Source organism: Artibeus jamaicensis, unplaced genomic scaffold, assembly GCF_021234435.1.
Source record: "Artibeus jamaicensis isolate MK-2021 breed Jamaican fruit bat unplaced genomic scaffold, CSHL_Jam_final contig_781, whole genome shotgun sequence".
NCBI lineage: Eukaryota > Metazoa > Chordata > Mammalia > Chiroptera > Phyllostomidae > Artibeus > Artibeus jamaicensis.
The window spans coordinates 7,091,474-7,367,512 of NW_026521968.1; the positions used below are offsets into that span (position 1 = coordinate 7,091,474).

Genomic DNA, 276,039 nt, shown 5'->3' on the forward strand with positions numbered 1-276,039 from the left:
TGTCCTTGTCTGTGGGTTGTGCATATATGTTCTTTGACTAATCCTTTCACCTTCTTTCAAACAGTCCCCTCTCTCCCTCCCCTCTTACAGCTGACAGTCTGTTCCATGTATGTATTCTATCTGATTCCATTTTGCTCATTATTTTGTTCACTAGATTCCACATATAAGTGAGATCATACTGAGGCAGGAGACAGCATAGGAAGAACTCTGAGACTGCAATACTGTTATTGGCCAGCACTTAGCACCTGGTTGCCAGGAAACACCTTTTACCAATCAGGTAGAATAAATCGCAAACTGAGGCAGGGAGGAGGAAGGAGACATGTCTCATATGCTAACTCAGCAGTCCTGAGCCTGGACCGATAATATTGCCAGGTGTTCCAACATCACAAGAAACACTATGTTAGCAAGAAAGAAGGGAAGTCCTTGAAATTCTATGTAGCATTTCCACTGTCTGGGAAAAAAAGCCTTGAAACTGTGCTTTCATCCCAAGGCCTGAATGTGGGAGAGGGTCCCCAGTGCCTAAAGAAAGAGCCCATAAAACAACTCTGGTTAACTGCCTATGTCTGGTCACTATCTGTTTTACGAGGGAGTCCCTGATGCTTACAGAAAGAGCCCATAAATAACTTTGGAAAGGGCCCCAATTAACTGCCTCCTGTCACATATTTGTTTTACAACAAGATGAACAAATAGGGTCTAGAGCAAGATAAGGATTTGGGCTAACAGACCCCCACACATACCTAAGTTTGGGTAGTCACATTCCCCCAGGAAAGCTGGCACCACATTTACCCGTTAATCAATATGTAACTTTTCCCCCCTATCCCACCAACTATATAAGTCCTCAGAATAAAGGACTCTCTCTCTCTCTCTCTCAGGGTGCTCTTGGGGTTCTCGGCTTCCGGGCCATTGGGCCTCTGGCCACCCAGCCTCAGACTGCCCAGGGGCTTGCCACCCTGGTCTTCAGCCACTCTTGCTAATGTCACTCTGCTTTGCCCTGAAATTTTCTTTTACCCCCTATTCTACCCAGTCCTGTTCTTTTCCATGCAAACAGGCCACTAATAAACTGATTACGTACTACTAGACTCACTGATCTGTAATTCTTTACATGTGTCAGCAAGAAGAACCAGGTTTCTCCCATCAACAATATGGTATTTGTCTTTCACCGACTGGCTTATTTCACTTAGCATAACAGTCTCCAGGTCCATCCATGCTGTCGCAAAAGGTAAGAATTTCTTCTTTTTTACTGCTGTATAGGATTCTACTGTGTAAATGTACTTTTTTATCCACTCATCTACTGATGTGCACTCGGGCTGTTTCCAGACCTTGGCTACTGTAAATAATGCTGCTATGAACATAGAGGTGCCTATATTCCTTTGAATTGGTGTTTCGGGATTCTTTATTTTTCCCACATTTTTAAATTATTGTTCAAGTATAATTGTCTCCATTTTTCCTGGGATTCTTAGGATATATCCCCAGAAGTGGAATCACTGGTTCAAAAGGTGGTTCCATTTTTAATTTTTTGAGGAAATTCCATATTGTTTTCCACAGTGGCTATACCAGCCTGCATTCCCACCAACAGTGCACTAGGGTCCCTTTTCTCCACATTCTTGCCAGCACCTGTTGTTTGTTGATTTATTAGTGATAGCCATTCTGGCAGGTGTGAGGTGATGTCTCACTGTGGTTTTAATTTGTATTTCTCTGATGATTAGTGATGTTGAGCATCTTTTCATGTCTGTGGGTCATCTGTGTGTTCTCCTTGAAGAAGTGTCCATTCAGGTCTTTGTCCATTTTTTAATTGAGTTGTTTGTCTTCCTGCTGTTGAAGTGTATAAGTTATTTATATGTTTTGGAAAATTAAACTCTTATCTGATGTATCACTGGCAAATATGTTCTCCCTTAGGGTTGGTTCCCTTTTTATTTTTTAAAAGTATTTTCTTATTTATTTATTTATTTTTAGAGAGGGGGAAGGGAGGGAGAAAGAGAGGGAGAGAAACATTAGTGTGTGGTTGCCTCTCATGTGGCCCACACTGGGGACCTGGCCCGCAGCCCAGGCATGTGCCCTGACTGGGAATCAAACCAGTGACCCTTTGTTTTGTAGCCTGCACTCAGTCCACTGAGCTACACCAGCCAGGGTGGTTCCTTTTTATTTTGATGATGGTTTCTTTAGCTGTGCAGAAGCTTTTTAATTTGATATAGTCCCATAAGAGTTTCCAGTGGGCCCGCTGCTCAAAACAAGCACAAAAATGGAAACCATGACTTTTCGGACTTCCGCCAAGATGGAGGCATAGGTGGAAACACTGTGCCTTCTCTCACAACCAAGTTTTAAGACAACAAAGTTTTAGTAACAAAAAACGCAGCCAAAACACAGAAAATTGAACTATATGAAAGTCTGACAACAACGAACTGTTCGGCTATACCCGTAAAAGAGGCAGAGCCAGCAGTGGAGCAGGGTCGGGCAGGAAAGATCCCCCAACCCAGGCGTAGCAGGCAGCCATGGGTGGATCGCAGGTGTGGGGTAGCAACGGGTGGACCCACTGAGGGCGCGAGGGCACAAGGCCGCAGGCTGACCACAGTCACACATTCACACGCAGATAAATCAGTGAAGAAGCGAGCAGTGAGACAGACTGCACATGCCCCAGCAGCGGCAAGCAGCAGAGGGGACTGCTATTGCCCCTCCTTTTTTTTAAATTTTTTTATTGATTATGCTGTTACAGTTGTTCTATTCCCCCCTTCATTCCCCTCCACCCTACCCCCCCATCCCCACCATTACCCTCCCTTTAGTTTATGACCATGTGTCTCAAGTCCTTTAGATTCTATATTTCCCATGCTATTCTTGCCCCCCATCTATTTTCTATCTACTGTCTATGCTACTTATTTTCTGTACCTTCTCCCCCCATCTCCTCCTCCCACTACCCTGTTGCTAACCCTCCATGTGATCTTCATTTCTATGTTTCCACTCCTGATCTAGCTGTCTTTTTAGTTTGCTTTCGTTTTAGGTGTGGTTGTTAATAACTGTGAGTTTGCTGTCCTTTCACTATTCATGTTTCTTTCACTTCTTTTTCTTAGATAAGTCCCTTTCACATTTCATATAATAAGGGATTGGTGATGATGAACTCCTTGAATTTGATCCTATCTGAGAAGCACTTTATCTGTCCTTCCATTCTAAATGAAAGTTTTGCTGGATAGAGCAATCTTGGTTGTAGGTCTTTGGATTTCATGACTTGGAATACTTCTTTCCAGCCCCTTCTTGCCTGTAAGGTCTCTTTTGAGAAATCTGCTGACAGTCTGATGGGGACTCCTTTGTAGGTGACTGTCCCCTTAGCTCTTGCTGCTTCTAGGATTCTCTCCTTCATTTTAATTTTGGCTAATGTAATTATGATGTGCCTTGGTGTGTTCCTTCTTGGGTCCAACTTCTTTGGGACTCTCTGAGCTTCCTGGATTTCCTGGAAGTGTATTTCCTTTGCCAGATTGGGGAAATTCTCCTTTATTATTTGTTCAAATAAGTTTTCCACTGGTGGCTGTGCCTTTCCCCCCTTCTGGTACCCCTATAATTCGGATGTTGGAGCATTTAAAGATGTCCTGGAGGTTCCTAAGACTCTCCTCATTTCTTTGAATTCTTGCTTCCTGACTCTTTTCTGTTTGGCCATTATTTGCTTTCTTCTGGTCCACTCCCTTGATTTCAGTCCCAGTTTCCTTTTCATTGCTATTGGTGTCCTGTGCAATTCCATTCATTTCAATTAGTTTCGCCTTCATATATTTGTCTAATTTGTGGCTATAATCAACCAGTTCTGTGAGGATCCTGATGACCAGTGTTTTAAACTGTGCATCTGAGAGTTTTGCTATTTCTTCATCGCTTAGATCTATGGGCTCTGGGGCTTTGAGGTCTTGCGACATTTTTGGTCTGTTCTGGCCCTTTAAGTGTGAGAAGCGGTGCCTTGGACTCCCAGGTCGCTGGGTTGTGACGCTGTATGTGGAGGCGTGGTCAGAGCAGGGAAATGGCGGCACCCTCTAATGCAGCTTGCGGGGGGGGGGGCGGACCTGCTGGGCCGGTCCAACCGCCCACTCCCTCGCCTGTCCGCTCGCGCACAAATGGGCGACCACAGTCAACACGCAGCCCCGCTCCCCCGCTGTCTCCCCCGCGGTTGCTCGCCTGGTGGCTCGCTCGGTCGCTCACTAGGTCCAACCCTGCGCCTGGATTCCGAGCGTCTAGATTCCGCGCCTGAGTCCGGCTGACCGAGTCTTCCTGTGCAACCCCTCACCAGCCGCTGGTTTCGCCCCTTACCAGTCAGGCTGAAGAATTTGTTGTTAACGGACTTCCGAAAAGTTCAATTTTCCGTGTTCTGGCTATGTTTTCTGTTGCTAATATTTAGTTGTCTATAAACTTGGTTGTGTGAGAAGGCACGGCACATCCACCTATGCCTCCATCTTGGCGGAAGTCTCTATTGCCCCTCTTTGACCCCGCCCCCCCATATAATGTCACAACCCAGGCCCTGCCCTTGTGAACACTCCTCATACCTAACAGGCAAGAACAGACCAAAACATGGCTCAAGAAGAACTCAAAGCCCCAAAGCCAATACTTCTAAGTGACCAAGAGATAGCCAACCTATCAGATGCACAGTTCAAAACACTGGTGATCAGGATGCTCACAGAACTGGTTCATTTTAGTCACAAATTAGACGAACAAATGAAGGCTAAACTAATAGAAATGAAGGGAAATGCACAGGAATCCAATAGTGATGGAAAGGAAACTGGGACTCAAATCAAGGGAGTGGACCAGAAGGAAGGAAAAAAAAAAAATGACCAAACAGAAAACAATGAACAAGAATTCAAAAAAATGAGGAGAGGTTTAGGAACCTCCAGGACATCTTCAAATGTTCCAACATCCAAATTATAGGGGTACCAGAAGGGGAAGAGGAACAGCCACAAGTGGAAAACTTATTTGAACTAATAATAAAGGAGAACTTCCCCAATCTGGCAAAGGAAATACACTTCCAGGAAATTCAGGAAGCTCAGAGAGTCCCAAAGAACTTGGACCGAAGAAGGAACACACCAAGGCACATCAGAATTACACTAGCCAAGAGGAAAATGAAGGAGAGAATCCTAGAAGCAGCAAGAGATAAGGGGAGAGTCACCTACAAAGGAGTTCCCATCAGACTGTCAGCTGATTTCTCAAAAGATACCTTACAGGCAAGAAGGGGCTGGAAAGAAGTATTCCAAGTCATGAAATCCAAAGACCTACAACCAAGATTGCTGTATCCAGCAAAGCTTTCATTTAGAATGGAAGGGCAGATAAAGTACTTCTCAGATAAGACCAAATTCAAGAAGGTCATCATCACCAAGCCCTTATTATATAAATGTTAAAGGGTCTTATTTAAGAAAAAGAAGATAAAAAATATGAACAGTGAAAGGACAGCAAACTCACAGTTATTAACAACCACAGCTAAAACAAAAGCAAACTAAGAGGACAGCTAGATCAGGAGCAGAACCATAGAAATGAAGATCACATGGAGGGTTAGCAGCAGGGGAGTGGGAGGAGGAGAAGGGGGGAGAAAGTACAGAAAATAAGTAGCATAGACAGTAGGTAGAAAATAGATAGGGGGAGAGCAAGAATAGTAGGGGAAATATAGAATCTAAAGAACTTGAGACATGTGGTCATAAACTAAAGGGGGGAATGGTGGGGGAGGGGGTGTGCAGTGTAGAGGGGAATGAAGAGGGGAAAATAGAACAACTGTAATGGCATAATCAATAAAATATATTTTTAAAAAGAAACCATGACTTTTCATACCTGTACAAATCACCACCTGTTTATGTACACCCCACCCAATTTCAAAAGAAACTGAGCTCCACAGAGAGACCAGGTTGCCATTGCCGCTGCCACTGCTGCCATCATGCCAGCCCCTCAAACACCAAATGGTCAGGGGAGGCTAATGCTCAGTGGGCGAGAGGTCATCAAGGTCATTTCTGCTCTCACGGAGCCTGGCCTCAGTATGCCTGGGGACTGCTGGGCTGAAGCCCGAGATGGTGTATCCCATGGCCTTCTCATTAGAATTATAGAGGCTGTCACAAAGGTCTCAGCAAGGCCAGGTGATGCTCCAGAATGGCAGACATGCCAATTTGGGAGCAGAATGAATCCAGCTTTATTGAATGTGACTACCAATTATTTGATAATGACAGAAACCAACTAGGCACAATTTACATTGTCACAACATTCCTTACGCGGGAAGGACAACAACTGCAGGGGAAAGCTGCCATTGTGCAGTTGTCTAGCCTTCCTTTCCAGAAACTCCAGCACAGCATCACCATGCAGGACTGCCAGGCTACACCAGATCATCTGCTGCATCATCAGCATGGTTATGGGCCAGCTTAAGGACAATGAAGACCCCATCATGGGGTTTTACCAGACGATCCTATTAAAAAGCACCAACCAATGACATGGTCAGGCTCACTCTGCACAACTTTTGTTGACCTCCTCCCAGCCAGGCACTCATGCTGTTTCCTCCTCCTTCCGCTTCCCCATACTATTCATACTCTTCCAGATGCTCCAAATATCATACACAAATAATCAGGGCCACAGTGGAGGCGGGCACAGTTGCTGCTGCTACCTAGGTGTTGTGCATGATGTTTGGATGCTGGACTAACTGCATCTGACAGAAGTTTGTGTTGTACCAGTGCATGCCTTGGTGCAAGGAAAGACTTAAGTAATGCAAAAAGTTGTATTCTTTAAAATTTATTCAATCTTCACCTGAGGATATGTTTATGGATTTTAGAGAGAACAGAAGGAGGAGAGAAAGAGAATGAAACATCAATCAGTTGCCTCCTGTATATGCTGTGACCGGGGATCAAACATGCAACCCAGGTATATGCCCTGACTGGGACTTGAACCTGCGAGCTTTTGGTGTTTGGGAGAATTCTCCGACCAATTGAGCCACCCAGCAACCAGGGCTGACTTTTTTTTTTAATATACTGACAAGTTGCTCTAGTAACCCAAAGAAGTGAAGGAGAAAGCAGCTGCATCACCTCCCAGATATTGATTTGCTCAGATGTTTTAATGCCTGATGATACAGTAAAACCACACAAAAAATTTCTTAACAGTTTAAATTGTTTTCATTAGTTTAATAGTTGGCTGGGCATCAATAACTACCCTCCCCTGTTGGCTCTGTCATGTCTCATCCACTTACCTCTACCCCAGCTCAGCAATCAGCGCTCCCACTGGGCCTTGGGAAGTGAGCCACAGACAGGGAGAGCTCAAGTCTAGCCTGAAGCTTCCCTTGCACCGAAACTTCTGCAGTTCTGACACCTCTTGTGACCTCTACACTGCGTACAATCAGGACTCTACTAACACGACAGATGACCCAGAGTCCCACTGAACATGGAGAGGCCTTGGCAGGAACTGGCCCATCAGGTTCAGATCCTCTGTATAAAGAGCCTAGTAAGACCAAGTATGAGCAGAGATTTGAGGGAGAGGGAACTGTTCTACCCCCAGAAGAGTTAGGATCACCTCCAAGCCAAGAAGAGGGCAGCTCAGATCTCGTACCATCTGCTTCAGACATTGCTGAATGGCAAGTGCCCGGAACAACCAGACTCTAATGCCACAGATGCAGGCCTGGTTTCGTTGGAGTATAGATTTAGAGCTATGAAAGGCAATCTGAGTTTGAGGGATTTGGCTTTAGAATTTCTCACTCCTTAGACCTCTCTCTCTGCAAGCCATCTTTAGGCCTCCCTCACTACACACCTCACTGTCTTCAAATCCCAGGAAGTCTTAGCTACTGGAGCAGTTTATGCTCCTCAGTTTTTGGGATAGAGGACTTGCCCAGAGCAACTTGAGCCCATTAGCCCTGAGACTTGGTGGTGTAAACCTGGCGGCAAGGTAGCAACCACAGGCTAGAATCCAGGACTTGGGCTGGTACCCTGTTAGGGGTTTTAGAATTAGTGAGGGCGTATGATCCCAGGTCCTGGGATTTGTAGGTCTGAGTGCCTACAAATGCAACCAATCGGTGCTCCTCTCTCTCTCTCTCTCTCAGCCCTGGCTGGTGTGGTTCAGTATACTGAGTGCTGGCCTGTGAACGGAAAGCTCAACAGTTTGATTACCAGTCAGGGCACCTGCCTGGGTTGTGGGCTATGTCCCCAGTAGGGGACGTTGGAGAGGCAACCATTTGCACATCCATGTTTCCCTCCCTCTCTTTCTTCCTCCTTTCCCCTCTCTCTAAAAGTAAATAAATACAAATCTTTAGAAAATATAAATAAAAACCAAAAGTAAATGAAAATATCCTCAAGTGAGGACTAAAAAACGAAGAAAATCTGTATAAAGTATGGACTTTAGTGAATAATAGTGTATCAATATTGGTTAAAAATTCTAACAAAATATCATATTAATATAAGATGTTAATAATATTGGAACTGGACTGAGGTATATGAGAACTCTCATAGTATTTGTACTATTTTTCTGTAAATCTAAAACTTCCAAAAATTAAGCTTACTTTTAAAAAATAACACTTTATAAAGAGTCTATTTCTAGTTTTCCTGATAGTAAAGATAAAAGCCTTAAGCCAGTGGTTCTAAAACTTTAGCATACATCAGAATAACCGAGAGGGCTTGTTAAAGAATATTGTCAGTCTCCACCTCCAGACTTTCTGGCACAGGAGGTCTAGGGTGGGATTAGAAAATGCTCATTTCTAATAGATAACCCGGTGGTGGTGGTAATGGTGGTGGTGGTGGTGGTGGTGGTGGTGGTGGTGGTGGTGCTGCTGCTGCTGCTGCTACTTCTGCTCCAGAGACCACACTCAAAGAACTACTGGTATAAACCTAAGAATTAAAACAATGATGAACTCTCATGCCATCCAGCAGGTGAAGGCATTTGGGAAGTACTCCTTGGAAATTTTTTGGAGACCCTTCCAGAGCCCAGGAGAAGCCCTGTTATACTCTACCTTACCCTCCACCCTTCCTGCTTCTTCCTAAGGCTCGATAACTTAGCAGTACACTGGTGATATAGAAATGAATCAGACCAAATTGGCAGGGTATACAAGAACTCCCACTGTAGTGAAGGAGTCAGAGAGTAAAAAATTGTCAAACAAAATGAGAAACGTGGGTAAATGTTTGAGGAGCAAAGTAGAACTGGAAATGGCTTGAACATGGAGACTTTGAAAAGCTTCAAGGGTTAGGAGAGATGAACTTCAAGGTAGGGAATGATTTGAATGATTTAGAGATCACCAAAAGAAAGGGGCAAGGATATTCTGATCTAGCTGATAGCACAGGACACACTTGGGTGCAGGAGTATGACAGTTCTTGACTTTTCAAGAAATTTGTAAATCGAACACCTAGTGGAAGTCCAACAGTTTCCACTCAGGTATGTGCAATAGATAATTATCAATCCATTTTACAAAGGGAGCTCTGAAATGTTAAGTAACTTGCCCAAGCCAATCTAGCTGGTAAGCAGGAAGAACCAAACTGGAACTCAGAAGGGTCTCTCAGTCTGTCTGGTGACCGCCTCTCACACAGGTGTGCCCTCTACCTCCATCTGCAGCCTCAGATGACAGGTCCTATCCATCTGCCTTTTCCCAGCTAACTTCCTAGTTTCTTTTCTCAGAACTTCCGTCATTAACCACGATCGGATTCATGGGCAAGGGCAGGAGGCCAGAATCTCGAGATCTCTCGCACCACCACTTGCTGGCCCTGTGTAACCTAAGCCCGGAGATTTAAATCTTAGCTTTGGCATGTCCAGTCTTTTCCTCCAGGTTGCTGAGGATCAAAAGAGCATAGGAATGAGACTGCTAACCTGGCCCTAGAGCCTGAGCTGGGAGAGTTAATTCCTACCGCCTCCCAGCGGTTCCGAGGTCTCATCTCCCGGAGCGCCTCCCATTGGCCAAGGAGCCGGCTCGGTGCTGATTGGCTGAGGCTCTCTAGGCCCCCTTATTGGGCGCTGTGCACAACTACCAGAGTGTGGCGCCTTCTCCACAGACTACCCAGTGAAGCTGCTGCGAACTCCAGCAGCTCCCTGGGAACGCACAGTCTCCACTGGAATCCAGACTTCCGCGATCACAATCTTCTTGCTGTCCCGGAGACGCCACCAGATCTCCCGGATCCTTTTCCTGCATAACCTCCTGTTGTTTTTTTTTTTTTTTTTTTTCTTTTATCTTCCTTCCCAGCTTCCAGCTCAGCTCAGCATTTCCCTTCCATACGCACGGACCTCCAGCGGCCAGCTGTTCTTAGCATCCCACCTACAGTCCCCCTGATTTCTGTCCCTCTTTGACATCAACTTCTTCGACCAACAGAAGCCTGTCATAACCTTCTCACCAGACTCCCCTAATCTCTTCTTTCTTCTCTTTGCCAGCTCCTGACTCCCAAATCCAGCTAACCTTTGACTTCCTGACATTTGGTCCTGACACTCGACTCCGGAACCCCTAAATTCCTACCTCCTGAAGCCTGGACTGCTGAAACTGAGGTCTTTCCTGATTTCTGACCCCGTTTCTGAAGCTCATTTTGACTTTCTTTCTCTTGGGCCAGTTCTTGCTACCGCTACTCCACCATGGACTTCGTGATGAGTGGCCTGGCAGCCTGTGGGGCCTGTTTGTTCACCAACCCCCTGGAGGTGGTGAAGACTAGGATGCAGTTGCAGGGAGAACTGCGGGCCCCTGGCAGCTACAAGCGGCACTACCGAAACGTCTTCCATGCCTTCATTACCATCGGCAAGGTGGACGGCCTAGCTGCCCTGCAGAAGGGCCTGGCCCCTGCCCTGCTATACCAATTCCTGATGAATGGCATTCGGCTGGGCACCTACGGGCTGGCTGAGGCTGGAGGCTACCTGCACACAGCTGAGGGCACCCTCAGCCCTGTCCGCAGCGCAGCAGCTGGTGCCATGGCTGGAGCTATGGGAGCCTACTTGGGGAGCCCTATCTACATGGTGAGAAGAAGGGTTTTGCCTGGGGCCTCCAAGGCAGACATTTGGTGCGGGGTGGGGACCTGGGCCTTCATAACTGATACTGAGGTTGGAAGTGGATTTGTGTAGGGGTGGGCAAGGAACTTGAGTAATACACCTCAGTGAGTGTAAGGATCAGGAGCAGTCCTGGACATCACAGAGTTACAATCTCACAGTCAGCCCTTTTGAGTTATCCAGGTTATAGACCCTTTGCCTGAGGCTCAGAGAAGGGAAGTAACCAACTCAAGGTCACACAGCTGCTTATTGCTAGGACTAGGCCCTGCTTTGAGCTCCTCCTCACTGAGAGGAGGAGTTCTGAAAAGACGCTGAGAGGCAGTGAGTTCTGAAGGAGAGGAAGTTTGGTCTCCCTCTTAGGGTATGAGATTCAAGGATAGTAACCTCTACAAAGTCAGCTGAACCAGTGGCCCCACGAAGTTTTGGGGTCAGGTGCAGATGACCCCTCACCACCCACCAAAGTCTGATGGGGAACCTGACTGTGCTGGTGGCTGGGGATCCTGTCTGGGAATAAGTGCTGGCATGAGAGGCTGGACACCCAGGTGTTGCCTAATGTGAAGAGTCTTAGGAAATGTTGCCATGCTCTAATCTCTCCATCCCCACCTATTACCTACTCACAAGGGAAGGAGGCTGTAGAGGGGGTGGGGTATCTTGCTGTGATATGAGATCCATTCCCCAGGACTGGAGCCAAGGGACAGAATCTCGTGACCAATTCATTAAGTGGGAACAGTAATTATCAGATTAAAGGATATTCATTGTTGAACACCCTAGAGGAAATATGAGGGGTTCGGGTGTTTGGGTCTCTGAGGTAGAAGGATGGTCACTAGGCCATAGGTTGTAATACTCTCTCATCCTCAGGTGAAGACACACCTACAAGCGCAGGCAGCCTCAGAAATTGCTGTAGGGCACCAGTATAAGCATCAGGTAAGGAGTTTCCAACCCCACTGGAGTCCCTGCCATTCTCTCCCATACGGACCCAACTTTCTGCCTGCACCCAGCAGCTCCAACCCAGACAAGGCTCTGCCCAGCCAGTCAATTCAGCCTCCCTCTGCCCCTGAAGTCCACCGAGATCCTCTTTCTCACACGTTCCCCAGTTCCTCTAGTCTTCTGCCCATTTCTCCTGCTCCATTCTCCTAGTCTGCTAATGTCCTCACTTCCATACTCCCTAGTCTGGGATGGCAAGGGAGGAGACAAAGGGGTGGTAGACAACCAAAGGGCAACATTCTGGCGCTGAGCTCACACACAAAGGTTGTCCAGACATCAAATGCCTGTTAAGCACCCATCTTTAGCAGTGTTGGAAGATGGCAGCCCCTGATGCTAACATGACTAAACCCTTCCCCATGGTCTTCCCTCTACCAGGGCATGTTTCAGGCGCTAAGAGAGATCGGCCAGAAGCATGGTCTGGTGGGGTTGTGGCGTGGGGCCATTGGTTGCCTGCCCCGAGTTATCTTTGGTTCCTCCACCCAGCTGTGCACCTTCTCATCCACCAAGGACCTCATGACCCAGTGGGAGGTACTGCCTGGGAAATGGGTGGTGCCACCATGGGAATGTGGGCAGGGGAGTGCAGGCTGAACTGAGTCTTAGAGGGGTCAGTACCAACACTTAATGTTTTGGAGTCAGTACCAGCACTTCATGTGAGGGAGTGGCAGGAGGGTTGGGGATCACCCTCTACAGCCTTCCCACAGCTCTCATCATTCCTCCCAGAAGGTTTATGTGAGTCCTTCACAGTGCATGTCATCACACTGTATTATAACTGATAGAATGGAAGCTCCCTGAGTTACCAACTCTCTATCCCCTGTGCAGGATCTGCCCTTTCCTAGGAGTTGAATGATTGGCTGGTTGACAAAGCTCTTCCTTCCTTCCCTTAGATATTTCCTCCCCAGAGCTGGAAGGTGGCTCTGGCAGCTGCCATGGTGAGTGGCATTGCAGTGGTCCTAGCCATGACACCCTTTGATGTGGCCAGCACAAGACTCTACAACCAGCCCACAGACTCTCAGGGCAAGGTAAGGGAGTGCTCTGGGGTTCAGACAGGCAGGTAAAGCCAGAGAGGGAAGGGGGAGAGCAGATTTCGCCTGTAAGTGAGATAGCCCAAAAGGCAGCCTGCAGAAGTGAGGCCCCGGGTGGGCTCTGACAAACTCCTTCCCTATTTTCTCCCTCCTCCAACTCTCAGGGCCTCAAGTACCGGGGGATACTGGATGCTCTGCTGCAGACAGCTCGGACAGAGGGCATTTTTGGCATGTACAAGGGTATAGGAGCCTCCTACTTCCGCCTCGGCCCTCACACCATCCTCTCCCTCTTCTTCTGGGACCAGTTGCGCATCCTCTACTACACATACACCAAATAACAGTGATTCTTCCACACTCCACCAAATCAGCACTCCTTGGTCACTTCTGCCTCCATTACTGTATGTCCTGGTGACTTCTGACCAGTTGACCTTTCATCCATCTGAGGGGGACAGTTCATACCACTGCTCATCTGTTTTCTCAGGGTTGAATTACTACAAGAGAGTTTCCCTCCCTTCCTTGGGTGTCACTTTAAATGTACTCTACCTGCCCCCCTGTACATTTCACACCCTTCCCTCAGGGCTGAACCAGTCACTCCAAAGTGTATTTCCTCCCTTTCTCCACTGCCAGCCTTGGGTCCCTTCTGATCCCATGTACAACTTTAAACTCCCCCTTCAAGACCAAAGGGTACTGGGGAGACTTGGGGTCCTTTTAGATTCAAAGGCACAGAGATTATGTTGGTTATAAAGCAAGTTTATTTCTGCAGAGAAATGTCTTATGTTTATGCACAGGGAAGGAATTGGGGGGATATATCCAACCCTTTATTCCCCTTGAAGAATGGGTTCCCCAAGTCTTCAGCAGCATCATGTAGCATTTCAGCATCTTTACTGGGGACCAAAGATGTTGGGATCATGAAGAGTCAGACTGGTCACCAGCAGTTCAAAGTCACCCAGGCTCCAGGGAGGAAGTGACTGACTTTCAGAGCCAAGAGATGACCTATTGTCAGGGCTTGGGGGTGGGGGAACAGAGGGGAGATAACATCACCCAGGCCTCCTGTGTGGAAGCTGCCACTTCCTGATCCCTGGAGGCCCTGGGTATCTGTGACCCCAAACCTCTGGCCCACTCCTACTTCCTTGGAGGACCCCACCAGCCAGCCTCTCTGCTCTGCCCCTCTCAGCCAATTTTCCTGGGGACCCCACTCATGAGCCACATGCCCTTTCTGTCCTCCTTACGGGGGCTGATTGAAGGTGAGCAGGAGATCAGTCTGGTACCGAGGCAGTCGCAGCAAGGCCTGGTGCAGTGTTACGTCCTTTGCTACCTAAAAGGATCATCATCAGGATCCTTACCTGATGCCCTAGGGCCAGCCCCTTCACCCCTCCAGGACATCTCACACACCACTGGCCCTTACCTGCTGATTCTCTTTAGCTACCTGCTGCTTGCCAGAGAGGACCCAGGCTTCTTCACAGTAGCCCCTCAAGGCCAGGTTCTCTAAAAGAAGGGGTTGCACAGCCTCCACTTGAACAGTCCTAGCGTCCTGCACTCCACCAACGTCCTCAAAGTGGTACCTGGAGTGGAGGAGCAGGGTCATGGAGGGGCAACTCTCACCGCCACCCCACAAGCATCTTTAAGTTTGAACTTAACTCGCCCACTTCCGGTGATAGGTTTGCCCTCCGAGTTCTTGTACCCTATGTTAACGGTACAGCCACAGGCCCCACCCACTTTTTCGGATCCGGCCTTCCCATTGGCTAGCCACGGATCCTCCTCACCGCGCTGCCGCTTCTCCGTGCACGTGGGCCTGCAGCTCTAGAAGCTCCACGATCAGGCTCTGGTCGGTCAGGCGGTGGCAGAAAACTTCTTGATTATCTGGGACCGGTCGGAGGTCGCTGGAACGAAGCAAAGCAGGCCCTTCTTGACACTAGCTCATTTCCACCACCCACCCGATTGGCCTCCATCCGCGCTGGGGCTTTCTAACCTTACGTCAATGGCCCCGGTAGGGAGCGTGGCAGAGAAGGCGCCCCCGAACAGTGGATAGTCTCTTGTGGGCTCCATGGGTCTGGAACTAGAGAGATTTAAAGGAAACCTACATGAAGCCACGTGGCATCACCTCCATGGGTTTCACCGCATCCACTGCCACTGCCGTTTTTTCTTTGCTCCGGCCCTTTAAGATGTTGCCCCGCCCTGCGATCTCGCTAGCCCAACGGCGCCCGGCGCCCGTGCTTTCCGCTGTACTATTCCCGGAAGCCACGGTCTTAAGAGGGCGCAGGGCGGGACCGCGGGGTCGGCTAGGAGTTGAAACCGAGAATCGGGATTTGTGACGTGCTGTGGTTACTCACTTGCGCCTGCTAGTCTCCTCCTTTTAAAGGGGGCATACATTCTAAGAATGTCGCCTGAGACCCTTTTTAGGGGTCATTGCTCGTCCAAGTGACTGACGTCTAGGCGAGGTCTCTGAGTCAGAGGTGAATATCTTAAGTTACCCAGCTTCCTTCTCCAGCCCTCTTGACAGCGAATGGCCTGCCAACCAGATCGCTAATTCCGGATGGGTTGCGGGAACAATGGGACCAGGTGTAGGGGCAGGTTAGGATTCAGCCCTCACTCCTTCCGGAAAGCGACACCCAACCCAAGGATTATATGTCTAATCCTTCTCAAATCTTCACCCAGGGAATGCGGTCGGGGAGTGGGGAGGAGGTGCCCATACTGCCACACACACACCTGGAGGAAAGCACGGATTACACCCCCTATTGTGTTGTATAGGTTTTTAGAGTGTACTTAAAAGTTTTCGCTCAGTTATATCCTCCCAGCTAATTTCTCCATTCATCTTTGATCCCCAACACCTGGCAAAGGGTTTAGAGTAAAACAGACCCATTATGAACTGAGTGATTGAATAAACCCAATTCTGGAATTGACTCAGAAATACGGGCATCCTAGGGGTATTTTAGCCAGGAAAACAGCAGGAGCAAAGACTTAAAGATGAAAGAATATATTTGGGGAAATCCAAGTACAGACACCCCCCACCCCGACTTCCCCTGGTTCAACTTGATTTTTTCTTTTGACTTAATAATGGTGCGAAAGCCATGCACATTCAATAGGAACTGTACTGCAAATTTTCAATTTTTATTATTTGCTGGGCTGATATGCTGTATGATACTCTACAGAGTATTCATGATTAGATAATTTCCCCTCAACTGTAGGCTAATATAGGTGTTCTGAGCATGTTTAAGTTAGGCTAGTCTAAACTATGATGTTCAGTAGGTTAGGTATATTAAATGCAATTTTGACATGATATTTTACAATGGTTTTATGGGAGGTAACTTCCATCATACGCGGACCAACACCTGTTCTCGCTTTGACAGGGGAATGGATGGCAGGGAGCTGTGAATGAAGAGGCTTGAGAGGTGGCAATGTGCAGACTATTTATAGAGCACACTTAGGAGCTTGGAATCCTTCCTCATTTCTGATAGCTAGCATCAGACCTCTCAGCCTCATTTTCTCCCTCCAAAACATTGTTAGGATTAAAGGAGGCTGGATGAAGCTGCATCTGAATCTGTTTCTGGGCAAAGAGAGCGGAGAAATTCTAGAGAGGAGGAGAATATCGTAGACCCTGAAGGGAGAGAGGAGCCTGGACATGGAGAACCAAAGGAGCCCTGTCAGAGAGGTCTACCCCATGCTACTTCTCTCAGATGAGGAGTGGCAGACCTCTCTGTCTCTCCTTCCCCATTTCTGCTGGCCTGCCACCTGCCCCCTACTCACCAGCGGTAAATACCAGCTCTGGCTGCTTTGTGAGCAATCAAGCAAATAGCCCTTGGAGAGAGGCCTGCAAGGACGTAGATATTAACAAGGCCCTAGCACTGGACATAAGAGGTAGGGCCCTATTCATGGGCCAGGAGGAGGTCACACTAGATTATAGAGACTAAGGAGAAAGCTCTCCAACTTCCCCATTTTGGGGTCTCTGGCATGCCAGGAGATGTGCTCTGCTATGAGTCCTGTGCAGCTGGGGACTCCTGAATTCTTGAGCTCTTGGGACATGGGTTAGGTATGCCCTTCTAGGTGGTAAGAAGCAGACCTCCATGGAGTGAGGTGCAGGACCAGACCTCCTCTGGAAGAGTGGGGTTGAAGGCCACCATAACTTGTCAAATTTCCACTTTTCACTAAACTTCCTTCTCTCTTACCCTTCACCTCTCTTTTTGTGTCTGTCCCTTCTGAACCTCCCAACTGCTGACTCCCCCCATGTGTTCAAATTCAACTCCCCAAGGGACAGGATCTAACTGGGCTGATTAGTTGACATTCAATCTGAAAGTACCTATTTGGTCAGCTCTCATATTTAGCCACTTCCCAAACCATTAGCCAGACATCAGTGAGATCCCTGCTCTGGCTGGCTGCAGCTAGGATGATGAGTATCATGGGACAAATCTAATTGGCTGAGATTGCCCACGGCCACATTTCTCGAGGATGTGAGGGTATGTCAAGCTCTCAGCTCACTGGTTGAAGTAGGTCCACGACTGATCAATTCTGTGCCCCTGGGACATACCCTTATCCAATGCCCTACATGCAGTTAATACAGTGGTTTGCTTTGGGAACAGGTGTCCCAGGGCCTTTGAGGGCACCAAGAGGTAGACCTCCTGGACTCAGATCAGAGAGATGACTCAACACCCAAAGTCAAGCATCCCTTTGAGAAGAGTTAGAGCAACACATATTTTTATTAAGCAGAAGTGTTTAACCTTATTTTCCTCCATGCACCCCCTTGGCTTTTTGGTGAAGCCCCTGGACCACTACTCAGAAACATGTTTTTAAATTCATAAAGTAAAATAGATAGAAATACATAGAAAATGAAAATACTTCAATACAATCATCAAAATCAAAATCCCAGATTTTTGATACAGCAAAAATGTGCTTCTTTGTTATTACATTAACAAAATCCAGCTGCGGGTCTAACAAGTGTAATGTCAAACCAGCGATGCACATAAATCCTAGTTCAAGCAATCTGCAACGACTCCTACGTGGGGAGAAGATCAGCGCAGTTGTGACGATCTCAGGTCTGTAGGACATAGATATTAACAAGGCCCTAGCACAGGGCACGAGGGGTAGGGGGGCCCTATTCATGGGCCGGGAGGAGGTCATACTAGATTATGGAGAACCACTGCTGTGCATTGTTATCTACAGTCACAAGGTAAGGAAATACTAAATTTCGGTTAAGAAGTCACTGAAAATAAATGTAGTTGTTTTTTTTCCATCCAAGTTGTTGGAGCTTAAGAAACCCTGCTATAAACTGTGTGCCCTAGCTATACACTAGGCTCCTCAGGAGGATATAAAAACATGTAAAACATGGTGCTTCTTTCTGAGCCTCCAGCCTGAGTGAGGAGAGCAAGGGCATATGGTTCACTTTATAAATTTGATAGACATTAGTACCCCCAACTTTACATCTGAGGAAACTACCTCAGAATGATGCCCAGGGTCCTGTGACAATTAGTGATATCCACAGGAGGTTTCTAGACAAAGACCTGATATCATGAAGACAGCATTTGATGAAGACTGGTGCGTCCTTGTGTTTGGGATGATGCTATAGATAGCAGCCACTCAGAACCCTCCACATCTCACCATTCTTCCCTTCATACTCTGTATGCAAGGCCCTTTGAACTTCCAGTCAGCCCCTTGATTGAGTCAGCCTCTTTTATGCCTCTGGTCTTTTGCACATGTGCTCTCTGCCTAGAACTTTCTTTTCTCTCTTTCCTGGATAGTTGCTCCTGAAGTTTCCTAAAACTCTTGGCCTTTCAATCCCCAGTGCAGGCACCTCACTGTCTGATAACGATAATCCCTAGTAAATTCTAAGCACTCGGAGGGCAGGGACCATATCCGTCTTTCATCTCTAGCTTCTCAGCAAGTTTTAAAGGACCTGGTCCATAAATAGTTATTGAATGAGTGTTTCTTAAGAGACTGATAGTTACTTATTAATTTAGACTAGTTAAGAAATATACAATAAAGAACTTGTCTGTCTGGTTCCTAGGAAGGAAACTCTTAAATCCTTGGAATTTCCCTAGTGATAGAAGTTCTTTGTTATTCACAATGAGCCCAATAGTTTATCCTAATGAAATGACTAGACAGTTTATGCAAAGAAAGAATCAAGATGGGAGTAGGCCACACCAGAAAAACCAACCATGTAATTAGAGGGTTAGCACTTTGAGTTACTTGCTACTAATCCAATAAAACCCCAATAAAGATTCTGAACACTGAGGCTCAGAGAAACTTCTTGGTTGGTAAACACATTAATGTGGCAGGAGGGTAGTGCACCCTTATTCCTGAGGAAAAGGGCATGGAAGGTGTGCTTCCGGGACCCTCCAGACCTTGCGGATGTGCATCCTTACGATGAAACAGGAATCATAAGTACAGCAATTCCCTGAATCCTGAGAATTATTCTTGTCATTTTTGAACCTGTAAGCAATATGGGAACCTCTTAATATATGGCCAGAAATGTGGACAGTGTGGGGACCCATGAGATTTATGGCTGGCACCTGAAATTAGGGCAATCTTATAAATAACTGAACCCCCTTACCTTGGTGGAATCTGATGCCGGATAAGAGGTATGCAATGGAAACAATGGGTGATTCGCAAAGTGCAGAGAAAGAATGAAGAGCGTTTTAAAGATAGAGGCCTGGACAAGAATGGAGACACCAATGACAAGACAATGAATGGCTTGGTTGTGAGTAGGGTGAAGAGGAGACCTTCTGTCTTGCCCCAAAGTCATAAGATTGGGCACTTGACCCTCTGTCCCACACTTCCCAACAGTGGAGTCCAGGGTGCAGGGAAGACTGCACCATGTCAGTGCTCTGCAACATTTCTTTTTAAGGATCCCGTGTTTGGAGCTTGTGAACAGCACACGTCCCCATCACCCACAGAGTGAGTTACATATTCTCATGAGGTTCTGACCACCCTCAGTTTTGACTTCTCAACAGACACATGCCCTCCCGCACCTCACACATTTCTTAGCCCATATTCCGCAAGTGTGAGAAGCTTTTTCACCTGCTCTATTTAGCCAAGGCCATTTCCTTGTAATAGGTGAGTTATTTGGGAGTGGGGACAGTTCTCTGTAGTATGTTTAAGAAAGAATGTAGAAAAGAGTAATTTGCCTCAGGGTGAAGACAAGGGCAGCAGAGCTGAGATTCGGTGGTGAAGTAGGAAAACAAGCTGGTTCCCTAGTCTCTTCTGTTGCCCTGGATACCTTCTCAGGGGCATCCCAAAATACTCCAACAGCTCAGGCAGTGGAAGGCCATTCAGCTGGTTAGACTGTAAAGTTAGTGGTGCCATTTCTTTTCAGCCTCCCCCATTTCTGCCAACCCCTTAAATGTTGGGTTACCAGGCCCAACGCACTCTTCCTAGATAACCATACCCATGTATATACTGATGCCTCCCAAATCTCCATGTCCCTCCAAGAACCTTTTCTGACCGCCTCCTGGATACCTCTGAGTTATGTCCCACCAATGCCTCAAACTCAGCAGGTCCTGAGCAAAGCATATTATCTTTCTCCCAAACCTGCACCATCTACTGCGTTCCTACTACAGCTAATGAAATTATCACCCACTCTAAGATCCAAGCAAGTATCTGGACATTAGCTCTTCTCTTTCCGTCCACCCTCACATCCAGTTCCTAGTGGTTCAATCTCCTCATGTCTCTCAAATCCTTCCACCTCTTTCCATACCCACTGCCACCAATCCGGTTCTGGCTAGCATTATTTCTGCAAGACTGCAAAGCCTTCCTATTGGACTCCCCACATCCTCTCCTGTCTTTCTTCTCAGTAGCTAGAGTGATCTTTCAAAAATGCACATCTACTCATTTATCCTCTATCTAAGTCCCTTCAAATTGTTTTCCATTGCTCTTAGGATAAAATTCAGATTCCTTAATGTGCTCTGTTAGTGCCTGTTCCAAATTTCCCATTTCTACTTAATGTTCCAGACAGACCCACCTTTGTTCAATTCCTTAACTCATTGTGTCCTCGCCTGTGAAGCTTTGCAAATGTTGTTCTACTTTCCTGGAGTGCCCTCCCTTCCTTTTCTCGTAATAAGCTACTACTTATCCTTCTGGTCTCTGCTAATCCCAGGAATCCTTCCTTGATCCTAAAAGTCTGGGCTGCATCTCCTGCTGTAGGCTCTCATGGTATCCTGAGCTTCCCCATAAGATACTTCATTGAAATTGCTTGTTCCAAGTCCTTCTGCCTCCATGTGTGCACCCTGGGAGGCCCTGGACCATTTTCTAACTTGGATGACAGACTGGGTGGGGCTCTGTGTCACATCATTTGCCCCATTTCATAGCCACAGGCTGCTCCTCAGCCTGACCAGGCAGATGAAGCTGCACGAACCCATCCTTCATCAGGGGAAAATGGCTCAAGTTAAAGGGCATTGAAATGGCTATTGCTGGAAGTTGGATAAGGCAGAAAGAGATGGACTGGAGGAAAATAAATATGGCTGTCTTGATGACTTTGAGATCTCAGAGTACTGAAAGTGAAGAAGCAAGATGGGAGGTTATGGTCAAAAGTAGGGTGCTTGAAAAAGTAAGTTTGGAGGTAGAGCCAATCTAGGTGATGTCAAAATCCAAGATGATGAGGTTGTCTAGGTGGAAGGGAGGGAGTCAATGGAGAAAAGTTTAGGATGTTGAAAGTCATTGACATGTATTCAGAATAATGGAAGGGATTGAGGCGGAGAACAAGACTAAGAACCAGGGACCAATGCCCTTGAATGAGGGGGAATTAGGAAGGGCTGAACAGAATATGGTTTGGCTATGAGTGACAGAAAACATCCAAATTAACAGGACTTGCCCTGCCTGGTCCGGCTCAGTTGGTTGGGCATCATCCTGTGAAGCGAAAGTTTACCGGTTTGATTCCTAATCAGGGCATATGCCTGGGCTGTGGGTTTGGTCTCCAGCTGAGGCACATAGGAAGGGCAGCCAATTGATGTACCTCTCACATCATTTTTTCCCCTTTCTTTCTTCCTTCCTGGCCCTCTCTATAAAAATAAATAAATAAATGAATAAACAAACAAACAAATAAATAAATAAAATCTTTTAAAAATTAATACTGCTTAAATAAGAGTTTATTTCCAACATTTAAGACATCTAGTGATAACCTGTCCAGCATTCATATGTACTCCTCAGTGTCAAAAGACCCAGTATCTTATCTTGCTACTCTGCTCTGCATGATGCCAACTCCCAATGCCACCTCATGCCGATATGGTGCTGGAGTTCCAGCCACATTTTCATTCCAGACAGCAGGAAGCAAGAATGAAGAGAAGCGGAGACTTCCGACCAAGATGGAGGCATAGGTGGAGACACTGTGACTCCTTGCACAACCAAGTTTAAAGACAACAAAATTTTAGTAACAAAAACGCAACCAAAACACAAAAAATTGAACTGTACAGAAGTACAACAACAAACCATTCAGCCAGACCAATAAGAGGGGCAGAGCCAGTGGCTGGTGGAACAGGTCTTGCAGGAAAAGGTGGCCAGACAGACCCAGGCGCGCAGGCGCCTGTTGGCAGATCCCAGGTGTGGGGTGGAAACGGGGACCCAGTGAGGCACAAGGTGGTTGGCTGACCACAGTCACACGGTGAGCAGATAAACCAAGCAGAGGAGTGAGCAGTGAAACAGTGCAAACCAGGGCCCCAGCAACAGGAAATTAAACCTAAAAGCACTGATTGAAAAAATTTTCGGGGTCAAGGTGCTGAGAGAAGGTCCTAGGCTCACAGAGAGTTTGTTGGAGAGACCCACAGGGACCTAGAGGATGCACGAGCCCACGCACTGGGAACCAGCACCAGAAGGGCCCAATTTGCTTGTGGGAAGTGGCAGAGGGGACCGGTATCCGAGATAGAGCAGAGCAAGTGCCATTGCCCCTCTCTGACGCGGCCCCCACATACAGCATTACAACCCAGCGACCTGGGTCACCCTGCCCTGGTGAACACCTAAGGCTCTGCCCCTCATACCTAACAGGCAAGAACAGACCAAAACATGGCTCAAGAAGAACAGTTCAAAGCCCCAGAGCCAATACTTCTAAGTGACCAAGAGATAGCCAACCTTTCAGATGCACAGTTCAAAACGCTGTTGATCAGGATGCTCACAGAACTGGTTGATTTTAGTCACAAATTAGAGGAACAAATGAAGGCTAAACTAATTGAAATGAAGGGAAATGCACAGGAATTCAATAGTGATGGAAAGGAAAGTGGGACTCAAATCAAGGGAGTGGACCAGAAGGAAGAAAAAAAAAAATGACCAAACAGAAAACAATGAACAAGAATTCAAAAAAATGAGGAGAGGTTTAGGAACTTCCAGGACATCTTTAAATGTTCCAACATCCAAATTATAGGGGTACCAGAAGGGGAAGAGGAAGAGTTACAAGTGGAAAACTTATTTGAACTAATAATAAAGGAGAACTTCCCCAATCTGGCAAAGGAAATAGACTTCCAGGAAATCCAGGAAGCTCAGAGAGTCCCAAAGAAGTTGGACCGAAGAAGGAACACACCAAGGCACATCAGAATTACATTAGCCAAGATTAAAGAGAAGGAGAGAATTCTAGAAGCAGCAAGAGCTAAGGGGACAGTCACCTACAAAGGAGTTCCCATCAGACTGTCAGCGGATTTCTCAAAAGAGACCTTACAGGCCAGAAGGGGCTGGAAAGAAGTATTCCAAGTCATGAAATCCAAAGACCTACAACCAAGATTGCTCTATCCAGCAAAGCTTTCATTTAGAATGAAAGGGCAGATAAAGTGCTTCTCAGATAAGATCAAGTTCAAGGAGTTCATCATCACCAAGCCCTTATTATATGAAATGTTAAAGGGACTTATCTAAGAAAAAGAAGATAAAAAAGATGAACAGTGAAAGGATAGCAAACTCACAGTTATTAACAACCACACCTAAAACAAAAGCAAACTAAGAAGACAGCTAGATCAGGAGTGGAAGCATAGAAATGGAGATCACATGGAGGGTTAGCAACAGGGGAGTGGGAGGAGAAGTAGGGAGAAGGTACAGAAAATAAGTAGCATAGACGGTAGGTAGAAAATAGACAGGGGTAAGGGCAAGAATAATATGGGAAATATATAATCTAAAGAACTTGTGACACATGGACATAAACTAAAAGGGGAGAATGGTGGAGAAAAGGGTGTGCAGGGTGGAGGGGAATGAAGGGGGGAGAAATGGGACAAGTGTAATGGCACCAACAATAAAATATATTTTAAAAACTGGAAAAAAAAAAAAGAATGAAAAGAAGCATGCACCCTTCCTTTAACACTTGGAAGTTGTGTACATCGTTTTCCCTCCCCCTGGCCAGAATTTAGTCATAGCTGGAAAGGAAGCTGGGAGATGTCTTTATTTTGAGAAGCTACAATCCCCCCTAAGATATTGGAGGATCCTACTTCTAGAGGGGGGAATCAGATATAGGGGAGTATTTGGCAGTCTCTTCCATAAGGAGTGATGAGAAGTCAGCAGAACACAATGACATAAACCTAAAATGGGAAAGATTTTCTTCATAGGGTAGAGAATAGTCTGGAAGTAATAAGGAGGACCCAAACTCCAGCTCCCCAGCCTGAGAGAGGTGAGGTGAGGTGAGGTGAGGTTTGAGAATAAAAGCCACCACTTGGAGAGGTTTTCAGAGGATAGCTGGTTTTCCAGGAAAGTAGGAGGGACAGAGAAGAGAGAGCCTGGAGGAGTTTGCTAGAGGGCCTGTGTGAGGGCTAGGGAGAGACAGGGCTGGGTCAGGGCCCAAGAAGGACAGAGATGTATGGCTACTGGACAAAAACAGAGATGAGGAGCTGAGTCAACCTGGTGGTCATGGCAGTGTCTGAGGGTGGGTCTTGCTTGGCCAGAGTTATCCAAACAAGAAACTGCTCCACCACAAAATGTATAAATTTACCTATCACAACCAATCATCAGGTAATCACATCCTACTCATACATCAACCATTTAGTAAACTTGACATCAGCCCCCAAAATGTACATTTGAGATTATCTATAAATTTTATATACACATACACATTTCTTCCCTGTGGCGGGGGCTCCACCCACAGCACCCCCACCCCCCCCCCCCCAGTTTGCCATGGATGAGAATAAGTCTACCATGACATGATCTGCTTGGGGAGGAAAGGTAGCCGATCTCTCAAAGAAGGGCCAGGAGCCTTTTCCTCCATGGGCTTTTACTGGGTTCAGTTTGCACAGGAATACAGGTAAAGCTCATCAATCATTGGCAGTAGGATCAAACAACAGATAATATACGAAGAACTATGAGGGCTCATTCTGAGTCAGGAGCAGTTGGCTAAAAGGCTATAAAACTTTTGCAGACAAACTCATTTCATGTTCGACTCTTACCAAAAAATTGAGGGCATACTTAGCAAAGCAGGTTTCATAGGATTTTATGTATTCTTTCTTAGGCCTGATGGCCCTGGGGAACCTGCCCTTTCCAGCACAGGGCCACACCCACCTCCAGCATTGTTTCAGCCTTAAGTCAGGCAGCCAAGAGATTAGGAGACTTGTCACAGACAGAAAGAGGACTCAGGCTATGTCAAAGCTCAGGGGTGTGAGTCCATCACCCCCTTTTTCTATAGCCCCCCCCGGAAATCCTTCCCTGAGGGCTCCTTCATGACTGTGCCTGTATTAGGTCGTCCCTCCCTTGAGGAATCTTACCTGTCATTGGCTTACCCTTCACTGGTCATCTCCTGGCTCAGCCTCCTACAAGCTGTGTGATCTCTAGGCAATTTAACCTCAATTCTTCCTTTTATTTAAATAAAAAAGAAGACTTCCAGCCAAGATGGTGGTATAGGTAGATATCTTTGCCTCCTCGAACAACCAAAGGACAACAAATTTAAAAACAAAAATAACCAGAACTGTCATAAAATCTAATTGTATGAAAGCCCAACAACCAAGGAGTTAAAGAAGAAATACTCATTCAGACCAGTAGGAGGGGCAGAGACAGGCAGCAGGGGCGGAGAGGATGGCTTGGCAAGGTGACAGCTGGAGGACTAGGTGGGCAAGGCAGGGGCTGGTGGCCTGGGGGTTACCACATTTATGTGCAGATAACTGGAAAGAACTGGGAAGTGAGACAAACCACACAAACCCAGGGTTCCATAGCAGGGAAATAAAGCCTCAAAACCTCTGGGGATTGTAGCAGCGGGAGAAACTCTCAGCCTCATGAAAGAGTTCATTGGAGAGACTCACAGGGTCATAGAAAATATACAAACCCACCCACCCAGAATTAGCACCAGAAGGGGCCAATTTCTTTGCGGGTAGCGGGGGAAGTGACTGAAAGCCACCTGAGAGCCGAGCAAGTAGCACTGTTCCCTCTCGCACCCCTCCCCAACATACACCATAACACAGTGAGGTGGGTTGCCCTGCCCTGGATAATATCTAAGGCTCCACCCCTTACTACAGCTGCACTGAGACAAAAAAATATGGCCCTAATGAAAGAACAAAGCTCCAAAAATAGAACTAAGCGATGAAGAGATAGCCAACCTATCAGATGCACAGTTCAAAACACTGATAATCAAGATGCTCACAAAAATGGTTGAGTATGTTACAAAATGGAGGAAAAAGTGAAGGCTATGAAAAGTGAAATTAAATGTACAGGAAACCAACAGTGAGAGGAAGAAAACCCAGGACTCAAATCAATGGTTTGGAGCAGAAGGAAGAAATAAACATGCAACCAGAACAGAATGAAAAAACAAGAATTCAAAAAAATGAGGAGAGGCTTAGGAATTTCCAGGGCAACTTGAAATGTTCCAACATCTGAATCATAGGGGTGCCAGAAGGAGAAAAGAGGAAGAACAAGAAATTGAAAACTTATTTGAAAAAATAATGAACAACTTCTCTAATCTGGCAAAGGAAATAGACTTCCAGGAAGTCCAGGAAGCTCAGAGAGTCCCAAAGAAGTGAGACCCAAGGAATCACACAACAAGGCACATCATAATGACATTACCCAAGATTAAAGGAGAGCGCCCTAGCTGGTGTAACTCAGTGGATTGAGCATGGGCCTGTGAAGCAAAGGGTCACCGGTTTGATTCCCAGTTGGGGCACATGCCTGGGTTGCAGGCCAGGTCCCCAGTAGGGGACACATGAGAGGCAACCACACATTAATGTTTCTCTCCCACTCTTTCTCCTTCCTTTCCCCTCCCTAAAAATAAAATAAAATATTTTTTAGAAAAAGAAAAGGAGAGAATCTTAAAAGCAGTAAGAAAAAAGGACACAATTACCTACAAAGGAATGCCCATAAAACTGTCAGCTGATTTCTCAAAAGAAACCATTCAGAGAAGAAAGGCTGGAAAGAAGTATTCAAAGTCATGAAAGGCTAAGCCCTACATCCAAGATTACTCTATCCAGCAAAGCTATCATTTAGAATGGAAGGGCAGATAAAGTGCTTCCCAGATAAGGTCAAGTTAAAGGAGTCCATCATCACTAAGCTTTGATTATATGAAATGTTAAAGTGACAATCTAAGAAAGAGATGATAAAAAATATGAACAGTAAAACAACAAACTCACAACTATCAACGACTGAATCTAAAAAAACAAAAACAAAAACAAACTAAGCAAACAACTAGAACAGGAACAGAATTACAGAAATGGAGATCACATGGAGGGTTTTCAGTGGGGAGGAGTAGGGAGAATGAAGGATAAGTTACAGGGAATAAGCAGCATAAATGGTAGGTACAAAATAGATAGAGGGAGGTTAAGAATAGTATAGGAAATGGAGAAGCCAAAGAACTTATATGTGTGACCCACAGGCATGAACTAAGGGGTAGGGGGAATGTGGGTGGGAGGTCAGTGCATGGCAGAGGGGAATAAAGGGAGTAAAAAATGGGACAACTGTAATAGCATAATGAATAATATTTATTTTTAAAAATATATAAAAAAAGAAAACTATGGGGTTATCAGGTACCTTGCTGAATGCTGTGAAATAATTTAGATACATATAAACTGCCTGGCACATGCTTGGCTCATGGTAGATGCCATTTTCAGCTACTGTTTTCAATTCCATTAGACATAAATTCCCTGCAGCAGTGACATGCTTGCATTGTAGCCAATCACCCAATATTAATAGAATGAATGAATGAAGACTTAAGGCTCAGGTCTAGGAATGAAAGTGCTAACCACTTCTGTCGGGAAGGAAGCAGTTAAATTAGAAGCAAAATTAGGAACATAGAGTTCACGGGCCAGAGACCCTATCAGGGAAACTTCTGCAAACTGCTTACACTTAGCACAACGCTGCGTTGTTAGTGAGGAATTCAGAAAGCTTCTGCTGTTTTTCAGATAAAAATGCTGACATCCTGATTTGCATGCTTTTGTATGGCTCAGTTCTCTAAACCCCAGTGATGAGGAAGGGGGACAGAAAACCCTCCAAGCCCAGAGGAGCAATGTGAAGCATCACATGGTGATTGCTGCATGAAAGGAAGTAGGTGAATGGAACCTCCTCCTCCCCGTGCATCCTAACTTTCCACTGCAGATTCTTTTCTCTGAACCACATGCTGCTTCCTGAGCTCATAAAGGTCAAAACATATTACAGCAGGAGAACATAAAACAGACCCAACAGCATAAGGCAAAAGTGGGCAGCTTAATAATTAGCTGAGGTATTTTTGGCATTTTAGAACCTGTTTGTCCAAGACACATTTGAAAATATGGGGTGCTTCTGAAATAAGGAGAGGGCAGCAACACCAGGGATGAACCATGAGGCCCAGATGAGCTTCCTTGGCCTGCTCAGCAACCTCCTCCCTGGGTCCAGTTTCGGGCATTGATGAAGAGCTGGAGCCAGGGGGAGGTCGTCAAAGTGTCGAAGGGAGGGGGTCGCCATGCCCACTGCCAAGGCCTCACAGCCCGCTCGGGGTGAGGCATGAGGGCCAGGTGGCGGCCATCAAGAGAGCAGACGCCAGCCACTCCTCCTGGGGACCCATTGGGATTCAGGGGGTACTGTTCTGTGGGGTTCCCATCATCATCTACCCAGTGCAGTGGAGCCAAGCCCTTGGCTTCAATCTGGGCTTGGAGTTCTGGAGAAGAAAATGCCATGTAACCTGGGAAGGAAGGACAAGGTGGGAGAGAACAAAGCTCCTTTATGCAGTCTACTCACCCCTGCCCTCAGACACTCCTCCCTCCCTTCCTGTAGCCTAACCTTCACCGTGGGCACTCCACACGGGCAGCACGGCACCCTCCATCCCTCGCAGCATCAGGGCCGGCCCGGGTCCCACACGCACGCTGGCCCAGCGAGACTCAAAACGCCCAGACAGATTGTGGCGAAGCAGGAGGCCAGGCTGGGCTGTCCAGGAGTCCTGGCCCTTCTCCCCTTCCTCCTCACTGGGGCTGCCTCCCACCCAGCCGAGCAGAGCCAGCAGCTGACAGCCATTACACACGCCCAGGCTGAAGGTGTCTGGTCGCTTCCGGAAGCGCCTCAGCTCAGCCCCAGCCTGTGGATGAAAGGTCACGGCAGCTGCCCACCCTGGAGAAAACAGGGACGTTGAGGTGAGACTTTCCCTCCCAACATACACTGTACACACCCGCAGGATACGCCCCTCCCCAAGACCATAGAGCTCAGGGAAAGTGTAGGGGAAGAAATGGGTTTATCTGCTTAATTCAGACATGGCCTATGCTGAGTTTTTGCCTGGCCAACAGAGCATTTTCAAAATTTTATTTAGTTAACTAATATTTAAAAAGAAAGTTTTATATAAAAATCTGGATTTCTGGCTTCTCTTAAGAAAACAGAAAGATTTAGCCATGCTGAGCCAGCCTTCCAACAATACAATCTGCTGGAGGTGCCCTGTTAGACGGCATCTGTGTCCTCCAGCCTAGGCGGCACAGTCCCACCCAGACACCTGCCTCATGTAAGTTACCTGCAGGCCTTCTGCTGGCACCTGGCCCGGAATGAATACACTCTCCCCTGGCCTTGTGGAGGTGAGGGGCCAAGGCCCAGTCAAGGAAGAGAGAGCTAAGGCACCTCTTCAGGCGCGTGTGGGTAGGAAGTGGGCAGAAGCCTGCACACTGACCTTTGGCAGAGCCCAGAACGTCTGCATAGCTGAAACCACCCACGAAGGCCACGCCGCGGAATGTGTCCAGCGTGATCGCCCCAGAGCAGAGGTCTTGCATGGTCACATCCCACACCTGGCAAGATGGGGAGGGGACGTGTCAGAGGACACACAGTCTGAGGCCGGCCCCAGCTCTGCCAGGCACACTGCCCACCTCAAATCCAGCCAAGTGAAAGGCATCGGCCATCTCCCGGTCTCCGTTACTGCCCTCCTCTCGCAAGATGGCGACTCGGGGGCTGGTACCACCTTGGGGGAGAAGTGTCTCTGTTACAGAGAACTATTTCCCCACCTCAACACCCCCCAGACACCTTCCCCAGAACAGGCCTGGGCATCCAGGCCCAAAGGGCCTAGGAGGCCAAGCTTCTGCACACATTTCCTCACCAGGCTCACGGGGCACAGAGGCTTTGGGAAAGGTAGGGGGCAGGTAGTAGCGGGGCCCTGTCCGTTCCCTCAGCCCTCGTTCCTCCTCTGCCACACAGCTTGGCTCTGCCTGCAGCCGGTCCAGCTGGAAACTCGTCTCTTCCCAGAGGGCTCGCAGCTGCCCAACAGGCTCCTCCAGAACCACAGCCCCGTTCACTGACACTTGGACCTAGACAGGGGCAAAACCATCAGAGGCTAAGAGCAAAGACGCCCAACAGGGGCCCCTTGAAGGCTCAAGGAGGTGAACTGCACACCCCGCTCTTCCTCACCACAGCTTGTGGCCCGAAGTGACCTGTGCAACCCAGCTCCAGGCAGTGGAGGCCAGCATCCTGGTAGAGCTTCAGCACTTGGGCCAGGTCTGGCTCCTGCACCTCCAGTACCAAGCCTGGCTCCTCAGCAAACAGCACAGGCAGCACTGGGAGAGCAATGGGGGTGTCAGGGTGACTGGAGTATTGATACAGACTCAGAGGTGGAGTCAAGGGACTACGGCCGAGGACTGAGGGAGTGGAGGCAGGCACTGGGGTAGGGTGAGGCCTGTGAGATTGAGACCATATTTGTGGCATCAGGACATACAGGTCTCAGAGGGACACAGCCAGGAACAGTGGGTGCTACTTGGTTCAGTGGTCAGAGAAGACAACAAGGGACTCAAGGGGAAAGAAGTTGGGACATTATACTCTTTAACAGTACATGGGGTCTGCAGGGTGAGGCAGGCAGCCCAGGCCTGAGCCCAGACCCTGGGCTCCTCACCATCAACCCCGGAGGCAGGCACGTCCACCTTTATCCCACAATTCCCAGCAAAGGCCATCTCTAGCAGGCAGGTGATGAGACCCCCATCGCTGACATCATGTCCTGAGCAGAGGAGGTGGTCTAGAGGAAGAAGAAAGCTCAGCAATGTCAGGGGCCAAACCACACCCACTGCTTGTGGGTAATGTGTGTGTGTGTGTGTGTGTGTGTGTGTGTGTGTGTGTGTGTGTGAGAATGTGGGCACACCCACCCTCACATGCTCAGCTGGGGAGTGCCTGCCACTCGGGCCACACACACCACCTACCCAAGGGCCTTGCTCACCTTTCAGCAGCCCCTGGGTGATGCTGAAGGCACGCACCAAGTTGTCGGGAAGGTCCAGGTTGGGAGGTTGCTCACCAAGCTGGGAGAAGCACTGGGCCAGAGCTGTGCCCCCCAGCCGGTGCTGCCCGGGGCTCAGGGGCACATAGAGCAGATGGCCTGGAGAGACAGGGAAGGGGGAGGGGGAAGTGGAGACGGATGGCTCAGCCGACCCCATCCTGTGGTGCTCATGAGCATGTAAGTTCCCAACAGGTGGCGGCACACTCAGACTACCAGTCCCAGAATGCACCACACCCCAGTGCGAGATGGGGGTGGGGGTTAGCACTCACAATGGACACCCCAAACAAAGAACCAACCTCTGAATACACAATGCAGTGAGGAGGGGAAGAACCTATACCTCTCCCTCCAGGGCACTTGAGGTCTGGGGTCACCGTGGCTGTAATGTCTGGACAGACGGCATAGGCTGAGATAACCAGTGACCCTTTGGAGCAAGGAGTTAAGAGAGTAAGGGCCCAGACCAGTCCTGCAGGTCCCGCCTGTCTCCCACTGGCCCCCAGACCTCACCTGGAGCCAACACAGTTTCAGAGCCGACCCGGGCAGCCATGCTGAGGGAGTCCTTGCCACCATCCACTGCCACACCCAGGGCTGCCATTACTGCCACCATAGCCTCACAGGCATCAGCCAGAGCTGCACCCTCCCCTTTGAGCTTGGCTGCCCACATCCAGTTCCCACTGCACTTCACGTCCTAGGAAATAGCAGAGACCTGGCATTAGAAAGAAAGAGAGATGGGGAGTCTGGGGTGCAGGCAGAAGCACTGGGAGACCACAAGCATGAAGGGCAAGAGGGATAACTGAGTGGTGGATGAGGATGTGTCCCAAAGACCAGGGACTCTATAGCAGAGGCTGTAGGGGACTCACCCGGAGGTCAGTGACTAGAGCAAACACCAGGTTGGTGAGAGCCTCAGCTACAGCCAGCCGGGCAGCAACCTTGGGATCCAGCAGGCTCTTGATTGGCTGCTCCCCCAGGGCTGTGGCAGCCCCTACAAGCTCCTGGTGACTCAGTGCCACAACTGCCACATCTGCTAGAGGAGTCTGAAGGGGCCCAACACACTGCTGCTGGGCCACCAGGCCACCCACGGAGCGGTCCACCTGTGGAACCAGGTGGGATTGGCAAGAGCACAAGGGACAGGGACACAGGGGTGGTGGGAGGCCTGGCCTGCCCTGACCATGCAGATAAGAGGTCAGCTCTGAGGATGGGTAGCAAGGGACCATGCCATTTGGGTGGCTGCCCTGCCCCTTCTCCCTTGGGCCTGGTTGACCCCCATACCAGTCCCCAAGGGTGAGGCCAGGGGTGGGTGAACTGAGGGAGGAGTGCAGAGAGCTGAGGGGCAGGGCAGGAGTGCAGGGAGGACCTTGTTGGTGAGGTATCGCTTGCTGGCCACAGCAGGCAGCCTCAGAACCCGCTCTAGGGCCTGGCGCACACTCAGCCCCGGGGGCAGGAGCAGAGGCTGCAGCAAGGGACAACTCCTCTGGAGGAAGAACTCCTGTAACACAGACAGCAATAGGGGTGTAAGCACCTCAGGGAGGGCTGGACACACAGGTGACAAAGCACAAGTAGGGTAAAGGGGCCAGGAAAGGGAAAAACACAGCCTCCTTTCCCAACCTTCCCCCACAGCCGCCCCGCTGTGTACCTTCTGAGGCATCTTGCCCAGCACCCAATCCAGTTCCAGGTCCACAGGGGTTGGGTTAGGCATCAAGAGGGCATCACCCTGGCCATTTCTTCCCACAGGACACCCCCGGTCATCCACCAGCACTATCTGTAGACCACAGGGACAGTGCCCAGAGGGAATGAGACTATGACCACTCACAGGAAGTACTTCAGAAAGCAGGGCAAAAATGCTCCTGCCACCCTGTTTGGCGCCCCCTAGTGAGTTCCTACCTCTTTCCGCCTCCCTTCTGCTCCCCAGAACATGTTTGCCACGAGCTGTATCCAGGCAGTCCAAACCCACCCACAGTGTCTACTATGGGGGCCACTCACTCTCCTGTCTCCAGTGATGGTGCCCACAAAGCACGCTGGACAGCGTTCCCGGGCGCTGACACGACTCAAGAAGTCCCGGTCTGAGGGCCTCAGCAGGAGTGCATTAGACTCCTGGTACTCAGCCCCCCAGATTTCCAGGGCGTTCAGGGTTGGGTCCCCGAGCTGCACATCCATGGAGGAGGAGGAAAGAGAAGGGTCAGAGAGTACTCCCAAGTCTCATGTTCTTGCTGGGAGGGGGAGGATGGTGGGTGGGCCAGCTGGGGCTGGCAGGGGCAGAGAGGCTTGGATGGCCAGATTCCACGGGACGAGGCTCACCTGGAAGCAGCTGGTGTAAATAATGGCTCCAGCTGGGTCACTCAGCTCCTTCAGGACATTGCCTGGTGAAGAGGGTTGCAGGAAGAGGTGGTGATCTGGGTCTGATCAGCACCAGGCAAACAAAGGGCAGTCTCTAGCCTCCAAATTCTGTGTGTCCTTGTGTGAGTCACTGCCACAGCCTCACCACCCATGGCAGTGGGCCATCCCCCAACCTTGAGCCTGTCCATAATGTGTAAGGGAGTGGAGAACGGGACCCAGAACTGCATGGTTGGTTGCAGATTCTTGTTGCCTCTCCCTAAACCAAACCTGGCAGGAGAGCTGGTAGGCCAGTCCCTTCTCTCACCATTGCCACCAGCGCCCTGGTCATGGAGGCTGCAGATGGGGTTTCCTTTGGGGGCCTCCACACAAGCCCGGATCACACGATTCATCTTCTGTTCCATCTCTGGATCTCCCCGCTGCACGGCCCCAAAGTCCAGGTCACTGGCATTGTCTCCCTGCACCTGTGGGAACATATGGCACAGCTCAGCTCCGGGGGGCTGAGAGCTCTCACACCCCACCCATGCACAGGGCCTGGCGATATTGTGGAGTCTGCATCCGTAGCTATTCCTACTTACCTGTACGGATGAAGCAGCTCCCCCTCCAACTCCGATCCTATAGACGGGACCCCCAACCTTTACAACATCCATGCCTGCAAGAAAGGAGGGAAAAATCAGAACACTGGGGAGGCAAGCAGAAGAAGCGTGAGTAGGAAGATGTGTGAGGACAGGAGGAAGCTAATATTAAGATAGAGCAATCAAAATTACAAATACACATATTCTTTGATTAGGAAAATACACTAGGGAGAAATTTATACTCCAGATTTATTTGCACGGGTACAGAATCACCTGTGTCCAAAATTAAACACTGAAGCATTATTTGTATTACCAAATTTAGGAAATAATTTAAATGGTAACAGAGAACTGATTAAATAAAAATTATGATATATCCACACAATCAAACACTAAGCCACACACACACACACACACAAAAGAATTACATATGAATACAATGAAGTAATATGACTTCATCAGTATGCAATGATCTCCAGGATACATTGCTAAGTGAAAAAAAGCAAGGAACAGAAGTATGCATACCCATTTTCTATAGCATCTCAAAGAATAAAATACTTAGAAATTAACTTAGCAATAGAAATGGAAAACTTATATTGAAAATTATAAAACAGTAGATCTAAATAAACTGAAATAGATCTCATGTTTATAGATTGGAAAGACTTATTATTGTTTTGATAGTAATACTCCCCAAAAAGATATGCAGAATCAACAATCAGCCACCTTTTTCATAGGAATTGATAAGCTGATCCTAAAATATCTATAGAAATATGAGGGACCTCAGTCAAAACAACATTTCTGCTTTTAAAACTCACTACAAAGCTACAATAATCAAGACAGTGTGGCATTACCATACAGATCAGAAGATATGGTTCTACAGCACATATAGATCAATGCACTAGAACTGTTGAGTCCATAAACAAACCCATACATTTATGGCCAAGTGATTTTTGACAAGAGTCCAAAAACAGCCCTGGCTGGTGTGACTCAGTGGATTGAGTGCCAGCCTGTGAATTGAAGGGTCACCAGTTTGATTCTCAGTTACAGCACATGCTTGGGTTGTGGGTCAGGTCTCCCGCTGGGGGGTTTGCAGGAGGCAACTGATGGATGTTTCTCTCACACATCGATGTTTCTTTCCCTCTTTTTCTCCCCCCCTTTCCCTCTCTCTAAAAAATTTTTTTAAAGATTTTATTTATTTATCTTTAGAGGGGAAGGGAAGGAGAGAGGGAGAGAAACATCAATGTATGGTTGCCTTTCATGCATCCCCTGCTGGGAACTGGCCTGCAGGAAACCGGTCTGCAACCCAGGCATGTGCCCTAACTGGGAATCGAACTGCAATTGTCTGGTTCGCAGGCCCATGCTCAATCCACTGAGCTACACCAGCCAGGGCTAAAAATTTTTTTTTAATTTAAAAATCATTTAAAAAAAAAGTCCCAAGACAATTCAATGGGGTAAGAAATGTCTTTTCAAAAAGTGGCATTAGGGCAACTGGATATCCATCCACATATGAAAGAATGAAGATGGACCCCTACTATAAAAGTTAATTAAAAAAGTCAGAGACCTAAGTATAACAGCTAAAAGCTATAAAAATATTACCAAAAAACATACAAGTAAATCTTCATGACCTTGGCATTAGGTTTATTGGTCGTAACACTGAAGTAACAAATAACACTCAAATACTTTAACAAAATTAAAAACATTTGAGCTTCAGAGGACACCATGAGGAAAGTAAAAAACCCACAAAATGAGAGAAAGGATTTGCAAACCATGTATCTATATGATGAGGGTCTAGTATCCTGAATATAGAAAGAACTCTTACCACTCTATTGAAAAAGACAAATAACTCTATTTAAAAATGGACAAAGGATCTAAACAGACATTTCTACAAAGAAGATACACAAAAGGTTAACAAGCACATGAAATGATGCTCAACATCATTCGTCACTAGGAAAATGTAAATCAAAACCTCAATAAGATACCACTTCATGCGTACTATGATGACTGTAATCAAATAGAAAGCAAATAAGTGTTGGCGAGGATTTGGAGAAGCTGGAACCCTCATAGGCTACTCAGGAGAATGTAAAATCACACACTGCTTTGGAAAACAGGCTGGCAGTTTTTTAAAAAGTTGAATATAGTTACCATGTGACCCAGCAATTCCACACCTAGTTATATACTCAAAAGAGGAACATAAACACATAGAAAAATCTACACAGAAATGTGTACAGCAACCTTGTTCATAGTAGCCAAAAAGTAGAAATAACCCAACTGTCTAGCAACCGATGAATGGGTAAACAAAACATGACATATCTGTGCAATAGAATACGACTCAGCCGCATAGGATGACCTTGAAGACACCTGCTGAGTGAAAGCCAACACAAAGGGCCGAGTCTTGGGTGATTTTGTGTGTATGAAACGTCCAGAACAGACAAGTCCACAGACACAGAAAGTGGGTAAGTGGTTGCCCAGCTGAGACAGTGGGGGTGAGGTATGGCTGCTAATGCGTACAGGGTTCCTTTCTGGGATGATGAAGATGCTCTGGAATTAGTGGTGATTAATGTGCAACTTGGTGAATATACTAAAAACCACCAACTAGTACACTTTAATAGAGTTAATTTTATGGCACATGAATTACATCTCAATAAGTAGTAAAAGAAAAAGAAGTGTATACACATATGCAATTTGTTTCCTAAAGGGGGCAAATTTGCACATGGGTCTGTTTACACATTCAGAAACACCTCTGGCAGGGTAGAAAAGTAACTAATTAACACTGGCAATCTCTAGCGAGGGAAACTGGGTGGCTGGAGGTCAGGGGAAGGAGAGTTTTCACTGCATAATCTTCTCTTGCCTTTGAAACTCTGACCCATGTGACTGGGTCACCCATTCAGTAAATGGGACCTGACCCTTATCTTGATTCCACCACAGCACCTAGCACAGAGCCTCGCACGTGATGGGTGTTCCATCGATGTTTGCCAGATCAAACTGAGCTGGCAGACGAAAGCCCGTGGCATACAGCAGGCGCTGAGCAGACACTGGCTGCCTTGACTTAGCAGGGTGGGCCCTGCCATGCAGAAACCAACTGGGCAGGAGACAGAGGCATACAGAATGAGGCGGCCCCACGGGCATAAAACCCTGTCCTGACTTGAAAACCTGTGTTGGGGAGAAGAGACATGAGCTGGGAGATTAAAAACTAACCACTGAGGTGGCCTCTAAATTCCCCTTCTGTACCTGCCATGTGCTAGAGAGAAAACTGGCTGCATCTGGAAAAAGTTGGTGAGCTCTTACCTGGTGCAGGGGGCTCCTTGCTCACATGTTCTGCTTCCATGGACCCAATGCCCCCACTAAACATGATGGGCTTGATCCACTCACGCCGCTGGCTGCCTGGGAGCTGGAGGCCAAAGGAGCGGGCAAAGCCTGGAACACGAACATCATAGGGAGAGGGGACAGGATTGTTGCCCAGTCTCCTCAGTGCTCACTCAGTCATACACCCCACCCCACCTCTGAGACTAGGTGTCTGCTATCCCCCGTGCCCTCCCCCAGCCTCACCTGCCAGCACTGGTTCCCCAAACTTGTTGCCATAGTCAGAAGCCCCATTACTGGCCTCAATGGCAACCTCCAGGGGTAGGGCAAAGTTCCCAGGATACTGGAAACTCGGATCCTCCCAGGGCAGACTGTAACCTGGAAGGGAAGGAGGAAATTGCATAGTCTGTAAAAACGCCAACAGAGAGGCCAGTCCTCTGGGAAGGGTCTAAGCCACCAAGGACTACCTGCAGAGGTAGAATGTTCCATTTTAGGAGGTCCCAGCCTCGGAAGGTGCAGAGTTTGCCATAAAGCATTGGTCTTGCTCCTCACCTTCCACACTAGCCTGCCCTCTGACTCTTGGAACCAGAGTTCTTAAGCCTTTCTGACACTGGATTTGGGGGTAGGCAGTGGTCATTAAGTCCAACCCAGTATCACACTTTCTTGCTGAGCAGATACTAGTTTATAAGAAAATTATGGTTCTGCAAAGCCAGAATGATGACCTAAGTCTTCCCTTGCCGATAATCCTCGAAACCATGGTTGGTGGAAGGCCAACTACTCCAGAGCCCTCCATCCCAAGTAAAGATAACCCAGGATGACATTGGACTTAAGAGACAGAAGTGTTTAGTGCCTTCCAGGACAAGGAATCTGAAAGGGGAGATGGCTACAAAGAGATGGGACCTGGGATGTGCAGATTTCCAAAGCAATAGCCAGCAGTGCCAGCCACCACATGGGCCCCACGGCCCGTGCACTGGACATCTCGGATCCGGCCCCCTGTGCCCGTGGCTGCGCCGCTGAAGGGGGCTACTCCTGTGAAGAGAGGGGGCAGAGGTATGGGAACTGAAGAGACAAACCCCAGCTCTGACTACCCCATTGAAAATAAAAACTGGCCTGCCCTACTCATTTTCCCAGGACCAACCTAGGGACCCAGGAGCTTCACTGTAACCTACATTCTCAATCTATCCCTCCTGGGACCCAGCTCACCTGTGGGGAAGTTGTGGGTCTCTGCTGTGAAGACAACATGTTTTAGCCCCTGCTGTTGCTGGAAGCAGCTTGGCTGTGTGGAGTCCTTGGGCCGCAGGAACCGGACTTCCTTCCCCCAGATTGCACTGTGGACACAGCCGCGCTGGATCTGGCTTCTTTCTTGGGATTTGCACTTACCCCACCAGGGCCTGGGGCCTCCCCTCCCCTGGATCAGAGGCTACCCAGCCTGGGGCACAATCCACCTGCTGTTATCACAGAACTTGAGGACATTGTTGGGGTTGGAGAATGCCTGGGTGCTCATGATGGACTCAAACAGCGACTGTGCCAGCTCCTGCCCATCCACGTGGAGCCGGCCCTTGAAGAACCAGTGTCGGCTGTGTTCACTGCAGGGATGACACCGGGAGGGAAAGGCGGAGTGAAAACCTGGGGTTATGCCTCAGGCCTTGCCATGTCTTCCTTCTCACCAGCATTAACAGCAAAGTTACAGCCAACTCAGACTTAGATAAGAGGTCAAAATATATTCCCATAATCTTTGAACATTATCACTGTGGACTGTCCAGCTCCAAAGTGAAGAGAAAAACCAAGATTTGAGTACAGACTACGGGCTGGATGGGGAGCCCAGGCCACAAACAGACTCAGGGAGGCCCCCAAGGCAAGGAAGAGCCATGAAAGCAAGCCCCTGTGGTCTTCTCTTCTAACTTCCACCAGCTCACACATCAGAACATCCCCCTTGTTCCCCACCTATTGGACTGAGCCAAGTCGAAGGCCTCCACAGTGCTAGGGTTCCTCTGAAGCTCCTGGAAGCGCTTGGTGTAGAAATCTAGGTCCCAGGAATCCAGGGCCAGACCTAGGAGACAAACCCAAGAAGAGGTGACTATTGGTCTCAGCACCCCTGCAAGCCCAGCCTGGGCCTTCCTCCCAGGGAACCCCATTTACCTAGCTCCCGGTTGGCTTTCTCCAAGGCAGGCCGGCCCTCCTCCAGTATGTTGATTGGGCCATCAAGAGGTGTAGCCACACTCCCAAGGGAGAAGCTCTGGATGGGACGGGGGAAGTGCTGCTCCGTCATCCGATCATACAGGGTTGGTAAGGCGATAGCCTCCATCTCAGGTGAAGGGGGGTGGGCAAACTAGGGGTGGGGATGCACACAGAGGACAAAAGGTGGAGAGCTGAAAAATGGACAGAACAGTCCCCTCTCCATCCACCAAGCCACACAGGGCCAGCCCACTGCTAGCCCATATTGCACCACTTTTCTGAGTAGAAAATGACACCCCTTCCAGGCATAACGGAAAAATCGCAGATTAGTGAGGGAAGCACACACTGGATTTCCTTCTTTTTAATATATTTTATTGATTATGCTATTACAGTTGTCCCATTTCCTCCCCCCCTCTACCCTGCACACTCCCTCCCACCCCCATTCCTCCACTTTAGTTCATGTCCATGGGTCATACATACAAGTTCTTTGGCTTCTACTTTTCCTACACTATTCTTAACCTCTTCCTGTCTATTTTCTACCTACCATTTATGCTTCTTATTCCCTGTACCGTTTCCCCCTCTCTCTCCCTCCTACTACCCTGTTGATAACCCTCCATGTGATCTCCATTTCTGTGGTTCTGTTCCTGTTGTAGTTGTTTGCTTACTTTGCTTTTGTTTTTGTTTTAGGTATGGTCTTAATAACTGTGAGCTTGCTGTCATTTTACTGTTCATATTTTTTATCTTCTTTTTCTTGATAAATCCCTTTAACAGTTCATATAATTCCTTTCACTCCACGACCAGGTGCCCTCAAGCAGTGAATAACCTGCCAACAGGGCAGGCTTAAAGCTAGGAGCTCCTCCCCCTGCTTCTGCCATTATTTCCCTAGAGTTTAGAACACTGTCCTATCTCTGGCCCATGTCCTCCTCCTGGTCCCCTGTCCTGATTGCCCAGTGCCTCACCGAGAGCAGGTAGCGCCGGGTAGTCTCCACACGGTCCACAGCCCCCAGCCCAGCAGCCCTGCACACGGACACAATGTTGGTGGACATCGGGGTGGAGAAGTTCAGCCTGAGGAATGAAAGAAGTTCAGACCATTAGGACCCGAGAGCCAAGAAGGTAGATTCTACCCACTGCTGTCCAGCCATCCTCCCATCTCTACTATTCCTGCCAATGGCCTCCAGTCCCAGATATGGGCACTAAGAAAACTGCTTTCAAAGATTACTCAAATCAAACCATAACTGTCCTTTCAGTATCAAAATGCTTTGATTTCAATTTCTCTGAATGTAACTTTTATTTCCAGAACATGCCTGGGAGCTAGCTCAGTCTTCAAAGACATCTTCCCATATGAGGAAGGCATAAGCATGGCTTTCTAGGTGGGAAGCAGGAAGGAGCAAAGGAAGAACACATTTCCTGAGGATCACAAGAAGAGAAAAAGGAATAGAAGTGGAAGTGGTAGGCAGTATGTTTTAAAAGAGATCATGGGCCTGAAACATGGAAGGACATGCCCCAGGGAAGAAACCTGCCTGGGCCCAACCTCCAGCAGCAGGTCACTGGAGCCAGGAAGGAGCCAGGACTCCTGAGCCACATCATCCAGTAACAAGGGGCAGCCAAAGAGCCACATCAGCTTCTTCATCTCCTCAGCACTTGGGAGAGACTCATCTGCAGAGAGACAGGGCAAAGATGCCTTGTGACACTGCCCTGGGCACCAGGGCACCTCCCTCAAGAATCCAATACATGGTCCAACCTGTCCAGTTCACGTTGTAGCACAGCTCAGTCTTGACACTCTGCAGCTCTGGCAGTTTCCCTTGCAGCTTCCTGCGAATGTGGCCAGATGCTGCACCTTCATGGCCAGAAGGACGGACGTAGAAGTGAAGGACTGAGGACATCTCTTCAGGTATCCTTGCTGGAAAGATGAGTTATGTTACTAAGAAATAACATTAACTGTAGCCTATCTGCTGAATCAATTTCAAGTTTTAAGAGATTGATGGGGAAAGTTGAAGGGGCACTCAGAGAAACAAGGTAACCTGAAAACGTAACCTTGGGGATTTTTTTAACTAATCCTGCAAAATGTGGGCTTTAGTGATATGGAACCCAGGTGCAGATACATCCTTGACGCATGGTCCTTGCACACCTGCTCTTTGCTGGGTCCTGGGAAAATTCTTGGGACCACAACTGTGAGCAAGACAAACACCACTCCTGCCTTCATAGAGCTTATATTTTATTGAGGGTGACAGGCAAGAACCCAGACATTTCCAGTCCAGTGTGGTTAAGGCCAAGGTACTGTGGGTACCAACCTAGCACTTTAGGAGTCAGGAAAGACTTCCTGAGAAAAATGGCATCTAAGCATAAACCTGGAGGATGAGCTAAACTGGACCTGACTGGTGAAGTTGAATACTAGTTCCTTTACTTCAAAATATTACAATACATCCCTGCTCAAAATCAATCCAAAAACTTTAGACTGAAATTCAAAGGCCTTCCTCAGCTATCCCCAACTACTCTTCCAACTTCTGATCCCACTGCTTCTCAGCAGGACCCTGGCTTTACTCACCAAACCCCGCCTGGCCTCCTTTCCACTCTTTTGCCCCTCCTAAAGTGTCTATGCCTAGTTTCATCCCATCCAAAACTTCCCCATTCTTCAAGACGAGTACAGGTCTCACTAACCCTGGGAAGTGCTCTTCACTGCCCCAGTGTTCAGAGCTTCTCATCCGTGCCATTCATTCAACCCTGATCACTGACAGAGGCTCACAGGTATACACGGTCTCTTCCCAAGGAAGTGGGAGAAGGAAAAGCTCATTGCCCTACTTTTCCACTTGGCCTTAGGTATCTCAAACCTAACTTACTCAAAGCCAAATTTGACTAATCCATCAAAGTCACCAAGAATTGGAATGCTGTAAGTCCAGAGGTCACTTAACATCTTACTCAACCTCTCAGCAGCACGTGACTTATTCACTCCCTACTTCTTGAAACACCCTCCTCTCCTGGCTTCAATGACACCACTCTTCTGATACGTCTTTACCTTCTGGTTGCCACTTTCCAGTCACCTGTGCTGGCTCCTCTAAATGTTGGATGCCTAAGGGTGTCCTTTGTTCTCTTTGCTCTATATACTTTTCCTAAGAGACCTCATCCAGACATGTGACTTTAAATACTAACTAATAGCCTGGGCTTTGCAGCTCAGGTGACTAGAGCATCATCCAGATACACCCAGGTTGTGTGTTTGATCCTCAGTCAGGGCACATACAAGAATCAACCAATGGCCCTGGCTGGTGTAGCTCAGTGGATTGAGTATGGGCCTGCAAACCAAAGGATTGTGGTTTGATTCCCGGTCAGGGCACATGCCTGGGTTGCAGGCCAGTTCCCAGCAGGGGAGGCATGAGGGGCAACCATACATTGATGTTTCTCTCCCTCTCTCTTTCCCTTCCCTTCTAGAGATAAATAAATAAATAATTTTTTAAAAAGAATCAACCAATGAATGAATAAATAAGTGGAAAGACAAATCAATGTTTGTCTCTCTCCCCCTACCCGCACTCTCTTTCTCTCTAAAAACAAAAGTAAATACATAAATAAATACTATATAATAGACTTCTGGCCAAGATGGAGGCATAGGTAGACACACTGTGCCTCCTCACACAACCAAAAGAAGGACAACAACAAATTTAAAAACAGAAAACAATCAGGTTCTGACAGAACATAGAACTATATGGAAGTCCAACAACCAAGGAGTTACAAATTACATGAAAAAAATGAAGGCTATAAGTGAAGTAAAGGAAAATGTACAGGGAACCAATGCACAGTGACCAGAAGGAAACCTGGACTCAAATAAACAATGTGGACCAGAAAGAAGAAAAAAAAAAAAACATTCAACCAGACAGAATGAAGAAACAAGAATTCAAAAAAATGAGGAGAGGCTTAGGAACATCCAGGACATTTTTAAACGTTCCAACATCCAAACCATAGGGGTGCCAGAAGGAGAAAAGGAAGAAGAAATTGAAAACTTATCTGAAAAAATAATGAAAGAAAAGTTCCCAATCTGGTGAAGGAAATAGACCTCCAGAGAGTTTAGGAAGCTCAGAGAGTCCCAAAGAAGTTGGACCCAAGGAGGAACACACCAAGGCACATCATAATTACATTAGCCAAGATTAAAGAGGAGAGAATCTTAAAAGCAGCAAGAGAAAAGGAGACAGTTCCCTACAAAGGAGTTCCCATAAGACTATCAGCTGATTTCTCAAAAGAAACCTTGCAGGCAAGAAGGAGCTGCAAAGAAGTATTCAAAGCCAGGAAAGGCAAGGACCTACATCCAAGATTGCTCTATCCAGCAAAGCTTTCATTTAGAATGAAAGGGCAGATAAAGGGCTTCTCAGATAAGGTCAAGTTAAAGGAGTTCATCATCACTAAGCCCTTATTACACGAAACGTTAAAGGAACTTATCTAAGAAAAAGATAAAAAATATAAACAGTAAAATGACAGCAAACTCACAGTTACTAACAACCAAAACAAAAACAAACTAAGCAAACACCTAGAACAGGAACAGAATCACAGTGGGAAGGGGGTGGAAATGGGGGAAAAGGTACAGAGAATAAGAAGCATAAACGGTAGGTAGAAGATAGACAGGGGGAGGCTAAGAATAGTATAGAAAATGTAGAAGCCAAAGAACATATATATGACTCATGAACATGAACTAACGGGGGGGGGGGGAGAATGCAGGTGGGAAGGGGTGTGCAGGACAGAGGGGAATAAAGGGGGGAAAATGGGACAACTGTAATGGCATAATCAATTAAATAAATAAATAAATGCCATATAATAGACTGAACCAATGAAACGGTCGTCATTTAACTATTTTTGACCAAAAATGGCAATTTCACATGATTTGAGTTACCAGCAATATCTGCCAAGAGATTCCATATATTTATTCAATCCTGACTCTCCCTGAAACTCCAAACTAGTACATGCAAATGTTTTTGTGACAGCGCCACATAAATGTCTAGAAACATAGATGATAGCCTGTTTGGGCCAAAACAGAAATTTTGATTCATTACTTCTCCAGACCCGCTGTGCTCCCAGTCCTCTTCATCTCAGTAAAAGCCACTATTCATTCAGTTGCTCAAGCCAAAACCCCAGGAGTAAACCTTAATTCTTCTTTTCCTGAGCACCCTCTATATCTAGTCCATCAGCAAATTTATTTCTAGACATATCCCAAATCTGTTTGCATCCTTATATGTTAGCAAAGTCTACCATCACTCTAGCGCAAGTCACTACTAACATTCACCTGGACCGATGCTTTGGCCTCCTGACCAGTGTACTCCTGATTCCATTCCTGCCCCACCCACAATCCACTTGCCACATGTCTGCATAAATTAGATCATGTCTTCCCATCACACACACACACCAAAGGGTTGCCAGTTTGATTTCCAGTCAGGGCATAAAGAAAATAAAATCTTTTTTTTAAAAACGATGTTATGCCCTGGCTGGTGTAGCTCAGTGGATTGAGCATGGGCCTGCGAACCAGACAATCGCGATTCAAATCCCAGTCAGGGCACATGCCTGGGGTACAGGCCAGTTCCCAGCAGGGAACACACGGAAGGCAACCATGCATTGATGTTTCTCTCCCTCTCTCCTTCCCTTCCCCTCTACAAATATATAAATAAAATATTTAAAAAAAATAAAAATAAAAACGATGTTATTTGTTTTTAGAGAAAGGGGAAGGGAGGGAGAAAGAGGGAGAAAAAATATCAATGCGTGGTTGCCTCTCGCATGCCCCCTACTGGGGACCTGGCCTGCAACCCAGGCATGTGCCTTCACTGGGATTCAAACATAGAACCCTTCGTTTGGCTCACAGGCCAGCCCTCAATCCACTGAGCCACACCAACCATGGCAATAAATAAAATCTTTTTTTTTTTTTAAGAAAAAATGTTTCTTTCTTTAAAAAATAAAATAAAATAAACAAAGTAAAAAAATTCCAACTCAGTACTTTGGCTGACCTAGTCTGGTCACTGCCTATCCAATACTGTCTCCCGCCACTCTCCTTCTTACCCACAATGCACCACCCCACTGGCTTCTCTTTTACTCTTCTGCCAAGTTCACTTCTGTAAGCATTTTTCTCACCCTGATATGGCTAGGTCCTTCGTGTCATTTACATTTCAGGAGAAACTTCCCGTCTTGGAAAGGATTTCCTTGACCAACCATGCTTAAGTAGCCACTATATTAAATATTTATTTAATATAAATATTTTTATTTGCTCTGTAATACTTAAGGCTGTTATTTTTTAGCTCTACCTTCCCCGCTAGAACAAAATGTGGTTATGGGCTGCAGCTGTTTTATCTCCGTTGGATTACCGAGGCTTAGAACAATTCTTGGGGTTACAAAAGAAAAAAATCTAAAGCTTGTTGACTCTCTGAACTATTGATTTCCATCACTCATCAGCACACACACCCCCAACCCCCTCTTTCCGGCCAGGCCTCATTTCGGTAAACGGTGCTTCTGCCAAATCAGTACGGATTCCTCCCTTCCACCCCATGCTGATCACCCTTTGTAAAGATAGGCCCCTCACGATTGTCCTCCATACCACTCCTTCACAGGAATATCACATCCTGAAATCATTTGGTTTATTAGACCACTTGATTTTCGTCCTATGAAACGAAGCTCCAAGAGCACAAGGACAGACCTGTCTACATCAGGACTGTATCACCAAAAACTAGCATTGTGCCTACACAAAGTAGGGGGTCGACAGCTTTTTGTGTTGGGAGAGAGGGGATGAGTTTAAGTGGCATTTTTTTCTGCCCGGCGTCCAATGGACGCCTATATTAAAGCACTGGCCGGCCCCACACAGACGCATGTCGGCCGTTGGGGATACTGAAGCCGCCTGGACCAGGCTTGGGGTGGGCGGCTATGGGGTGCAGCAAGCAGGAGTCCCCCGACCGGCGCGCTGGCCATACGCACGTGGAAGAGGTCCTTACGGTCCCAGAGGTCCCAGAATAGCGGCGCAGGAGTTATGTATCAAGCCCGCTGGGCGGGCGGAGGCGGGGCCTGAGAACACCCGCCCTCTCGGTCTTCCTCCGCACCGCTCCTCTCCCAGAGGTTGGGGCTGCAGCTGCCTTCTGTTTTTACAGACGCGTTGGTTTATCCAGCAACTCTATTTTGAGTTTCTGAAAATAGTTAGTTCCATATCCATCCCTTCCTCGCTTGGCCCCGTGCAAACTGTGACCGGAGACAGGTACTTCGAATGCAGGAAACAGAATGAGAAGCGTGGCCCTTATCCAAGACCGTTTCCCTACCTTGCTCCTTTTGCTTGCTTTCTCTTTCCTGAATAAATGAAATCATTTAATTCCTAAAAGAGTGTAGGGGGGGCATCTGTTTTTAATTTCAATATTCTTGCTTGTTATAGTAACAATAATAATGATAGAAAGTATTTATTGAGCACCCATAAAGGCGCTGAGACTCATTGTGACTTGCTCCATAGTTTTGTAACTCAAGCACTTCTTAGCGCTTTCTACCTATGTACTGGTAGACAAAAACTTCATTTGTTTTTTTTTCACCCTGAGATGGCTGTAGTTGTCTTTAACTTCATTAGAAACAATCTTGTTAAGATTGTATTGTGACAGCTGTCATATCAGCATGCATTTAAAAGAAAACTTATCAAAATTGGCGAATTTTTGTGTAGCCATTTTAATATTGAAGATGGAAGAAACATCTTCAGCATATTATGCATTATTTCAAGAAAGGTAAAAATACAACAAATGCAAAAAAAGACTTGTGCGGTGCATGGAGAAGGTGCTGTGACTGATCAAACGTATCAAAAGTGGTTTACAAAGTTTTGTGCTGGAGATTTCTTGCTGGACGATGCTCCATGGTCCTGTAAACCGGTTGAAGTTGACCGCAATCAAATCGAGACATTGAGAACAATCAACATTATACCACATGTGAGATACCCAACATACTTAAAATAGCTGAATCAATAAAGTTACTGGTGAAAATTTTAAATATGTCTTTTACTTTATGGAAAAAGCTAAATGGACTTTTTGGCAGACCCAATACATTTTTAAACCTGCACGATAGGCAAATATATGGTTGTACTAATCAGGATATCACAAAAAAAGATGGCACACTGGAAAGGGATTAATCAATAAGAATTTTAACAGTCTGCTTTACAGGTCAAGGGAACCAACAAAGTAGAGTGGGGCACCCAGAGCCTGGCACCAGCAAAAAGTGGTTACCACCTGTAAGTTTGAAGGGACAATGGGAGGAATGGCATTAGCAGCTGATAGAGATAGGGACCTATGAAAGAAGGGCACCCAACAGGGCAAATGAAGCCACTGCCACAAGCACGATGTTGAGGGAGAAAAGGAATAAACACTGGGTTCCTCCCCTTCTGTCCCTGTGGCTCCCTACAAACTTCTTTCTTGTTTCCTATCACCCAAATCTAGATTGAGACCTGAAGGCAAGGAAGCTGCAGTGGTTGCGCCAGGTCAAACACAATACCCGGCCCAGTCGTCTTTTTAATGACTTGAGCAACACAGAAATGTTCCGAGTAAAAAGTGAAAGTCTTTATCCTCATCCCTGCCCTCTATTTCAGTCCCTCTCCAGTACAGGGCCAAGACTAGGGTAAGGCAAGTGAGGCACCTGGGGGGCAAAATTTAATAAATTTTAGGTGCCTCACTTGCCTGACCCTAATTCCAGCCCTGCTGCAGATACGGCAGTTCTTACCTGTTTGGTGTGTAAGCTTCCAGGCTGTTGAAATAAGTACTCTCTGGCTCACTTCTGACAGAAGCCAAATGTCGCTCCTGGCTTTCTTTCCCTTCAGGCACTCCCTGGCTCGGTCTCATACCTACCTTCCAACTCCTTCCAGGAGCCTTAATTTCCTCAGCTGTCTGTCTGTCTGTCTGTGTGGTCCTGACTCCTCCACATTTTAGCACTCCCAGTGTACAACATTTCAGCTTCCGCTTCCGTGCAGTGACTTCTAGATTCATCCATTTGGCCCTGATCCTTCTCCTGACTTTGGTCCCATATCTCCAGCTGTCCTCTGGACAAGCATAGACTGCTCAAAATCACAAGGTCTGAGACAGCTCCCAATCTCCCACACCTCCCTCCCTCTGTGACAGACCAACTACTCTTCTCCACGTTTCCCTAACATCTTCCTACCAACACTTTCCTTTAAGACACTTATTAAATCAAGCCTGATTTAATTCAGTGGCCCCTCACTTGTTTTTGCATCCTGTCACCAGATTAAGCGCCTAACCTGACATTTAAATCACACCAATGGAAGTGGCCTGTACAACGCTCCCTGATCACCACAGCCTAAAAATAACTCTGCTTTCTATAAACTATCAGAAGTAACTTTGGGGATATAGGGCACTTCTTCATAGATTTAATAAATACAGCGGGGTATTCCAGAGTTGAGAAAATGGTAAAAGCAAAAGGAATAATTAGGTTTGGGACTTTAACTGGGCTTTGACTTTTGTTCTAAAAGGGGACCAGTGTGGCTGGAGTGTGGTGGGAGAGAGGTTTCCGTTTCTTCTGGTGGATTTGTTACTGTTTTGGGGGAAAGGTAAGAAACACATCTCTGACATAATGATGGAACATAACTACAAACAAAGATTCACTTTATAAAGAACTTGACACCATAGCGCATAACTAGTTCATGCAATAAGGAATAGAGATAAGAGTGAAGATGGGAAATAGATAACATGGAGTCACTTGAACCAAGCTGCTAAAGTTATTAACATTATGAAGGTTGAGGCATGAGGAAAGACTCTATTCTTGTTCTAACTAGCCTGGGAATTTAAACTTTTTGAACTTCCCAGTCCGTGACAATGCCTGTACACACATACAGACACACACCAGACCTCCAGCCACCCCTCTGATCAGCCCACAAAGGATTCACATACCCAGACCAGCTAACATCCATTCTCTAGACCACTGGATGTGACCAGACCTCCTGGTGCCCATCTTCCAGACCACTTGGCCTCCATCACCCAGACCACCTGACATCTGACTGATAATGCAGAACTGATAATGCTCAAGAATATTTTTACTGTAAGAACTCTTAGCTTTTCTTTCTTCTTTAGAACACTTATAGGTTTTTGTCTAGCTGTGTTTACAGTTTTCAAACACTAAGACCCTTGAATAAATCTTTGTCAGTAATTTCTAGACAAGTTTCCTGACTCTTCTTGAGTATGTCTGAGAGAGGGCTTGCATCAAAAGTGAAATTGAAATAGGGGAAACCACAACTTGCAAAATTAAAGTCTTTATTTTTCTGGTCTATAACTAGAGGAGTCTTACCGTCTACAATGTTTATACTTACTATCTCATGATCAATGTTTACTCTATGTTAAACTGATTCGAAGCAGCTGTGTGTGATGACCTTAAATGTCCCTCTGTCACTTTACCTCCTTAATCTCCCACCCCTCCAGCCTCACTGACTTCCTTGCCTTTCCCCCATAGGGCCTTCGTGCTTGGTTCCCACTGGCCATTCTTTCTCTTCAATCCCCATCATGTGAATTCTTGGCTTTGCTATAAAGCCATCTTTTCAGTAAAGCCTTCTCTACAGGAGTCACACCATCACCATTCCCTTCTCTATTACACCTATTATGAATGTTCCACACATTTTAGTTTATTTTTTCACGATAAGTCTCCTTGTCCTACAACACAGAACATGAGAGCAGGGATTTCTATGTTTTTTTCACTACTGTATGCCCAGAGCCTAGAACAGTGACTGGCACATGGTTGTATGAATTCTGTGGACTCCACTGCCTACTAAGCCAGGAAATGATGGGCTGGTTGACTGAATTAGGGAGAGCAGAAGCTTTCATTATTTGACTAACAAATATTTATCATGTTCTTATTTGGCAACAAGCACTGTTCTTTATTATATTATTATTCACCGATTTGAGAGAGAGACAGAGAAACAGAAACATTCATTCACTGCTCCACTTACTCACACATTCATTGGTTGATTCTTGTATGTGCCCTGACTGGGGATAGAACCCGAAACCTTGGTATAAAGGGATGAAAATCTAACCTACTGAGCTACCAGGCCAGGGCTACATCTATACCTTATTTTTATTATTGTTCAAGTACAGTTGTCTCCATTTCCCTCCCCCCGCCCTTGCATACATACTTCTTTAACAGACTGGTTTTTGGAGAAGTTTTAGGTTCCCAGCAAAATTCGTGAAGTATAGAGAATTCCCATGTACCCCAAACTCACACACAGCCTTTCTCACTATCGGCATCCCCAACAGCATTCCCAATCAAAACACTTGTTACATTGATGAACCTACATTGCCATATTATCACCCAAGCTCCAGAAAATTCTTGGTGCTCTATTCACCCATCTCCCCACAATCTTTGACAACCGGTGATCTTTTTATTGTCTCCATAGTTTTGCCTTTTCCTGAATGTCATATAGTTGGAATCATATAGTACAGCCTTTTCAGATTGGCTTCTTTCACTCAGTAATATGCACCTAAGGTTCCTCCATATCTTTTCATGACTTGGTAGCTCATTTCTTTTTAGTGCTTAATAATATTCCCTGTCTGGCTGTAACATAATTTGTCCATTTACCTACCATAGTGCATCCTGGTTGCTTCCTAGTTTTGGCAATTATTTAAAAGCTTCAATAAATAACCCAAAACAGGGGTTTTTATTGTGTGTAACTAAACAGTTTTCAACTTCTTTGGGAACTGTTGATTCCCAAAGGAGTTGTCACCAGAATGCAACGATAAATAGAATAAATAGGATAAAGCTCCTAGGTACTCACACCCAACTTAGGTAAATAGTTAAGAATTACAGCAATGTATGAATGACGTACTCTGGCTGCATTAGGGAGGAAACACCTCTGCTTGGCAAGATCAGGGAAATGTAAAGATGCTGAGTTACCAAGCAGGCGGGCTGTATTTGAGCTCCTGAGGTTCCCCGACCCCACTCCAGGGACGCCAAACGGGACGTAGCAAGGAAAGGGAGATCCGAAAGCTCAGAAGCGCAGAACTGGGCGTGGCCCAGAGAGTTTCCTGAAGACGCTGCGCGGGGAGGAGCCGGAGGTGGAGCGAAGACCGCGCCCGCTGATGACGCCACAGACGGTCCCTCCCGTGAGCTCTCGCGCCAACAGCGGTTGGCTTACCTCTGGGGGGCAAAGCTGTTAACGCCTGAGCTTACGATGGCGTCTGGCCGCGCTCAGGCTGCCGACTCCGTGAGTGCTGGTCTTCGTCCCTCGTCCTTTCTCTTGTCTGCCTCGATTTCCTTCCTTTTCCTGTTCTACCCGCTGTCTCTTTACCTCCCTGACTTTGCTGGCCATCCCCGGGCATGGGGGCACCTTAGAGGACTGTTTGTCCACCCCTCTCACTAGTTCTGCAAATATATTTATTCATTCTTGTGGCGTTCGCTGTGGTCCCTAAACACGTTTCGGTCCACTCTCTAGGCTTCAAGCCCAGGAGGAAGCCAGGAGCAGATTCACGGCGAACTGCGCTGTGGGTTCTTGCGTTGAGACCCCTGACGCAATGTAACTAACTGATCATCTGGAAAAGCTTTTGAGACCCAGTGCATTAAAGAGTTAGCAAGCAAAAAGCACTGAAGGAGGTTACAAGGCGGAGGTAAAAACCTCTTTAAAAGGCAAGAGGTAGAGAAGGTGTCTTTGAAAAATTCAAGTTGAGTTGAGTGGTGATGGAGGGGTCAGAGCTGACAGTCTTTTTTTTTTTTTTTTTAGATTTTATTTATATACTGTTAGTGGGGAAGGGATGGAGAAAGAGAGGGAGAGAAACGTCAGTCGGCCGCCTCTCACACGCCCGCAGTTGGGGACCTGGCCCTTGAACAGCCCTCAGTCCACTGAGCCACACCAGCCTCTGCTGACAGTCTTGTAAGTCTAGCTAAGCAGGACTTAAACCTGAGGACGGTTGGGAGTTAGTATGGATTTTAAGCATAAAAATGACTGGATGAGATTTGTGTTTTTGTTTTCCTGAGGTAGCAGTGTAGAGAGTGGGCTGCAAGAGTACCAGTTAGAAAGCTGTGGTTGAATCGTAATGAGAGAAGATGGTGATCCCATCCACGCCAGCAACATTGAGGTACCAGAGGTGAAGGCAGAGCTAAAAGAAATATGTTAAGGAGGTAGATCTAAATGACTTTGGACGTGTGTGGGGAAAGGAAGGGAGTTAAGGAGACATCCAGGTTTCAGGGTAGAAGTGTTTGGTTCAGGGTGCTATTTGCTGAGTTAGTGAACACTGGGAGAGTGGATTTTGTGAAAAGTCAGTGTTGAACAGCCGCGGTGTCTGCAGGTTGGCCAGGTGGAGAATCGGGTAGACCCAGGCATATAACTAGAACTGAAGTAGAGATTTAGGAATAGTCAGCATCTCTCGGCATCCAGTGGGTGAAGTCATTGAGAGGAAAATAGAGGGTATTCTCCAACTTCAGCCTATGCCCATATCAGTCTGGGGAGTTTATTTAAAATACAGACTCTGCCTACCTCATTCTGATTAGTAGATGAGATCACCTAAAAAACCACCTGCATTTTTAAGAAAACTGATTATTCTGAGGTATGACTTTGAGAAACATCTGTGTTCAATGTGCCAGGCTATTGACAGGCTTTCAGAGGAGCAGGCATTAAAAAAGTCCCATTGACCAATTGAGAAAGACAAAAAGTATGAGCTGTGATTATGTTGAGGGCAGTTCTGAATGATGACCTGGTCAAGTTTGACAACCCTGACCATGAATGAATGTTCGGCAGAGGTGAAGGTGAAAGTCAATGGTAGGGCTGTCCACAAGGATAGTGAAGTCATCTAGAAGTTGAAGACTGGTTTTTGCGAGAGATTAACTGAATGTGAAGGATTGACCAGAAGGCTAATAGGGGAGCATTGGAGGAGCAGGGATAGAACTATAATGGTTTAGAATTATCAGTGGGATGAGGAAGGATAAAGGTCCTTCTCATAAGTATTAAACTCTGTCAGAATTGTAAAGTGAAGCTGCTTAGCACTGGGAGTAGGCCAAGCTGGTACCATGCCCTAGAGTTATCTACACTGAGACAGCTGTGTGTTGGGAATCTGTGGCAAGTATACAGAGATGGTTCATGTCCTTAGAAAGCCCACATCTTAGCTGAAAAGACAGAACAGGAAACAAATCCAGTGGGATTGTAATATATGTATTACAATTGTATAGCTTATACAATATATGTATAAGCTATATATATATATATGGCTTATGGGAACTCGAATGAACAGATGACTCAGTTGGAGTGTCATCTTGTACACCAAAAGGTTGTGGGTTCGATTCCTGATCAGGGGCACATACCTGGGTTGCGGGTTTGAGTCCCAGCTGGGGTGTGTCTGGAGACAACTAACTGATCAATGTTTGTTTCTCCCCTCCTTTCTCTCTAAAAAAAAATCAATGAAAACATCCCTGGGTGAGGATTAAAAAAAATTATACTCTACTTATATCCTTTTTATGTACTATTCATTATTAGGCGTATTTCTGTTTTCATATATATTGCTATATAGTACTATATCCTATTCTTTACAAGCAATATAAGAGATTTTTTTAAAGAGTGATTTTGACCAATCTTTTTTTCAACTTTCTGGCCTTACAACCAGACTCTACATAAAATGGGTTCTGTTCTCTTTGGTGATCATTGTTCTTAATGCAGGTATGTGCAAGGTGCTGTGGGAGCTTTAAGGAGGGGAGAGTCTTGTGTCCGGGATGGTCAGAGAAGGGTTCACAGAGGAATAAAAATTCCAGTTGAGCACTTTAAGGGATGGTGCAGGCTGTTGGAGAAAGATACAAGCCCTGGCTGGTTCAGTGGTGACTCAGCGGGTTGAATGCGAGCCTGTGGGTCATGGGTTCGATTCCCAGTCAGGGCACTTGCCTGGGTTGTGGGCCAGGTCTCCAGTAGGGAGTGTGTGAGAGGCAACCACACATTGATGTTTCTCTCCCTCTCTCCCTTCCTCTCTCTTGCCCTCCCTTCCCCTGTCTCTAAAAATAAATAAAATCTTTAAAAAGAAAAGAAAGAGACAAGACCAAAGTTGGATGGCCAGCTCTCTGAGTTGATTATATAGCTGGACTAAAGACTTCTGTTTCTTTTTTCTTTTTAAGATTTTATTTGTTTATTTTTAGAGAGGAGAAGGGAGGAAGAGTGTGAGAGAAACATCGATCAGTTGCCTTTCTCATGCCCCCAACCAGGGACCTGGCCTGCAACCCAGGCATGTATCCTGGCTGGGAATTGAACCAGCAACCTTTTGGTTTACAGGCTGGCCACTCCACTGAACCACACCAGCCAGGGAGCTTCTAAGATTTCTTTAAGCTCTAAACTCCTTTACATTTTCTCTTCTTTTACATGCCCTCTTGATTTTTTTCTATTCCTTTATTCTTTCCAAAATTTCCTTGGTTGGCAGGATTGCCCCAGCAGTGTATTAACTAGGTTCACTTTTCTCAGGAGCAAGCTTGGCTTGAGGCTGCCCAGGCCTTCATCCAAGAGACCCTGTGTCCAGCTGGCAAGGAGTCTAATATCCAGTTGACTCAGTTGGTAATTGACTGTGTGAAGACTACTTGGTTGTCTCAGGGAAGGAACCAGGGTTTTACACTGCCCCTCAGCTACAGGTAAGGAGAGGTGGGGCTCAGGGGATAGTTCAATTTGGAGTTGAAAAGGAAGGCCCTGAGAAAGGGTAAACTTGCTAAGGGGAAGAGAAGATGACGTAAACACAACCCCCTTCTGCCAGACTTTCATTCTCCATCATGCTGCTTTGCTTTTTCCATAGTTTTCTAAAATTGGCTTAAGTGAAGTTTAGAGACAAGAAAAGGAAGGGAGAAGACAAGAAGATTGAAAGAAAATTTGAAGAAAGAATTCTCAAAGTGGGGAGAAAAGCTGATACTATTTCATTTTGTGTGTTAGGAAACTGTGATTCACCAAGTGCAGATAGTTGTGTTTAGGAACACCTGAGTTTAAGGTCTTCTGAAGGTAGTTTTGGTTTTTTGCTTACTAGTTCTTAAACCATTCTAGGGAATATTTATAAAGTTGCATAAGAAAAGGGCTCCAGGGGCACACTGTCCCTCCTGGAAGCACACCTGCGCCTTTCCCTTCGCACTCTTCCCCCCCACAGGTGCGCATCTCCTAAACTCTAAAGGACCCCATGAGCCCTGGCTGGTGTGGCTCAGTGGATTGAGCATGGGCTGCAAGCAGGGGGGGAAGGGGGGGTGTCGCTGGTTCAATACCCAGTTGGGGCCGGTTGTGGGCTGGTCCTGGTGGGAGGCAACCTCACATTGGTGTTTCACTCTCTTTCTCCCTCCCTTTCCCTCTCTCTAGAGATAAATAAATAAAAATTTAAAAGTAAGTAAGTAAATAAATAAATAAATAAAGGACCCCATGAGACTTGCAGCCAGGGAAGCAATGGGCAATAGCAGCTCGCCTGAAGCTAACCCCCTGAACCTGTCCCCAGGCCTCCCTCTGACTTCCCTGTGAGCCAAAGCGGCCCTGCCTAGGTTCTCTCCTGGTGCTTCTATCCTAAGCCCTCCCTTATTTCACTGTCCCCAGCTTTAATAAATGTACTCTCAAAATAAACATGTTTTTTTTTTTTTTAAAAAAGCTCGTGGCTAAATAAATTTAAGAGACAATGAATATAATAAGCCATTCTAGAAGAGTCGTGAGACTCATTAACATATTAAAGGCTCTGAAAATCCTACAAAAGGTACCTCTTAGAAGTATCTACTGCCATGAAAATGGGGTATATTATTCATGTAGATATCTTTATGGTATTTTTACAACTCGTGTATTTATCCCTAATCAATATACATAATGTTGCATACCTTTAGTCTTCATGTGAAGACCATTTATGTGTCCTTTGCAATTTTCTCTTTGCACTTAACATTATGCTGCTGAGATTTATTATTATTGATAGCTCTATCAATAATAATAAATCTCGTAGCTGCCCCATGGATTCTACAATATTATGTGAATATACATATCACTGTATGTTTATCTTTTAAAACATAAAAAGGTAGAAATCTGTTTAGCTTTGTTAATTTGTAATTTCCCAAACTTGGGAACAGGATATTTTTTCCCTGGCCCTCCCTTCACCTGCTGACAGTTTGGGAAATGCCTCACCCAGCCCAGCAATTGTCTCAGAAGGGATCTTTTGGTGAGAAGACAGCCTAACTGTACTTACTCTATGTTATCCAAAACACCATTTCCAAAATTCTGTGCAATTTTTTCTTCATGGACTTCGTTATGAACCAGTGGTGAATAACAAGTGTTGGAGAGGATATGGAAAAAAGGGAACCCTTGTACACCGTTGGTGGGAATGTAAATTAGTGCAGCCACTATGGGAAACAGTATGGAGGTTTCTCAAAAAACTAAGTAGAACTACCATATGATCCCACAATTCCCCTTCTGGGTATCTACCTGAAAAATATGAAAACACTTAGATATAAAGATATATGTACCCCTGTGTCTATTGCGGCATTTTTTTTTTTACAATAGTCAAGACACAGAAACAATCTAAGTGTCCACTGATGGATGATTGGATAAAGAAGCTGTGATATATGTACATACATACACATACAATGGAATACAGCTCAGCCATAAGAAACATGAAATATTGCTGTTTGCAACAACATGGGTGGATTTTGAAAGTATTATGCTAAGTGAAATCGGGATGGAAAAGGACAAAAACTGGATGATTTTACTCCTGTGGAATGTAAAACAAAAACAAAACAAAACAAGCAAAAACAAACTCATAGATACAGACAACAGACTGGTGATTACCAGAGGGGTAACAGGGCGGAGGGAGGGTGCAGTGGGGAAGGGGGTCACATATATGGTGATAGAAGGACATTGGACTTTGTGTGGGGAGCACCTAATAGAGTGCACATGTTGAATTATAACCTTGTACACCCGAAAGTTATATAGTATTATTAACCAGGCTTACCCCAATACATTTAATTTTAAAAGATTAAAATCAACAAGGACTGGGGGGGAGGAATTCCTAAAATGGAATACTGAGAGAAACAAATGTTCTAACGTAACTACACAGAAGGGTGAAACATACACTTCAACTATGTAGCTTCAGAATAAAGACAAAAACAATTGCAAACCAAATAAATAATTAAACCAGTGGTAAGGAACAGTGCTGGTCCACCAGGATGTGAATCAGCATGCTACTGTCTTCACTGAGAAAGTCTCGCCTGTGAAAAAGAGCTGACCTGAACAGTGTCCTTATGCACATTGGCGTAGCCAGGTACTTAAGGCTCAACTTCTAAAAACCTTAACATTTGCTGTATTTGCTTCAGTTCTTTTCTATAAAAAGTGAAGTGTTACAGACTTAGTGATGGCCCCCAAGTGCTCTGTCCCGATCCCGATCTTCTCTACCTCTTCTCCGTAAGGAATCAGTGTCCTCGAAGGGCAGGCTGCTGGTGTGAACACCCTCAGCCTCCCCAGCTGTTTCCACATTGCTCTCCAGTGGAGTCGCACCAGTTCACACACATGCTGACATACATCTGTAGCCTGAAATATTTCTACCTGGTTTTTGCCTTGTTTGTTTGTTTATTTATTGCCTACTTGATAGGCATTAAATGATATTTTAAATCCAAAGTAATTACTGAGGGTCCTCTTACCTGGGGACTTTTTTCTTTTCCACCTATGTAACTCTTCCACTTAACCCCACTGGGCTCTGTTTTTCCTTTCTTTTCCTACAATTCACGTTTCAAGATTGCATTGTTTATTTAAATACAGAATGAGATCTCATTTGAAAGCTGCCTAGCTAGTGTGGAAAGCATCCTGGGACAGGAGAACTCCTTACCAACTAGTGGTTGAAGGAGCTGTGATCTCCAGGAAGTCTCTCCTGCGCTGGGGTTAGGAGCTCCCACTGGTGGTGCCTAGTGACTCAGTGATCACAGTGTAATTATGGGGAGGCCCAAATCTCTCAAAATTCTGGCATTACTAGAAAAATGGAAAAGTGGTAAGCCAGCAATTTTTAGGAAACTAGAAACTTTTAAGCTTCTTGTTATTCAAGGTAAGTGTAAAGTTGATATAGAAATTTGAAAGATATAAAATGTCTCACTATTTGTTTCATTTTTGAGTGCCTGCTGTATGTCAGGCACCATGCTAGGTTCAAAGGATTTCAGGTTATCACCTTCAGTCCTGACCCAGACCCTAAAGAATCTGGGAAAAGTGATCCCTATTTTTACAGTTTTCTGTCCTGAAGGGTAAGGAAACAGCTCTCTCCCATCGCTTTTTCCTGGGCCTCTAGAGAAGTAAGGAGCAGAAAGAACATGGGCTTTTGAGTGAGGCGCACTGGCTCTGTTACCTGCTTCACTGTGTACCTGAATCTCTCTCCATTTGTGGTTTTATGAGGGGTCTTGATGAAGGTTCAATACGATATCGAATGTGAAGGGACCCAATATAGTATATGCATAACAGGCTCAACACAGGTTAGTTTGTGTCTTTGTCTTTTATCTGCTCCAAAGCCACTTGGGAAAGAATGAAACACGTGGCAGGGTAGCGGGCCACCTACACCAGCATTCCCACTCCTCAGCACTCGTACGTGGATGAGGTTCATGGTACAACAGGGTGAATTGGGATGTTTTGTAAACTTCCCTGCTTCACTTCTACTCAGAATCATGGGGATGCAGATGTGTGGAATAGTGATATGCAAAGATGTTAGTCTATCACAACTTTGATAATTTTTTATCAATTATAATATACTTTACAATTGATAGTGACTCAGCAATGCTGTGACACTTTAAGAATGACCAGTCTCATATATCTCTTAAGATTTGAAAACTCTTGATGCCAACTCCCATTTCAGCCTCAGCTCTCTGGCCAGGCTCTAGTACTAAATGACATTCTAGACCAGGAAGGAAACCCCACTGGGGTCGAGCCATTAGGCAGATGCCCTCATGGCCCCACTGACCTATTCCGTGCTGCAAGGGAGCTCTTTGTGGTACCTGTAAAGTGTTCTCCCCACACTCGTCCCCTCAGGCCACTCATACACTCCTACTTCATTTCTCTGGTCTTCTCTGTGGCGCTATCTTGTTCAAGATATTATTCATCACAGACTTCATTCCTACTTTCTCCCTGAATACTACCCAATCTTTGAACCCATATTCCATCATTTTCTCAGGCTCCTTGCCCAGTTTTTTCCCCTTCAATCAATGAAACTTCTGTCTTAGTCCATTGACCTTTCCTTGTGATATTGGGCTATTTGTCAGGGTTAAGAGTAACTTCTTAGGCTTGCACACAGCTTTGCAAGACTTTGCTCCCTTCGTTCTGCAGCTTTGTCTCAGTACTGGACCTTAGGAGCCACCAGCGCCTCCCATGTTGCAGCCACCTGTCCTGGAGCAGCACTGCGTACCAGGCATGGGCCCAAGAGGCTGGACTAAGTGGGACCCCCTTGCCCCGGGAGCGGCTGTTACTTTTGGGGACGCTAACAGACCTATCAGGGGACTTGGAACAAGAGTGCAGGAATGGAAGCCTCTATGTGAAAGATAACACTGGTACCCTGGGCTGCGAGGTGAGTAGGAATGGGAAAGTCAGATGCCTTAGATCCTAGTACGACTGGTGTCTAGGGAGCGAGGCAATTAAGTCCAAGGGAACAAAGGTGGAGGTAGGTGAATGGGATGCTAGCATCCTGACTTACCCTGGGTTTTGGTGTTTTCTAGCTCATAGATCTGGATCTTTCTTGGTTGGGCCACCTCTTTCTGTTCCCCAGTTGGAGTTACCTTCCTCCTGCCAGGTGGAACTCCTCGGGGAACGGGCACTTGGAGCTCTGGGGCGTCCCTGTGCCCGTGTTTCCCTTGGCCATCAGCACTGGCCCTCCTACCCCTATTCCTGTTCTCTACCCGGAGGCTGCTTCCCACCTACTCCGGCACAGGTAATCCTTCCCTCTCTAGGGGTGGAGGCAGCACTGTGAAATGGAAGGGTGATGGTGGGTCAGTGGAAGAGGGAGAGAAAGGTATCAAGAGTAAGATTGATGGAATCTTCCAAATCAAGGGAATGAGAGGACCTCTTTGGAGTAGCAATGGAAAAAAATAGCAGTTTTACATCACAGTTGGATTATTCTTTACAGGGAAGGGGAGGCATTTGTAGGGGCAGAGAAGAGAAATAATGACTTTTTTCTCTCTTTGTTCTACCTTCTTGAGTAGCAAGCTCAGAACTGTGCAGCCAAACCTGGCTGGGAAGCTGGTTCAATTGAGTGCTCTGGTGAAAAGTCAAAAGAAAGCCTACTTCATCCTGTCTCTTGGTGAATCATCTCCTGCTGGCAGCCAAGCTGGCAGCCACGTACCCATCCTTGTGCAGGTGAGGGTCAGGGTCAGTTCCGGGGCCTGGGGATGTGGGTGGGGGTGTGAGTGCTTTTAACAGGAAAGATAACATATGAAGAACCAACCACGAAGGAAAGGAGGACAGCCAGAGAGAGTTGTTTTCTGGAAGAGTTTATGTTGGGGGACAGTTCCGGGTAATGTCATTCCTGTGTACAGCAGGCAGGGAATAGACTTTTCTGCTGTGCAGTTGACTTGAGTAGACAACATCTTTATCATTTGACATTTGGAAAATCTGTCAGAATCACTTGTTTTACCCCTTCATTGGAAAGATGACCAAAAAAAGTACTTATTGGAACACCATTAAGACATTGAATACATACACTTTTTTAAAACTTGGGACTTATTTTTGGCTTTCAATTGGTACAGTTTAATATCATTAATTTTTACACTAATTATTTGTATATGACTTATACAATTACCTGAATGAAGTTCCAAAAGGATTCAAAACAAAGGATGAAAAGGCTTTTAAACATGCATATCAAAAAAGGAAACTGAAAGTTATTAGCACTGTTAGAATTCTTAACTGTGTCTGTGCGTGTCATGAGTTAGAATAACGGCAATGAGAGTATAATGGAACCAAAATTGCTAAAACTAAAAATTCATAGAAGCCACTCAGATTTCTGATCTTGCTTTTTCCTCCTGGGTTACAGAGGTACTTATGTATTGCATTTTTTGTGTGTTAGAATATTTTGAGTCTCCTAGAGACCACTCAGAAAGCCTGTGCAGGGCAGGGTTGGCTCATTCATGTACCATGTGTCGGGATGTCAAGGGAGAAATCTCGGAAATGCATTTGAATTTCTGCAGGGTGGCTAAACTACGGCGAGCCCCTTTGGTAGTTTACAGTCTCACTGTAGATGTTACATGGTATTGATTTATAAAATTAGTGTAGAATAATACAAAACAGTATGTAAGTTCTAAGATGGGTGGTATAGTTTGTAACTGCTATAGCAAATCAGGTAGTTTAGTATGTGGAGCAAAGCCTCATGAGAGTTAAGACTTGATCTGGGTCTTGAAGGATAGACCAGCTTCAAATCACTGAAGAGAGGGGAGGATATTCAGGGCTGGAGAACCACCTGTACCAAGATTCATCTTTCATTGAGTGTGTACGGTAATGCTGGGCACTTCAGTCAGTTCAGAGCACAGATTGAATAAGATGATGGCTCTTGTCCCTAGAAGCTCTTAACAGTTACTGTTTGGGTTTATAAGTGTTGGGATGGGTGCGTGCACGTGCACAGGGCCCTGTGAGGGCACACGGGCGGGCTTTAGAATAAGCCTGGGAGTTCAGGGGAGGAGTGGTCTTGGTATGTTTGTGGGCTACTGAAGGCACAGTGAAGACACACTGTCACTCTAGATGACCCCAGGGGAATTTCTTCTGTGTTAGAAGAGTAAGGTCATTTCCTGAAAATGGAAAACTGGACTCTGAAAAGAGAAATAGAGGCTCAGGATAATTGCTGTGCTGGGTCACTGGGGTTGAGATTGCTAAGCAGCAACAGGGCCCAGCTGGAGAGGGTCAGCATCGGTGTTTGGCACTGGGTGGCATGGGTCTGTCTTCCTCAGGTTGTGTTTTTGCCTTAGGAAAGGAGTTGAAGCAGCTGTGGTGATTTGGTATTGCAACAGAGGAAAGGAAGAATCTCATTGTCTGATTAAAGAAGGGGCTGTGATATTGGGGGTCCTAGGAGGAATGTGGAAGGACCAGCATTTATTCATTTATTTGTTCAGTCAAACCATTATTAACTACTTATTTTGCATAAGCAATAAGCACAAGTGAGGTCTTAGCAATAATACCTTATGAGTTGTGATGTCCAAGGTCTGACTGAGAGTACTTAGCTAGTTATAGAGTAGAAATGAAGGTCTGTGAAGTTGAGCACAAGAGCCTGAAGTTCAGTGTCTTAACCATCAGTGTGTTTTGAAGCCCCTGAGCGTGGCGGCAGTACGTTATGCCTGCGGGAGGAGTCTGTTGTGGAAGGCTGCCGTGTTCATGAGCAGTCCCTTTTCTCCTCGGGCTTAAACTTCTTCCAACAGCCACCCTTTTCCATTCTATATGATGCCCTGCTGCCAGGTGTTTATTTTATTTTCCTGCTTTGATCTTTCTCATTTTCCTATAAAGTCTTCAGCATGTCATTTCTGGGTTGTAGTTTTTTTCCTTTCATCTTGGTTCTCCCATCTTGTCTCCTGCAACTCTCAAGAACATTCTTTTTTCTCCGTCCTGGTTGGTGTTTTCACTGCCTTGCTTATTCTGAGGCCTGAGCATTTTCGTGTTGTTGCCTCCTGCTTGAGTCACCCTTCTCTCTCCACGTCAACAAACCAGAGGTGTCCTTCAATTCCACTTCTTTCACTTGGCCTTCCTGATTGTTTCAATCCATTTTGGCCTCTTTCTTTCCCTGAGACTTTAGTGAATGTCTATTCTTTCTGCCATGTGATCACACGTGGCTCCCTGTTATTACCCGGGTTCGTGTCTTGTGTTTCCCTAGTGGCTTGGAATATTTCGGAGAAGAGAGAGCAGTCTCTTATATTTCCCTTAACATCCATCCTAATACTGGATACATAGGTACTCAGTGCATATTGACTACATAAGTGGAATTGCTTATTTGCTACAGGGCGGGATAGGGGAAATGCAAAAAGGGCATAATTTTCTGAATGGAACATTTATGTATTTGGAAGGAAGTTTTAGGGATGGTTTGTATCTTGGGGGAGGGATTAGAAACATTGGGCATCTCCTGTGAGAGAGGAGAGATCCTGAAAGTTCTATGGCTTAAGGTTTAATTGGCAAACGAGGAAGATTAGGCAAGGGAAGCTCATGAGGAGCAGATCTTTGAGGTCCACTGATAATGGAAAGGGACTCTGACAGAGGATAGCTTTGTGAGAAGCGTCTCATGTACATGTTGCCTGCCTCTGCACAAGCCAGGTCCCTGCCCAGCTGGTTTGGCACCGAGCTCTTTGGCCTGGTAGGGCCTATGTGCTGACTGAGCTGCGACTATCCAGGATTCGCGGTTACCATTACCATGTTTGGACGACCACCTCCTCCTCTCACCTGTTGCCACTGAAACCAGAATGTGTGCGAGAGCTGGACCTGCAACTGGAGCTGGGCAGACCCCTGTTGGAGGCTGACCCCAAGCCATTCCCCAGGACAGGCAACATCCATGACAGGAAGAAGCAAAAAGATCTTGTCCGGGACTCCAGACTCTTATCTTATACGGTGAGCATAAGGGACCAATCCTAGAGCCTGAGGGCAGGGAATGTCCGTCTCTAAAGAGGAAGGAAGTGGGCATCAGTGGACCCTTTGACCTCTTTGCAGGGAATGGTCACTGGCGTGCTGAATCAGGCTGCTGGCCTGTATGAGCTGGATGGACAGCTGGTGCTCTGCCTTTCCTACCAGCGAGTCCATGGCCTCAGGCACGTGCTGCGACCTGGAGTCCTTCTGGAGGTGTGTGAGGGATCGGAGCTGGTGGCAGAAAGAAGCATCTCAGCAGCTTCTGTGACCCTCATACACTGGTCTTTTTTTTGCAGCAGGGTGGGAACCTTTATAGATAAAATATAAAAGCAATAAGTGTGAGCATGTGTGTTCGTTACATATGATTTGGATGAGAGCTCAGATCAGAAAGTAGAGTCTGGGGCACGAGGAGGAGAGGTGGGAACCAGAGCATCTCCTTCACGGAGGGACCTTCTATCTGGAGGAGATGGTGAAGCGCATGTGTACTGAGGGCAGGAGTGATGTCAGGTGGTCCAGTGAGTAGGTAAGCCACACCAGCCAGGAGTCCCCTGGCCCACAGAAAGACTTAACTGGAGCTGGTGAGAGGTGAAGTCTTACTCCATGGGCGGGAGGTTGTGATGAAAGGAGATCACCTGTGTAGGGGAAGTTGGGTTTCTCTGGGAACCTAGGCAGTGGAAAACTACAGTTAACTCTGCCTGGGGTCATTGAGTTAGCTTCAACTCTGCCTTTTCACTTTTTCTGCTTTCCCCCAGCTCCAGGATGTTCACCTCCTCCAGTCAGTGGGTGGAGGGACCAGAAGGCCAGTGCTAGCCCCTTGCCTCCGTGGTGCCATTCTACTTCGGGGCTTCTCTCGTCAGAAGCCTGAGACACAGTCTTCCCCCCAAGTCTGGGGGGCCTCCCTATATGAACAGCTAATATGGGGACATCAACTGGGACTTCCCCTCTACCTGTGGGCTACCAAGGCCCTGGAGGAGCTGGTCTGCAAGTGAGGAGGGTGAGGGTCTGGGCTGGGGTGGCTGGCAGTGGGAGTAAGACACTTCCAGTGTCAGGGAAGTAGGACCCTGGAAGAGGCAGGGTCTTTGGGGGCAGTGACTCAGCTTCTTCCCCAAGGCTGTGCCCCCATGTGCTGAGATACCACCAGTTCCTGCAGCACCTCTCTCCTGGGAACCCCAGCCTGGGACTACAACTCCTAGCTCCTATCCTGGAGTCTCTAGTTCCACCGCGCGTCCGCAGTCGTGATGCATACAAGGAGATCCTTGAAGAGCCACATCACTGCCCACTCCAGAAGGTAGGAGGACATGGGGGAAAGATGAGTACAGCACTGATGTATGGGGGTGGGGAGCACATGGGATGCCCAGTCTGACTTTTCTCCTCTTCTGACAGTATGCTCGGCTACAAACTCCCTGCGCCTTTCCCACCCTGGCCACTCTGGAAAAAGAAGGGCAGCGCAGGGCCTGGGACTCCTTTGACCCTAAGACCCTTCTGCCCTTCCCAGAGGTTTCTCACCTGACCAGTTGCCAACTCAATCAGCGCCTGGCTTGGTCCTGGCTCTGTCTGCTGCCCTCCACCTTCCGTCCAGCCCAGGCAAGTAGGGATCCAGCAGGGCTCAGGGCACTTCCTCCTCTTGCTATCCCTACCACCATTATCATTGTCACTGACTAGCCTCACTAGACTACCCCTCCCTGCAGCAACCAGAAAGAGTGAGGTAAAATGTAACTTGGATTACAAAACTCTCTTGCTTTAAATCCTTATCTTGTTTCTTCCAGTGCATATAAAATAAAACCCAAATTTCTTGTGTCTAGTGAGGTCCTCTAACCTCGATTTGAACCCTGTCTGCCCTACTACCACATGTGTGAATGCATGTATGTTTTTCACATCTGTCTTCCCAACTTTGAGGACAGAGACCAGGTCTTTTTTGTTTATTTTGTAGCCAACATTCAACACAGTACCTACCTAGCACATTATAGGTGCTCAATATTTGCTTAATAAATACTTGATACATTGGCTTTCATCTCTCTGCAGGTTTTACTTGGGGTTTTGGTGGCTTCATCTCATAAAGGTTGTCTGCAGCTTCGGGACCAAACAGGTTCCCTGCCCTGTCTCCTCCTGAACAAGCACTCGCAACCCCTTACTGACCCCCGGCTCATAGGTTTGGAGTTCGGAAGTAGAGGGTCTCAGAACGGGAGGTGTGGGGGAAGCACCTGCTGGGATTTTCTTGAGCTGCTAAAGTGGCATCGAGTCAATCAAGTCCAGGGAAAAGTTTGGGGGACTGATGCTGGCAGGTGGAGAAAAGGAGCAAGGGGTCCCCTAGCCAGACTCCCAGTTCCCAACACCTAGTTTTCCCTCCAAAGTGCCTAACATGCACACCAGGATGGCAGCTCCCATTTCCTACATTTTGTTTGGAAAACTAATGGTCTTATTTGGACTTACTGAGATTTTTAGACAGGGAAATCCTGGAAAGCAAAGTGTATTTAGATCTAGGAACAGGCCTTTATAGATTTCTGAAAAAGTAAAATTGAGGCCTTTCAGCCTAGGAGGCCAGGGGTGGGATCGGACACACAGATGGAATGGTTTCCCCCTTGGCAGTGTTGTCCCTCTGAGGTGGGGTCAGGTCAGGCCTTGGTTGGGCAGCAGGATCCACAGGGGGGTCTGCTTCACTTCCCACTGTCAAAATAGAAACCTCCTTTCCTCCAGGCTGCTTGGTGCGGGCGGAGCGGTTCCAGTTGATCACAGAGAGGCATGTCAGAAGCAGCTTTCCTTCCTGGAAGGAGCTGAGCGCGACAGGCTTCGTTCAGATGCAGGAGGCGAGGTTGGCTTCTTGGGGTGGCAGCTGTCCTCCGGGTGTCTGAGGGGAAGGGGAAGGGCCTGGTGCAGGTGTTGGAATACTGGGGCCCACAACAGCCGATTCTTGTCTCACTGAGACCTTTTCCTTGTCTCTCCCAACAGAGTCTATGTCCAGTTCTTTCTGACCGATGCCCTGATCCTGCCTGTGCCCAGACCCTCCCTTCACTCAGCCACTTCCTCAGCATCTGCTCAGACAGAGCCCAGACTCCCCGAAAATCCCCACACAGGACAGAGCCGGCTGTTCTTGCTTTGCCACAAGGAGGCGCTAATGAAGAGGAACTTTTGTGTCCCTTCAGGAGCCAGTCCGGAGGTGCCCAAGCCTACCCTTAGTTTCCACGTATCAGGGACCTGGCTTGGGGGTACTCAGAAGAAGGAGGGAACTGGATGGGGCCCACCTGAGCTCAAGGGAGATGAGAAGAAGGATCAGAAGGTAAGCTGGGACTGCAAGGACCTAGGGCTTGACCTGTGCCGCTGGCTCCTGTCGAGAACACCAGGACCTTGCTCTCCTCCCTCGCAGGTTCTCCTCATCTTTCTTGGCTCCTCAGTCCGCTGGTTTGAGTTCTTGCACCCTGGGCAAGTGTACCGACTTGTGGCTCCTGGTGGTCCCGTGAGTGTCCTGCTTCATTGTACCCTTCCCCAGAAAGCTTTTTCTCACTTGGGGGTCTGGTGAGGAAGTGCCAGTGTCTGGTCACTCTCTAGGTCTTCTAGATTAAATAGAAGTGTTGTCTGTCTAGGTCACTTCTTCACCAGGCTCCAGAGAGAACAAAATTGGGCCATAGTGTTTTGTGAATCTTTCTCTGAACTAGAACACACTCAGGGACTGTTGTCTTCTCATTTCCTGGCAGACACCAGTGTCGTTTGAGGTGGGTGGTTCATCCTACATGTCGCAGCGTCCTCTGGAGCTGGCTGGCTGTACGTCCTGCCTCACTGTCCAGGATGAGTGGACCCTAGAACTTGAGAGCTCCCAGGACACCCCAGATGTGCCGAGTGTCAACACGGCACTGCCTAAATCCTCACTGACCGACCTGCTCAGTGGCAGGTAAATGTCCGCCAAGTTCTCCAGCTCGTTGGGATGCTCTCTCTTCCTCTGCCCTGGTTCGGTTTGGTGCATGGTTCGTTCTCTGTTACAGCGTGTTTCTCGTATGATTTGGCTCCTAGAGGAAGATGTAAATTGTGTTTCATACCCGATTTTCCCCTCAGCATGTTATTGTTTTGAAGGGATCATGAGCAGCTTTTCTCAGAATTCAGGGAGGGTCTTAGCAGTAAGAGGAAATGTAAGATACCTAAACAAATGTAAGGATAAAAGCTGAAAATCTGTAGAGAAAAACCTTCCTTTACTATAAGAAGTGGCCAGCCTATGGCTTCAGGAACAACACTACTTTCCTCATGGAAGCTTCTTGCTGTATCTGCAGTGCAAATAAAGAGGCTGCAGAGATATTTCCCCCCACCTTACACAAAGGAACAAACCCCACTGGGCTGTGTGTGTCATTTTCATGAGACTGGCCTGTGCTAGAAATGAATGTTTCAAGAACCTATGATGAGAAGGAGCGGCCCTGAGCTCTAGCATATAAAGCTGCAGATGATGGGCTGAGTGAGGCTCCAGGAGTAACACAAGTGGGGATTTAATTCTGCTGTTGTACTTCTTGGTAAAGCCTCTGGTTATAAAGTTGTATGGGTTTTGAGTGATCTGCCACAACACTATTTTTCCCATAAGTCCCGTTACTTTTAGTATATGATTCAACACAGCATGAGGTTTTTCAGGACCTTATAGATGACATTCTGGTAGATAACTTTAGCTACTTTTTCTGTCCTTGAACCTGACTCCATTCTCTCTCTGCTTTCTTATGCCTCCATTCTCACTATCTCTCTGACCCTACAGCTCCACCGACTCTTTGGTGTCTTTCTCAGCCGAGATTCTTTCACGGACACTGTGTGAGCCACTTCTGGCCCCTCTCCAGACAAAGCCCGGTAATGACCGTTCGTTTGGGGGAAGGTATAAAATGGAGTGATGGGACCTTGTGAGCCAGACAGATGCCACTGACCCTTCCCCTTTCCTTCTGTAGGGAGCACTGGGGCCAGGAGAGGGTGTGTGAAGATAACTGTAGCTCTGGAGATTGCTGACTGTGAATTCCCCCCTCACCTGGACATATATATCGAAGCCCCACACTTGCCTCCCCCACTGGGACTCCTTCCAGGAGCCCGAGTCTACTTTAACCAGCTGGAGAAAAGAGTTTCCAGGTGAAGATCTACGTAGCTGGCCTTGCCTCTCCTCTTCCTACTAATGTAGTTCTCTTGAATGTTCACCCCTCTCTGCGCTACAACACACCTCCTTTTTCGATACGACGTTTGATGCGTTACTCTGGCATTTATGCACTCTACCCTCACAGATGTTCCAGGCCAGTCCTTCCCTCCACTTCGCCAAAGCCTGGGCTGGGGCGCATCCCTCAGAGGAGTGGCCGAGCCTGTGATACAGCCCCAGCTCCAACCTCAAATTGATTTCTTTCTCCTCCTCTTCCACTTGCAGATCCCACAATGTTTATTGCTGTTTCCGGCCATCCACTTACACACAGGTCCTGAGTTTTCCACCGGAAACCACAGTCAGGTCAGTACCCTGGGCCCTGCTGCCCAAACTGCACAGCCTCACATCTGCATCCCATACACGTTTCTAGCTTTAGAATTCTTTCCATAGCTATAGTCTCCTCCAATCCTAGTGGGATTTGTTAAGTCAGAGCCCCAAATAAAAAATGCCCAATACCTGCCACTTTATCCAGAACGATTTAGTGTTCTAGGCTCTTAAAAGGCTTTTCAGTTTAAAATGCAACTTTTCTTGGCTAACATCATGGTTGTTCAAGCCTGAGAAATAATTGTTGATGACAGTTGGAGACTAGAAATCAAAACAGGGAGCCTGGGGCTTCCAGCAGCGGGTGGAAGCCACTGTGATCCCCGTCCCTGTGTCAGCTAAGTCCTCCCAAACATTCCCTGCCTTCAGGACCCCTGTGTTTCTCGACCCCTCTCTCCCCCTCTCTCGTTTTAGTGCTCCTCTGCCTCACATCTACCTGGCTGAACTGCTGCGAGGCGGTCAGGCCCCATTCCAGGCCGTCGCCTCTTGCCATATCGTTTCCGTCTTCAGCCTTCAGCTCCTCTGGGTGTGTGCTCACTGTACCAGCCTCTTCCTCCAGGTGTGAGAGGGGATAGGCTGAGTCGGGTACTTGGTGACAGAGAGATGTAATGGGACCAAGAGAATTTGTCTAATCACTGTTCTCACCCCAGGGAAGGTGTACTCATCAGGGTTCCACTTGCCCCACTCAGACATCGGTAAGCCAGGCCAACATCAGGTGAGAGCACAAAGGGGGTGCCTACCACTGTTTACTTCCCTGTTACATGACTTCGCCTGTGTGCTGTCCTTATGTTAACATGATTCTTGGCTTGTGGGAATTGCTTGACAAATATTTTTGAATGAATGAGTGAGAATAAATGAGTTAAAAATGAAACAGTGGAGAGGGAGGCATGTTGGGTTCAAGTGACTGGCACCCGCATTTGCTCTGAGAGTTCTGTTTCTCATTCTCTACCCCCGCCCCAGGCTCCTGGTGGAGGACGGCACTGCCGAGGCCGTGGTGACCTGTCGGAATCATCACGTGGCAGCAGCACTAGGGCTGTGTCCCAGTGAGTGGACCTCCCTCCTAGAGTTTGTCAGAGGGCCAGGGAAAGTGGCCTTGCAATTTATAGGGCCTGGAGCCCAGCCCGAGGTGAGATGTGGCTGGGAGGTGGGGCCCAGATGCCCAGGTTCCTGAGGGTTTGGTGGAGGGTTTAGGAGTTTGAATCCTGATTAATCCTGAGTTTCCCTTTCTAGTCCTCAGCCAAGATTGATGAGCCCTTGACCCTCTTCCTCCAGACACTTTGTACCAGCCTCTCTGTTCTCCGCCCGATTGTGCTTACATTTGAACTTGAGAGGAAACCCTCCAAGATCATCCCTTTAGGTAAGGATGAACAGGTAGGGATGTAGACAGATGAGTCCCAGGAGGAAGAGCCACAAGGGATCGATAGGGGATTTCAGTTGGGGTGGACAATGGTGAATGGGGACTAAAAACCTCCTGTGTAAGACGTGTGTTTTCCTCTCTTCCTATCACAGAACCTCCTAGGCTACAGCGATTCCAATGTGGGGAGCTTCCTCTCCTGACTCACGTGAATCCCAGGATCCAATTGTCCTGTCTGTCTATCCGGGAGCCAGAGCACTCCAACTCCCTGGGGGCATTTGCTTCCTGCTGCTAACCTGAACTTCAACAGTGGCCTCAAAGTTCTTCCTGCCCAGTTGGACCACTTGAGGCCTGGGCCGCAGCCTCTTCCACTTGTTGTAGCCCTTACATAACTTGGCGTTTGAACTTAGGCCCCCAGATCCCTGTAGTAACTAACTGCTACCCTACTGTAATTTCTCCTCCTCCATATTCTTTCTGGTACCAGCCTGCCTTGGGGACGTTGTGGAAATAGGCAAATTATTGTGTGTAGATACTTCCTCTCTGCTTGGGATCAAGGTACCTGCACTCACAGGTAGCCCTGAGCACCTGGGTTCTGTCTTTGTGGCATGGCTAGAGGGACAAAAGCCTTGCCCCTTGGCCTGCAATAAAGCTCTAGTGATATTTTTTACACTTGTGCCCTCTGTGAGGTCCCAGATCTCCTGACTTGGCAGCCAGCCCATTGTTTACCATCATTTCTGCCCTTGTTTTCCACCAGTGCCAAAACTGGTTTGAGAGCCTCTAGTCCACCAGAAGAAATGATACCAAAAGTCAGTCCCAAAGGGAGTAAATTGTTGCTAGTTGGAGGCAGGGAAAATAACATCCCTACTAGGGGCTCAGCAAGGTTGGGCTGGGGAAGAAGTCAGTACGCAAGCCTGGCGTTTTTGTGAAGTGCAAGATAGGCAAAGGGGGTGGTGTTGGGGGCAGTGCCAAGCATTAGGAGTCATGTGAGGAACCTACACTATGGAACCCTAGTAAAGTGGCCATTGCTGTGGGTTTCCAATGGGTCAGACCGGAGACAGATCCCTGATGCACACCCTAAGACGGGTAGGAATCCTAAGTCAGAACCTTAGGGGTTACTGGATCAATTAAAGGTGCTCAGGCATTTGTTGGGTATTCTCATTTCTTTCCTGGGAGCTGTTTGCTCGTTGAAGAGGTAGAGAGCGTCTTACAGGTTTTCAGAGGGTATTCCTACCTGGCCTTTTGGAGATCGCTTCCAATTTGTATTCGGAAGGCCTTTAGGGCCTAACGAAGTCAACATCAGATTTATTTCATAGTGGAATGGTTTTGCCTGTGTAATTTAATGATGTAGATAGGTACATTTGAGAAGAGTAAGTAACACCACTGGCCGGTTAGCTCAGTTGGTTAGAGCGTGGTGCTAATAACGCCAAGGTCGCGGGTTCGATCCCCGTACGGGCCAGCTTAGGGTTTTTTTAAATAGTTTTTCTTTTTAATCTCTCCATCCTATGCTTACTGTTACCAGAAACTTTCCACTCAGAGCCAGTTGTTTTTCTGACCGCAATCAACACAGGACCCACTGCATTTTCAAAACCTAAATTGCTAGTGACTCCAAGCTTTGAAAGGCAGCTCCCTGGACTGGGGCGTAGGGAGCGTTCCCTGGCGGCTTCCTGGTCTTCTCTTCCCCGGGAACGCGTGGTTGTAGGCGGGTGGGAGAGAGTGGAAGATCGGGACGAGGGTCCCAGAGAGGCGCGGTGTGATGAGGCAGGACCGCGAGCGAAGGGTCGATGCCGAGGTAGCCCTGGAACCCAGGTGTTTGTGCGGGGAATTGTGTTTGCTGGGCAGTAGAGCTAGAAAGGCTTCAGATGAACCGCCTTGCCACGTGCAGGTAGTCGTGGCCGAGTGGTTAAGGCGATGGACTAGAAATCCATTGGGGTCTCCCCGCGCAGGTTCGAATCCTGCCGACTACGTCTATATCTCTGTCTTTTTTTTCTTTTTTCGACTCCTCGGCACATTCCTCTCACCCAAAGTCAGAAGATTCATTCCGTTGGTACTTGAGAAATCCTCCGGTCTCAGGAATCTTTGACTCTGGGTAGTTCCCCAAGCACGCACTTTGGCAAGGGCTATCTATGGTTTAATCCTTTCAGCATTGTGGATAGGGGAGAGTCCCATGAATGGATATTTGACTCCAAACCTCTCGGAGTGTCAAAATTAACTTTAGAAAAATTCTGGAAAAGTTGATGGAGCCAGGCTCCAGCCATATTTTCCTGTAGTGTGATATGAAAGGAAGGTCTACCGTCTTCGGCGCCGTGGCTTAGTTAGTTAAAGCGCCTGTCTAGTAAACAGGAGATCCTGGGTTCGAATCCCAGCGGTGCCTTTAATGCCTAACCCTAGTTCTCCCTCTACTTTTGTCGCTGAATCTATATCCACTAATGCATTAATCAACTTATTTTATACTAGAGGACACAAGGCTTACACGGTTCTGCACTCAGAGCACCCGGATTTCTTGCCGAGATGAGCTGCCAATCCGGTGAAGCCATCGCTCCAAAATTTTGACCTGTGACCAGGTCGGGAATCCTGAGGAGACCTACGCCTTCTTTCGCCCTGCGGATGCCACAGCCCGCTAGTGCTGGTGGGCCAGACGGAGCGCCCGCTGCAAACCCTGCGCGAGGAGCTGCCCACCTCCCGGGCCATAACCCAGGATGTACCCTAAAACCCGAGTCGGTGTGTTGGGTTTGGTTCTTCATCGTATTCCTTTTGGTGCGGGGCCTCAGAACTGTGTGTATGTCATGGGAGTAGAAGAGTGAGCGTTCTGGGTGGGGTCTCCAGACTCAGGAAGGGCAGGCCCATCTGGGGAGTATTAAAGCTCTGCTGGAGAGGGTAGAAGTAAATGCTGTGGAGAAGGAGACAAGAAGTAAACACTCGGGCTGTTGGCAGGACCTAGAACTCCTCGGAGGATAGGCAGAAGGTCTAGACACCATTCCTTAGCCTGGGAGCCGTGTCTGAGCAAAAATGCTGGCTTGAAGGAATCGCTTATGTGAAGGTGACAGGTCAAGTAAATACCGCAGCACCAGGGACCAGGTTTGTGCCAAGCAGTGGGCTACGCATTGTGAGTAAATAAGTAAAGAAGGCACAGCCCCTTTTCTCAGAGAGCTCATAGGGAGGAAGACACAGTCACATCACAATGTGGAAGTGTCGTGAGAACACAGAGAACAGAAGTGGCCTCTCACTGAGTTTGAGAGATTAGTCAGGGGAGGCTTTCTAGAGGAGATAAGCTAAGTCTTAGAGACCACATGGAAATGCGCCATATGTTCTATTAAACAACTAGCGTACTACGTAACAACCACTGTTCTAGCCCCTGGGAATTCAGCAAGGAACAAAAAACGAAATAATGTTTTAAAACTTAAATTATATAATATACTCAATAAATGCTACAGAGAAGAATAGCACTGGAATCAGAGAGTATGGAGTGAGGGGTGGGGGTGGGGATTGGTTACAGAGATGTCAAAGGCTTGCTGCAGCGCACTTGTGGGAGAGATGGAGAGGACAGAATGAATTTGAGACATGTTTACTATAAAAAGAAAAAAAAAGCAATAGGACTCAGTAACTAATAGAATGTGTAGCCTGAACAAGAAAAAAATAAGGGTGATACCAGGGTCCCAATTTAGGAAAAGTGCTGGAGATGGGGGGTTGCTGCCCTCGTAAATTCACCAAAAATATCGTTTCACTCTTTCCCACTCAATCTCTTTCGAACAATTGTGACTGTTCAAAGTTATACCTTAGAGTTCAATCTTTGTGTGCAAATCTTTGACTCCTGTCAAAATGTAAAATATGTGCAACAAATTTTAAACAATGATCAGTTGTTTACATCTCAGTTCTTGTATTCAGAAAGTGGGATCCATGGATGAGGGCTTCAGGAGGCCTGTGAATTCCCCGATATGGAATGGACTTTTCCAGGAAAAGGGGCCACAGTTTTCCTCATGATCTATAAGGGATTTAGGCCTCCAACTTTGTGAAGGTTAAGTGCCTGAGACCAAGGAAGAGAGAGGTGATGGGAAACTTGGAGGAAAGCTGGGGCAGAGGGTGGAAGACAGGAATTGGAAAAGGGTAGGGGGAAGGTGATGCCAGATGATCCCTGAGTGCTTCTTTACACCCACCTGAGAGGCTTGGGACACTGATTGGAAAGGCCAGGCTTCTCTCTACTGGTCTCCCCGCCCTCCCACCCCCTCCCCGAACTGGCCAGGGACCCTGAGGAAAGAGAAAGCAAAAAGCTGAACACTTCATTGAAGTTAGCCCCCAACCAAAGTATCTGTGGGTCGGTAAGTAGGAAGGGCCTGGCCCCACAGTTACAGGACTGGGGTACGGAACAAGATGGTTCGGCCCAGATATGCTCCCAGGCTGTCGAGCATGTCAGAATCCTGCTGGGAAGACTCCCTGGAGCTGGTAAGGAGCTGAGGGAAGGCAGATCACAGGGCCTGCAGCTGAACCAGCAGGTTCTACCAGGACTCTTGGCAGTCCCCGGGTGAGACCATGGCAAGTGTATTAAGCACTCAGGTTCTAACTGGCTTTGAACCACACCAAGCAGGTACTTACCTTCTGGGTGTCTTAGGTGGCAGGTAAAAGGGTCTCCTTTCCCGTCACCCTAGAAGACTGGACAGTGGAGGCTAAACGGGAGAGGAGAGTAGGGGTAATCTGATTTTACAGGCCAGAAGTCCTGGGACCAACACTGACAGGAGTGTTAGGCGTCCAGGACCGTCTTGGTGGAGGAGTCTGGTGCCCCTCCCCACTCAGGCAAGTCGGAGAGCTGATTCCCCTACCCCACCCCGCCAGCCTCTTCCGTGGGTCTTCTTGGCCCCAGGAATTATTCCACTACCACACAGTCTGGGAAAATTGGCTTACTACAGGGTCTAGCCTGGGGCTGGTCCTGCCCTTTACTCCAGGAGGATGGACAGATGCAGGAACAGAAAAAGGGGCTTGTGTTCACCTAGGGATTTCAGGGATTGTGAACTGTCCCCAACCAGGCAGTTTCTTCCGTGTCTTCGGGGGGGGGGGGGGGGGCGGGGGCGGGAAGAGTCAAGGCCCCAAGTTATGTAATGGCAGCGAGATCGTGACTGGTGGGAGCGGGAACTCGAGTGCTCACGGCAGCCCTGGAGGGCTGCGCGGGAGTGAGACCGAAACCACTCTCTTCCACTTTCTCGATATTATTTCCTGGGAAGAGTCGGACCTTGCAGACCCGGAGCGGAGAGAGATACCCAAACCCCTGTACCAGCAGGGTGGAGGGTGCCTGAGCACACTGCTCAGGGTGGTTCCACAGAGACCTGCGACCCTAACATTGAAGCAAACCTATTGCGACCTCTAAAGGTGTCCGCAGCGAGCACCTCGCGCGGGCTCGTTGGTCTAGGGGTATGATTCTCGCTTCGGGTGCGAGAGGTCCCGGGTTCAAATCCCGGACGAGCCCTAGTTTGAATTTTGCGGAGAGTAGGGCACTCCTGGGTACTTGCTATTGAAGGTATTTAGGACTCGCACGGGCCTGGAGCGGAAGTGCAGAGAGCACTTTTGTTCTGAGTGGACACCCTGAAAGCAGGAAGAAGCATACGATGCGAAGTCCTCCCGGACGTGCCCAAAACACCGGACTAGGCTGGACAACACATTCTCTCTGCCCCGCTGTTTTCTGCTTGGTGTGCCTGTTTCCGGCTTGGCTGGTGCTGGTCAACCTATGGCTGCGGACGACAGTAGAAAGGGGTGGCGCCTATTCAGGGGTGTTTCGGAGAGAACCCTGGGACTCGGAACTCAGTCTGTCTCGGTAGCTCCTCGTTTGTCCTTCTGGGGATTCGTGCTCAGTTGTGGTTCAGAACAGAGGTCCCCAAATTTCTTGACAACAGGGGCGGGTTTTTCCAAGGACGAGCTGGGGAGCGGTGTGGGGCGGCGGGAACGGGAGGCAGAGCTCAAGCGGTGTGGGTCGGGGGCGGAGTTCGGGCGAAGTTCTATTGCGGCTCTGTTCCTAACAGCCTTTGGATCAGTATCTGTTCGTGGACGAGGGGTTAGGGACCCCTGGTTTAGAGCGTGGCTAGGTTTCCGGTCCGTATTTCTCAGGGGTTGGTGAGGCATAATCCCTGGGAGCCTCGCCTTAGCACGCTGTGCTCAGGAGAAATCAGATCAAGGATTTGCAAGGCCCGCTACTTGCCACCCTCCTCGTTAGTATAGTGGTGAGTATCCCCGCCTGTCACGCGGGAGACCGGGGTTCGATTCCCCGACGGGGAGTAGCGGAGCTGTTTTTTTTTTTTCTTTCTCCCCATTTCTTTGAATCCTACATATTTAAAAAAAAGTACTCATCCTGAGCCCTGAGATGGTGGTTAAAAGAAGTCGAGACTCCTTTTAGAAAATAAAGGGACTCCGGGCGGTCCTTGGTACCAGTGGCCGCAAGAGTTGGAGGTTGGCAAGAGTTAGCAAGTTGCACTGGGTGCTACCCCATGGAAGGGACAGCGCGCAGGGCTGCAGCCCCCGGATGCTCACACCTTTCACTGGACGGCGTAGAAGGCCTGCGTGAGGGTGTGAGCGGAGATGAACAGAGACTGATAGCAAAGGGGAAGCAGCGCAGTGGGTCTGCCAGGTGGGATTTGAGGAGTGCATCATCTCGCCTCCAGCACCAGCAGCATTTCTCTGTCCTGTGGTCTCTTGGAAGGGGGTGAGGTGGCCAACTTTGCTGCGCATGCCTTTGCACCGGGCACCCTAGTAACAAGTCTGTTAGGAGCTCTCAGAGTCCTAGTAAGTGCCATTCTCTACATGAAAGGCTTAATCTTCATGGGGAAATTGGGTGTTTGCTAAGTATTCCAGGATCTACAGTTATGGTCATTCATGCTCCAAAAGAAGAGGAGATGGAAACTTTAAATGAAATGTCTCACATGCTCGGGGATCCAGGTTTTGTGGTATTTGCGACACTTGTGGTCATTGTGTCTTTGATATTAATTTTCGTGGTGGACAGACGAACATTCTCTATACATAATCTGTTTTGTGAGCGGAGCGTTTTCTGCCTCCTGTGTTAAGGGCCTGGCCATTGCTATCTATCAAAGAACTGTTTGCTGGGAGCCTGTGCTGAACACGCCCATCGCCTGGGCTCTGCTGCTGAGCCTCATGGTGTGGGCGGGCCCGCAGATCAACTACCTGAACAGGGCCCTGGACATACTCAACACTTCCATCGTGACTCCAGTCTACCAGATCTTTATGTCAGCTTTAACTGGTTCAGCTTTTCTTTTCCAGGGGTGCCAGGGTATGCCTGTTAATGTCACTGGTACTTTCGCTTCTGTACAATCATTGTGGGAATATTTTTGTGATATGCCCTTAAAGACCTCAGCTTTTAGTCTAGCAAGCCGTCCTTCCTGTGTCTTTTCGAAGAGTTGAAAAAGCAATGAATGGCAATCTCGCTTGTATGTATGAAGTTCTTAATAATAATGAAGAAAGTTTAACCTGTGGAATTGAACCTGGGAGAACTGATGAAAATATCTCCCAAAGAAATGAAAATTTGACCGCTTTTGAAGAAAGATGTACTTATACCCTGGCTGGTGTAGCTCAGTGGATTGAGTGTGGGCCTGCAAACCAAAGGGTCACAGGTTTGATTCCCAATCAGGGCATATGCCTGGGTTGAGGACCAGGTCCCCATTTGGGGGCATGTGAGAGGCAACCACATATTGATGTTTCTCTCCCTCCCTTCCCTTCGCTCTACAAATAAATAAATAAAAAGCCTTTAAAAAGAAAGATGTAATTAGAAGTTTAATCTGTAACTGTTGTTATAAGGTGAATTTGAATTTCAAAAAATAGTATCCATTATGTTTTTTAAAAAGTCTTTTTTGGGGACTTCTGCCAAGATGAAGGTGTAGATGGACATGCTATCCCTTCTCTCACAACCAAGTTTAAAAACAACCAAGTTTTAGCAACAAAAACGCAGCCAAACCACAGAAAATTGAACTATACGGAAGTCTAACAACAACGAACCCTTCAGCCAAACCTGTAAGAGAGGCAGAGCCAGCAGCAGAGCAGGGTCGAGCAGGAAAGGTCCACCGGACCAACCCAGGCACGCCACCCAGGCACGCCAGCAGCCATGGGCGGATCCCAGGTGTGGAGAAGCAGGCGGACCCACTGAGGGCGCAAGGCGTTGGACCCACTGAGGGTGCAAGGCGTTGGACCCACTGAGGGCTGACCATGGTCACACATTCGGTGCAGATAAACCAGTGGAGAAGCTAGCGGTGGTGAGACAGACGGGGCAGGCCCCAGGAGCGGGAAGCAGCAGAGGGGACGGCTATTGTCCCTCTCTGACCCCGCCCCCACATACAGCATCACAACCTAGCGCTTTGGTGGCCCCGCCCTTGTGAACACGTAAGGCTCTGCTCCTCATACATAACAGCCAGGAACAGATCAAAACATGGGTCAAGAACAACTCAGAGCCCCAGAGCCGATAAATCTAAGCGATGAAGATATAGCAAAACTCTCAGAGGCACAGTTCAAAACACTGGTGATCAGAATGCTCACAGAACTGGTTCATTTTAGTAACAAATTAGAGGAACAAATGAAAGCTAAACTAATTGAGATGAAGGGAAACGCACAGGAAACCAATAGTAATGGAAAGGAAACTGGGACTCAAATCAAGGGAGCGGACCAGAAGGAAGAAAAAAAATGACCAAACAGAAAAGAATGAAGAAATAAGAATTTAAAAAAATGAGCAGAGGCTTAGAAACCTCCAGGACATCTTTAAACGTTCCAACATCCGAAATATAGGGATACCAGAAGGGGAAGAGGAACAGCCACGAGTGGAAAATTTATTTGAACAAATAATTAAGGAGAATTTCTCCAATCTGGCAAAGGAAATACACTTCCAGGAAATCCAAGAAGCTCAGAGAGTCCCAAAGAACTTGGACCCAAGAAGGAACACACCAAGGCACATCATCATTACATTAGCTAAGATCAAAGAGAATGAGAGAATCCTAGAAGCAGCAAGAGATAAGGGGACAGTCACCTACAAAGGAGTTCCCATCAGACCGTCAGCGGATTTCTCAAAAGAGACCTTACAGGCAAGAAGGGGCTGGAAAGAAGTATTCCAAGTCATGAAATCCAGATACCTACAACCAAGATTGCTCTATCCAGCAAAGCTTTCATTTATAATGGAAGGGCAGATAAAGTGCTTCTCAGATAAGGTCAAGTTAAAGGAGTTCATCATCACCAAGCCCTTATTATATGAAATGTTAAAGGGACTTATCTAAGAAAAAGAAGATAAAAAATATGAACATTGAAAGGACAGCATACTCACAATTATTAACAATCACACCCAAAACAAAAGCAAATTAAGAGGACAGATAGATCAGGAGCAGAACCATAGAAATGAAGATCACATGGAGGGGATCGCAACAGGGGAGTGGGAGGAGGAGAAGAGGGAAGAAGGTACAGAAAAGTAGCATAGATGGTAAGTAGAAAATAGATGGGGAGAGGGCGAGAATAGTAGGGGGAAATATAGAATCTAAAGAACTTGAGACAGGTGGTCATAAACTAAAGGGAGGAATGGTGGGGGAGGGGTGTGCAGGGTGGAGGGGAATGAAGGGGGGAAATATAACAACTGTAATGGCATAATCAATAAAATATATTTTTAAAGCCTTTTTTATTTATTGGGAAAGCTATTGTGTTTATATCATTTATACTCAGAGTAAAAATAAGATAAATATATTGATCATTTCTTATAATTTAGTATAAATAGTAGTTTGATTTAGGGTACGTACGCTAGTTTTTGGATAAGAAGAAAAGTAAGTCAAACTAGAATAAAATAATGCTTCACAGGGGAGCAGACATTTGTCCTCTAACTTTGAGAATGCACCTGAGCCCTGGCCAGGTAGCTCAGTTGGTTAGAGCATTGTGGCAATACGCTAAGGGTGCACAAATGAGTGGAGCAACAAATTGATGTTTCTCTCTCTATCTCTCTCTTTAAAAAGTAAGTTTAACTAAATTTTTTTTTAATGTATACAATTTCAGCCGTGGCTGGTGTAGCTCAGTGGGACTCCCGGTCCAGGGCACATGCCTGGGTTTCGGGCCAGTTCCCAGCAGGGGGGGACTCATGAGAGGCAACCATACACTGATATTTCTCTCCTTCTCTCTTTCCCTTCCCCTCTAAAGATAAATAAATAAAATCTAAATAAATAAAAAAATAACACTAAAAAAAGTATACAATTGAAGTGGTAAGATAGTTATGCCATTTCAGGAATGAATGGGGTCCTTATCAGGAAGGGCAAGCATGAGAGGAAAGTTGTGGAGAATTAAGGGTCCATGTCACTAATGTCATGGGGGAGCAAGTTTGATAGGGTTTGATAGGGTGGGAACCCTCTGAAAATCAAAACTCAGGTTGTAAATTGATATTGAAATTTGGAGGGCACGGAATATTATGCTGAGAGGTTTTACAACGTGTAATCAAACCATTTTTTACCCAGATAACATTATCATATCTGTGCTTCAGCAAGTTATCAGTGCCGACAAGAAGAAAGATTTTGAGACAAATTGGGGCAGAGGATAACATTTTTAATAATCTAAATGAGTAGACATGAGTATCTGTAGCAATGAAAAGGGAAGCAAAATAAAAGGGCCTTTCAGAGGTAGTATTTATGGGATTTGGTTAAAGATGTACTATGAGGTTCGAAGATATGGGAAAATTGAATATTGTTATTATAGTTTTATTTCTGCTTTTATTGAACGTACATTGATATCAACTGGGAGGAGTATCAAAAAAAGAAGCAAGTTTTAGGAAAAAAGATGAAAATTTTGTTAGGGATAAAATTTAACTCTAAAAAGACTAGACTTTATTGTCACTTAGTTTCTTGCTCCTATGATGGGAATGGGGGAAATTGTCACAGGAGGGATGATAGAATAGAAAAAGAATGAGTTTTGTGTTTTCAACTCTGAGAAGCACCTACATTTAAGATATTCCCATTGCCTATTGGAGGAAAAGCACAGTCACTGAAGAAGAAAAAAAATTGACCACATTAAGAGAAGAATCAGGAAAATAAAGTGTAATGAAAATGAAATGAACATAATTTTAAGGAGGAGGACTTTTATGACCAAATGATACAGAGAGTGTACTTTGAAATACTGAAAAATAATCTAGTGTTGTGAAATTCCATCCAACTAAAGGAAATTGGATGACAGGTTTGACTTGATATTTAAAGAAAATCCAGTGGTGTACATGTTAAATTAAAACGCTATATATAATTTCCTATTTAAATAAAGAAAAGAGAAGAGAGGAGTATCAATAGTTTGTCCTGACTCTTGAGCTCACATTCTAAACTTTATGTTTATGTCTTACTTCAAGTAACTTGCATTGTGGCTAAATTGGCCATTATTTTCTCCATTCAATATATTTATTAGTCATTATTCTCACCGTTCCGTAGCCTTATTAAATGTGTTCCTGGACGATACATTTAAAAACACAGGTGGGCAACAGCACAAAACCGTACAGCTCGTGTAATCCGGCTACCAGCCTTGCTCCTGCGTGATGCTCCCTCCCTGACAAAAAGGCGCGTTTCCAGTCTCAGCTTGAAATTGAGCAATCAGCTTCCTACCCAGTCACTCGCGGTCCTGAGCCCGCGCTCGGGGCCAGCCAGGGAGTTCAGACCAGGTTTTCCTGTTCCTTCCGCCTCCCCTCTTTTGTGTCTGTGGACGCGGCTACCAATCAACACTGAGCCCCAGATCCCAAGCGGAGATTACAGCTCCCTCGTCTCGGTGTGGAGCTCAGAAGGGGCCATCGCACCGGGGTCTCGGGGAGCTGCACACCTTAAACAATTATTTATGCGTGGCACTGGGGCCAAGTTGAGGAACCTTAGGGGAAGAAAAGGTGTTTTTGTTTTTTAAAAAGAGAGGGAGTTGCGTTGGCCGGGAATCGAACCCGGGTCAACTGCTTGGAAGGCAGCTATGCTCACCACTATACCACCAACGCCAACGGGAGAGCAGCCCTTTTCTGAGCTACTTAAGGCTTATACAGGTTGTTGTGATTGTGGCCTGTATTGTGATTCTGGGATCAAATTGGGACGCAGTAGTATGGATGCGAATCCGTCTGATATAAAAGAGGGACGCCTCTTATTTTCCGAACGCTCACCAGTGAGAGTCTGGACTCCATCACCGCTAGTGCGCTCCAATTACACCATGAAAGACGATGTGATTATGCCCAGTCTACAGATGAGAAACCTAGGTAAAGGGCTTTCTGAGTCTCTGGCAGAGTCGGGATTAAATAAAAAATTCGTCTAAGGTGCCAGAACTACGGCGACACCGTAACGGCTTTATGATCCCCAGAAATAAATCCTGAGACATAAAATCGCTTCTGTACTGAATGAGATCAATATGTCCCAAGGTCAAAAAATTGGGCTTTAACCCAAGTGTCGCTTAAAGCACACTTTGTCCGGAATAGGAGGCAACTCCTTAGTGCGGGCATCTAACTCAGAGAACCAAGAAGACAAAATCTTAGGGGAGGGGCTTAAGGGTAAAACTCCGCCCCCTATTGTTCACTAAGTCTGTCCACTGGATCTGTCAAACCCCGTGAATAGAAATGTCTTCTGGTGAGAGGGCGATGTGCCTGAGCCCAGGTAAGGGGGCTGCGATGTTCAAATCACGAGGTCACAAAAGCTAAATGTGTTCAGTATCTAGTAAGTTTGCAATAACAGTTTTCCGGAAAGGGGGGAAAAATACAAAACTGGTTTTATCTAATAAAACCAAAATTGGTTTTATTAGATAAGAACTATATAAACCTCAGTGTTTCCGCAATTTTCTTTTTTAAAGTGTCTGAATTTTCTGCTAAAATACAAATTTTGGAACTTTTATTTTCACCTTAACTCCGTCAAATCAACCAATTACAATAATAATCTCTTTAATCTCATAGATATTCTAGGTATACTAACACAAAAATTGTTCATGAACAGTCCCCAATTCTGTTCACAAAATGTATTTGGAGAAATAAATATTCTATATGGGAAAGAATAGAGTAATAATGAATAATTTTTAAGTACAGTAATAGTAATTTATACTCATGTCCTAAACCAATTTAAATTTTGGCAGTTTAACTCCCAGTAGTGTCCATAATCTTGAATTCCAGTATTTTTAATACTGGAAGATTAATTATATTCTATTATCATAATAGAATATAATTCCACAATTCTTATAACTATAATTTTAATGATCACCTAAAATTCGAGGAACTCTATAAATTACAGTAGTTCCACCTTCTCCACAGCTTGGCTTTCAGAAGGAGATTTTAAATAATCGCAGTCAACCATGGCCTGAAAATATTAAATAGAAAATTACAGAAATACTGGGTTGGCAAAAAATTCCATCACATTTTACCGTGAAACAAAAGACACGTTTTTCACTTTCACCAGTAACTTCACTGATTTGGATATTTTGAGTATGTTGGCTCTCTCCTGCTATTGGCTTCAAGTGGGTAGAGGCCAGGGATGCTGCTAAACATCTTCCACTGTGTAAGGCAGCCCCACAGCAGAGAATTATTCGGACAAAATGTAAATAGTACCAAGAAACTTCACAAACCACTTTTGACACATTCAATCAGTTACAGTACCTTCTCCATACACTGCACAAATCTTTTTTGTGTGTTTTAATTGCATTTTTACCTTTCTTGAAATAATAAAACATATTTTATTCCATCTTCAATATTAAAATGGCTGCACAAAAATTCACTAATTTTGATGTTTTTTTAACGTACACTGATATGACATGACAGCTGTCACAAAACATTCTAACAAAATTGTTTGGCATGAAGTTAAAGACAACTAAGCACTACTAGAGCCATCATATGGAAAAAAACATAATGGACTTTTTAGCCAACCCAATATAAAAATTCGTAAGTTATTGTAGAATTGTGCACCTGAGACTTGTATAATTTTGTTAGTCAGTGTCACCCCAATAAATTCAATAAAAAGATACTAGGCTTTCTTTCATATAAAAAATCAACAACAATCTATAAGAGCTAAAAACATTATCTTTTAAATTGCTCATAGTTCTGACTAGCTTAATGAAATCTGGTGCCACCCACTTTGTCCCGCTGGGATGTGAATCAATGTTTGGTCATTCCTTAGTGTCTGGGGGGGACTGGTTCCAGGACCCCCTTGGATACCAAATCCTCAAGATGCTCAAGGGTATATAAAATGGTGTACTTGCATATAACATGTGCACATTCTCCCATATACTTTAAACTATCTGTAGATTACTTATAAAACCTAATATAATGAAAATGCTTTGTAAATAGTTGTTATACTGTATTGCTTAGGGAATGATTACAAGGAAAAAATCTGTACATATTCAGTACAGATGCAACCACATAATCATCTTGTGCCTAATTTCATAGTACATTCATCAATAACATAACTTTAAAAAAAGATTTTATTTATTTTTAGGGAGAGGGGAAGAGTAGAGAAGGAGAGAAACATCATAGTATGAGAGAAATCTCCATTGGTTGCCTCTTGCACACCCCCAACTGGGGACCTGGGTCTGCAACCCAGTCATGTGCCCTGACTGGGACTCAAACCAGTGACCTTTCAGTTTGCAAACCAGCACAAAACCTGAGCCACACCAGCCAGGTTGACATAATGTTTTTTCTTATAATATATTTTATTGATTATTCCATTACAGTTGTCCCATTTCCCCCCTTCATTCCCCTCCACCCTGCATACCCGGGCCCTCTTTAGTTCATGTCCATGTGTCATAAGTTCTTTAGCTTCTACATTTCCTACACTACTCTTGCCCTCCCTCTATTTTCTCCCCACCATCTATGCTACTTATTCTCTATACCTTCTCCCCTCTTCTTCTCCTCCCACTCCCCTGTTGCTAACCTTCCATGTGATCTCCATTTCTATGTTTCTGCTCCGGATCTAGCTGTCCGCTTAGTTTGCTTTTGTTTTAGGTGTGATTGTTAATGACCGTGAGTTAACTATTCTTTCACTGTTCATATTTTTTTATCTTCTTTTTCTTAGATAAGTGCCTTTAACATGTCATATAGTAAGGGCTTGGTGATGATGAACTCCTCTAACTTGAACTTATCTGAGAAGCACTTTATCTGCCCTTCCATTCTAAATGAAAGCTTTGCTGGATAGAGCAATCTTGGATGTAGGTCCTTGCATTTCATAACTTGAAATACTTCTTTCCAGCCCCTTCTTAGAAATCAGATAACTGTCTGACGGAAACTCCTTCGTGGATGACTGTCCCCTTACCTCTTGCTGCTTCTAGAATTCTCTTCTTCATTTTAATCTTGGCTAATATAATTATGATGTGCCCTGGTGTGTTCTTTCCTGGGTCCAAGTTCTTTGGGACTCTCTGAGCTTCCTGGATTTCCTGGAAGTGTATTTCCTTTGCCAGATTGGAGAAGTTCTCCTTAATTATTTGTTCAAATAAATTTTCCACTCGTGGCTGTTCCTCTTCCCCTTCTGCTATCCCTATAATTCGGATGTTGGAACGTTTAAAGATGTTCTGAAGATTCCTAAGCCTCTCCTAATTTTTTGAACTCTTATTTCCTGATTCTTTTCTGCTTGGTTTGAGAAACTTCATTGATTTGAGTCCCAGTTTTCTTCCCATCACTATTGGTTCCCTGTGCATTTTCCTTCATTTCACTTAGTGTAGTCTTCATTTTTTTCATTTAATTTGTGACCAAAATCAACCAGTTCTGTGAGCATCGTGATCACCAATGTTTTGAACGGTGCATCTGATAGGTTGGCTATCTTTTGGTCCCTTAAAAGTATTGGCTCTGGGGTTTTGATTTGTTCTTCTGTTTGAGCCATAATTTTTTGGTCAGGTCACACCTGTTATGTATGAGGGGTGGTGCCTTAGGTGTTCTGGGGGGGGCGGGGGAATGGCAACCCCTGTTGCTGGGTTGTGATGCTGTATGTGGGGGCAGGGGTCAGAGAGGGAACAATAGCACTTGCTCTGCTGTCTCTGATTTCAGTCCCCTCTGCTGCTTCCCACAAGCAAATGGGGCCCTTCTAGTGCTGGTTTCCGGGTGGGTTTGCGCACATTCTAGGACTTTGTGGGTCTCTCCAACAAACTGTCCTGTGAGGCTGAGAGTCTCTTCTGGCACCTTTTCAGTTGGTGCTTTTAGGCTTTATTTCCTGTAGCTGGGGCCCTGGACTACATGGTCTGTCTCACTGTCCATTTTCGTCTGGTTTATCTGCACGTGAGTGTGTATCAGCCAGCCGCCTAGTTCACTTCACTGGGTCTGCTCGTTTTTTCCTCATGCCCTGGGTCTGCTAGCCTGGTGCTACCTGCGCACCGAGTTTGCCAGCCACCACTTTTTCCTGCTGTGACCCCTCTCCAGCAGCCGAAGACTTCACTCCTCTTACTGGTCTGAATGAATGGTTGTCGGACTTTCATACAGTTCAATTTTCTGTCTGTTCTGGTTGTGCTTTTGTTTCTAAATCTTTGTTGTCCTTAATTTTGGTTGTGTGAGGAGGCACATTATTTCCACCTATACCTCCATCTTGGCTGGAAGTCTCATAATGTTTTTTAAAAATAAATTTGATCCGCATTTGGTTGAATCTGTGGACGCAAGACCCATGGATATGGAGGGCCAACTGTATGTATTAATACTATGTTATACCTATGCATACATACATACCTTCTTCACTTAAAGCCTTGGAAGGCTTTACAGCTTCTCTTTGGCAGATCTGAATTTTTGGTTTCACTACTCTTATGTGTTGAGGCCATTATAAAGTACAATAAGGGTTATTTGAACAGTTGATCTGATAATCAAGATGGCTACTAAGTGTGGGACCTGTGGGTGGACAGGGTCCTAGAGGAATGGGGCCTGGAACTCCAGCAGGATATGGCAGAGGGAGAGGTGAGCATGAAGGTCCAAACAAACAAAAACATTTTAGATGTGACGTCTGGCTTTCGTTGCAGTTTGTTTGTGTCTTTTCTTGTTTAGATACCTATCTTTGAAATTCTTGCATTTTAGTAAGAAAGCTACCTTTTTATAGATGTTAGCAGTTTATTGACCTAATATCTGTAAATGGTCTGTTTAGGCAGGTAAAATTGTGTAATGCAGTGTTTTAAAATGAATTTTTAATTTTTATTTCCTTTAAAAAAAACTGTATAACGTCCCTCAAGGCAGTATACCTTGTGCCACTGAACTTCCAAAGCATACCTGTTTTGTTTTGTTTTTACTGTGCTTCAAATAAATAGATAAAATAGTCTAAAAAAAAAAGATGGCTACTAAGTGACTAACTCGTGGATAGCATATATATATATATATGCACATATATATACATACAGTTGGCCCTCTGATAAAGCATTTTATATCATGGATTAAACCAACTGCAGATGATATTTTGATCAGCCAGCCACCACTGGGAGCAGTTGCTTTGCCCAGGTAATAACAGCATTGCTCTGGTCTAATTTATACAAAAATGTAAAATTAGGGACTTCTAGTCAAGATGGAGGCATAGGGAGGTAAACACGCCTTGCTTGCACGCACAACCGTGGCAAAAAATACAGCTACACTACAAAACAAATATCACCCAGAATTGTCAAAAAATCGAGTTGTGTGCAAGTCCGACAACCAAGGATTTAAAGAAGCCACATTCATCTAAATGGGTAGGAGAGGTTTGGAGAGGCATGGAGATGGGAATGGGATGTCCCACATCCTTTTGTGATGGATGAAAAATGGGAGGGATACCTCTGGAGTGAGAGATCCCAGCCCCAGTCCAGACCACCCAACCCAGGGTTCCAGTGCCAGGAAGATATGTCACCATGGCTTCTGGCTATGAAAACCAGTGGGGGTTGGGGTGATGGAAGAAACTGTGGGATTCTCAAGAGATTCCTTTTAAACGGCCCACAAATGCGCACATCCACCCCCTCTGGGATTCAGCACCAGGGCAACAGCTGGAAGGGCACCAAGGCCATATGCAGGAAAAGTGAAGTACGAGTGTCAGGAGTCACCTTCCTTCTGGGCAAAACTGCAGAGTCCAGGTAGCAGCATTGTCCCCTCTGTGAGCCCTCCCCAACACAGAGAAACAGAGCAGTGACACGAGTTGCCCTGCCCTGTCAATTACCTAACACTCTGCCCCGTACAACTTAACAGGTGCACTTTTCTACAGCACACCACACTGTTAAGACAGGGAGTCAAGGCCGCTCTACCTGATACACAGAAACAAACACAGGGAGGCTGCCAAAATGAGAAGACAAAGAAATATGGCCCAAATGAAAGAACAGAACAAAACTCTGGAAAAAGAACTAAATGAAATGGAGATAGGCAACCTATTAGAAGCAGAGTTGAAAACTCGTTATCAGGATGCTCCAGGAACTCACTGGGGATTTCAACAGCATAAAAAAGACCCAGGCAGAAATTAAAGCTGCATTAAGTGAAAGAAAAATCTCCAGGGAACCAACAGTGGAGGGTATGAAGCCAAGAATCGAATCAACTATTTGGAACACAAGGGAGGAAAAATCATTCAATCAGAACAGCAGAAAGGAAAACAAATTAAAAAACAAAAACAAAAAAACACGAGGATAGGCTTAGGAACCTCTGGGACATCTTTAAATGTACCAATATCTGAATCATAGGGGTGCCAGAAGGAGAAGAAGAGCAAGAAATTGAAAACCTATTTTAAACAATAATGAAAGAAAACTTCCCCAATCTGGTGAAGGAAATAGATGTACAAGTCTAGGAAGCACAGAAATCCCAAACAAGATGGACCCAAAGAAGACCACACTAAGACTCATCATAATTTACATGCCAAAGTTTTTTTTTAATATAAATTTATCTTTAGAAGGGAAGGGAAGGGAAGGAGAGAGGAAGAGAAATATCAATGGATGGTTGCTTCTGGTGTATCCCCTGCTGGGAACTGGCCTGCAACCCAGGCATGTGCCCTGACTGGGTATTGAACCATGATCTTTTGGTTCATAGGCCTGTGCTCAATCCACTGAGCTACACTAGCCAGGGCTTAAAATGCCAAAGTTTAAAGATAAAAAGAGAATCTTAAAAGCAGCAAGAGAAAAGGAGGCAGTTCCCTACAAAGTAGTTGCCATAAGACTGTCAGCTGATTTCTCAAAAGAAACTTTGCAGGCAAGAAGGGACTGGCAAGTATTCAAAGTGATGAAAAGCAAGGATCTACACCCAAGATTACTTTATCCAACAAAGCTATCATTTAGAATGGAAGGACTGATAAAGTGCTTCTCAAACAAGGTAAAGCTAAAGGAATTCATCACCACCAAGCCATTATTATATGAAATGCTAAAGGGAATTATATAAAAAAGGAGAAGAAGATCAAAACAATGGCTAATAAATTCACAACTATCAATAATTGAATCCAAATAACAAACTAAGCAAACAAGCAGAACAGGAACAGAATCACAGAAATGGAGATCATTTGGACGGTTATCAGTTGGGAAATGGGAAAGTGGTGGGAAAGGTATAGGGATTAAGAAGCACACATTGTTAAGTACAGAATAGAAAGGAGGGTGTTAAGAACAGTATAGGTAATAGAGTAACCAAAGAACTTATATGCATGACCCATGGACATGAACTAAGGGGAAGGTGATTTGTGGAGGGAATGGGGGTACCAGGTGGAGGGGGGCAAAGAGGAAAAATTATGTGTAATAGCATAATCAATAAAATATATTTAAAAGAAAAATATATAAAATCATATACTTTAAAAAATCAGCTGCAGGTCAAAAATATTCAGGGGGGGAAGCTACAATTTTGCTGAAATGTACTATATAGTGAGGTCTACAATGGCTGCAGGATTGTGTCTGTGTTGGACATGTGCAAATCTTTTTCTTGTCACTATTTCCCACTGTGTAGGATTTGGTACTATTTGCACCTTCAGGCATCATTGGGGGATAGTTTTGGAACCATCCCTGGTGGGTAAGGGGGACTACTATACTAAACAATCTTCTAAAGATAGACATTCTGGTTATCTGCACTTTTTTTCTTATTATTTAATATGTTACCATGAGCATCTTTGTACATTCTTATTTCTTTGCCTCTTCTGAACTAGATACATGACATAAATTCCTAAAACTCCGGTTCCAGGGTTAAAGGCAGAATTGGGGTCGCCTGCACTAGCCGACACCCACCTGCATCTGCTGGAATCCAGGCCTCACCCTCCCCTCTGCTCTGCTCCCTGGCCCAGTCCCCACCTTCTGCCACTCTGAGCAGTCACTATGTCATGTGCACCAAGATGGGGACAGGCAACTGCCTGGCCATTTTTGCGGAAGTTTTGTGCTGAAATTGAGAACTACTGATAATTTAGCAGGGCAACGACCCAGGATTTCAGGCGACCTAAAGAGGAAGGCATATGAGGCAGACAGTAGACAGGCAGTCCTGTGCCCCCTTGCTGCCTGTCCAAACCAGAACATCTTGCCCAAATTATTTTATAAGGAGGTACAAAACAGTAAGTTTCTAATTCTATCTTTCCTTCTACAGTGATTAGTTGACACTGGTTCACAAAGAAGGTCCTTTTCTCATCCACTTGGGGCCAATTGACTTATTAGTCATAATAATAATTAACGTCGAGAGCTTACTGTGTGCTAGACACTGTTGAGTGCTTTAGCGACCTTACTTCATGTAATGACAAAGAAACCTGCAAGGCAGTATGAGCCATGCCCACTTTAGAGCTGACACGCAGAGGAATTGAGCATTTTGCCCAGCAACCCAGATTGCAAGTGACAGGGCTAGGGGCCACCCCGTAACACCTAAACCTGTGGTCTTGCTGCTACGTCCTGCTGCATGCTATTCCTTTAAAGCTCATCTGACGAGTGACTACATAAGGTCAGGGGCCCTGGGGAGGGAAGGATGATTGTAAAGTGTGACTTACTGTCCGAAAGAGCTCTGGGTATATTAGGCATTAAATATTGCTGGTCTACACACCAAACCCAGCTCACAGACTTGTTTGGTGACTTATTTGCCAACATTTACAACTCAGTAAATTTCACATGTAAGTCCAAGTTTCTAGATTCTCTTTAGAAATGGAAAGATCTGTCCATACTTAGGCTACACTTTCATGTAGTAATAACAATCAATTAATGCCAAGCAGCCCCTTCCCCATTCACGCATGTACTGTGCCACCCTCACCACTACTCCCTGTTGTATTCCCAACACTGAAGCAGAGCTTCAGTTGTTTTACTCATGCCTTGCCTAAATATACCATCTTAGCATGTTTTCTAACCTGGTATTCAAAAAAAAGCTGGTTTTTTTGTAAAGACAGCACATTAAATTCCCATCTTGGTCCCTTTTGCCTCAAATACAGAGTACCAAGAGCAAAAAATATGAAAAATAGTGAAATAAAAAGCCATAACTGACTTAGAAAAAAACAACTCAGTGCCACAAATTCCAGGTCTTTAATGGAGCTGATGGTACAGATATGCAGGGCCCCGAGTCTGCAAGTGGGCAGCAGCAACCCAGTTAAAGTCCGATAGGGAAACAGGGACTGACTAAGGACAGGGAGCACACCCAGGTTTCTTCCCAGCCCATCAAATAGTCCTGAAAGGCCAAATATCTTCTGACATAAGATGCAAGCAATAATTTAAAGATTCCAGAGGACAGAGGTACCATATTGGATCTACCAGAGATACTCTACCCATGTACTATGTCCCACTATAGGTTCCAGAAAAGTCTCCCTTCACTAGGTCCTGAGGACTAAAGTATACTGCAAGTGATAGAATTTTTATAAAGCTTTTCATTGGCTAGACTCTCTATGCCAAATATGTTGATAAAGGCACTGCAATTGAAATGGGCCCCTGATCTGGGGAAGTGGAATTGGTTTTACCTTCAGTGAAAACCTCCAGAAGCAAAATGATTTTTCACAAATGGCAGCAGGGTGGCCATGATCCTCAAATACCTATGGATACATCATCATGCACAAAATTTATGACTTTTTAAATTAATCGTGGGCTCCCCAGAATGAAACTGTAAGTGACTGTGACACACACCTATTTCTTCCACCACACCCCCTTGCTGCTTTAACTGTTGTGGCTGGAAGAGATATTCACTTTAGCAGCCTCCTTGCCGTAGCCATGTGACACATTTTTAGCCAAAGAGAAATCTATTTCTCTTTGGGTACTTCTAGCAAGGCTTCAGCTTTTCCTGATAAAAGAGACAGAGACAGTTGGCAGCTGCCTTGCAATCATAAGGGAAATGTTAAGAGAGTCACAGAGAGGGTGATCCAGATCTCTAACATGGTTCATTTCCTGAGCACACTACCTACTTTTTGATTTCTTGTTATGTAAAATGCTCTCTATTGTATATGCCATTGTAAACTGAATTTCCTGTCACTTGCAGCCAAAAACATTATGAACTGATCTAGAAATCCATAAGGAATTACTTGATTTATATTTGCTTAAGTCATATGAAATTTATGGTTTTTGTAGGTCAAAATGATTGACTGTCAGCATTCTGCATCATTCGCAGGCTGCTTCCTTTAGGAGAAGCAGCCGAGGCTGCAGTGCTGCTGTGTGGTTCCTTGTCCTTGTCCAGTAGGAGAAAAAGACTTTCTGCCCAGCATTCTGGAGCATTCTAAAATTCCCACTAAGTGGCCCCCTTAGGTCACATGCTTATCCCTGAATCAATCACCATGATCCTGGATGATCCTGGATGAAAAGGTGTTGACTGGTGTAAATCAAACAGGATCCACTCCTGGACCTGGGATAGGGTCCACTTCCTTCCCCCAAAACTCTAGGTACTTTCAGAGAGTGGGAATCACTCAGAGAATGGACGCTGGCTAGATAACCACACGGTCTACTGCAAAAGGTCTTCATCAGGTTAGGTGTTTTGAGTTGGCAGCAACAGAAACAAACAACACAGAATGGGAGATAGACAAATTAGGGTTTTATTATCTGAAGAAAGAGGATACAAATATCCGCTAGCTATTTTATAGATGGTCCCAAAATGTATTTATTTAACCCAATAATGAAATTCGACTTCGAAAAGAGCAGAGAAGAAGTGAGCATGGCAGGAAGGTGAGAAGTGAGAGCCAGTCCAAACAAGGCGGCCTTCATCAGGAGATGTGCAGAGAAAGGTCTGCTGGTGGGAAACTCCTATGAGGAATGTGAGCGAAGACTTTAAAAAACAAAATAGTAATGACAAGAATAAACGCACAAGCAAACGAACAAATAATGTAACAGAATGAAGAGTCCGGAAATGAATTATGCATCTACGATGACTTCATTTATCAAGGTTGCATTTGAATTCCACTGGGAACGGTGCAGTTTGCTTAACAAATGGTGCTGGCATAACTGGCTCTCCACCTGGCAGAAAACAAAGTTAGACTCTAGTTCATACTTACACAAGGATACATACCAGCTATAGTAAAGATATATATTTTAAAAAAGAATATGAAAATATTTGGTTGGGGAGCAAAGGACACTTTCCTAACTCAGAACCCTAGGGGGCTGCAGCTCTCATTGCGCCTCTTCCATTGGGCCCCCATGGGTAACGTCATGGTATATCTAGCCAATGAGAATTGAGCATGGACGCGCGCTCGGCCAATAGGGCCAGAGCGGGAGATTTGAAAGGACCTCAGCAGGGGCGCGGCCGGGACGATTCAGTCGTTTGCTAGCGCCCAGGAGGTTGGCTGTGCCACGGGTCTCGGGTGAGCTGACCTTTCGCTGCGGGAGAAGGCAGGTGATCAGGCAGGTCGGGGGTCCGATGGGCGGGCCCTCTCGCACACAGTTCAGCTGCTGAGTGCTCCAGGGTAGACAGAGTGTCCTGGAAAATGGTGGGGCGTGTAGCAGGGCTGGAGTGTCAGGACCAGGGTCTGGCTGAGCCCTAATGCGGTCAACGCGTTGACACACTGAGTTTCCCCAGCCCCAGGCAATCGCTTTCAGCTAGATCGGTCCTACCCTTCCCTTTCTCGCTCTCTCTTTTTCCTGCTTCTCAGGACTCTGTTTCCCTTCTTTGCTCAGCTCTCCTCCCCCTTTCCTTCTAGGGATGACTCAGAAGGAGAACGCCTACCCCTGGCCCTACAGCCGGCAGATGGTAAGGGCTTTCCCACTTACCCTCCCCTTCCCGCACGGTGAGTTCCGGCTTGGAGATTTGAAGTCCTGCAGAGGGCGATATTCTAAGCACGTTCTTCTTTGTTATTTCTCATGAGTTTGCTGACAGAACTTGGTCTGGTTATTTGCAGACACATCCTGTCAAGTGTCGCCAACTTCCATCTGACCAGCCTGTGAGGGCCTCTGCAGGGCTGAACCTACTTGTTATATACAAATGATAACTGAGACCGAGCAGGCAGGGTTGGGCTCTCAGGCCAAGATTTTCACCCCTTGTCCTGAAAATCCTGAAAAAAATAGACTTAATAATTTGGAATTTATTTTAATGACTGCTGTGGGATAAGGATCTAAATAGAAGGTGTCCCAACACCTTTCATCGAAGAGTTTATCCTCTGATTTGAAACGCCACCTTTATTATTATATTCAATTCCGACATATATGTGGGTCTGTTTCTTGACTCTTTTGTTCAACTTGCTTATTTGTAAATTCTATACTGATATCACAGGGAATAGGTTCTAAGGGGCACTGAGGCTTTCTTCCTCTTGGTTAAAGAAGAAAGAAGGAGCCACACAGTCTTTGCTCCATTTGTAGGGCTTGGGTATTCTGGAGGGTCCATCTTCCTTGTCCACCAGCTCCCTCCCTCAAGAAACACTGAGTGAGGCTGGCAAAAGTGGAGGCTGAAGGAGAAACCATTGTCATTTTTACATTGGTCACTCCCAAAAGAAAGTTTTGTATATTAACCAGAATTTGAAAATGAGAAGTGGTCCAAGGCCATCGGAATATCCCTCAGTGTCCCTAAAGCCTATTGTTGCAAAGGGGTAAATGCTGGTATTTGCTGAACATTCAAGGCCTCAAGGACCTTATCTAAGCCTTAATAGAGTGAGATTTGGGGGGAACTGTGAGAATGTCCCTGTGCTAAAACTCCTTGAACTGTGCATGTTCATGACCCCAGCCCTCTACTGCCTCCTGGGGTGGAGAGCTGGGTGAATCAGACGAGTTATGGACAGGACTATAGGGGCTGGACAGCTTCATGCCTGAAAATGTGGTGTGGGCCAGGGCCAAAGAGATGAAGTGTTAAGTGTTGGGGCAAGTTTTTGCTCCTTATCTTAAGCTGACTTAGCTTATTTATTGGTACCCACTAATATGGAGTTCTGAGCAGATTCTTGAGGCTGAGTAGCAATGTTGTGGTCTCAGTGTTCCTCTGTGAACTGGTGTTGGGTGGGTGGGTGGCTCTATAGCAACTACTGAAATGCTGCTTGCAGCACATTCCAACCTGGTCACTGGGACAAAGGCATCCTCAGAGCACCCTGTGCTCCTTCCTTCTCAGGCTCCATCTGGCCTGAACACCCTACCACAAAGAGTCCTCCGGAAGGAGCTTACCACCCCATCTTCGCTTGTCCTCATGAGCTGCTCCAATGCCCACCCCACAGGTAACGGGGACAAGGGGAAGAGGATTGACCTGAGGGGGCTAGAGTCTGGGGAGGGAGCAGGGATGAAAATGTTAAAGGACAGCCTCAACTAACCTGTGCTTTTCATAGCTGCTGCTGGCCAGGACAGCTGTGGGACACCCAACTCAATGTAAGTGCCCAAGCCATGGAGTGGCAAGAGAGGGGGTGGGGCAGTGAACAGGTAGGAAATGAGGGTGCTAGAAGGTAAGGGCAGGAGGGTTAGGGATGCAGGCAAGAAAGCCTGGTCTATCTTCAACTGCCCTGGAAGAGAAATGGGATTGAGGGAGGGATGAGCTCAAATACCAACACCTCAGGTGAGCCACAAACCCATGCTCAGCTGCCTTCCCCACACTCTCTAATTAGGCGGACCTTCACAATTGACGACTTTGAGATCGGGCGTCCTCTGGGCAAAGGCAAGTTTGGAAATGTGTACTTGGCTCGGGAGAAGAAAAGCCGTTTCATCGTGGCACTCAAGGTCCTCTTCAAGTCTCAGATAGAGAAGGAGGGTGTGGAGCACCAGCTTCGCAGGGAGATCGAAATCCAGGCCCATCTGCAGTACGGTCATGCCCTCTGAGCCAAAGTCCCTCTGCTCCCTACCTGCCCCACCGCTTTAAACCCCATCACACCCAGACTGTTTTCTCTGCAGCTGTGGCTACTTAGAACCCTTGATCTCTCATTTCCACCCAGAGCCTTGAATCCGGAGAGCTGTCTCCAGTTCCCCCTTATCACTTCCAGCCCTGGTGTCCCCAGCCTGGTCCACGTCTGACCCCAGTTTGCCCTGTATGGACCTGTCGTCTTTCCCATGCCATGATGCGGCCTGAGGCCTCCTATGTTTCTTCTCTCAGGCATCCCAACATCTTGCGTCTCTACAACTATTTCTATGACCGTCGAAGGATCTACTTGATTCTGGAGTATGCCCCCCGAGGGGAGCTCTATAAGGAGCTGCAGAAGAGCCGCACTTTTGACGAGCAGCGAACTGCCACGGTTGGGAAGGGGTGGGCACCTGGGATGCCTGCAGCGGGCTTGAAACTGCGGGGGATGCTTCTTGCAGCTGGAGGTCCGCCCTTGTCTAACCGCCTCTTGTTGGCCTTCCCAGATCATGGAGGAACTGGCAGACGCATTGATGTACTGCCATGCGAAGAAGGTGATTCACAGAGACATAAAGCCAGAGAATCTGCTCTTGGGGCTCCAGGGAGAGCTGAAGATCGCTGACTTTGGCTGGTCTGTACACGCCCCCTCCCTGAGGTATGTTGTGCCAGGAGGCCAGCCATGGGTGCGAAGCTGGGGCATTCAGAACAAGACCACTCCAGATCTTGTGGCCCGGGAACATTTGGGTTTGTCCTCGTGTAGATACACAGACACAACAGTATTTTTACAAAAGTAGGGGACTCACCAATTTATTGCCCAGATTTCTTATTCAATACATTGGGACTGTCTTGCCATATTGAGAATACTCCTACATCATTTTTAATGGCTTTTTAGTATTGTATAGGAGAGATGAAATGCAATTTATTTAAGCAGGACATACCTGATAGCCATTCAAGATATCTCCATCTTTTCCTTTAATTCTAAGGTGAACATTGCCGTCTTATCTGATTATTCTAAGACACATCCCTCTGTGGAAATGGTGAGGCAGGCAGTGTGTAAGCCCACCTCTGGGGCTTTGGTTTATAGCTTCACCTCAATGGTACCCCAAAACCCTGTTAGAACCAGGCTGGAACACTCCCCTGCTGCACCCCAGGGGCTCACCTCCCTGTTGTCAGGCAGCCTGAGAGGACAGGCCCTTTGTCTCTGGCATCCCTGCTCACTCCCCGCCCCATCCAGGAGGAAGACGATGTGCGGCACCCTGGACTACCTGCCGCCAGAGATGATTGAGGGGCGCATGCACAATGAGAAGGTGGACCTGTGGTGCATCGGGGTACTCTGCTATGAGCTGCTGGTGGGAAACCCCCCCTTTGAGAGTGCTTCGCACAATGAAACATACCGGCGCATCGTCAAGGTGGGAGGGTTGACCCCAACTGCCTGGCTGGGGCTTTGTGCTGGCTGGGGAGATCCGGGGGCCGGGAGTGCAAAGAATGTAGTTGTAAGGACCACGTAAGTCTCCAGATAGAATGGGCAGTCGGGGAGAAAGCAGCCGGGGTGAAACTAATGAGTCCTTTCTTCTATCTCTACTTCTGCAGGTGGACCTGAAGTTCCCCTCTTCTGTGCCCGTGGGAGCCCAGGACCTCATCTCCAAGCTGCTCAAACATAACCCCTCAGACCGACTGCCTCTGGCTCAGGTCTCAGCCCACCCTTGGGTCCGGGCCCACTCTCGGAGGGTGCTACCACCCTCGGCCCTTCAGTCTGTCTCCTGAATCGTCCCTGTCATTTACTCAGTTATATCTATATTTTGTATGTTTGTATATGTGTAGTTGGAAGGAGGGGTCTCTGGCCTGTTCCCTTATCTGTCTTCTACCTCCTTTTTATTTAATAAAGGCTGAAACGTTTTATAATGATGAGTATAGATGTTTACAGGTGGAGACTTCACTGGGGAGGAAGCTGGTCCCCTACAGGGAGGAGGGTGGGGAGTTGCCTGCTCTGGACGCCAGGGACTCCTACCGCATCGTGCCCCTGGTAGCAGCTGCCCTCGGCTCTGATACTGGCCTGGTCAGTGGCCAGCCACCTTGCCCCCACTGTCTTTACTTTCCCCTGCTCTGATTCCCAGAGTCTGGACCCACTGGGGACCTGGGCTCTGCTCTGCTAAGCCTGATCTCTGCCCACCTCTCACTTTTCACTCTCAACTGCCTGACCTCTAGTGTTTCTCCTGGTTCAGTCCCTGCCAACCTAGGAGCAACTGAACAGTGCTGTTCCCTAGAAGTTGTCCTGTTCTCTTTGTTTTATTGCTCTGGTCAGGATCTGATACAGGAGTCAGTAGAAGCAGTACAGATGGTATCTCATTTCTGACTCAGGTTTCACTGTTAAATAGATTGTTTGCGGTAGGTTCACCCTCATTTTGCAGGTAAAGCAACTGAGACACATGATCTACCAAAAGTCACACAACTAGTAAGGGGAGCCCAGTTTTAAAACTTCATATTTAATACTGTGCTAGAATGGTATAATCTTGCCTTTTCATAACACACACATTTATTGTATATGTATATATATCACAGAAGTGGAACAAGAATTACAGTTTTTGCTGTTATTAAGTATAGCCTAAAAAAAATCCTTTATCAGGTTAAAGTAGGCCTGTTCTCTTTTTTTTGGTAAGGGTTTGGGTTGTTAGTATCAGTAGGTGTTCACTTTTCATCAAATGCTTTTCCTGTATTGATTCTTTGCTCTTTTAATCATTGTGGTGAATCAATAAATGTTTTTATTTTTATTTTACCTCAGTTTTTCATGCTGTATTGGATTCCTAGAGCCTCAGTAATAAAACACGACAAGCTTGGTGATCTAAAACCACGGAAATTTACTCCAGCAGGTCCAAAGTCAAGGTGTGCACAGTACCACACTCCCTTTGACGGCTCTAGGGAACATCTTTACCTCTTCCAGCTTCAGGTGGCTTCAGGCTGGCTGTGGCTGCATAACTCCAGTCTCTGCTTTCCTCTTCACATGGCCTTCCCCTCTTCTGTCTCTGTCTCTTCTCTATGTCAAGGACACTACTCATTTGATTTATGACCCACCCAGAGCCCAGGATGACCTCAAGATCCGTAATTACATCCACATAGACACTTTGCCCAAAAAACTGCACATTCATGTGTTCATAGGACATAGACATCATGGGGGCACAATGCAACCCGCTAAATGTGCCCACAGATGAACACAACTGAATGCTGTTGTAAGACCAAAAGGGAAAAAGACAGTCTGCCCATTTCTCTTTTCCCAGAGACATCTAATTCTGAGTCTTTGCTAATTTGTTTTACTTTACTTTTAGTATTTACCATCCATTTCTAAATCACATGCTTCTGTTGCTATTTCACAAATTCTCAATTTTAAGTATTACCTATTGTTTACCTGCTATAAAATTTAAGGATTAATTCTTTTACCCCTTTGCCACTATATCTATGCACACGTCCTGTCCCTGCATCCTGACATAGTTATGTCATACTTTCAGTTAGATTTACTGATTTGACAATGGTTATTGAGTGCCTTTGACATTCCAGGCCCCATTCTAGAGGCTGGAAGTAAAGCAATGAATAAAATAAAATCCTCTGTGCTCATGGATCTTGCTAATCTAGAGGATCAATGCCCACTGTTTGTATTATCATGAGATGCTAGCCAAGCTGACTCATGTGGCATTCTAGTATTTTCCTTATGTAACTTTTGACTGTCCCTGAAGTTGTCTTGTTGGCTCAGTCCCCTGCATATAGGTCACTAATCCATCTCCGAGTTCTTCGGTGAGGGCAGTTCTTCAACGTTAAAGCTATTGATGTCCATCAGAGTGTCATTTCATTGCATCATACAGGCCTGATACAGTATTTTGTATCAATATTCTCTAATTACTATTATGAATTGTTCTCTGATCCAGGAGTATTTCAAAGGTATCTTTAAAATTCCAAACACATGGGCTCTCCCTTGCCCCATTTTCCTTCACCCTCACCACCACGCCTGCTGTGCAAGTGCACTGTGCTTGTTTCAATTTACACAAATTAAATGAGTCAATTCACTCATAAATAATGTAAGGTGAAACTCCCCTTTCCCAATTAAACTAACACCAGTTTGATAACATCTTTCTAGTCCTCTTCCTTTGTATTTACATTTCTATCTATATGCTCCTAGAAAACAGCTTTTTTTTTTCTTAGCATGTGGGGATTTCTTTAATGTAAATAGCATTGGCCTGTACGTGTTGTTTCGTCACTTCCTTTTTGCCCTTATGATGCCTTAGAAGACTCTATGACAGTCTGGGTAGATGTGCTCTGTAAAACTGCCACACTGTAGTCCTCATTATGAACATTCTTAGGTTCTTTAAAAAGCCATTCTGTTGATGGACATATAGACTATCTTCAGTGTGTTGCACTATGACCATGTCTTTTACATGCTCTCTTGTGCGCCTATGTAAGGACTTCTCTGGGGAAGATCTGGAGAAGGACACAGCGCTGCTGGGTGGTAAGGTACACCTTGGAAACGTTCAATAGACGACTTTGCCCAATTGCTCTCCAAGGTGGTGGGGCAGCTCACACTCCTACCAGCTCTAATGGAGGGTATCCGCTTTCCCGCACCCTGCTCTGGCGTGTTGGCTTTTCCACTCCCCAAGTCACCAAAGCTCCTGGAGCATATTGAATTTGTTTCCACCCCAGGGCCTTTGCACTTGCTCTTCCCTCTGTCTAGAATGCATCCTCAATGATTTTGTTGAGCTGCTAAATTAACCAACCCTGATATCCTTGGACATTTTTCTATTATATGTATCTTTTACTAATTTACTTGTAAAAGCGGGGGATATTAATTTGTCATATACTTTGCCAATATTGTTTACCTTTCTGCAATTTTTCTTTCAACATAAAGTTTAGAGTAGCTTTTTCATAATGAAGTCTTTCATATAGTCTTTCATAATCTATCATCTTTTTCCTTTATGGATTTGATGTTTGGTTTTCTTTTGAAAACCTTTATTATCTCAAACTTATAAAAAAACATGCAGCTCTGTTTACCTTCAGTACTTTTCTTCTTCTTCATTTAAAATTGTCTTGTTCCCTGACAGGTGCGGCTCAGCACATTGAGTGTAGGCCTCCTAACTGAAAGGGTGCCGGTTCCACCCCGTCAGGGCACATGCCTAGGTTGAGGGCCAGGTCCCCAGTTCGGGGCATGCAAGAGGCAACCAACGGATGTTTCTCTGGCACATCGGTGTTTCTCTCCCTATCTGACCCACTTCCCCTCTAAAAATAAATAAATCATTAAAAAATAAATAAAATTGTGATCAGCCCTGCCTGGGCAGCTTAGTTGGTTAGAGCATCAGCCAATAGGTGCCAGGGTTGCAGGTTCCAAAATGGGTCAGAGCACATAAAAGTATTAACCAATGAATGTGTGAAAAGGTGAAGTAAAATGTTTCTCTCTTTTTCTCATCATTTAAAAAAATATTTTATTTATTTACTTGTAGAGAGATGCGGAGCAAGGAAGAAAGAGAGAGAGAAACACATGAATGGGTTGCCTGTCACAGGCCCCATTTGGGGACCTGGCCCACATGGCCCATAACCCAGGCATGTGTCCTGACCAGGAGTCGAACTGGCAACCTTTTGGTTCATAGGCCAGTGCGCAACCCACAGAGCCCCACCAGTCAGGACTCAAATCAATTTTTCTTAAAGAGGAAAACTGTGATGAAAGTGGAATTTATTTATTTATTTACTTATTTTTTGGTGTAAGGAATGAAATAATTGTTTTTTTGTTTTAGTTCAAATAGCTGGTCTCACACAATGTCTATAAATTGATTCAAAATGCCACCATTTTCTTCATACACTAAATTCCCATTTTCTTCATACACTGAATTTCCATATACAGGAACTGCACAGTTGGTAACAAAAGATAGATGTATTTCTGGGATAGCAGGAAAAACATAGGCCTTTAACAAGACACTTGTCCCTGATTACAGCAAAACACATTCTTCTCTAGCTCCAGGCACTGTAGTACAGGTCTTTTGGACCAAAAACATTTTTTATGAAATATTTCAGAGTATTCCAAAGCCTCACAAACAGAATGTGCATATGTGTGGAAATACGAGTCACATCAGATATCCAGGAGTGACCAAAAGTTGGTGACAGTGATAGGCAAACAGCAGCTGCAGTGCAGAGGTGGCAAATTTTATGTGTAAAAGTCTATGAAGTAATTAATTTAGGCTTTGCAAGCCATATGGCCTTTGCTAAAACTACTAAACTGTGGCATTATGAGTGAGCCTGGCTAGATGCCAATAAAACTTTATAAACATTAAAATTTGAATTTCATATAATTATATAAACTTTTCATATTTTTATATTATTTTTAAACATTAAAAATGCAAAAAACTCTCCTAAAGTATGGTATACTTTGACCACAGATATGTATCAGCCAGTTCACTACTGTAAATACGCTTGCTGTGTAAGACATATGACAAGAAATAACAGGACTGGTGTCACGAAACTTCTTCAGCTACATTAAGAAATAAGACTTGAAAAATAAGAACATCAACACTTAAGCATGGAATAGGGCTTGCTTGGTTTCTTCTGCATAACAAGGTAAAAACTTGTCTCTCAATATTTGTGTGTATTTAGCTTACAGATGATTTGTGCCATGAACAGGGGGGCATTTAATCAAATCAAAAACACAGGCATATAGAATTAACTTAATTAAAAAACTTACACAGAAGATTATAACATCAGACATGACAGAAAGAACTGAGTTTATTTACCTGGACAATTTGTGTGTGTCTGGCTTTTAAAACTTTTAAATAATAAATGTGCAGGAAAACTTAAAATGCAAAAAACATTCTTAGCTCACAGGCCACATAAAAATGGATGGGGAGCAGAATTTGGCCCACGGGCCATACTTTACTGGCCCCTAATGTAATGAACACTGTGGTCACTGACCCATAACCTCTCTTCCCTCCCCTATTGTGTTGCAGCTACTTGAGTTTGGGGTAATTGACCTACCCTAGATCCAGGGGGAGCACAACTTCTTCAATATAATCAGTTAATTCTTATCACCTTGCTGGAGTGATTGCTTGCAGACCTAGGCTGAAGTCAATCCGACAAATCAATCAGACTATATTACTGGCCAAAGTGACTATATTGGGTATGTGAACCAGTTGAGGACAATGAGATGTGATGGGACATTAACTGGGGCTTTGGGAAAGATGCACCCTTGTCCTTCTGTGAAGACTAATGGGAGATGTGGGAGTGTATCAGCCACGGTTCCTGTTGCACGTGTAAAAATTAATAGAGACCTCATTTCAAATGGACTAAGGAGGCTGGAAGAGAGGACTCTTGTTCAGGTGTCACTCAACACATAGTGCTGACCCCAACAGGAAGAGACATACCTTGCTCTCAAACCGCGATACTGCTTTACTACCTCAGCTGGGGAAAGAAATGGGAGACTGTCATAACTCAGCCAATGAAAAGTCACTATACTTCCAACTTGTAGTTTCCTCCAGTGGACTCTTCATTTACAACAGCATAAGTGCATAAAAGAGCAGTTCCTCTCCTTTGTTTCTCGGGACTTGCATGTGGTTTACCTTTAGCCCCATGTCCCAAAGTGCAATTCTGCATTGTTCCCAAACAAAGCCATTTTGCTGAAGAAATACTGGCTATTTGTTTAAGGCCAATACATGCAACAGAAGACAATCCCGGTTAATTTAAACAGAAAAGGACCTTACTAATAAGCATCCAGGGTAATTCTCAGAATCTCTAGAGTGCCAGGAATTTCTACGAGGACCATGCTTCGAGTCTACACAGCCAGGAAGGATTTCACTGCAGAAGTGGTGCAGTAGACCATGGTGCAGCCTGAGTCATGTACTAGGGAAGTTGGGAAAGGGACTGCTTGGTATTCCAGCTTAGGAGATGGGCTCTGCCTAGGAGACAGAAGAGTTCTCAAATGTTGGGACTGAGATCCTGGAAGGCCAGAAAGAATGACAAATGACCCATGTTGTGGACTGAATGTTTTTGTCTCTCCAAAAATTCACATATTGAAGTCCTAATATCATGTGATGATCGGAAGTGGGCTTTTAGACATAATTAATTTTTCTTTTGTTAAGATTTTATTTATTTATTTTTAGACAGAGGGGAGGGGAGGAGAGAGAGAAAGACAGGGAAAGAAACATCAATGTGTGTATGGTTAGCTCTTGCACACCCCAGCCATGTGCCCTGACTGGGAATCAAACCAGTGATCCTTTGGTTCACAGGCTGCTGGCACTCAATCCACTGAGTCACACCAGCCACGGCTAATAATTAGTTTTAGACGAGGTCAGGAGGGTGGGGTCCTCACGATAGGATTAGTGTCTTTACAAAAAATAAGCTAGCTTTCTTTCTCTACCACATAAGGACACATCTAGAACATGACTGGGAAGAGGGGCCTCACCAAGTATTGAATCAGCTGACACCCTGGACTTCTTAGCCTCCAAAACTGGAAGAAATGCCTGTTGTTTAAGAAAACCAGCTTATAGCATTTTGTTACAGCATCCCAAGAAGACTAATATAACCCCCCAAAAATGACAAATGACATGGCCATTTTGACACCATGAAGAAAGCCCAATTGGGTTAAAGCTGCCTCACAGACAGAAACCAAACCCTTCCTGACAGCCTTAGGGAACTGAATATAGGCTCCTCTGACATGCACTCAAGACCATAATTGCACGACATAACAAATCCCCTCCCTTTTTTTGTTGGTTCAACTGGTATTTTCTGTCACTTGCTGAGTAAAGAGAATCCATCTGCTGAGAGGTAAAAGGAACATAAGTGAGAAGGTCAATCTCGGAGAAAGGGAGAAAAGTTTAGAGCAGATCCTTGGTCTCATAGTATATTAGTCAGGATTCTGGGTTCAAGTGACAGAAACACATCCTGAAAGAGTTCAAGCCAAAAAAAAAGGGGGAGAGGGAATTAATCACTTGGGGTCATTTTCTTAATAAATATTTATTGAGCATCTACCATATATGAGACACTGTTCTAAATACTTGGGAGACAGATGAGCATAAAACAGACAAAATGCCTTAACCTACTTGAGCAAGCAAGCAAAGTATATTGCATGTCAGAAGGTGATAAGTACTACAGAGAAAGGGCAGGGAAGGAAGACTGGGAATTGCTGGGTAAAGTGGTGCAATTTTAAACAGGTTGTAAGGGGAGGCCTCACTGAAAATTTCAGGTAACATTTGAATAAGAACTTAAAGGGGAGAAGGAAAGAAGGAATATCCAAATTGAAAATTTTTCTTGGTAGTCTCAGCCTCACCCTCGCTTCCATAAAAGAGCAAGTGTAAATCTCTTTTTATGGAGGAGGGGGCATGTCTGTCCTGTCAGAGGAACAGAGAGGAGGAGGCCTGAGTGGTTCCACCAGGACCAGTAAAGAGAAAGAAGAGATGAGATCAGAATGGTACCAGGAATCTAACCTTTATGTAGGGACATTCAGTTATTGACTATTTTATCTAGTGGGAAAATCACATGCCATCCTCCAAGGGAAGAGACTGAAACGTGGAGGGGGCAGGAGAAAGAACGGAGTGGCAAAAGGCCAGGAAAGTCTTTAAATACGCTTCGCTGTCCACCGTTAGTCGCTCTCGATAGTTCATCTGCTAGGTCTGGGAGCCGAGGATGACCGTAAAACAATCCATATTCTGCTGAGAATTGTTTTCACCCTTCCTGATCAACTATGTGTGGTTCAGTCTCGACGATCCAAACAGGATATACTATTTCCATCCCAAGAACCTCTCTTACAGACCCAAAATCCAATCTCTACCTAGTATAGTTGCTAAGCAACAATTGTGGGCGTGACCATTGTGGGCGGAATGAGCCTGAGCCCAGTCCTAGGAGGACTCCGAAATTTCAGGAACTTCTTCTTTAAGATCCGCCTCCTCAACTTTTCGACGGGGTGGAGCGATGAGAGCAGCCATCACCTCCTTATCTCCATCCCGCTGGCTCTCCCTAGTGTCTAGCTGTTTAATAACAGCTCTTTTTCCGGGACTTCCTGGTCGCTGTTACCAATCAGAATGCTGTTCCCGTCCTTTCCATTGTCAGCCCGCAGCCAGTCGGCGCGCTTCTACCAACGCCCCTTAAAGGCGCCGCCAATGCCGCGGGAGCCGGCGGGTCCTGCACCCAATTGCAGTATGGAGGCGTCCCGCGGGCGGCCTGGGCCCGAGGCAGACCTTCTGCCTGTGGGGGGACAGCAAGCCGCGATCTTTGGCGGCGGGACGGGCGGAGTGTCCTCTGAGCCGCCCTCAGGCTTCCGGGTGTCGGGGGAGGAAGAGTCCGAGAACGTTGGAGGCTCGAGCCGCCACCCTAGGGCGTCCCCGAAGACTTCGAGCTGCAGCGTCGTCCAAGGGCGGAAACCGGAGGCTCCGGAAAACCATCCCGGCCGCGCAGTGACGCCGCGTGCACCCGGGAGCCGCCGGGGGGCGCCAGGTCTTGAGCACGACCTGCACGGGTCTTCCCTACGCAAGGACCCTGAGCCGCCCGAGGACAAGCCTGCATCCGAAAGGGTCTGCCGTCGAGGGAGCCGGGGAGGCGGCGGGATGGATGTTGAGCAGGAGGAGGATGACGAGGGGGCGGCCGGCAGGGCTGGCAGATTGTTCTCCAGCCGCCTTCAGGACAGTCGCAGCCTGGATGGGCTGAGCGGGGCTTGTGGCGGCTCCGGTTCCGCAGTGGGAGCAGAGTCTGGTTCGGGCGGCGGGCGTCGAGCCACCATCTCCAGCCCGCTAGAGCTTGAGGGCACGGTGAGCCGTCATGGCGATCTCACCCACTTTGTCGCCAACAACCTGCAACTCAAGATCCGTCTGAGCTGTACCTCTCAAGCCCCGCCCCCTGCTCTTCCTAGTTCAACGCCCTCATCCATTCCGGCCATTCCCCCCATCGACCCCGATGTGCTGCGAGACCTGGAGCGGCTGAGTCGGGAGCTGGGTGGCAGGGTAGACCGTCTGCTTCGCGGGCTGGGTGGCGCGGTGCAGGAGTTGACAGCACTGAGCGTGGGCTGCATCCAGACCTACCGCGATGCCGTGGACTCCCTAGGCGAAGCCGTGGACATGAGCATCAAGGGCATGTACACCCTGTTGGCGCGCTGCGAGGAGCTGGAGAGGGCTCTGCAGCCGGTGCAGGGACTGGCACGCCAAGTCCGGGATATCCGACGCACCCTGGAGGTGTTGGAGGCTCTGTGCAAGTGACCATGAGGACAAGAGAGGCCAGGCCAGGGCCCAGGACCTTAGGATCTAAGGACTCTTCAAGGAGCTCTGGTGGGGAGACCAATATATTGGAGGCTCTTTCAGATAAATTTAGTAGGCCAGCGTCCATTCACTGGGCCTTATGCAGGAGCATATGGGAAAGTTCTAAAGCCTTTCCTGGTGGGAGGGGATAATGCTCAGCTCCTATTCAGTTGGCCATCTGTAGCTACCTTGTTCTTCCCTAGCTAGAGCACCGTACCTGGGAACCCAGGGCTTCCGGTCTGTGCTTGGGAATAATGACTGCCATATGTGATCAAGGAAGGAAAAACAGATGTCCCAGCCCCCGCTGTGGCCAGTCTGACTCCAGTGGCCACATCTAGGTTCCAGGGGCTATGGGAGCTTGAGTGGTCCTTGTCCACACACTATGCAGACAAGAATTCACACCTGCAGATGGAAAACCTCCTACTTCTGCCCACTGGCCCCCTACCATCCCATTTCAGCCAGAACCAGTGTGAAGCTAGAAAGAATGCATTGCATGGTAGAGGGGGTGAGTTGGGATGGGTCTCGCTGTTTCCAGGATTCAACAAAATTGTCCCTGGGTGTGAAGCCCACCTGTTGTGGAGTGTTCTGATTAGTTTTGGCTTTCTGAGTTTTTGTGGAATTAAAGTGCTGCTGCTGCTAAGGCTGAGGCTGTGTCTGTGTGGTGTTAACAGGAATTGATGAACCAAAGGAATTGGGAATAAGGGTCAGTCTTTTTCGTGGGGCTCCCTTGGGGCTGGGGCTGGGAGTAAGGTGGGAGTCCCAGGCTACATAGAATGTGGTTCCTGCTCTTAGATAGCAGGTCTGAGGGCAACTGCAAGGCAGAGATGTGGCCCAGAGATTCAATAAAAGCAGAAATGGAAACATGGTGCTTCAGGAGAGAAAGGGAAGGAATTGTTTTCTCAGATCCTAACATAGACAGTCAGGGACTGGGTGAATTGGACATCTTGTCTGTGAAGAAAGACAGAAAACACTTGTTAGCTCCATTCCTGCCCCCATTTCCCTGCACTGATCAGTGGCCCATGTATGGTTTGAGACAATCTTTATTCCACCTCTGGCACCTTTCTGTTTACATTTCAGAGTTCCAGCAACCACCAGCCATGTTATGGTCAGATTTAGGACGATCACAGAAAGAGCTCCAGTTTCATTGAAACTTCCTCCTCTCCCTGAAAACACTAGCACTTTGGACTGTGACTCAAAACGTTTCTTTTGTATGTGAAGAGTTTTGAATGTGGAGTTCTGATGTTGGAAACAGTCCACAAGCCTTCCCCTATAACAAAAAATTAACTCAAAAAGAGCATTAAAGAAAAAAGGAAAGAAATGTCCTTGTGCCCCTTTCGGGGATGGAGCCCACGACCTTGGCGTTATTAGCACCACGCTCTAACCAACTGGGCTAACCGGCCAATTGTGAATATATCTGACATATAATACTAAATAGAATTTGCATTACTTATGAATCCTGTCAGGAAAACTTTAAAAATGAGTATGGTTGTGAACAGTAAACCACCGAACATTTCAGAAGCTAACAGCCAAGACACAACACTAACGAGCACAGATAATGCGACTTTAGCGCTTGGCAGCAGGCAGAGGCACAAAGAGCTTGATACTGACGATGCGTTACATACTGTTCAGAAACACAAACAAATAAAGAACACGGCCTGCTTGATTCCCGGAGAGAGGATGGACACGAAGGAAGTTTTACGAGCTAGATGCTAGGAAGCTCAGACTCCTCTTTTCGGGGTGTCTTAAGCAAAAGACAGAATACTCCTGAGGCACCGCTGGGATTCGAACCCAGGATCTCCTGTTTACTAGACAGGCGCTTTAACCAACTAAGCCACAGCGCCTAACAACAAAGGACCAGAGCCTCTATCTTTGGCCAGGTCAGCTCCACGGTATATGCGTTAAGGTAAAGATCTGGCAAAAAAAAAAAAATGGCCAGATCTAACCCGTTCGGGAAAATGGAGTAGAAGAGATAATGACCACCATCAACTAGTGGGAGGGAATGAAAGGGAATGGGGTGGTGGGGTAACTCGACGTATGCAGAAAGTAAGAGCGGAAATTCTACCTTCCACATAAAACTTGCTGTAAGGGATGATAGCGATAAACCGACGAGGATGGGATTCGAACCCACGCGTGCAGAGCACAATGGATTAGCAATCCATCGCCTTAACCACTCGGCCACCTCGTCCACAAGGTTCCTGTGCTGCCTGTTTTTCTGAGGACTGATCTCCTGCTCCTCAATTAAAAACTGGATCTACTCAGGTCGCTGAAGGATTTCATTCCTTAAAATCCTACCCAGCACGGCGGAGATGATACGCAGGGTGTTGAACTGACCCAGCAACAATCTCGCCTGCACGATCACCACACTCCATGGGTTGAACTACCTGGAACATGCAGTAGTCCTCGGGAACTCCGCAGTCAGCCCAGATCCATGATAGTGGACCTGCAGCAAAATCCACCTCGCGATTTTTGGCCTCCCGTCATGATCGAAATATAGAAAAAGCATTAAAAAGGCTGACCCCGACGTGATTTGAACACGCAACCTTCTGATCTGGAGTCAGACGCGCTACCGTTGCGCCACGAGGTCGACCGGCCACGCAGTTCTTCAGATTTTCACATAACCTAATAGCTTGGTTTCCAGGTTATCGGGCTCTCAGCGATAGAAGAGTAAGAGCCGAGGGCCTGAGTTTGCGGCGTGGGGCCTGCGCTCTCTCACCCGTGTTTCTGAAGAACGAGCAGGGCACACCGACCCAGCAGTGGCTTTACGAGTTTCGGGCTCAGCGGTCCCTCCTGCCCCTCTCCGGGCGTCCTGCAGAGGAGCCGGTGGCCCAGAGCTGTACGGGGGCGGTTCCCAGAGCTCACAGCACGACGAAGGCCGGCCTGCGCAGAAACGGACGGAAGAACCAGACCCATGAGAGAGCCATGAGAGAGCCCAGGGCTTCTGAAGCGGTGAGATTAGCTCCTCCAGCGAAAAGTCTCCTACCTTGGCCGCACGTTACAATCGCTAGCGGCGCCTCCCAGATAGCAATGCACAAGCTCCATATGCGAAGAGTCTGACTTAAAAGTCCAGGGTAGAATTCCGAAATCGATCACTTTATCACTTTTGACACTTCTGGAGAGTAGTTTACATACGATGAAATGCATAGATCTTAAGTGTATATTTTGATGCTTTTTGACAAATGTAATTCAGAACATTTTCATCACATAGAACATTTCCCTCATGCCCAAAACTCTGTCTTATCCTTTCCCAAGCGATCCCCGCCTCTCCCTTCCTAGGGGCAATCACTGTCCTGATGCTGATCACCATTAACAGCTGTCTTTAATAATAATTTAAAAAAAAAAAAAAAAAAAAAACACCTCTCCAGGTGAGATAGAGCTGGGAACCTCTATACCAGAAGCTGGCAGAGAACTCCATTTGCTTCATGAAGGACAAGAAGAGTTCAACAGGCCAATATGGCGAAAGAGATCATGCTAGATCTCACTCTTTTCCTTCCAAGCCAATGTCTGCGTTTTCTGCACAGTGGCTCTCTAGAAAGTTATCAGGGACTACAAACATGTCAAAGCCTATTTGACATGTTTGTAGCGGCCATTATTTGACTCAGGCAACCACTTCTTTAAGAGCCTTTTTCTCCCTCGCTTGTCTTGACTCTCGTTTGCTGGCCTTCTGCTAGCTTTAATTCCCCCCATCCCTCACCCAGGCTCTTTGTTTTTCTTAGAGTTCTTTCCTCACACGTCTTCCCTGGATTTAGCCATCACCTGTGCTGTGTGCTAAGGGATTCAGATGGCCAGTGCCCACTTGACTTTTGTCATCCTTCATTTCCAGTCCTTCTGCACTCCCAGTCAGTGGCCTTGACTTTTCCTCCTCCCTTACTTCCCATTTCTAGTCACCAAGAACTCTCAATTCCATTTTCCTCCATAATTCTTATGTCAGCCCTCGTTTCCCATTCTGATTGCCAGCCCCTCAGTATCTCTCTCTGGGTCATCGTAACAGACCCCTTTATGATCTCTCTGCCTCCAAGAGTCAAGTAGAATCATCTTTTAAAAATGGAAACATGATCCCATCACACCATGGCTTAAAAATTGGGATTAAGTCATAACTTATTGGCTGGGCCCCTAGTGCCAAGAGCTGCTATCTCTTCTCCTTCTTTTTCTTTTATTTTTGATTTTCAGAAAGCGAGAAACATCAATCTGGTTTTTTTGTTTATTTATGCATTCACTGGTTTCTTCTTGTATGAGCCTTGGCTGGAGATGGAATTCATAACCTTGGTGTATAAGGACAATGCTCTAACTAGCTGAACTACCCAGCTAGGGCCATCCCAGGGCCAAGGGCTTCTTAAGCACGTGAGCTCTAGAATCAGGTTGCTAGGGTTCACATGCAGGCTTTGCTACTTGTTATTTAACTTGGTCTAGTTATTGAAACTTCCTCTGCATCAGTGTCCCCATCATTAAAATAGTAAAGGTTATAACAGCTTACTCTTAGTTTATTTACTATTGGGAACTACCCTGCCTGGTTTCAGGAACTGTAAACCCCCCATGGCTAAGGCTGAGTGAGTGACCTTCGGACCTTAAGCCACTAGGAGACAAAGCTTATCTCCCTTGCAGGAGTGCTGCTTCTGCTCCTTTTTTCATAACTGGCCCCCAATGCTTGATCAGTTAGCCAATGATGGGTAAGATTCCCCAAGGGGGGAACCACCTAAGACAGGCATGATCATGTGGAGGCCCCAGGGAAGGACTTGGGGGGGCTATGGAGAAAGGGGGTGATGGACCCTAGCCCCTCAGCTTTGACAAAGCCTGAGTCCTCAGTCTGTCTTCAAGAAGTCTCTGAGAATTCCTTTGCTATCTGCCTCCTCTGCCTGACTGAAGCCTGAAAACAATGACTGAGGCTGGTGCAGCCCTGTGCTGGGAATGGGGGGCTCCTCGGTGATTAGGCCTGAGAAAGGATATGTAAAATCCTGTAAAACCTGCTTTGATAAGAATGCTTTGCTAAGTTAACTAATAAAGGCTTGGGCAGAAAATGAGTTTGTTTTCCCAAAGTTTGTGGACTTTTAGCTGATAGACCCTGACTTAGAAGAAGCCCTAATAGTTCTTTTATGCTATCTACTGTTTACTGCCTGACAATGATTAATAAGTTGTACCTGAACTCCTGTGCAAAAAAACAATAAAAGCCTGTCTAGGCAAGGGTTGGGGTGCTCTTCCCTTGAGAGGGTGACCAGGCCATTCTGAGGCGCTCCCCCCTTGAGGGAGTAGCCTTGCTGTCCCTTTTCCTCCACAGGACTTGGTAGTCCATGTGAGTTTGTCTTGATTTTCCATCCATAATGCTGCGGACACTGCAGGCCGGTGCACATGTCAATTTACTACAGATAAAGTACTCAGAGCCAGGCTGGTAATAAACACACAATTAAAATGGCTGTTATTATTTTTAATATCTGCCCTTTCCTGATTCTTCAGCTGCTGCCTCCTCATCTCCCATGTGAAAACCATGCTGACTTATTTACAATCGCCTAAACTCACCTTGGTCCCAACTGTCTCTGTGCCACTATCCTTGGTAGTATTATTTGGTGGTCTTCCCAATCCTTCCTGATCCTTATATAACCTTCAAGACTCAATTCAAAAGCTCCCTTATCCCCACTTCACCCCCTAACTGAGGGAAGAGACCCTTCCTGTGTCTCTCCCCAAGATAACACGTAAAGTACTATCTTTAAATTGGTTACTTGGTTATTACCTTTGACTACACTCTTGAGTTGCTCTGGTGTAGAAAATATGTATCCCAGCACACAGTACAATTCCTGGAATACAGTGGATATTCAAAAAGCATTTGTGAAATTTAGGGATAGCTTTAGCAAAGCATTATAGTGGGCAAGATCCTGGCATATTGAGGGAGTTGACACGTCTGGGTAGATGAAAAGTATGCAGTGAGTTGGAAAATTTTGCAAGAAATGGAGGTTGGGTCCATGAACATGGTACCACGGAACATGAACTTGATCTCTAGGCTCAGAATTTACTGCAGGTATGAAGTATGATCAGTCCAATGTCACCATTCAGAATACTCTCTAATGTTTAAAACTCCTCTATTCATCCCACCGGTTCCCAAACTTCAGAAACCAATAAAGTATTCCATCCAGAGCATCATTGCTCAATATGGTATTCGCTAGGATGGCTATTCAATATGGGGCTATTCAAATTAAATTAAAATGTTAAAAGTCAGTTCTTTAACCCTACCAGCCACATTTCAAGTGTTGAAGAGCCACATAGAGCTAGCTGGCTATCAGGATGAGCAGAGGCAATGTGAAATATTCCCAATGTCACAGGAAGTTCTACTGGACAGCACTGATCCAGAGGCCTGTATGCTCTGTCACCAGGGTTATTTGTTTTCCTTCTCATTTTTTATTTTTAAGTTGGACACCAACATTTATCATTGGAATAAGGATCTGAAGTACTGGCTGCTCATGTTTTAACAAAAAGCACAGATACCCTGTAATACTGGACTTTGATCCCCTCAGGACAATTGACTGAGGCTAGCAGCTGCTGACCATGCTCCTCACCTCTCCATAACTATTACACAGGCTTTAGAATGGGCATGGGCTCTCCTGGGCTTTGTTTTGTTTTGTTTATCCCCCTGATCTCAAGAAACTTCAATTATATATTGCATTCATTTGTGTTCTAATACAGGAGATACAATAACTGAGCAAAGTAATAAACCAAATGTTCACAGATTATAATGAGGACTAGTGAGTGAGAAGCAAGAGACAGATGATGAAGAGCTCAGAGTCTTAAGTCAGCCTGGGTTTGAGGCCTCTCGTCATCAGTTACAGGATCTTTGACCCGAGATAGGTAACTATGTTGTTCCATGTGTTTCCAATTTCCTTATCTATGTCTCAATATTTTTAAATTATTAATTTCGGCCAAGATGGAGACGTAGATGGAGGATCCACCTCGCCTCTGTGCACAACCAAATCTAAGAACAACTATTTTTAACAGCAGTCACAACCAAGCCACACGGAAAATCGACAATACGGAGTCCAAAGGACAACTAGATACTCGGCTGGACCGGTACGAGGAGCGAGGCCAGCAGCGGAGCAGGTTAGCAAGAAAAAATTCCCGGGGCGGTGCGCGGTGCGCGCAGGGAACCGAGGGCGTGATTGCGAGCGAGCTGGCTGCCGGAGCGCACAAAGAAGGGGCCCGGTGGGTCGCTCAGTCACGCGCATTTACGTGCGGAGAATCCAGTGAGAAGGGAAGCCGGCGCGGGGCAGCAGGCTCGCGCAATTCCGATCGGATAAACCCCAGGCGTGCAGAGTGACTGGAAGCGCTGGGCTAGCAGAAAGGACCGCCATTGCTCCCTCTCTGACCACGCCCCCACACACAGCGTCACAAACCAGCGACCTGGGTCGCCCCGTCCTGGTAAACAACTAAGGCTTCGCTCTGCTCACTTAACAGCACGAATAGACCAAAAATGGCTCTAGGACAGCTCAGAGCCCCAGAACCGATAGACCTAAGTGATGAAGAAATAGCCAGTCTTTCAGATGCACAGTTCAAAACACTGGTTATAAAGATCCTTACAGAACTGGTTGACTTTAGTCACAAATTAGAGAAACATATGGAAGCTAAATTAATTGAAATGAATGGGGATACAAAAGATTCCAATAGTAATGGAAAGAAAATTGGGACTCAAATCAAGGGAGAGAACCAGAAGGAAGAAAAAAATGATCAAATAGAAAGGAATGAAGAAATAAGAATTCAGAAAAATGAGAAGCTTAGGAACCTCCAGGACATCTTTAAACGTTCCAACATCCGAATTATAGGGGTGCCAGAAGGGGGAAAGGCACAACCACCAGTTGAAAAATTATTTGAACAAATAATAAAGGAGAATTTCCCCAAGATGGCAAAGGAAATAGACTTCTGAGAAATCCAGGAAGCTCAGAGAGTTCCAAAGAAGTTGGACTCAAGAAGGAACACACCAAGGCACATCATAATTACATTAGCCAAGATTAAAATGAAGGAGAGAATCCTAGAAGCAGCAAGAGCTAAGGGGACAGTCACCTTCAAAGGAGTTCCCATCAGACTGTCAGCTGATTTCTCAAAAGAGACCTTACAGGCAAGAAGGGGCTGGAAAGAGGTATTCCAAGTCATGAAAACCAAAGATCTACAACCAAGATTGCTCTACCCAGCAAAACTTTTATTTAGAATGGAAGGACAGATAAAGTGCTTCTCAGATAAGACCAAATTCAAGGAGTTCATCATCACCAAGCCCTTATTATATGAAATGTTAAAGGGACTTACCTAAGAAAAGGAAGATAAAAAAGATGAACAGTGAAAGGACAGCAAACTCACAGTTATTAAGAACCACACCTAAAACAAAAGCAAACTAAGAGGATAGCTAGATCAGGAGCAGAACCATAGAAATGAAGATCTCAGGGAGGGTTAGCAACAGGGGAGTGGGAGGAGGGGAAGGGGGGAGAAGGTACAGAAAATAAGTAGCATAGACAGTAGATAGAAAATACATAGGGGGGGAGGGTAAGAATAGTAGGGGAAATACAGAATCTAAAGAATTTGAGACACATGTTCATGAACTAAAGGGGGAAATGGTGGGGGAAGGGTATGCAGGGTGGAGGGGAAGGGAGGGGGGAATAGAGCAAATGTAATGGCATAATCAATAAAAATAAATAAATTATAAAAAAAAATATTAATTTCATGTTGTGTAAATTTCACATAGAAAAGAAAAGAAGGACTAATGAGCCAATTGAAGAGGTTCCCACTGGTCAACACAGAGACAATCTGAGCATCAAAAATAATAACTGCAATGGACTGAAACATACAAAAGATGATAAAATCTACAACTTCACAATGATATTAAAAATTACTAACTTATCACTTTTGAAGGATGCTGGGGAACCAACTCATTGTTCTGAAAACATAGGGGAGAAACACATATTTATCCAGTCATTCCTGTATAACCTGTATCTCAATGGAAACAATGAGTTAACAAGGGCACATTCTTATCTGTAGCAGAATCCCAGGTGATCAATGCAGAAGGAATGATAGAATTAGGACATCCCCATTTTGCACCCCCTCATAAAATAATGGAGGTAGGCAGTGATGATCAATTAAACCAGTACATGAAAAAGAGATGGCCACCTTCATAATAGTTTCCTCAGTCTGAACCCACTGCTCAGATTTAACACCAGGAAAAGAGAGAGGAGCAGGCATTAAGTCTCTCCCGCTGTACTGGGAAAAGTACAAGCCACCACTCATGATATATCTTACCAGAAAACTGAACATGAGACTAATCTGACAATAAGTTTACAGGGAACACAGGGACAGAGGAATAAATCAAACAACCTGGCCAGAATACAGCCTATAAATGGCTCAGTGTCTTCAACAGATAAACTGCAAGAAAACAGGGTGAAGGAGGGAGAAGGAAGAACCTGAGGTTAAAATAGACTTAAGAAACACAATAACCAAGTAAAATGTATGAACTATACGGGGACCCTGATTCAAACAAATTGTAAAAAAAAAAGGTGTGAGTGGGCAATCTGAACTACTTGGTGATGTCTGGGATCTACTTCAACTTCAAAATAACCTAGTAGGGCTAGGAAAGTACAGAGGAAGCAAGTTGGCCACATGTTGGTAATTGTTGAAGCAGAACGGTAGACTTCAAAGTGACTTATTATACTATTTTTAGTTTTACATGTGTTTAAATTTTTCCATGATAATTTTTAAAAATTCTTTTATGACTAGTTCAAATGTTATGACGTGTGGATTCCAGTGATGGACACCCAGTCACCCGCAGTACCTCCTATGACCACAGGCTGGCTTCAAAACTCAACATTTTTGAGACTTCTCTAGGGCAAGCTTCTGTGAATCAAGGACATGGAAAATGACAGGACAGACCCAACCACCTGCTCACTATTTATTAATTCACAGTGCGAAATGTGAAATGTGACTACCCAGTTTTTACTATCTAGTAGGTCTCCCAGACAGGAAGGCTATTATAAGCAGAATAATCCCCCAAATTTACAACTCCTAGAGCCCAAAATCTGTCATCCTTGCAGCCCTCCCTTTTTCTTACTTACCCACAACCCCATGTTCAGACCTTCTTATCTTCTTGGTTCCTTCCGTTTCATTCTACTTTCTTGACCCCACTGTGGTCCAATCTTGTCCCGTCCTTTCTGGATAACTCTATGGCTTCTTCACTAGCCTTCTGCTTAAAATCTTAAAATCCATTCTCCACGTTGCAACCAAAGTCATTTTCTAGAATACTAATCTGACTATAGATTGGTCAGATTGGATGCAAGGCCAGACATGACCCATCTCAGCTCACCCCGATCTTTTCTTCTCCTTCCATCACTAGGCTCCACACACACTAGCTTCTATTCTGTTCAACCAACTGGGCCTGTTCTCACCTAAAGACTTTTGCATTTGCTGTTCCTCCACCTGGAATGCTCTTTCCCCAGATTTTTAGTCAGTTAACTCCTCTTCATTCCCCCCCCTACACACACACACAAGGACCTCACTTTGCAAAAGCCAGTTCGGATCTTTCCTCACTTTCATCTTATGACCATGCTTCCTTCATCTGTGAACAGTCAGACTTGACAAACTGTCATGGGGGGAACTTGGCTCTGAAGGCCTGGGCTTTCTGTTCCCAGAACAAAGGGCATGTAAGTTACACAGGGAAGAAGAGTAAGAGGAGCCCTTCAGTCCTTGCATCTTGTTTATGCTAAGAATGTTTCCATGCATTCTGCGCTATAATTTCCATGTTGGAGAGTATGAGAAGCCCACCTCTCATTCTACTTTAGATGGCATCCTTGTTACTCATTTCAAGAGTCTCGTAGTGGTGAGGGTCACCTCAAGGGAGAGAAGCAGCTGGGTCCACTGTAATGGATGAGTTTCCTTGTCCCACTTAGCATGGAGGAGGTTTGAAAATATTTTCAGAATTTTGACATGGCCCAACAATTAAAAGGGAGAAACTCCCCTACATACCTGACAGCTGGGAAACCAGTGTGGATAACACTTTATTATCATCCTATGTTTTTTGAGTAGAAAATAGAGACTTTGCTGAACCTCACTCTTTTAAAAATAATTCCTCTGAAAAGTCTAAATGATTGCCATTTTTATTTTATGAGTTTTGGAGGCCTTGTCTCTACTATGAGGAAAGGATGGTGCTGCCCTCCAAAGAGGTGGGCATGAAAATGAAATTATATGGTTTCGATACACAGTGGTCTAACATTTAGAGACCCTCAATCCTAGAAATCATTCCTTCTTTTTGTAAATCAATTTAATATGTCAGTGATAATACTGTGTAAGACCTGGAAGGAAGACTTTAAAAGGGCTCATCATGTAAAACTTATCAAAATAATTCTATTTGCAGAAAAGTTGCAAAAATAATGCAAAGAATTCCCATGTGCCTCATTTTATCATTGCCTATGTATTGCTACAGAAACACATATTTTTTCTTTTTTTAAATATATTTTATTTATTTATTTATTTTTAGAGAGAAGGGAAGGGAAGGGAAGGAGAAGGAGAGAAACATCATTGTGCAATTGCCTCTCTCACACCCCCAACTGGGGATCCAGCCCACAACCCAGGCATGTGCCCTGTCTGGGAAATGAACTTGCAACCCTTTGGTTCAAGGGCCTGTGCTCAATCCACTTAGCCACACCAACCAGGGCGCATATTTCTTCTAAATTTGAGAGTAAATCGTCCTACTAATGTCCTTTATAATTAAAGAAATATCTTTTTTCTGGTCCAGATCCATTGGGATAACACATGAAATCTATCATGTTAAATTTGTCAAGTCTCTCTAGTCTCCGTTAATCTGCAAGTGTTCCTGTCTTTGCCTTTCATGATCTGAGGAAACATCTTTTGACTATCTAAATTTTTTTACCCACTGGTTTATTACACCGTGGTCCTGAGAGAGAAATGCGTTACCTCTCAGTTTTGACCACATTTCCTAAAACAAAGATTAAGAATAACCCATTTTCAAAGAGCCTTTCCTTGATCAGTATTATTCTACCAATTCCCTTTAATTTTTTTCTTTTTACAGCAGCTTTCTCTATGGAGCACATGGTTACCTTTCCCCATCCCCTTTCACCAGACATATTTTCCTTACTTATTATCTCTTTCTCCTAAGATTTAAGATCCCTTCTTTTGCCTCTGCAACTTGTTTCCTGAGACTGTTTCTTCTACAGCTCATTTCTACCTCTGTGACTATCTAAATAAACTTTTTCTTACAGTTTGAAAAAATAAATTTATTTACAGCACAAATTACCATAGTTTTCAAATTATAAGACTCACTTCCCCTCCAAATTTGGGAGGAAAATGGGGGTGTGTCTTATAGTCCGAATGTAGCTTACCTGGCTAGTAAGTGTAGTTTACATTTACACTGGTGAAATATTATGTTATTTATGCTATTAAACATTTTACTACATGTTTTGCTTCAAAAATTTTTTTTATTTTCCTCTAAAACCTAGGTGCGTCTTATGGTCTGGTGTGTCATATAGTCCTAAAAATACGGTACCATGCAGATTTATTTGTTTGTATGTTTCTTGTCTGCCTGCCTGACTAGGCTGTAAACTCCATGACAGCAGAGACTTCTGTCTTCTTCCTCAAGAACAAGAGCCCCTCATAGCCTGGCACTTACTAGCTGGTCAATGAATATTTGTTGAATGAATAAATAATAAATAAGTCAGAAATGTCTCTTAGACTTGTAGCTTAGACAAGCTTAAAAGCACTGAGATAGGGAGTGGGGAGAGATAGTTCTTCTGGGACAGGGATGTCCCCATGATGTTAGGGTTGGGCTTTGAGCAATAATTGCAGGCGAGAACTTCCTGTTTTTCAGGGATCCCCTGACAAGGTTAGTGAAGTTGCCAATAGTAAGAAGTTCTTGGACTGCAGATGGGCAAAGTCAGGTGTCACTGGACAGGGACTGGGACTGAGGCAGGTCTGCCCTGGCGCTGGCAAAATCTGGAATGTGTGGGTTCTTTCTTTTTTTAAGATTTTATTTATTTTTAAATGGGAAAAGGACTTGAACAGACACTTCTCCAAGGAGGACATACAGAGGATCCAGAGACACATGAAAAGATGCTCAATATCGCTAGCTATCAGAGAGATGCAAATTAAAACCACAATGAGATACCAATTTACACCGGTCAGAATGGCTATCATAAACAAAGCAACAAACAACAAATGTTGGAGAGGTTGTGGGGAAAAAGGGACCCTAGTTCACTGTTGGTGGGATTGCAGACTGGTACAACCATTATAGAAAACAGTATGGAATTTTCTCAGAAAAATAAAACTCGACCTGCCTTTTGACCCAGCCATTCCACTGCTGGGATTATATCCTAAGAATCCTAAAACACCAATCCAAAAGAACCTATGCACCCCAATGTTCATAGCAGCACAATTTACAATAGACAAGAGCTGGAAACAACCTAGGTGCCCGTCAGTAAATGAATGGATCAAAAAATTGTGGTACATATACACAATGGAATTCCATGCTGCAGAAAGGAAGAAGGAGCTCCTACCCTTTGCGGCAACATGGATGGAACTGGAGAGCATTATACTGAGTGAAGTAAGCCAGGTGTTGAGGGACAAATACCAGATGATCTCACCTTTAACAGGAAGCTAAACAATAAAACAAACAAGCAAGCAAAATAAAAACAAAGACACTGAAATGGAGAAGGTGGGGGGGGGGGACGACAGCAACCAGAGGGGAGAGGGGAGGGAATTTCAGGGGAAAAAGGGGAGGGATTTAGAGGAGCTAGTAAAAAAAGACATGTGGACAACAGCTAAGGGGGGTGGAAATGGGAGGGAGGTGGGGAGCATGGAGCAGGGGGGGGGGGCTGGGAAGGGAGTAAAAGGCAGAAAACTGTACTTGAAAAATAATTAAATAAAAAAATTTAAAAATAAGATTTTATTTATTTTTAGAGGGGAAGGGAGGAAGAAAGAGGGGGAAAGAAACATCAATGTGTGGTTGCCTCTCATGCACCCCCTACTGGGGACCTGGCCTGCAACCCAGGTATGTGCCCTGACTGGGAAGGGAACCAGCCATCCTTTGGTTCACAAGCTGGCACTCAGTCCACTGAGCCACACCAGCCATGGCAGAATATGTGGGTTCTTGACTTCATGCAGGAAAGATTTCACAACATGAGTCCAGGTGATTTTGAGAGTACATTTATTAAAGCTAGGGACAGTTAAACAAAGGAAAGGCTTAAGATAGAAGAGGTAAGGTTACTGTAACAGGAGTTGTATGGACTCAGGAAAGGAAATTACAGAGGCAAAAGTAAAGTCCTTAGAAATAGGTTAGCCCTGGATGAGCTGTTGCTGCCCGCTGCTCCCCTGATTGCAAGTCTAGTGGGGTCCCTTAGAGTGTAGGGGCAGAAAGTGCACCCCTGAGGGAAAGAGAGAGACAGAGTGCACAGGGCCCAGAGTTTTAGGGGGGAGCATCTCAACAAGATATTAGCTTTCCAGGTGTGTTCTTTAATATGCTGATGCATCAAAATGAGGTTATAGGGAAGTTTGGGATCATTCTCTGGTCAGCTACACTGCTTTACTTTTATCTTGGATTTGTCTGGCTTTAATTGAGCATTTTTGTTATTTCCCTAAATTTTTCCATCCTGGGGTTTAGCTGGCACTAATGACATCAACTGGGTCTCTGGTCTCTATCTCCCAAATCTAGGTGATTCAAGCTACTTACTCTTCGGTTGAGGAAGAGAGGTATAAACTATATGCCCCTAAGGTCCTTGGTTAGGGAAGATAAAACCTTGCAATGTATTAGCAATCTGTTAATTGCTCGGCCTTGTTTAATTATTTTGTCTTCGATTCCTTCATTCCTCTTGCCAGGAAATTCTCCTAACTTCTTACTATCCTGCTTCATCCACACCTCAAGGAACTAAAGAAACAGGGGTAGAATCTAGGTAGTCACCTGCTCCTTGCCTCCCAGGGGCTCTGGGTACTATTTCCTTACTCCACTCGTCCCTCTTTTCTAGGTGGCGTCTACTTTCTTACCAAAACACATCTCTCTTCCACATTCTAATTCAAGATAGCTGGCCATTTTTCTGCCCTCTGCAAATCTCTCACCAAACTGAGTGAAGTTGTCGTGGGAGTCTGGAGGTGGGATGGGGACTAGAATCAGGAAGGTCCAGGTCTCGGGTCCTCGTACAACCAGAGGCTCCGTTGATAATAAGCGGCAGCCGGACCAAGTAGGGATATCCACCTCTCCATGTTGGGTTCCCCTCCTCTCGTCTGGCCCAGGACAGTGGGGAGCTAGAGGGATAGGGAGGAGGGAAGGAGAGAGAGTGTCCGTGCCTGGGCATGGCGTTGCCCTAAGTCCGGCCAGGCGAAGACAGAGCAACTCTTACGCGGAGGGTCATTCTGGGCAACACAGCGGGAGCTGGGGATAGAGGGCCGGGCCGTTCCCAGCGTGGGCAACGGGGAGAATGGAATGTACCCGGCTAGTGCAGGGTGGGCTTCGGTTCTACGGATCTTGATTAGACTCGGCGGAGCCGGGCCCGGCCGCGAGGAGAAGGCTCCTGTGGTCCACCTGTTGGGACTCGACCCCCCCCCCCCCACCGCCCCACAACACACACGCGCGCACGCGCGCAGGCCCGATTTCCGCTCTCCAGGTGGCTCACTGCGGCTCGAAAATGTACTGGTCTCGCGAGATTTGCAAAGATTGTTCCCAGCGCGCCCTTATGCGGTTGCCAAGGCAACTGGACTGAGCCCGAGTCGGCGGGAAAGAGGCGGGCGAATTTTTGCCTGCTGTCCTGAGGGACTTCAGAAGTAGCCATCCCTGAGCTTCTAGCCCTAGAAACCACGGCCTCTGCTCCAGGCGGTGCCCCTGCCTCTAGGGGCCATGGGCCGGATCTCAGCACTCGTGCCCTCTCGTTTTCTGACGCTCCTGGCGCATCTAGTGGTCGTCATCACCTTATTCTGGTCCCGGGTAAGACCAACGACCACCTTCTTCGCGTCCGCATTCCCACTTTGAGGTGTTCCCAGGCCAACCCCCCTAGTTCCCCAGGACCTGACCCAGTCGGGCCCTCCCATCCCCCGCCTCCTTCCCCTCTTTCACTTTTCTTTCTTTCTTTCTGCTCGGCTTGCTCTCCAGGACAGCAACATCCAGGCCTGCCTGCCTCTCACGTTTACCCCCGAGGAGTATGAGAAACAGGACATTCAGTGAGCATTTGGGGCGGGGTGGTCAGAATTAAGTAGTAGTGGGAGCGGAGGGCTCTTAGAAGTCCAGAAGGCCTGAACCAACTCCCCTCCTCTCTGCAGTCTGGTGGCAGCGCTCTCTGTCACCCTGGGCCTCTTTGCAGTGGAGCTGACCGGCTTCTTCTCAGGAGTTTCCATGTTCAACAGTACCCAGAGCCTCCTCTGTATCCTTTCTGCCTGCGCCCCTTTCCCATAATGCCCATTTCCGTTACGACTCCCTTCAGCCACTCTGGGAGGAACACAATAGTGTCTGCCCTTGAAGGCAAACAATCTTTGCTCCATTTAAAAGATCATAGGCAATGCAGATTTAATATAATCTGAGATCATTTGTTAAACTCCTGCTATGCACTGAAGATCTCCAATGGGATAAAACAGCGTTTTACCTTGAGAAGGAAGCAGACCCCGTAATTCAGTGTGATAAGCACTGTACTATAGGAGTGTGTGAAGATAGAGTACTGTGGGAACTCAGAAAAGACAGAGGACGTGAGGAAAATTAATCAGGGAAGACTTGACAATTGAATTGTGGACGAAGAGCACCAGGGTGCTGGAGGCTAATTCCAACAGAATGTTTCAAGTCACTGTGAGCATTCTTGTGTGGCCTGGGGTAGATGGGAAGCCTGTTCCTACCTCATCTGAAGGGTCCAGGCTGGCCCCTCGATATGGGATGGATGTAGCCTGGGATCCAGCTGTGCAGGCTCGGCTCCGGCCTGTACTCACAAGGCTATTCTAAAACTCATAAGACAGAGCTGCTGACTCTGGCCTTTGCAATTGTCAAGGGAGCAAGAAGTGAACCTGATTGCAGATGCCAGCCCCACCACTGGCTTTTTCTGGCACATACTACCTATCCATCCTAAGGCTTTCCTTGACTCAGGTGCGTTCCCAAGCCATCGGGGCTCACTGTAGTGCATCTGTGGCCCTTTCCTTTTTCATATTTGAACGTTGGGAGTGCACCATGTACTGGTACATTTTTGTCTTCTGCAGGTACAGTAATATCCAATGTTTGGGGATGGGGAGGAAGGTTTACCCCAAATCTCAAGGTTTCCCCCACCCCAGTGAAGCTCCTGAAGTCTTTTGAAATCCTGCCCCGCATATATTTTGGGAGTGGATCTCTCGTTTGGGGATTTGGGTGTTTTTATTGGAAGGGACCCTAAACTGACTACCTGCCTTCCACAGTGCTCTCCCAGCTGTCACTGAAGTGGCATTATTCATCAGCGTCTTTGGGCTGAAAAAGAAACCTTTCTGATTACTTTCATGGGAACATAGGAAGAAAGAATGGAGGAGCAGGGGACCATTCACCTTTCCTGGAAGGAGGAAACCCCTCTAAAACTGCATTTGGTGGAGGATTTTAGTGTTAATTATTTGTCAAGTCTGGGATTATACGAGTTTTATTTAGTGTTTTGTAATGAAATCAATTTTAGAGTAACATCAAAACTTATAAAATTTAAGGGGAGAATTGGGGTAGTCAAACTACTAAAGAAACGGAAGGCTGTTTTCCAGCCTTGCAGACTGTATCGCTTTTATTTTGGTTATTACGGTAAAAGTCTGGCGGAAGGCAGTGGGCGGAGATAAGTAAATAATGGCGCTGAAGGTTAGGGCTGCATGCTCGTGAATGGAGCATTCTGGGAGGAATTATTATATCCCTTCTGCAGCCAAATGGGGAAGAAAAACATCTGTTTTTGAAAGATCTGCAAATAAATGCAGCAACAGAAAAGGAAGAATCTAATTTTGGATAGGTCAGCGTACACGTTGTTTACTCACCCTATTTGAAAGCGGAATGCTTTTCAGGGAGTCCGGAATGTCTTACACTAGCAAGTATCGTCAGGTAGGATAATCCTTACCTGTTTCTCCTTTACGGAGAACAGATATGAAAATGATGATTGGAGTTCGCATGATTCGTGATTAACGACTCTGCGTAATCAGGACTTGCAACACCCTGATTGCTCCTATCTGATTCTCCCTGGCGATCAGTAAACTTTTTTTCTTTCTTGATAACGGGTTCTTAATAGTAGAAGTTGGTCTATTTGGGCTTTATATATAGCTAGGTTTAGTGTCAGTTATGGCTTTGGGACTTAGCTCATTTATTAATGAGTGGTATTGCTTTTTTGGGAGTCGCTTCAACTTGTAGAGAATGTCGGAGTTTTCTTTTCCCTTTTTTTCTTCAATTGTTAGGAAGTTCTAGATGTTTACATGTTTTTTAATTTTGAAAGTTGAGGGAATCGAAGAGTTGTTTTGTGTACCTTCGGTCGATCTTCTATAAAATAATCGTTAATGTTGGTTGGACGTGGTGTCACAAGTGGTTTATTGTCAAGTCTATCTTAATATGGTAAGAAGGACCTCCTATTCTGGGGATGGGGAGGGCCCGTGGTCGTTGGATTTGCCACCCAGAAGCTTGGCAAACTTGTTCACAGGGGCGACCACCTCTGCATCTTTGCCTGCTTAACACATGGCAATGTTTAAAAGTTATTAAAACATATAAGCTATTAAGTATTATACATACAAACTACAAGAGTCTGAAGTTCTAGCTTGTCACAGGATGGATGTTCTCAGAGTCATGTTTCCAGGTGTAGTTGTATATTGGGAAGGGGGAACCCAGTCCATTCTAAATCACCTAAAGGCAACCAAGGAGATGCTTTCGGCTGTAGCTTCTCAGGTAATGTCTCACACATAAAACTTTTCCCTGACCATGTATTTCTTCTCCTGGTAGCCTTTCATCCTTGAGCATTCATTCTATAAATACTTACTGAGCACTCACTATGTACAAGGCACTGTGGTAGTTACTAAGTGAACAGATAGGAACATGACCCATACTCAGCCTTGGCCATCGGAGAAACAATTCCCTATACTTCCAGAGTAATTTAATAGCAACTTGTGATAAGTGCTACAAGAGACTTACACATGCTATGGAGTAGTATTTGTCCAAGATAGGAAAAGCGTTGCTTCTACAAGAGCAATTAGAGTAAGGTCCTGAGTGTGGCCAGAGCAGAGACAGGGGAGCAGATTGTGAGGAAAGGCAAGGGAGGTGAACATTGCTGGCAGTGGTTAGAGGCTTGACTAGGAAAATCATATCCCACTCCAGTCTAGCTTTCACCCCCACCCAGGGGTGTGTTCTAGTGATTTGTGAAAGCTAACTTTGTCTGACAGAAATTTTGTAAACCAGTTGTCAAATGCAACGACCAGAAATTATGTAAACTTACAATTAAATAAATTATATTAAAAAACCAGTAATAAATACTCAAAATTCATTACTTTCTGTTCACTTAACATTTTATTATTATACACACTCTTAGGGTTATTTAAATTTATTGTGTCTGTATGGTAGAGATACTATATAATGTTATACTACTGTGTATCTGTTCTGCATTCAGACATTTAGTTCATAGTTTGAAATTGGACTTGGTGGCAGTATTTCACATCATAGAAATGGGCAAACACAACATATATTTTGTTGATTGTGTAGATTTAAGAAGGTAATGGAGAAAATGTTAATAATGCAGATTCTGTTTAGAAGTTTCATGTCTGTAACTGTTACATTGTGAATAGCACAAAAAATGGAGGAAATGTTCTCCTTGGATTTGTAAACTATTATCAGATTTGTCCAGTGTTTTCTCACATTCAGATTGAGTTTATGCATTTTGGACAAGAGTACCAAAGTCACTCAAACCATTGAGTAACCAGAGGTTTCAACATATCTTCATTGTTTCACTGTTTGTCTTACTCGAAAATGTGAATAAACATATCTACCAATATTCATGTTGGAACTACACCTGTGATTAGGATAACAACTCCATTTATGAAATCATGGATGCAAGAGTGAAATTTATTATTTAAAAATACGGTATGTTTTATTATTTGTATATTTTGTGTTACATACTTTTATATCAGTAAAATTTATAATAAGCTTAAGTACGTACATAAATGGATACATTTTTGGAGAGCTGGTTGCTAAACATTTATCACATTCCTGCCCCTACCAGCCTAAGAAACTGTTCATCATCAATGGCTCCCTTGTTCCCAAAACCAGAGGTCACTTCTCAGACTTTAGCTTGGTCTCCTTTCATCATATAATGTTGGCCACTCTTACCTGTAAAAAATTTTTCCTCTAATGGCTTCTGAGAAGTGGTTCCCCTAGTTTATCTCCTGCTATTCTGGCTGCTGCTTCTCAGACTCATCTGATGAATACTGAGTGAGGGCCTACAGTGTACCAGTCACTGGGGACATACTGCTGAGTTGTCTCCTTTGCTTGACCCTTAAATGTTGGTGGTCACTACTTCTTGGGTGACTTCATCCACTTCTTGTCTTCAAGCACCAATCAGATGCTGCTGGTTTCCGAGTCTTGGCTTTCTTATGTGAACTCTATCCCAGGGCAAAGGCTATGGGAGCAAGCTGTGGAGCCAATCCTAGGTTCAAAGCGCCCCCTCTACCCTTCTTGGCTGTGTGATCAGCAACACACTTAACCTTTCTGTTCCTCAATTTGCACATCCACTCCAGAAGTAGCCACTACAAGCACTTCAACTATTTGCTTCTTATTTCAATACCAAAGGTTTTGCCAATTAGCATCAGAAATAGGTTTCCATTTTATTGTGAAATTAGTGGCTTGTTAGTCAGCATAAGCCAGTCACAAAAAGAGAAATACTACTTGGTTGCACTTACATGTGGTACCAAAGGTAATCAAATTCATACAGACATAAAGTAGGATGGTGGTTGCCAGGGGCTGGGGGAAGGAGGGGATGGAGACGCACTGTTTAAGGGGTAGTGAGTTTCAGTTTTGCAAGAAGAAAAGAGTTCTGGAGATCGGTTGCCCAATAATGTGAATGTACTTAATGCTACTGCACTGTACACTTACGGTAAATGTTGTCATGTATTTTTTACTTTAATTTTACAAATAGATAATTAAAAAATAAAAATATCAGTGGCAAAAAGTGGTATTAGTCAATAAAGAACTGATTAACCATCTAAGGAAAATATGGTGTACTGGTAATACTTTACAGAAATGTTAGATGGATCAAATATTACAGTATAAAAAATAAAACCATAAACTCCAAGAAATCTTGACATTCTTAACCTTTTATTTTGAATAACTTTAGACCTACACAAAAACTGCAAAAATGGTACAGAGTTCCTAATACACCCTTTACCCAGCTCTCCAAACATTAACATCTTGCATAGTCATGATATAATTATTGAAATCAGCAAGTCAGTATTGATACAATGCTATTAACTAATCTACAAGTCTTATTTAAATTTTGCCAGTTTTCAACTAATGCCCTCTTTGTCATTCAGGACCTAACCCACGGTTTCACATTGGATTTAGTTGCATGTCTCCTTAGCCTTTTCCAATCTGAGACAGTTCCTCGGTCTTTTTTTTTTCCCCTTGACACACTTGATGAAGGCTGGTGAGTTATTTTGTAGAACGTCCCTCTGTTTGGATTTGTCCGGTGTTTTTTCATGCTTACACTGAGGTTATATATTTTGGTCAATAATACCACAGAAGTAGTTTGGAATAGGGGAGACATTTCTAAGTATGATAACAAAACACAGAAGTCAAAAAAGAGAAGACATACATTTAAATATACATTTGATAACATCTACAAAAAGTGATTTGGTGATATCCCTCAAAATCAATAAAAAATCACAAATACCCATGCCCTTTGACCTAGGGTTTTTATTTCTAGGAATTAGTCCCACACATTTGCATATAGGTAAAATGGGAACGTGTACATTAGTTTTGGTAGCTTTGCTTGTATAGGCGAAAGATTGGAAACGATCTAAATGTCAGCAAGGGATTGGTTAAATTATGTTACAGTGTAATACTATGCAGCCACAAAAAAGGCAAACTTTACACACTTTATGGAATGAACTCCCAAGTTATATGACTAAAGTAAGGCACAGAAGAGTCAATAACAGTTTGATTCCCTTTGTGTAAAGCAGTGGAAGTCTGTGTACACAGAACATCTCTGGAAGGAGGCACCAGGGGACTGGGAGGACTGGTTGTGGAGGGGCAGAAGCTGAGTGGCTGGGATACAGGGTTGGAGAGAGACTGTCTCCATATACTCTTAGGAATTTTTGGAATTTAAACTACAGACATTTAAAAAACATACAAACTATGGTATTTAGACTTTTTAAAATTTGTCTTTAGAGGGGAAGGGAAGGAGAGAGGGAAAGAAATATCAATGTATGGTTGCCTTTTATGTGTTCCCCGCTGGGAACTGGCCTGCAACCCAGGCATGTGCCCTGACTGGGAATCGAACCGAGATCCTTTAGTTTGCAGGCCCATGCTCAGTCTACTGAGCTATTCCAGCCAAGGCCAAACTATGGTATTTTAAAAGCCAGCAGCTACTTCTGTTCTGTTTGGAAATAAAGCTAAGCCAGAGGCCGGCACAGCCAGAAAAGGAGAAACAGATCCCTGCCGACATCATGTGAGCACCAGGCTGTTCCCAGTTACAGTGTGTGAGCCCGCAGATTCTTTTCGGCTTAAATATATTTGAGCTGACCATGCAGAAACTTCATGTCTTTCTTTTTTTTTTTCTTTGAAGATTTTACTTATTTTTAGAGAGAGGGGAAAGGAGGGAGAAAGAGAAGAAGAGAAACATCAATGTGTGGTTGCCTCTCGCACTTCCCACTGGGAACTTGGCCCGTAACCCAGGCATGTGCCCTGACTGGGAATTGAACCAGAGACACTTTGGTTCACAGGCCAGCACTCAATCCACTGAGCCACACCAGACAGGGCATGAAACTTCATTTCTTTAATATGGCCGTTTTTACTCTCTGTCCCTCCATTGCTTCCCTTAAGCATTAGGCCCTTAGAACATCAGATTCTGGTCATCATCAAACTAAGAACAAAGCTTGACCACAGAAACAGAGTTTCCTTCAAGCTAAAGAAACATCTTGATTTCAGTTATTTCAATCCTCAGGCCCATGAAAGTGCAAACCACACCCTCCTCAACCAGACAGAACAATGCCATGGTTGGCATCAGGACCTGATACAATGGTCAGCTACTCCCTACACTGGCCTCAACCAGTCAGCTGAGCCCATGACCCCAACTCCCTTAGCTCCCAGGATTAATGACTTTTCCCCTCATAACCCATCTCCTGGAAGCCATCAGGAGCAGTCTTTGAGCATGAGCTCACCTGTGACTCCAGTTGTGGTGCCATTTCCCTAAAAAAAAACCCTTTACTTTCTTGGCTGCAAACCCCTATTCATGTTTGATTGGGTTTTGATGCATGCAGGTAAACAGAGACATTTAGTCCAGTAATACTGTGTTGGCAAGTGTCTTTATTATGTCCATTAAAGATCTCATGATGTTTTCTCTTCAGCCTTATTGAGGTAAAATTGACACAGTGTTTTAATAATTCCTCATGTGTTATTGCAATTCTTGATGCCAGGAGAATGCCTAGCTTTGTGGAATGAAAGAGCCCTCATTTAACAAGTGAGGGAAATGAGGCCCAAGGAGAAAGTCATTTGCTTCAGGACATCACACAGACAGGGAGAACTTGGACTAGAACCCAAGTCTCCTGTCTATCAGACCAAATCAGCTGACTCATTATTACAAGAGTTTATTGAGCACTCACTATTAGTAGGCTCTGGCCTTGGCAGGTGATATGGAGGGAAATAAGGAAAATATGGCTTCTTGCCAAACTCACTGTCTAGAGGAGCTTGTTAACACCAGTGAATCTCTAATGAATGGAGAGTGAGGGTTTGGGACCAGGGGGTGTTCCCATCTCCTAGTTCCAGAAGACTGACCTACTTGTGTCTTGTCTTGCCCACACAGGGCTCTGGCATGTGGCTCCTCCACTGCACACACCCACACTACTCTGCTTCCCAGTGGCCTCAAGTGCTGGTCTGTCTTGTTCTGCTGCAGTGACAGCAACTGGCTCCCTAGTCAAACAGGTAGCAAGTGATCAGAGCTTCACCAGTCTAATCGGGGCTGTCCCCACAGGAACACTGGACAACAGGCCCTGCCCAAACCCATCCTCCCTGAACAGGTACCTGGGAGTCCACTATTTAGCCAACCTTAAAAAAAAAAAAATCAAGGCATTTCTCTAAGCTTAGGTTTCTTCTAATTTAAAATCAAGATTATACCTCTCTCATAGGACTGAGGGTTGACTGATCATGGCAGGTATTTACAACAACATTCCTGAGAACAGTTGTAATAGAAAACATACAAACAAGAAAAACCTGGAAACAAGCTAAAAGCCTTGTCCTTGAGGGACTAAATAAACTGTGGTAAGACTTCCGGTTAAACGTGGAAGATTGGCCATGAACATTTATCTTCTCTCCTTTCCAAAGGTTAAATAACAGGAGAGGAGTCAGAGAGGTGTAAATCTATAAGGACTGAGAGACCAGGAGAGAAGACAGCAGCAAAGGATTTCAACAGGGTTTTAGAGGCTGGACAGCAGCCAAAGTGTGACAGACCAAGCAGGGCAGAGGGCATCAGGAGGACACGATGCCTGAATGTCCTATAAGTCCCCAGATTCTGGGTCTGGCCTGGCTAAACACAAGGGTGGCTGAGAGTCTGTACAGTGATGAAACCCCTGGGGCTCCTTCACCTTTCACATCTGAGTCATACCACTCCTCCTTCCACCCACTCATTTTAGAGGAGTATTTGAAGTTGGGGACACCAGGTCTAGCAGAGCTGAGGATTGAAGCTAGATATAGAAGCCCCGACCCTACTCCAGATCCATGCCCCCATCAAGGGCAGGGGATGGAGAATGGAAGATACTATTCTCTCAAAAAAGAGAATAGCCCCAGAGGAAGCTTGTCACCTATCAACATTTGGGAGTCTATGTGAAAAGGCTTCCTCTGTCCTACAGCAAAACTGATGACCAGCAAAGTCCCCTCCCTCTATACACACACTTACAAGGCTTCCAGTCATCCTCTTGAAGGCTCCCTATTAAATATGAAGGGAGAGCCACAGACCAGCAGACTTTGGAGGAAAGCCTCTAAAAGGAACGAGAGACACTCCCATCTGTACACAGTAGTTTTTAAAAAGCCAATCAAACAAATCTGGAAGAGACAGCGATACCAGGGAACAAAAAGAAAAAACAAACAAACCCCCCTATAATTAGAAAGTAAAAAAGAAATGGAAGGGGCAATTCATTATATGTAGTCTGTTACTATTTGTATTTTTTTAAAAAGTATCTACAAATATTTACAAGACTGGAGACAGCAGCTGTGTCAGGCAGGGTTCCTGGGCATCTTGGAGCCAGGATCCACTGAACATTCCTTTTGTAACTTTTGAATTTTGATTGTTATCTATTGCCTAGTTTAAAATCTAATAATATTGATCTCATATCTTCCCACAAACACATTAAAATTACAACTAAACTACAGTCCAACCATCACTGAGAACTGCCTGAACTCTAGCTGAATAGAAGTCCTACAACTAAGGGTATAAAGACGCCATGCTGAGACTGGTAGGAGAGAGCGAGACTAGGAAAGGGCTGGCTCCTCACCCACATGTAATGGTTGAAAACGGGGAGGGGTATCCTAGCTGTGGAGTGGAGGTCTTCTCTGAGGAGCAAGGGGTTCCAGCCCTATACCGGGATCTCCATCCCAGGGTTCCAGTGCCGGGAAGAGAAGTCCCTGTAAGTTCTGGTGTGACAACCAGCTGGGGTTATGGCTGAATGAACCAGAGGGCTGCTGTAGTCCCAGGCATTCCTGGCAGAGGGCCCCACAAACAGACTCACTCCAGCTCACTAGCTCTGAGTTCCAGCATTGGGCAGCAGTTTGAAAGTTGCCAAGGGCATACAGGGAGAAACTGAACTGTCTGGCATCAGAATGAGGGGTGGTGGGGGCGGCAGCTTTCTTCCAGAGAGAAGTGCTGGCAGAAGCCATTGTTTCTTTGCTGAGCCCTCCCCCTGCAGGTGCAGGTGGGCACCATATCTGAGCCTCTGTCAACCTTACATAGTTTACCCTACCCTAGTGATTGCCAGTGACCCTGCCCCATCGAACTTGTGGGCCCACCCAAGCTGTTTCCAGGGGCTTTTCCATAAAAGTGTCCTTTTTGTCTCATGCTTCTGACTGTCCCCCAAATCTCTCAAACAAGCAACTTCTGGCCTTGGCATGGCCTGTACCTCTTGCTAAGTGGCCCAGGCCCCAGCAGTAGTTGGTCTTGGTTCACAGTTTGGCTTCTCCTGGGCGCCTCCAAGCCCAGCACAAGTAGCAGCTGCCTGCAGGTTGCTCTGTAGTGCATGCAGGGTGGCTGAGTGGCCCCAGGCAGGGCACAGGTGGCAGCTGATCTTGGCCTGTACCTCCAGGAGGCCCTAGAGTCAGTGCACCTAGTGGACAGCTTCAGATTATGCTAAAACGTCTCCATGAGCAACACACTCAAGGAGTGGATTCAGTGGGCACCAAAGTCCCACTGAAGGGAATCCTGCTCCATGGAGTTGGCCCCTGAGCAGCAGATCTTCCACATGGTCACACCTAATCCTCACAGTCAATTGGCCTGGGGATAAATCCCTCCCATTGATGTGCCAACAGCAATCAAGGCTCAACTACAACAGCAGGGTGCACACAATCCACATGGGAAGGAACACACTTGGAGCACCCAGCTCAGGTGACCAGGGAGGCAGTGCCACTGGGCCATACAGGACATCTTCTATATAATGCCACTCTACCAAGACCAGATCTGGAGATATACCAGCTCTAACTAATACATTGAAAGAAGCACAGAGAGGCAGCCAAATGAGGCGACAAAGAAACATGTTCCAAATGAAAGAAAACTCCAGAAAAAAACTAAACAATGGAGCTATGCAATCCACCAGATTCAGAGTTCAAAACACTGGTTATCAGGATGCTCAATGAACTTAGTGGAAGAGTAAATGAACTTTGTGAGAGCTTCAACAAAGAGATAGGAAACCTCAAAATTGAGATACAGACCATTAAAAAGAACCAGTCAGAAATGGAGACTATAATAACTGAAATGAAGAATACATTAAAAGGAATCAACAATAGACTAGATGAAGTAGAGGATCAAATAGGCAAGTTGAAAGATAAAAAAGCAGAAAACACCTAATTAGGACTGCGAAAAGAAAAAAGAATAAAAAAAACACACACACACACAAGAAGTTTATGGAGTCTCTGGGACAACTTCAAGAGGACCAACATTTGCATCATGGGGATGCCCAAAGGAGAAGAGAGAGCAAGAAACTGAAAACCTATTTGAGCCCTGGCTACTATGGATCAGTGGATTGAGTGCCAGCCTGTGAACTAAAAGCTCACCAGTTTGATTCCTAGTCAGGGCATATGCCTGCGTTGTGGGCCAGGTCCCCAGTTTAGGATGTCTGATGTTTCTCTCCTTCTCTTTCTCCTTCACTTCCCCCTCTATAAAAAATAAATAAAAATCTGCCCTGCTGGTGTGGCTCAGTAGACTGAGTGCTGGCCTGTGAACCAAAGGGTTGCTGGTTCAATTCCCAGTCAGGGCACATGCCTGGGTTGTAGGCCAGGTCCCCAGTGGGAAGTGTGAGAGGCAACCACACATTGATGTTTCTCTCCTTCTCTTTCTCCTTTCCTTCCCTGCTCTCTAAAAATAAATTTAAAAGTCTTTTAAAAATAAATAAATAAAAATCTTTAAAAACCCCCAGCAAAGTCATATTAAAAAAACATTTTGAAAAAATAATAATGTAATACCTGGTGAAAAAAATAGACATACAAGTCCAGGAAGCACAAGAGAGTCCCAAACAAGATGAACCCAAAAGAGGCCCACACCAAGACATGTCATAATTGAAATGTCAAAGGTGAGAATCTTAAAAGCAGCAAGAGAAAAGCAGTTAGTTAGCTACAAGGGAGCTCCCATAAGACTGTCAGTTGATTTCTCAACAGAAACTTTGCAGGCCAGAAGTGACTGGCATGAAATATACAAAGTAATAAAAAGCAAGGACCTACAACCAAGAGTACTCTATCTAGCAAAGCCATCATTTATAATCAAAGGACAAATAGGACTTCCAGCAAAGATGGAGGCGTAGGTGGACACCCTGTGCCTCCTCACGCAACCAAGTTTAAAGACAACAAAGTTTTAGTAACAAAAACACAACCAAAACACAGAAAATTGAACTGTATGGAAGTCCGACGACAACAAACCATTCAGCCAGACCAGTAAGAGGGGTAGAGTCAGTGGCTGGCAATTAGGGTCATGCAGGAAAAAGCAGCTGGACCAGACCAACCCAGGCGCGCAGGCGGCAGTTGGCAGATCCCAGGTGTGGGGCGGAAATGGGTGGACCCAGTGGGGGCCCAAGGTGGCTGACTGACCGCGGTCACACATTCACACTCAGATGAACCAGGTGAAGGAGTGAGCAGTGAGACAGACTGTGCAGGCTAGGGCCCCAGCAATGGGAATTAAAGCCTAAAAGCACCAAATGGAAAAAGTTTCACGGTTGAGGTACTGGGAAGAAACTCCCAGGCTCACAGAGAGTTTATTGGAGAGAACCAAAGGGTCCTGGAGGGTGCACAAGCCCACACACCTGGGAACTAGAACCAGAAGGGCCCAATTTGCTTGTGGGAAGCTGCAGAGGGGACAGAAATCAGAGAGAGGGGAACAAGCACCCTTGCCCCTCTCTGACCCCGCCCCCACATACAGCATCACAACCCAGCAACTGAGTTGTCCCGTCCTGGGAAACACCTAGGGCTCTGCCCCTCACACCTAACAGGCATGAAAAGACCAAAACATTATGGTTCAAACAGAAAAAGAGCTCAAAGCCCCAGAGCCAGTAAATCTAAGCAACCAAGAGATAGCTAACCTTTCAGATGCACAGTTCAAAACACTGGTGATCAAGATGCTCACAGAACTGGTTGATTTTAGTCGCAAATTAGAGGAACAAATGAAGGCTAAACTAATGGAAATGAAGGGAAATGCACAGGAAACCAATAGTGATGGAAAGGAAACTGGGACTCAAATCAAGGGAGTGGACCAGAAGGAAGAAAAAAATGATCAAACAGAAAAGAATGAAGAAACAAGAATTCAAAAAAATGAGGACAGGCTTAGTAACCTTCAGGACGTCTTTAAATGTTCCAACATCCGAATTATAGGGGTACCAGCAGGGGAAGAGGAAGAGCAACAAGTGGAAAACTTATTTGAACAAATAATAAAGGAGAACTTCCCCAATCTGGCAAAGGAAATAGACTTCCAGGAAAACCAGGAAGCTCAGAGAGTCCCAAAGAACTTGGACCCAAGAAGGAACACACCAAGGCACATCAGAATTACATTAGCCAAGATTAAAGAGGAGAGAATCCTAGAAGCAGCAAGAGATAAGGGGATAGTCACCTACAAAGGAGTTCCCATCAGACTGTCAGCTGATTTCTCAAAAGAGACCTTACAAGAAGGGGCTGGAAAGAAGTATTCCAAGTCATGAAATCCAAAGACCTACAACCAAGACTGCTCTATCCAGCAAAGCTTTCATTTAGAATGGAAGGACAGATAAAGTGCTTCTCAGATAAGGTCAAGTTCAAGGAGTTCATCATCACCAAGCCCTTATTATATGAAATGTTAAAGGGACTTACCTAAGAAAAAGAAGATAAAAAAGATCAACAGTGAAAGGACAGCAAACTCACAATTAACAACCACAGCTAAAACAAAAGCAAACTAAGAGGACAGCTAGATCAGGAGCAGAACCATAGAAATGGAGATCACATGGAGGGTTAGCAACAGGGGAGTGGGAGAAGGAGAAGGAGGGAGAAGGTACAGAGAATACGTAGCATAGATGGTAGGTGGAAAATAGAGGAGAGGGCAAGAATAGTATGGGAAATATAGAATCTAAAGAACTTGAGACAGGTGGACATAAACTAAAGGGGGGAATAGTAGGGGAGGGGGTGTGCAGGGTGGAGGGGAATGAAGGGGGGGAATAGGAAAACTGTAATGGCATAATCAATAAAATAGATATATTTTTAAAAAGGACAAATAAAGAACTTTCCAGATAAGAAAAAGCTAAAGGAGTTCAACAACACTAAATGAGTACTACAAGAAATGTTAAAGGGTCTACTTTAAGAAAAAGATTAGAAAATGTAAACAAAAGGCAATAAATACATTATCTATAAATAATTAAATGTTCCAATCAAAAGACAGAAGGTGGCTGAATGGATAATAAAATAAGATCCTTCCTTACATAAGAGACTTATTTCAGATGGAATGACCCAGACCCTTTTCATCCCAACTTCTCAGAAAGTAAAGGGATGGGAAAAGATACTTCATGAAAATAAAAACAATAACAAAATAGACAAAATAGAACTTTTAAAACAAAGGTTATATGACAAGAAAAACAAAAGGACCCAGAAATCTCATTTCTGGGTGGAACTACTGCAAAGAAACCTTAAATACTAAATCAAAAAAGACATATGAACCCATATGTTCATTTTGGTATTATTTACAATGGTTAAGACATGAAAGCAACCTAAGTGTCCATCAATAGATGAGTGAATAAAAAACAAATGGTGCATATATACAATAGGATATGATTCAGTCATAAAAAAAGAATCAAATCTTGCCCTGGATGGTATAGCTCAGTGGATTGAGCATGGGCTGCGAATCACAAGGTTGCCGGTTAGATTCCCAGTCAGGGCACATGCCTGGGTTGTGGGCCAGGTCCCCGGTGGGGGACATGTGAGAGGCAACCACACATTAATGTTTCTCTTTCTCCCTCCCTTCCCCTCTCTCTAAAAAAAGAAATAAAATCTAAAAAAAACCCCTCAAATCTTGCCATTACAACAACATGGATAGGCCTAAAGGGTATTGTGCTGAGTGATATAAATCAGACAGAAAAAGACAAATGCCACATGATTCCACTTATGGGTGAAATCTAAAAAATAAAATAAACAAGTAGGACAGAAACAGACTCATAGATAGAGAGCATTTTGACAACTGCCCAGTGGGAGGAGGGTTGAAGAATGAATGGTGAAATGGTGAAGGGATTAAGAAGTATAAATTGGTAGTTTCAAGAGTCATGGGAATGTAAGGTACAACATAGGGAATATAGTCAATAATACTGTAATATCTGTGTGTGGTGCCCTGGCTGGTGTGGCTCAGTGGGTTGAGTGTCGGCCTGTGAACCACAAGGTTGCTGGTTAGATTCCCAGTCAGGGTACATACCTGGGTTGCTGGCTGGGTGTCCAGTTGTAGGCGTGTGAGAGGCAACCAGTCAATGTGTCTCTCACACATCGATGTTTTCTCCCTCTCTTTCTCCCTCCCTTTCCCTCTCTCTAGAAATAAATAAAACCTTGAAAAAAAAAACAAACTGTGGCCCTGGCTGGTGTGGCTCAGCAGATTGAGTGCCAGCCTGCGAATCAAGGGTCACATGCCTGTGTTGCAGGCCAGGTCCCCAGTTGGGGGCGTACGAGAGGCAACCATACATTGATGTTTCACTCCCTTTCATTCTCCCTCCCTTCTCCTCTCTAAAAAAAATAAATTAAATCTTTTTTTAAAAAGCAGCAAAATGAACTTATCACACCTTACTATGAACAGTATCATATAGCTATTTAAAAAAAATAAAAAACTGTGTATGATATTAGATGAGTGATAGATCTATTGGGGTGATCACTTCATAAGTTATATAAATGTCTAATCACTGGGTTATACACCTGAAATTAATATAATATTACATATTAATTATAATTGAAAAATTTAAATTACAAATAAATAAAATCTAATGTTAAATTTAAAAATATTAACCTCAGTGAGATGAGGGAGATATTGTATTTTGGAAATTAAAAAAATAGATAAATATAACAAAACTTTTTTTTCCAAGAAGGGAGGCTACACTGGAACCTTCCAGAAAGTAAACAAAAATACAAATGAGTTGGGGGTGACCAAAGGAACTTTATGTGTAATGTTTTAATATTTTGCAAGGAGAATGCAGTCAGTCACATCATTTGTGTATTTAAAAACCTGAGCACATGTGGCAATCCCTGTAAAGCCCCTGGTACACAGTAGGTCCCTGGTAGTTTCTCTTCCTTCCAGGAGCCCAGGGCTTGGCAGGCAGCCCCAGATCCTTCCCGACTGGCTCAGCCAGAGGTCACAAGTTTTGAGCAGCTAATTGGATGGTGGTGGTGCTAGCCCCTGGGTCTGTATTCCAAGCAGCACTCCCAAGGGCATGCTTCATTTTTCCTAATTAGGAGGCCTTGATTTATAAGCTATGATGAGGGACACACAAGGTCTCTGAAATTAATTAAGGCTTTGGTCTTGTTTGACTCATGTGGATGGAGGAAGTCCATGAATCTGTAGAAATGACCAAGCCCCCTTTCATCCCAACTTCTCAGCCAGTGTGTTAAAACAGGCAAAAATAAAAAATGAAAAACTTTATTAAAGTGCTTACATTGGAATCACCAGAGGTACTTGTCAGAAGTATGCTTGGGCCCTGTTGTAGACCGCTCTGCCTGGTTTTAAGAATTATATCTCGACCTCTTGTGGCTAAGGGTGAGAGACAACCTTTGGAATGCCAGTGCAGGAGACAAAGCCTGCCTCTGGTAGCAAACGTTACCTCAGTTTCCTCTCCCTGCCCCCAAAGCTTGGTGAGAAGTCAATGATGGGTAAGACCCCTCACTGCGGGAGGCAACCTAAGCCAGATTCGATCACTTGGGAGGCCTTCATGGAAGGACTGGGGGGGGGGGTGGTTTGCAACAAAGAGCAGTGGACTCTCACCCCCCTGGTGATACAGGGTGCAGCGGCGGGGGGGTGGGGGGCAAAAAAAGATTTGGAATGGTGTCTAGAATTCAAAGCGTATAGGAATATTGGAGAGACATATAAGATGTCCTCACACACACCCCCAGGGGGAAGAGACAAATAGAGCCAGGGCCATTGAGAGCTATTTTGCATAGCAACAGTTTTGCAGCTAACCTCTGGAATGATTATTTAACATATCTCTGACCTTTAACTGGTTTCATAGATATGTTAAATAGCTGTGGCCAAGTTTTGAGCCAGGGAGAAGGGAGTGGCTTCTTCCCAGAAGGTAACTAGGGGCTGTGCCCCTGAGTGAGGGCCTGCTTGAGAGCTTGGAAAAGACTGGCTCCGGGAAATGAAGGGTCCCTGCTTGGCCAGATGAAGAGAGAGCCACGCAGTTGGGGGCAGAGTGAGGACCCCTGCAGTCATGTAAGAGAGCCACGCGGTTTCAGCAGAGTGAGGACCCCCTCTTGGTGAGGTGAAAGAGGGAGCCATGTGGTTTTGGCAGAGTGCGGACCCCCTCTTTCCCAGGTGAAAGGGAAAACCACGCAGCTTTGCCAGAATGGAGATTCCTGCAGCCAGGTGAAGAAGAAAGCCACATGCTTTTGGTGGAGTGCGAACCCCTGCAGCTTTGGTAGAAGAGGCCCTCTCGGCTTTGGGATGCCCCCTCTGGCCGCGTGGCCTAGAAAGCAAGAGAGACTTTGACTGGAACTGGGTACAAAGAACTCTTGCCAGTGGACCGTGAGAGGGTACCACAGTACTTTGGATTAACTCGAGATCCTGCACAGTGACACAGCTGACGGTGCCAGCGGCCTGAAAAACAGACGTGTGCTCTTTTCCTGATTTACTGTACCCAGAGTTGGGACAGTGGGAGAAGCGGGAGCTGTGTGGGTGTAGGTGGATACCCTAAAGGACTTTAGTATTTTAGTGGAGGCATTAAGCCTAAATAGCATTAAATAAACATTTTGTTTCCTTTTCACAAATCTCTGGCATTGAGAGATGTCATTCCAATTGGTGGCGGACAGGAGAACCCAGTAGATATTAGTATTTTGTCCTTGGGAGGGGCCCCTGTTGTATAGCAGTTTTTGGCATCCCTAGGTAGGCCAAATATTGTATTGCCCCTCCCTCGGACCTCTTGTTCGGTAACACCAGCTTTGACATAGCCCGAGTCCCCATGTTCTCTGGGAGAGTGCTTCTTGCCTCTAATCCCCTTAAACCTGAATACCTGTTGGGGAGGGGTACAGCTCCTTGCCTTCCTAAAGTGTGTCCTGGGGAAAAATCTGGCATCACAAAGACTTGCTGATAAACCTGTGAAATCTGCTCTGCTAAGAGCACTTTCATTCATATAAGGGTCCGAGAGGAAATAAGTATGACTCCCAAAGTTTCTACAACTCTCTTCCTGACAGACACTGACTCAGACTAAGCCCTCAGATTTCTTTGAAATGTCATCTACTGTTTGATTCTTGCCGCCCTGTATTCTTTCATATTAGAACCCAATAAAAGGCTATGGAGCAGGGGGGCTTGGGGCCTTTTTGTCCTTGGAGGAACTGGCCGCAGCTGGCCATTGTCTCCCCCGAGAAACTGGTCACTGCCCACTTCTCCTCCCCAAGCAGATCCCATCATGACTCAACTACATGCATTTTTGTCTGTGGCACTCGGGGGGACTCGAGAGAAAGTTGCCCCCACAGGGCCCCCTCCTTCATCCTTTGAATAAGCGTTGGGAGTGGGCCCTGAGATTCAGCTAACAGCCCCTGAAGAAGGTGAATATAGAAGCCAGCTCTCAGTTATACAATTATCTCATTTTTCTTTAGTTCAACTCACCCTTATTTGGGTTTCCATTCTACCTGCTCGAAGAAAACATCCTCTTATTCATTTTCAGGTAAGCTCTGTCATCCCGCCTTTCCCCCTGCCGTCTCTACCATTGATCCAAATTTGGGCAGTTCCTTAACACCACAGCACAGGATGCAGGGGAGGGGCTGCTCACTGAGAGTCCTCTCTCTGAGATAAATCGTCCCAGTTCCTGACTTCATGGATCACACATGCCCTCACTTCTATGTCGCTGCTGTTCCTCCCCCCCGCCCCCCCCCAGGATCCAATAGCTCGATAGCAATTTGCCAGCTTTCCAAGCCACACACTTCAGGAAATTTATTTCGCATTCTGTCCTTTCCATGTACTGGACTCCGCCATGGGTGGAAATGGGAATCATTCCTAAACCACTAACATCATGACGAGTCCTCCACTAGTTTCTCTACAGCTGGTGCAGGGACGATATTGGGGCAGGGTTGGAGGGGGTGCTCTGCCTATTTGTACCTCCTTCCACCCTTCCCTTAGACAAAGATACAGTGGCTTTTGAACTAAAAAGTGTAGAATTAGCTATCACTGTTCTCTGGTTAGAGAGTAGAGTAGTCTTGAGGCCAAAACACAAGAGCTAACACCCCACAGCAGAATCTAAGGCCATCATGGAAGCTGCTCTTTTCTTTTTCACATAGGCTGAGCCATCAGACATTGTGTATCCCTGCACAAGGACTGGGGAAGTGGCTGCTCCTCAGAGGAGGATGGAGTTGAGAGCATCTTATCTGAGATCTGCTGAGTCCCCACACCCAATACATAGGCTCCCTGCTCACTCACCTCACCCAGACAGCTAGGAAATGACACCTCTGGTGACACAGGAGTCCCCAGGCTTCTGTTAGAAGGGGATGGGATGCTGCATGAGGAAGGTTCTCAAACCTGGAGGGTCTGGAAAGCCTGGGTGGGAGAGGGAAGAAGCTGGCTCCTGTTTGTCTCAGAGACAAAGACCACCAGCATCCCCTCTCCCCTTCTAGGGACACAGCGAGGACCCCCACTGGGGCTCCCCTAAGAGGCCTCCTTCATCACCTGAAACTTGCCTTCACCCACACCACCAGATAGGCAGTTCATGTGTCCCTACTTCTCTTAGTTGAGGTGCCAGGCCTGCTGGGAATGAGCTGGGTGGGTATGTACAGCTGGTGGGTCTGTTAATAAAACCTAAGGAGAGATCAATCAGGGATGGAAGGGGCCATGGATAATCTTCTCCACCAAGTTCCAGATCAAGCCATGTAACAAATATACATTTCCTGCCTACACAGATAATGTATTTTAAGCCCAGAGACAGGGCTGGAACTATCCAAGGTCATATCTATGAGGCCAATATGCATGTAAAGTATAAACCTTGTAACCTGGGTACTACAGGCACCCCCTTTGCCTGTTATTCTCTTTTCATCAAAACAACAAACAAAACAAAACAAAGGCTGTAGGGCCTGGGGAAAAAGGCTGATGCCTCTCCTTGAAGCCAGGGTAGATGACCCAACTCTGGGCCAGAGCTAGGCTTTAGCCAGTCCGCAGCCATCACGTAAATGAAGCAGCCCCACCGCGAGGACGCCTCATACCCTCCTCCCTGGGGTTCTAAGCTTGCCTTACCTCAGTCGGGCCTAGCCTGCCAAGCACCCCTGGTCTGAACTCCGGTTGTGTGGAGGGGTAACTTTCACACCGCAGTGACTTAGCTAGGATGTGGGGGAAGGGCCTGCCTCATATCCTTTCCTTCATAGTTTCCTACTGAGGGCCCATGGGCCCCAGACCTCCTTTGGGACATCCCCCTGCAAGGTGGTTCCCAACTCTACCTCAGCACCAGGGTCCCAGCTATTCTCATTGCCCTGGGACCTGTACTTACCCTTTCTGACTTCCCACCCCCAGCCCGTTCCAAGAGCTGAAGACGAGTCACCAGGCATTGGGACCTGGCTAGAGGGTGAGACCTTGGGCTGTGTGGGGCGCGGACTGATTTAGAGGCTTGGGGGAAGCTGTGTGGTCTCTGGTCCCAGGAGGCAAACTGGCGGGGAGCGTGCGGAAGCTGCAGCAGGCTAGCGGCGGGAGGTGAGGGGGGGGCCCGGCTGCGCCCAGACGCGGCTCCGCGGGCAGGCCCCCAGCCCCGCCCCGGCCCGCCCCCGCGGCCCGGCACCGGACCAGTCACCAAGGCGCCCCACCCCCGTCCGCAGTGCCCGGATGTGGGTGACGTGCGGCCGCCATCTTCCCGTCCCCGGCAGCCAGCGCCAGTCGGAGCTAGCGCAAGCTGCCTACCCTGCCGGTGCTGCCAACATCCCTGTCGCTGCGAAGTCCCGCGCCCGTTGCCCCCGCCATGTAAGTCAACCGCCCTTGCCCTTCCTGCACTGGCCTGAGCCGACCGCCGCCTTGGGGACGGGGGCAGGGTTCGACCCGCGCCCAACGCCCGGAGGCTGGGCCAGCGCCCGTGACTGCGCGCGGGCGGTGGCTGCGGGAAGGTGCAGACCCGGTGTCTGCCTTCTCGCCCCGCCCCTGTCATTTCGGGTCGACCCCAGACCTTGTCTCTGAGATCGTCCTCTTTTAACAGGCGGGGAAACCGAGGCCTGGATGGGGGAGGGGGTCTCATTCAAGGTCACTCATCTTTCAGTTGGTGTGGCCAGACGGTATCCAGGGCTCCCATCGGGTGGCCTTCTTCCCGGGAAGAAGGGAGGGACAGATGGATGGACAGGCAGATGGGCGGAGCCCTTACTGCGGGGCCGAAGCATTCAGGCCCTGGGTCTTACTCCGTTTCTGCCCCTCAGGTCGGCTACCGCTGCTACCGCCCCCCCTGCCGCCCCGGCTGGGGAGGGAGGTCCCCCTGGGCCCCCTCCAAACCTCACCAGTAACAGAAGACTGCAGCAGACACAGGCCCAGGTGGATGAGGTGAGTTGGGGAGGAGAGGGTGTGCCAAGGGCAGTGGGAAGGACCCTGTGGGCTGGTAAACTAGTGTGGGGATCCACTTGGGCTAGGGGTGATGACAGGTCACGTTTATAAGTTTTGGAACAAAGATACCGTGCCCCATTCCTGTCAGCGTGCACCTGGAAGGTCCCTGAAGTGTTAGCCTTGTTAGCCTGGGTATTTCAGCCTGGGCAGATGTGCCGTGGTGACAGGCAGGCTGCTTGAAATTCGATAGAGGGTGCTGCTTAGACATCTGAGATGTCTGGCTATCAGCATGCTCCCAATATGTGTGTCTTGCATGTGCTCAAGTGTGGTAGACGTGATCTATGTGTGGCCTGGCAACATCAGGATGCATATTATATATATATATAGGCACATGGTGGTCCCAGAGTGCCCTCATTGAGGTGGGCCTTGTCACACCCCCTGCCTTGTGGTCTTCTTTAGGTGGTGGACATCATGAGGGTGAATGTGGACAAGGTCCTAGAGCGGGACCAGAAGCTGTCGGAGCTGGATGACCGTGCAGATGCACTCCAGGCAGGAGCCTCCCAGTTTGAAACAAGTGCAGCCAAGCTCAAGCGCAAATACTGGTGGAAAAACCTCAAGGTAAGGGTGGAACCAGTTAGAAGGACTGGTGGGTGAATGGGGGTTTCATGGTCCGTCTCACTGACTCTCCCCTCCCACCTCCAGATGATGATCATCTTGGGAGTGATTTGCGCCATCATCCTCATCATCATCATTGGTGAGTATGGTAGGAGTGGGTAGTGCCCTTTTCTTTGGAGAGGTTTCCCCCACGAGTTCTGCAAAAAGCACATATTCAGCAAAAAGCATATAAAGCTGCCATTGGTGGCTCTGATTCATCTAGAGCCCAAAAGTTTGATGTTGTTTAGTCTGCACTTTGGTTGTAGGCAATTATTCTAAGATTTTTGGAAACAGGAAAGCTGGTAGATCCGCACCGCTCCCTTGAGGACCTGTTGTGCCTAAGACCCCAGTCTGGGAACCCTGGAATTGGGGGCTAGAGAGCAGGAAAAGCCTGGGGGAATTGAGACATGGCTAGGGAGCCACTGTTTAAGCGGTCCTGGTTTCAGAGGCCATGGCATGGGGTTGAAGAGACCTTAGAACCCACCCATCCAGCCCCCTTGCTTTACATGTGGATAGTCTGAGGCCCAGAGGGGAAGGGATATTGGCCAGCTGGGGAGTGGGGAGGGTGGAAGCAGGACCAGGCCTGACACACTGCTTTCTCTCCTCTCTTTTCCCCCTCTCCCTCTTCTTCCTTCTTTTTCCGTCTATATAGTTTACTTTAGCTCTTAAACCCCTGAGGAGCCTGCCCAGAGAAGGGCCTCTCATCCCCACCCATCCCCAGCCGTTACCCCACCTCCCAGCCATATCTTCCAGCCCCCCACCCATGTGTGTGTCTGTGTGTGTGTCCCCCTGTAAATAGCCAGCTGTTATTTATACATATATAATATTATATATATTTGGTCTGTTTGTAGTTTTATTACTAGAAAATTTTTCTGGTTGTCCTTTAACACCCCTTCCTGAGGTTCCCATCACCTTTCTCTTTCCTTCCTTCCCTTTCCCTGTTTTCCTGACCAGCCCCAAGTCCCTTCATTTGCATCTGCTATGCAATAGTCCCTCTTCCTCTCCTTTCCTTGGATTTGGCTGATCCTTCCTCCCACCCTGGCCTTCCCCATACCCCCACCCTCCCTACAAAAAACAAAAACAAAAAGCAATTGTCCAGGCCTCCCTAGGTGCATCTTTGCATTATTTGGGAGGCTCTGAGACTGGTGTATCCCACTTGGCCCTAAGAATCCCAAGGTCTGGGAGCTCCCAGCATGTTAATTAGCATTCATTTGCATACTGGCATCCCTTTTGGTTTCCTTCCTTTTTGTTCATCACTCTTCTGTTCATTCTTTCAACCCGTGGTTGATTGGTTAGTTTGTTTTTTTCCACTGAGGAATTAGTCCTCATTGGTCACTGTATCACAGTTTTATTTGCATGACATTATTTGTAGGTGGTGGGGAGCCTGGGCTTTTGGGGAGCCAGGCTGTTCTGGCCCCCAGAATCATCGCCTAACCCCTGTAGTCCAGTTTGCCTCCTCTACCCCCATTTTCCAAACCTCTTGTCCCCTCCTCTCCCTCCCTGGAGCTGGTGTGTAAGTGTCTTGGAGTTCAGTGTGTTATGATGGACCAATAATTCTGCCACATGGAGTTTCTCCCCACATTCCTGATCCCCAGTTTTCATGTGGGGTGCTCAACTGACATTCCCATGGGGTCACCCTCCCTCCCATCTGTCTGATCTTCCCCATCCTCCTCCCACCAGGAGAGTTGGGGGTTGGCCACAATCTGATCTCTTTTGGGAGAGGTGGCTGCCGATGTCTGAGGGGTCATCACTGCCTTGGAGAGGAGTGGAGCAGGGCAGAGAATCTTCTCAGTTCCTGCCTAAAGTCTCCTCTGGCCCCAGCCCTCCTGGGGGTTGGACTGAAAACCCTCCTCCCCAGTTTGGAGGGTGTTGCCTCCTTCACTGCCCAGCTCCTCTGACTGCCCCCATCCTGAATTCAGGGTGGGGGGTACTAGTCACTGCCAATGTGTGTGTGGGACTTGTCAGAAGATGGAGGTTCTTGCTCTTCTCCAGGGTGGTTGAGCCCAGAGAGACCTGTCTTCTCCTTAGGTGAAGTGATAGGGGAAAGGTCTAACGTCTTTTTAAATGGCACAATTTTGGGGGGTCTGAGGGTACAGTCCCTTAAACTGTCACTCGAGGGAACCCCCCCCCCCAACTCTTTCCCCCACACTCAAGGTTTCTGTGTGGAGGGGGAGCAGGGAGATCTAAAATGTGGTGTGAAAGGGTAGGGAGAGATGCTGGGGTGGGGGTGCTGTGCTCTAGATCCCCCATAATATCCCAGTGTCCTCTGCCCCCCATTCCCTCACCCCATGCCCCCAATTCTGTGGCGCATCCAGATTGTGAAAATGTACAATAAATGTGTAATGAGTAACTAAGTGGTGTCTGTTTTGAGATCTTTTCTTAACCAGTGGGAAAGGTATTGGATCTGCAAGTTTAACCAGAAGGTTGAGAAGATATATTGGGACGGAACTGAGCTTTGCTGGAGGGCCTGACCTTGGGCAGGGCAAAGTGTGATTCCCACATTGGCCACGGTGGGGCACCAGGCGGCTTCAAGCGTGGTTAATGGGAAATGTTGATGATTCCTGTGTCACACCCTGGTGAACCTTGAGGTCTAGGTTTCCCAGCTTTCCCTCTTCCATTGGCTGAGGGTATGCTCTTGCTGTTTGTTGGGTCCCTTTTACCCCTTAATTTAACTCCCAGACACTGTGCAGTCACTTCTGTATTCATTTACACCTTCATCTGAAGTAAATGGCCAACTTCAGTGAAGCATCTCTTCCCCTTAGTACTTAGCACAGTCCGTCATACAGAAGCGGTTAATAAATACTGAACAAATTGGCCCTTACTGCTGCACTGTTATCAGACTCACGACACTAGTCCATGATGCCCCTGTTACAGCACCCTAGCTTTCTTGTCCCCAGATGCTTTAACAATGAGTGTAGCCTAGATAGTGTTTCCCAAACTTACCAGTTCTTAAGAACTACCAGGAATTCTTTGAAAATAGATTTTTAGGCACCTTCCCTGGAGATTCTGATTCAGCAGTTTAAGGGCCTGAGATGATTTTTATAATTAAGTACAGAGTTATCATTATTCACCATTTTTAAAGGGTTTATGACCCTTTATAATTAAGTGCTCAGGACTTTTTGTATTTCATCTACTGCATACTTAAGGTTTAGGGTTCCCATAGGCACTAGGACCTGCTTTCTTCATAGTGCTAGGGACCTGGGTTCAAATCTTAGCCTCATTACTGACTAGTGCATTAATCCGGACAGATTATGTAACCTTTCTGATAAGAACAGATACTACACTTGAGCCAGATGGCAGAGAAGTGATATGTACCCTTTCTGGATCTCAGTCTCATTTATGAGGCAGTGGGTAGTAAGGAAGCTAGCCTCCGGGTTTGTGAGAAGCTCCTGAATCCATAGAAAATCTAGGAGCCTGCTGTCATAATCTTTATCCTCATGGTGGCAGTGAGGTCTGAAGACAGCTCTTCACCCTATTCGCACCTTCCAGCTTCTAGGAGCCTCAGGGACTCAGGGCAGATGTCTCAGCTCTAGGGAAGGCGGTGACAGGGTGCAGAAGCTGCGATTCTCCCTCTCAGGGTCTCCGCACAGGGCGCCCTTATCAAAGCCACTGCCGCACGCCTCAACCACACCAGCGCCTGCGCAGACTCTACAGCTTCCAGTGCAGTGTCGTCAAGGAAAATCCCCAGCTTCTAGGTAAACAAGATGCCGCGTGAGAGCGCCCGCACGTGTCCTCTACTGCTCCGAAACCTCTCAGCCTATGAGAAAGTTTGGAGGGCTGGGCCAGCATTCGCGTCACGGCTCTAGGCAAGTGGGGGGATATTGCCACAGCCAATATGGACTTCGGAAGTGAATGGGGGAGCGGCTTTCTGCCAATCAACGGGCACTGTGGGCTGCCCGCCCGCACGTGGATCTGTCACTGAGGATTGGCAAACTGATTAACGAGATGATGACGGGCAGCAGGCAGCACCAATGGTGGCTATGCGGAGGTCTGCTGAAGGCACGCGGCGAAGGGCATGGATCCGCACCCTTAGTCCAATAAGCTTGAGGGGCGTGGCATCCCAGCTGGTGGGCAGGCTTGCAGAAGCAAGTCCGGGTCTCAGTGGCCCTAGTTAGGAAGACGCTGGACACCTGCGTGCTTGCCAAGCGGTAAGTGCTCAGGGGAAGGGGGAGATGAGTGGTTGTGAGTTTTTCTGGGGTGGTGTGTTCTGATAGTAGAGTTGTTAATGAAGTGTGTGTGCGTGTGTGGGGTTGGGGGAGGGCGTGGGGATCCTGGGAATGCATGATCGCAGCGGTGGGAGCCCTGATCCTTCTGGGGAATAGAGACCAGAACTCAGCATTGGAGGGACAGGGGTGGGGGCCAGGGGGTGTCTCCGAGATCCGATCCTTCACCACCCTAGGCCACCTGGACCCTTGACTGCCAGGGAGGTGGGGATCGGAAGCTCTCAGCGACCTGAGGGAGCTGAGACCCCTGCTCCCAAGGAAATGCAGTGTCGGGGGTTCTGAGAGTGTGGGGGACGTTCCTGTGCATGGCTGCTGTCTGGGTATGTGCCTTAAGCACTTGAAAGAGGCAGGGATTCTGAGCTGCAGGGACGCCCCGGTAGGGCAGGTAGGGGGACTCAGAAGGCTTGACATTTTGATGATTTGTGTGACCCTGAGCCAGTCATGTCACAGCTCTGGATGTCTTATGTGTAAAGGGAAGCTATCCTTGGGAGTAAAGGTGAGGTGTAGCAACTGTTGAATCCTGAGAGGGAGGATGGTGTTGTACAGACTGGCTGTGCATGTCTTCCTGAGACCCTGAAGGAGAGGAGGAACTAACAGGGTACTCTGGTAACTGTACAAACAACTATGCCTGTAGGAAAGGTGGAAGAGTGATGAAGTTCGGGTTCCTAGGACATCACTGGGGCTGGTAGCTGCTAGGATGATCTCAAGGACTTTGGGAGCATGTGAAAACTGGGCTGTGATAACTGAAAATGTGTAGGGAGTGCAAACTGAATATCCTAAATGAGAGAAGGGGTTGGATGGAGTTTGTGTTCCAGGCACCAAACTCAATCTCCTGGACAATTGAGACGTTCAGGTTCCCCAGTGCTGGGTAACCCTTCACAGGTTCCAGCACAACAAGCCATTCTCAGAGGTCACATTTGAACTCTGAGCTCTATTTGTTAAGAGCCTGAGAACATATTATGAGGCAATTTAGTCGTCTTTAGTGACTTGTGAGCCTTAGTAAGTCCTTGTGGAATGGGGAGAGTAATACCCACCTCACAGGGCTGTTCTGGGGATTAAATAAAATAATGTATGTAAAGTGCTTGGCACAATGCCTGGATCATGTTTTTTTAAATTATTTTGCTGAAAAATGCCTATAGGCTGATGAAACAACAGTGGCAGGATGAGAGATTTATGTGAATTTTTTGCTTAGAAATTATTCTTACATTTGCAAGTTTTTCTGCAAGTGAAAAACTTGCAAATGTAAGTTGACTCCCTCCGCATTTCCCTCTTCCTGGTTCTGGTCTTCAGGCACCTGCCCAAATCCCTCATTCCATCCTTTTACCCCTCTCCCAAGAGCCAGGCCTAGGCTGAGCCACTTGCTGTCCCAGTTCGGTTTCCTCATCCTACACCCATTCTCCTTCCTTCCCCTCCTTCCTCTTTGCCATGGTAACAAGAGATTCAGGCTCTGAAGGGGGCCTTTGAAGGAGCAAAGGTGCGTGTTTTCTCACAAAACCTGGGCCTCTAGCTTCCCCACCCTGGCTGTTTGGAATTCGGCCAGCAAATGTGTACAGTTTGGGAGAAGGGGGAAGCCAGTGCCAAGAGCTGTGGGAACAAGCCTAGGGGAGGGCGATGCGTGTCTGGAAGAGAACCAAACATAGGGGCGGGGGAGGGGGACCCCTTCCTTCTAATCCTCTCTCCAGGAATCCCTGGCTTTGGGACAGGACGGCTGTCGTTGGGTTGGGGGAGGCGCCTGGGTTTGTGCTTGTCCTGGGCCACCATCCAAAAGAACATGATGTTCCTTAGCGCGCTGGCCGCCGCCCTCGGGCTGGCCGCAATCCAAACCGCTGCCTCCCCAGCCTCCCTGCCCCACATTCCCCCCGCTTCCTCGCCCCGCCCCCTTCCTCAGCTTTGACGTCACCACTGTCTCCCGCCCCCTCTCCGCCATTGACGGCAGCAGGGCCTGGTTACTGTGGGGACCATGAGGCAGGACAACCAGGGCCGTGGGAGCAGGTTAGGATTGCTGGAGCACTGGACCCTTTTGTCTATGCAAGAAATAAAGATGGAGGTGGAGGTGGGAGAACAAGGACTGTCTGTGTCAGGGCAGATTATACCTAAATTCCTGAGGAGAACTGGGATGGAAGAAAAATTGTTTCCAGAGAAGAGGTGTCTGAAAACCAGGGACAGGGCCACAGTATGTGAGATGGGGGTACATTTTCAAGTAGAGAAGTCTGAAAATCCAGGCTCTTAAACCCTTCGTTTCCTGTGTCTTCTTGCTGTTTAGGTTATATAGTTCCCCACCCCTCAGCTTTCCACAGAGCCTGCCCCCAACCCCTCAATGGGCAACACCACTTTAAGGGAAGCTTAGGGCACGTGACAGGGGCGTGCACCCACAGCTGATTATGTCAGCATTAGCTGGGCGGGGGGCGGGGGGGGGGCCTCTTCACTTGCCAACCACATTTTCAGGGAGCCCTGACAGAAGCTGCTTGTTACAGCCCTGGATGGAGTGGGTCTGTGTACCTGCAGCTCTCCTCGGCCCAGCCTGGCACTTCATCCTCCAAACCAGGCCCCTGTTCTTTTTTTAGGATTCAGGGTTCTGCTCCCCCTTCTTTTTAAAAAGGTTTAATGTTCAGCTCCTTCCTCATTGGCTGAAGCCTCTTCCCCTCTCCTGTCCTTTTTTATTTTTTTAATTATTTACTGATTTTAGAGAGAGGAAAGGAGAAACATTGATTTGTTCCACTTATTTATGCATTCATTGGTTGACTCTTGAATATGCCTTGATGGGGGATCAAACTCACAAACTTGGCATATTGAGACGATGCTCTAACCAACCAAACTACAAAATCACTCCTTTTCTATTGATCACCTGCCATGTGACAAGTTATACCCCCCGGGACTAGGGAATACAGTAGAGAGACGATGTCCTTGGCTTTCTCTTTTCCTAATGGCGGGGATCTGAAGCCCTTGCACCCCACCTTTCAGGCACTCTAGGGTCTCTCAGGCACTCCCCTGTTTCCCTGTAACCCTGGGTTTCTGGTCCCTCACTTCTGGGGCAGCCCTGAGGGCTGCTGCATCCTCAAGAGAGAAGCACTAGTCACCCAGTAGGCTGCCCAGAGACCTTTTTTTCTGATTGGACATGGGAGCACCTGCCATTGTTTTCCCTTCACTGCCCCTATTGGCTCTGGCTGCCCATTTTATTATTTGTATCCTTCACTCCCACACTCCCACCCCCACCCCGGCACACATGTATATTCAGTTGCTTTCTTCCTAGCTGTCCAAGTATTTGAAGTGTCAGATGAAAGAGTTGTGTAAAACAGCTTTACTATGATGACAAAGCTGGGGAAGGGAACCCAGGAAAGGTCAAGTCAGGTTTCTGTTTGTCCCCCTCCTCCCAGGGATCAGCTATCCCATTCATCTTGGTTCACTCCCCAGGGTTTGCATTTCTTTTTCCCACCCCTAGCAAAGCCACGGTGTCCTGCAAGTCAGCTCAGTTCACCAAGTGAATATTTCTTAAAACACCTACTGCGGCCAGAGCATTTTCCCGGAAGAGGCACAGTTTATTTCCCCTCCCTTTCAGTATTCACTGTACAAGACGTCCTGCACCCAAAGGCTGGGCGGTGGTGTCTGGGGCCCTTCATTTTAGTGCCAGCACCCAGATCCACGTGCGCCAGCGTGTGTGACACAGCCCTGACCTCAGTAGAAGCCAGTAGCCAATCAGGGACCAGGATGAGATCCCCCAGCCAATCGAGGGCGGGGCCTGTGGCTCCCGGGCAGGAGGCCAAGGAGAGGGGCAGTGCCTGGCATTATGCAACCCGCCTCCTGGCCCCGCTGAGCTTCCACTCGGCTGCGGGCTGCAACGGCGGGCAGGCTACCGAAGGGGACACTCGCGCGGGACAGGTAGGTGTTTCCTTGACCACCTGGGGACCAGTTACCAACCCCATACTGGACCATTTCCAGCATAATGTGCCGCTTTCGGTCTAGGCGGTCTATGGCCCACCAATAATTCGTCTTCCTTGCCGCTGTGCACTTGCTCTCTGCCCCGGGGGATCCAGGTGATCCTTGAAACCCTGCACCGGATGCTGCACTTCTTAACCCTCTTACCTCCTGTTTGCCCCGCACTCCCAGCTCTTCCGGTCCCACACCTGACCCTCAGCAGGCTTGTCCCTTGCCATCGTTCTTGTCACTCGGGGGCCTCCGGTTTTCCCTGGGTAGCAGGATCCCTCTGACTTTCCACGCTCCCCACTCTCCCCCCTTAATCCCTGGCCCGGCGCCGGCCGTGATGTCAGCCTGTTTCGGGCTGGAACATCCTGTTCCCAGCTTTAGTTCCTGCTGTTGGCCACAGCCTTCCCTTTTCTCTTGGAGCTCAGAAAGTGCTGGGGGGTTGGGGATATGGTTGGACCTGGAGTAGGGGAATATCCGTTGGCTGTTGTGCATACCCTGCTCAGAGCTGAGTGTGTCTGCTTCGGATGGGGGCGGGGTGCCGTTGTCTAGAAAAGTAGCAGACTGAGGAAAGAGAATTCCTGGGCCCCTGACAATGGCAGGTGCTGGTTTTGGTTCTGAGGGTCAGGAGAAGGCTGTGTGCTAATAACCAGAATGACTCGGATCCAGGCGAGTGTTAGGCTTGTGGGGCTTTTGTGTGGAGGGCGGTGGCGGTTGTGTTTTGCCCAGGGGAGCAGGGCCAGTCTGCCGAACCCCGTTGGGCCGCTCTCTCAGGGGACTGAGGCTGTACTCGAGGTGGGCTAACCCTGGCCACACCCGCCTGTGTGGGAGTACATAGATCCCCCTCTTCCGCCGGGAAATGGGGGAGGGTCGCTTCTCCCGCCCTCCTGTGGTCCCTCCAGCAACCGCTGAGCTCAGCTGCTGACGTTGGTTTCCCTGGTGACCGTGGCGGTGGCGGAAGCTCATGGTGGGGCCGCGCCTGTCCCTGCGCATGTGCAGCGGGGGTGGCGCCACCCACAGATAAAATTAGCCTTGAGACCTAAATATAGGAGGCGACTAGCTCACCCCTCTGCTCAGAGGCCTTGGAATCTTAGGCAGAGTGGGAGCCCAGTGGGAATTTGGGGCTGGAAGGTGTCCAAACTTTGTCCCACAGCCGTAGTTTTAGTACACTGCTCAGGCTGTACTAACCCAGGCCACGGTGGCAAGGAATGAGCCTCCCCACCTCAAACCCCCTACCCGGACAAGAAACAGAACTTACGTAAAGCTCCCTATTAGAAGCCGGGGTCCCAAGAGCATGGGGACCAGTGGGGGTAGGGTCTGAGTGAAGACGGCAGGTAATGTGAACAGCCCAACTTTCTCTAAGCCATCTTTCTTGGTCTCCCTCTTCAGGTACTGACTGTGGTCGAACTTCTCAATCTCAGAGGCTTGGGTCCTCCACCTTACTCCCCTAGCCAGGCCTCTCGGCCCCCTTGTGCATCCGTGGTGGCCTCTCCCTCATCACTGTTTTCTGTCTGCCCTCCCCATGGCTCAGACATGAGTGGCCCCCTAGAAGGGGCTGATGGGGGAGGGGACCCCAGGCCAGGGGAATCATTTTGTCCTGGAAGGGCCCAGTCCCCTGGGCCCCCACAGCACCTGTCTTGCCCTGGCCCCAGCTTGGCTGATGACACGGATGCCAACAGCAATGGCTCAAGTGGCAATGAGTCCAACGGGCCTGAGTCCAGAGGTGCATCTCAGCATAGCTCACATAGCTCTTCCTCTGGCAATGGCAAGGACTCAGCCCTGCTGGAGACCACTGAGAGCAGCAAGAGGTGTGTACAGATGTGTGTTACAGGGTCTGGGAGTGGTCTCAGGAGCAGTCTGGGCTAGGAGAAAGGCCCATGCTGCTAGTCACTTTCTCTTCATCTCAAGCCTGTTGCTTCTCCTTTAGCACAAACTCTCAGAGCCCCTCCCCACCCAGCAGTTCCATTGCCTACAGCCTCCTGAGTGCCAGCTCGGAGCAGGACAATCCATCTACCAGCGGCTGCAGGTTTGTGGGGTAAGGGCTGGGGGAGAGGCTGGGGACCTGGGCCGTGCTTTGAGGCTGATGCCCATACCCCCTCCCTTTCGGTGGGCCTTGCAGCAGTGAACAGTCAGCCCGTGCAAGGACCCAGAAGGAACTCATGACAGCATTGCGGGAGCTCAAGCTTCGGCTGCCGCCAGAGCGCCGAGGCAAGGGCCGCTCTGGGACCCTGGCCACACTGCAGTATGCACTGGCCTGTGTCAAGCAGGTGCAAGGTGAGTGGTGCTTCCCAGGAGGGCAGTGGCCAAGTCCTGGACTACTGTGGTGGAGCCATCTCACTGAATGCCCCACTGTCCTCACCCTGAAGCTAACCAGGAATACTACCAGCAGTGGAGCCTGGAGGAGGGTGAGCCTTGTGCCATGGACATGTCCACCTATACTCTGGAGGAGCTGGAGCACATCACTTCTGAGTACACGCTTCGCAACCAGGTCAGCCACAGCCTGGACTCTCTGTTGTAACTCACCCTCATCCCTACTCCCATGGCTTCTGAATCCTCTCTCTCCTCACCCTCCTGCCCAGGATACCTTCTCCGTGGCTGTCTCCTTCCTGACAGGCCAAATCGTCTACATTTCGGAGCAGGCAGGCATCCTGCTGCACTGTAAGCGGGACGTGTTTCGGGGTGCCCGCTTCTCAGAGCTCCTGGCTCCCCAGGATGTGGGCGTCTTCTATGGTTCCACTGCCCCATCTCGCCTGCCCACCTGGGGCACTGGGGCTTCAGCAGGTGAGGTCCCCAAGTGCCTGCAGGGGGGATGAGCAGTTGTAGGAAGCTTCTTCTGTGAAGGACCAGGGGTCCCGAGATATTCCTTGTTGGGGTCTTCTCAGCCCAGGTAGGGTGTTGGGTGCCCTACACCCTACCTGGGCTGAGGGTGCAGGGTGTACTGTGCTCACCCCTCTCCTGGTCTGCCCCAGGTTCAGGCTTCAGGGACTTCACCCAGGAGAAGTCTGTCTTTTGCCGTATCAGGTAGGTGGGGGAAGTGGGAGCAGATCCCTTCCACTTTCCACACATCTCCCTTCTTTACTGTGTGAATCCTGACCTTGAGGTAGAGGGTGGGTGGCATTTCATTAACAGTCCCTAACACCTCTTTCTTTCCCTTGCTAGAGGAGGTCCTGACCGGGATGCAGGGCCTCGGTACCAGCCATTTCGCCTCACCCCATATGTGACTAAAATCCGGGTCTCTGATGGGGCCCCGGCACAGCCGTGCTGCTTGCTCATGGCAGAGCGAATCCACTCGGGTTACGAAGGTGGGCAGGCCAGGGGCCTAGCTGTGGGTGAGGCAGGGCATAACTTTGGGAGGCGTGATTCAGCCCCCTCAGGGTTTTGTAATAGGGAAGGTGTTATAAAGATGAGGGTTTGAGGCCTCCTTTAGAAGTAGAGTTGGATTAGAGTCCTCAGCTAGGAGAGGGTAAAGCAGAGGACCTTGTTCTCAGCTCTTTACTAGTGTGGGACACAAGGGTGGTCCAGGCTACCTTTGTGGGCCAGAAGACCCAGGGAAGGGCTATGGGGAGGATTGCCAGCTGGCCTGGGCCCCAGGCAACATGGGGGGCTGAGGAGCTGGACCATTTCCGATGAAATCCAGTTGGTACATTTTCTGTGCTCAGCTCCCCGGATCCCTCCAGACAAAAGGATCTTCACTACACGGCACACCCCCAGCTGCCTCTTCCAGGATGTGGATGAAAGGTGAGGTTGGGACCTGGAGGAAAAGTGTGTGGCCAGGGCGGAGGCCATGGCCAGACTGATGCCTTCTCCCATTTCAGGGCTGCCCCACTGCTGGGCTACCTCCCCCAGGATCTTCTGGGGGCCCCAGTGCTCCTGTTTCTGCACCCTGAAGACCGACCCCTCATGCTGGCCATCCACAAGAAGAGTGAGTTCCTCTCACCCTGCTCTTCCTTCCTGGCTATCTGCAGGGCTTCTTAACGGATGCCCCTGTGGTTATGTCTCTCAGTGCCTGGTTCTCCTGGATCTCCTGCGGGGTGGCTCTCTGTCTTAGCTCTCCTTCCTGCTCACCCACACCTTATTTTCCATTCCCTTCAGTCCTCCAGCTGGCTGGCCAGCCCTTTGACCACTCTCCCATTCGTTTCTGTGCCCGTAATGGGGAATATGTTACCATGGACACCAGCTGGGCCGGCTTCGTGCACCCCTGGAGCCGCAAGGTGGCCTTTGTGTTGGGCCGCCACAAAGTACGAACGTAAGTGGGCCGTGACCCAGAGCTGACATTGGATAGTGTGGGAGGGGTAAGGGTTCGACTTACCCTTTCCCACCTTGCAGGGCACCCCTGAATGAGGACGTGTTCACTCCCCCGGTCCCCAGCCCGGCCCTGTCCCTGGACTCTGATATTCAGGAACTATCAGAGCAGATCCATCGGCTGCTGTTACAGGTGAGAGTTGAGGAGAGGAGGCTTGGGAGGTGAAGAAGAGGTGAGGTGCAGGGCTGTAGATACCTAACCTGTTCCTCTCTGCCCCAGCCTGTGCACAGCCCCAGCCCCGCAGGCCTCTGTGGAGTTGGCCCCGTGACTTCCCCAGGCCCTCTCTTCAGCCCTGGCTCCTCCAGTGATAGCAACGGGGGTGATGCTGAGGGGCCTGGGCCTCCTGCCCTGGTGAGTGTCCTCCCAATTCACCCCTCCAGTCGCCCATTCCCCTGTCCTTGGAACCAGCATTGCCAATCCCAGTGGAGCTCTGCCTCACCCCCTCTCCTTTTCTTGCCCTGCTCTCATCATGGCCTCCATGTCTCCCTACTGGTTCCTCTTATTGCACTGTGCCCTGGGCCCCTGACACTGGCCAGGACCCCTCCCCAATGCTGCCTGCTACCCTGCTCTGTCCCACAGGTGACCTTCCAGCAGATCTGTAAGGATGTCCATCTAGTGAAGCACCAAGGGCAGCAGCTTTTTATTGAGTCCCGGGCTCGGCCTCTGCCCCGGACCCGCCGCCCTGGTGAGTTGGAGGGAGTGTGGGTGTGCGCGCAGGTGAGAGGTGAGACCAGGTGGTCTCCTGACCTTCACCTCAACCCAGAGGAGCTTTCCTCTCTTTTTTTTCTCCTTGGTTTAGCTACAGGCACATTTAAGGCCAAGACCCTTCACTGCCAGTCCCCAGACCCAGGGCTGCAGGCAGACCCTGCTTTAGTCCAGGCCCCACAAGCCTTGGCCCCTGAGGAGGCTGAGAGGAAAGAAGCCTCCAGTTGCTCCTATCAGCAGATCAACTGCCTGGACAGCATCCTCAGGTAAGGCCAGTCTGGCACCTCTCCCTTTTGGGCACTCGCCTTGCCTACCCCAGGGCCTGCCCTCATGTCTTCTGGGGCATCGCCAGGTACCTGGAGAGTTGCAACATCCCCAGCACGACCAAGCGTAAATGTGCCTCCTCCTCCTACACCGCCTCCTCAGCCTCTGACGATGACAAACAGAGGACAGATCCAGTGTCTGTGGGGACTAAGAAAGGTAAAGACCTAGTGCATGCCCTGTTTTCACTGTCCGGCTGCTGACCCTGTGTCTCTGCCCTTTTGCCTTGGGGCCCCCACCTCGCTCTGCCCTGACCCCTCCCAGCCTCCGGATCTCCAGACCTCCTCCCTGCTGTCCATCCTCCCCCTCCTCCCTGGGGTTTCCTCTCCTGACCTCTGGTGGGGGCAGTGGTGGTAACTGGCACCATCTCTTTGCACAGATCCATTGGCAGTGCTGTCTGGGGAGGGGGCCACCCCTCAGAAGGAGCCGGTGGTAGGAGGTACCCTGAGCCCGCTCGCCCTAGCCAATAAGGCGGAGAGTGTGGTGTCTGTCACCAGTCAGTGTAGCTTCAGCTCCACCATCGTCCATGTGGGAGACAAGAAGCCCCCGGAGTCGGGTATGGGCTTGGAGTGAGGGGGCAGTGCCCGGGCTCCCCTTGGTCCTCTAGCCAGAGCTCCCTCCTGCCTGCCTTTTCCTACCCCTTCTGGCCCTAATGGAGAGAAGGAGGCCTCCATCTTAGCTTGGAGCTGCCACTTCTTGCCTCCATTCCCACCAGCCTTTGCTGCTTTGTCTTTTCCCAACCCTGCTTCCTGTGTTCTTACTGTCAGTTCACACACAAAGTGTGGGGTAGGGGGTTCCAACTGAGGTATGACCACAGAGAGTCAGAAAAACCCTGATGAAAAACGCTGAAGGGCATTGCCCTTCAAAATGTGGGAGGGAAGAGAAGGGGGTGGGCTTCCCTTCTAAAGAGAGTCATGGCACCGCCATCCTTGGGTAGTGCTGCCGGAGGGGACTGAGTATCTTCTGCCACGCTGGGACAGCTTTGCATAGAGAAGAGGGCCCCGAGCCAGCCCTCAGTGGGGAGGAGGGCAGGAGATGCACACAGGGCCCAGGCTTGGCTGTGGGGCAGTGGCCAGGGGTTGGCTAAGCTGTTGGACAGGGAGGGTGTGGTGTGGTTGTGTTAACTAACCCCTGAGATGATTCTGATGACCTTTCTCCCTTCTCCCCTTCCTCAGACATCATCATGATGGAGGACCTGCCCGGCCTGGCTCCAGGCCCAGTTCCCAGCCCAACCCCTAGCCCCACGGTAGCCCCTGACCCAGCCCCAGATGCCTACCGCCCCGTGGGCCTGACCAAGGCTGTGCTGTCCCTGCACACACAGAAGGAGGAGCAGGCCTTCCTCAGCCGCTTCCGTGATCTCGGCAGGCTGCGTGGACTCAATGGCTCCTCCATGGCCCCCTCAGCCCCCGGAGAGCGAGGTAGCCACCCTTTACCTCTCTGACCCTGTCCTCTGCCAGGTCTCGGACTAGACCAGTGGGGAGGGGGTTCTTGAGGGAGATGTTGCTGCTCCAGGGACCCAGGCTGGTGTTTCCTCCACCACCAGCACCCTGCCCAGGGATAAGCGCCTGGTTAGCCTCTCCCTAGTAGGCTGGGGTTCCAGGCTGCAGCTAGGGGAAGGCAGCCTCTGGGGGGTTGGCACTGAGGTAGGCGGGAGGAGGTACTCTGCTCCAGGTAAGCTGCTTCAGGTCCAGCCTGGGGGCAGGGGTAGAAAGTATGCCTACTTAGACTCAGTGGTTGCAGATTAAGAGATCTATATGGACTCTGGGCCAAATACAGACAAGGAAGGCTGGAACAACTCTGGGTGGGGCCAGGCTTCAAGGACAGCCAGCAGCCCAGCAGATGCCTGAAGGAGGCTTCCTGTAGGCAGATGCAGGGGTCTGAGCTAGGCAGAGTGTGGCCTTGACTGGCAGAAGGAGCACCAACGTTGGCAGTGCCTGAGGAAGTTTGGCACATGGATTGAAGCCTCCCGCCCATTCGTTTATGGACCCACCCTGCTTCTCCCATCTACCAGTGTGCTGTTTCTTCTGCACACCTCCAACTCCTTCCCTCATGTAACATCCTTCTCCCTTCCTTTCTCAATAAATCTCCCTGTCCCTGCCTCCTGTGATTCTTCGCTGAAGGTTCCCATGTCCCCAGAGCCACCTCTGTTCTATTTGGTCTGGGAAGCTAGACTCTCTCTAGGGCCTTCTCCTTCTCCTGCCCTCTCCCTGGTTAGAAAGGTAGGGCAGTAGAGGTGGCAGGGGCACTCAGCCCCAAGTTGAGGCCCTCGCTAACCCTGGTTTCTCCCCACAGGCTGCCACCATGGCCCCACACCCCCCAGCCGCCGACACCACTGCCGATCTAAAGCCAAGCGCTCACGTCACCACCAGGCCCCCCGGGTCGAATCCCCCTGCTTTGTCTCCCACCCTTCACCTGTTCCACCTTCTGCCTCCTGGCCCCCACCACCAGCTGCTGCTCCCTTCCCAGCTGTGGTTCAGCCCTATCCCCTCCCAGTGTTCTCTCCCCGAGGTGGCCCCCAGCCTCTTTCCCCTGCCCCCACATCTGTGCCCCCTGCAACTTTCCCTGCCCCCCTGGTGACCCCAGTTGTGGCCTTGGTGCTGCCTAACTATCTGTTCCCCACCCCATCCAGCTGTCCCTACGGGGTACCTCAGACTCCTGCAGAGGGGCCTCTTACCCCTGCCTCCCACTCCCCTTCTTCTCCGTCCCTGCCCCCACCCCCCCCCAGCCCTCCCCACCGCTTGGACTCTCCACTATTCAACTCGAGATGCAGCTCCCCACTCCAGCTAAATCTGCTGCAGCTTGAGGAGCCCCCCCGTGTTGAGGGGGGTGCTGTTGCAGGGGGCCCTGCGAGCAGTGCTGGGCCCCTGCCTCCCAGTGAGGAGGCGGCTGAGCCAGAGGCCAGAATGGTGAGCACTGACCCCTGTGTTCTATTATAGTCTTCACGCAACCTTCCCCCGCTTGCTCCTCCACCACGCTTTTCCTGACTTCTACCTGCCTGGTATCTCCATCTCCACAAGATGGTGTAGGGAGGTGGGAGACCCCAGCTGAATTTCTGAATAAGGTAGAAATCAGCTGCCTCATCTGTAAAGGGAGCCAGTAACTTCTGAGTGCATCTGGCACTTGGAAACAGTCCAGCATCATGTCCCTATGCTTCACGGGCTCTCTCATCCTGGCCCCACTGTCGTAGAGTGGGATCAGAGACCACCTTGGTTGGTGTCCCCCCCCCCACGCAGTGGAAACAGTTGAAGGGAGACCCAGGTATTGAATGCTAAATTCCTCCCCATTTCCTTCCTTCCCCCTCCAGGTGGAGGTAACTGAGTCCTCCAATCAGGACGCACTATCGGGCTCCAGTGACCTCCTGGAGTTGTTGCTGCAGGAAGACTCTCGCTCTGGCACAGGCTCTGCTGCCTCAGGCTCCTTGGGGTCTCACTTGGGCTCCGGGTCTGGTTCAGGCTCCCATGAGGGGGGCAGCACCTCAGCCAGTATCACACGTGAGTGGCCCCTCCATTACCTCCCTGGGTAGGACAGTGACTGGGGAGTTGAGAGGCCAGGCACCATCTTGGCTGAGCAGTCTGGGCCCATGTCGTGCCTCCTGAGGGCAGTAGGATGGACACGTATGTGGCCTTGAAAGAGGCTTTGCAGTGTCCCGGGGATGGAAGCCCCAGCTGGCCTGACACTGGCTGACCCTGCTTCACAGGCAGCAGTCGGAGCAGCCACACCAGCAAGTACTTCGGCAGCATAGACTCTTCTGAGGCTGAAGCTGGGGCTGCCCAGGCCAGGGCTGAGCCCGGGGACCAGGTCATTAAGTATGTGCTCCAGGACCCCATCTGGCTACTCATGGCCAACGCTGACCAGCGTGTCATGATGACCTACCAGGTGCCCTCCAGGTAAGGAGTTTGAGGCCTCCTTGGCCACCCTCATTCCATAGCTAATTTGAGGTTTTCTTTTCTGGGGCTGGCTCTGCTCTGTGGCTTTCTATCTCATCCCCTGCCTCATCAGTTCCTCCCATCATCAGCTTCCCTGGTCTTAGAAGCCCCGAACTCTGCCCTGGCTGGTGTGGCTCAATAGATTGAGTGCCAGTTCGATTCTCAGTCAGGTCCTAGATTGCGGGCCAGGTCCCAGGCTGGGGGTATACCAGAGGCAACCAATCAGTGTATCTCTTGCATATCGATGTTTCTCTTCCTCTTACTCTCTCCCTTCTCTTCTGTCTGAAAATAAGTAAATAAAAATAAAACAGAAGTTCTGAACTCCCAGAGCACCAATTCAGAGGAGCAGCATGAGGCAGTGGATAGGGCGTTTGGTGGAGGAAAAATGCCAGCCTCGTGGGCCCTGGTCCCCGCTCTGAGCCTTTGCCTTCTGAACCCTTCCCTGGGCAGGGACGTGGCCTCTGTGCTGAAGCAGGACCGAGAATGGCTTCGGGCCATGCAGAAACAGCAGCCTCGGTTTTCGGAGGACCAGCGGAGGGAACTGGGTGCTGTGCACTCCTGGGCCCGGAAGGGTCAGCTGCCTCGGGTCTTTGATGTAAAGGTGAGAGGAGAAGTCTGGGCTGGGAGGGAGGAGAAAGAATTGAGCTCAAGTCAAAAGGATAGAGATTAAGGGCTGACTCCCTTTATTGTCATTGGATCATTCTGAAGGATGGTGATTCCACTAAGTTTGCTGCTGGGTTACATAGTATTAAACCACACAAATTTTTGTAGACCTTTTCTGGACCAATTCTGTGCTGATGTACACTGGGACTTTTCCATAGTAGGGTCTACAGTGCATTTTCCAGTCTTGACCCCATGTGTGTCTTTGTGGACTAGTGTTTCTTCCAAGTACATTTTGGGAAGTCTCTTGGGCTGGGGGACGAGGGAGCTGGGGTAGCGCGGGTCATCAGTGACTGACCCTTGCCTGACTCACTCATTGCCCTTTTTCCCTCCAAGGCCTGTGTGGACTGCGGTAGTAGCACCCAACACCCTGGCCACCCTGATGACCCACTCTTCTCAGGACTGGATGGATTGGGGCTGGAGCCCATGGAGGAGGGTGGAGGCGAAGGTGGTGGTGGTTGTGAAGATGAGGGTGAAGAGGCCCAGGCCCAAGCTGGGGCTGGGGTCTCAGGCTCTCAGGACCTGGCCATGGAAGAGGAGGAGCAAGGTGGGAGCTCATCTAGTCCAGCCTTACCTGTCATAGACAGTGGCACTGGCTAGACTACATTTTGGGGCCACCTCCAGGAGTGCATGAGAAGCTTCCTTCTTCCACCCCCAACTCTCAGAACTCAGATGTGGCTGGACCAACCAATAACAAACTGCCCCAGATTCTCTTGCTATGGGGGCTGGACCCCCATCACCAGCCCAGGATCCAGGTGCTGCCTCTGGCCTCTGAGGGAATAGCGTGTAGAACTCTCCAGAAAAGCGTCATCTCCCACTGCTGGTGAAGAGTCTTTCCTTCCCTGGACAGAGCTTCTGACAAGCTGCTGAAGTGGTCTCTACAAGTCCCAGCGGAGCCCTAGTCCTGGTCCCCAAGGGTTGGGGCTGCACTTATTTATTGAGCGAGGCAGTCCTCTCTCCTACCTCCTCTCCAGATGGGAGGAGGAGGGCCTGAGGCCCAAACAGGAGCCAGTGGTCCAAACCCCTAGCTGCTCCAGGGTGGGGGCGGTTGGTGGACCATGGAGTCCCTGGTGCTGCCCCTCAGGTGGGACCCAGGTGTTCTCAGCTGTACCCTCTACCGATGACATTTGTGTTTTTGATATTGTCTGTTAATATTTTTTAATACAAAAACAAACAAAAAAACAAAACCCAGGGGCCTTGTGGAATAAAGTTTGCAAGTTGGGTGAGGAACGGCCTTTGTGGGGAGGTGTGGCCCAGCTTCCAGGAGGGTGTTGGTGAGTGCGCGATTCCTAGCCCTCTTCCCCATCCTTTCCAGCTGAAGGGTCTTGGTGAACTTGCTAAATCTCCACCTAATTCAAACCCTGCCCTCACCTCCAACATGACTCGGCTGTGTTTGCCCAGGGATGTAGAAATGAGGACCAACTTGTGCCTAAGGGCAGCAGTCTCCAACCTTTTTAATACCAGGGACGGGTTTTATGGAAGAAAATTTATCTACGGACCAGCGATGGGTGGGATGGTTTCCGGATGAATCAAGTGCATTACATTCAAGCTCATCTCTTGCTGTGCTACCGAGTTCTTAACAGGTCCACCTCCCAGAGGCTGGGGATCCCTGGCTAAGGGCTTTACTTAGGCAAGCTCCATTGTAGGTCATGGTGCCTGAGTGAGGGGAAAACCCCCTTAACCCCATAGTGTCCTGAAGCAGTTGAGGGCCTTTGGCTTTTTTGTCACCGCACAGGAGAAGTCCTGAGGGTGCCTTGGTGGCTAAGGGAGCAGGAGTCACACACCCATGCATGATCTAGTTGGCCCCCAAAAGTGCGGATGGAGGGGCAGAGCATTAACTTTCTGGTTCAGATTGCAGAACCTAGGAAGGGAAGGGAGAACTGGAAGGGATCAGTTACTGAGGGATATGGATCAGCCGCTCTAATTATTTCTTACTGGCCGCCTAAGTAGTCCATCTATCTGTAGACGTGACACTTGGCTTGGGTGGTTAAAGTGCCTGTCCGTAGTAAACAGGAGATCTTGGATTCTGATTCCAGTGGTACCAGAGCCAGTTGACAGTTATTGCTGAGGGGCCAATGCATTTCCACCTCTTCCAAAGGGCCTTGGTGCAATCGAAAAATTCTAAGTCAAATTCTTTGAGCTTCCGTGGCCGTGCTCTGTCAGTGAGCATCTCTAGGCTGAGTCCCACGTCCCCTTCATGCCCTACGTTGAAGCGGGCATCCTTTGCCTTTAAGGGTGTAGGGCCCTGTCCTCGGATTTTGGCATATTTTGTTGGGGCCGTATTTGGCTCCAGGAGAGGAGGGGGAAAAGGAAAGTTGCTCCCAAGGGCTGCTGATAGCTAATGCAAAGCAGACACGGTCAGCAGCACCCAGCCAGGGCACACATACATAGATGTCTGTAGACAAGTGGGTTAGGGTCCAGGAGGTGGGCCTGTTTATAACAACTACAGTTGCACAAGCCACATGTCCTGTGTGGCTGTGATGGCCGAGTGGTTAAGGCGTTGGACTCGAAATCCAATGGGGTCTCCCCGCGCAGGTTCGAATCCTGCTCACAGCGTTAGTAGTTTTGGGAACATGCATTACTGCCTTCGGAAGAAATAATTTGTTTTCCCCACTACATTCTTCCCTTTAGAGAGCTCGCATTTATTCTGGGACTCAAGGGATTCCGCCACACATAACCACTCCGCGAGCGCCCCCTAGCAGGCCTTACGCTCCTTACTACGTACACCTCTGAAGCCTGTGTACGGCTAGGCAGAAGTATTGTAGCTGCCGATATGAATTCATAATTCCACCAAGGTCAGGCGATCCCTTATGGATATTTGGCTGTTGTACGCCATTTACATTGCCACTCTCCTATACTATTTCATTCCTCTCCTTACACCTTGAGCCACAAATCCCTGAATCCTCTCTGAGGTTTGGGTGCTGTTTCAGTGAGTAAACAAGGCATTCTGAAGGCATTTCCCCGATCCATATCCACCTACCTACCTACCTACCTGTCTGTCTGTCTGTCTGTGGCCACATATTTTTTCTTTCCCTCATTACTGTAGATGAACCCTTCCAAGTTAAGTCAACCCCTACACTTACTAGATAGATCTCCATTTCCTTTTTGGCCCTCAAGGGCTCAAGAACACTTCTCTCTTTCCCATACCATCAAATCTTCCCAGTCTAATTGGATTATTCCTACCTGCGTACAAACATACTGAAGTGTATTCCAATTTAGAATAAGCAAGACAACAGAAGGTATCTTGACCTCATGTCCCCCTACCGCCTCATTCCTTTGTTTCCCTCTCCTGCGAAGTTAGTTATACCCACTGTCTCTAATTCTATCTTCCCAGTCTCCTTTGAACCATCTCTCTTAAGGTGCACCTCCCCCCCACCCCAGTTCATCAAAGCTGCTCTTGTTAAGGTTACCAAATGACCATTGACACACAAGCTTACTCCCTCTTAGAAACACTCTCTTCCCTTGCCTTCTAGGAAACAACACTTCTGATATTCGTTCTACATCATTAGCAGTTCATTCACAGACTCCTTTGCTGGCTCATCATCTTCTGGATCTCAAAATGTCGGAGTGTTCCCAAGGTTCAATTTTCCAACCTACTCTCTATCCGCACTCACTTCTTTAGTGATCTCCAGTCTCAGAGCTTTACATATCAACTAGTAATACATTGATGCCTCCAAAATTTTCATCTCCAGCTCCAGAACTCTTCCCTGAGTTCCAGATGCATATGTAATATTCCCTACGTATCATTTCCACTTGAATATCTAGTAGCCAATCACAAACTTAAAATATCCACAACAAATTCCTGGTGGCCTCCCCAAAACCTGCTTCACCTGTGGGTTTTTCCATTTCAGTTAATGGAAATTCCATTTCTTTAGTTGGTCAGACTAAAAACCTTAGGATCATCTCTGATTCTTTTCTCACACACTGCACATCAAATCACTCAGCAATTTCTTATTTAAAATATTTTTAAAACTTGACTACTTGTCACTACTTCACCACCACAACCTGGCCCAAGCCACCCTAATCTTTCACCCAGCCCAAGCCACCCTCATCACCCTCATCTTTCACCCAGGACCCAGGCTGTTTGTTACATTAGCTCCTAAATTATTTCCTGCTTCTGCTCTGGTTCCCTGTTTGTTCCTTGTTCCCTTACAATCTACTCTGAAACCAGAGGACAAAGTGATCTTCTTAAATTTTAAAAATATTTTATTTATTTATCCTTTAGAGGGGAAGGGAAGGAGGGAGAGAAACATCAATGTATGGTTGCCTCTCATGCATTCCCTGCTGGGAACTGGCCTGCAGGGAACTGGCCTACAACCCAGGCATGTGCCCTGACTGGGAATCTAACTGTGATTCTTTGGTTCGCAGGCCTGCACTCAATCCACTGAGCTACACCAGCCAGGGCTGGTCCTTTAAAAAAATAAATTAGATTCTGTCATTCCTCTTTTCTTTTAATGGGCTATCAATATGAATTCCTGGTTTTTAATGTATATAGATGAAGAAAAATGTATGCACATACACAACCTAAACACATACATATGAATATCTTTTCTATCTCTGTCCACTGGGAGAGCCTAAAAGGAGTGATACACAAGTAGTGATAATTACACCAAGTGTCCAGATCTTGGTTAGTGAATATCATTCTTTACCAAACTGAACCAGGGCTCCTTGGGAAAAGGCTTATTCCAGAGCTGTGGTTGGGGAATTGCAAGAGAATCTTGAAACATTTTGTTGTACCAGAAAGTAAAGAGGTACTCAAGGAGTGTTGGGTATATATCAAAAAGACACAGCAGCTAGGGGCTATAGTCAAAGAGGTTCCTATTGGCAAATTTGGGACAGTTTGAGCATTCAAATAAATACTGATTGTGGTGGAGTATAGCTCATTGAATGAAGCAAGAATCCAAAGTTCATACCAGTACACATAAATAAATGGGAGGAAAACTGAAAGCTTTTTTCAGTAAACTGCCAACTAATAAATATAAGAGTACTGAAGTTAGAAATCAGCAGTGGACACTACATTAGTGGGTGAACTTTTTTCTTTCCTTAAAGATTTTATTTATTTATCTTTAGAGGGGAAGGGAAGGAGAGAGGGAGAAAAACATTAGGGGGCAATTGCCTCTCATAGGTCCCCTGCTCGGAACTGGCCTGCAACCCAGGCGTGTGCCCTGGTTGGGAATCAAACCATGATCCCTTGGTTCACAGGCCCCTGCTCAATCCACTGAGCTACACCAACCAGGGGTCAGTGGGTAAGCTTTTGATGAGGTAGTAAAGAATCTCAAAATGTCCTCCCACAAATTACATATTAATTACTACTAAGGGGGAATAATAACTCTACAGTGGAGAACCCTGGCAAAGACCACTTTACCCATGTGATCCAAGTGAATATCTCAGGTTGGGACACACTGACATGTGTCTTCTGATGTGATGCATTGAGGACATGACATCACTTCTGGGGTGACATTTCTGTCAAAAGTGCATAATCGAAATGATTTGAATTAAAATATATATATTTTATTGATTATGCCATTACAGTTGTCCTATTTCCTCCCTTCATTCCCCTCCACCCAGCACACCCCTCCCCCACCATTCCCCCCTTTAGTTTATGTCCACCTGTCTCAAGTTCTTTAGATTCTACATTTCTCATACTATTCTTGCCCTCCCCCTATCTATTTTCTACCTACCATCTATGCTACTTATTCTCTGTACCTTCTCCCCGCTTCTCCTCCTCCCACTCCCCTGTTGCTAACCCTCCATTGATCTTCATTTCTATGGTTCTGCTCCTGATCTAGCTGTCCTCTTAGTTTGCTTTTGTTTTAGCCGTGGTTGTTATTAACTGTGAGTTTGCTGTCCTTTCACTGTTCATATTTTTGATCTTCTTTTTCTTAGATAAGTTCCTTTAATATTTCATATAATAAGGGCTTGGTGATAATGAACTCCTTGAATTTGAACTTATCTGAGAAGCACTTTATCTGTCCTTCCATTCTAAATGAAAGCTTGGCTGGATAGAGCAATCTTGGTCGTAGGTCTTTGGTTTTCATGACTTGGAATACTTCTTTCCAACCCCTTCTTGCCTGTAAGGTCTCTTTTGAGAAATCAGCTAACAGTCTGATGGGAACTCCTTTGTAGGTGACTGTCCCCTTAGCTCTTGCTGCTTCTAGGATTCTCTCCTTCTCTTTAATCTTGGCTAATGTAATTCTGATGTGTCTTGGTGTGTTCCTTCTTGGGTCCAAGTTCTTTGGGACTCTCTGAGCTTCCTGGATTTCCTGGAAGTGTATTTCCTTTGCCAGATTGGGGAAGTTCTCCTTTATTATTTGTTCAGATAAGTTTTCCACTTGTTGCTCTTCCTCTTCCCCTGCTGGTACCCCTATAATTCGGATTTTGGAATGTTTAAAGATATCCTGGAGGTTGCTAAGCCTCTCCTCATTTTTTTTGAATTCTTGTTTCTTCATTCTTTTCTGTTTGATCATTTTTTTCTTCCTTCTGGTCCACTCCCTTGATTTGAGTCCCAGTTTCCTTTCCATCACTATTGGTTTCCTGTGCATTTCCCTTCATTTCCATTAGTTTAGCCTTCATTTGTTCCTTTAATTTGTGACTAAAATGAACCAGTTCTGTGAGCATCCTGATCACCAGTGTTTTGAACTGTACATCTGATAGATTGGCTATTTCTTGGTTGCTTAGTTATTGGCTCTGGGCCTTTGAGTTCTTCTTGAGCCATAATGTTTTGGTCTGTTCATGCCTGTTACGTATGAGGGGCAGAGCCCTAGGTGTTCACCAGGGCAGGGCCACCCAGGTCGTTGGGTTGTGACCCTGTATGTGGGGGCAGGGTCAAAGAGGGTCAATAGCAGTCCCCTCTGCTGCTTCCCGCCAATGGGGCCTGTGCAGTCTGTCCCACTGCTCACTCTTTATCTGCATGCGACCTGGTTTATCTATGTGATTGTGGTCAGCCTGCTGCCTTGCGCCCTCACTGGGTCTGCCTGTCGCAACCCCACGCCTGGGATCTGCCAACCGCTGCCGGCCCGCGTGGGTCGGTCTGGCTGCTTTTTCCTGTACGACCTTGCTCAACCAGCTGCTGATTCCGCCCCTCTTACTGGTCTGGGTGAAGGGTTTGTTGTTGTGGGACTTGCGTATAGTTCAATTTTCTGTGTTTTGGTTGAGTTTTTGTTACTAAAACTTTGTTGTCTTTAAACTTGGTTGTGCAAGGAGGCACTGTTTCCACCTATGCCTCAATCTTGGCCCAAAGTCCTGAATGATTTGAATTTTACTGTTCTCTATGAAGAAACATCTGACAAAACAAACAGAAGGACATTCTACAAAATAACAACCCCAAACTACAAAACTGTGAAGATCAACAACAAAGATTCTTCCAGATTAGAACTTGATAACCAAACTATCAAGTTAGGTGAACACATTTTCAGATATACAATGTTAAAAAAAAAAGAAATCCCACCCATTCCTTCTCAAAGCAAACTAGAGACTGTGCAACACCAAAACAGAGGAAGTAAGTCAAGAGGGCATGAGTTATAGGAAGCCCAGAGTCTAACACAAAAAACACATGTCAGGGCTTCTCAAGGTGAAGATAAAGAAAACCTCAAGCACAACCCTGGCTGGTGTAGCTCAGCGGATTGTGCTTGGGGCTGTGAAGCAAAGGGTTGCTGGTTCAAGTCCCATCAGGGCCCATACCTGGGTTGCAGGCCTGGTCCCCAGTAGTGGACACAGGAGGGGCAACCACAGGTTGATGTTTCTCTCCCACTTTTTCTCCTTTCTGCCCCCTCTCTAAAAATAAGTAATATATATATATATTAAAAAAAAAAAAAAGAAAACCTCAGGAACCTCGTAGTAAAGAGAAGCAGCAACCAGTCTAGGTTGGAGTAGTAAGTGTGGTTCAGAAGGAAGACTCCTTTTTTCCTTTAAGATTTTATTTATTTATCTTTAGAGGGGAAGGGAAGGAGAGAGGGAGAGAAAAAGGGAGAGAAATAGCAATGTATGGTTGCCTCTTGTGCATCCTCTGCTGAAAACTGGCCTGCAACCCAGGCATGTGCCCTGACTGGGAATCAAACCATGGTTGTTTAGTTCACAGGCCCATGCTCAATCCACTGAGCTACACCAGCCAGGGCCAGAAGGAACTCTTTAAAAAAATTTTTTTAAGCTGAAATTGAAGAATTACGTGACCTGTTTGCTCACATCTGACAGTTTAAATTGAGTTTGGGCAAAGAATTAATAATACATTATGGAAAACTAAATAAACCAAAAAATAAAGCAATTATTAACTCCATGAAAAATAATACTACAATAAAGGTGACTCAAGTGCAAAAATATTTATCTTATCATAATTATATAAACACTAAATATCCATTTAACTAAAAATTACAATAACAGAACTGGAAGAATGAAGGAGAAATAAAAACATCTGTGGCCAGGGTTCTGGAGGAACAGAGTAGAAAGCCAGTAGAAAGTGTCTAAAATGGACGAAAGGAGATCAAGTACACCATATGTTATTCAGCGATATGAAGTGTAGATTTAAATGGTAAAACATGGAAAGCCAACTAGACAGAAATCTAGGAAAACTAAATAGAAGCCGTCTGGAAAAAGGAAAATTAAATCGTAAGTGACATTTAAAAATATGTTTATTGATTTTAGAGAGAATGAAAGAGACATCAGTGATTAAACCTGCAACCTTTTGGTTCATTGGATTATGCTCCAACCAACTGAGCCACCCCAGCCAGGGGAAGGTATATTTTCAACAAGGGCAAAAGTAGGTGTGGAGGAGTAGAAAAGTGGCAAAACAAAAGGACACAAACAAATGAAAACATAATGGAAGACTGAGGAGATATGAGACTATGGACCTGTCCTGCACTCCAGAACTTGGACATCCCAGCAGGCACCGTCAGTTCTGCCAAATCGGGAGCCAAGCAAATACTAATCTCTTTCGACTCTCCACGGGAGCTGGCACCCAGTGTCATTATTTCACTAAGTTTATAGAATACCTACCTTCACAGGTTCCGAAGTTGCTCACCTTCTAGTCAGTATTCCCAAATAAATGAGTTTTTGACTGTTTGAAGAAAAACATCTGATTAAAAGAATACTTTTTAAATGTTAAAAAAAGAGAAAAGATTCAGATTGAGACTAAAGAGACATAACAGCTAAATGCAACATGTGATCCTGTATTGGATCCTGGATTGGGGAAAAATAAAAAAGAACTATAAAGGAGGTCAGTGGAACACTTGAGGAAATCTGAATATGGACTGGGGATTAAGTAATAGTATTATACTAGCTTTAATGGTCTGATATTGGTAATTGTACTATTACATACTATTATGCTATAACTGTCCTTGTTCTTAGGAAATACACACCGAGTGACTAGGGGCAAAAGGGCCTGATGTTTCCAACTTACCCCCCAAATGGTCCAGAAAACACATATTTTATATTTGGAAGGCAGTGATAAAACAAAGGGGGCAAATGCAAACAATTAATGGACCTGGGAAAAGACTGTACTGGAGTTCTTTGTATTACTTTTTAAAGTATTTTATTTATTTACTTTTAGAGGGGGGGCGGGAACGAGAAAGAGAAGCAGAGAGACACCAATGTGTGGTTGCCTCTCACACGCCCCCTACTGGGGACCTGGCCCACAACCCAGGCATGTGCCCTGACTGGGAACCAAACTGATGACTTTTTGATTTGCAGACTGGTGCTCCATCCACTGAGCCACACCAGCCAGGGCTCCTTGTATGATTACTGTAACTTTTCTGAAAGTGTGACATTATATAAAAATTAAAAATGCCAGAAAACAAAACAAAAAAGCAAAGGGGGAAAACAACCTCCAATGGCTTCTCAGCTTCTCAGCTCACTCAGAGATGAGTAAGTCCGACAGTCTTCTCAGTGGCCTGGACGGTTCTACATGATCAGCCTTCCCATTTATGGCTCCAATCTAACCTCCATTGCAACCATGCCTATGCAGGCCCTTGTTGCCCTCTGTTCCTCTGACAAGCCAGGCCTTTCTGTCACTTTGCCTGGAGTGTCCCCCTCCTCTGCCCTGGCCATATCCTTGTAGCTTGAGCCTTCACCTTACAGTTTACCTCCCTGGTGACACCCCCTAGAATTGTAGTTCTCACTGTACTCCCCTGCTTCACTTTTCCCCATAGCACTTATCACCATCTGACATAAGTTTTGTGTAATGTTCATTTGATTGTTTCCCCCACAAGAAGTTTATGATCCATAAGGGCAAGGAGTATTTATTGTGTTTTGGTTTGGGGATATACGGAGGTCTTCTATCCTGATTCCTTCCGTGACTCAGAGGCCAGGTCCTCCTACTTCCCAACCTCCAAACCCCCCAGGACCCAACTCTCAAGGTACTCCCCCTACCCAGGACCCAGGGGGTCCCAGGAAGCCAGCCTTCCCTTTGAAGAACAAAGAGGAAGGAGCCGAGCCTTGGAACCCAGGCCTGGGGGAGACATCACAGCAGGGGAGGGGAAGCTCAGACAACAGGATCAGCCCATCAGCCTGGAGCTGTCTAAACTCTTTCCCTGCCCCCTGCCTCCCTAGGGGCCCAGCTCTTTTGGACAGGAGCTCCCGTTTCCCAAGCCCAGACATGGCCCAGCGCTGAAGAGGCTGGAGACCCAGACACACACCATGTACACAGACACGAACACAAACAGACACATATACAGGCCCACGCTGACACAGAGGTGTGCCAAACACAGAAACACCCTATCCTATAACCCCAGAAACCCTGGGAACGGGGTGGGAGAATGTCCTCAGAGCCACATCTGCACAGGAATAGTGGCTGGAGAAAAATCCCCCAGTCCCAACAATTGATCTCAGGTTTGGGGAGTCTGAAGTGTGCGTGTGCGTGTGTGTAGGGGTTTATTTATTTATTAGTTTCTCCATGACTATTTATCTCCTTTATACTCCGCACCGCGATCACCGCACTGTTGTCGATGTTGATGCCCATGAGTCTTTTTTCTTTTTGCTGGATCCCTCCACCACCTAGATAGGACCGCCCTCCCAGCTGTCAGCCTGCCTGCTCTCTTTGAGTCTGTCTCTATTTTGCTTGTTAATTCAGTTTGTGTATTTTTTTTTGGAGCAGAGAGGGCTTTTTAGAAAAATAATACAAAATTAAGTACAAAAAGTAGTATTTAGAGGGAAATAAGAGACCATAACTTACAAATTGAAAAAGCTTACAAACGTCACAGAGCCCAGAAAAATAACATATTTGTATTATCTGCCTGAACACCTCTATTACACTTTCCACAGACTAGCTACTGGCTCTACACATTTCGAATCTTGTTTCCCCTCTACTACCCACTCTTGTCACCGGGCACATTCATACCACACGTGCCCTCTGGCATTGCACCTTCACAGCACAAAGCCTGGTAAGTGGGCACAGGGGATAGGAGTATTCCTGGAAGCCGTTCTTACACCAGGGTGGCGAGGCTAACTTAACTGTATGTGGAGTGACTGGGAACCGTGTTAACATATTCCACAAAAATATCAATCTTATTTCTTTCCAACTCACCTGCCCCCTAACCGTATCCCCCAAAATGTCCACAGCCACTCCAACATAGGTGGAAAGTGGAAAGCAAAGTGGAAAGTGACAGTGGTCTTTACCATGTATAGTTAAAAATATCTTTAATTTGCAAATTTTACAGAAGCATATAGCCATGTGAAGATGTTGCTAGGGCCCTCCCAGAGGCCTGTGTAAATGAGGGGTCCTGAAGCATAAACTTCTTTGGTTTTATTTTTTAAGATTTTACTTATTTATTTTTAGAGAGAGGGGAAGGGAAGGAGAAAGGCAGAGAGACATCAATGTGTGGTTGCCTCTCGCACGCCCCCTACTGGGGACCTGGACCACAACCCAGGCTTGTGCCCTGACTGGAAACCCAACCGGTGACCTTTTGGTTTGCAGGCTGGTGCTCCATTCACTGAGCCACACCAGCCAGGGAGCACAAACCTCTTCACCTTCGTGGTGAGTTGGCCTCTGAAACTTAAAATGTTTGATACCACATCTCAGATGGACTCTCAGCCTGCCTGGAAACCTTATTCTCCTAGTTTAGAAGGCTTGTTTTCCTATTCTCTTAAGGGAACATTTCACACCTTTCTCCTCAAAGGACATGTATGTAGCTCTCTTCCCTCCAGAAATGAGCTTGATTCATTCTTTGAGAAAATTAGAGCAACTAGAGGTAACCTGCCTCGTCCTTCCCCTCACTCCAACTGGCTCAGTCAAGCCCTCTGTCTCACCTCCCCATCTACTAGCTGAGGCTGATTCCTCTATCTGGCCTAGGAGCATACCGACCTCACCTCTGCCCTCCCCCACACCACAGATTTTGGTTATTCCCATCAGCCTCAAACCCTTTCTAGCAACCCTCATCTCTGCTACACCTACCTGCCACACACTGTTCTGTTCGCCGTTCACAGAAAACTGTTTATGGAGTTGGCTATACCCACTGTCTGAATGCCTTCACTTCCCATTCTTACCTCAACCAGCTCAGTGGGCTGCACAGTTACCCTCCCCCCAGGTCATCTGTGACTTCCAAGATGCTAAACTGGATGGTTGCTTTTCTCTCTTTTTTCTTGACCTCCCAACAGCTTAGCTAGAGCTCATTGCTCCCTCTTTCATATGTTTTCTTTTCTTGGTTTCCTGGACACTCCACTCACCTGGCTTTTCAGCTATCTCTCTGATCACTCTGGATTCCTTTGACAATTCTCCCTCGTCAACTTGACCTCAAGTGTTAGGATGCCTCAGGGCTCCTTGCTCAATCTCTTCTCTTCTCTCAGTCCATGTTCTATTCTTTCCCTCGGTACTCCAACAATCTCACCACATTAAAAGACATGTCTTCCAATGACTTCCCTGTATTTACCCTCCAGCTCTGACCCTCTAACTTGTATATCCCCGGACTCCCTGGAACCTCCACTTGGATGTCTAAGGGGATCTCAACTAACCTGACTAAAGTATAATGCTTATTTTCTCTCCCCAAACCTTTTCTGTCCCCTCCTCCTTCCCATTTCAATAAAAAAAGCCACCACCAATCTTCTTGTTGCTGAAGCCCAAAACCTAGGTGTCCACTTTCTTTCTCCACTGCCACCACCTCTGTCAAGCCACAATCACGTCTACCCCGATGACTGCTCTGGCAGCCCAGATGATATGCCTGCTTCCATCCTCAACACAGCAGCCAAAGTGGTCTTTTAAAATATAGGTCATGCCCTGGCTGGTATAGCTCAGTGGATTGAGTGTGGGCTGCAAACCAAAGGATCATGGTTTAATTCCCCATCGGGACATATCTGGGTTGTGGGCCAGGTCCCCAGTAGGGGGTGCTCCAGAGGCAACCACACACTGATGTTTCTCTCCTTCTCTTTCTCCTCCCCTTTCCCTCTATAAAAATAAATAAATAAAATCTTTTTAAAAAGTAGGTCAGTAAATATAACATTCCTATTAATACTCTCCACTGGTTTCCCATGGTGCTTAGACCAAACCCAAACTCCTGGAGCTTCCAGGGCCCTGTGTGATGGGCTATGCCTTCAGTTTTTATCTTTACATGCTCTAAATTCTCTATCCCAGGGACACTGGCCCCCTTTCTTTAGCTCCCACCAGCAAACTCTGTTCCTGCCTCACAGCCTTTGCACTTGTTCCTTTTGCCTCATGGCTGGCTTAGCTAGGCTCAAATATCACCTCCTGATAGAGGCTGCCTCTGAACATGAATAAAGTAGCACTTACTTCCCTCTGAAGTCATTGCCATATCCGATTGTTTCTCGCTCCGCCCCAGCTTTATACCATCTGAACTTACATTATTTTCTGCTTTCTCAATTATGTCTGTCTTCCTGCCCACTATAATGTAAGCTTCAGGGTAGCCCGGACCCAATGTACCCTGAAAGCCTAACCATACTGAACACACGGGAGGCACTCCATAAATAATAACAGCGACTGTGCGCAAGATATACAGATGCCCAGACTGTTCTACAATTTCCTTCTGGGGGCCACTGTCCCGCCTTAGAATTGAGAAGACAGTATTCCCAGTCACTGACACAATCCAGAGAGACAAGAGGACCCAGACTCCGGCCCAGGTGAAACAGGCTGAAAGAAACAGGAAACAGAAACCAGAAGCAGAGACACAGACCCAGAGCGAGTTCCAGAGTGACCAAGAGAGACAAGGCGAGGCCCGGGCTCAGAGCCTCAGAGACCAGCCAGAGACAAGCATAGAAGGAGGGGCGCGGCGGGAGGCCGAACGCGCCGGAAGACAGAGGAAAACCTGCGGCGCCGGGAGCCAAGCCTCCCCCGCCCCCCCTTACGAGTGGCCGCTGCATCTGGCGAGCGTGCCCCGCCGCCCGCCGGCCGACGCGTGCGGGATCAAAGCTGCCGGGAAGGGGCGGGCGAGGAGGTGGCAGGAACCTGGAGGTGTGAGCGAGCTTCCCCGGGGATGGCCGGAGCGTGGGAGCGCAGAGCGCCGGCCGGCGGCGGAGACCCCGAGAGCCGGCGAGAGATCCCGGAGAGCCGGGGGCACCCGGACACCGAGACGCAGACGCAGGGAGAGGTGGAGAGGCTGCAGACCCCCGGAGCCAGAGAAGCAGAGACAAGAAAGAACCAGAGAGATGAGCGCAGAAATTGCGGAGACCAGGAAAGAATGTGAAGTATAGAGACAGAGACGCCAAGAAGTACTCAGCACAGAAAAACTGCGACAAAAAAAACTGGACTCCGAAAAAGAAAGGGCGCTTTAGAGAGAGCGAGAGGTAAGACACAGAGAGAGCGAGGCGGAGAAGTGGAAAGAAGAACCAGGCAATCAGAGCGCGTGGGGCGGGAAGACCTCGCCCCGCCCCTCGGAGGACCCGGAGGACCCCCGGGGTAGGGAGCCGAGCGCAGTGTCTTTTCTCAGGGTCGCGCCTGCAGAGGTGCGGGCACCGGGGCGGAGGAAGGGGTGGAAAAGGCAGCAGGACCCCTTGGTTGGGAAGAAGGGCGTATGAGTCAGTAAACCCTGCGATAAAGTTAAAAATTAATATTTGGTTGATCTATTAAACAAAGATGCTGCTCAGACACAATATTAGATTTCTTTCCTTTTGGAAGGAGAAAAAGAAAACTGTTAGCTGCATTGGCCGGGAATCGAACCCGGGCCTCCCGCGTGGCAGGCGAGAATTCTACCACTGAACCACCAATGCACAGGGGGAAATTGCCTCTCTCCCAAAACTTACAAGAGTTCAAATAGCGGTGGTCGGGTGGCTTGTATGAACTGGGGACTCAGTGAAAGAGACTGAATCGTTCACCAGGGTGGAGCGAACAGGCCATTCTTCCTCTCGCCGGAATCCGGCCACGGGTCATAAAATCGCCCCATATGGCCAGGGGCGGCCCCACACCCGGGTGCGAACAGCCCGGGGCCCCCAAATCTCGCGTGCAGGTGAGAAAAACTCAGCCTGAGTCCAGGTTCCCAAGGAGGGGGGCAGCGGGGGCTGCCGGGGTCACACATCTGCGCTCCCATTTGGCCCAGGTAGGGGGAGGTGGAATTACCGGGGGCCCTGAACCCAAATGGGAGCGCCCACCGCCAGGTCTGTCCCTTGGGGCTCGGGCTTTGGCATGGCAGGCTCCGTGCAAAAACAATGAAGTGTGGAGGGGCATGAGAGGGCTAGGCGGAGTCCCATCCGTTTCCGACTCTGCAGCTGTCTTCCGACTCGGCCTCCAACCTTGTCTTTACGTCTCCTTGGCCCTAGCACTTCTGCTGTCCCGTTAAATCTCCGATTTTATCTTCGCAGGCATTTTGTTCCGAAGTTTCCGAGTGTTCACGCATCATTTTGTAGAGCGTCATGGTCTAGGTGTGAGGTCGGTGTTGATCCATTTTTTCTATCCCTTTCTTGTCCCTTCAATAAAACTACCTGCTGCCCTGCGGTCCCGAGGGGATTCTTGGGAACAAGCAAAGCGAGCACACTTGTGTCAGGTGTTCTGGCAGCCATATGCGTAACTGTCCTATAACTTTGAACCAAATAATTTGTAAATGGAAAGATCTCTCCACCTATCTGTACTTCAAACCTTCGCTCCCTCTTCCTTGGGGTTCCCCCCGCCCCAGTCCAGATCTCCCTCAGGATGATTCTTTCCCCCATCATCTACTTTACTCCGATTTTATAATAGATACTTGATAACATACCCCCCCAACTCTTTCTAGTGCATATCTCAGTGAGTGCGGTTGACCATCGTTCGTTCCTCCGGACTCTGACGTGTGGACCAAGTCCCTTAACCTGTTGCAGAAATTGAATTCGACTGCCCTAGATCGAACAGGGCTTCTCTTCCACCCCCAGACAGAGCCCCAGTTGAATTAGACAGATCCACCTCGCACAGTCAGGTCTTTCCCTGTCTTAAGTAGGAGGTAAAATTTGGGTGAAGATGTATAGGATCTAGCCCAGGGGCTAACTTCTGCTTTACGGGTCAGTAAGGGTATAGAGACCTCCCCCAAAAGCTGCGATTCTGGGGCGAGCTTTGACCCCAAATCATCTGAACCCTCTTCCCCTAATAACCCCTTCCCTTAGCAGGGACCCGCCTGGTTATACAGCCTTATGGTCCTTAAACCAGCTGGTGCTGCCCTGACCCCTCATTTCCCACACTCCCAGGCCAGGTCCACTCCTTCCCCTCCCCCTTGCGCTCCTCCCCTTTCCGGGAGCCTCGTGCCCCGGGCCGAGCTGGGAGGGATCCAGGTGCCTAAGAGGGCGGGTCCGGGTGTCCCCTGTCCCCCCACCCGGGAGCCTGAGGGATATAAGGCGCAACTCGTGCAGGGGCTCGGTCCATACCAGGGTCCAAAGGAGCGATGGTCACCCGGGATCGAGCCGAGAATAGGGACGGCCCCAAGGTGAGAGGCGGGAGAAGAGGGAGCAGAGATCCCTGGTCCAGTCAGGGGACCGTGTCTCTGAGACCGTGGGTCTGGGAAGAGGCTGGAGACGCTGGGCTGGAAGGGGGAGATGTGCACGGGAGTTCCAAGGAGCCAGGAGCTGGGGAGAAAGCTGCAAAGTATGAAGAAGGGATCAGGGTCAGAGCAGGACCTGCGTGGGCGGCAGAAGCAGAGGTGTGGGGTTTGGGTGATGGGAGTTGGCAGCCTGACGTCTCGAGGGCGTGGGAGGGGGCTGGTGTTTGAGTGAAATAACCAAGAGGAGCACAGAGCTATGGGAGGAGGGTGGAAATGAGCTGAGATATGCACTTTCTCCACGCGGGCTGGCCCAGTGGGCACTGGTACCAGAGGCCCGAGACCAGGTGGAAGATTTTAGAACCAGTCGAGAACGGTGACCGCTTAAACGGGTTAGAGAGAGAAGAGGAGGCGCGGTTGCGCTGGGTATCTCACTTTCTACACTCAGGGTCGCCAACTCTGAGTCCAGCACCTTGTGGCCCACGTGTCTGGGCGCAAAGAGGGCCCCCAAAGTTCTCCACTGAGACAGAGACAGACTGCACGATGCGGAGAAGTAGAGAGAAAAGAGGAGGAGGAGGAGACACAGAGAGGGGAGGAGGGAGGACAAGACTGAGAGAGGAGAATTCAGAAGACCCAGGAGAGAGAGGAGGCGAGCTTCAGACACTGCCCCTAGGGGCGTTGGGCGGGGGGGTGGAGAGGGATCGAATGGGTTGGGCCCTGGACTCTCAGGAGTCTTGGGGAAGGGGTGGAGGCGGGACTATCCCAGCGGCGGGATTCCGACTCCCGCGCGGCCGCGCTGAGTCTTGGTCCGGTCTGCCCGCTCTCCCTTTCCTGCTGGTCGCAGATGCTGAAACCGCTTGTGGAGAAGCGGCGCCGAGATCGCATCAACCGCAGCCTGGAAGAGCTGAGGCTGCTGCTGCTGGAGCGCACCCGGGACCAGGTCAGTCTTTCTGGACCCCCAAGCATCCCGTTCTTGCGTCCCAGGGCTTCCCACTTGGGTGGGGACATAAACTGGCTGCATTGGCGACCCTGGCCCCAACGCATCCTGACCTGAGTCCCGCCCTTGGAATCCCATCCCAGACCCCCTCTTGTCTCAGAACGCGATCTTCATGGCCACCCCTCGGGTCTGTAAGTTTCACACCCGGTTCTATAAATTTCACTTCCAGGGTGGGTGCGTTTCAACCTCTGGGTCTGTAAATTCTTCCTCTTCCTCCCCCTACCCCTAAACAGCCAGCAAAGGGAGTTAATTTCAGTCACTGGGTTTGCTACTTCATATGCCCTCCTCATAATGCGGGATCGATTTCATTCCCTCGGGTTGGATAGTTTCGTCTCATGGTGGGCGAGGACCATTCTTGGTCATCTCCACTCCGCGTTTGGTAGCGCGCTCTGTGGTCAGCGCGCAAATGCGGTCCGGGGGCACCCCCAGCTCCCGCATCCCTCCTTCCTTTCTTCCCCCTGCCACTTTCCCCCTCTCTCCCCACCCCTCTGTCTTTGCGCCCTCCCCTCCTGTCTGTAGAATCTCCGGAACCCGAAACTGGAGAAAGCAGAGATACTGGAGTTCGCCGTGGGCTACTTGAGGGAGCGAAGCCGGGTGGAGCCCCCGGGTACAGCGCGGGGGTGGGGCAGCGGAGGGAGGGAGAGGGGATTCACTGAGGTCCTGGCCGGGGTAGATGGGGCGGAATTTGCCATGGATGGTGGGCTTGGGGAGTGGCAGAGTCTGCTCTGAGGCGAGGTTAATAACACCCGCGCGTGTCTGTCTCTGTGTCTCCCTCATTTTCTCTCTCTGTCCGTCCATCTGGTTTCCTGTCTCTGTGCGCCTGTCGGGCCTCGGTACCTCTGCGCCCCGCCCCTTCCCTTACCCCTGCCGGGCCCCTGCCCTGATTGCCCGTCCTCCCATCGGCCGCACCCACCGCCGCGGCTCCAGGGGTCCCCCGGTCCCCAGCCCAAGACGCCGAGGCGCTCGCCAGCTGCTACTTGTCCGGATTCCGCGAGTGCCTGCTTCGCCTGGCGGCCTTCGCGCATGACGCCAGCCCGGCCGCCCGCGCCCAGCTCTTCTCCGCGCTGCACGTCTACCTGCGCCCCAAGCCGCCCCGGCCGGAACCCGTAGATCCGAGGCCCCAAGCGGCGCGCCCACTGCTGGACCCCGCCGCCCCGGCGCCTGGCCCCGCGCCGCAGCAGCGCCCCCCAGTGCACCAGGGCTCCTCCAGCCCTCGCTGTGCCTGGTCCCCGTCCCCTTGCTCCCTCCACGCCGGGGATTCCGGCGAGCCGGCGCCCCTCACCGGACTGCTGCCGCCTCCTCCGCCGCCTCACAGACAAGATGGGGCGCCCAAGGCCCCGCCGCCCCCGCCGTCCTCTTTCTGGAGACCTTGGCCCTAAGTTTTGGGGGGTGGGGGTGGGGCTGGGGGTAGGGTAGAGACTCCAGCCTAAGGGCAGCACAGGGACCCGGGCGTCGGGGTGAGGAGGTGCTGGGGAGGTCGGCGGGGCGCGCGGGCGTAGCGCGCGGGTGAGATGTGGTCTATATTAGAGTATCTATATAAATATATATTTCCCTGGTTCCTGTCCCTTTCCCCTACCCGGCCTCCCCCGTGTCTAGGATTGTACCTTCTCTGCCCCTAGCCCAGCCCCAGTCCCTTCTCGAGTCCCTAGTGCATGGAATAAAGTGGTTATTAAACCCCCGTGTGTCCCAGAGCCAGGGGCCTGCCTTTATCTCGGCGTCCACGCCCACTTTCCCTTCCCTTTTGTCTTCCATCCCTCCCCCTCCCCTCACCCCAGTCTTGCTCTCCGTGGCCCAAGCCCCGGGGCAGACAGGTAAGTAAAGAAGAGAGCAGAGCAAAGACTGAGGTTGGAGCTGAAAACGTGGAAAACACACAGATAGGGTAGGGGGAGAAGGGATGGGGGACCTTTAAGAAAAAAACCGGATATAGAAAAGAAAAAAGTTGAATAAAAACCGACTCTGGTGGGATTCGAACCCACAACCTTTGAATCGCTCATTTTATCACTAGAAGTCCAATGCGCTATCCATTGCGCCACAGAGCCCGCAGTCAAGTCTCTGCGTCTGACGGCTTACGGGTAATAGTGTGGGGGAGGGGAGGGTGGCCGGCCAAGAGCGCGGGGTTTGGACTTCGGAGGCCTGCCTGGGAGAGGTAGCGGGCGAAAAGCAGGTGAACCAGGTGGGAGTGCGGGCGCACATGGGTGGGAGAAAAGAGAGTAACCAAATATGAGCGAGGGGGCGAGTAAGAGCTCCGGCTGCTTGCTTGGGGGATGCTTCCAGCCCAGGTGCACCCCACTCCCAGATGTGGCCCCACCCATCCAAATAAACTTGTTTCGTTGTAGATTTCTGTGTCTCTGTTTCCTTTGGTTTACCTGCTTTGCCATCTGCGGGTTCGCAGTTCTGAATCTAAATTATTTCCAAAGAAAACCAGCTAATTAAATACAACCGTCTCTAGCTTACTTTTCTACAGTCTCTTAGGAGGACTACGGAGAAACCTTTACTCCACCTAGGTAGCGTGGCCGAGCGGTCTAAGGCGCTGGATTTAGGCTCCAGTCTCTTCGGAGGCGTGGGTTCGAATCCCACCGCTGCCAACCAAGAGTTTTTAGTGGGTTATGTCACACGTAAAATCACACAAGACTTTGTGGGATCGTCCTCAATTTTATGAGGACTCCTGGTGAAAGTCTCACCACTACCTTCCCGCTCTGGTACACCAGGCATAGTTTTACCTAGGTCTGCATCCCAACCCCAAATCATATCGCAGGTGGAAACTGCTGGACTAACCCTCACTACTTCATAGCTTATCTACCCGGTAACAGGTCCTCAAATAACAGTCTCAGTTCTCAGAACAAGCGCAACACTTATTCATACACACCTTTAAGTGATTTGTGGAGTGTTTTCCTCACGGTGTGCTAGCGGATCCAACTATCAGTCCGGAAAGCTCATCGGGTTGTAGTTTTCTTTTTAGATCATCTCAGATCATAAAAACATGTGGTATACAAAACTAATTGTGAGACACGTTGATCCTTGGAGAAAACAAAGCATAAGGTTCCACCGAGATTTGAACTCGGATCGCTGGATTCAGAGTCCAGAGTGCTAACCATTACACCATGGAACCTGCTTGGTGCCCAGCTTTTTCTGAATGGTTATATATTAACCAACTCCCTGTTCTATTTTTCTATATTCTGCCTTTTACGGAAGACAAAACAACATAAAAACAGCTGTCAGATAAGGTAGAAGCCACTATTGAACACTGAAATACGAATTGAGATGTAAGTATAAAGTAGAAACTGTACTTAGAAAACAATAGAAATTGTTATAATTTCATGAATATGAAAATGTTGATTATGTGTTAAAATGCCAAGATTTTGGACATTTTGGGGTAAATAAAATGTTATTGAAATTAATTTCGACTGTTATTTTCACTCTTTTTTAAACAACAGATTTTATTTCTTAAAGCAGTTTTAGGTTTCCAGAAAAATTGAAGAAAAAGTACAGTGAACTCCCACGTACTCCTGCTACCTCCACAGTTTTTTTCTTTTATTATTACTATTTCATTTTTAGCTTTATTGAGGTATAACTGACATACACAAAAGTCACACATTTAGTGTTTAAAATCTTGGTGAAACTTCTTTCTCTTTTTAATACAGCTACTAGAAATTGTAAATTTAGCGTATATGACTCCCATTTGTAATACTCTAAAATACCTCTATTTTCTTTCCCGTTATTCGTTCTGCCTTCTGAAAACTAAAACCCTGACTCACTTAATACCACTTTTTTTTTAATAGACAATAAAAACTCTTTGTTAACATTCAAATATCATCCCACGGCCATGTGGTCCACTCCCAGACATCCGAGACCCAGGCACAAATCTAGCGCAGCCTCGGTCTCTCGCTGTGACTCCAGTAGGGTGGGGCCCTCGTTCCCAGGGCCTTTCAGGCTGCGGATGACCCAGCTACTCCTGTTGTCCATGAATTTCACACATACGTGCTTGCATTGCCCCTGCACGTCGGTGACCCTGGCTAGCTTGAGTTGTTGCACACGACTTGTGTCCATAACGGCGGCGGCCCGGCCATCACATCCTTATAAATTAAGTAATAGTGTTTTCGTTATTCTTTTCCTTTGTTTTGTTAGAATGAACGCAAATAATCACTGTACTAAAAAAGGGGATGGTGCTGTTCTGATAGGAAAAAAAATACCGGAACGCCCGAACAGGGACTTGAACCCTGGACCCTCAGATTAAAAGTCTGATGCTCTACCGACTGAGCTATCCGGGCTCCTGTAGCGCAAGGGTTGCTCTTCTGTATTTAATAGTATTTTACCTGCAAAAGTTTGTGCTTGTAAAATTGAGGAGTAATTGTATGTATGTATTCAAATAATTTGGGCACAAACCCTAAGAAAGCTAGAGTAGCCGGGTGACTGTTGATCGCGCTTCTTACCAAGACTCTCGAGTAAAGTTCCTACGGAGTTTGGTTTGCTAAGGCTGCAGCGCTGCGAAGTCTGGGATGGTGCGGCGCCAAGACTGGCCGCGTGGGGTCGCTGCCGGCTGCCAGCTTCCCTCGCCGGGTGGTTTCTCCATAACCTGGAAGACCTAAATTCCAGGCACCCCGGCACCCCCACTCCAGTCCAGAGGGTTCAAGGGCAGGCCCGGAGCAGAAGAATGCCACATAGGGCTTTCAGATGCTGTGCACCCGGAGTGCACCTCGATACCCCGACGGGCCCCATTCCAAGGGAGAGATTGATATCTAGCGTGCCAAAGACACGGGATACAGACAAGCTGGGCGTGGAATGGTGGTGCGGAGTGTGCTGGGTGACAGAAGAGTTGTTTCTGACCCCCACGCGGTGTGCAGGAATGCGTGAGACTCACCTGCCTGTGGCTGTAGTCACGTGTGGTTTATGGTGGTGTGTCTCACTTGTGTATAGTGATTCATAAGATGATTCACAAGTAGGAATGTGGGTGCTCTGTTCCCAGTTGTGGTTGAGAGAGAAGAGGAAAGGTTCTTTGTGGGGCAATTTGGGTGTGAAGGGACGGAAAAGGGCCCCTGAAGCATCTGTAGGGCTCCTGACCAGAAGGAGGGCAATGTTTCAGTGATACAGACGTCACCTACTCCCTGTCTCTTTTTCAGCATTTGGTCCCTCCCTTTCCAAGGGGGCTCGAGTTCCTGATACTCATCTGGGTGAGCCGCCCTGTTCTGCCAGCCAGAGGGACCGGCTGTGTCAGAGGGAAGCAAACAACTATTAGGGTGCAAGTGTGGGCGGAGAGAGGGATCCCACAGTGAGCAAGGGCAGAGACCAGGAGTTTCTGGAGAGAGAGCATCTCAGAGAGAGTCGATCCTCTTCTCAGAGGCCTAGCCTGCCCCCCACACCCCCACCTCAGAGCTCTTCTCCATCGGCTCAGCATCTCAGCAAATTCTGCCCCGCCTGCTGCTCGCCTGCAGGCCAGGGGCTGTTGGGGCCAACCTTCTTGGGGGCATTCCTCCTTCCTGCTCATCATGGCCGTGTACCGCGTGCGAGTGACCACTGGTGCTTACCTGGGGGCAGGCACACTGGACAACATCTCTGTCACTCTGGTGGGCATGTATGGTGAGAGCCCCAAGCAGCTACTGGATCGCTTGGGCAGGGACTTTGCCCCTGGATCGGTGAGTACTAAGGAGAGAGGGAGAAGTGGAGGTAGGGCAGCGGGGTGACCCTGAAGGAGGGGAGGGTCTTCCTTCAGGGCTCATCAAATCCTGCAGAACTCAGAATGCCGGTCCTGACCTCCACACCATTCCTGGTTCTGTCTGGTTCCTGTGTTTCCTGGGGATAATAAATCCCACCCAGACAGGACTGTGAAGGAGCCCTGGGCAAGGGGGTCAGAATTCCCCTGGCTTCCTAGCTCCTCCTCTCATAACTGAAGATGGGCTTTGGGCAAGTCACTTGAACTCCCATAAGTCTGGGTTTCATCTTCTCTGGAGGAATCTGCCTGTCTCTGTCAGGCCCAAGGATTGTTTGCTGGCGGGTCTTGGGGAGAAGTTGGCTGCCAAGTAGGCTAGTGAAATTCAGAACCCACCCTTGCCTGTGGTTGCTGTGGTTGCTTCTGCCTTGTGAAGGGATGCTCTTTTCAAATTCATGGCTCTTTTTGTGCTAGGCACAAAAGCATCACATGGGTCAGCAGCAGGTCAGGTTTCTATGCCAGAATAGGTGTAGGTTATAGCCACACCTTGCAAGGTGCAAGGACAGCTCTGGTGGTTCCTTGCCTCTCACCCGCTCCCTCTCTTGGTCCTCTCAGGTGCAGAAGTACAAGGTGCGCTGCTCAACAGAGCTGGGTGAGCTTTTGCTGCTGCGTCTACACAAGGAGCGCTATGCTTTCTTCCGTAAGGACCCCTGGTATTGCAGCCACATCTGTGTCACCACCCCCGATGGTACCCTTTTCCACTTTCCCTGCTATCAGTGGATTGAGGGCTACTGCACTATAGAGCTGCGACCAGGAACAGGTAGGCCAGAGGCAGGGACTGTCCTGTGCTCCAGAAGGCATCTATTGGGATTAGGGGCAGGGTCTCTCAGAGCCCAAGGTGTAGAAAACAGGTTTGGGGTTAGTGTAACAAGTTCAGGGCTCCCAAGTAAATGTTTCCTGAAAAAAAAAGTGAGCCTCTAAAGCCCTGAAAGGTAGAGGCCTTCTAGACAGTATTCACCTCTCTGGAGATACACATAGACACATGCTCATGTCCACTCACGCCACCCAGCAGAGACACAAACACACACAGATGGCAGTTTGCTTCCTGCTGACTGCCACCGCATGTCCCCAAACGGAATCCTCTGCAGCCCAGAAAGGAACTAACCTGCAAGCTGAGTGGATTTCAACAGGTGGAGAAGCCCTGAATGTTCAGAGAAGTTAGCTGAAAAGGCTCTATCCATTACTACTGGCTTTTCCAATGTGGATGGAGTCCCTGTGAGGTGCTATCAGGATTCCTTCTTGAATTTAGGTGGATTTTCAACAAAGCTGGGCTCTGGCTCCTTTGGCTTCTGTCTGGACCCCCACAGCTCCTGAGTTGTCTGATCTGGAAAGGCAAGACTAGGGCTAGTCTATGGTTTGAGATGAGTTTTAGGAATGAGAGATGCTGCTCTAGATCAAGGTAAGGTGAGTGAGCATTACTCCCTGGCCCATAGTGAGTTCTTCATAGATCTCCCTCTGAAACCCCATCTATCATCATAACACTCCATTCATCACTTCACAAAATATACTACATATGTTCACCTTGTGTACTGTGTACATGCTGTGTACACTGTGCTAGGTAGGCACCATGCTACATTCTGAGAATACAGAAAGTGAATACAATGTGACTTCTGCCCAGAAAGGGTTAGTCTTAGGAAGAAGACAAACACGCAAACAATACAGAAGATTGTTATAATTCAGGGGTTGTCCTGCCTGAATCCCTTCTACTGATGAATGTACAAAGAACACAGGTATCCACCTCACTGAGGGTTGGGTACAAGGGTTAAGGGGTTCAGGCAAGCTTTGCTGGAGAAGCTTTTGTTAGAAAAAGAGACTTAATCAATGAGCAATTTTCATTTTCCACAGCGAGAACTATTTGTCAAGACTCTCTTCCAATCCTTCTGGACCACAGGAAACGGGAGCTCCAGGCCCGACAGGAGTGCTACCGGTGAGGGTAACCTAGTTTGACTTCTTTTCCCATCTTTGTTATGACCTCAGACTTAATCACTTTGCTAACTTTGACCTCGGTTCCAATCTTGGGGGCCCAACTCCAATCAGGAACGTTATTTAAACCTAACCTCAACCTAATACTGACCTTGAGTCCAGACTCAGAACACTAGTACCAATAGTTGTGTCAATACCATCAGTGAATCTGCACTCAGCCCCAGCTACCTTTGATGTGACCCTAGAATCAGCGAATCTCAGCCCATCCTCAGACTCACCCCCTCCTCAGCATCAGTCCCGACCTGTCCACGATCTTGATCTCAGCACAAACCTGACCTTAACGCAGCTTGGACATTCACGTCATCCTCCAATTCTACTCTGACCTGAAGCCCGGTGCCTCAGGGAGAAAATTTAAATTTTCTGTCACCTACCCAGAAAGTTGGAGTTTTGGGGCGTTTTAATTTCAAGGCATGCCTTTGGGAGCTAAAGTTTCTGTGTTCCCTAAATTTGACCTACCACCTCTAACCTCTTTCCCTTGGAAGCTGGAAAGTCTATGCCCCTGGCTTCCCTGGTATCGTGGATGTCAGCAGCTTTGAGCAGATTGAGTCAGACAAGAAATTTGCCTTGACCAGGACAACAGCGTGTGCAGACCAGGATGACAGGTGAGGGAAGACCCGGGCTTTGGGAAGAAGGTGGAGGGGTGTGAAGTGAAGGGTGTGTCAGGAGGCTGGATGCCAGGCAGCCTGGAAAGAGAAGTTGGCAACTATGATAAATGCAATTTAATCTAAGTGTCAGGAGTGGAATAGGCAGGGAGGGTCCAGGGGTCTGGCAGAGAGGACGAGGTGGTTTCAGGCCTGAGAGGAGAGAGCAGGGGAAAAGCCCACAGTGAGGGAAGTCTGGGGGAGGAGAAAGGGAAGGAATTAAGGAAGTGAGCCGCAGATCTTTCTAACTGTTCTCTGTTCTTCCCCACTACCCTCCCATCCCTCGCTCCCAGCAGTGGGAATCGGTACCTGCCTTTCTTCCCCATGAAGGTTGACATCCCGTCTTTGCTGCACATGGAGCCCAATATTAGATACTCAGCCACCAAGACGACCTCGCTGATCTTCAACGCCATTCCTCCGTGAGACAACTGCTGGCTCTGCGCTCCTGCTCACTGTCCCATCTGCCTCTGCCCCTTCAATGCACGGACACATCTCTGCTTCCCTTTTCCTTCTTTCTGCCTCCAGTCTTCCCTCTCTTTGTTCCATAGTCTCCCCTCTCCCTGTCCCAGTCTTTCCCTTCTGTGGTCCCCAGTTTCCTCTGCTCCTCAGTCTCCTCTCTCTCTCTCTCTCCTTAGACTCCTCCATTCTCTATCTTCCCATCATCTCCTCTTTGCTCCTTATTCATCCATTCTTTTTTTTTTATTCCTCAAGCCAATACAATTGACTGTGCACAGCATGGCCCCAAGCACTGCTGGGACCATGTTGAGTAGAACAGACAGGCCTCGCGCTTATGCTTGAAGGAGGTCATCAGACCACCTCGGTTTCAGCTCCCAGAACCAATGCTTTCTAGCTGTGTGAACTTGATTTTCACTTAGCCTCTAAATAGTTTCCTCATTTATAAAATGACAATAATATGCATACCTACCTCATAGGTTTGGGAGAAAACTTAATGAAGTAACACCCAGCACAAAATAATCTCTCAATAGATGCTAGTAGTATTTAGAAATAATCTTGGCTGGGAAGGACTGGGTATCACTAGGGAGACATGCAACACAGTGAATTAGCAATTGAAATGTTATCAGCAGCTCAAGGCAACAGCTGAAGTTCTAAGTGTGACATGGCTGGAGGGGGTACTGTCCACACTCTGGTGTCTAGAGGAGGCAAGGGTCTGGGGGGGGCGGGCAGGAGGTGGCTTTTTGGGTGGTAGGTGGGACTGAAGCAGGCTTTACGCCAGGGAGAGAAGGATAGGTGAGGGGAGAGTGGGTGGGTCCTGGGCAAACCCACTGACCCTGTCAGTTCCCTCCAGACCCCTAGGCTGGGGACACAGTGCTCCAGGAAGCCCCAGACCATCCCACCTTCACTTCCCCTCCCCCTCAGGTCCCTGGGCATGAAGCTTCGAGGGCTGCTGGACCGAAAGGGCTCCTGGAAGAAGCTGGATGACATCCGGAATGTGTTCTGGTGCCACAAGACATTCACTTCAGGTGTGCAGAGCCGAGCAGCAGATGTCCGTCCTCTAGCCTGTCCCGTGCTCAGAACCCCCTCTGCGTTCCTGATAAAGCACCCCCCCCAGCACTCTCAGACAGCCTGCTGGATTCTGGTGGGAGGGGCTCCTGGTGTCACTGGTGGCAATCTCACGACTCCCCCTCAGGAACCCTTGCATCTCCCCTTCCTCTGGGAGGAGACAAGAATAGGGGAGTAAGCACAAGAGATACTTTGCTTGCCTGAGAAATGTCAAAAGTCACTTAGGGAGCCCCGATCTTGCTCAGGAGCACTCACTTCTGTTCCTCTGCCCCCACCACCAAGCCTTCTGGGCTTTGGGGCCAGACTTCGGTTCAAGCCCTGCTATGCCACTCAGCTGAGCAACTCACTCCAGCTCTTTGACTCTCAGTGTCCAGTGTTAAGTGAAGATGTAACTCACCTACTTTGTAGGGTTGCTGTGAAATCCTAAACTAAAATGATGATGAGCAAAGAGCTGGGCAGGAGCGAGATCTGGTGAAGTAGTTTCCAATCCAATCAGTCCCTCTCTAACTCCCTAGAGTATGTCACAGAGCACTGGTGTGAGGACCACTTCTTCGGGTACCAGTACCTGAATGGCGTCAATCCTGTCATGCTCCATTGCCTCTCCAGCTTGCCCAGCAAGCTCCCTGTCACCGATGACATGGTAGCCCCCTCGCTGGGGCCTGGCACCTGTCTGAAGACAGAGCTAGAGGTGGGTGAGTTGCCATTATGGAGAAAGCATGGTGTGAAGGCTGGGGTGGGATGGCCAGGGCTGCATCCAGCCTGCAGGCCTTATCCTCCGGGCAGCCCTGGCCCTGCACCTTTTAAGTAGAGTAGATGCGAATGAGCACCAGATGGGCCAGGGGATGGCGCGTGATGTGAATGTTCAGGACTCCTCGAAGGGGGGTGAATGAACAGGACAGGTTGGAGGAGGCTCTCCCTCTATTCTGGGCCTAAGATCCTAAGTGCTGATGCCCAAAGAAGGCTGCTTGAGGACGGACCAAAGACAGTGCCGTTAGATATAGTAGGTACAATCACGGAGAACTAGGAGTTTTGACGGTGTGGAAGAAGGTGATGATCCAGTTTCTCTGAAGCAGTCAACTGCTCAGGTACCCTCTAGAAGGCTGGAGATGTGTTTGGTGATTTTGTTTTTCTTGGATACACTGAGGTCATCTGTGTTGAGAGTGGGAAGGACCAGGTAGGGGCAGAAGGGGAGAGGATGAAGGCTTGTCCAAGCTGGGAAGCCAGGTGAGAGGTCGCACAACAAGGTATTCTGCTGGACCTCATTCCGAGCATTCTGGGAAGGGTGGGGTACCCGACACTGACCATGAGTGTAGATACCAAGCATTACCGAGGCCAGAGCTGAGGTGGAAATGGGCAGAGAACAGGGAGAAAAGCGGAGCGCGGGTGGGACGGGCACTCTGAGGCTCTGTGCGCCCTTCCGCAGAGAGGGAACATCTTCCTGGCTGACTACTGGATCCTAGCGGATGTCCCTGTCCAGTGCCTAAATGGCCGCCAGCAGTACTTGGCCGCCCCTCTCTGCCTGCTGTGGCTCAACCCCCAGGGGGCGCTAATGCCTTTGGCCATCCAGGTGAGCCTGTAGCGGGGCTTTTGGGGGTGGGGCTTCAAGGTGCACCGTAGCTGTCTTAAGTCTTACTCCCTTATTATTCTTGGACGCAGCTCAGCCAGACCCCAGGGCCCGACAGCCCCATCTTTCTGCCCACTGACTCGGACTGGGACTGGCTGCTGGCCAAGACCTGGGTGCGCAACTCCGAGTTCCTTGTGCATGAGAACAACACGCACTTCCTGTGCACACATTTGCTGTGCGAGGCCTTCGCCATGGCCACGCTGCGTCAGCTGCCACTTTGTCATCCTGTCTACAAGGTCGGTGAGACCCCCTGGCGGGTCGAGAGGTGGCGGGGTCAGGGCAAGGCCCTGACCTCAGTTAGCTCCTGTGACCTCATCCCACTCGCAGCTCCTGCTTCCTCATACTCGGTACACGCTGCAGGTGAACACCATCGCCCGTGCCACGCTGCTCAACCCTGAGGGCCTGATAGACAAGGTGCGGCCTCCCTGACCCCCGCCCACCCAGTCTCTGAGGCCCCCCTCCGAAGGTTACTTTGCTCGACCTACAACCCAGTTTGGCCTCAAATCTCATCCCACAGTTCCCGCCAGCCATCCCCTTTTCCTCAAGACCTGCCCCTGCCCTCAGTTTCCTACTTGCACCGCCCACAAACCTTGTCTCTGCCTGCCCATCTCATCCATGGGGTCCCACCCCTCAGGCCAAGTTCCAAATGCTCCTTGAGGTGGGTAGGGCACCCCCAGCCTAAGCACAACCCCCCGTGGACCCCAGGCCAACCCCTGCTCTGCCTCCCTGACTCCCTAGCGTCAGTTCTTCATTTAGTTACCGGATACCTAATGATTACCTCCTATGCACATAGTAGGGTCACAACCTGGGCAGCCCACGTTGAGTTCCAATGGATGATTTTGATCTGTGATCTTGCACTGCTTGATTAGCTGAAAAAATCCCCTCTGCTGAGTCACTAGCCTCGTCTGGTCCCCCAGGCACCAGGGAGGAGGTTGGGAGGGCCCAGGAGCTGAGCTGTGATGTGTCCTCAGGTCACCTCGATCGGGAGGCAAGGCCTCCTCTACCTGATGAGCACTGGCCTGGCCCACTTCACCTACACCAATTTCTGCCTTCCGGACAGCCTGCGGGCCCGAGGTGTTTTGGCTATCCCCAACTACCATTACAGAGATGATGGTCTGAAGATCTGGGCCGCCATTGAGAGGTGTGAGTCTGGCCCCGCAACAGGGGCAGTGTGGCCCTCTGTGCTGATGTAGGCTGGGGCGCTTGGTGGTGGGGTTTCCAGGTGTTCTCAGCATGGGGCACTCCCAAGGGTGAGCATTAGGGTTGGGGTCCCCTGTGAAATGGCAGATAGCTTTGGGCTGGAGAGAGGCTGGGCTGTGTGTGAACACAGTGGAGGAAGGGAAGAATAGAGTGTCCAGAGAAGGTGAAACAGCTCTGTGTAGCCTGGGGCCTCCCGCCAGGCAGGTCTTCCTTTCTCTTGGGTGCTGAGTGGGGAGGGGAGGCAGCGTGAGTCTGGCTCTCCTCTGCGTACCCTTCTCCAGCCCCTGTGCAGGAAGGAGGCCCAGAGCAGCCAGGACTCAGGAGTGGTGTAGGGAGACTTGAGGGAAGCCTGGGCACTCAGGTTCCAGCTGCATCTGGGGATCTTCCATGGCTGTCAGTGGACTCTGACCAGCTGCCATCCCCTGCCTGAGCAGTACTGGATTGTAGTTTTCTGGCCAGGCCTGAGGCCAAGGTCACTGCAATAGGATAGCACGGGCATCTCTTTCCTGCAGCTTTGTCTCAGAAATCGTGGGCTACTATTATCCCAGTGATGTGTCGGTGCAGCAGGATTCGGAGCTGCAGGCCTGGGTCTGCGAGATTTTTGCTCAGGCGTTCCAGAGCCGGAAAAGCTCAGGTATGTCTTCTCCATCCCTTAACCAAGCTCCCAACGACGCAGTGCTCCCCCCGGCTCACCACTGATCAGTTCCTGTTTCTTGACTAGAGTTTAAAGTACATCCTAGTATTAGTCCCACTGAATAGATGAGGAATAGGCACAGAGAGGGTTATACAGTAAGTGGTAGAGGCAGGATCCAGGGTCGGACCCCAAGATCTGCAAAGCCCTTGCTTTCAACCTACCCTGTGGCCCTCTGGTCCCTTCTAGACCTTTACATGAGCCTGAGCCCATCCATTCACTTCCGTTTGCTGAGTTGTACAGACATGTTGCATCATGAGGTAGGAGCCATCTTTGTCCTCAAACAAGAATATTCCTCAGGGCATGCTGTGGTCTCCACATTGCATCATCTTGGAAGGCACATAATGTCAGGTTGTCCCACTCTCAGTGATACCTAGAGTGATTTCTGAGTAAAGGTGGTGACAGCCAGATTGCTTTTGGATCTTTTAAAGGGTGACCCCTCCCTGAGCTTTGCAAGCCTGCTGTTGATCACGGGCATCCGTGATTTCCATTGCTCCTCTTCCCAAAGGCGTTTCTCTTTGGGGTGGTCTGTTTCTTATTTAAGACCCAGAAGGGGGTATAATTACTGTTGGCTCACTCTCCTATCTTACTTAAGCTTGCCTCTAATTTAATACACCAGAACATTCTTCACACTGATAAACATCTCTCCTGACCAGTATAAACTTATCCTAGTTTCATCTGTTTTAAGGTAAAACACTCATTCATTAACCTCAGGCACTATGCCTTTTGCTCCATATTTCAAGGGGGAAAAACATTCATATGAGTTACAGAAAAATTCCCATAGACAATCTGACTGCTTTCCTTTTTTATTTTCAGCCCTCAAGGTTAGACTATCAGCCAGGAATAGAACATTCAGAAACTTCCCACACACTCCCAGGCAGATACCCAATCCTTTCTTGAAACCTCTCTGCCTGCCCTGTGGCATCAGTGTCCCTCCAGTCATCCTGACTCCGTCTTTGACTCATGCTCCCCTCTGCCTTCCTCTTCCCCTAAATCCCGGTGGGTGGCAAACCCTATTGTCCCTATAATTTCCTGCTGTCATCACCCTAATCCCAGCCTTCACGCTATTCCTGCACTGTGGCAGCTGCTTCTCAACCTTTAGATGCTCGCGTGTCAAGCCTGTGGGGCGCCGCCCTCGCGATCCTCTGAAATAGCGCCCAAAAACCCGGCCTGGCGCACTGCTGCAGCCTCACCCCCAACGAGTACCCTTACTGCCCCTCCACCTGGTTTTATGCCCCATTTCTTCCCACTCTGGCTTCTTACCCTCTCATGAATTCACTCCATTCAACTGCTCGTCACTGTGCTCTTTTAATACATAGTAAGTATTGCTCTAGGTGCTGGGGTTCAGCAGTGAATATGACAGACAAAAATCCCAGCCTTCATGGAGCTTAATATTCTTGAGGGGAGACACAGATAACAAACAAGTATGTTAGGTGGTTATGAATGCTAAAAAGACCAAAACAGCATCAGAAATCACTAGTGTGTTGAGGTGGGGGGGATAATTTCAGATAGATGGTCAGGGAAAGCCTCCCTGAGGGGGTGATGTTTGAGTAGAGATGTGAAAGAAATAAGAGAGCTATTTCTGTGGATGGCTGGGCTTAATGGGTGCAGGCAGAGGTGGGAGTGCAAGGCCTTGAGCGGGGAGCATGCTGGCTGGTTTGAAGAATAGGAGGAAGGCCTGTGTGGCTGGAATAGAGTAAGTGAGAGAGAGAAAAGCTGGGAAGGAAATGAAGTCAGAGAGTAAGCCAGAGCCAGATCAAGTAGGATCACAGTGAGGTAGGAGGGCTGGAAAGCCCGTAGAGGGTTCTAGCAAGTAGTGACAGAATTGAAATTTATGATTCTAAAGGACCGCTTCCTCAAGCTGTCGGAGTAATGGTGGAAGCAGTCAGATTCCCCCAGGAGTGAGATGCTGGGTACTGGTAGTGGTGGAGGCAGGCAATGAGACGAAATTGGCTTCTGGAAGTGTTTGCTGGTATGTGGGGTATGAGATAAGAGCAGTGAGCGCACAGGATAAAGACTATCAAAAAGGGATGACTGTGGGAGGGACAGGTTTGGGGAGTGTGTAGAGTAGGCAGCCAAGCATTAGGTTTTGCAGATGTTAAGTCTGAGATGGCTTGTAGACACTCAGCTGGTGCTGAGAGGGAGCAGCTGCAGAGTTAAGCCCACTATTGACCCTAAAGTTCAGGGGCGGGGGGAGCCAGCCAGAGATGTGAACTTAAGGGTTGTCAGCCCATGGGAGGAGGTTAAACTATGGACTCGGAGGAGATCAAGTACAGAGAGAAGAGGGCCAAGGGCTGAAATGCTTCCTCTGTCATCTTTTTTCCATTGACAGCTTACCCAGTCTTCCTCAGGAAGCCTCCTTCTCTTCCCACCAGCACAGCCTCAGTACCTTGCCTGCCTGCTCGCTCTTCAAAGAGCCAAGCCCCGGCCCGAGAGTTTCCTTCTGCTTCTATCACTGTGAGCTTATGAGTAGCACATTCTGGTCATCTGTCCCTGCAACTAAACCCAGTAGCAGATGACCTGCTTGCTTGGACAACAGTGAACTAGGTAGACTTAAATCATTAAGTGCTAACATGGGCTGTGGACAGGAGTGCGGGCACCTGGCTACACGGCTGTGCAAGCTGGGCATTTTCTGGTCTGACCCCAACACCCAGCTCCTCTCTTGACCTTCTTCAGAGACCACCAACCATGGTGGTGCCCATCTCTAACCTCAGACCAACCCTAATCTTAGTCTAAAGACAGTGGTGGCCAAGTGTTCAGCCCTCAACTCCTCACTCTCCCCCTGTGCTGAGCCCCAGCCCTGAGCTGCCCCTAGGAATCTGGTCCCCTCCACACCCTCTTCCCTTCCTCCCACACCCAGGCTTCCCATGCCGGCTGTGTACCCCAAAAGAGCTGGTGAAGTTCCTCACAGCAATCATCTTCAACTGTTCCGCCCAACACGCTGCTGTCAACAGTGGGCAGGTGAGGCTGCAGGGGGCAGGCCAGAGGGGCACTGGGCCGGGAAAGGTTAGACTCAGCAACACACAGGGGGCCGGAGCTTGGGCTGAGAGCATGGGTGGGTCAGGTTTGGGCGGGTTTATCATTAGGGTCGGGATAGGAGTGGTGACTGGGTGGAGGGAAGGACTCATGTCGGATGATGACTGGGGTGGAGCTGAGGCCAAGGTTGCAATGGCGGCTTGAGTTGGTGTTGCACAAGGAGTAGAACTTAGGGACTCCTGTCATGGTCATGATGGAGCCAAGTGGAGTATCAGGTTGCTCTGTTTGGCATGCCAGCCGAAGGCCTACTTCTAGAGTTACCTCCTCTCTGGGTCCTTCTCCTTCCTTGGTGATTCATTCCACCCAGTTGCACTGGGAAGGGAAGGGAGTGACAGGGGTGAGCCAGGCTCCTGCCGCGCTGCTGGAACTTCCTATCCTCTACCCCTCCTTCTCCCTTCCCATGACCTCCTCATTTCTGAGCTACAAGACCCGGGACAGAAGGGGGCAGGATCAGGGATAATGATAAAGGAGCTGGTCCTCTCCCTCTGGCCAGTTGACTCAACTGGGGTGGGGGTCTCCACAGCATGACTTTGGGGCCTGGATGCCTAATGCCCCATCGTCCATGAAGCAGCCCCCACCACAGACCAAGGGGATGACCACTCTGAAGAGTTACCTAGAGGCCCTCCCCGAAGTGAACGTCACCTGTAACAATCTTCTTCTCTTCTGGTTGGTCAGTCAAGAGCCCAAGGACCAGGTGTGTGCATGGGGTGGGGTTGGGGGGGTAGGGGTTTGCAGGGTCTGGGCACTGGAGGTGATGGTGGCCATTCCAGGGGGACTTAGGCAGTGACTGCTGGCATTTATGTCCACTGCTGAACTGCCTTGGGTTCTTCAGTTTCTTCAGGAAATGATAGTTGATCCCCAGAGATATACATTGAAGCAAATACCAGTTAGTGGCTGGGATACAACGTCCATCTAATTCACCAGTTTACCAATCCATCCATCCATCCACCCAACAAACCATTTATTCTTCCATCCATCAACCACTTACCCATTCATCTAAACATTCAACACACATTTATTGGGTACCTCCCGTGTGTCAACACAATGCTGGGCACCAGGCATGTAAAGTTGGGTGAGACCTTCCTGCCTTCAAGAATCCTATTGTCTAGCTGAGGAGATACACAGATGAAGGAAAAGGAGTACCATAGTGTTGTAGATATTATTTAGGTACTAATTCCTCCATTTGAACATGTACTTCTTGAGCACCTGCAATGTGCCAGGCGCTGATGGGCAGATGTGAATCCTGTCCACATGAGTTGGCTACAGTCCAGCCATAGATGTAAGGACAGGGCCCTGTTGGGACCTGACCAAGTGTGGGTGAACCCAGGGAGGCTTCTTGGAGGAAGTGACATCTAAACTGGGACCTGTGAGACCAGTAAGAGTTTGAGAGACAAAGGAGGGGCAGTGTGAATTTCTAGGCAGAGGTGAAGGATGAGACCAAGTGAAATGAAATGAAGTAAAGGCAAGAGTCCATTGTGTCTCGAGGATCACAAATGGGACAGTGTGGGCACAGTATTCACTCAGAGGACAATGGGGAGACACTGAAGCAATTTAAGCCTGGGGTGACATGGCCAAATTTGAGTTTTAGCAAACAGTGCTTCTGTGGCTGTGTCGATGGTTGGGAGGGGCTATTTTGGAGGCAGGAACAGCAGCGAGGAGGCACTACTTAGGCTACCAGGCCTTACAGAGGTGAACAGTCCTTTGGTCATGGATTGCCATCATCTCCATGTACACATTCAGCTATCAGTCATGCCTCTGCCCTTCTGGATGTGTTCACAAGCTCTCTGACATTACAGGAATATCCTCATTTCTCTTGTCTGACTCCATTTGGTGCAGATTTTTTATCTCCTTAGCAAGTTCTGACTTACCGTCCTATAGCCTGGGATTGCCAGAAACTCATCCCTGGGTCCTGATCTTTTCTGGTCCCCTCTCCCAAGGGTTTCGAGGCATTTATTTCTGTCATTATAAAGGAAAAACTCTTTTTCTGGTTTACTCACAGAATACTTTATTACTCTCAGTGCAATACTTTCACTCAGTACTTCTGGCTCCCAATGCATGCAGGTTGTTCCCACCTGAAACAATTCTCAGACACTGGCTGGGCGCCCTCTGAGTCGGCTCAGTGCTGACACTACCTGGAGACAGTGTCAGGTCCCGCAGGTTAAGGGCTCTGTCCCACAAGACTACTGCTGCCCCTCTTCAGACACTAACTGCCAAATGAAAGTCCAGGTTGTCAGCTGTGTTTCTGACCACCCAGCTATAAATCAGAGGTTTCTACAGCCCCCGCCCCAGGTTTGATTATGTGCTGGAACAGCTCACAGAACTCAGGAAAAGTTTCTAGAGTACAGGTTTATTATGAGAGGGTACAACTCAGGAACTGCCTGGTGGAAGAAATGCACAAGGTGAGGTGTGTGGGAAGGGGTGCCCTCTGCCCACACACCTCACCTTGTGTGCTCTCTCGGGGTACACCGCCTTCCAGCACCTCCACACGTGCACCAACCTGGGAGTTCCCAAACCTGCATCTTAGGAATTTTGATGAAGGCTTTATTACATAGGAATGATTGATTAAATTATGAGCCATTGGGGATTCATTTAGCCCCCAGCCCGTCTCCCCTCCCCAGAGGTTGGGGGGTGGAACTAAAAGTTCCAACTCCCTGATCATGTGGTTGATTCCCAAGGCAACCAGCTGGGTGGGTGTGCTTTCCGGAAGTCACCTCATTAACATAAACTCAGGCGTGGCTGAAAGAGGCTTATTTTGAATAACAAAAGACACCAGTAACAGTCTATCGTGAAATTATAAGGGTTTCAGGAGCTCTGTACCAGGAGTGGGAGGAAGACCAAATATATATTTCTTATAAATCACAATATCACAGCGGAGAGGGATGAGTAGGCAAGAGGAGAATGCGGAAGGATTCCCTCCCCATGAGCCAGTGGGGAGGTTAACCTGGGAAATTATAACGACCACAGTAATAGCAACTATCCCTTTTTGAGATTCTATCATCTTAGTCACTAAATCAGATACCGTATGTCCACTATTTTAAAATAGAAAATAAATAAGTGGCTATATTTAAAGTACTTCATCCCTGGCTGGTGTGGCTCAGTGGATTCAGTGCTGACCTGTGAACCAAAGGGTCACTGGTTTGATTCCCAGTCAGGGCATATACCTGGGTTGTGGGCCAGGTCCAGTGGGGGCCACATGAGAGGCAACCACATGTTGATGTTTCTCTCTTTCTCCCTCCCTTTCCCCTCTCTCTAAAAATAAATTAATTAAATCTTTAAAAAAATAAAGTACTTTATGCAGTGCCTAGCATATTACTATTCAGGAAATGGTAGTTTCATTTTACAGGGGAGGAAACTGAGGTTCAGAGACACTAAGCAATTTGTCTAAGGTCACACAGCTGGTAAGTAGGCTTGAACCCAGTCTACCATACTTCTGTGTTCTGCTTAAAAAAAAACTAGAGTTCCAGACATTAGATGTCAATTTGATAAATGAGACATAAAACTGATTCTTTGAAAAGACCAATAAAGGAGAACAGAGACAATTCTAGTCAAGAAAAAAAAGAGAGAACATAAATGTACAGCAGTAGGAATGGGAAAGGCATATGGCCACAAATACAGAGAAGACTGAAGAAATTGCAAGGAAATTCTACTTACAGTTTTATGCAAACAAATGTGGAAATCTAGGTGAAAGAAATGATTCTCTAGGAAAATGTAAAGAAAACTTAGCAGAAGAGGTGAAAACCACACACCAGTGGGAGAGGCTGTGAAAGGTCTGGTCCTGCCCTTACACAGGAGGCTCTAGCACACCGCCAAGAGCAAGCCATTCCTGCGTTATTCAGGCTGCTTGAAAGCGCAGACAAAGGCGAGAGTTTCCCAAATCACTGTATTGAGTTCTGCTTTACTGGGGACCCTGACACCCCCACCTGACGAAGGTGGGGCCCTTCAGAAGAGAGGTGGGTCTTAGGCAGAGGGTTCCTGTCCCAGATTGCACTTACCACCTAGGTGACCTTGGGGATGGAATGGGGTATCTCCAAGCCTTAGTTTCTTTTTTTCCTTTTTTATTGAATTTATTGGGGTGGGCCTGGTTAACAAAATTATATGGGTTTCAGGTGCTCAATTCCACAACGCATCATCTGTACACCGTACTGTGTGCTCACCACCCCAAGTCAAGTCGCCTTCCATCACCATGTATCCCCCCTCCCCCTCCCCCACCCCAGGCCTCAGTGTCTTTATCTGTGAAGTGAGAATGACAACAGCGCCTGCCTCACAGGATTGTTGTGCCATTGCGGTAGTCCCCATGTAGTGCTTGCAACACGCTAGCTGTAATTAAGAAACTAAAATTATAAACTTGTTCCGCTTAGCTACGACAATCTTAAAAATATATCATCAGCCAACGAAGGCCGATAGTACATAGTAAAACAACAATACACCGTGACGAAGTCTAGTTTATTCTAGGAATGAAAGGAATGAAAGGTTGGTTCAACCTTATGAAATCTAACGATATAATTTGTTACAGCAGTAAAGAAACACACCATATAATCATCTCAATATAGGTCAAAAACGCATTTGTTAAGAGTGAACAGCCATTACTAACAAAAACAGTGTAAAATGAAACCCCCTTATGGAATTTTGGTAGAAAGTATATTTCAGAAAACAAAACACTGTCTTTCTGGTATAACAGTAGAGGCCTCCTCATTCCAGTCGGGGGCAAGAAAACAAAGCACTCTTGCTGATGGCAGTTAGCATTTTTCCAGAAGGCTTTACTAGTGCAATAAAACAAGACAAAGCACTTTAAAACATCTGTGTTATTGGCTATAGTTTCGTAGTAGGAAGGTTTTATTGGGCGGGAAATGTGTGCTGTTTAGAGGCGGGCCCCACCAGCTGTGACGGTGAACTGGTTGTGTGGTGCGGTCATGGAGAGGGGCAGCCCCCGCTGCCACCCCGGACTGAAGTTCATTTTTTGACTGTCGTTGGCCATGCCATGCCATGTGACAGTGTTTGCGATGGCGACTGTGTTGGCAAAAATTTCATGATGTTAGGTAATCCGGAAGCTATCTCTGGCCTGGAGGTCTCTGGGGGTGAATTTTGTTCAGTTGTGAGGTAGTAGGTGTATAAATAGGGTGTGTTTGCTGGAGCGTGTTCACTTTGTTTTCCGTTGTTTTATGAATGAGGTTGTGTTCTTTTAGTTCACAGAACAGTGGACCTGGCACTGGCAGGGACCTCCGGAGATTTTCTCGTCCAATCCATCCATTTTCACAGGCAGAAACTGATTCAGGGTAATAGGCAAAGGGTTACCAGCAGGGGGAGCACTTACCTTAGGTCGGCTGGCTCCCAGGCCCGGTTCGCCCCAGGCTCTGCGAGCTGCCGGTGTTCTGGCTCCTCTGTGCGGGTTGCGGTCGCGTGAGTGGTGGTTTGTGGTTGTGATCTGAAGGGTGTGCGTTTACAGTAGCTGTGCCTAGTTCCTGCCCTTAGAGGCAATCTTGAATGTATTTGTTGACAAATGCAGTTCTTCGTTATTCTTCACCCTGCCCTTAACATGACCCTTACCCTGCACCTGATTTCCCTCCAGAGGCCCCTGGGCACCTACCCGGATGAGCACTTCACTGAGGAGGCCCCGCGGCGCAGCATCGCCGCCTTCCAGAACCGCCTGGCTCAGATCTCACGGGACATCCGGGAGCGGAACCAGAGTCTGGCGCTGCCCTATAACTACCTGGACCCTCCCCTCATTGAGAACAGCGTCTCCATTTAATCCCCTCCTCCTACCACCCCAAGAAGACAGACCCAAGCATGAGTAGGGCCAGATTCTCCTGGTCCTCCAGGCTCTTTCGCCCTCCCTGCTCTCCATCAGCCTGCAACTTCTCTGCAGGTGGGGACGGTTTTCCCCCCAAGATGGTTCTAGCATCATATGAAGTGGGCCCTGAGTTGTGAGGGACCAACCAGTACAACAGTATTCAGGGTGAGAAGCTGCTGGTTAAAGTCAAACGCACAACAGACCCTCCAAAAGGAAGGAACCCCATCACCCCTTGCCTTACTTTGGGCAGCCTCACGTTTCCCTCTCCTGTCAAAATCTACCTCCTCCCATTGGGACCCCCAGCTTGGGACTCTAAACTCTCCTTCCCAGTTCCCCTTCCCATCCCCAAACTTTATCTTACCTTGCCTCTTTGTTTCCACTTTCCTCCAACTCTGAGATCAACCAATCCAACTTCCTTCTCTGGAAGAGCCTGGAAACTGGATAAGAAAGGACGTATGCCCTGGATCTGCCGTGCAGACCCCTCTAACCCCAGCATCTTTAAGGGGAGGGTTAGAATTAGAGCCCAGCTTACCTGGACCTCTAGTTGTAGTTCTTTCAGGCCAGGATCCCTGGCCTGGGTGTGCACGGAGTCTCTTCCCAGCTCTTGTCCTCCTGCTATCATCTCTCCTTTTTGTTCGTTTGTTTATTTGTCCTTGAGCCCAATGAGTTCAATAAAAACCAACATATTTGGCTCCTGTTTCATTTTTTGCTTGATGTGTGTGTGTGTATGTAGGTAGGTAGGGGGAGGGGAGGTGCCAGGGGATTGGACAAGGTTGGATCAGCTGTGAGTCCCTTGGTCATGCAGTTCCACTCAACACCTAGCCAGGCCCTACATTCCTGCCTTCACCTCCCAGAGTGTGTCATCCATTCATCAGGAAGTGAAGGAGCATCCAAAATGAAGGGGTTGATAGGAAAAAAGTAGGTAATTTGCAAAGCCTGGGAATCCAGCTTCTGGGTGTGGGAGTTGTTAGTGTTGCCACTGAGATCCAGTTCCTCTTCTGGATTCACAGAAGACTCAATCTCTAGCTCTTTTAAGGGTGGGTGGGGTCATGGATGAGTTTTGGCTAATGAGCATTTAATTACTGGCATGAAAGCTTCAGAGTTCTATTCTTTCTGTCTCTGCTGTTGGAGAAGCACATGTTGAGATGGCACTTCCATCAGCTTCTGCCTCTGAGGGACTAAGCAGAACAGAACCCCTCCTGACCTGAGTTGCACATGATGTTGAGAGAGAAATAAACTTTTTTTTCTGGGGGAGAGTGGTTGGAGGGGTTAAGCCATTGGGATTTCAGGGTTGTTTGTTGTTGCAGCATAATCTAGCCCATTCTGACTGAAACAGATGGTAATCTGGGGAGTCCGAAGTTCTCCCTGACAGCTCTGGTGCCTTTAAAAATAGAGATCTGTATCTTTCTCCACAGCCACTCAACACCTTCCTGTTTCCTGCTTCCCTAGACCTCAGGTCCCGCTCCCCTTACCTACTCTGCTTCTTGAGTCAAATTCTGTGCCTGAGCAAACCTTGCTCATGGCTTCTCTCTGGCCAGAGTCACAGTGCAAGGAGTGGCAGGGTGGTGAGGGGGTAAGGGGGTGAGGGGTGGTGTGAGGCTTCTGCTCTACCAAAAGTCAGATTTTCACTTCTTGCTCCGGAGATCCTGGGAGAAGATGATCCCCACGTCATTGTGCGTGAAGAAATGTGTTTGAATTGATCTCATCTGCAGATTCTAACCTAAGAATTTAGAATCACCAGATTTTGTCCGTTTTAGAACAAAATCGGAGAATCAAGAGGCACCCCGTTGTGGCTAGGAGGACCGTGGACTGTAGCAGGGGCTGGATGTGCCTGCCCTTTAAATTTGTGCTTTGATTTAGAAGAGCAGGACCTGGTAGGCTGGAGGGATATCAGGGCACAGTCAGGCAGCCTGTCCCTCCAAGAGGATGAACTCGCCTTTGCCTGCACCAAAGTTAGTATTAGGAAGCATGCCCATTCTAAAAGTGCCCCTGGGCCAGAGAGGGAGGGGCCAGGGCAGATCACTTGATATGATTTCCCAGAAATCCAGCTTGGAGGGAGGTTTATTGAGGAGACACACCCAGCTGCAAGCAGGATTCTGCCCAGGCTCTGGGCACCTCTGGGGACAGGACTAGGGGAAGAGGCTCAGGTAAAGCTGGAGGCATGTCAGATAGGAGGCTTCCTCCAGCTTGCACTCTGGACCCTTCTATGCTTTTAGGTCAGTCTGGAAGGTGACTGGTATAGTGGAAAGCATACTAGCCCTCTTTCCCCAGCTGGCCTTGAGGAAGCCTTTCAGCCTCAGTGGCCCAAATATGTCAGATGAATGGGAGGGACAAGAAGGCTTGGAAAGTCCTCTGGCATTCACGTTCTAGAATCTGCTTACCTCATGGCTCCTGTCTTCCCAGACACTGTTTGAGACATAGGGAAGCAGTAGTACACACCCCTGGTACCATTCTTACTTCCACTAGTTTACAGGGAGAGAGACAACAAACACACAAATAGTCACACAAGCAAATACATTCTTTCAGATGGTTGTAGTGCAGTCAGGAGATAAAACCAGGTGCGGTGTTACCATGACTGGAGACAGCGGGTGGGGAGAAACATTAGGTCTGGTGGTCAGGGAAGGCTACTCTGAGGAGTGGCAGTTGAGTTGAGATCTGGATGAGAAGACCAAAACCCTTGGGATAGCTTTGGGGGAAAGGTGTTACAGACCAGGAGCGGGTCCAGTGCAAGGTCCCTGAAGGGCATGTGTTTGAGCAATGGGGAGAAAGCCAGAGGTGCTGGGGTAAGGTGACCGAGGGATGGACAGAAGCTGGTCACACACAGTCCTGTGGTTCCTGGTAAGGCCTTGGTCTTGACTCTAAGAGCAATGTCGTTTTAAGTTCTGATGAGTTTTAAGCAGAGAAGTGAACTGATTTGATTTTTCTCTCTGTGTCCTGGTGTAGGGGTGGGGGGCAAGGGTTGCTCCCTGACTCTCAGAGCTTGGGGTGAGGCAAAGGGGGGGTGCCCCAGCAGTGAAGACTTGGCTTCCTGTGTGGGTGGCCCCCTGTGAGCCAGCCGTGCAAGCTTGCATCCTTCCCAGGGGCCTCTCCTGCTCTCCGGGTCCACCCCTGGTCCAGGAGAACCAGTTCTTCAGCCCGGCGAGCACCTACCCAGAGTCATGTGTCCACATTTTGGTGGTAACTGGGTAGTGGCCCATTGACAACCTCATGCCTAATCCTGTCCACGTCCCCAGCCACACTCACATCCTGGCCATCCCATACACATTTTCATCCATATTTCCCTCAGGAACGAAAGTCCCACCCAGACTTCAGCAGAGTCACCCCTCCTGCTTTATTAGGAGAGAGGGACTGGCAGTGGGGAGACCTATTGCCAGTGGGATATGACTTGAGGAGGCAGCTGTCAGGGGACAGAGGCAGATCCTTTCATTTGTGGTGACACCCAAACTCTTCTACTCTATCAGCTCCCTTCCTGGTTTGTCCAAGGTCCCCTCCCACTCTACCTTCCGATTGCCTGTGTGTCCCTGTCTCCTCCCCACTCCCCACAGAGTGGTTTTTCCCACTAGATTAGAAGGTTAAGGCCGGGCCTCTCACCTCTCTGCCCCAGGACCCTGTGTCCCATAGAAGCCTCAAGAGGCAGTTTCCCAAGCCCCTGAGCCTCAATTTCCACTCCACCCCACCCTGCTCCACACCAAACCCTAGCCAGCCCCCTGGGGACACATCTCCAAGGGAGGGGAGTGGCTAGAAGGCAGGAGGCTGGGAGGAGTTATAAGGACTTTGCATCTTAAAATGCAAATTTATGTCATCAGGCTCCTAGCATTCCCGCAGGGTCATGGAGAGCTGAGCAGAGCCCAGGAAGGCGGGCCTGACCTGCCTGACAACTCCTGTCTTCAGTGGGGACAGCACTGTGCCAGGCAGACGAAACAGCTCTGCCAGTCACCCAGGGCGGGGGCACAACCTTCATCCCAGCCTTCTCCTCCATCCTGCCTCCATCCGCTTAACCCATTCCCCTCCACACCCTCGCTGCCCCTCGACCCACACCTACCCCAATCTACCTCCACTCCCTGAATCTTCTGATTCCAACCGCATTGTTGATGCAGTTCCTAGTCCTGACCTTGTCCTCATTACTAATCCATCCAACTATTAAGAATTATATTTCAAGAGTCCCCCAGGTACCAGATACTGTGCTGGGAGTTGGGGAGAAAACCAAACCAAACCAAATGATAGACAGTTTAATCTAGTGGGGAAGACAGACGTCAATCAAAAATGTTAACCACTGAGCTGCGAGAGCCATTGATGGTTCAATTTGGCCTTCCCTGATGAAGCAGTTGTCGAGCTAAGATCAGAAGGAAGAGGAAACAAAAATCAGCTCCACGAGGTAGAGGACGGCACGTGCAAGGGCATGTGCAGCTGTGGTTGCAACGGGCTGACTCACTTCCTTCGTGTTTTTATGGAAAAATCCCTTCCGAAAGAGCTCTTCCCTGGCCACGCTATATCTAACATTTGCTCTCTTATACTTTATAATGTCCTTCCCTACTTTGATTTTGCTCTTCAGCACTTATCACTATTTAACATAGTATTTAATTTACTTGGTTATTAAGTAGTATTATCTATTCTCAACACTAGAATGTAAGCTCCAGGAGAAAGGCAGGCATTTGCTTTGCTTATGTTGCATTCTTAGGATCTGACACAGTGCTGGGCACACAGTAGGAGCTCTGTGGGCTGATGGTGAATGAAACGCGCTTCATCCCATGTAGAAGGGAGGAAAGGGGGATGTTGTGGAGGGTGAGATGTGTGCGGTAGGCCCTGGGGCTCATGCGAAGGGGTGATGTCCTCATCTCGAAGGCAGGATGGAGCCACTGCCAGGCTTGACCTGGGGTTGGAAGGGATGGGGGTGACATGAGCAGATTGGAGTCTTAGAAAGGTCATTTCACTCCATAAGTCCAACCACATCCCCATCTCTAAGCTCAACCTGAACTGCAATTTCATCCTCATTCCTCACCAAATCCAGAACCTACCAGACCTTCTCTCCATCTCAGAATCTCAGCTCCCTTTGGCCCTAACAAGGCCTAGGCATGTGTGTGACCATTCCTCGACGGTGACAGAAGGGTGCCACCAGGGAGGAAACCTGGGTTAGTGCTTCCTGGTTGGCAGGAGCTGCCCCTGGGAGGCAGAAGGAAAGAGGGCAGGCCCAGAAAGGGGGGATGGGAATGTGACTCTCTCCTCACTCTCCCTGGGTCCCAAACACTATCTATTGACAGTGTAACTCCAAGCCTCTCTCCTAACATAACCTCAGTCCCAACACCCTCTCCCAGGGCCTGACCTTGCCGCAGTCCTCGGGGCTCTGGTTTCTGTGTTCCTATCGCAGAAACTAGCTCCAATCCCACCCCCCTTTCCACTCCAGACTTTTCTCCATAGCACTTACTATCTAAAACTATAGCAAAGAAATTATTGTTTGCTTTTTCTTGTCTTTCTTTCCCAGCTTCAGTGTGCTCTGTGTGTATCTGCAGTGCCCAGAAGGGTAGCTGGAATGCTGTGTGTGCTCTTGAAACATCTCCTGAGTGACTGCAGGCGAGAAGGAATGAATGACCAGGTTCCCCACAAACCCAGTTCCCTTGGAGCCCAACCCTGACTCCAACCCTCTTCCTGGCTTCATTCTTTTTGTTTCTTTTTTGGTGGAGTGAGTACTTTATAAAATTGAGGGATAAAATAAATATAGTAAAATGCATATAGTGTATTTTATACCACCTAGATCAAAAAAGAACCTTTCTAGCTCTCTACTTGGCTCCCCATTGCAGAGCTACTCACTAGTCTGACTTCTACAGGAATCATTTGCTTTTGCCTGGTCTTGAACTTCATACCAATGGAATGATGGAGCACATACTCTTTCTGCCTGGCTACTTTTATGCAATATAATTTTTGTGAAATTCATTCACGTTATGGTTCATTCTTTGTTTTTAATTGCTGGGTAGAATTCTATGTTATGATTATACCACAAATTATATATCTATTCTTGAGCTTAGTACTTGTGCCCCAAATGTACTCCAACTGCCTTCTAGTTTTGTAGTCCACCCCAGCCTCTCCTCAGCTGATCCTGACCCAGCAGAAAGCAATGCCCACCCCCCCCCTCCAGCCCCTAATCCCTGATAATCTCTCCCTGGAGCCTCTCTGTGCTCTAGGGTCCCTGAACTCTAGTTTCAACACCCAACACCCTTCCTTTCATGGGCTCTGGACCCTGGGCAGAAGGGTGGGCTGGCCTTCCTGCTGAGGCCACCACCTGCTCCATTTCTCAGGGAGGAATGGCCGGGCAGCAGGCCAGCTGCACAGAGCTTGTGCTGCACCTTCTCCCTTAGTTCTCACCAACTGGGGGCTCCAGAACCAAAACAGATAACTGACCACCCAAGGCTCTGCTGAACAGGGGTGCCTAGCTCTGCAGTCGCATGGAGGCGGGCAGAAGGAAGGAGCTTATTAGGATGATAAAGATCTGGGGGCCCCGCCCAGACCCCTCCCCCAACTTCCCTGGGGCTGTGGCTCAGGCTGGACTGGCTCCCCCGCCCTGAAGTCTTCTTCATCCAAGGCATCTTCCACCCGCCCTCTCAGAGGTAGGCCAAGCGCCCTGCCTCCTCTTCCTCCCTGCCAGTTCCCAGAGGGCTTGTAGCCCAGACGCCTGCTCACCAGCCAGGAGCACGTCCTCACCGCAGCCTGCCTGGCTCCCATCCTAGCCACTGAGGGCAGCAGCTTCTCCAGGCTCTGGGCTGCTGGGGGGGGGGGCCAGTCATCCCTGCCTCACCTTGACACCTTGGGAGGCTGGCCCTTTCCACTCCTCTGTGCCTGGCTTCGACAGCCTGGCTTGGGCCCCTGTGCAGTACTCCACAGTGTTTGGGATTGAGCTCCCCCTTCTTCTGCCACCTGAAGAGCAGCCATGGCTACCTACAAAGTCAAGGTGGCCACTGGTGATGACTTCTTGTCAGGAACAATGGACTCCATCTCGCTGACCATCATAGGGACCCAAGGAGAGAGCCACAAGCAGCTGCTGAACCACTTTGGGAGGGACTTTGCAACTGGGGCGGTGAGTGTGTACGTGACTGTGTGTGTGTGTGCTGAATGTATGTGAGTGTGGTGTATGTGTGAGTGTGGTGTATGTGCATGTGACTGTGTGTAGTGTGTATGTGAGTGTGAGTGGTGTGTAGGTATTTGTGCATGGTATGTGTGAGTGTGGTGTATGTATGACATGCGTGAGTGTGTGGTATATGCGTGTATGTTTTTGTGAGCTTACACGTGTGGTATATGTGTGAATTTGTGGTGTGTATGTGTGAATGTGTGTGGTGTATGTGTGAGCGTGTATGGTGTATGTATATGTGAATGTGTGAGTGCAGTATGTGTATATGCATATATGTGTGTGAATGTATCTATAGTGTATGTGAGTATGTGAGTATGGTCTATGTATGTGTGAGTGTGTGAGTGTGTGAGCATGGTGTGTGTGCATATGTGTAAGTGTGGTCTATGTATGCGTGAATGTGTGGGGTGTGTATATGTGTGAGTGTAGTGTATGTATGTGTGTATCTGTGTGAATGTGTACTGTGGGTATGTGTGAGTGTGGTGTGTGGAATGTGAGTGAGTGTAGTGTAGGTATATATATGAGTGTATGCCTGCAGTGTACGTGTGAGTTGTGTGACTGTGTGTGAGTGTGAGTGTGTGCACGTGTGAGCATGTGTGAACATGTGAGCATGGTGTGTGTGTGTGTCTGGGGAGTGTAAGGAGGGATGGAGGTGTGCAGATGAGGGACACAGAGGAGAGGGTGGGGAACTCTGGGAGAGATCTGAAGGCAGTGGGGCTCTGGGGGTGCCTCCGGCTGCCCCTCACCGCAGACCGGCTGACAGCCTTCCCTGGTCTGTGGGCCGGCCTTCTTCCCTGGTCAGTCACCTCATCCCTTTTTGGTTATTCCTCATCTCTTTCCCCTCTCTCCCTCTTCCCACCACTCAACCCACATCACTCATCTCTCAACCCTCTCCTACTCCATTTATTGCTTCTTCTTTCTCATGCCTTTTCCACTCCTTCCCTCATCTTTTCCCATTTCCTCTCTCCCCCTCTCCCTCATTCCTCTCTCTCCTTTCTTACCCAGTCTCCCTAAGCTAAGATGCCTCATAACTGGCTCAAATTCACACTGCAGTCTCTGTGACTTCAGATGACACCAGACCAGCCTGTCCAGTGGTGGCCTGCCTACTCCATGATGAAAGGCACCATTTGCTGGGCCCCTGGCCCTCAGACCTGCTTCTGAGTCAGGTTCAGTAACCTGCTGCTATGTGACCTTAATAAGTCACCCTGTCTATGTGGCCATTTCTAAATCTCCACGTCTTCATTTATAAGTGGGAGAAAGGTCAGCTGGCTAGACCACTTCTGCCCATTCTAAGACTTGAATGAAGGGCTTAAGGGGTCCTGGACCTTATTTGGACCCCTTTATATAACAGCCCCTGGGGGTCGTATGGCTCATGTTGTCTCAGATGACTGGAGAGGTGGGCAAGAGGATGAGACCTCAGGAGCTGGGAGTAGAGAGAGGGAGGGTCTGGGTCCGGCCCTGGGTAGATGAGCCCATCAGGGGCAGTCAGGTTGGAGGGGTGGGAGGAGAGGCCAAAGATCAGGTCACCCTGGTCCAGGAAGGTGAGCATACCCCAGGGTGAGCAAGGTGAGGAGTTAGACCACTAGGAAACCTGGGACACCAAGGTTGAGACCCGCATGCTTAGCTGGCCCTGTGCCCTACCCAGGTGGATAAGTACACTGTCCGGTGCCAGCAGGACCTGGGGGAGCTCATCATCGTCCGCCTGCACAAGGACCCATACTCCTTCTATCCCAAGAACTCCTGGTACTGCAAATATGTACAGATCTGTGCACCCAATGGCCGCGTCTACCACTTCCCTGCCTACCAGTGGATGGATGGCTATGAGACCCTGTCTCTGCGGGAGGCTACAGGTAAGTTCTCAGCATCCCATCCCACGCCAGTAGGCCCCGTGCTCTAGCTACAGCACTCCAGCATGACCACTCCAGACTCCCACAGACTAGCCAGGTACCAGCCTCACAGAGACTCCTGGGAACTCTTGCCATGCTCACATATTCCTCTCCATCATCACTGCTGTGCTGGCCCAGCTTGGGCTACATGTACCTGAGGAACAGAGATGAATAAGGCGTGGCCTACCCTAAAGATCTCAGTCTAGAAGGTTCTGGCAAAAGACAAGAGTACTCTCTGTTACCTCTGCTGTTCTCCCCTCAACTCCTATGGGCTTCCCAGCCACTCTAAAAGTACAGGCCTCAGGATTCTGATAGGATGCCCTATTTATTCCAAATAGTGTGTAAAGCTTCTCCTAAAAGACTCCCTGGCACTCCAGTAAGGTTCTGTTACTACAACAGTTTACTCTAATCAGAAGTCTCAGTACTCAAACTGCTGTCTGTTTTTTCATTAAGAAAACTGTTAGCCCTGACTAGTGTGGCTCAGTTGGTTGGCCATTGTCCCACAGAGCAAAAGGTTGCAGGTTCAATTCCTTGTCAGGGCACATGCCTGGATTGCGGGTTCAGGCTCTGTATGGAGCTTGTACAAGAAGCAACCAACTGATGTTTCTTTCTCATGTTGATGTTTCTCTCCCTCTTTCTCCTTCCCTTCCCCTAGCTCTAAAAATAAATGAATAAAATCTTAAGAAAAAGAACTTTGTTAATTCAACAGTTCTCCATGGTGCTATAACAGGAGAACTTGTGCCTTGTCGTGATACCCCGGGTTTCTTTAAAAAAATTTTTTTTTATTTTAGAGAGAGGGGAGGGGAAGGAGAATGAGAGGGAGAGAAACATTGATGCGGTAGAGACACGCTGATCGGTTGCCCCTTGCACGCCCTGAACTCGGGACCTGACCTGCAACCCGGGCCTGTGCCTGCCTGTGCCTGACCAGGGAATTAACCGGCCGTGACCTTTCAGAGGCCACCTTTAGGAGGCCAGCACTTGATCCACTGACCCGCATCAGACAGAGCCCTGGTTTCTTTTCTTAAAAAAAAAAAAAGATTTTATTTATTTTTAGAGAGGGGGAGGGAGGGAAAAGAAAGGGAGAGAAACATTAATGTGTGGTTGCCTCTCATGTGTCCCCCCTTGGGGACCTGGCCTGTACCCAGGCATGTGCCCTGACTGGGAATCAAACCAGCAACCCGTTGGTTCACAGGCCAGCGCTCAATTCATTGAGCCACAGCAGCCAGGGCAGCCCTGCATTTCTTTTCTTTTCTTTTCAAGATTTTATTTATTTATTCTTAGACAGAGGGGGAGAGAGGGAGAAAGAGAGAGAGAGAGACATCAGTGTGTGGCCGCCTCTCATGCACCTCCCACTGGGGACCTGGCCTGCAACCCAAGCACGCGCCCCGATTGGGAATCGATCCAGCGACGCCTTGACTTGCAGACCCAATCCACTGAACCACACCAGCCAGGGCAGCCCTTCATTTCTTAATGAGCATTCCTTAGAGTGATGAGGTGTTCTATTGCTCCAAAGGACTCCTTATTACCCCAACGAGACATCTTATTTCTCTAACAGGATTCATCGCTTCTCCCAAAGGCCCCTTTAATCCAGCCCACAAGATTAGAAAACTCCACCCCACTTCTGTAGGGGGCCTCATTACTCATGCAGACTGTGGGGGTTTTCCTTGGGGGCCCAGCTGTTTCCCCAGTAGCTTGGTTGTTCCCATGGAGAAGACACATGATCTGAGTGTCTGCACTCCTTACATCCACCCCTTCCGGAGCCCTTGTCCAGTGTGTTGAGCCAGCTTCCTAATATGTGGCTGCTACACAGGGACTGCAGGCTTGTCCTCTTTTGTCCCCCTGGCTCCACCTCTGAGCTTTTGCTGGCCTTGAGGTGGGCGGGAGAGGAGGGCCCAGGGGCCTGGAACTCCATCCTCCCTACAGCTGACCACCCCTCTTTCATCTCTCATTTCCCTGTGGAGAGAGCCTTTTCCTGGGAGGAGGGCAACAGGGCCTGAGCTGGGGAAAGGAGAGCCAGGGGTAGAGAGAGGCAGGTTGGGGGAGGGTGAGAAAGCCAAAGGAAGGTGCTTACTGGGGATCTGAAGCATCTTCCCACAGTGATAGGTCTGAGTGACACGGAAGCGGGGGACAGGAAGGGTGACCCTAGGTGGCAGAGTAGGAATGGGGTTGGGTGGGGCAGCTGCCACACAACACCAGGGCAGGGAGACCTGAGTCACCTGCTGGGTTCTTGAAGGAGTGAGGCTCCCACTCTGGGGCTGCGCCTGAGCTGGGGCTCTGGGTTGCACAACTCCAGGGAGAGCGGCTCACCCAGAGCACAGTGTGAGCTGAGGCAGAGGGAGGAGAGAGAGGCTAACGAAGGGAGCCTTGAGGGAACACGATGAGACTTTAGCAATAGGCGCTTGTCAGCTTGGGACTACTAGCCGGGGGGCTGGATCTCAGCTCCACCGCACACTGACTGGATGTATTGGCTATACTTCTACATTCTTTTAAGCCTCAGTGTCCTCATCTGTAAAATGGAGCTAACAGCAGAACTTACTTCATAGGTTGATGTGAGCATTCAATGAGACAATCTCTAAAAGGAGCTTTTAAAAGGCTTAACAACTATTGGTGGTTGTTAGTGGTAGTGGCTGAGTGGAAGAAGACTGCCTTGGTTCGAATCTCAGCTCACTAATTTCTGTGTTACTGAAACTGGTTTTTCCCTGTAAAATGAGCATGATGATATTGTCCCTTAGCTGAAACTGTGGGGGCCAGAGATGTTTTGAAATTCGGATTTTATTTAGAAGGGATCTATAAATGTGATACACACACACTTCTTTATCATATCTCCAAATATCTTCTGCATATATGCACACACCATATGCTATGTGATATTTTCACCAGGGCACCCACTAATCAAATATACTAGTATCCTGTATTTCAGCAGCAAAAACTATGAATAGTTATACCAAGTGAGTTAAATGAGGACTGTCTATAGTCTCAGGAAAACTTTTGAGCAGCTTTTTCTGACCAAGGAATCTGTGCTTAACCTGTGGGAAAAACAAACCGGCCCGATCTGCACGGCTTGTTGGGCTCTGGAGTTGTGGCGAGTAGGCCGTGAGCACACAATGTTGGTCACCTGCCTTACAAGGTTGCTCTTGCGCAGGTTAAATTAATATAAAGAAAGTGTTTAGAAAGTGCCTGTACCTAGCAAGTGCTAAATAACTGTTACTATTGTCTCAGTGGGTCTGGAAGAGGGATGGCCCTGAGGCGACAGGGCCCCACTTGACAGGTAGAACAAGGGACAGGAGGGTGGTCTCTGACCTTTTATTTCAGTTTCGGGGAGGAGACACGCCCTCCCTCTCCCAGGGTAAAGCCTTCCCCATCCTTGACCATGGGTCCCCCACAACCAAGCTGGGAAGCAGAAGCTGAGTTCTGATTCCTGAAGTGGGAAGGGGCAAGCAGATACTGGGGGTCCGACCTTAAGCCCCCCTCCCTTTGGTTTCCCTACAGGAAAGACAAGAGCAGACGACACGCTCCCAATCCTTCTGGAGCATCGACAGGAGGAGATCAGAGCCAAGCAGGACTTTTACCAGTGAGGGGAGCGTGGCAGGGGCTGTGGGAGGTCAGGGGCCAGTGATGGCTTTGCCCTCTGTTCCTGGAATGGCGCACAGACATCAGGGCTCACTATCTCAGCTTCTCTTTGCAGCTGGAGGGTCTTCGTCCCTGGCCTGCCCAACTACGTGGACATCCCCAGTTACCGCCCTCCGGTCCGGAGAAACCCCAACCGGCCTGAGTAAGGACCCGAGGCTGCCCTGGGGCCCTTCTATGGTGGACTTCCGGGCTCTGTCCCTTCCTCAAACCCTGGATCCCAGGTGTCCTGCCCCAGACCAGCACTCCTTCCTGCAGGTGGAATGGCTATATCCCTGGATTCCCAATTCTCATCAACATTAAGGCCACCAGGTTCCTGAACTCAAATCTGCGCTTCTCCTTCATCAAGACAGCCTCCTTCTTCACTCGCCTGGCGCCCATGTGAGTGTGCGGGGAGAGTGGGGGAGGGGCTATGCAAAGACGGCCCCTCTCCCTCTGCTCCATATCCACCTCCACCACAGCCCCAAAGGTTAGACTGGCCAGGAAGGCAGAGGTATCTGGTAAGACAGGCCAGATGAGACAGCGACCTAGAAGACCTTGGGATATGGACCCAGGGACCCTGAGACCTAGAGATACGGAAAACAGAGATTTGAGACCTAGAGAGCTAGCTGGGCTGCGGCAGCCCCGACCCTTTTCCCGGCCGGCGCTTGGCAGCCTCTCTTATGGCTTTCCCTTCGAATCCCGCCTTCTAAGGTCACTGAAGCTCAAAGTCCAAGGCCTGCTGGACTGCAAACAGCCGTGGAAGAGACTGAAGGACATTAAGAAAGTTTTCCCTTTCTACAAGACTGTCATCTCCGGTATGGGGTGGGGCATTCTGAATGGAACACAGGGAGTCTAGTGATGTCTAGTGGAAGAAACTCACGGACTCGTCCGGGAGGCAGGACCCACAGGCAGCGGGGTGGGAGGAGCCGCGCTGTGGGTGGGCGCGCCCTCTGGTGTCTTCTTGGGAAACTTCGCCCTGGGCCGCTCCCGCAGCTTAGGGCTGGCTGCGGCCTAGGGCTTAGGTTTCCTCTCCGGTGTCCGTTGCCTTCCTCTGTCCTGGGCCTTGGCCCCGTGGCTCTCTGTCCCTGACGCGGACCGGGCGTGACGCTCCCGCGCCATCCCACCAGAATACGTTGCTGAGCACTGGACAGAGGACAGCTTCTTTGGGTACCAGTACCTCAATGGCCTGAACCCAGGCTTGATCCGCCGCTGCATGCAGATTCCAGACAAGTTCCCCGTCACAGATGACATGGTGGCCCCGTTCCTGGGAGAAGGAACATGCCTGCAAGCGGAGCTGGAGGTGAGGCCTGGTTTGGCAGAGACCTCTCACAGCCTTCTGGCCTCCCTCCCTCCCTGGCACCCCCTCTCTCCCCACGTTCCTGGCAGAGTACCTTGCCCCCAGCCCTGTCCTGCAGGCACCCCCACTTAGCCCCCCTGCATCTGGGGGGCCAGGGCACTCTGTACCCAAGGTGTGGGTCATGGGTGCCCCGTGTTGGTGCTATCTGCTCACCCATGGCGGCTCCCTTCCAGAAGGGGAACATTTACCTGGCGGACTACAGGATCTTGGAGGGCATCCCCACCACTGAGCTCAATGGCCGGAAACAGCACAACTGCGCCCCTCTCTGCCTGCTGCATTTTGGACCAGAAGGGAACATGATGCCCATCGCCATCCAGGTGCCTGGGGCACAGGCCACACCGCTGTGTGAGCATGTTGCCTGTGTGCAAGCTAATATATGTGCATAAATGTGTGTGTGCCTGAGTGTGTGGGCCTGTGTGTGTACTTGTATGCCCCTATGTGAGTGTGTGGTGAATGGGTCAGCCTCTGTGTGTGTGTTTGTGAACCTTATGCCCCTGTGTGCTACCTATTTGTGAGGGTTTGTGCCTGTGTGAGTGTGTGCCTCTGTGTGTAAGCTTGTGTGTGCCTGTGAGTGTATGTTCCTTTGTGTGCATCTGAGACTGTACCTATGTTTATGTATATACCTGTCTGGGTGGGGGCTGGTGGTGAGCCTGGTGTGTGGCCCTGGCTGTAGGCCTTTGGCTAAGTCTCTGTGTACATCTGTGTGCTGCCCCTGTGTGCCACCCATGCATGGACTTGGGCTCCTGCTGGAGCCCAAGGATCTGAGTAAGGACCTGAGGCTGCTCTGGGGCCCTCCCATGGTGGACCTCCAGGCTCTGTCCCTTCCTCAAGCCCTGGGCCCCAGGTGTCCTGCCCCAGACAGGACAGTGTGCACGCTATGTATGCGCATGGCAGTGCTGAGCTAATCAGACTTAGCCACTGCCTGGAGCATCTGGCCTGGCAGAAGATGGAACAGAGGTGCTTCCTTCCCAGAGGTCCTCACTAGAGTCATGTCTACATTGGGAAAAGTCACCCCTCTGGGGGGCATCAGTCAAGTTCCGATGCTCCTGGCTCGTCAGTGGAACAGTTTAGGCTAGATTTAAGTGATCCCCTACCCTCAGAGGGTTGGGTATCCTTGTGCGGTGCCTGACCTGCACTGATGAATGTGGAGGCGTCATGTGAGTTGGCTCTTGGAGAACCAGTGGGAGCTGCTAGGTAGAGAAAGGGATAGGGGAAGGTATTACAGGCAGTGAGAACAGCAAGAGCAAATGTTAGGGGGGAGGAAAGGCCTTGGCGTGCTCAGGGGAACAGAGGGCCTGGAGTATAGGGGGTAGAGGTTTTACCTCCTCAGATCCCCCTGAGTCTCCCTCCTGGCAACCCCTGTGTGTGTAGGTCTCTGCTGCCATCTAACTCTCCCACCTTCCCCACTCCCAGCTCAGCCAGACCCCTGGACCCAGTAGTCCCATCTTCCTGCCCAGTGACTCTGAGTGGGACTGGTTGCTGGCCAAGACATGGGTGCGCAACGCTGAGTTCTACTGCCACGAGAGCATCTCCCACCTGCTGGGGACCCACCTCATTGCTGAGGCCTTCTGCCTGGCTATGCTGAGGCAGCTTCCCATGTGCCATCCCCTCTACAAGGTATGGGCTTGGATGAGGGACCTTCGTGAAGCATCGCTGCCCTCATCTGGCCTCAGAAAGCCGCCTGAGGCCAGAGGGATTCTGGTTAGACTAGGGGAGGCAATTGGGGACCCACAAGACAGGGCTCCTGGTGGGGACTTCCCAAAATGAGGGGGTCTGATGTTGCAGAAGTAGGGGTGCCGGGGGTCCTCCGGGGGATAACTTCAGTTCTCTCCCCTCGTCCTCCTTCTCCGTCTCACAGCTCCTGATCCCGCACACCCGATACACCGTCCAGATCAACAGCATCGGGCGGGCCCTCATCCTCAATGAGGGGGGCCTGTCTGCCAGGGTGAGACTGCTGCCTCCAGCACCAGCGAGATGTTTACTTTCCTTCTGGCCTTTGCAGTTAGACTAATAGCAGGATTTCCCACTCGCCTTTAGTTCATGAAGGAGCATGGAGAGAGGGCACTGGTTAAAGTGGGTGCAGCACCCACAAAGGCGCAGAGGCAAGGGCTAGTCGTGCTGGCGGGAGTGTGAGGATCCCCGGGTGGGGCAGGCTTGGTGAGGGGTTAGAGGAGCACTTGCAGACTGGGTGTGGGGCGGGTGTGAGCTTCATTAGGGTGGACTCGAGGGACCCTCCGGCTTCAGAGTCTGCTTCCTTCCTGACAGGGCACGGGTCTGGGCCTGGAGGGCATTGCTGAGTTGATGGTGCGGGCTCTGTCGGAGATAACCTACGACAGCATCTACCCCCCCAACGACTTCATGGAGCGCGGGGTTCAGGACCTGCCGGGATATTACTACCGTGATGACTGCTTGGCGGTGTGGGACGCAATGGAGAGGTTAAGATTGGCACAACTGTGGGTAGCACTCAGGGCGGACACCCTGAGGTGTTGGAGGGCAGCCTTACAGTACTTGAGCTTGTCTGAGCTTGGGTCTGGTGCCATCTTCTGACTTCCACAAGCTTCACTCGCCATTTCTGCCCCACAAAGCACCTGCCCACCCACAGGCCTAGGGCAGCTCTGGGGCCAGGGCATCCTGGGAAAGGTGGGAACAGAGCAGCTGGGGAGGGCAGGAGGAGGGTCCAAACTGAGGCCCTGCCCCCTGGTCAGATATGTGACGGAGATCATCACCTACTACTACCCGTGTGACGCAGCTGTGGAGGGTGACTCGGAATTGCAGTCCTGGGTGCAGGAGATATTCAAGGAGTGCCTACTAGGGCGTAAGAGCTCAGGTATGAGCTTGGGCACCTCAGCATTCAGCTGGGGTCCAGGGCTTTGGGGTGGGCCCACCTGGGCTGGGCTGGAGCATGTCTCATCGGGGGCTGTAGGAAGCCAAATCACTGCCCCAGAATTTTGACAGGGCCCTTTCCTGACCTTTGGAGCAGCAGCATCTTGAAGGGGTTGGGGAAGAAAGCATGGCCGGGCACTGGTTCCTGTCTGAGTTCAGGGGCTGTGGGTCATCCCAGACCCCACCCAGAAACAAACCTTTGTGGACTGAGAACTGGGGCATGAGGTAGACAGGGAGGGGCAGAGTGTGCTCCAAGCTGGGGAGCTGGTGGGGGGCTGGCAGGCTCCAGGAGGGGGAGAGCATTCGAAGTCATGCCACTGGGCACCCACTCAGCAAGCATGTGTGATGTGACAAGCGCTGTGCCGGTTATTGAGGAGACGAAAGGGAATGAGAGAGGTGAAGATGCTGCCTCAGGGAGTTCACAGTCTGGCAGGGGCGGCCTGCTCACGCAAGAGCAGGGCTCACTGCAGTTCGGTGGAGGGGATAGAAGCCCAGGGGACCACCTAACGCAGTTTGGGGAGGGGCAGTGGGTAGAGAGTGGGGTGAGTAGCAGCAAGCTAAGATCCAGCTGAGATCTAACATCTTAGCTAAAAGCTAGCTAAGCTCTACCAGATGGGGAGGTTAGCTGTGAGATGACAGGGGTGAGGTTAGAGAGTCCTGGGAGCTGCTGACTGGAGGGAGAATGGGGGTGGGCAGGCTGCTGGTGGGGCTAAGGTGGAGGTCATGAGCTGGGGCCAGGTCTCACAGCATGGTTAAGGAGTTTGGAATTACTCAGCACCAGAGGGAGCCCCGGCAGGCTTTGCAAGGAGATCAGATTTGTGCGTTAGAATACCGGGCTGCACGGACAGTTGGGAGATAGTTTGTGAGCTGCTTTGGTGTCCAGGGGGGAGATGGCAGGGACCTGGCTAGGGTGGGGGCTGTGGAGACACTGAGAATTCTAGAGGGAGTGGGGAAATAGAAATGACAGGACTTGGTGATTAGTTTGGGTTTGGCAGTGGGAGATGGGTGATGGGGGGGGGGGGTGCCAAGAGTGACTCTCAAGTTCAGAGCTTTTGAAACAGGGTGGATGGTGGCCTCATTTCTTGAGCTGAGGGCATAGAGAAAGGAGGGGTTGAGGGAAGAAGATGACTGGTCTGGTTTGAATATGTCAGGGCTTTTGGAATCTGGGGTCACCATGGTAACTAGGGCTGCTGCTTAGGTGGAACAACAGGGAAGAGAAGCAAGAAGCTTGATTAGGTACAAGACTAAGAGGCTGGTATAGCTCAGTGGATTGAGCAGGGTTTGATTTCGGGTCAGGGCACGTGCCTGGATTGTGGCCCTGCCTTTCTTTCTCCTTCCCTTTCTTTCTCCTTCCCTTCCCCTCTCTCTCCCTCTTAAAAAAAAAAAAAAGAACAAAATCTTAAAAAAAAAAAAGACTAAGAGTCAGGCTACTGAGAAATCTCTCTGGAGTGAGCAGCGTCTCTCTCAGAAGAAGGGTGTGCATGGTGGGAGCGGATGAAGAGCTGCAGTCAGGGAAGGAGAGCAGGATTCTTCCAGAGCCTTTCCTCCCTGAGACCTGGGCCCAGGGAGCCCCCTGAAGGTAGCTGGAGGAGAGAACAGAGGGCCCATCTCAGGCAGGTGCCTGGAGCAGGCCTGGAGGACATCTGGCCCTCTCACCAAGGCAGTTTGAACTCGGGGTGTGGGGTTGTGGCTACAGGAGGGCCAAGTAGGCAAGACAAGGGCAGGGACGTGGCCGGTTGGTGTTGGCAGGACACAGGCTGAGCAGGGCTTGGTCGTGCCCTCTACCGGCCAGTCAGGACCGGGGCTGGACTGAGTCTGCCTGGGCATTTCCTCTCTCCTCAGGCTTCCCCACGTGTTTGCGAACGGTGCCTGAGCTGATCCGATATATCACCATCATCATCTACGTCTGCTCCGCCAAGCACGCAGCTGTCAACACAGGGCAGGTACCTGTGCTTACCAGTCCCAGGCCCAGCCCCAGCCCCAAGCTCAGACCCAACTCTAGTTGGCCCTGACCTGTCTCAGTCCGAGTCCGCTTTAAGCTGGAGAGTCCCTGGGTGCTCTCTGACCCAGGACACCTGCTGTCCTCTACCCCCAGCTGGAGTATACCTCCTGGATGCCCAACTTCCCATCATCCATGCGGAACCCACCGATGCAGGCCAAGGGGCTGACCACTCTGGAGACCTACTTGGACACGTTACCAGATGTGAGGACTACGTGCATCATCCTGTTGCTGCTCTGGACACTCAGCCGGGAGCCCGACGACAAGGTGCCCTGGAGCCTCTGGGTGCAGGTCGGGGTGGAGCATAGTCAGGGGGTTGGGAGCTTGGGGGTGGGCCAAGACAAGAGGGGTGTGTGATGTGTCAAGGGAGGAAGATGGAGAGGGGAAGGGAGGAGGAGTGGGGTCCAGCTACTCATTCCGTGCCCACAGCGGCCCCTGGGCCACTTCCCCGACATCCACTTCGTGGAGGAGGTCCCGCGCCAGAGCATGGAGACCTTCCGCCAGCGCCTTGACCAGATCTCGCGCAACATCCGCCAGCGCAACAAGAGCCTCACTATCCCCTACTACTACCTGGACCCCGTGTTAATTGAGAACAGCATTTCTATTTAGGACATCTCTTTTTACCTAGCTTCTCCCCGCCCTGTGCCCGACTATTAAAAAAACAAAAAACAAAAAACCCCACAAAACTTCAAACACAGGCCCTGGATCTGTCCTTGACAGCAGCCATTTATGGACCAGAGGTGGGAGGTGGGAGTGGGTTGGGGGAGGGGAGGGGAGGGCTGGTGCTGCGCTTGCATGGGGATACTGTTCACAGCAGGGTCCAGGTAGGCAGGCGTAGGGCCAGGCCCCAGTTCTGCTCCCCGGTATCCCTCCAGATAAGTAAGAGCCAGGTGACTCTTGTGAGAGGTGATTTCCTGCTGTCCTGCCTCCGTGAAGAGTTTATGCAGGTAGATGCCCAGGTGCCACTGGGGGATGGCAGGACAGAGAGCTGGGACCTCTGCTCCATGATGCTGCAGCCTCATCTTTCAACCCAAAGCAATTCTGGTACATCTTAAGTCCCCTGGCTTAGGCACTAAGACCACCAACCACCCCAGCCCACCAGAAATTCCACTCAACAACGCAGACCACTACCCAAGCCCCATCCACCTAGGAACTTAGACCACCCAAGACCTGCCCAACTTGAAACACAAACCCCTCAGCCAGCTAGGCAAAAGACTGCCCTGAATCCACAAGCCCCTCTAAGCTCCTTCTACTGGGAGCCCATGCTACCCTAAGGCACACTCAGAAACCATGTCTCTGCAGGCACTTCCCTTGAAGGGGACCAGGCTGCTAAGTGCCCCTCCAAGTAACCCGTTGTTCCCAGACCCTGTCCTCACCTCATCCACTCTCCTGGAACCTGAGACACCACCCCTCCCCACCCTGGGCCTTGCTTTCACTGTCCTTGGTTTCATCTTTGATACCCCAGAAGAGCACGGGGCCATGGCAAGTGGCATTGACCTCAGGGAGTGAGGATCTGTCCCCATGGTGGTGGAAATATTGGGCATCCAGGCCCTGAATGCAAACTGAATCCCCACGCTCAGTAAGCACAGGGCTGCCAGTGCTACTGTTGGGTCTGCTCCTCCTGTCACCCTGCTTGTCCCCCAGCTCTGGCCCTGGCTCACCCGGCTGCTGTTGATGGCAGCATGTTGGGCTGAGCAGGTGGTCATGGTGAAATACTCGGTGAGGCCAGTGCAGCTGTCTGGGGCACAAAGGAGCCCTAGATGGGGATGGGTGAAGAGAATGGAGCTGAAACCCAAGGGCTGCTGCCCTGGGCTTGTGGGGTCTGGAGGAGGGAAGACTGGGACGGGCATCTCACCAGAGCTCACATGGCTTAGAAAGCCCTCCTGGAGGATCTCGCTGACTCAGGCCTGCTGCTCCGAGTCCCTGCTCAACTGCACTGTCCTCTGGGTAGTAGATGCCAACGATATTGGACACAAAGCTGGGGATCCAGGGATCCGCGGGCGACTCACAGTGGAGAGGCTATGCAGCCCATGGAACATGAGGAAAGGTGCTGAGACCAGTTGTCCACAAAGGAGGAAACTGAGGCCAGAGAACGGAGATGGCCAACCACACATTTTATAAACCACTGAGCTGAGCCTCAAACCTGGAGGCTTCATCTCCACCAGGCAGCGCCTGGGACCCGAAGTTGGTTTGCAGATAAGTTTTGATCGGCTGTCAAGGTTTTTCATTTGTTCCTTTTTCAAGTTGAATCAATAGCCAATATTTTAAAATTAGAAAATATTTCATTTCTCTTGAATAATCTAAAGATCTGGCTATAGTCATAGCTGAATCCCCATCATCCCCATCAGACAAACACGAGTTCTCCACTAGCCACTCTCCTGCCCACAGCAGCAGGCATTTGCATCCCAACTTTTTGAGCTTGATCAGGCCACAGGGAAGGATTAAACAGCAGCTGCCTGCCCCCTTTCTGGTGTTGCAATTGGCAGACGGGGTCCATCTTCCCCATTGGTTCCCAAAGGGCAGAGATGGGATCCACCCCCAGCCATGGTAGGGCTAGGGCAGGATATGTGGATCCATTACTAACAAGGGCTTTTTTTTTTTTTTTTTTGATCTCTTACAGAGAGGGGAAGGGAGGGAGAAAGAGAAGGAGAGAAACACTGAAGTGAGAGGTACATGGATCAGTTGCTTCTTGTATTCCTCCAACTGGGGACCCGGCGTGAAGCCCAGGCATGTCCTGATGGAATCAAAACAACAGCCTTTCCATTTGCAGGCCAGCACTCAATCCACTGAGCCACACCAGCCAGGGTCTAAGAAGGGTTTTGATGCAGGCAGCTCCAGCTATGAGTGTGGGGGTGTCCCTGAGGTCTTCAAGGGGAGTATAGCATGAACTGCTCTTGAGGAGGGGGCAGTGGTTAGATAAGGAGAAAGGGGTGCCTGGCCTCCCTAGGTTCAGTGTATGCTGAGGAAGAAAATGGAATCGGGGTGGCAGATTCTAGAAGGGCTGAGATGCCACAGTAAACACTGTAGTCCATGTGGTAAACCTTGAAGAATAAGACTCATGAGCACTGCTGCCAGAAATCCTAGGGCCTGAGAAAGGTTGTTTTACAGGTTAATGGCAGGAGACTGGGACACACATCTTGGAGATGGGGAGGCCAGGCATATAGAACAGCTGGCTGGTGGGATGGAGGCCAGAGGGACATCCCAAGGAGGTCAAGGAAGATTTAGAAGGAAAACTCGGAAAATTTATGGGGTGAATATTAATAATAGCTAGTGTTCAGAGAGCACTTCCTACTCACCCGAGGGTTATTTGCAGGGATTTACACTTAATCCTAATTATAACCCATGAGGTAGGTGTTATTATTATTCTTGTTTCCAGATAAAGAAACAGACACAGAAGTTAAGTGACTTGCCCAAGGTCACACAGCCTGGAGGCAAGAACAGAGGGCAGGAAGGGGCTTTGAGACAGCCATGTGTTTGGGCAGAAGGTGGACACTACAGACCCTCTGGCTTGCCACAGCCTGCTTGCCCTCCTTCACATCCCAGACCTGACGTGGGTGATTTGGGGATAATGGAGGTGCTTTGGATCTCTCCACACTTGTCCAGAGGTGATGTTCCTGAAGGAAGAAAGACAGAGTGGTGCAGGCTGGGAAGGAAACAAGGTGCAGCAAGGGGGATGTCAGGTGGGGCAGGCAGGTTCATGGGAAGAGAGGGCAAAATTTCTTGTTGACTTTTTTGGTGACTGCGTAGCACAGGTTGGGATCAAAGCTCCTTGAGGATCTTCACATCCGGGCAGCGGGACATCCCCGGAAGGAGCACTCGGCTGTAAAGGGCAGAGATGGGGATAGGAATGAGGTGCTGTCGATTGGAGAAAGGGTAACTGGGCTGGGTGTGCAGGAGGGATTCAGGACTGGGAGCTTATAGGGGAGGGGGGCAGTGCTAAGGCTTGAGGCTCCTCACACGTGTTCTTTTTTTTTTTTTTAAGATTTCATTTATTTATCTTTAGAGGGGAAGGAAAGAAAAGAGGGAGAGAAACATCAATGTATGGTTGCCTTTTGTGTGTCCCCTGCTGGGAACTGGCCTGCAACCCAGGCATGTGCCCTAACTGGGAATCGACGCGCGATTGTCTGGTTCGCAGGCCCGCGCTCAATCCACTGAGCTACACCAGCCAGGGTTACACATGTTCTTTTTTATCACATTTGAGGCTCTCCTGACCTCAGCACACAGGAGCAAGGAACTCTTTATTTTTTTTCCAGAATATTAGGAAGCAGGGACTCTGGGGACCACCAGCCACCAGACTCCCTTTGCTGCTCACTCGTATTTCTGCAGCTTCTCCACACCCTCTGCCTGACACTGGGTGCAGAGCAGAAGGTGGCTGTCCTGCCAGATGACTTTAGCCAGGGGAAGGAAGAAGAGGGGGACTGTCCCCAAATCCTTAGTACCCCAACATCACCCCATTCTCTCCTCAGACCTGGCATGGGCTATTTCTGGACTGCAATGTCTTCCAGCCGCTGGGCGCTTGGTCTGTTTTACCTCTTTTCCCAGGGACGGAGAGGTCCCTGCCCACTCTTCCTCCCATTGAAGGCAGACCCTGCCTCAGCAGTTCCCTTCCATTCACTGACCCTAGCTCAACAGCTGAGGCCAGAGAGGGTCAAAGAGAAAATCTGGAGAGCAAAGAAAGGAGGGGCAGTAGCCATTCCCAGAAACCCCACCATTTCCCTGCTCTGACCCCACCTCCACATACAGCGTCATAACCCAGCGACTCTGAGTGGCCCCGCCCTGGTGAACCACCTAAGGCTCTGCTCCTCACCCAGCTGCGAGAAACAGCAGAGGGGGCCACCATTTCCCCCCTCTGAACACGCCCCCACATACTGCATCAGAACCCAGCAACCTGGGAGTCCAAGGCTCCGCTCCTCACACTTAAAGGGCACGAACAGACCAAAAATGGCTCAAGAAGATCTCAAAGCCCCAGAGCCTATAAATCTAAGCAATGAAGAAATAGCAAAACTCTCAGATGCACAGTTTAAAACACTGGTCATCAGGATCCTCACAGAACTGGTTGATTATAGCCACAAATTAGACAAACATATGAAGGCGAAACTAATTGAAATGAATGGAATTGCACAGGAAACCAATAGTGATGAAAAGGAAACTGGGACTCAAATCAATGGAGTGGACCAGAAGAAAGCAAATAATGGCCAAACAGAAAAGAGTCAAGAAGCAAGAATTCAAAGAAATGAGGAGAGTCTTAGGAACCTCCAGGACATCTTTAAACACTCCAACATCCGAATTATAGGGGTACCAGAAGGGGGAAAGGCACAGTCACCAGTGGAAAACTTATTTGAACAAATAATAAAGGAGAATTTCTCCAAGCTGGCAAAGGAAATAGACTTCCAGGAAATCCAGGAAACTCAGAGAGTCCCAAAGAAGTTGGACCCAAGGAGGAACACACCAAGGCACATCAGAATTATATTAGCCAAAATTAAAATGAAGGAGAGAATCCTAGAAGCAGCAAGAGCTAAGGGGACAGTCACCTACAAAGGAGTCCCCATCAGACTGTCAGCAGATTTCTCAAAAGAGACCTTACAGGCCAGAAGGGGCTGGAAAGAGGTATTCCAAGTCATGAAATCCAAAGACCTACAACCAAGATTGCTCTATCCAGCAAAACTTTCATTTAGAATGGAAGGACAGATAAGGTGCTTCTCAGATAAGATCAAATTCAAGGAGTTCATCATTACCAAGCCCTTATTATATGAAATGTTAAAGGGACTTATCAAAGAAAAAGAAGTTAAAGAAACATGAACAGTGAAAGGACAACAAACTCACAGTTATTAACAACCACACCTAAAACAAAAGCAAACTAAAAGGACAGCTAGATCAGGAGTGGAACCATAGAAATGAAGATCTCAAGGAGGGTTAGCAACAGGGGAGTGGGAGGGAGGAGAAGGGGGGAGAAGGTACAGAAAATAAGTAGCATAGACAGTAGATAGAAAATAGATGGGGGGGGCAAGAATAGCATGGGAAATATAGAATGTAAAGAACTTGAGACACATGGACATAAACTAAAGGGGGGGTAATGGTGGGGATGGGGGGTAGGGTGGAGGGGAATGAAGGGGGGAATAGAACAACTGTAACAGCATAATCAATAAAAAAATTTAAAAAATAAAAAAAAGAAATAATAATGCTTTAGTGTTCTCCCACCCTAAAATTCATCATCAAATTCCCACCATCTGCTTTTTTCCTCTTCCTTTTGCCTTTTATAAGTTTAAGTAAATCTATTTTAAAGAAAACTGTATCACTACTGTAAATTAAAAATCACTTTCACTTCCAATAACAGAAAGTAACAATAAACATGAGCTCAATGAAAAGCACAGTGTTATTCTTTTCTAGGTAGATTCTGTCACCTGCTGCCAGTTCCCTGTTCCAGAAGAAGGTCATTTAATGCTAAAAGGGTGCTAAAGATATACCAACACCAAACTGGTACTTTCTCCCTGATGTGATCACAACTGAAAAGAGAATTGATTTGTGATTCTATGTAATTAATCCTGTATCCTTGCACCTCCTAGGATCTGTTCTAGATCAGGGCTGCTCAGGATATGACAAGTAGATCACTAGCATCAGGCATGGTGCTTATGAAAAGTACCAATTCCCCAGGCCCACCTCATGTGGCAGAGGCAGGATCTCCAGAGATGCAACTTGGGAAATGTACATTTTAGACAGGCACAGTGGGTGATTATTCTTCAGAACCGCTGTCCTTGAGCATTTAAGTACTTGTTTACCTTTTGACCTCCAGCCCAGGATGATCTACTGGCAGAGTTTTCCGCGGAAGCTGCCATCTAACTAACCCTACAAGATATAGGTGAAGAAACCAGAGCTCCCACTGAGGAAGGAACTTACTTGAGGTTTAAAATTGCCAATCAGATCATTTTAACCCCTGAAAAGATTCGGTGCCTATCTTTCTTTTTCCTCCCACCCTTCCTTCCTTCCTTATCTTTGTCTTTGTTTTAAATTCTAAATTTTTTAATCAAAACTGTAGGTGCATGTGATTTAAAGAGACAAATAGTTCTATAAATTATGTTTTACCACCAACAGCTGTCCCCATGCACCATTCCTGCGGATTTCCCCTCATCAAAGACAATAACTTGTATCCCTTTTAGTTGATATTCACGGCCACACGTCAAAATAACATGTGTGTATTGCTTATTCATTGATTTTTCAAGTTCAGGCAGTGCCTTCCTGATCTGCAAGTCAGGACTGCATTCATTCTCTTTCCTAGCCTTGCTCGCTTTACACTGTAAGCCCTTCTCATTTCCCGTCCTTCTAACGGAACGTTGTCAGGACAGCAGGCAAACCAGCGCTCTGTGTGTGTGTGATTTTATGTACCAGTGATTCACAGGGGAGCTTTGGAGGCTGCTGTAATTATTTTTTTCCTTCCCTACAAAACTTTTTGCTGTCTCTCTAGGTAATAATTATATATTTATTATTATGATCTGCCTTGTTTTCTATATATTTTTTATTAATTTAACCCACATGTCCAGATCCCCTCAGCATGTTCAGACACATGGGATACTCCCAGGCTGTCTCCAGGCTGCCCTGTCATTCATCTGGCCTCTTGCTTTGCCACAACCCTGGGCTCCTTCTTCCTCTTCCCTGTGGCAGAGCTCCTGTTTTCTGCACCGCATTATTCTTCTGCCTTGGCTTATTTCTTCATTTCTGTGGAGCGGATCCTTCAAAAGCTATGTACTTCAGAAAGGGAATGTGGGAAGGAGAAGTTTTTAAGAGTCTGCATGTCTGGAAATGCCTGTAGTCTATCTATACACTTTTTAAAAAAAATTATTTATGTTTATAGAGAGGGAATGGGAAGGAGAAAGAGTGGGAGAGAAACATCAGTGTGTGGTTGCCTTTCATATGTCCCTGACTGGGGACCTGGCCTGCAACCCAGGCATGTGCTCTGACTGGGAATTGAACCAGCGGCCCTTTGCTTTACAGGCCTGTGCTCAATCCACTGAGCCACACCAGCCAGGGCTATACACTTGAATGATAGTTTGGAAATAATTTTGTTCAGAATTTTTAAAGCATTGCTTCACTGGACACAGTGTTGCTAAAATGAAGCCTAAAACCATTTGCTTGCTGGATCCTTTCGTGGGACCTGTTTTTCTCTCCAGGAGTTGTCATCGGGATCTTCTCTTTGCCCCCAGGGTTCTGAAACCTCACAATCATGCGCCGTGGTGTGATCTGTGTTTAACAACTTAACTGTACCTTGCTCTCAGTAGGCCCTTCCAATCCTGAAACTCATGTCCTTCACGGTGAATTGTTTCATGTTTATTTCCTTCTCTTTATTTTATTATTCTTTTTTGAACTCCTGTGACTTAGATATTGGATTTTTTCAAGTGGTCCTTCATTTTCTTTTACTTTGTTTCTTATTTTCTATCACTTTGACTTTTGCTCTGCTTTCTAGTATCCTTTCTAGTATCTTTCTTCAACTTTCTTTTTTTAATGACTTTTTAAAATTTATTTTTAGAGAGAGGGGACAGGAAGGAGAAAGAATGAGAGAGAAACATCAATGTGTGGTTGCCTCTCATGTGTCCCCCACTGGGGACCTGGCCCGCAACCCAGGCATGTGCCCTGACTGGGAATCGAACTGGTGACCTTTTGCTTCATAGGCTTGTGCTCAATCTACTGAGCCATACCAGCCAGGGCTCAACTTCCTCTTCCAATCTTTTTATTTAGTTTTTTATTTCTCCTATTGTATTTTTAATTACAAGAGCTATTTTTGTGTATATTTTTAAGATAAAGTTTTGTTTCATGGTGGCAAAATTTTCTTCTTATTTCTCTGAGGTTCTTAATGATAGGACATTTTAGATTTTTTTTGTTCCTGGTATATGTGGTGTAGGCTGGTTTCAGTTATCTATTACATAGTAAACCACCTCAAATCATAGCAACACAAAGGGTCACTTATTTTCTGACAATTCTGCAATTTGGACAGGGATCCATGTAGTGTCAGCTGGAGCCCCTCACACAAGTGGGACCACAATGAGTTCAAGCTCCATTCACCAGGGAGACTGGCTAGGGTTAGAGTATCCACAATGGCTCTACTCACCTGTCTGGAATGGCTGGGGGCTGGCTGGGCCTTTTTCTCTCCACATGGTCTCTAGCCATTCAGTAATCTGGGCTAAGCTTCACTACATGGCACCTGGATCACAAGAAGCCCAAAGCTGTAATTGCCAGGCCTTTCACACCTAAGTTAGGAGTGGGACAACATCAATTCAACTTGATTCTGTTGGTCAAATCAAGTCACAGACCAGCTTGGAGTCAACATGAGAGAGGAAATGGACTCTGCATGGAAGGAAGATGAAAGAATTCATGGGCATGCTTAATCTACTATGACACCATTTCAAAACATACCCTTTCGTGTCATTTTAATGGGGCTTGGGGAGGGGACAAAGTCAATATTTGTGTTAAATCTAGTTTTATCCAGAATAACATAGAAGATCAACCTGTTGTAGTTCTCCGTCTCTAATTCCCCACTGGTTCCACTGACAGCCCCTCTCCTTTCTATTACCTTTTACTGTTTTCTATGTACCTCTGCTGAAGCAGGGTGGAGGAGCAACAGTTGTTGCTCCAGACAACCAGACAATCATCTGGTCATGTACTCATTCTCTTTCTTGGGGACAATTTGGAGGGGGGGGTCTTTAGAAGGTAAAGCTATAGCAAAACGAGGTGGGCTCTTGTAAAATGTTTGCATCATTTTAATTTTATCTTTTGCTCTTTTTTTATTTTTAAATTAAATTTCTTGGGATGACACTGGTTAATAAAATTATATGTGTTTCAGGTGTACAATCCTATAACACATCATCTGTATATTGCATTGTGTGTCTAATCTTCTTCTGCCACCTTGACTTTGACCCCCTTTCTGCCTTTGCTCCCCACCCGCTTTCTTCCTAGTAACCACCATACTATTATCTGTGTCTGCGAGTTCTTGTTTGTTTGTTTTATTTGTTCATTTGTTGATTTTAGTTTTCTATCCCACATATGAGTAAAGCCATATGGTTCTTGACTTTTTTCCATTTAATTTCACTTAGCATAATATTCTCAAGATCCACAAATGGCAGTATTTCATCTTCTCTTATGGCTGAGTAGTATTTTGTCGTGTATGTACCACATCTTCTTTATCCAATCATGTATTGAAAGCCACTTTGGTTGTTTTTATGTCTTGGCCACTATGAATAATGCTGCAATAAATATAGGGGTGCGCACATTTTTATAAATGTTTTTAAAATTTTTTAAATTAAAAAATTAATTTTATTTATTTATTTATTTTTAGACAGAGGGGAAGAGAAGGAGAAAGAGAGGAAGAGAAACATCAATGTTTGGTTGCCTCTTGTGCGCCTCCTACTGTGGATCTGGCCAGCAACCCAGGTGTGGTTTTTTTTTAAATCCTTACCTGAAGGTATGTTTGTTGGTTTTAGAGAGAGAGAAAGGGGGAGAGAGAGAGAGGGACAGAGAGGGGCAGTCAGTTGCCTCCCGTATGCAACGTGCCTGGGAATGGAACCTGTAACCTAGGTATGTGCTCTGACTATGGATTCAACCTGATAACTTTTGGTGCACTGGACAACTCTCCAACCAACCAAGCTACCTAGCCAGGGCTGTTGTTGAAAAAATTTGTAAGCACTTTAATTTCCTGGGAGTTGCTAAGATGATAGGATGTAAGTAAGCCTTAAACCTGATGCTGGACATTTCTGTAACCATCCTGAGACAGCCCACTTGAGAATGAAGACAATACAGAGGAAAGCACAGCAGCACCTGGATACAGCCATGCCTGAAGTACAATACTCATGGTCTTTTTGGTTACATGAACCAAAATTTTCCTTTAAAAGAAAATTGAACTCTTTCACTAGAAGAATCCTGATTAGTACCGAGGTCCATCTCAGGCATGGGAGTGGGGCATGTCAGAGAAAGCTTCCTTTACAAAAGAATGCTCACACTGCTGTTTGTAGGATTAGCGAGAGTTAGCCAGAATGGAGTGAAGTAAGTGCACTGTAAATCTCACTTTCCAGCACTCCCGTGGGTTGGACTCCTGAACAGAGCACAGGATGTACCTGTCTCTACTGTCCCACGCATCTTCACATCTTTCACTTCTTGCCTCCCTGTCACTCATCTCACTGGAAAGGTCTCTTAGACATTCATCTGGTCATGTACTCATTCAACAAGTATATCTTAGGAGTCTTCCAGGTGAGGGGCTAAGCTGAGCCCCTCATGTGGGAAGAGAGGGATATGTGATAAAGTCAGGAAATAGACATAGCAAGCATTCAGCTCTTTCCATTCCACACCAATGGCAAACATTGCTGATTAATTAATGTACTTTTCTTCTTGAGTCTAGGAGTGGCCTCAAAATCTTCCTCATTAGAGCACTCCTGCCAGGCACGACCAACTGATTGGAACTGGCATTTAAGGTGAAACTTCGTGTCATCCTCAAGAGTAAACAAACTGTGGTCCGTGGCAGTGCGGACCCAGAGTAGAAAGGAGACAGAACTGAATTACTCTGGAGACTGGGAGATTAAGGCTCTTTCATTTGTAAATAACAGACACCCACAAGAGAGAGCTTGAGCAAAAAAGAAAATTTATTATAAAGACACAAGGCCAGGAATACACTGAGGCCTCAGGGACAGTCTCAGAGGCAGGGACTAGGGCATTATGAGAACTGAAGGAATTCCCTCTCTCTTCTCTACATGTCTGTTTTGTCTTCCCTCTCTCCCTCCCTCCCTTGACCAGTTCTGTCTGTTTCCCAGTCCACATACAAACATGGCTGCCATAAAACCATGTCCAAGTTTTTATGTTCTTTCTCTGAAAGATAGAGAGGTTTTGGAATGTCTTGATTCATATTCCAGGTTCCCCAGCAAAGGGTTCTCACTGACCCACAGGGACTTCCTCACAGTCCAGTTACTCCTTTCCAGGTGGAAGAGGTCACACAAGATGCCAGGCTGGCTGTGTCCACCATAGCCATGCTATTGACAGGATGGGCTGGGGGTAGTGTGGAGTTCTCAGAAATGTGTAGGAAGGTCATCTCCAGGCAACAGAAAATCCCAAACAATAAATATCCCCTATATAATTCAAGGCAGACTGCTTGTGAATTTTGAACTAGTCATGAAAAATTGGTACAATTTTGATGGGCAGAGCTGAACACATACGATATTCTAAACTCCAACTAGCTTGAAAAAATATAAGGATATATTGGCTTACGTAACTGGAAAATTCAGGAGTCACTGACTTTAGGTCTGGATGGGTCCAAGTGCCAAAAACATATGTGAGGACTTGCTGTCCCTCAACATTTCACTTCTGCTTTCTCTTGGGTTGAACTGTGTTGACTCCTGCTCAGGCGGACTCTCCCCAGGTGGTGGCAGGGAGTGTTACCAGCAGCTCTGGGCTTCTATCCTGCTGGCCTAGCATCCCTCAAAGCAAAGACCATGTCTGCTTATTACTCCTAGAAAATTTCCTGGGGCTGAGATGGAGAGGCTCTGTGTAAGCACTCTGGCCAACAGTCCCGGCCCAGGGCAGCCTTTAAGCCATTCCAGCTCAGGTACCAGTTGTTTCAGTGAAGGACCATCCAGCGACTCCAACTCTAAGACACTGGAGTCACCATCAGCCACACCAGTGCTCCCTGATGAGGGCCCAAGCCCTGTGGAGCTGAGACCAGCAGCCCCGCTCTGCTCTGTCTGAATTTCTGACTCACAGGAGTATAATTAAATGGTTGTTAATTTACATATATTTTTAAATAGTCCTGGGGCTGCCCCTCATTGAACTGACCTTCGTCACAGACTCTGAGGCAGGAGCTGGAGTTAGCCCTATGCAAACTACATGGGTTGAAGCTAGGGCTGGATGGATCCCCAAAGGAAAATCAGATGTAGTTACTAGAAAAAGTAGGCAAAAACTATATATTTCTATTCTACCTTTCAGAAACTACCTGTCAGTGGGTTGCTTTCAAAACTCTCAGCAAAGGTTTAGAGGTCTGCCTAAATGGAACAGCATAGAACAACAACCATTTTATTATTCACCATGATTTTGCAGGACTGGAATTTGGCCGGGCTCTGCTGGGTGATTTTTAAAAAAATATATTTTATTGCCCTGGCTGGTGTAGCTCAGTGGATTGAGCGCGGGTCTGTGAACCAGACAATCAAGGTTCGATTCCCAGTCAGGGCACATGCCTGGGTTGCAGGCCGGTTCCCTACAGGCCAGTTCCCAGCAGGGGACGCACGAAAGGCAACCATACATTGATGTTTCCCTCCCTCTCTCCTTCCCTTCCCCTCTAAAGATAAATAAATAAAATCTTAAAATATATATATATATTTTATTAATTATGCCATTACAGTTGTTCTATTTCCCCCTTCATTCCCCTCCACTCTGCACACCCCCTCCCCCACCATTCCCCCCTTTAGTTTATAACCACGTGTCTCAAGTTCTTTAGATTCTATATTTCCCATACTATTCTTGCCCTCCCCTCTATCTATTTTCTACCTACCATCTATGCTATTTATTTTCTGTACCTTCTCCCCCTCCCCTGTTGCTAACCCTCCATGTGATCTTCATTCCTATGGTTTTGCTCCTGATCTAGTTGTCCTCTTAGTTTGCTTTTGTTTTAGGTGTGGTTCTTAATAACTGTGAGTGTGCTGTCCTTTCACTGTTCATCTTTTTTATCTTCTTTTTCTTAGATAAGTCCCTTTAACGTTTCATATAACAAGGGCTTGGTGATGATGAACTCCTTGAATTTGATCTTATCTGAGAAGCATTTTATCTGCCCTTCCATTCTAAATGAAAGCTTTGCCGTATAGATCATTCTTGGATATAGGTCTTTGGATTTCATGACTTGGAATACTTCTTTCCAGCCCCTTATTGCCTTTAAGGTCTATTTTGAGAAATCAGCTGACAGTCTGATGGGAACTCCTTTGTAGGTGACTGTCCCCTTATCTCTTGCTGCTTCTAGGATTCTCTCCTTCATTTGAATCTTGGCTAATGTAATGATGATGTGCCTTGGTGTGTTCCTTCTTGGGTCCAAGTTCTTTGGGACTCTCTGAGCTTCCTGGATTTCCTGGAAGTCTATTTCCTTTGCCAGATTGGGGAAGTTCTCCTTTATTATTTGTTCAAATAAATTTTCCACTCGTGGCTGTTCATCTTACCCCTATAATTCAGATGTTGGAGCATTTAAAGATGTCCTGAAGGTTCCTAAGCCTCTCCTCATTTTTTTGAATTCTTGTTTCTTCATCCTTTTCTGTTGTGTCATTTTTTTAATTCCTTCTGGTCCACTCCTTTGATTTGAGTCCCAGTTTTTTTTTTTTAATTACTATTGGCTTCCTGTGTATTTCCCTTCATTGCAATTAGTTTAGCCTTCATTTGTTCCTCTAATTTGTGACTAAAATCAACTAGTTCTGTGAGCATCCTAATCACCAGTGTTTTGAACTGTGCATCTCGAAGTTTAGCTATTTCTTCATCACTTAGATTTATTGGCTCAGAGGCTCTGAGTTGTTCTTGAGCCATGTTTTGATCTGTTCATGCCTGTTATGTATGGGGAGCAGAGCCTTAGTTGTTCACCAGGGTAGGGCCACCCAGGTGGCTGGTTTGTGACGCTATATGTGGGGGCGGGGTCAGAGAGGGACGATGGTGGTTCCCTCTGCTGCTTCCTGCCACTGGGGCCTGCGTGGTCCGTCTTACTGCTCGCTCCTTCACCGGTTTATCTGGGCGCGAATGTGTGACCCTGATCAGCCCTCAGTGGGTCCAACACCTTGCGCCCTCAGTGGGTCTGCTCGCTACTCCACACCTGGGATCCGCCTACGGCTGCTATAGTGCCTGGGTCGCACACCTGGGTCGGTCTGTTGGATCTTTCCTGCCCGACCCCGCTCTGCTGCTGGCTCTGCCGCTGGCTATGCCCCTCTTACCGGTTTGGCTGGAGGGTCCGTTGTTGTCAGACTTCCGTGTAGTTCAATTTTTTGTGGTTTGGCTGTGTTTTTGTTGCTAAAACTTTGTTGTTTTTAAACTTGGTTCTGCGAGAAAGCGTAGTGCTTCCACCTACGCCTCCATCTTGGTGGAAGTCTGGGTGATTTTTTTTGTTTGTTTCATAAGACAATGACTGAGATACTTGCTGATATTCAGGATACCAGACTCAAGAAGAATTTATTCATGTGCCTGACAACTTGAAGGCGGAAGAGTGGACTCAGCTGAGGCAAGAGATGCTGCTGCACACAGTCTTTCAGCAGGGTGGTCTTGGGGTGGGCAGACTCCTTAACCCGGCTGCTGAGGGTCTCAGAGGTGCTGACAGAACTTCTTATGATAATCTAGTCTCAAAAGACTCAGAATAACTTCATACTTTTAATATTTTTATTTATTTACTTTTAGAGAGAGGGGAAGGGAGGGAGAAAGAGATGGAGAGAAACATCCATGCATGGTTGCCTTTTATGTGGCCCCCACTGAGGACCTGGCCTGCAACCCAGGCATGTGCCCTGACTAGGAATCAAACCGGCAACCCTTTGGTTCCCAGCCTGCACTCAATCCACTGAGCTATACCAGCCAGGGCTCATCTGAAACTTCTGATACATCTCACTGATCAAGCAAGTCATAGTCTAGGATAGATTCAAGGGAAGGGAATTAGACCCCACCTTTTAGTGGAAGGAGTTGCAAATAATTAGGTGGGAGTAAAGAGACATGTGGCAGCTATTACAGATGGCAGCGCTTTGTGTCAGGGTATATAAACACAGAAATACAGGCAGGATAGGGGCCCAGGGGGAGTTTCAGAATTCTCACCAGTGCTGTGGGTCTCTGCATCCTGAAGGCACAGCAGTCTCTGTGACTTGTTCATTGCGGTGGCTCCACTCTTCATTCCTTTCTTCTCTGAATAGCTTTTCCTGCTTCATCTCTTTCCCTTACTAAGATCCCTTGTGGCCCTGATTCTGTCCCCTGGGTTATCTCAATTTGCTCTTTTAACTTCTCTCCACTGTTGAACTATGCCATTTAATCAGCATTTCCCTGTTAAAATTTCCAAAAGAGAGAATCCAGTTAGTCTAATTCATCTGTCTGCATCAGGAAACATCATTGATCATGCATTAGCCAATGGCTTGACTGGGCTTGAGTCAGGTGGCAACACCTGATCCAATCAGCTGGAGTTGGATGAGGGAAGGGCTGTGCCCCACAGAATGTGGCTTCAGCCTAGCTGTACGTGAAGCATGTTCACTTAGGTGTGACACAGGTGTGGGCTTGGCAAGTACTGTGATTGACATGTCTAGGACAGAGATGCTGACAGAGAACCTGAAGAAAATATTTCCTTGCCTCTGGTTCCACCCAGCAACCTCTCATTAATTTACATTTGAGGAGGCTGACCCCCATCAGTGCTGGGGTATAGGAGGGAAAACAAGAGGTTGAAAAACCTTAGGTAGATAATACTACCTTTCTGAGCCTTGGTATTATCATCTGTAAAATGAAGTTATAATAGTATCTGATTCATAAGGTTGTTGAGGACATTAAATGAACTTCCACAAATAAAGTCCTTACTTCAGTTTCTGGCACATAGGAAGCACCCACGAAAATAGTGCTCTTTCCTCCCCTGCAGTGCCCTGGAAATGACCTCACGTCCTACTTTACTGTGAGAACAGAAACTTCCAATAGTAACTCCCAGAACCTGCAGCCACCTACCCCACAAACATACCCACTCCCTGGCCATCTTGTCCTGCCTGTCTCCTCATCCAAGGGCTTCCCCATTCCCAGTCAAGGGACTCCTGCTGTGCCTGGATGTGCCCTGCTGGGCATGGGCCCCATCTCCCTAGTCACTCCTCTCTACTCGCTCCTTCCCACGAGCTACTCATGGGCGAAAATCTCGCCCTTCTTCAAAAAACAAACACCTCCCCACCGCCGCCTCCTTTCTGGCTCCTGAAGAAATACCTCCTACAGCTGTGGCATCTCAGAGTGTCTCCTCTGGCCTTCTCTGAGAGGTACTACTTTTTGGAAGGACCATGTTCTGGGACTAGCTTTGGTCTTGGGATGATCCAACCACTCCAGTGTGCACGGACGTTGCCCTGTGCTTGGACACCCAGTCCCAGAGAGTCCACTATTCTCCAGGGGTCAGGAACCCCTCCACTACTGAGAGGCAGTGTGGAGGGTGAAGTGATCAGTACTGGTTCCCCCTCTTCCCCTTTCAGGGGCTGTTGAAGTTGGTCTGAGGACTTGTGGTACAGGCCCTTAATGCCACTATGCAATCCCTCAGAACGTGTTTCAGCTGGGGCCACCAACTGTCTTGGCAGAGCACGTGACAAGAGCTCTGGGTGCCCATCAATCCTGAGATAAAAGCTAAGCCCTTGGGAAGGTGACCTCAGGAATGAAGGTGGAGGACTAGCCAATGACATGCATGAGAACACATGGCCCGAAATCAGACAGTCTGTTGATGGTAGTAACAAGGAAGTTGTCAAGGAGGCACAGGGCTTGGGAGTGGGTGGTTGGGATGAAGAGAGAGGCCTGAGGAGACGGTGTGCTGGCTGGGCTGGCCAGTGGCAGAGGGAGGTGAGGCAAGGCCATAATCAGGTGGTTGTGGGCATTTACAAGCTTGGCTTGGTGGTTTAATGAGGAGGTTTAACTTTAATGATTTTGTTGAACTGGAAGTTAGGAACACATCTTAATTAAACTGATTAATATTTGGTCATGATAAGAAAATCATGAGAGTTTTGTGGCATAAATTAGAAGTTAATTTTGTTTGGCATTAAAAAATAGTGTGTGGTAACAACCTATGTACCTGCTTGTGTAACGCATTCATGAATGCATATTAATTCTGCTGTAATAAGGTGTTGAGTGCAACTTTTCCTGCATCCACAGAGTTAGACTAGGGCCCAAAGCTGAAACTACAAGTATGTAGTACCCCACAATCTAAAAAGAGAAGTCAATAAATGGCTCAGCCACCCCCACCTGAGCCCCATCCCAAGGACTTCCTGAGAGTTTGTGCAACTGGCTCTGCTGTCATCTAATCTCCCACTTCCCACTCACCAGGCCACCCAGCAGAGGCCTGGTGGGGGAGGGAGACAACACCTGGACCAGGGGCTCCCCTTCTCCACACAAGTGCCAAGCTCTCTGCAAGAATCGTTTATGGAGACTGGAGGGGCTTACCTGAGGGTAGGAGATGGGCATTGCTGGCTGGGTGGAGCCAGGCTGCAGAACACAGGAAGGAGTCACTGTACAGGGGCCTGGGAGGAAGGCAGTGGTAGTTCCCGGCCCAGTCCCCTGTGGCCTGTGATGGTGAGGAAGAGGACAGTTCTTTGGGTCTTCTTGAAGGAGGGCAGAAGTGAGAGGATAAACTGAAACCTGGGCCTGCCCGGAGGGTCCCCAGCAGCCATGGGATACCCAGAAGCTGTGGTACCCTAAGAAGGGGATGGGGTGCCTACCGCTGCTGGGATAAAGAAAGATAGAGCTGTTGCTTTCAGAGGAGTCTAGTGACAAAGAAGGCTGGGGACAAGCTGAATCCCAAACCCCGGGGGGCCACATCCAGGATGGATCCAAATGCTGTGAGGACCTGAAGCTTTTCAAGTTTTGAAGGCCCCTTTAAGAAAAAGAAAACAAAATTGGCTAGAGGGGCTTGTGCAAGTGAGGGGCTGTGAAGTTTCAACTTTATTCACTTCACAGAGAACCCACCTCTGCACATGCCCATGTGGGCAGGGACCGCCCACCCCTCCCACTCCCAGCCAACATCAGCAAGCAGCTCAGTGTTGCCAGGGGAACTTCTGTATTTCTCACTTGAAGATTGAGGGGGCAGGTTTCCCAAGATCAAATCATGCCCCATGTCCCTCCTGTCCTGATTGTGCAGCCAGAGTTGAGGAAGGAGGAAAGAAACAGACATGCATTCCCCCCACCCCCAGGTTCCTGACAGGCATGGGTGGGAGCAGACATTTAGACCAGATAGAAGGTTGGAGTTTTCAACCAGACTAAAGTTTTGAAGGCACTGATTAGAGAAACGTAAAATGTGTTCATGTTAGTATCCCACTAAGTCAAAACTCTTTTATAATCTGATTACACAGATGTTGATTTGGAGTTCAAACTGCACTCTTGCAGAAGAGAATCAAGCAGGCATGAGCAGAACTTACCGTAACTGAGTGTCACCAGAGCGCCCCTGAGGAGCTCCTGAGGCTTGCTGGACATGTGGTCTCTGACCAGTCCTGTCACTGCAGGGAGCCTGTCTTCATGTGTGCAAAGCAGGCATGCGGAGATAGAAGTTGAGAGGGTGTGGGATGTACTTTTCCAATGGCAAGATTGCTGTTCCCTGAAAGCATTTACCCATCCTGCTTGGTTCCCCTTCTCTGGGGACCCCCTTCTCTGGGTCCAGGGCTAAAGACAGGCTCAGGGGTGGATGGTGAGGTGGAATGTCCCTGGTAGAGGTGACAAGTAGCTTTAGTTTGGGTTGGTGAGTCTCTAGATGTGACAAATAAGCCCCACCCTGTAAGAACCTAGGTTTCCCAGACATCACAGCTGTTCTCCCCAATTTCTCTACTCCCTTTCCCACTCAGGAGCCATCTGCCCCACCCCAGTCTCCCTGTGAAAGTCTAGTCACTTACTTCCAAAGTGTTGGCAGCCAGCCCTTGTGCTGGGCCTAAAGATCATTCACACCCTCATTTGCATCATCTCCTTTAAGGCATGACCTGAAATATTCCTCTACTTTCTAAATGCTGAGTCAGCACAAAAAATCCAGGCAGGACCCCAGGCCCTAAGCTTTCCCTAAGTTCGGTTCCCATAAATGGGCTTTCCAGGAGCGGACACACTCCTCCACCTCCCCAACCCAGCCTTTTCCTCTTTTCTTTCCTGTTAAACCAGCCTAACCCTCATCGCATTCCATATTCTTTTTAAGGAGTGTCTGTCAGGATAATTGTGACTATAAGGAGCAAAAATAGATGGGTTTCCATCTAGCCTAGGCAAAGAAAACAACTTGCCAGCCCATGGTGGTTGAACAGCTGGACCTGGCTTTGGGCCCAGAGAGGTGTTGAGGCCCTGCCAATGGCTGCAGACTGTCTCTGCCCACATGTCAGCTCTGCTCCTTGTCTTTGGGGTAGCATGACCCCTTGGCATCACATCCTCTCAGCAACCCCAGAGAAAAGAGACACCTTTTACACTTGGCTTCCAGCTGCTCCACAGCCCTGAGCCTCTTTTTCATGGTCCAGGTCACCTGCCTGTCCTTAAAGCAATTCCTGCAGCCAAAGGGATGGAAAGATTGCAAAGATCTGGGCTCAGTTCCACCTGGTTCTACAGGGATTGAGGGTGAGTCAGGGGTGGTTGCTCACCATGGGGCAGGCCAGATGCTGGGAAGGCAGAACAGCCACCATCCACAATGGGTCATCGTGCCAGAAACAGTTGGGCTCAAGGAAAATGGACAGCTAATGGGCTGGTCACATACCAGTGTCTTTGGGATGGTCTGTCCTGCTCTAATGCCCCAGTGGCAGGCTCTAGAGGGGTCAGAGGAGGATACGGGTACAGAGACTAGTGTACTTCAACGTCTTCATTTGGGGGCTCTGCTCCTTCACTCTTGACCCTTGGCTTCTATGGGTTATGCGTCATGAGTCATGGCCATAAACAAGCTCTGCTCTTCTCTTCCTTCTTCTCCTGGCCATGACCAAGGGATGAGGCCACACCACCTGTTTCCAGAGCCCCAGAGACCTAAATAAAGCCTAAATGGCCTGAGGCTTCCCTACTTGGTCCCCTTGGAGAAGAACCCCTGAGCAGAGAAGTTCCAAGGGGGTTGTTGGCCCCAGCTCACCCCCTCTGTGCTGAGATAATATCTAGGGTTCCCCCTTATCTGAAGCCCTCTCTAACAAAGCCAGGTTTGAACATTCCAGGAATGGGGGGTTCAGACAATCCATGCCAAAAGGACCACACAACATGAAATGGAAGAAAACACACCTTTATTTCAGTCCTCACCCCACTGCCCAGGGCCAACACCATGGCCCTCGGCCTGGTGCCCACAGTGCACAGTCCAGAAGATCCTGGGGAACAAGGCCTCACAGTGCAGCCTCAGGATCCCCCAAAGTGGGGTGCCTGGGGTCCCCTGCAGGTGGGGATGGGGAACAGGGCCCAGACCCCAAGGAACAGCTCAGAGAAAAGGTGCCAGGTGAGCCCCAGGACAGGATGTGGAGTCCTAGCTATGGGGTTGAAGCAGCAGCTGTGGGAGGTCCCTGCTTTGACCATCACTGGTCTTGGTTGCAGAGACATCGAGAAGGCGAGGACAGTCCCAAGTGTGGGCTCCTGGCACAGGCCAGCTGGCAGAGGTAGTGTAAACACATCTGAAGGTGGGGCATGTAATGCCCTAGCCAGGTGTTCTCTGGGCTGAGAGTTGCCCAGGCTCCAGGAGTAACAGGAGGGGGAAGGTGGAAAGGTCTGGGATCAGAGGACAGCAGAGCTCTAGGACATTGACTGGGCCCAGGAACAATGGTTCCACAGAAATGGGGCAACTGCAGAGAAAGGCAGGGAGAAGCTGCCAGGCAGAGAGAGGACACTGGGGACCGGGGAAGGAGACTAGAGGCAGATGGACATGGAGACTGAGAGAGGGAGGGACAGGGACAGAGAAAGGAGGAACTTGAGAGGAAGAGAGGAAACTGAGGCTTAATTTTCCCCTTTTCTTGTTCCATTAGCTCTGTGAGCTCTGGGGTAGGTGGTCCCCAAGTTGTCCTGTCCGGGGAGGAGGACAGGACTCTCTACCAGGCTCTTCCCCAGTCACATTTGCTCACTGGAGACGGGAGGCCTGGTAACGAGGCCGGGTTGAGGGTGGGAAGAGACCCACTCAGCCCTCCTGCCCCATTTCTATCCCCAAACTAGGTTTGGACCCCAGCTCACCCCCCCTCCTCTGGGGAATGCCCTGCCCCAGCCAATCCATACAAATACCCCTGTCCAACCCCAGGTCAACTCTTCCCTGAGGCTCCCCTGAATCACAGGTCAGTCATTGACTCGCCCAGTCCCCTCACAGGCAGGAGGGAGGGGAGGGAGGGGAGGATGGGGAGGGAAGAGGCAGGGGAGTGAGAGCTACATCCACATCGACCGGTCCAGCACCAGCAAGGTAGTCTGCTCTCAATCTCAGACCTAAGTGCAGAGAAAATCTAAAGAGAGATGTTTAAAAATATACATAATTTTTAAAATGTTTTGTGTGCATATTAGGATTTTTACAACATCTTTAATTCATCATCTCCATATTCTGTTTAAAATACTTAAAAAAATGAACTAAGTTACTCACTATAACAGCACCACCTTAAGTAACCAGAACCTACAAGTGCTGGATATTTAGATTTTTCTACCTTTCGGAAGGAGGGGAAGACTACTAAGTTTGTATATTTCAAGGATTTTATGAATCAGACAAAGGGACTCCCAGGAGCCTCTGCAGTCCTAACACCAGCTGCTCCTAGAATCCTGAGCTCAAATGCCTGCAGGCGCAGGGCAGGTGCATGGGGATGTTCAGACAATCTCGGTGTCCTGGAGTCCACGGGGAGCGCTGGGGACACACAAGAACAGAAGAGTGAAGCCCCAGAGAGGGACAGTCGCTCTTCAGCTCCAGCAGAAAGTCAGTAGTTGCCCCTGTGCGGAGCTTTTATTTTCAGAGATGAAAGAAGTTTGGTATATATATATATTTAAAAGTGGTATCTCTTGATTTTAAAATGTTAACTTAAACAAAATCAAAATCACCCCATAGGCCACACAGGGCTAGTCTCAGGGCTAGTTTCTAGTTTGATTTTTATCAAATCTTCAGAGATTCTGAAACACAGGGATCCTAGGTTCAGTTAGTTCCATGATTCAAACTGTACATATATAAATACTCAAGGAACTTGTTGAAATGCAGATTCTGAGTCACTAGGTCTGGGCCTGAGATTCTGCATTTCTAACAAGCTCCAAGGTGATGTTGCTGCTGCTGGTCCACCAACCATGCTTTGCATAGTGAGGATTTAGTCCATCCCTCCACCTAGGAATTCCCTTTGACTGTTGTATCCTTGGTCAATGATGTCTCCAGTTCTACTTGCACACCTCCAGGGACTGGAGGCTCACTACTTATGGTGACAGTCTGGGGTGCCTGCGGCTGTTGCTAACTTCTGTCATAGTCTGCAGCAATGGGGAATAACACCCAGTCAAACATGCCAAGGCTCTGGAACATCAGAATTGCAGAAAAGAAACCTCAGCTAGAGACTTACCAGGACAGGGTCAATACTTGTTGCAAGGACTGAAGCAGAGAGGATTTCCTATTCCAACTGCTTGCTCAGCACCACCCAGTTAAACAGAGATTACCCGGTGGTAACCCCTTGGGTGTTCTGGTTAGTAAAGGTTTGGTGCGGTTTGTTTCCTTTTCTCAAAACCTTGAAGCAAGCTTTTCTCTGCACTTGGGCAAGTTACATGATTATGCCCATGGGTGAAGAAGCCACTTTCTGACTGGTGGGGGATGGAGAAGGGACTGATGCTTGAGGGTAAGCAGAAGCCCTCACATCCTCAGGCCATGTGACACCCCTACTCTGGTGGAACAGGAGGTCTCTAACTTTTCTAGTGTTGGGGGATCCAATCCCAAATCCTCCTTCCTGGTTCCTTAAGAAGCCCTGGAAAGTGAAGAACCACCCCCCCACACACATCCCCAGGGTCTCGGGGTCACATTCCCAGTGCCCTATATCCCAAGCCAGCCCTGTGAAACTCAGCTGCCATGGGGTGTGGAAACCACCCAGACCACTCCTCATTTCACCACGGAGGGGAACCCAAGCCCAGAGGTTGCATGGGTCTTTCCAAAGGTCACACAACTGGTTTGCAACCAGCTCTTCTGAAGGCCCAGAATCCTTCGATGAAGAGCTGCACAGAAGCCACAGGCAGCAGCCAAATTTTGGTCACCCACAGCAGCAACTTGCAGAAAGAGGACCTTCTAGAATAATCCTGAGGGGAAGAGGAGTGTCTCAGAGGAAGTCGTGGAAAGGATCCATGAGGGCTCACCTAGGAAGGGGAGGGTCATGAATCATGGTTCCTTGAAGGAGGGTGGAGGTCAGAAGGGCTTCTGCTCCAACAGAAGTCCAGGGGCAGCAGTCGCCTTATCGTGTGTTGGCGATAAGTTCTGTCTCTAGTGCAGTGCACAGCCTGTGGGGATGGGGGTGGGGGACTGGTTAATGCAGTGGGGGTCAGAGGAGAAGTCACAGAAGGTCATGGTTAAAGGGGTTCCCAAGTCTGAATTCCTGGACCACTGCAGACCTACCCAATCGAATCTGTGTGACTGGTGTTTCCCTCCCAGGGGAAATCTATGGGTTTAGGAACCAGCCTGGGCTCCCCAGGTCAGAGAGAAACAAGACAACAGGCCTGGGTGAGAAGTCGTGCAGGCAGGGCTAGTCCTTAGGCTGGGAAAAGGCGCCTGTCCCCCAGGAAGCATCTCCTGGAGGTGCAGCTCCTGGAGTCTGGGGGAGCCTGGCAGCTGGGTGTAGGATCCAAGAGGCAGCACCTGTCCCAGCCAGGCCTCACTTTCCCAGGAAATGGCCCGGCCTCGCCTTCTCCAGCTTCTTGCGCCGCTCGGGAGGTATCTCCTGCAGGTTGATACCATGGTTGCTGGCCCTGTGGGGAGAGTGCAGCGGCCTCAGGGATTGGGAATGGGGGTTGGGGAAGGCAGGGGCCAGGTCACGAGGCTTGAGGCGAGGCGGAGTCAAGCACAGGGCCATAGGCCGGGAAAAAGGCTCTCTCGGCCTGTGCCCATCCCTTGAATCGCCCGGCCTGTGGATGCGTGCTCCTCACCCCGGTTGCAGGTCTGGAGGTTTGGGGATGGGCTTGGTGAAGCCGCGTCTGCCCACCAGCCAATACGTGTCCTCGGCGCCCTTGCCCTGGGGAGACACGGGGTAGGGGAGGACTTAGGCGGGCTGGGGTGAGAGCGGGTGGATCTGGAGGTCTAAGTGGAACGGGCAGATCCGGGGTCGGGCCTGGCCCAGCGTAGAGAGCGGTGTCTCCCAGAGGGAAGGGGCGGGTCCGGCCTCACCTTCAGTTCCGTGCGGCCTCGCATCTCAATCTGGAAGCCCTCGTCTAGAGCGCGGAGGATCCGCACGGTGCTCACGTTCACGTGGATACGGTAAGCTGGGGCAACAGGGGACAGGGTGACCTCGGAACTCACCTACCCCCTTCCCCTCCTGGCCCGTTCCCTCTGGGCCCCGCGACTTCGCCCCAGCTCCCCGAGCCCCTCCCAACCCCGTCACACTCACGCAGGCCGGTGGACTCCATGCGCGAGGCGGTATTGACGGTGTCCCCAAACAGGCAGTACCGCGGCATGGTGAGGCCCACCACGCCGGCCACGCACGGGCCTGCGGAGACGCGGGGTTGGTGGCAAGGAGGTGCCTGGGCCCAAGCTGGCGGCTGGGTGGCACCTAGGGCCTAAGGGGACTTTAGCACCCCATAATCTCCACCGGCTCCTCCAAAGAAAACACTCTCAACTAATTGCAACTACTCTAATTACAACGGAGTGCCTGGTATGCAAAGGTAGCTTCAAGACAAGCACCTCCTCACTCCTCCCCACCCCCGGTCCCGGGGCGTTCCTCCTATCTGGGAAATTTGGGGCCGGGCTCTAGAGAGGGAGCCGGCTCCAGAGCCTGGGAGGTAGGGGAGTTACCCGAGTGCAGGCCGATGCGGATGCGCAAGGACACCTCAGGCATGTGGCGCATGCGGAAGGACCCCACTGCGCTGAGGATGTCCAGTGCCATGTTGCCGATTTCCGCTGCGTGCCTCTGCCCATTCCGCTGGGGCAGCCCGGAGGCCACCATATAGGCGTCCCCAATTGTCTCCACCTGAGGGAAGATGTACGAATTCAGTACCGAGCACCCCGCTCCCCCAAAGTGATTGTCCCTTGTCAGGAGGCTTAAACTGGGTTTAGCGCAGAGATCCTTCAAGCTGGTGGACTGAACTGGGGACTGGCAGAAGATATGAAGGACGGAAGGGCTGGGAAAGAGGACTGGGCTAGTGGCCTGGGGGCTGCGCAGGTAGGGCTGGGCTGGAAGCTGGGGAACCTTAGGGAGGGCTCGTCCCCTGTACACTCCACCTTGTAGACATCATGGGAGCCGATGATGGCATCAAAGAGCGTGTATAAGTCATTGAGCAGGTCCACTACTTCGATGGGTTCACTCATGGCAGAGATGGTGGTGAAGCCCACAATGTCGCTAAAGTACAGTGTCACCTCTTCAAAATACTCAGGCTCCACAGGGGTCCCCATCTTCAAAGCTTCAGCCACAGACCTAGGGATGGCAGGTGGTGAGGTTATCCGGAGGCCACCCCAGTCTGGCTTGGTTCTGGCCGCCCTCCCCACCCGCCCTTCCTTTCCCCACTGGCACTCACGGAGGCAGCATCTGCGTGAGTAGCCGGTCTGTCTTCTGCTTTTCCAGCTCCAGCTCCTCTGTGCGCTCCCGTATCAGGTCCTCCAAGTTACTGGAGTACTGCTCCAGCATCCGCAGCATGGAGTCGATGATGTTGGTCTTCCGGCCCTTGTTAATACTCTTGAACTAGTAGGAGGAAGCTGCTGAGGTTGCTGAGGACCTGGCTGCCAAGGTTCTCTCCAGGGGTTGTATCGTGCCTGACTCTCCCCTCCCTGCATCCATTCATTCATCTTCAACTCATTATGCCCCTTCCCACACACCCCAGAGTGCTAAGCACTGTGTTTTTACACGTTATTGGTAGGCATACAGGAAATGCTATCCCCTGAGGTCAGCTGTTCTCAGCTGGTAATTGACAGAGCAGTGCAATCAATCCAGCCTTTGTATTTCCAGGCCAAGGGTCTTTCTGCTGCACTAGGTCAAATACATACTTGATTCTCAATAAATGTTGAGTTGAATTAAATATTTCTCCCACCCACAGCTCCACCTCTGGCTTTAAAGGCCTCCACAGCCCTGTTGTAACTCTGCCCCTAACAAAACCGCAGTCCTCAGGCTGCCCTTAAGAAAAAGCCTTCCGGGTCAGAAATCCTGCCAGTCTGCCTTCCTGCAGCCTCTCCAGGTTGCTGAGAAGTGGCCAGCCCAACCCTTGCCCAATCCCAGCCCCTAACCAGTTCGAAGGTGCGGTCCATGGAGGGCCGAAGGTCCGGCTGCTCTGCCCAGCACTGTTTCATCAGTTGGATGCACTCCATGGGCGCCTGGTCCACGGAAACCAAGGGCCGACACAGTGGAGGGGGGCTCTGCACCCTCTGCACCACTTCTGGAGGTATAAAGGGACCATGAGAGGGGATGTGCCACAACAGATGCTACCTCTGACTCTGGCCTCAGTGTGAAGCTCAAGATGAGGGGAACTGAAAGGGGCCCCTTAAATCAGAGCTTTGGTAAGTGGGGAAGTGTAGCGTGGAAGGGGATTGCTGGGAGAAACAAGGGGACTCTGAACCCTGAGAGGCAAGGGGCAGGTGGAGGTAACAGGCAGAGACTACTAATTTGTTACACATAAGTGAGGGTTAGCATGAATGATCAAGTAGTTTGCTAAGTCCTATTGGTGATAGGGAATATGATTCGAACCATGTCCAGCTGCTCTCTTCCCATCCCCGCCCCCCCCCCCCCCCCGCGCTGTCTCTAAGAACCTAAGAACCAGAGAGGAGCCTGTTCCATCTGTTGGGGAAGAAGTCTGGAGCCCAGAATCGGGACAGAGGAAACCACTGAGGTCTGGGTGCCTAAGAACTGCCCCCTCCTGTCTTGCTGCTTTACTCTCCACTGCCCTGATCCTTCGGACCCCAGCTTGAAGGAACGTCCACATAATTAAGTCTCCTCCCTGGGCTTTCCGGAAAAGAGAGACGCTGGGTCTGGCCAAACTATGCCTAACAGCACGATGCCTAACAGCCCAAACGCCACGCGAGGGGCGGCGGTACCCTCCGGCGTCAGCTCCAGCATGGCGTAGGGGGCGCTGCGGCACACGACCTCCTGCATGATGATGCCCAGGCTGAAGACGTCGCCGGCCAACGTTCCCCGGCGCTCCAGGGCTGGGTCTCGAAGCAGCTCCGGGGCCGTCCACAGCTGGTCTAAGGTCCGGGAAGAGGGCGTGGGCACGCGGAGGGCCTCGGGGGCACTGGGGACAGACACCCCAACTCCAACGGCAGAAAGCCCAGGCTCACACCCACTCACCAACCCCCCAGCCTGAGTCTGGCCCCGCCGGGGCGAGCAACTACCGCCAGCGGGGACCACCGACAGCGCGTCTCAGGAAAAGCCCGGGCTCCACAAGCAGGTCCCGCCCGTTAGGCGTCGCCCCTTGGACACAAGCCCCGCCTTAGGCAAGGCCCCTCCGAGAACAGACCCTGCTCCCCGGACAGGAGCTCCGCTTCCGAAGGGCGAGTCTGCCCCTGTAATGCCCCCGCCTCCCGGGTTTCACCGTCCACCCTCCTCATCTCAGAGGTCAATAGACCTTTTCCTAGCAGGAGTCACTTCCAGTGGATGTGGGATGGAGGGAAAGAGGGAGGGAAGGAAGGGCCCTTGAAATAGCAGGGATCCGCGCCGAAGTACCGGGGGATCCTACCCTCAGCGCTGGGAGGCTCTAGTAATACTCTCTGGGCTTCCAGTAGTCTCCCGTGGCCGTGGTCGGTGACTTTAAGCACGAATCTCCCATCCACCACACAGTTCCGGGACTTAAGTCGCCCGTGGGCCACGCCTCGGTGGTGCAGATACCTCATTCCCTGGAGGGGGTGGGGTAAGTGGCAGCTTCAGCGTGCGGCTCCCCCCACCCCGCCCGCTCCTCCCTGCACCCCTCCTCCTCCACCCCCACACCTTGATGAGGTCCAGTAGGAGGGAGGACTTGAACATCCAATCCAGCTTTATGTCTCTCTGGGCGAGAAGGTCGTGGAGGGAGCCCCGGGCACAGTGTTCTGAGACCACAGCCAGCGTACCCTCCCCGGGGCCCGCGGTGCAGTCCGCGCCTTCCGCCAGGAAGAGCCCCAGGTAGAGGGCCACGTTCTCGTGCCGAAGCTCCCGGAGCTGGGGGTGGGGGGTAGTTAACGCGCGTTTTCTGCCCTGGGTGCAAGGTGGAGGTGGGGGGGGGACTGTCATTCAGTTCTGTTTTTGAGTATTTAAACTTGGAGGATGGGCTGAAAATGGTGAATGGAGGGTCTATAGGGCATGTCAGAGGGCCTTCCTTATACAGATAATTTCTCTCTCTGGAAAAGACAACATCTTCAAAGGCTGCTCTTCAGATATCAAGTATGGTTTAGATTAATGTTACGGATGAAAAGACACCCTTGCCTGGGTCATCAGGATCTAGGCAGGTTCTGATTTAACAAGCATCAGACTTTGAACCGTCCGTGTCTTAATTAAACACCTCACGAAGGAGAAGCCCCTGGCACCACCACCCTCCCCTTCTGATGTGACTGCCTTTGTGGGGAGAAGAAGCTGCACTGCTTTCAAAAAAACACCAGAAATCGCTTGCACTGGGGAGTGGGCCCAAGGCTGCTTTGCTTGGCCACATCATTATGTCCGCTGTGTCTGAGACTCCCACACTCCCCAAGTAAGTAGGGACTGAGCAGGCAAGCTGTGGCCCCAGGGAGCCATCAACAAGGCCACACCCACTCCACAGGACAGAGGTCCTCCACGACTGGGCTAGCAGTTGACTGGTGCTTTTTCTAGCTTAGCTTTGGTCTAATAAAGGGATTCTTTTCATCTCAAATGTCTGCTATTAAATGGTGATTTAGTTCGTTGACTGTGAAGTAGTCCTCTTGAGTCATTCTGCAGCTATAACCAAGAGCTTCTGGGAAGGCAACAGGGAAGGAAGCCAGGCCAAGTCGGCATGGTGTTAGGGGTAAGGGGGTAATTAAAGTTTAACGGACTAGCCCTGGCCAGTGTGGCTCAGTTGTTTGGGCTTCGTACTGCAAAGATAAAGGTAACTGGTTTGATTTCTGGTCACTGCATGGGCTTGGGTTGTAGGTTCCAACTCCCAGGCCCCCAGCTGGTGCATATATGAGAGGCAACTGACCTTTCTCCTTCGCTTCCCCTCTCTCTAAAAATAAATAAATACAATCTTAAAAAAAAAAAAGAGTTGAAAGGACCAGAACAAGCCAGTTTACAGCCTCCTTGCCAACTTTCTATTTCACTCAGTATGCATTAACTAGGCCATTCTACATGAATAACCTGACAGAACTGAAAACCCATTTAAAAATTTTCTATTATTCACTCAACAAACATTCATTGGGTCTCTCGAATGTTCCAGACACTTTGCTGGGTGCTGAAAATACAATGAAGGGGGCAGGAGGAAGCCCTCACTCAGCTTACAGTCTAGTAAGGGAGGCAGATGAGAACTAATCATGCACACAGGTGAACATACAATTACAAATTATGACAAGCACATAAAGGAATGAACTAGTGTTATGAAAGAGCATAATGGGAAATCCGCGTTGGAGAGGAGGGGACACTTCACTGAGTCCTCCTGATCTCTCCCACTTTGGGGCTACCCCTGTACCCAAGCTGCAAAGAGAAAGCAGGAGAGAGAAATGATGGCCTCCCCACACCCTGTCCTGGGCCTAACTCTCACCTTGGAGAAGGTCGTCTTGGTTGCTGGGCGGATGGTTATGTGCTGATCCCCTGGGAATTTCTTCAGCCAAACCCAATCTCCCTGGAGCAGAAATGGGGGTAGTGAACTCAGTTTCTTAAAATTCCATGATGCAAAGAGCCCTAACCCGCCATTTCTACTGGTCTGCTGCCTCAGAACTTCTGTGACAAAGAGTGTCAGTAGCCCGGGGTTTGATGTCTGCCAGTCCACTCCACAGCTACCTGCCAGGCGAGAGCTCTCCCCCCACCCCACCCCTGCCGGGTAAGAGATGCAGAAGGCCTTAATGTCTGTCCTCACCAACCCAGATGTGCTCACCAACAGCCCTATTAAATGAGACATTGCCAACACAAATGTCATTGAAGTCATAACCCTCATCACCATTTGTTGCCATGAGTGAGCACTGTGGTGGGAGTCAGGAGTCTGGGTAGATCAAGCTTTATTATAGACTAACTGTGAAGTATAGGCAGCTCCCCTCCAGGCCTTGGGCCTCATTGACCTCAGCTGATGGTGGGGCTGGTTCATGAGCATGCGACAGGTGCAGTCACATGGGGGCCCCAGCTCAGGAGGGCCTGAGCTTGGTTCAGTGATCTGCTGTTGTCATCTTGAATGAACAAGGGGTCCTCAATTTTATTTTCCATAGACATCGCAGCTGCCCTTGCCTGTTGATAAGGGATTTGGAAGAGAAGAGAATTTGGGGGATTTGATACTAACTCCCAAAATCATTTAGAAATAAATATGGAGACATTTTTCATTGTCATAGAAATTGAGGGCTACGTTTAGTAAACAGGGCCAGAGACAGGAGGCACTAAACATTCTTCAAGGTAGAGGGTAATCCGATACAGTGAAGAATAATCTGCCCAAAATAACAATAGTGCTCCTCTGAGAAATGGCCGTGATGGCCTCTACGTGACACACTAGGAGTCTCTGTACCCTCTTTGCGATGTGACACTCTGGGAGCTCTAAATCTCCCCTCCCTTCCTGATTAGCTGAGCTCTCTCTCAGCCCTGCCTCAATTTGTCCTCATTACCCCCAGTCATTCCATCCCATCACATTTGCTCACCCCACAGTTAATGTCCTCATGCCCTTTTGTGACTTTCTCTTTCCCCCTAAAGCTTACGATTCCTGAGCCTGGTCAGAATTGGGTGGAAATGCTGGGCGGGGCCAAAATGTGGGTCTGGCTTGAGTCAGGGGTAGCCCTGTCTGGAAAAGCCCCATCCTGAACCACCTATCTTCTGGAAATGTCCTTTCTGTGACTGAGAAGCCACATCCCAGATGCCCCTCTGCCCCTACCCTTCCTGGGAGGCCTGTGCCCTTCAGTAACCAGGGAAGTGGGTTTACCGAAAAGTGGGCAGGGCCAGAGCCTCCCAACAAGGTGGGGGGTGGTCTCAGTGGCCACACGAGGCTGCATGCTGGTCTCAGCGTGCTCCCCACCAGTCAGGCCACCTGCCCCTGTGATTAGTCTTTGAGGACCCCCCCTCACCTGAATAAGAGATATGGAAAAATCCTGGGGCAGGAAGGATTACCAGATAGTTCCCTTTGAGAAATTTATGACCTCTCCCTAGATCTTCTTCTGGGGTCCTATCACCATTTCCTGGAGCCTGTGGGATACGACGCTCAGCTGAGCTGGGGGGCAGGCTCACCTCATAGAGGCCAATGCTGGAGTTGTCCGGGGGCTGGCTGGGGACGCTGCAGATGTCTGACACACTGTGGGCAGCCAGACTTGACCGACTGCTGCCCTGGGCCACCTGGAGGGGAGGGGTCAATGCAAGGGGTCAAAATATACTCAAGAGTTCTGGATATGATGAGTTCTTAGAGTTCTGGAGATTAAAGAGAGGAGAGGAAGAAACCTTAATGAGGGGAGGTGATAATGACATTACTTCCTAGGCACACAGCACTTTACAGTTTACAAAACAAACATGCATTTTCTTACTGGAGAGTCACACTGCCTGAGGAAAGCAGTCAGCAAAGCAGTGTCACCCTCAAAGCACACATAAGAGCACTATCTCCAGAGCTCAGGCCTGGGACTCTGCTAGCGCAGAAACAAGACTTCCTTTCCAGGTAGGGGTGGGGTGAGGGCTGACGTGGCAGGGGACCAGATATGCAGGGGAGGACGGCTGCTTCCTGGCTCCCAGCTTCTCCCACCTTTTGAGTACTGCTCCCTTGTGAGTGGAGGAAGGTGATGTCGTCCAGAGTCAAGATGATCTTGTTGGGGCCTGAGATCATTTGAATGTGCAGTAGCCGGTGCCTGGTAGGAGAAGGAGGTCATTTCCCCAACAGAGACCAAGGTGCATGAGAGGAGGCCAGCAAGGGGTAATGTTGGCTCAGGGGAGGGCAGCCATCCCCAAACCAGCCATCGCCTTGGGGCTCCGCCAGCCTTCTAGGGCCCCTTCTCCTCCCCGCTTCCAAAAAAAAAATCCCCCCTTCTGTCTTGAGGGGACCCAGCCTGCTGTCTTGGCTGTGCTGTTGCATTTCCGGCATGTGGAGAGCCAAGCTCTTCTACTTATCTCCCTTCTCTGCTCACCTCACATAATGGGCCAGGAAGGCCCCCGTCAGCCCCATCCCAACCACCAGGAGGAAGCCGATAAAGACGAGACCGGGATCCACTCCTGCAGGGTCAGTGAGAGGAGGGACATGAGGACCATGAGGGACATGGTGGAGGGGAGGTGCCCCATCTAGGGAAGTGTGCAGCCATGTCACAGTCTGGAGGCTCCAAGAAAGGGGGTTGGGAGCCAAGAAGGGGAACTAGAAAAAGGTCATGAGTGCTACTAAGGGAGAGCATCTGGGAATTCTAGAAAGTTTTCAAGAGGGCTTTAGGGGCTCAGCAAGGGAGGGGTCCTACACTAGTCTGGGGTCTGAAGAGGACCTGAAAGGCACTCAAGGAGTTACAGGAAGGGTTCACTCTCTTTCACCACTTTGTGGGGAGGTACCTGGTGCTTACTCTAGTGGAGGCTGGGTGTTTGCCCTCACCTCCATTGCAGATGACGTCTGGGTCGAACCAGCAAGAGGGGTCGGGCCCAGGCCCTTGGTCCCCTCTAGGAAAATGCACCGGGGTCCCGGCAGAGTGGAAGGAGCCCCGGGTGGGGTCCAGCATGTATGTGGTGAACAGCTGGTCCCCTGCCTCATCCGTGTCCAGCAGCACAAACGGGGAATCCTCAGCTCTTCCCAGTGTTCCACAGAAGCCTGGGACCTGGGCACCCTGGATGTGGTGGGCCACAGCTGCTCCGGACACCCATCTGCCACCTACCGCTGCCCAAGCTTGCACCACACCCCCCGCCAACAAGAAGACTGCATCATAGATGGTGCCGAAGAGTGGGGATACCTAGGGGAGGAGAGTTCAGGGTCATGGCCCATAAACAGACAGGGACTTACTGCCCCCCATCTTGTCACTGGGCCCTTCAAATCCTTCAAGCCCTTGACTGTTCTCACTTCCTACTTAGTGGTTCCTCATGTCCCTCCCTATTGTCTCTCTCCAATTGGCTATCCCACCTCTTCTCCCCGCTGGCCTTCCTTCTTTTCAGGATTCTTAGACTCTTCTCGCCATTGGTTAATTCTACCTCCATTACCCGCAGATCCTCTTTTCCTTTTCATCTTGGTTGTCCTGGATATATTTTTTAATATCATTTCCTTCCATTCACCTAAAAGCCTTCTTTCCAGTGTTTTGGTTAGCTTCTCTTTTCTATTTTTTCTTCTTTTCATTTCCCAAGGCCTCATCAAGCCTCCCTATTGTTCCCATGTTCCCATGTCTCACACTGCCAGGAAGTGTGTAAAGCACTAGGGATATATCGGTATACAAGACAGAGTCCCTGTCTCAAGGAATCTTCCATCTACTGGGAGAGACAGAAAGGGATGTTAAGGCAGGGCCATGAGTGAGGGTACAGGTAACTGAGGGAGCTGTGGTGACTGGGAGGAGGGCCCCCACCCAGGCTGGGAGAGAAGGAGGAGGCTTCCAGAAGAAGTGACCATCTCTCAGGATATGAGTCAGAATTATCTGGGGGACCATTGAGGCAGGAGAGCAGGAACAGTGTACCCCGCAGCACAGAGGTGAAAGAGAAGCACACATTTAGGGAACCCAAAGTAGCTGGTCTGCTTGAAGTTCAAGGAAGATGGAAGAGGGAGGAAGATACCAGACCTGGTAAGCTATGGGAAGAGACCTGCATTTATCCTGCAAGAGAAAGCACTTGGGGCTTTGAACAGAGGTGTGACACAGTCACGTTTCTGAAGTTCAGTCTGATCGTTGGGTGGAGAAAGATCTGGCGCAGGCGAACGCTGAGACAGAGACCGTTTGGGAGATTTTGCTTTGAGATTTGGACCAGAGACTTTATGGCCTGAACTAGGGCAGTGACAGTGAGAGTGGAGAAAGTGGATGGATTCAGATGACCTTAAAGAAGTAGAAAGTGACAGGACTTGATGTCTGGATGTTGGAGTGAAACCATTAGTGGGATTAAGGGTGACTTGAGAGGGTCTCACTTGGGCAGTGAGGTGGAAAGCTGTGCTACTGATACTCACTGAGAACTGAAGAGGTCTTCTCACCACTTGCTCTACTCTCTCACTCTCCTCCATCCCATCTCTGTTCCTAACTCTTCCTCTCCTCTTCTTGACTATTCCCATCATTTCTCCCCACTGGCTACTCCAAATATGAGTGGAGGGGACTCAGAGTGGGGAGCAGAATTGGTGGGAAATAGTTTACCCTTCCCCATGACTTATAGCCCTGTCATGTGCAACCCTTCGTGTAGTTAGTTTAGTGCCCACTGACATCTAAATCCCCTTCTCTCTTGGTGGTTTCTAGACCCCATTTTATGAATGGGGTGGGTCTAGATGGTCTGAACTGGGATTCTGGGTTCTCAGGGAAGCCTGGGTATTAGCTAGTTCCAGGGAATAAACTGTGGATCTAAATGATTATTGAAGCTCCTGGCTCTACCGAGGGACCTTTCTGCTTCTCACGAGATGTCGAGGCTTTCAGAAAGTTCAAGCCATCAGATGAATCCCCAGAGGGAATACCTCTGACATGGGCATGGAAGTCGGATCTGCATCCTCCCTCTTTCCTGCTCTCTTAAGAACACCAAGTGTTTATTATAGACTGTGTGTTGTGGTGGTGCTGGAAGTGGATTTACTTCGAAGTAGACTACCAAAGAAGTGTAGGGGTTAGGGTTTTACTCTTGGAGCTGGTCTTGAGACGTCTCACTGCAGTCCCTCTGAAGCAATCTCAGTACACTGAGATGCCCCAAGCGAGCAAGATTAGAGAGCCTACATTACCCAGGAAACAGGTAGAGCTGCTGGCTAGTTATTCTCTTCCTATGGCTGACCTCGTCCCACCCATGGACTCCAGCCTCTTTTCATTTCACAACTCTATCCACTTCTCTCCCCACTGCCTCCAGCCTCTTTCCCTTCTTTGGCTATCTTCTGCTTTCTTCCCCACTCTCCTTCCTTCTTCTGTCTTTCCCGGTCCCTCTACCTGCTGCAGATTAAGGTCAGGGGGCAGCTCCTGTTGCTCTTGGGCCTTGCGCAGGCTGTTCAGCACGCTGCCTCCAGGGGGACAGTAGCGTGTGAGAGTGAGCACAGCATCGTGGGCTCTGCGAAGCTGTGAGTTGTTTGCCAGCACAGCCAAGGCCTCTGGGCCTGGAGACAAGGCGTAGTGGAGTGTGTCGAAGGGCAGGAAGACCAGGGAGCCATCGGCCAGTCCCAGTTCTTCTGCAGCCTCCAGTAGGCAGCGTTGTTCCTCACCGCCCAGCAGCACCGAGTGCATCACCATGATCACTGCTGTGGACACAGAGACTCCGCTCACTGATTTACCCCCCTCCCACCCCGCCCCGGGGCCAGCGGGACTGCCGACCTCCCTGCCCCTGCGGGGAGCCTACCTCTGACTCTGGGCCCGTCCTGGACCCTCCCCAGGGCTTCTAGGGCTGCAGATCGGTCGGAGGACTCCATGGCGGTCACCAGGGCAACAGGCAGACCCCGGGCCCTGAGTGCAGTGGCCAGTGAGCGTCCCGCCTCCACCCACAGATCCTGGGGGGCGGTCACCAGGGCCACGCGTGCCCAGCGGAACTCGCGAAGGAGGGCATAGAGGGCGTCTGCTGCTGGGGTCACTGCGGGGGCCGTCGTGCCCGCTGCCCGTGTCCCGGGGCAGCCCCAGGGCACCAGCGCGACCCCCGCCTCTTGGGCCAGGAGCTCCGCCGGCCTGCAGGCTGCAGGGTTCACCGGACCCACGAGACCCGAGACGCGGGCCAGCGCGGAGGACACAGCCCCCAGAGAGCCTGGCGTCCGGCACGGCTCCGGCAGCAGCACGACCTCGAAGCGGGGGCCGCGTTCCAGGGCTGAGTCGTGGCTCAAGCGGTTGACAGCCAGGTGGACAGCCAGGTCCGGGCGGGCACGGGCGAAGATGGGGTCGCAGGCCCAGGGGCCCAGCACCCCCACTCTGAACACCTCGGGGAGGGCTGAAGGCAGCAGGAGGAGGAGTAGCAGAAGCAGCAGTCGGAGCTGAGGCTGGGGCCAGGGTAGCGCCCGGGGGAGCCCGGAAGGGGACGGAGGCCACCGCGCGGGGATGCAGAGCAGGAGGTCTCCAAGGCCGCTCGTGAGGACAGTGCAAGTGGTCATTGCCGGCTTCTGCGAGCATAAACAGAGCTGGGAGAACGATGAGATTCCCTCCCCCTCAGGTCTCTTGGGGATCTCTCCACAACCCCCATTTTCTTAAAACCCAATTAACCTATGGTGTATCTCCACTTTCCCACCTCAGGCTTGAAAAACATGCTGGGGGTCTAGGGCACGGTTTAGAAACCCACCACATTCCCCTCCCCTTTGGCTTCCTGTTTCCCGCTTGTCCAGCGCTCTCCTCTCATCAGAGCCGAGGGGCCAGAGGGGACAGATCCACCCCCTCCTTAGATGAGCTGGGTGAAGAGAAGACACCAGAGTCCGTGTGGAGGGGCCTTTGCCACTCACCTGAGAGTATGGGGCTCGGGCTCTGGCCCAGGGCCGAGGTGAGGGGTCACACACCCTCCCACAAGTCCCTTTTGCTGGCCCAGGGCCGGGATATGGGAGCAGCTGGTGGGAGCCCTTAATCTATCTAAGCTGATTAAGGTTCCTTAATCAGACGGGGAGGAGCTGGTGGAGGATGGGGCTCCAGGGTAGTATCTGTCCTGGCTTCCCAGCAGCCAGTCAGGTTCTCTCTCCACCCCCATATCTCCTAAAACCTCCAGCATCCAAGCCGCACTATCCTGCTCAGCCTGAAAGTGACAGCACTGTGCCCGTGGACACCTGTGGGTGCTCAGTCCTGGGGTGGGAGTTCTCTCAGTTCCGTTGACTCCAATCTTTTTTCAGTTTTTCCAGCCAAGTCCAAGCCCCATCCATTGGCTGGCAAAGTCCGTACCCCAGAGACTAACCCAAACCAGTCTGCCTGCCTATCTTCTCTTGCCTGCCCACACATGATTCTCTGACATCCACATCTCCACACCTAGAAAACCATTAGTTTGGCCTTGGGAAGGTAGAATCCCAGGAGATAATGGAAAGAGCTCCGGTCTTGGGCAGATCTAGGTACAAACTCCTCTTTCCTGACTTTGTGACCTTGGAAAAATTGCTTAATCTCTTGGAGGTTTGTGTGACAAAGAATATAATTGCCTAGGTGACAAAAAAATGAAGACAATTTTAAAGAAGAATATGATAGATTACTTGCCCTACCATATATCAAAATGTATTACGAAGCTATAATAAAGACACTATAGTATTGGTTCAGAGATAAACAAATAGACCAATGAGACAGAATAGAAAGCACTGGGGAAAAAACAGGAAAAAGAAAAAGAGATATATTATGTAAGAAGAAATGGACATTTTTTACTAGTGGGAAAAGAATGGGTTATTCCACAAATGGAGCTGATTAGTTAGCCATATGGGAGGGAGGAGGGAGGATTAGATCTCCATCTCACACTATGCAAAACCAATTTCACATTAAAAACATATAAAAACACCCTGGCTGGTGCAACTCAGTGGATTGAGCAAAGGCCTGCAAACCAAAGTGCTGCCAGTTTGATTCCCATCAGGGCACATGCCTGGGCTGCAGGCCAGGTCCCTAGTTGGGGGAGTCTGAGAGGCAACCACACACTGATGTTTCTCTCCTTCTCCTCCTCCCTTCTCCTCTCTCTAAAAATAAATAACATCTTTTGAAAATAGTAAAAAGTAAAATAAAATAATAAGTGGAGTAAAATGTTAACACTAAGTAAATCTGGGTAAAGGGTGTGCGAATGTTCTTTGTAAATTTCTATTTTTGCAAACTTTTGTAAGTTTAAAATTATTTCCAAATGAAAAAGTTAATTAAAAAAGACTTACATGAAAAAGATTATTTGGCCTTGGTAGGGTATCTCAGTTGGTTAGAGCATTTTCCTGATACACCAAGATTGAGGGTTCCATCTTCAACCAGGGCACATACAAGAATCAACCAATGAATGCATAAATGAGTGGGACAACAGATCTCTCCCTCTCTCTTTCTGCTTCTCCTTTTTTCTCTCTAAAATTAAGAAATTAATTAAGTTTTTAAAGAGATTATGTATATCAGTTCAATGTAGGAAAGGATTTTTAAAACAAAACACGTAAAGTACAAACCACAATGGAAAAGTCTGATAAATTCAAAGACACAAAAATTAAATTTTCTGGTCAAAAAACATATCATGAAGAAAAAGCATAAGCCAAAGACAAGAAGGACATATTTGCAAAATATTAATAAAGGGTTAGTAGCCAAAACATATATGATATGAAAAAGACAACCCTACTGGGAAAGAGGATACGAATAGGCAAGTCATGACAAAAGTCTAAGGAAATACACCTGACCTCACTAAATAACCAAGAAAGTTCAAAATAAAACGATGATATACTACTAATATTCATCAGATGGCAAAAATGAAGTGTGACAGTAGCAAATGTCGGTGTGGACAGGAGAAAACACAAACCCTACATATACACTGGTGATAGTGGTGTAACAGGTGGGCTGTCTGGCAGGGCTTCATATATTTGAAGCAATTATGCTTATAGGAACTACTGTAGAAAAACTAACATTTATTTGTGAACTTGAATAAGAAGTCATTCATTCACTCAAAAAACATTCATTGAATTTCTACTACTTGACAGCCACTGTTCTAGGCTCTGGGGATACACATTTAAAAGTGCTGAAATCTTGCCCTGGCTGGTGTAGCTCAGTGGATTGAGCCCGGGCCTGTGAACCAAAACATTGTGGTTTGATTCCCAGTCAGGGCACATGCCTGGGTTGCAGGCCAGTTCCCAGCAGGGGATGCATAAGAAGCAACCATACATTGATGTTTCTCTCCCTCTCTCCTTCCCTTCCCTTCTAAAGATATATTTAAAAAAATTTTTTAAAGAGTGTTGAAATCTCAAGGGATTTTATGTATGCTTGAAATATTTTATAATTAAAAAATTAACATTTCTAAATAAAAAATTTAATTGTTAACCTGTAGTAGAGTCTCAAAAATCTATTAGGTGTCAATGTTCATTTATATAGCCCTGGGCATACTACCTTCTATGCAGGCTGTTTCCCTCCAATCTCCCCTCTGCTGACACAAGTCGGAACTCTGGACGCTCCACCCAGTCCTTCCATTTCACAGATGATGAGACTGAGGCCCTGAGACGGATTTGGCTTGGTCCCTAATCTCCTGATTATTTCTAGGGTTCGTGAAGTGACAGACAGGTCATGGAGATACAAATGAGGAGCAGAATTTTTTTCAACTTTTTTTATTGTGGTAAAACATGTGTAATATAAAACTTAACCATTTGAGTCATTTTTAAGTGTACAATTCAATGGCATTAAATACATTGTTTTGCCACCATCACAACTATCCATTTCTAAAACTTTTTTTAGCATTCCAAACTGAAACTCCATACCTGGTAAACAGTGCCTCCCCATTTCCCCTCCCCCACCCCCTGGTGTTCACCACTCTACTTTCCGTCTCTGTGACTGCGACTGCTCTAGGGACCTCCTGTAAGTGGGGTCACACAGTGTTTGTCTTTTGAGTCTTGCTTACTTCACTTTGCCTAATGTCCTCAAGGTTCATCCATACTGCAGCATGTGTCAAAATTTCCATCCTTTTTGAGGCCGAATAATATCCCTTGTATGTGTCTAGCCCATCTTGTCAATCCATTCATTTGTCCATGGACACATGCGTTAGTTCCACATTTTGGCTATTGTGAATACTGCTGCTATAAACACAAGTGTACAAATATCTGAGTCCCTACATTAATGTTTTTGGGATATATACCTAGAAGTGGAATTGCTGGATCATATAATAATTCTATTTTTAATTTTTTGAGGAACTGCCTTACTGTTTTTCCATTGTGGCCATGCCATTTTATGTTCTAGGGGCAGAATATTTTAAATCCATCCTGGTCCTCATACCAGGTTACACAGCCAGCCACCATGCTGCCCCTCTCTTCTACTGACTCATACAAAAGCTTGTTTATGTTTCTTATTTGTTGACTGCTAAAATTGTAATATTTAATGCTCTGAAGCAAAACAAACCTCTTACATAAAGGGCAGGGCCAGCTCTTAAAGTGGCAGTCCTGCTGCTGTTACCAGAGGTCGGATCTATATCTAAATACAACCCTTGTAAGTAACCTCAAGTGCAAGTAGAACCCCTCTCTGGGAGGTCTTGGTTCCTCTGCTTTCTTAAAGGGGGAGGGAAAATGTCTTCTGAGATTTTTAGTCTCTCCTCTGCCCCCCATAAAGTCATAAAATTTGGAATTGACAGAAGGAATTAGAAGCTTCTATTTGTGGAACCACTGCAGCGGTAGAAAGGGGGGAAATGATTCCTGAAAGGTTAAATGAGGCAAAGGACTTTTTATCTTTTTTGTCCAATCTGGCCTGGATCTGAGAGTAGCAGACAAGTCCTGGAGGCATCTGATTCTTTAAAAAAAAAAAAGTTCAGTTGAGTCACAGAAAGGACACTGAATGCAAAAACTAAAAGGTGAAAGCCAGGGTTCTGTCAGACGGCAGTTTGTAATAGTTAAAGAATAGTGAGGAGGGAGCAGAAATATATCATGTCTCTCTATTCATTATAAAATGGATTTTAAATGATCATATTTTGTTCTTTCTGGCTACAGAAACAATCCACCTTTCTTGTACAAATTAAAGAAATATGAGTATATAAGTGAAGACATTAAAGCCCTGCAATGATGACCACTGTCAATAGTTTTTAAAAGTGCATATAATAAAAAATAATTATTTCATATACTGCTTTACAGTTTGTTTCCCTCAAAAAATTTTATTTTATACTAGCCTTATAAAAAGAATACATTTATGTGGTTAAAAAATACAATACATAAAAAAGAATACAGGGAAGTCTCCCTGCTTGCCATCTCAGTCCTTCCAAACTGGCGACTGCTATTAGATTCCTATGCATTATTCTCTGGAAATCCTTCTGGGTGCATGAGCCAAAGATGAACTTACTTTCTCATAGTACCCTTTTCACAGGTAGCTCTGTTCTGTACCTTGCTATTTGATTTTAATAATAGACCTGGGGGGTTCCATTTCTTGTTTCATAGCTGATTAAGAGGTCTGTCCAGAAGGTATCCAGCCATGTAATATGAAAAATAGAGATATTTATTGAAGAAAATACAAAATACAAGAAACATTGTACGTAGAACAATGATGCCTCAGTCCCCTTCAAAGTAGGCAGCTTGGGACTTCACACAGTTCTCCCAATCGAAATCAGCTGCCTGGTCCCATTTTCCCGAATCTCATCGAGGGTCTGAAATCTCTTCCCTTTCAAATGTGATTTTAGTTTTGGGAAAAGTCAAAAGTTGCAGGGCACAAAATCTGGGCTACAGGGGGGCTGAGTCACCTGGGTTGCCAATCTTTGTTGATCAAAGCTTGTGTATGTTCAACAGTCTCAGGTTTTCTGCTTGTTGCAGGCCCTCCAGAACATGGATCACTGTCAACAGATCTCAACTATCTTTGAAGTGTCTGTGTCACACTCTTATTTGTGCTGCACTCACTGCATCATCCCTGAAAGCCTTCTGAGTCATCCGAATAGTTTCCGTGGGGGAATGTTTAAGCTAATGCAGAATTTGATGCATATTCATTGCTTCACTCGCTCAGTCATTTTAAATGAGACAGCCGCACGGTACACATGCTCACTCAACAGGGTCTACCACCCCCACTGACTAGTACAGTGAAATCCTCATTGTTTACACATGCACATTCCAGTCCACTCTCCTTGGCTGCCAGGTTACACTGACATGATGCAAACCATTCTCATTATATTAACAATGGCTGGACTCTTTCCGGACAGACCTCTTACAGCTGCACAGTATTCCATGGAATGGAGTTACTGTAACCTGGTTAACCAGTTAATATTTTGCTATTACTAGCACTACTGTAATAAACAACCTTGTATAGACTTCACTTTACATATATGCAAACACACCCATACAGTAACTTGCCAGGTCAAAGGGTATATTCCCTGTAAATTGGATAGATGTTGCCAATTGTCTGCTATGGAGATTATATCAATTTATACGCCTATCAATAATCACTAGAATGTCTCTTTGCTAGGATCCTGGATACAGAATGCATTTAAAAATTTTCCAATCTGATAGAGAAAAAAAGGCATAAAAAACTGTATCTCAGAGTAGCTTAAATTTGTATTTCTCTTACGGGTGAAGCTGAATAGAGTTTCATGTTTATAAGCCATTTGCATATCATTTTCTAAGAATTTTCAGTTTATACATCCTTTGCTGACTTTTCTGTTGGGATATTGGTATTTTTCTCATGATTTTTTTTAAGAGCTCTTTAAGTGTTAGGAGAGTTGCATGTTTGTGATAATGATTTTCAAATACATACACAAGCACATATTTTTCCCAGTTTATGTTTATTGGTTGCTTACAATTTGGAATTTTCTCCAAGCATATTATTAAATTCACCTTTAAAATTTTTTTAATGTCTTTTGGAGTTTAAGTCATTATTTAAAAAGCCTTTGTCATGCCAAGGTTATAAAGGAATTTTCCAGTTTTCTTCAAGGACTCACAGTTTCACTTCTGATGTTTAAATCTTTGACCCATTTGAAACTTTTCCTGATATTGAGAGGTATCAATTATGGATCCAACTTAATTTTTTTCTGGCTGGCTCCCACTGTCCTATTACTATTCATTGAATAATTCATCCCTCTGTCCATACCCATCATAAAGGCCATTCCTGAATAAACCTGCACCTATATCTTGGCTTCCCTTTCTCTGCCTTTTGTCAGTCTGTCTTATATCAGCCAGGACCACACTCTTTTCATCGCTGAAAGATAACCTTTTTATACAGCTAATGGAGCTGCTCTCTACCCCCTCATTGCTCTTCTTTGCCAAAATTTTCCTTGCTATTCTTATGCATTAGTTTTTATATGACCTTTATAACCAATCTTTAAAAAGCATTAGTACTTTCATTGTTACTGTGATAAATTTATAAGTCAATTTAGGAAAAATTCACATTTTATGATGCTGAATCTCTCTATGTAAGAATATATCATATATGTTGATTCCTTCAAGTATACTTTTGTACCTTGTAGTATTTAAACTTTTCTTTAAATAGATTTGATATGTTTCTTGTTAAAGTTATTAGAAGGTATTTTGTCTTTTAATTGTTCTTGTAGGGTTCTCTATTATATCTTTAATTGGTTGTTGCTTATCAATTTCTATTTTTCTCTTTATAATATACCTTGGGCACCTTCCCATGTTCTTATAGATTTGCCTGACTTTCCCATGTTCTTATTTCCTTAATTAGTGTTTCTCTGTTTAAATGTGTACACATTAGGATTGGGAGATGGAAAGATTAGTCTGGATTATCAAGATGGGCCCTAAATGCCATCACAGATGTCTTTATAAGAGCAAGTCAGAAGAGATTTGAGACAAAAGAAGGCAAAGCGAGGACTGAAGCAAGATGCTATGTTGCCGACTTTGAAAGTGCATGAAGGGGCTGTGAAGCAAGGATTATAAGGAATGCAGCTCTAGAAAGAGAAAAAGGTCAAGAAATGGATTCTCCAGAAAGCCTGTGAGAGTCTCCAGAGTGCAACCCTGCCAACACCTAAATCTGGGCCCAGTGAAACTGCTTTTGGACTTCTGATTTCCAGACCTTTAAGAGAATAAACATTTTTTAAAGATTTTATTTATTTATTTATTTTCAGAAAGAGGGGAAGGGAGGGAAAAAGAGAATGAGATACATCACTGTGTGGTTGTCTCTCATGAGCACCCTATTGGGGACCTGACCCTTGACCCAGGCATGTGCCCAGATTGGGAATCAAACCGGCAACACTTTGGTTCACAGGTTGGCACTCAATCCACTGAGCCACCCCATCCAGGGTGAGAATAAACCTTTTTTCCCCTCACCTAAGGACATGCTCATTGATTTTAGAGAAGGGAAGGGAGGAAGAGAGAGAGAGGAACACCCATCAGTGATTGATTGCCTCCTGCCTATGCCCCCGCAGTGCTCCGACCGGGCATTGAACCTGTGGTTCTTTGGTGTAGGAGATGATGCTCCAACCAACTGGGCCACATCGGTGAGAGCCAAATGCATATTGTTTTAAGCCACCAGGTTCGTGGTAATTTGTTACAGCAGCCACAGGAAACTAATATGTAGACCTTTCTTCCTTTCTTTCCCCTTCTGTATATGTGTGTGGCACACCTGAAAAGGTCTAATGTGAGATGGTTGGACTGACAGGCTATAAGTAGTTTCTTTCCCCAAAGAGCAGAAGTATGTTATTAAATAGTTTTTTTAAAGATTTATACCATTACACATCTTTTATTTTATTTATTATTTATTTTTAGAGAGAGGGGAAGGGACAGAGAGAGGGGGAGAGAAACATCGCTATGTGAGAGAAACAATGATTGTTTTCCTCTCACGTGCACCCAACCGCGCCCCAACCATGTCCCAACTGGGGATTGAACAGGCAACCCAGGCATGTGCCCTGACTGGGTATCAAACTAGCATCCTTTTGGTTTGCAGGATGACACCCGACCCAGTCAGCCACACTAGTCAGGGCTGTTATCAAAAGTTTTGAAATCAAGTCTCGGTGACACATTAGGTTTTAGACTCAATCTCTAATGATACATTAGTAGAATTTTGCAAATTCTGTTTCTTTCCTTAACAACTGAATGCACGGCACACTGGTTCTCCCAGGTTAAATTCAAGGAACATCTTCTTGTAAGTAAAGATTTTATCTTTGTCTCAGCTAATTTAATAATTTATAAAAATTACGCTCTCACCATCCCCATTTTCCCATTTCCCATTCCGACAAATATTCAAAAAATGGTAAAAATGAGAATGTAGCCAAAGTGGAACATAGGTTGGTTGGCAGGACCACCATGTTACCTTGTAAATATTTACCAGCTGAAATTTAAAAATCTGAATTCAGCATGGAATACAGCTGTGAGGTTTGAAAATTGGATGCACCAGAGTTAAGGGACCTGAAGAAAGTTCCCACAACTAGGGACAATGTCCAAGCAGTAGAACGAGTTCATTCAGTGGCAGCCACAAAGAAAAAGGCTAGACCACAAGCTTGTATTGGCAGGTTCTGGTTCTTTCTTATTCACCCAGGTTTTCTATAACTTAACACACGTAGAAGGAGACTGTGGGTTGAATGTTACGATGCTAGATTCCAAAGGGAACCCCTGCCTACACCACATGCCTGGGTTATCTCATTTTTAAGTCAGGACAGGCACCCTGGAAGCCTCAGAAGGTGGCTGAACCACACCCGTGGAGCCCCATCTACTTCCGGGCCTGATTTGGATGTTAAAATCCTAGACTTTGTGTTGTTGTCACAAAGGGATGAGAACTAGAGGACTTGGGGGAGGGAGGGACTATATTTTTATGTGAGAGAAATGTGAACTGTTGTGGCCAGAGGGTGGGCTGTGATAGATATTTCCTAAATATGGCCACAACAACATTGCTCATGTGACACAATGTGACTTTGACACCCCTCCCATTTAGAAATAGCATCTATATTCCTTTGAATCTAGGTGAGCTTGTGACTATGGCAGAAGTAATACTATGTGTCTTCTCAGGCTAGGTCATAAAAGCCACCGTGCAAGCAATCTGAGCTCCCAGAGACTGCCAGGCTGCGAAGGAGCTTAAACTAGCCAGCTCGTGAGGAGAGACCACATAGAGAGAACTGAATCTACATAAGCAGAGAAGGTGGGGAGAGCTTCATGTTTTTTCTTTCTTTTTAAAAAAGATTTTGTTATTTATTTTTAGAGAGAAGGGAAGAGAGAGAGAAAGAGAGGGAGAGAGACATGGATGTGCAAGAGAAACAGATCAATCGGTTGCCTCTTGAACTCCCCCAACCAGGGAACTGGTCCACAAGCCAGGCACGTGCCCTGACTGATAATCAAACTGGTGACCTTTTGGTTTGCAGAACAACACCTAACCCACTGAGCTATACCAATCATGGATTTTTTCTTTTTAAATAAAAATTACTGAGGTATAATCCACAAACAATAATATAAAACAAATATTAAATGTATAGTTTGATGAGGTTATGACAAATATATACACCCCTGTAACCATCATCCTAATCAAGATATAGAGACCTAGTTGGTGTGGTTCAGTATGTTGAGCACAGGCCTGTGAACCAAAGGGTCACAGGTTTGATTCCCAATAGGGCACATGCCTGAGTTGCTGGCCAGGTCCCCAAATAGGGTGCATGCCAGAAGCAACCACACATTGATGTTTCTCTCCCTCTCTTTCTCCCTCCCTCCCCCCTGTCTAAAAATAAATAAATAAAATACTTTCTAAAAAAGATATAGAACATTTTCATCACCCTGAAAGTCCTCTTTGACCATTTGCAGTCAGTCCTCTCCCACCTCAGCCTCCGGGCAACACTTGTTTCTCTCACTATAGATTAGTTTGATCAGGCTTATTTTTTTAAATTGAGAAATAATTCACATATAACACTACTAATTTTAGATGTACAACATAATGATTTGATATATGCACATATTGCAAAATGATTACCATGGTAAGTTCAGTTAACATCCATATCACAGACATTAACAATTTTTTTCTTGTGTTAAGAATTTTTAAGATCTACTCTCTTAGCAATTTTCAAGCATATAATACAAAGTTATTAACTATAGTCACTATGCTATACATTACATCCCCAGGACTTATTTATCTGCCCTGGCTTGTGTGGCTCAGTGAACTGAGTGCCAGCCTGCGAACAGAAGAGTCATGGGTTGGATTCTTAGTCAGGGCACATGCCTGGGTTTTGGCCAAGTCCCAGTAAGGGGCATGCAAAAGGGGACCACACATTGATGTTTCTCTCTCCCTCCCTTCCCCTCTGTCTAAAAGTAAATAAATAAATGAAATCTTAAAAAAAAAGAAGGAAAGAAAACAATGCTGCAACAAATATTGGAGTGTATATGAAAAAACACATTGCGAGGCTCTTCCCCTTCCCCGCTCCACTCTGCCTCTTTCGTGCTCTTGCCTACATCCCCATTGGACGCGCTACCTAAGGGGCTTCTGATTTGAAGCAACCGCTAGTCTATGTCCATGAACTCCTGCACAGCCATCTGGATGGATCTACCACGCCAGGACCCTCCAGTTCCAAACCCAGAAGGGAAAGCAAGAACATGTGGGCTTGACTTTTTCCACACACCTTTTTCTTTTACTCTTTCCAGGGCCTGAAGAGTTGGACTTGGCTTCCTTAACAGGAAAAGTTAAGCTCTCTTTCTTAAGCTATGTCTCCCCTCTCTCCTCTTAGGCACTCTAAGCCTTGCCACTCAATGTCGAGATGAGGTGCAAATGATGTTTTCTTTGCATTGTGGAATGAGCACTATGCTTTTGCAGGTCTGATTTTTTTATATTGGAACCACAAGCTTATTTGGAAATAGAACTCACTAAGGGTGGAAATTATAAACCCAGAGAGAGTCCTCAAAAATATTCTAATAGAGTTCTTTGATTGACCTGCTAAATCACCCTGTTTTTAAAGCAAAGTCCATTCCATTATCTGCTGCTTCTCTGGAGGTTTTCATTATATCCTGAATTTCTAAGAACACTCTTTCCTCTGATTGCTGTCCTTTTTAATAACTGGTTGGTTTGGGGGGACATTTCTTTACTGTAAAAGCCCAATACTGACCATTTTAACCATTTTAAGAGTATGGCTTAGTGGAATTAAATACATTCACAATATTATTTAATCATCATCACTACCTACACGCAAATTCTTTTCATGATTCCCAACAGAAACTCTGTACCCATTAAACAACTTTCTCTTCTCCCTTCCCTCTAGCTCCCCTGGTAACCTCCATTCTACTTTCTCTCTATATAAACTCGCCAATTCTAGGTACCTTGTGTAGGTGTAATCAGACAATATCTGTGTCTGGCAATTTCATGTAGCTTATTGTTTTCAGAGTCCATCCATGTTACATCATATGTGAAAATTTTAGTCCTTCTTATGACTGAATAATATGCATTGTAGGTATATATCATGTTTTGTATACCAGGTCCTTGCTTTTTTTATGAATGTGATATTCTGTAATAAATATTTTTGAGGATGTTAATTTGAATGTTTTTAATACATTTGTATTTCCTTCATTCCACTGGGGACTGTTCTTTTCCAAATTGATCCCCTTCTGATCCACCTTCTCAGTGTTTGTGAGGTGCCTCTTCCTTGTCTATTCACACTTAGGTGTGGTGGTGGAAGCAGAGGAAGAATAGAGGTTGGTGTGGGCTTCCTGCGTATTTGCATAAATCATCATTTGCTTCCTCTGCCAGGCCCTTTCTGTTACCCAACACCACTTAGCACTGTAAAGGGCTGGCACTGTGGCTGTCTGCCCTCTGGGTGCTTTGTGAGTGGAGACAGTTACCTGCAGAGATGGGACCAGGCACAGGGTGCCCCAAGGCTAGGGCAGGGGCTGAAGGGGTTGCAGCAGCACAGACACAAGAGCACCCGGGACTACTGGGCCCACTGCTCTGTGAAGCCAAGGTAAGAGAGGACTACTCTCTCCCCAACCTCCCCTTCTCTGGCCTCAGCGGTGGACCTCAGAGTTATCCATGTGCAACAGGGTCAGGTAGCTGGGGAAAGGGCTGGACTGGGGTAGCTGCTGGATTGGAGTGGCCACTGGAATTTGCTGGATCACACTGCCTTTCTGGCCTCCCCACCCACTTCCGTACCAGCTTTGGCAAGTTCTCACAGCTTCAGTGACTGAGTTGCTGGGCACCAACACAGCTCAAATCCCCTTTTGCCCGGACACGCAGGCCGTACCCTCAGGCCTTGCGCTGGAGTTGGGGCCGCACTGGTTGGGGGGTTCTCAGTCAGCACTGCTTGACCTCCCCCACAACCAAAACAACACATTTCCTCAAACCCCGCAAATATTCCATTCTGTTGATGGCATTCTCTCTTGGTTTTTGGTTTCCTGGAACAGATCTTTCTGTTATCGTTGTTGTATTTCTCTTTCATCATTTCCATGGGATATGGGGAGAAAAGAGAAGCCCGTGTGTGGAACAGTCCTTGAAACCAGAGACCGGTGAACTTATGCTTGATTGGATTTAAAAATTCTACTACATTACAGTTTTCTGTTTCTCTTCTCTTGTCTTTTTACTATTTTCATTTTAGGTAATTATAAAAATTTATTCCTCTAGCACATTCTGAATTCACTACACGATTTTGGGACATGTTTTGTTTAGGATCATAGTTCTGAATGACAGAGTATGATGGGAAAGGGCTCTGATCAGGATTATAAATAGCAGCAGTTAGATGTTTTTTGAACTAGGAAATGTTCTAAATTAACCTAGATACATGCAGACTATTGGAACACGTGTATTAAAATGGTCTATTATCCAGGCTCTGAGGAACAATGTCTTCCACCAGGGGGAGCTGTAGGTCATGGCTTAAGTGGTCCCACCCTCACCCCACTGCCCCCCATTTATTCTATTTTATTTTATTTTATAATTTAAAAAATTTTTATTTTTAATATATTTTATTGATTATGCCATTACAGTTGTTCTATTTCCCCTCTTCATTCCCCTCCACCCTGCACACCCCTCCCCCACCATTCCCCCCTTTAGTTCATGAACACGTGTCTCAAGTTCTTTAGATTCTGTATTTCCCATAATAATCTTGCCCTCCCCACTAACTATTTTCTATCTACCATCTATGCTACTTATTTTCTGTACCTTCTCCCCCACCTTCTGCTTCTCCCACTCCCCTGTTGCTAACCCTCCATGTGATCTTCATTTCTATGGTTCTGCTCCTGATTTAGCTGTCCTCTTAGTTTGCTTTTGTTTTAGGTGTGGTTGTCAATAACTGTGAGTTGGCTGTCCTTTCACTGTTCATCTTTTTTATCTTCTTTTTCGTAGTAAGTCCCTTTAACATTTCATATAATAAGGGCTTAGTAATGGTGAACTCCTTGAATTTGGTCTTATCTGAGAAGCACTTCATCTGTCCTTCCATTCTAAATGAAAGCTTTGCTGGATAGAACAATCTTGGATGTAGGTCCTTGCCTTTCATACTTGGAATACTTCTCTTCAGCCCCTTCATGCCTGTAAGGTTTCTTTTGAGAAATCCACTGACAGTCTGATGAGAACTCCTTTGTAGGTGACTGTCCCCTTATCTCTTGCTGCTTCTAGGATTCTCTCCTTCATTTTAATCTTGGCTAATGTAATGATGATGTGCTTTGGTGTGTTTCTTCTTGGATCCAACTTCTTTGGGACTCTCTGAGCTTCCTGGATTTCCTGGAAGTCTATTTCCTTTGCCAGATTGGGGAAATTCTCCTTTATTATTTGTTCAAATAAGGTTTCCACTGGTGGCTGTTCCTCTTCCCCTTCTGGTACCTCTACAATTCGGATGTTGGAACGTTTAAAGATGTCCTGGAGGTTCCTAAGTCTCTCCTCATTTTTTTGAATTCTTGTTTCTTCATTCTTTTCTATTTGGCCATTATTTGCTTTTTTCTGGTCCACTCCATTGATTTGAGTCCCAGTTTCCTTTCCATTACTATTGGTTTCCTGTGCATTTCCATTCATTTCAATTAGTTTAGCCTTCATATGTTTGTCTAATTTGTGACTAAAATCAACCAGTTCTGTGAGCATCCTGATCACCAGTGTTTTGAACTGTGCATCTGAAAGTTTAGCTATTTCTTCATTGCTTAGATTTAGTGGCTCAGGGGCTCTGAGTTGTTCTTGAGCCATGTTTTGCTCTGTTCACACCTGTTTTGTATGAGGAGCGGAGCCTTAGGTGTTCATCAGGGTAGGGCCACCCGGGTTGCTGGTTTGTGACGCTATATGTGGGGGCGGGGTCAGAGAGGGACAATGGTGGTTCCCTCTGCCACTTCCCGCCACTGGGGCCTGCACAATCTGTCTCACCACTCCCTCCTTCACCAGTTTATCTGCGTGCGAATGTGTGACCATGGTTAGCCCTCAGTGAGTCCACCGTCTTGCGCCCACAGTGGGTCTGCCCGCTACTCCATACCTGGGATCCGACTTCGGCTGCCAGCGTGCCAGGGTTGCGCACCCGGGTCGGTCTGGTGGATCTTTCCTGCCTGACCCTGCTCTGCTGCTGGCTCTGCCCCTCTTACTGGTTTGGCTGAGGGTTCGTTGTTGTCAGACTTCCATATAGTTCAATTTTCTGTGGTTTGGCTGCAATTTTGCTGCTAAAACTTTGTTGTTTTTAAACTTGGTTGTGCGAGGAGGTATAGTGCTTCCACCTACACCTCCATCTTGGCGGAAGTCTGTTTTATTTTATTTTTTAATATTTTATTTATTTAAGAGAGAGGGGAAGGGAAGGAGAAAGAATGGAAGAGAAACATCAACGTGTGGTTGCCTCTCATGGGTCCTCCACTGGGGACCCAGCCTGCAACCCAGGCATGTGCCCTGACTGGGAATTGAACTGGTAACCTTTTGCTTCACAGGCCTGTGCTCAATCCACTGAGCTACACCAGCAGGTATTTTATTTTTTAAAATATTTTA

General features: G+C 48.1%; 13 protein-coding genes, 1 long non-coding RNA gene, 16 other non-coding genes and 1 pseudogene across 50 annotated transcripts; 19 read left to right on the forward strand and 12 right to left on the reverse strand.

Annotated features, from left to right (window-relative positions):
• The first annotated feature begins 9,940 nt into the window (after positions 1-9,940).
• On the forward strand, positions 9,941-13,576 carry SLC25A35 (solute carrier family 25 member 35). Of its 2 annotated transcripts, XM_037164986.2 has the most exons (5): positions 9,941-10,893; positions 11,782-11,847; positions 12,283-12,435; positions 12,792-12,926; positions 13,094-13,576. In XM_037164986.2, the coding sequence occupies exons 1-5, from the start codon at positions 10,519-10,521 to the stop codon at positions 13,265-13,267; spliced, it is 903 nt and encodes a 300-aa protein (XP_037020881.1). In that variant the 5' UTR covers positions 9,941-10,518; the 3' UTR covers positions 13,268-13,576. The 2 variants fall into 2 exon arrangements, with proteins under 2 accessions (XP_037020881.1, XP_037020882.1); XM_037164987.2 differs by lacking the exon at positions 12,283-12,435.
• A 222-nt stretch (positions 13,577-13,798) lies between these two features.
• Positions 13,799-15,192, reverse strand: RANGRF (RAN guanine nucleotide release factor). Of its 2 annotated transcripts, XM_037164988.2 has the most exons (5): positions 14,899-15,186; positions 14,693-14,809; positions 14,335-14,491; positions 14,159-14,244; positions 13,799-13,934 (listed from the first exon to the last, which is right to left on the reverse strand). In XM_037164988.2, the coding sequence occupies exons 1-5, from the start codon at positions 14,973-14,975 to the stop codon at positions 13,811-13,813; spliced, it is 561 nt and encodes a 186-aa protein (XP_037020883.1). In that variant the 5' UTR covers positions 14,976-15,186; the 3' UTR covers positions 13,799-13,810. The 2 variants fall into 2 exon arrangements, with proteins under 2 accessions (XP_037020883.1, XP_037020884.1); XM_037164989.2 differs by lacking the exon at positions 14,159-14,244 and having other exon boundaries at positions 13,841-13,934; positions 14,899-15,192.
• A 12,567-nt stretch (positions 15,193-27,759) lies between these two features.
• On the reverse strand, positions 27,760-46,878 carry PFAS (phosphoribosylformylglycinamidine synthase). 2 transcript variants are annotated; one of them, XM_037164973.2, is made up of 28 exons: positions 46,797-46,878; positions 41,608-41,766; positions 41,387-41,522; positions 40,826-40,931; positions 39,831-40,020; positions 39,636-39,741; positions 39,137-39,277; positions 38,895-39,019; positions 38,592-38,720; positions 37,938-38,069; positions 37,677-37,805; positions 34,398-34,471; positions 34,127-34,283; positions 33,784-33,845; positions 33,469-33,630; positions 33,122-33,247; positions 32,843-32,974; positions 32,349-32,579; positions 31,996-32,176; positions 31,829-31,912; positions 31,435-31,590; positions 31,117-31,236; positions 30,639-30,784; positions 30,331-30,538; positions 30,104-30,195; positions 29,911-30,025; positions 29,043-29,366; positions 27,760-28,944 (listed from the first exon to the last, which is right to left on the reverse strand). In XM_037164973.2, the coding sequence occupies exons 2-28, from the start codon at positions 41,747-41,749 to the stop codon at positions 28,634-28,636; spliced, it is 4,017 nt and encodes a 1,338-aa protein (XP_037020868.2). In that variant the 5' UTR covers positions 41,750-41,766; positions 46,797-46,878; the 3' UTR covers positions 27,760-28,633. The 2 variants fall into 2 exon arrangements, with proteins under 2 accessions (XP_037020868.2, XP_037020869.2); XM_037164974.2 differs by lacking the exon at positions 46,797-46,878 and having other exon boundaries at positions 41,398-41,522; positions 41,608-41,697.
• Positions 46,879-51,941: 5,063 nt separating this feature from the next.
• CTC1 (CST telomere replication complex component 1) lies at positions 51,942-71,841 on the forward strand. Of its 3 annotated transcripts, XM_037164975.2 has the most exons (23): positions 51,942-52,041; positions 55,267-55,430; positions 60,100-60,337; positions 60,486-60,697; positions 60,969-61,122; positions 64,051-64,341; positions 64,441-64,569; positions 65,109-65,341; positions 65,467-65,644; positions 65,740-65,940; positions 66,379-66,505; positions 67,051-67,165; positions 67,303-67,630; positions 67,718-67,807; positions 68,046-68,239; positions 69,080-69,168; positions 69,264-69,438; positions 69,725-69,802; positions 70,235-70,379; positions 70,471-70,535; positions 70,781-70,946; positions 71,051-71,177; positions 71,330-71,841. In XM_037164975.2, exons 1-23 carry the CDS (start codon positions 52,009-52,011, stop codon positions 71,467-71,469), a joined length of 3,672 nt encoding a protein of 1,223 aa, XP_037020870.2. In that variant the 5' UTR covers positions 51,942-52,008; the 3' UTR covers positions 71,470-71,841. The 3 variants fall into 3 exon arrangements, with proteins under 3 accessions (XP_037020870.2, XP_037020872.2, XP_037020873.2); XM_037164977.2 differs by lacking the exon at positions 65,740-65,940; XM_037164978.2 differs by lacking the exons at positions 69,080-69,168; positions 69,264-69,438.
• Positions 71,842-72,556: 715 nt separating this feature from the next.
• On the forward strand, positions 72,557-72,630 carry TRNAI-AAU (transfer RNA isoleucine (anticodon AAU)). Its single transcript has one exon. It is a non-coding gene; the product is annotated as a tRNA-Ile (tRNA).
• A 426-nt stretch (positions 72,631-73,056) lies between these two features.
• Positions 73,057-73,138, forward strand: TRNAS-AGA (transfer RNA serine (anticodon AGA)). Its single transcript has one exon. It is a non-coding gene; the product is annotated as a tRNA-Ser (tRNA).
• Positions 73,139-73,471: 333 nt separating this feature from the next.
• On the forward strand, positions 73,472-73,545 carry TRNAT-AGU (transfer RNA threonine (anticodon AGU)). The gene has a single exon. It is a non-coding gene; the product is annotated as a tRNA-Thr (tRNA).
• Positions 73,546-75,575: 2,030 nt separating this feature from the next.
• LOC119063595 (magnesium transporter NIPA2-like) lies at positions 75,576-78,826 on the forward strand (annotated as a pseudogene).
• TRNAP-CGG (transfer RNA proline (anticodon CGG)) lies at positions 76,555-76,626 on the forward strand. The gene has a single exon. It is a non-coding gene; the product is annotated as a tRNA-Pro (tRNA).
• On the forward strand, positions 77,358-77,429 carry TRNAD-GUC (transfer RNA aspartic acid (anticodon GUC)). Its single transcript has one exon. It is a non-coding gene; the product is annotated as a tRNA-Asp (tRNA).
• A 4,232-nt stretch (positions 78,827-83,058) lies between the features above and the next one.
• On the reverse strand, positions 83,059-83,130 carry TRNAG-UCC (transfer RNA glycine (anticodon UCC)). Its single transcript has one exon. It is a non-coding gene; the product is annotated as a tRNA-Gly (tRNA).
• Positions 83,131-94,693: 11,563 nt separating this feature from the next.
• Positions 94,694-99,945, forward strand: AURKB (aurora kinase B). 5 transcript variants are annotated; one of them, XM_037164993.2, is made up of 9 exons: positions 94,694-94,777; positions 95,114-95,163; positions 96,505-96,607; positions 96,716-96,755; positions 96,989-97,180; positions 97,471-97,609; positions 97,722-97,870; positions 98,450-98,624; positions 98,806-99,944. In XM_037164993.2, exons 2-9 carry the CDS (start codon positions 95,116-95,118, stop codon positions 98,977-98,979), a joined length of 1,020 nt encoding a protein of 339 aa, XP_037020888.2. In that variant the 5' UTR covers positions 94,694-94,777; positions 95,114-95,115; the 3' UTR covers positions 98,980-99,944. The 5 variants fall into 5 exon arrangements, with proteins under 5 accessions (XP_037020888.2, XP_037020890.2, XP_037020889.2 ...); XM_037164995.2 differs by having other exon boundaries at positions 94,740-94,805; positions 98,806-99,945; XM_037164994.2 differs by having other exon boundaries at positions 94,743-94,817; positions 98,806-99,945.
• A 7,206-nt stretch (positions 99,946-107,151) lies between these two features.
• Positions 107,152-109,098, forward strand: BORCS6 (BLOC-1 related complex subunit 6). The gene has a single exon (XM_037164985.2). It carries the CDS (start codon positions 107,253-107,255, stop codon positions 108,417-108,419), a length of 1,167 nt encoding a protein of 388 aa, XP_037020880.2. The 5' UTR covers positions 107,152-107,252; the 3' UTR covers positions 108,420-109,098.
• A 1,127-nt stretch (positions 109,099-110,225) lies between these two features.
• TRNAT-AGU (transfer RNA threonine (anticodon AGU)) lies at positions 110,226-110,299 on the reverse strand. The gene has a single exon. It is a non-coding gene; the product is annotated as a tRNA-Thr (tRNA).
• Positions 110,300-110,561: 262 nt separating this feature from the next.
• TRNAS-GCU (transfer RNA serine (anticodon GCU)) lies at positions 110,562-110,643 on the reverse strand. The gene has a single exon. It is a non-coding gene; the product is annotated as a tRNA-Ser (tRNA).
• Positions 110,644-110,970: 327 nt separating this feature from the next.
• Positions 110,971-111,042, reverse strand: TRNAW-CCA (transfer RNA tryptophan (anticodon CCA)). Its single transcript has one exon. It is a non-coding gene; the product is annotated as a tRNA-Trp (tRNA).
• Positions 111,043-122,608: 11,566 nt separating this feature from the next.
• LOC119054188 (uncharacterized) lies at positions 122,609-124,002 on the reverse strand. The gene is made up of 2 exons (XR_005083461.2): positions 123,901-124,002; positions 122,609-123,716 (listed from the first exon to the last, which is right to left on the reverse strand). It is a non-coding gene; the product is annotated as an uncharacterized LOC119054188 (long non-coding RNA).
• Positions 124,003-124,117: 115 nt separating this feature from the next.
• TMEM107 (transmembrane protein 107) lies at positions 124,118-126,941 on the forward strand. Its single transcript, XM_037164984.2, has 5 exons — positions 124,118-124,392; positions 124,558-124,625; positions 124,725-124,825; positions 125,546-125,642; positions 125,835-126,941. Exons 1-5 carry the CDS (start codon positions 124,306-124,308, stop codon positions 125,902-125,904), a joined length of 423 nt encoding a protein of 140 aa, XP_037020879.1. The 5' UTR covers positions 124,118-124,305; the 3' UTR covers positions 125,905-126,941.
• LOC119063601 (U8 small nucleolar RNA) lies at positions 126,477-126,613 on the forward strand. The gene has a single exon (XR_005085212.2). It is a non-coding gene; the product is annotated as a U8 small nucleolar RNA (small nucleolar RNA).
• An 18,377-nt stretch (positions 126,942-145,318) lies between the features above and the next one.
• On the forward strand, positions 145,319-149,025 carry VAMP2 (vesicle associated membrane protein 2). Of its 3 annotated transcripts, none has more exons than XM_037164981.2 (5): positions 145,319-145,453; positions 145,897-146,017; positions 146,477-146,635; positions 146,720-146,771; positions 148,352-149,025. In XM_037164981.2, coding segments are annotated over exons 1-5 (552 nt in total). In that variant the 5' UTR covers positions 145,319-145,451; the 3' UTR covers positions 148,570-149,025. The 3 variants fall into 3 exon arrangements, with proteins under 3 accessions (XP_037020876.1, XP_037020877.1, XP_037020878.1); XM_037164983.2 differs by lacking the exon at positions 148,352-149,025 and adding an exon at positions 147,324-147,500 and having other exon boundaries at positions 145,321-145,453; XM_037164982.2 differs by lacking the exon at positions 148,352-149,025 and having other exon boundaries at positions 145,320-145,453; positions 146,720-147,500.
• Positions 149,026-150,714: 1,689 nt separating this feature from the next.
• PER1 (period circadian regulator 1) lies at positions 150,715-165,957 on the forward strand. Of its 3 annotated transcripts, none has more exons than XM_037164955.2 (23): positions 150,715-150,819; positions 156,202-156,620; positions 156,740-156,838; positions 156,932-157,086; positions 157,179-157,300; positions 157,392-157,593; positions 157,782-157,833; positions 157,972-158,114; positions 158,472-158,550; positions 158,628-158,734; positions 158,905-159,058; positions 159,139-159,247; positions 159,335-159,466; positions 159,695-159,800; positions 159,915-160,086; positions 160,173-160,300; positions 160,521-160,697; positions 161,317-161,559; positions 162,434-163,047; positions 163,446-163,632; positions 163,839-164,028; positions 164,518-164,668; positions 165,064-165,957. In XM_037164955.2, exons 2-23 carry the CDS (start codon positions 156,346-156,348, stop codon positions 165,325-165,327), a joined length of 3,861 nt encoding a protein of 1,286 aa, XP_037020850.2. In that variant the 5' UTR covers positions 150,715-150,819; positions 156,202-156,345; the 3' UTR covers positions 165,328-165,957. The 3 variants fall into 3 exon arrangements, with proteins under 3 accessions (XP_037020850.2, XP_037020852.2, XP_053528642.1); XM_037164957.2 differs by lacking the exon at positions 150,715-150,819 and adding an exon at positions 153,333-154,770; XM_053672667.1 differs by lacking the exons at positions 150,715-150,819; positions 160,521-160,697 and adding an exon at positions 153,333-154,770.
• Positions 165,958-167,201: 1,244 nt separating this feature from the next.
• TRNAS-CGA (transfer RNA serine (anticodon CGA)) lies at positions 167,202-167,283 on the forward strand. Its single transcript has one exon. It is a non-coding gene; the product is annotated as a tRNA-Ser (tRNA).
• A 12,514-nt stretch (positions 167,284-179,797) lies between these two features.
• TRNAG-GCC (transfer RNA glycine (anticodon GCC)) lies at positions 179,798-179,868 on the reverse strand. The gene has a single exon. It is a non-coding gene; the product is annotated as a tRNA-Gly (tRNA).
• A 16-nt stretch (positions 179,869-179,884) lies between these two features.
• On the forward strand, positions 179,885-184,879 carry HES7 (hes family bHLH transcription factor 7). 3 transcript variants are annotated; one of them, XM_053672638.1, is made up of 6 exons: positions 179,885-180,104; positions 180,457-180,523; positions 182,437-182,532; positions 182,673-182,720; positions 183,109-183,196; positions 183,517-184,879. In XM_053672638.1, the coding sequence occupies exons 3-6, from the start codon at positions 182,437-182,439 to the stop codon at positions 183,966-183,968; spliced, it is 684 nt and encodes a 227-aa protein (XP_053528613.1). In that variant the 5' UTR covers positions 179,885-180,104; positions 180,457-180,523; the 3' UTR covers positions 183,969-184,879. The 3 variants fall into 3 exon arrangements, with proteins under 3 accessions (XP_053528613.1, XP_037000865.2, XP_037000866.2); XM_037144970.2 differs by lacking the exons at positions 179,885-180,104; positions 180,457-180,523 and adding an exon at positions 181,307-181,541; XM_037144971.2 differs by lacking the exons at positions 179,885-180,104; positions 180,457-180,523; positions 182,673-182,720 and adding an exon at positions 181,307-181,541.
• TRNAR-UCU (transfer RNA arginine (anticodon UCU)) lies at positions 184,541-184,628 on the reverse strand. Its single transcript is given in 2 exon segments — positions 184,541-184,576; positions 184,592-184,628. It is a non-coding gene; the product is annotated as a tRNA-Arg (tRNA).
• Positions 184,880-185,092: 213 nt separating the features above from the next.
• On the forward strand, positions 185,093-185,174 carry TRNAL-UAG (transfer RNA leucine (anticodon UAG)). The gene has a single exon. It is a non-coding gene; the product is annotated as a tRNA-Leu (tRNA).
• A 452-nt stretch (positions 185,175-185,626) lies between these two features.
• Positions 185,627-185,698, reverse strand: TRNAQ-CUG (transfer RNA glutamine (anticodon CUG)). The gene has a single exon. It is a non-coding gene; the product is annotated as a tRNA-Gln (tRNA).
• A 1,086-nt stretch (positions 185,699-186,784) lies between these two features.
• Positions 186,785-186,857, reverse strand: TRNAK-UUU (transfer RNA lysine (anticodon UUU)). The gene has a single exon. It is a non-coding gene; the product is annotated as a tRNA-Lys (tRNA).
• A 1,202-nt stretch (positions 186,858-188,059) lies between these two features.
• LOC119049055 (hydroperoxide isomerase ALOXE3) lies at positions 188,060-204,735 on the forward strand. Of its 2 annotated transcripts, none has more exons than XM_037144975.2 (15): positions 188,060-188,219; positions 188,849-189,053; positions 190,139-190,220; positions 190,759-190,878; positions 191,211-191,336; positions 192,295-192,398; positions 192,954-193,126; positions 193,862-194,005; positions 194,095-194,298; positions 194,390-194,476; positions 195,034-195,203; positions 195,775-195,896; positions 198,814-198,914; positions 199,513-199,683; positions 204,556-204,735. In XM_037144975.2, the coding sequence occupies exons 1-15, from the start codon at positions 188,073-188,075 to the stop codon at positions 204,733-204,735; spliced, it is 2,136 nt and encodes a 711-aa protein (XP_037000870.2). In that variant the 5' UTR covers positions 188,060-188,072. The 2 variants fall into 2 exon arrangements, with proteins under 2 accessions (XP_037000870.2, XP_037000869.2); XM_037144974.2 differs by having other exon boundaries at positions 188,073-188,219; positions 191,214-191,336.
• A 6,610-nt stretch (positions 204,736-211,345) lies between these two features.
• On the forward strand, positions 211,346-224,298 carry LOC119049052 (arachidonate 12-lipoxygenase, 12R-type). 2 transcript variants are annotated; one of them, XM_037144973.2, is made up of 16 exons: positions 211,346-211,376; positions 211,746-211,843; positions 213,537-213,741; positions 217,267-217,348; positions 217,463-217,549; positions 217,663-217,785; positions 218,098-218,201; positions 218,514-218,686; positions 218,917-219,060; positions 220,157-220,360; positions 220,602-220,688; positions 221,009-221,178; positions 221,449-221,570; positions 223,469-223,569; positions 223,722-223,892; positions 224,055-224,298. In XM_037144973.2, exons 2-16 carry the CDS (start codon positions 211,751-211,753, stop codon positions 224,232-224,234), a joined length of 2,046 nt encoding a protein of 681 aa, XP_037000868.2. In that variant the 5' UTR covers positions 211,346-211,376; positions 211,746-211,750; the 3' UTR covers positions 224,235-224,298. The 2 variants fall into 2 exon arrangements, with proteins under 2 accessions (XP_037000868.2, XP_037000867.2); XM_037144972.2 differs by lacking the exon at positions 211,346-211,376 and having other exon boundaries at positions 211,590-211,843.
• A 20,216-nt stretch (positions 224,299-244,514) lies between these two features.
• Positions 244,515-261,139, reverse strand: GUCY2D (guanylate cyclase 2D, retinal). Of its 4 annotated transcripts, none has more exons than XM_037144902.2 (20): positions 261,042-261,139; positions 259,964-260,708; positions 259,561-259,865; positions 257,076-257,427; positions 256,630-256,714; positions 256,251-256,353; positions 255,749-255,853; positions 254,091-254,171; positions 252,338-252,544; positions 252,090-252,246; positions 251,449-251,598; positions 250,645-250,793; positions 249,942-250,105; positions 249,649-249,841; positions 249,223-249,397; positions 248,819-248,917; positions 248,599-248,693; positions 248,361-248,446; positions 248,074-248,183; positions 244,515-247,520 (listed from the first exon to the last, which is right to left on the reverse strand). In XM_037144902.2, exons 2-19 carry the CDS (start codon positions 260,697-260,699, stop codon positions 248,090-248,092), a joined length of 3,336 nt encoding a protein of 1,111 aa, XP_037000797.2. In that variant the 5' UTR covers positions 260,700-260,708; positions 261,042-261,139; the 3' UTR covers positions 244,515-247,520; positions 248,074-248,089. The 4 variants fall into 4 exon arrangements, with proteins under 4 accessions (XP_037000797.2, XP_037000796.2, XP_053528699.1 ...); XM_037144901.2 differs by having other exon boundaries at positions 244,515-247,718; XM_053672724.1 differs by having other exon boundaries at positions 244,515-248,183.
• Positions 261,140-276,039: the final 14,900 nt, after the last annotated feature.

Bases quoted from the DNA above. Each gene is read 5' to 3' on its own strand.
- SLC25A35 (XM_037164986.2), top strand. From the start codon at position 10,519: ATGGACTTCGTGATGAGTGGCCTGGCAGCCTGTGGGGCCTGTTTGTTC. The intron at 12,436-12,791 runs GTACTGCCTGGG...TCCTTCCCTTAG, and splicing joins ACCTCATGACCCAGTGGGAG to ATATTTCCTCCCCAGAGCTG. The intron at 12,927-13,093 runs GTAAGGGAGTGC...TCCAACTCTCAG, and splicing joins CCACAGACTCTCAGGGCAAG to GGCCTCAAGTACCGGGGGAT.
- RANGRF (XM_037164988.2), bottom strand. From the start codon at position 14,975: ATGGAGCCCACAAGAGACTATCCACTGTTCGGGGGCGCCTTCTCTGCC. The intron at 14,492-14,692 runs GTGAGGAGGATC...CCTCCACTCCAG, and splicing joins CACGGAGAAGCGGCAGCGCG to GTACCACTTTGAGGACGTTG. The intron at 14,245-14,334 runs GTAAGGGCCAGT...TGATCCTTTTAG, and splicing joins TAGCTAAAGAGAATCAGCAG to GTAGCAAAGGACGTAACACT.
- PFAS (XM_037164973.2), bottom strand. From the start codon at position 41,749: ATGTCCTCAGTCCTTCACTTCTACGTCCGTCCTTCTGGCCATGAAGGT. The intron at 38,721-38,894 runs GTGAGCTGGGTC...CTCTCTTCACAG, and splicing joins GACCCACAACTTCCCCACAG to GAGTAGCCCCCTTCAGCGGC. The intron at 33,248-33,468 runs GTGAGTGGCCCC...TGTGGTCTACAG, and splicing joins CCATCACTGGAGACAGGAGA to ATAGTGCTGGTGGATGACCG.
- CTC1 (XM_037164975.2), top strand. From the start codon at position 52,009: ATGGCGTCTGGCCGCGCTCAGGCTGCCGACTCC. The intron at 69,803-70,234 runs GTCAGTACCCTG...CTCTCGTTTTAG, and splicing joins CCACCGGAAACCACAGTCAG to TGCTCCTCTGCCTCACATCT. The intron at 71,178-71,329 runs GTAAGGATGAAC...TTCCTATCACAG, and splicing joins CTCCAAGATCATCCCTTTAG to AACCTCCTAGGCTACAGCGA.
- AURKB (XM_037164993.2), top strand. From the start codon at position 95,116: ATGACTCAGAAGGAGAACGCCTACCCCTGGCCCTACAGCCGGCAGATG. The intron at 96,608-96,715 runs GTAACGGGGACA...TGCTTTTCATAG, and splicing joins CTCCAATGCCCACCCCACAG to CTGCTGCTGGCCAGGACAGC. The intron at 97,871-98,449 runs GTATGTTGTGCC...CGCCCCATCCAG, and splicing joins GTACACGCCCCCTCCCTGAG to GAGGAAGACGATGTGCGGCA.
- BORCS6 (XM_037164985.2), top strand. From the start codon at position 107,253: ATGCTGTTCCCGTCCTTTCCATTGTCAGCCCGCAGCCAGTCGGCGCGC.
- TMEM107 (XM_037164984.2), top strand. From the start codon at position 124,306: ATGGGCCGGATCTCAGCACTCGTGCCCTCTCGTTTTCTGACGCTCCTG. The intron at 124,626-124,724 runs GTGAGCATTTGG...TCCTCTCTGCAG, and splicing joins TATGAGAAACAGGACATTCA to TCTGGTGGCAGCGCTCTCTG. The intron at 125,643-125,834 runs GTACAGTAATAT...TGCCTTCCACAG, and splicing joins TACATTTTTGTCTTCTGCAG to TGCTCTCCCAGCTGTCACTG.
- VAMP2 (XM_037164981.2), top strand. The intron at 146,018-146,476 runs GTGAGTTGGGGA...GGTCTTCTTTAG, and splicing joins CACAGGCCCAGGTGGATGAG to GTGGTGGACATCATGAGGGT. The intron at 146,772-148,351 runs GTGAGTATGGTA...TCCTCCCACCAG, and splicing joins CATCCTCATCATCATCATTG to GAGAGTTGGGGGTTGGCCAC.
- PER1 (XM_037164957.2), top strand. From the start codon at position 154,198: ATGATGACAAAGCTGGGGAAGGGAACCCAGGAAAGGTCAAGTCAGGTT. The intron at 157,594-157,781 runs GTGAGGTCCCCA...GGTCTGCCCCAG, and splicing joins GGGCACTGGGGCTTCAGCAG to GTTCAGGCTTCAGGGACTTC. The intron at 158,115-158,471 runs GTGGGCAGGCCA...TTCTGTGCTCAG, and splicing joins AATCCACTCGGGTTACGAAG to CTCCCCGGATCCCTCCAGAC.
- HES7 (XM_037144970.2), top strand. From the start codon at position 181,500: ATGGTCACCCGGGATCGAGCCGAGAATAGGGACGGCCCCAAG. The intron at 181,542-182,436 runs GTGAGAGGCGGG...TGCTGGTCGCAG, and splicing joins AGAATAGGGACGGCCCCAAG to ATGCTGAAACCGCTTGTGGA. The intron at 182,721-183,108 runs GTAAGTTTCACA...TCCTGTCTGTAG, and splicing joins CATGGCCACCCCTCGGGTCT to AATCTCCGGAACCCGAAACT.
- LOC119049055 (XM_037144975.2), top strand. From the start codon at position 188,073: ATGGCCGTGTACCGCGTGCGAGTGACCACTGGTGCTTACCTGGGGGCA. The intron at 194,477-195,033 runs GTGCGGCCTCCC...ATGTGTCCTCAG, and splicing joins CTGAGGGCCTGATAGACAAG to GTCACCTCGATCGGGAGGCA. The intron at 195,204-195,774 runs GTGTGAGTCTGG...TCTTTCCTGCAG, and splicing joins ATCTGGGCCGCCATTGAGAG to CTTTGTCTCAGAAATCGTGG.
- LOC119049052 (XM_037144972.2), top strand. From the start codon at position 211,697: ATGGCTACCTACAAAGTCAAGGTGGCCACTGGTGATGACTTCTTGTCA. The intron at 221,179-221,448 runs GTTAAGATTGGC...CCCCCTGGTCAG, and splicing joins GTGTGGGACGCAATGGAGAG to ATATGTGACGGAGATCATCA. The intron at 221,571-223,468 runs GTATGAGCTTGG...CTCTCTCCTCAG, and splicing joins ACTAGGGCGTAAGAGCTCAG to GCTTCCCCACGTGTTTGCGA.
- GUCY2D (XM_037144902.2), bottom strand. From the start codon at position 260,699: ATGACCACTTGCACTGTCCTCACGAGCGGCCTTGGAGACCTCCTGCTC. The intron at 252,545-254,090 runs GTGAGAGTTAGG...CCCCACCCCCAG, and splicing joins CCAAGACGACCTTCTCCAAG to CTCCGGGAGCTTCGGCACGA. The intron at 250,794-251,448 runs GTACCGCCGCCC...TTATACCTCCAG, and splicing joins GCTGGAGCTGACGCCGGAGG to AAGTGGTGCAGAGGGTGCAG.